The 288,358-nt window shown below is 44.6% G+C and overlaps 1 protein-coding gene across 1 annotated transcript; it reads right to left on the minus strand.

The window, feature by feature from the left end:
• Positions 1-36,784: 36,784 nt before the first annotated feature.
• On the minus strand, positions 36,785-242,365 carry LOC122926344 (IgGFc-binding protein-like). The gene is made up of 22 exons (XM_044277718.1): positions 242,332-242,365; positions 240,812-242,041; positions 240,365-240,705; positions 239,686-240,259; positions 237,292-237,890; positions 236,643-237,210; positions 235,933-236,528; positions 234,695-235,171; positions 234,164-234,233; positions 200,278-200,427; positions 199,157-199,485; positions 151,113-151,689; positions 150,013-150,614; positions 149,142-149,709; positions 148,434-149,029; positions 147,770-148,343; positions 141,393-141,592; positions 140,371-140,739; positions 139,985-140,268; positions 38,070-38,163; positions 37,382-37,555; positions 36,785-36,811 (listed from the first exon to the last, which is right to left on the minus strand). The coding sequence occupies exons 1-22, from the start codon at positions 242,363-242,365 to the stop codon at positions 36,785-36,787; spliced, it is 9,033 nt and encodes a 3,010-aa protein (XP_044133653.1).
• Between the last annotated feature and the right edge of the window lie 45,993 nt (positions 242,366-288,358).

The raw sequence follows: 288,358 nt of genomic DNA on the forward strand, positions 1-288,358 counted from the left end.
GATCCATGGGACTGTAGCCAACCTCCCTGGACGTGGCCGCAGGAGGAAAATTGATGACAAATCTAAGAGACGGATAATCCGAATGGTAACAAAAGAGCCTAGAAAGACTTCTAAAGAGATTCAAGGTGAACTTCATGCTCAAGGAACATCAGTGTCAGATCGCACCATCCGTCGTTGTTTGAGCCAAAGTGGACTACATGGGAGACGACCAAGGAGGACACCATTGTTGAAAACGAATCATAAAAAAGCAAGACTGGAATATGCCAAACTACATGTTGACAAGCCACAAAGCTTCTGGGAGAATGTCCTGTGGACAGATGAGACAAAAATCGAAGTTTTTGCCAAGGCACATCAGCTGTATGTTCACAGACGAAAAAATGAAGCATATCAAGAAAAGAACACTGTCCCTACTGTGAAACATGGAGGAGGCTCTGTTATGTTCTGGGGCTGCTTTGCTGCGTCTGGCACAGGGTGTCTTGAATCTGTGCAGGGTACAATGAAATCTCAAGACTATCAAGGAATTCTAGAGAGAAATGTACTAGCCAGTGTCAGAAAGCTTGGTCTCAGTCGCAGGTCATGGGTCTTGCAACAGGACAATGACCCAAAACACACCGCTAAAAACACCCAAGAATGGCTAAGAGGAAAAAATTGGACTATTCTAAAGTGGCCTTCTATGAGCCCTGACCTCAATCCTATTGAGCATCTTTGGAAGGAGCTGAAACATGCAGTCTGGAAAAGGCACCCTTCAAACCGGACACAACTGGAGCAGTTTGCTCATGAGGAGTGGGCCAAAATACCTGCTGAGAGGTGCAGATGTCTCATTGACAGTTACAGGAAGCGTTTGATTGCAGTGATTGCCTCAAAAGGTTGCGCAACAAAATATTAAGTTAGGGGTACCATCATTTTTGTCCATGCCTGTTTCATGAGTTTATTTTTTTACATAATTCTGTTGAAGCATGGTTGAAAAACAATGTCTGACTTTCATTGGTTAACATTTATAGAATTTTAATTTATTATTACTTTTGTCAGATTAAAGTTATTTCTGTGACCATTGTGACTTTTTCTTTCATTGACCAAAGGGTACCAACAATTTTGTCCACGTCTGTATATATATATACAGACGTGGACAAAATTGTTGGTACCCTTTGGTCAATGAAAGAAAAAGTCACAATGGTCACAGAAATAACTTTAATCTGACAAAAGTAATAATAAATTAAAATTCTATAAATGTTAACCAATGAAAGTCAGACATTGTTTTTCAACCATGCTTCAACAGAATTATGTAAAAAAATAAACTCATGAAACAGGCATGGACAAAAATGATGGTACCCCTAACTTAATATTTTGTTGCGCAACCTTTTGAGGCAATCACTGCAATCAAACGCTTCCTGTAACTGTCAATGAGACATCTGCACCTCTCAGCAGGTATTTTGGCCCACTCCTCATGAGCAAACTGCTCCAGTTGTGTCCGGTTTGAAGGGTGCCTTTTCCAGACTGCATGTTTCAGCTCCTTCCAAAGATGCTCAATAGGATTGAGGTCAGGGCTCATAGAAGGCCACTTTAGAATAGTCCAATTTTTTCCTCTTAGCCATTCTTGGGTGTTTTTAGCGGTGTGTTTTGGGTCATTGTCCTGTTGCAAGACCCATGACCTGCGACTGAGACCAAGCTTTCTGACACTGGCTAGTACATTTCTCTCTAGAATTCCTTGATAGTCTTGAGATTTCATTGTACCCTGCACAGATTCAAGACACCCTGTGCCAGACGCAGCAAAGCAGCCCCAGAACATAACAGAGCCTCCTCCATGTTTCACAGTAGGGACAGTGTTCTTTTCTTGATATGCTTCATTTTTTCGTCTGTGAACATACAGCTGATGTGCCTTGGCAAAAACTTCGATTTTTGTCTCATCTGTCCACAGGACATTCTCCCAGAAGCTTTGTGGCTTGTCAACATGTAGTTTGGCATATTCCAGTCTTGCTTTTTTATGATTCGTTTTCAACAATGGTGTCCTCCTTGGTCGTCTCCCATGTAGTCCACTTTGGCTCAAACAACGACGGATGGTGCGATCTGACACTGATGTTCCTTGAGCATGAAGTTCACCTTGAATCTCTTTAGAAGTCTTTCTAGGCTCTTTTGTTACCATTCGGATTATCCGTCTCTTAGATTTGTCATCAATTTTCCTCCTGCGGCCACGTCCAGGGAGGTTGGCTACAGTCCCATGGATCTTAAACTTATGAATAATATGTGCAACTGTACTCACAGGAACATCTAGTTGCTTGGAGATGGTCTTATAGCCTTTACCTTTAACATGCTTGTCTATAATTTTCTTTCTGATCTCTTGAGACAGCTCTTTCCTTTGCTTCCTCTGGTCCATGTCGAGTGTGGTACACACCATATCACCAAACAACACAGTGATTACCTGGAGCCATATATATAGGCCCAATGGCTGATTACAAGGTTGTAGACACCTGTGATGCTAATTAGTGGACACACCTTGAATTAACATGTCCCTTTGGTCACATTATGTTCTGTGTTTTCTAGGGGTACCATCATTTTTGTCCATGCCTGTTTCATGAGTTTATTTTTTTACATAATTCTGTTGAAGCATGGTTGAAAAACAATGTCTGACTTTCATTGGTTAACATTTATAGAATTTTAATTTATTATTACTTTTGTCAGATTAAAGTTATTTCTGTGACCATTGTGACTTTTTCTTTCATTGACCAAAGGGTACCAACAATTTTGTCCACGTCTGTATATATATATATAATAAATAAATAACACCGCAGCACATCCGATGGTGAAGAAAAAGTGGAATCCTTTATTCACCTATGTGACGTTTCGGTCCACTTGCTGGGACCATTCTCATGCTTGAGAATGGTCCCAGCAAGTGGACCGAAACGTTGCATAGGTGAATAAAGGATCCTACTTTTTCTTCACCATCGGATGTGCTGCGGTGCTATTTATTTATTTTACATCATACACCTTGGTAAAGTGTTTCCATCGCTGGCACCCAATTACTGGCTATCAGGAGTGCTGCCCTGAACTTCCGAACCTATATATATATATATATATATATATATATATATATAGATATATATATATATATATATATATATATATATACAGTGCTGCCCATAATTATTCATACCCCTGGCAAATTTTGACTTAAAGTTACTTTTATTCAACCAGCAAGTCATTTTTTGACAGGAAATGACATAGGTGTCTCCCAAAAGATAATAAGATGTACAAGAGGCATTATTGTGGGGGGAAAAAAAAAAATTCTTAGCTTTTATTTACATTTGAGCAAAAAGTGTCCAGTTGGCGTAAAAAAGGAGAAGCCTTCAACCCAAAGAACACCATCCCCACTGTCAAACAATGCTTTGGGGGTGTTTTTCAGCCAATGGACCAGGGAACCTAATCACAGTAAACGGCTCCATGAAAAAGGAGCAATACATGAGGATTCTCAATGGACAACATCAGGCAGTCTGCAGAGAAACTTGGCCTTGGGCACTAGTGGACATTTCAGTATGACAATGACCCAAAACACACAGCAAAAGCGGTGAAGAAATGGTTAGCAGACAACAACATTAACGTTTTGGAGAGGCCCTGCAAGAGCCCAGACTTGAATCCAATTGAGAATCTGTGGAGGAAGCTAAAGATCAGGGTGATGGCAAGAAGACCCTCCAACCTGAAAGATTTGGAGCTCATTGCTAAAGATGAATGGGCAAAAATACCTGTGGAGACCTGCAAAAAGCTGGTCTGCAATTATAGGAAGCGTTTGATTGTTGTACTAGCCAATAAAGGCTTTTCTATTGATTATTGAGAAGGGTATGAATAATTTTGGACTGGACACTTTTTGTTTGAATGTAAATAAAAGCTGAGAAATGTTTTTTTTTTTCCCACAATAATGCCTCTTGTACATCATCTTATTATCTTTTGGGAGACACCTATGTCATTTCTGGGAGACACCAATGTCATTTCCCGTCAAAAAATTACTCGCAGGATGAAAAAAAGTAACTTTAAGTCAAAATTTTCCAGGGGTATGAATAATTTTGGGCAGCACTGTGTATATATATATATATATATATATATATATATATATATAGAGAGAGAGAGACGAAAAAGTAGGACTGCACTCCTGAGTTATAGTGAAATAGATAAAACTTTTATTCACCCATAATATGGAAAACTTGTGACGTTTCAGCTCACAAGAGCCTTCCTCATGAAGAAGGCTCTTGTCAGCGGAAACGTCACAAGTTTGCCATATTATGGGTGAATAAAAGTTTTATCTATTTCACTACAACTCAGGAGTGCAGTCCTACTTTTTCGTCTTCATACTATTGGGTATTGTCGTGACCCATTGCTGGACATTGCACCCGTCTCCTGGTTGGTGCTCCCGCTGGATTTTTTCTTCAATATATATATATATATATATATATATATACACTGCTCAAAAAAATAAAGGGTAGCAAAAAAATAAAGGGTATATATATACACTGCTCAAAAAAATAGTGGTAGCATGAGACGGAGTCTACAACCCACACAAGTGGCTCAGGTAGTGCAGCTTATACAGGATGGCACATCAATGCGAGCTGTGGCAAGAAGGTTTGCTGTGTCTGTCAGCGTAGTGTCCAGAACATGGAGGCGCTACCAGGAGACAGGCCAGTACATCAGGAGACGTATATTTATATAAACACATGACACGGCACAGTCTCAAGAAAATGTGCATTTATTCAACCAAAAGCAACGTTTCAGTCCACACAATTGGACCTTTCTCAAGCAGTGACAAAAGTGAATGGTGCCAATTAAAAATACAAACTCAGGTGATCATGTAATGAAAACTATTAAAACTATTAATAATTGAATTAGATTTAATGTGTTTGATTCGTATTGTGTCTAAACATAAAAAATAATGTAATAATTATACAAGTATCCATTCTGTTAAGAGATTATTACCCTCCATTAAAGTATGTGAATTCATATTATCTCCTTAATTCATCACAATTCCAGATTAAAAAAAGATGACAAAAAGCAATTTTGTTATTAAAATATCCGGTGTACCGATTAAAAACATAATGGAGGGGGCCAAGAACTAAAGAGCATGGATCCAATATAGCGTCCCGTTTGGTTAGCAGCGCATGTTGGCGCATTGCTTCTGCATTACATAACGAAAAATGTGATGCAATAATGTGATCGCATCGAAGGAGGAACACACACAGGCCGCTAGTGTCCATAGACAGGGTGTTCACATGATAACAGATCACGTGTTCGCAACAGAAACTGAACGTAAGCTGAGCCACAAACGCATCCTGTCTATGCAGTCACATGATAGCAAACCTTGGAAATTATAAGAAGAACTCCCAAAATGGTGACATGGCTTCAAGAATATTATATATACCACGGTTTATATTGAAAAATGAAAAGCTTTGATTCTTTAAAAATCTCATATGCACAGTATCATTTCATAGTTGTCAAGAAGTAACATAAAAATACAAATGTATATATAGATTTATAGATGTGGTACTAACGCTCCATTCCCAAAAAGGGATTACCACACGGATGAGTATAACGCCAGTCACATCCAACCATGTGGACAGGTCAACATGGAAGTCAGCCATCCTGTTCAGGACATCAGCGTCACATTAATAGGTGCAGGATCACCTGGTCATGACATCATCAGCTGATTAAACAAACAGGAAATGACATATATAACACAACAGAGTGTCCAATCTTGTTTCAAATCATGTTATCCTGCAGGCCCAAACACCTTCAACTCTCAGCCTGCAAAAAGAACACTCCAAATTAGAAACACATAATCTCGTAATCCCTATTCATCCCCCTTGGTTGTAAGGTATCCAATGTATGGATCCAATATGCCTCCCTTTTAAGTAGTAATTTTTTCAGGTCACCTCCCCTCCTTGGCTGATGTACCCGCTCTATAATCTGGAATTTTAATTGTGAGATGGAATGATTACAGTTATCAAAATGGAATGGTACAGGAAACAATAGATTCTTTTTCCGTATCGTGGACTTATGTTTACTAATACGGTCCCTTATTGTCTGCATGGTCTCTCCCACATACAGTAGACCGCAGGGACATTTTATGAGTTAAATCACGTTTGTGGTGTCACAGGTGTAATAGCCCTTAATCATATACGGTTTTCCAGTATGTCGATGGTAGAAAATCTGGCCCTTTTGAACATTCAAACATTGCATGCAATGAAGGCAGGGGTATGTACCAGATTTTTTATTAGTGAGGGTCCTTTGTATCTGTCTCCCTCTAGTACTCCCTATGTCAGCCCGGACTAATTGGTCTCTCAAACTTGTGCTACGTTTATTACAAATGAGAGGCATGCTTTTAAATTCCTCCACTGTTGGATGGGACTTAGTCAAAATGTGCCAATGTTTCCGTACCACATTGTCAAAATGGTGATTATAGTCGTGATTCTGTGAATTCGCTTCTGGGAACGATGTTGTCCGAGTAGTACGCCACTTTTACAGACTGACAATATTACGTACAAAACCGAAGATGAAATAGATTTTTGAGGAAAAATTGTTAGGAAACATTCTTTCCTGTATATTTACTTGTATATTAAGTGCAAGTTCAGGCAAAAATTTTGTTGATTTTCAAACTGGGGCCATGATTAAGAGGGATGGCCTGTGGCATCCGTATTGCGCCGCTAGAGATGAAATTCGTGAACCGGCGCAAGATGAACCACAGTGAAAGCATTTGCCAAGAATGTTTTCATTAATCAACAACGAAAGTATGAGGTTCAAAGACCACCAGACAGTCGATCCGGCGACGTTATTCCCATGATCGGCCGAGCAGCTTCCGGGAAACCAAAGTCTTTGGGGTCCAGGGGGAGTACGGTTGCAAAGCTAAAACTTAAACTAATTAACGGAAGGGCACCACCAAGAGTGGAGCCTGTGTCTAAATTTGACTCAACAAAGCAAATCTCACCAGGCCCGGACTTGGAAAAGATTGACAGATTGATAGCTCTTTCTCGATTCTGTGGGTGGTGGTACATGGCCATTCTGAGTTGGTGGAGTGATTTGTCTGGTTAATCACCAACGAGAATCCTCTGTGCTAATTAGTTATTTAACCCCCGGTGGTGAGGATTGTGCTAACCAGACTCTTATGGGAGAGTGCCTACTGCTTAGCTGACCATCAAAAAAATTATGGTTGAGGGTCTGCAGGTGAGCTGACCATCCCAAACATTATGGGCGAGGGCCTGCTACCACTTTGTTGACTCTAGATAACTTCTGCCTGATCGCATGTCCCTGTGATGTCGACGACCCATTTAGATGTCTGCCCTATCAACTTTCAATGTTCTTTTATGCGCCTAATATGGTGACCACGGGTAACGGGGAATCAGTGTTTGATTCCGGAGAGGGAGTCTGAGAAACGGCTACCACATCCAAGGAAGGCAAATGGGGGGCGTGCAAATTACCCACTCCTGACTCGTGGAGGTAGTGACGCTAAATAACAATACAGGACTCTTAAGAGGCCCTGTTATTGGAATAAGTAATACAAAATTACAGGGAATGTTACTGGTATTTAGGATGAGGAAAGGTTATACAGGAGAGGTACCACAGGTAATGTCATTGTTCGCAGCATCTATGCATAAAGTTCACTGTATGTCATAGATATGCGAGGGCCTACAGGTGAGCTGACCATCGCAAACATTATGGGCGAGGGCCTTCTGCCGCCTTGCTGACTCTAGATAACTTCTGCCTGATCGCATGTCCCCGTGACATCGATGATCCATTTGGATGTCTGCCCTATCAACGTTCGATGTTCTTTTATGTGCCTAATATGGTCATCACGGGTAACAGGGAGTCAGTGTTTGATTCCGGAGAGGGAGCCTGAGAAACGGCTACCACATCCAAGGAAGGCAAGCGGGTGGCGTGCAAATTACCCACTCCCGACTGTCAGAAGAGGACACCGTCTATTGAAAAATTTAATTTTATGCCACCGAAAATTTTTAGAAGCGCACATGTTACACAGCAGATGTGGGCCTGGTCAGGTCAGTGTCAGAAGCGGACACAGTCTATTAAAAAATTAAATTTTATGTCACAGAAAGATTTTTGAAGCACACACATTACACAGCAGATGTGGGCCTGGTAAGGTCACTGTCAGAAGCAGTAGTAGTAGAAACCACGGCACTCGCAAGAGATTTTGTAGTAATTTCTTGTTTATTTCATTTGATTATTTAAATTTCATTATTTAAATCCATCCACTTAGTAAATTACTAGCCAACGTTTCGGTCCAACGCGGACCTTGTACACCACCTTAGTATCATGGACATTTCAGATGGCGGACACCGTCTACGGAAAAAGTTCACTGGATATCACTGATATTTTAGGGATGCGCACAATTTACACAGGAGATGTGGCGCGAATAATTTAACTGTCCACAGTGGCCTATTACACGGTATTTTGCACAGGACGCGCTAAAAATATATATTGCTGCGGTCACACACAATAGTTCTTAAAAGGACTATTGAGTCTCTGAAAAGATTTTTGTATAAAAATCTTCCTATTACACTCCTTACACTGTCTGTCCCTTCCTATGCACAGCTCTCCCTAACACTGAGCAATTTAGCGCAAGTTGCGCTACAAACATATATTGCTGCTGTCACACACAATAGTCCTTACAAGGACTTTTGGGTCTCTGAAATGTTTTTGAACAGAACTAATATTCAATTACACTCCCTACACTGTCTGTCCCTTACTATGCTCAGCTCTTCCTGACTTCGAATGATCCGAACACGCGTCATTGGGTGCTATATAGCACCTGATCATGTGTTCCGGCCAGCCAATCACTGTAATGCCAGTAGCCAACCTGCATGTTTATTGGCTGCTTAGCTGTTCCTAACTCAGTAATATCAGGACAGACAGCAGCAGCTTAAAAGTGGTAAGCTGCAGTGTCAGGCATACAGATACTTGGGCGTCAATCAGCAGGAACAGAACAGACAGCAGCAGGGAAATGATAACGCTGTAGTATAGGGCATACACATAGCTGGGTCTAACTCAGTAATATCAGGACAAACAGCAGCAGCTTGAAAATGGTAATACTGTAGTGCCAGGCGTACACATATTTGGGCGTAAACCAGCAGGAACAGAACAGACAGCAGTAGGGAAATGGTAATGCTTTAGTATAATGCATACACATAGTTGGCTCTAACTCAGCAGTAACAGAACAGACAGCAGAAGACAAATAGTAATGCTGTAGGACAAGGCCGACACATAACTTATCAAGATCAGGACAGACAGCAGCAGCATATAAAGGTAACGGTAGAGTATAAGGCCTACACATAACCTAACATGATCAGGACAGACAGCAGCTGCAGCAGGTACATGTTAATGGTCGAGTCTAAGGCCTACACATAGCTCGGCCGCACTCAGCAGGAACAGACAGCAGCAGGTTATTTGTAGAAGGAATGAGTTCCCAGGAATGGGCCACCACCAGACCTGGGCAACAACAAAAATAAACTTAGACACCTCTGAAAGCAGCAGGTTCTTTGTTTGCATCAGGAATGTATTCTCAGGAATGGGCCCCCACCAGACCTGGGCAAGGTTCATCGTCTAGGGCAGGAATGTGCTCCCATGCATACAAAAAGCTATATTTTCCTTTGACAAAATTGTTTATCGATTGTATGTGAAGTTTGTACAGCCCACAATAAATTAGTACAACATTAGCTCCACACGCTGCCCGCACCGGTCTGCTCCCAGTTCCCATATCAAGCAAATCGAGTCTAGAGAAGAACACTGCGGTTACACAGCCTGAAGCCCCGTGTGCTGATTTCTCCAAGCCAGAGGGCAGCAGGACTGGCGGGGTTTAGCAGAGGCTCTCTCATCCTTCTTTTGTCTGTGAAGAGGCATGGTTGCCACAGATCGCACGACCCATACATGATCAGCGCTACACACACGTTGTGCTCCAGCCATCAGCAGCACCCAGCCGTCCTCTGCCCGTCAGAGCAAAGAAGCCATTGAGGAACCAGATTGCCTCGGCCTGGGTGTGGAGGTGTCTCCGGCTCTGCCGCCGGGATCAGTTTCCCTCCCTCGGGGAAGACTCAGTCACGGTCCCCGGCTGCTGGCGGGGTCTTCAGCGGCCGCCTCCAGTGCGCAGCTTGGATCATCGATCGTAGGTCATGCTGCAGAATAAGCCTTCAGCTGTGTGCCAATTGGTATATTTTCCAGTATGGTTTATGTATGGAGGGCATTGTCCAGACATCACACAGAGGGCTAAGGGTTACACTATATTAGGGCTGAAACGATTAATCAATTTAATCAAGTTATTCGACACAAAAAGACAATGTGGTCAAGTTCCCTTGGCATTTAAGATCTACTGTTCCTACTAATGTTTATACACTAATGTTCTAGCACCCGTTAATGTGTAGTATATATATATATACATTAAGTTAAAAAATAACGAAGTTTGGGAGGGAGAGCCAAGGAGAGTGATTGACAAGGGACCCTTCAGCGTTCAGAACCAACGACGGGGGCCAAGAAGTCGCTGCTGATCCAGGACTCGTTCATTTTGATAAATGTCAGTCTGTCCACGGAGTCAGTGGACAGACGGGTCCGCTTGTCGGTGACCACCCCACCTGCCATGCTGAATGTCCGCTCAGACAGAACGCTGGAGGGGGTGAAAGACAGTACTTCCAGGGCATACTGAGCAAGCTCACGGCAGGTATCCAGCCTGGCAACACAGTTCTCCATGGGGTCGTCGGTGCTCATGCTGTCAGAAGCACCGACGGACCCCATGTAGCCATGTAGTCTGTCACCATGTGGGCCAGCTGCTGGTGGTGACTGCTGCTGCTGCTGATGCTACTGGATCGTGCAGACTGGTAGAACAACCTCATCTCACCCATAAGATCGCCTACTCAACTGGAGCTGCATGGGCCAGCCACCTGCTGGGTGAGATGGGCAGGGAGAACTGGAGCGTGAGGCTGAGGGTTTGCCTGCTCCAGCTGAAGTATCAGAGAGGCCCGCAGATTATTCATACGGGCAACCCTCCGGCTGACTGGCATGATTTGCTCAATTTTTTCCTTGCAGCGAGGGTCTAAAAGGGTGACCAACTAAAAATCATCCCTCTCCATAATTTTCTTGATCCGCGGGTCCCTCCTGAGGCATTGCAGCATGTGGGCAGCCATGGGGAAGAGGACAGCCAACTGTGACTCTTTTTGGCTGCCCGGGACCATGACATCTTGGTCCTCCTGCTGCTGCTGCTCCCTGTGGGAGCCACCCCCAACCCCCGGACTAATAGTGCCCCCAGCACCGGCTCTCCCTCCTGACCAAGCCCAGAGTCCTGGACGTCAGCAAACTCCTCAACAAATTTTTTGTCCTCCTCCTGGGCCTGGTCATAGTGGAGCATTGTTGCCTCTTCTTTCTCCACCAAGGCACTCTCCCCAGCATCGAGCAGGCAATCTAGTGTCCTGTCCATCAGGAACACTATGAGGAGCACGTCATTGAGGCCGACATGCTCCCTGCTGACCATCTTGATTGCCTGCTCGAATGGGGCCAACACGTGGCAGACCTGGTATATCTGCCCCCACTCCGCATTGATGATGTAAAGGAGTGGGTGTGATGGCCCGGAAGTGCCTTGGTCCAGCAGGTATTCTTTCACCGCCCGTCGCTGCTCCCACAACCTCTCCACCATGTGGAGGGTGGAGAGCCACTGCATCACGCTGTCAACAATCAGCCTGTAAGGTGGCAGGCTGTTGTCCTGCTGCAGTTTGGGCAGGGACGTGGTGGCGGTTGGGGAGCGTCGGAAGTGGCTGTCAATCCTACGTACACATTGCACGATGTCGCTCAACCTTGGGTATGTGCGTAGGAACTTCTGTACCACAAGGTTGAGGACATGTGCCATGCAGGGCACGTGTGTTAGACTGCCAGCATTGAGGGCGGCAAAGTGGTTGCTGCCATTGTCACAGACAACCGTACCTGTCTGGAGCCTTCGGGGTGCCAGCCACTTGTGGACCTGACTTTGAGGGCAGCCAGAACATCAGGTCCATTGTGTCTACGTTCCCCTAAGCTCACAAGCTGGAGCACAGCCTGATAGCGGACGTGCCCTACACTTGCGTAGCTATGTGGATGCTTTCTGGGGGTCCTCAGCAGCGGTGGATACAGTGGCTTGAGGGAGAGCAACAGTTCTCCTCCGGACACCCCGGGGTGGCACCACAAACTGAGATGCCGCAACATCTGATGATCCCTCCCCAGCCCCTCCCCAGCGCCTCAGAGGGACACCCAATGGACTGTAAAACTGAGGTATTGTCCCTGCCCATGTCTGCTGGTCCAGGCATCCTTTGTCAGATGCACCTTGTCGCTGACAGCATAATCTAGCGACAGGGATACATTCTGCACAATGTGCTAGTGTAGGGCAGGAATGCCGGTCCTGGCAAAAAAATGTCGGCTGGGGACACGCCATCTAGGTTGGGCCTGCTGCAACATCTGCCGGAATGGATTGCAGTCCACAATATTGAAGGGAAGCAGATGTTGGGCGATAACCCTTGCCAGGAGCTCATTGAGTGAATGCACGCATCGGTCCCCGGGGGCAAAGGGCGCGGTGCGTTCAAATGCGTCGGCAACCGACGGCTGGCAGAGGTGCAGAGGAGGCAGAGGTCTAGCTGCCAGTACCTCTAGGAGAAGGAGTGGGGGAGTGGGAATGCATTGTTGGAAGTGCAACACGCCAGACCTGCAGGGTATAGCGAAGTGAGGTCACGGTTATGGGCAAACGAGGGTTGCTCACTGTATTGGAGAACCCTGGGCAGGCATGTAGCAGTAAGGGGGGAGGTAGACACGGTTCCTCTGGGGCACACTCTGTATGTAGGGACCAGGCCTGATGGTGGATGAGGTGCCCTGGATGTTACGGGTATTTTGAGTGCCTGGGGCAAGGTCCCTTTAGGTTCGTGACGCCAGTGCCTGTGACGGTGGCACACTGGTTTATTGTTGGAATAAGTGAGGTACACAGGTGGTATAGTGAACCAAACGTTGCGTTACTTAACAGTCCAACTTTATACATCAAGTACAGAAGGGGTTAATGCAGTCCTTTACAGTTCCAAGAGTACAGCAGGTTTATATCACAGCAGGTTGCAATCTTGCAAGATACGTGGAGGGTATATAATTAATGCTTGGCAGGGCTATGCTGCTCTATCCCCACAGCTATTCTAGCTGGCTGGATCCCAAGGCCCGGATGCCTATTCGCTGGCTTAAATCCTTGGTAAGAATTCCTTCCTCCAGTATTAGCACTTGCTTAAGGTTACAAATACCTTTGCTTCCTAGCTGTATCTCTCTGCTTCCGCTGACAGGTGACAGCAGGTTGCTCCCAGGAGGTGCTGTCCTACCACTGGGGTGTCTCAACTGAGCTATCCTTAGCCTCAGGAGCTTCAGGCTGACGAGGTAACTCCTCTAGTCCCCTGGAAAACACTAACTCTCCCCTGTCTGGGCCTGGACATTTATACTAGGGGCTCCCTATCTCCCTCTAGTGTCTGGGAGGCTAAATTACACCCAACTAGGCCTGATAAACATATGACAGGGGGAACATAGCATGTAAAAACACACAGTAAATTACATTAAATGCATAGATCAATACAATAGCACTGTCCCTGGTGAGTGGAAGTAACACGCTACCCAATTGACCCTTGTGTAGTGCCCACTCCTAGCTAGTGGGACACTACAGAAGGGGGTGGGGTAGCTGCAGGACAGTGGCAGGAGCTGCTGTCCTCTGTGCACTGCTGTCCTATGTGCGGCACCTGAGGGGTTAATTGTGTGGATCACAGCCCCCTGTAAGAGATTGGGTGTTGCCAGGCAGCAGGGGACAGTTATGTCCACAGTACTTAGTATATTCTAACTTGAAGCGTCCCCATCACTATGGGAACGCCTCTGTGTTAGAATATACTGTCGTCACGATGTGAAAGCTCAGATCTGAAAAATCTTTAAGCAGACGGATCTGCGGATCCGTCTGAGCGAAAGTAGCCTACGGACACGGATCACGGACGCTAATGACAATCTTGTGTGCCTCCGTGTTTTTTCATGGACCCATTGACTTGAAAAAATAGGACAGATCACGGACGCGGATGATAAACGGTGCATTTTCCGAGTTTTCAACGGACCCTTTGAAAGTCAATGAGTCTTCAGAAAATCACGGAAAACGGAACAACGGACACGGATGCACACAACAGTCGTGTGCATGAGGCTTAAAACACAGAAAACTACTTTAATTTTATTTATTTTTTTCGAAGACAAAAGACGATGATACTATTCACTACCCGCAAAGAAACCCTAAAACACTAAAACACAGAAACAAACTTTTTTTTTTTTCACAGACGAACCAGACAGCAAAAGCCTACACTATACTATAGGTCTATCTAACCTACACTACACCCTGCACAGGACCCCTATCAGCTACACTATTCACTCACTAACCTATACTGACTATCTAACACTAACTATCTGGATAAAAATATAAGAGCTACCTAACTAATGTACCTAACACCCTACACTGGACCCTATCAGCTACACTATTCACTCACTAACCTACACTGACTAACACTAACTATCTGGATTATATATAAGAGCTACCTAACTAATGTACCTAACACCCTGCACTTGAACCTATCAGCTACACTATTCACTGACTAACCTACACTGACTATCTACCACTATCTGGATTATCTATATGAGCTAAATATATAATGTCCCTAACACCCTGCACAGGACCCTATCAGCTACACTATTCACTCACTAACCTACACTATCTAACACTACCTGTATTATATATATGAGGTATCAGAAGTCACAGGAATTCAGCACAGCACAAGGATCACACTCCTCTTTCTCTCACGACTGCATGAAACAGCACAAAATGGCTGTGGGGAGTTTCTCTTATATAGTAAGGGGTAGACAACTTTCCTATTGGTTGCTAGGGAAGTTGCTAAGATCTTGCAGCCTTCTCATTGGCCAACAAGCTAGAAGCAGGGAGGGATCATGTGTACTGTGGAAAAAACAAAAACGAATATTTGAATTTCCGAATATATAGCGCTATATTTTAAATATACACAAATTCGCTATTCGAATATTTGCGCTCAACACTAACCCTCACACAAAAAATGGGTATATGTCACCCACCGAATTAACAGACGGATTAACTACCGTCTTTTTTGCTTTATAAGACGCACTTTTTCCCCCCAATAGTGGGGGAAAAAATGGACGTGTGTCTTATAAAGCTAATACTAGTGAGTGCTTCCATTATGGAAGCGCTCACTAGTATGAATTACCGTAGGTGCTGGGAGTTGGGAGCAAAGCTCCACAAGCGCTTGTAGTACTCACCCTCCCTTGTCTTCCTTGCTGGGGCCAGCGCTTCACTGTCCTGACCGCATACATCGTCAGGACGTAGTGCGCGCACTAGGACCTGACACTGCATGCAGTCAGGTGACAGAGCAGCGCAGGCCGGGAAGACAGGGGAACGCAACTTCTGCCGGTGAAGAGGAGCCGCGGTGCAGGATAGGTAAGAGGAGATTTTTATTTTAACCTGATCTGAGGTCTGATGGGGTCTAAAATTGCGGGCTGATCTGAGGTCTGATGGGGGTCTGACAATGTGGGCTGATCTAAAGTCTGATGGGGATCTGACAATGTGGGCTTATCTGAGGTCTGATGGGGGTCTGACATTGTGGGCTTATCTGAGGTCTGATGGGGTTCTGAAATGGAGGGCTGATGTGATATTCTGATATGGGGGCCTGATCTGATGTCCTGATATTTATGGGGGCCTGATCTGATGTTCTGATATTTATGGGGGCCTGATCTGATGTTCTGATATTTATGGGGGCCTGATCTGATGTTCTGACATTTTTGGGGGTCTGATCTAAGGATCTGATGAAAAATATTTTTTTCTTATTTTCCTCCTCTTATCATCGGGTGCATCTTATAAAGCGACAAATACGGTATATTAATTTCCCTGTCACGTATGCAGTGCAGGTGTACCTCACACCAAAATCCGGTGTATGTCACCCACTGATCTAACAGACGGATTAACTATATTAATTTCCCTGTCACGGATGCAGTGCAGGTGTACCTCACACAAAAACTGGGTATATGTCACCCACCGAACTAACAGACAGATAAACTATTATATTTTTGTGTCAGGGGTACAAATATGGTGCATTGCACCCACAAAAAAATCGCTATAGGTCACCCACAGAATTAACAGCCAGATTAATTATTATATTTCTGTGTCAGGGGTGCAAAGCTGGTGTATTTCACCCACAAAAAAATCACTATAGGTCACCCACAGAATAAATAGCCAGATGAGATTCCTAACACTCTCCCTCGCTTCAGCAGCCTGCTTCCTGTCCCTGCAATACTCAGAGCTGATGGGCGGTGCTACACGTGATCCAGCTTGTATAGAGGCTGGGTCACATGATGCACTGGCCAATCATAGCCATGCCATTATTAGGCATGGCAGGGGTGGCTTCTAAGTGCCCACAGCTTAAAAGCTTGCTGATTGGCTGCCCTGCAGTCTTTCAACAAGCTTTATTAAAGGCCCTGAACACCGAACTCGAACTTTTGCTGCAAAGTTTGGTACGGACCCGAACTTTGCAGTTCGGGATCGCTCAACAGTAATCTTGATACTACCATTAAGATAGTCCATGCACTAGGTACATAGTCACTACCATGGAAGAAGTAGTTTAGAGATGAGCAAATTGATTTTAATCAAGTTGGATTTGTTATGAATTTCACAAATAGGGATGAGCGAACCCGAACTGTATAGTTCGGGTTCGTACCGAATTTTGGGGTGTCCGTGACACGGACCCGAACCCGAACCTTTTCATAAAAGTCCGGGTTCGGGTTCGGTGTTAGTCGCTTTCTTGGCGCTTTTTGAAAGGCTGCAAAGCAGCCAGTCAACAAGCGTCATACTACTTGCCCCAAAAGGCCATCACAGCCATGCCTACTATTGGCATGGCTGTGATTGGCCAGTTCAGCATGTGACCCAGCCTCTATTTAAGCTGGAGTCATGTAGCGCCGCACGTCACTCTGCTCTGATCAGTGTAGGGAGAGGTTGCAGCTGCGACGTTAGGGCGAGATTAGGCAGTGATTAACTCCTCCAAAAGACTTAATTCAGTGATCGATCTACAGCTGTGGCTCATTGAACTGCTGCTATTCAATTGCTCACTGTTTTTAGGCTGCCCAGAGCGTTTTTCAGTCACTTTTTTCTGGGGTGATCGGCAGCCATTTTGTGTCTTGTGGTGCGCCAGCACAAGCTGCCACCAAGTCCATTTAACCATCAATAGTGTGGTTATTTTTTGCTATATCCTACATCAGGGGCAAGCTGTCACCAAGTCCATTTAACCATCAATAGTGTGGTTATTTTTTTGCTATATCCTACATCAGGGGCAAGCTGCCACCAAGTCCATTTAACCATCAATAGTTTGGTTATTTAAATCTATCCCTAAAAGGGCATATTAGATTCAAGGTGCTGATAGGGTCATTCTCAATAACTTCACACACATGCTACTGTGCATATCCAAGTCTAATTCTGTCCGTAAACGTATACCTGTCACCCAGCGCCTAAATAATAGGCCTCAAATTTATATTCAGCTAAATCTGTGGTTATTGCTGTAGCTGGTCAAGTTATATTGTGTCCGTCAAAGCACAGTTTTTGTTCTGGGTTGAAATACAATTCCCAACCTAGCAATTTCCTAAATTAGTGTTTTCTGCTGTATCAGACCTACTTTAAAACTATCCCTAAAAGGGGTATATTAGATTCAAGGTGCTGATAGTGTCATCCTCAATAACTTCACACACACGCTACTGCTTATATCTAAGTCTAATACTGTCCGTAAATGTATACCTGTCACCCAGCGCCTTAATAATAGGCCTCAAATTTATATTCAGCTAAATCTGTGGCTATTGCTGTAGCTGGTCAAGTTATTTTGTGTCCTTTAAAGCACAGTTTTTGTTCTGGGTTGAAATACAATTCCCAACCTAGCAATTTCCTAAATTAGTGGTTTCTGCTGTATCATGCCTACTTTAAATCTATCCCTAAAAGGGTATATTAGATTCAAGGTGCTGATAGGGTCAGTCTCAATAACGTCACACACACGCTACTTTGCATATCCAAGTCTAATTCTGTCCGTAAACGTATACCTGTCACCACGCCACAGCTAACTGCACCACCACCTGATACGGAACGTGTTAGTAGGAGGCAACATTTCACTAACATGGTGGAACAGTACGTGTGCACACCCCTCCACGTACTGACTGATAGTTCGGCCCCATTCAACTTCTGGGTCTCCAAATTGTCCATGTGGCCAGAGCTAGCCTTTTATGCCTTGGAGGTGCTGGCCTACCCAGCGGCCAGCGTTTTGTCTGAACGTGTATTCGGCACGGCAGGGGGCGTCATTACAGACAAACGCAGCCGCCTGTCTACAGCCAAAGTGGACAAGCTAACGTTCATAAAAATTAACCAGGCATGGATCCCACAGGACCTGTCCATCCCTTGTGCAGATTAGACATTAACTACCTCCCCTTAACCATATATTATTGTACTCCAGGACACTTCCTCATTCAATCCTATTTTTATTTTCATTTTACCATTATATTGCGGGGCAACCCAAAGTTGAATTAGCCTCTCCTCTGTCTGGGTGCCGGGGCCCAAAAATATCTGACAGTGGCCGGTTCCAGTGGTGGGTGACATGAAGCCTGATTCTCTGCTATGACATCAAGACTGATTCTCAGCTGAGTCGCTGACATGAAGCCTGAATCTCTGTTATGGGACCTCTCTCCTCTGTCTGGGAGCTAAGGCCTAAATTATATGACAATGGACTGTTCCAATGTTGGGTGACGTAAAGCATGATTCTCTGCTATGACATGAAGACTGATTCTCTGCTGACATAAAGCCAGATTCTCTGCTATGGGACCTCTCTCCTCTGCCTGGGTGCCCGGGCCTAAATATCTGACAATGGACTGTTAAAGTGTTGGGTGACGTTAAGCCTGATTCTCTGCTATGACATAAAGACTGATTCTCTGCTGACATGAAGCCAGATTCTATGTTATGGGACCTCTCTCCTCTGCCTGGGTGCCGGGGCCTAAATATCTGACAATGGACTGTAACAGTGGTGGGTGACGTGAAGCCTGATTCTCTGCTATGACATGAAGACTGATTCTCTGCTGACATGAAGCCAGATTCTATGTTATGGGACCTCTCTCCTCTGCCTGGGTGCCGGGGCCTAAATATCTGACAATGGACTGTTACAGTGGTGGATGACGTGAAGCCTGATTCTCTCCTATGACATGAAGACTGACTCTCTGCTGACATGAAGCCAGATTCTCTGCTATGGGACCTCTCTCCTATGCCTTTTTGCCTGGGCCAAAATATCTGACAATGGACTGTTACACTGTTGGGTGACGTGAAGTCTGATTCTCTGCTATGACATGAAGACTGATTCTCTGCTGAAATGAAGCCAGATTCTTTGCTATGGGACCTTTCTCCTCTGCCTGGGTGCCTGGCCCTAAATATCTGACAATGGACTGTTCCAGTGTTGGGTGACGTGAAGCCTGATTCTCTGCTATGACATGAAGACTGACTCTCTGCTGACATGAAGCCAGATTCTCTGCTATGATATGAAGCCAGATTCTCTGCTGACATGAAGCCAGATTCTCTGCTATGGGACCTCTCTCCTCTGACTGGGTGCCTGGGCCTAAATATCTGACAATGGACTGTTCCAGTGGTGGGTGACGTGAAGCATGATTCTGTGCTATGACATGAAGACTGACTCTCTGCTGACATGAAGCCAGATTCTCTGCTATGACATGAAGACTGATTCTCTGCTGACAAGAAGCCAGATTCTCTGTTATGGGACCTCTCTCCTCTGCCTGGGTGCTGGGGCCTAAATATCTGACAATGGACTGTTCCAGTGTTGGGTGACATGAAGCCTGATTCTCTGCTATGACATGAAGACTGATTCTCTGCTGAAATGAAGCCAGATTCTCTGCTATGGGACCTCTCTCCTCTGCCTGGGTGCCTGGGCCTAAATATCTGACAATGGACTGTTCCAGTGGTGGGTGACGTGAAGCATGATTCTCTGCTATGACATGAAGACTGATTCTCCGCTGACATGAAGCCAGATTCTATGTTATGGGACATTTCTCCTCTGCCTGGGTGCTGGGGCGTAAATATCTGACACTGGACTGTTACAGTGGTGGGTGACGTGAAGCCTGATTCTCTGCTATGACATGAAGACTGATTCGACATGAAGCCAGATTCTATGTTATGGGACCTCTCTCCTCTGCCTGGGTGCCGGGGCCTAAATATCTGACAATGGACTGTTACAGTGGTAGGTGACGTGAAGCATGATTCTCTCCTATGACATGAAGACTGACTCTCTGCTGACATAAAGCCAGATTCTCTGCTATGGGACCTCTCTCCTCTGCCTTTTTGCCTGGGCCTAAATATCTGACAATGGATTGTTCCAGTGTTGGGTGACGTGAAGTCTGATTCTCTGCTATGACATGAAGACTGATTCTCTGCTGAAATGAAGCCAGATTCTCTGCTATGGGACCTCTCTCCTCTGCCTGGGTGCCTGGGCCTAAATATCTGACAATGGACTGTTCCAGTGGTGGGTGACGTGAAGCATGATTCTCTGCTATGACATGAAGACTGATTCTCCGCTGACATGAAGCCAGATTCTATGTTATGGGACCTTTCTCCTCTGCCTGGGTGCCGGGGCGTAAATATCTGACACTGGACTGTTACAGTGGTGGGTGACGTGAAGCCTGATTCTCTGCTATGACATGAAGACTGATTCTCTGCTGAAATGAAGCCAGATTCTTTGCTATGGGACCTTTCTCCTCTGCCTGGGTGCCTGGCCCTAAATATCTGACAATGGACTGTTCCAGTGTTGGGTGACGTGAAGCCTGATTCTCTGCTATGACATGAAGACTGACTCTCTGCTGACATGAAGCCAGATTCTCTGCTATGATATGAAGCCAGATTCTCTGCTGACATGAAGCCAGATTCTCTGCTATGGGACCTCTCTCCTCTGACTGGGTGCCTGGGCCTAAATATCTGACAATGGACTGTTCCAGTGGTGGGTGACGTGAAGCATGATTCTGTGCTATGACATGAAGACTGACTCTCTGCTGACATGAAGCCAGATTCTCTGCTATGACATGAAGACTGATTCTCTGCTGACAAGAAGCCAGATTCTCTGTTATGGGACCTCTCTCCTCTGCCTGGGTGCTGGGGCCTAAATATCTGACAATGGACTGTTCCAGTGTTGGGTGACATGAAGCCTGATTCTCTGCTATGACATGAAGACTGATTCTCTGCTGAAATGAAGCCAGATTCTCTGCTATGGGACCTCTCTCCTCTGCCTGGGTGCCTGGGCCTAAATATCTGACAATGGACTGTTCCAGTGGTGGGTGACGTGAAGCATGATTCTCTGCTATGACATGAAGACTGATTCTCCGCTGACATGAAGCCAGATTCTATGTTATGGGACATTTCTCCTCTGCCTGGGTGCTGGGGCGTAAATATCTGACACTGGACTGTTACAGTGGTGGGTGACGTGAAGCCTGATTCTCTGCTATGACATGAAGACTGATTCGACATGAAGCCAGATTCTATGTTATGGGACCTCTCTCCTCTGCCTGGGTGCCGGGGCCTAAATATCTGACAATGGACTGTTACAGTGGTAGGTGACGTGAAGCATGATTCTCTCCTATGACATGAAGACTGACTCTCTGCTGACATAAAGCCAGATTCTCTGCTATGGGACCTCTCTCCTCTGCCTTTTTGCCTGGGCCTAAATATCTGACAATGGATTGTTCCAGTGTTGGGTGACGTGAAGTCTGATTCTCTGCTATGACATGAAGACTGATTCTCTGCTGAAATGAAGCCAGATTCTCTGCTATGGGACCTCTCTCCTCTGCCTGGGTGCCTGGGCCTAAATATCTGACAATGGACTGTTCCAGTGGTGGGTGACGTGAAGCATGATTCTCTGCTATGACATGAAGACTGATTCTCCGCTGACATGAAGCCAGATTCTATGTTATGGGACCTTTCTCCTCTGCCTGGGTGCCGGGGCGTAAATATCTGACACTGGACTGTTACAGTGGTGGGTGACGTGAAGCCTGATTCTCTGCTATGACATGAAGACTGATTCGACATGAAGCCAGATTCTATGTTATGGGACCTCTCTCCTCTGCCTGGGTGCCGGGGCCTAAATATCTGACAATGGACTGTTACAGTGGTGGGTGACGTTAAGCCTGATTCTCTGCTATGACATAAAGACTGATTCTCTGCTGACATGAAGCCAGATTCTATGTTATGGGACCTCTCTCCTCTGCCTGGGTGCCGGGGCCTAAATATCTGACAATGGACTGTAACAGTGGTGGGTGACGTGAAGCCTGATTCTCTGCTATGACATGAAGACTGATTCTCTGCTGACATGAAGCCAGATTCTATGTTATGGGACCTCTCTCCTCTGCCTGGGTGCCGGGGCCTAAATATCTGACAATGGACTGTTACAGTGGTGGATGACGTGAAGCCTGATTCTCTCCTATGACATGAAGACTGACTCTCTGCTGACATGAAGCCAGATTCTCTGCTATGGGACCTCTCTCCTATGCCTTTTTGCCTGGGCCAAAATATCTGACAATGGACTGTTACACTGTTGGGTGACGTGAAGTCTGATTCTCTGCTATGACATGAAGACTGATTCTCTGCTGAAATGAAGCCAGATTCTTTGCTATGGGACCTTTCTCCTCTGCCTGGGTGCCTGGCCCTAAATATCTGACAATGGACTGTTCCAGTGTTGGGTGACGTGAAGCCTGATTCTCTGCTATGACATGAAGACTGACTCTCTGCTGACATGAAGCCAGATTCTCTGCTATGATATGAAGCCAGATTCTCTGCTGACATGAAGCCAGATTCTCTGCTATGGGACCTCTCTCCTCTGACTGGGTGCCTGGGCCTAAATATCTGACAATGGACTGTTCCAGTGGTGGGTGACGTGAAGCATGATTCTGTGCTATGACATGAAGACTGACTCTCTGCTGACATGAAGCCAGATTCTCTGCTATGACATGAAGACTGATTCTCTGCTGACAAGAAGCCAGATTCTCTGTTATGGGACCTCTCTCCTCTGCCTGGGTGCTGGGGCCTAAATATCTGACAATGGACTGTTCCAGTGTTGGGTGACATGAAGCCTGATTCTCTGCTATGACATGAAGACTGATTCTCTGCTGAAATGAAGCCAGATTCTCTGCTATGGGACCTCTCTCCTCTGCCTGGGTGCCTGGGCCTAAATATCTGACAATGGACTGTTCCAGTGGTGGGTGACGTGAAGCATGATTCTCTGCTATGACATGAAGACTGATTCTCCGCTGACATGAAGCCAGATTCTATGTTATGGGACATTTCTCCTCTGCCTGGGTGCTGGGGCGTAAATATCTGACACTGGACTGTTACAGTGGTGGGTGACGTGAAGCCTGATTCTCTGCTATGACATGAAGACTGATTCGACATGAAGCCAGATTCTATGTTATGGGACCTCTCTCCTCTGCCTGGGTGCCGGGGCCTAAATATCTGACAATGGACTGTTACAGTGGTAGGTGACGTGAAGCATGATTCTCTCCTATGACATGAAGACTGACTCTCTGCTGACATAAAGCCAGATTCTCTGCTATGGGACCTCTCTCCTCTGCCTTTTTGCCTGGGCCTAAATATCTGACAATGGATTGTTCCAGTGTTGGGTGACGTGAAGTCTGATTCTCTGCTATGACATGAAGACTGATTCTCTGCTGAAATGAAGCCAGATTCTCCGCTATGGGACCTCTCTCCTCTGCCTGGGTGCCTGGGCCTAAATATCTGACAATGGACTGTTCCAGTGGTGGGTGACGTGAAGCATGATTCTCTGCTATGACATGAAGACTGATTCTTCGCTGACATGAATCCAGATTCTATGTTCTGGTACCTTTCTCCTCTGCCTGGGTGCCAGGGCGTAAATATCTGACAATGGACTGTTACAGTGGTGGGTAACGTGAAGCCTGATTCTCTGCTATGACATGAAGACTGATTCTCTGCTGACATGAAGCCAGATTCTCTGTTATGGGACCTCTCTCCTCTGCCTGGGTGCTGGTTCCTAAATATCTGACAATGGACTGTTCCAGTGTTGGGTGACATGAAGCCTAAATCTCTGCTATGACATGAAGACTGATTCTCTGCTGACATGAAGCCAGATTCTCTGTTATGGGACCTCTCTCCTCTGCCTGGGTGCCGGGGCCTAAATATCTGACAATGGACTGTTACAGTGGTGGGTGACGTGAAGCCTGATTCTCTGCTATGACATGAAGACTGATTCTCTGCTGACATGAAGCCAGATTCTCTGTTATGGGACCTCTCTCCTCTGCCTGGGTGCTGGTTCCTAAATATCTGACAATGGACTGTTACAGTGGTGGGTTACGTGAAGCCTGATTCTCTGCTATGACATGAAGACTGATTCTCTGCTGACATGAAGCCAGATTCTCTGTTATGGGACCTCTCTCCTCTGCCTGGGTGCTGGGGCCTAAATATCTGACAATGGACTGTTCCAGTGTTGGGTGACATGAAGCCTGACTCTCTGCTATGACATGAAGACTGATTCTCTGCTGACACGAAGCCAGATTCTGTGTTATGGGACCTCTCTCCTCTGCCTGGGTGCCGGGGCCTAAATATATGACAATGGACTGTTACAGTGGTGGGTGACATGAAGCCTGATTCTCTGCTATGACATGAAGACTGATTCTCTGCTGACATGAAGCCAGATTCTCTGTTATGGGACCTCTCTCCTCTGCCTGGATGTCGGGGCATAAATATCTGTAATGGACTGTTCCAGTGTTGAGTGACGTGAAGCCTGATTCTCTGCTATGACATGAAGACTGATTCTCTGCTGACATGAAGCCATATTCTATGTTATGGGACCTCTCTCCTCTGTCTGGCTGCTGGGGCCTAAATATCTGACAATGGACTGTTCCAGTGTTGGGTGACGTGAAGCCTGATTCTCTGCTATGACATGAAGACTGATTCTCTGCTGACATGAAGCCAGATTCTCTGCTATGGGACCTCTCTCCAATTGATATTGGTTAATTTTTATTTATTTTATTTTTATTCATTTTTACAGCCTTTTTAATGCCAGAAAGTTCGGGTCCCCATTGACTTCAATGGGGTTCGGGTTCGGGACGAAGTTCGGGTCGGGTTCGGTTCCCGAACCCAAACATTTCCGGGAAGTTCGGCCGAACTTCTCGAACCCGAACATCCAGGTGTTCGCTCAACTCTATTCACAAAAATTTGTCCACCAAATGAATCAGAAGATTTTTGATTTGTTTCGGATGAATCGTGTAAATAAGCACCCAATACTTTACTGTGAATATTGGTGGAGAAAACTAGGAGGTAGGAATAAGATGGAGGATCACATGATACTGGGAGGAAGTGGGAAAGGATTTTCCCTGATTGGCTTAGAGGATGATCAGCAAATCAGGGTCAGAATTGAGGAATGTTTTTGGCTGAGAATTAAGGGTGACCTGTGGCAGTGTCTAAAAAAAAGCTATTACACAGACTATCAACTAATGTAGTGTGATAGGGACACTATAGTCAGAGAATAGGGAGATATAATTGTGTAGATTTTATCGAATTTGTTTAGGGAAAGTTTTGATGTAGTGAGGGACTGTCACCCAGTTGTGTCCTTAGCTGTAGTACTGGGTTGTGTATGCTGCTACTTACCTGATGAAGGGGTTGGTTTAACCCTGAAATGCATTATCTGTATACCTAACACAGTTTTCATTATGGTACACCAGAATTCTTCATCTTGGCAGCAGTATAGAAAGCCCTGTATTTATTGTTGGATACTCATAGACTTCTAGGGAGGTACCGTAAACTGGAACAGGGGATGGAACTGGTCAGTTTGCTCTATGTCTATATTGTCTTGACCAGCCTCCAGAGTCATCTCAGAGAAGGTTTTCAGTGCAGCAGTTGGCATTGTGACACCCAAACGGACAAAATTATTTTCCGTTATCACTTTTGACAAAATGAACGATGCATGGATCTGGGAGGCTTTTCACACAACTTTGGCTGAGGCTGATGAATAGATCTGCGCTTGCTGACACTGCCAGATCATGCCACTGCTGCTGTCTGCCTGCCTACCATCATGTTCTGTACTGTCTGGCTGATGCCATAATTGTGCCACTGCCACTGTCTTCCTGACTACCATCATATTCTGTACAGCACGGCTGCTGCTGCCGCCAACATGGCGCTGTCTTACTGCCTACCATCATGTTCCGTACAATATAACTGCCGCTGCCACTCTCTGCTGCTAATACTTTACTGCCACGTCCATTACCGTTACTGCTACTTCCATTATCAATACACAGCCATCACTGCTTCTACTACTACTACTACCCCATAACAGCCGCACACTCATCTATTGCCTTTTCTGATCCGTGCTGTGCTGCTACTATTGCCGATACTATTGCATCCACAAGCCATTATCACCCTACCCTTTACACATCCACGCTGTTCTGCTCCCGATTTAATTTTTTTCAGGCTCACAAAAAGCCCCTCTTTCTTCTGACAGTAAATACTTGTGTGTATAAATATGGGCAGACATTCTACCCCATTAACGCATAATTTTTGGATTCTTGTGCAGAACAAACCACTGTTTCTTATGACGTTAACGTGTGTATAAAAACAGGGGAGGGATCTGCCCCCATTGCAGCATAAATTTTTAATGCTTGATATCAGCAAGCCATTTTTTTTTGTTTTTATATTTTAAAAAGTAAATGCACCTTGACAGGTGCCTAACATACATACAGTCTTTTATATTCTGGAGTAATATCAGCTTTTCAATGGTGATGCTACAGGTAGTAGCTGACATATGTCTGGACACCCTACTCATGGTTTACATTGTAATCATTTTCCCATTGCCCCAAAAAATATTTCTCAGTAAACTTTGTGTGCACATCACCCACTAGGAACATGGAAACTTATCTTGAGCCTCCTTTGGCTATTGTCATTGTATCTTAGCATGCTGAGAGTTATAGTTTCACAGCTGGAGGGTCACAGGTGGTGGACCTAGTATCATAATCAACATTTTGGGGAGATTGCATTCATTTTCCTCTAACAAACATATTGCAGGTTATGCTCCAACATCACATGGACATACATCTCCGGCACATGTCGTAGGGAACGTATATGGATAATATACAAGAAGCTTTATCCAGAAAGTTCCAAATGATATTACATTACAGTCTCTGGTCAGTGGTAAATGCTGCTTCGTGTCTTCTGCTGATTCTAATTGGCATAATTCAGCTCAGCACCACCTGTTAGGAGAATGTCTATACCTGTGCAGAATGTACCTTCAGCTGCCAGGAACAGCGCAGCCTTGGCACACTCCTCAGCTGTCCCCATTCGACCCAGGAGCTATAAAGAACAGATGAGAAAAGTAAAAGTAAAGAGTAAATACAAGGACGAGTAAACACCACAATGTATTTGAGAACTGGATGAATATTTGCTGACAATGTTTCACTGGTAATACTGGGGGAATATCTGAGGTAGGTTTCCTTGAGACTGCTATTCCTTATCAAATTACATTAGTTAGTTAGTTAGCTTATAACATATATATATATATATATATATATATATATATATAATACAGATAGTTAGTGGGAGATAGTCAGTGTAGGTTAGATAGTGATAAAGTGTAGCTGATAGTTTCCAGTGCAGGGTGTTAGGTAGTGTGATAGGAATTACTGTTTCTCTGCTGTCCATACATACATGCTACAGACACAGTGCTGTGATGTCACAACAATACTTAGTGCACCAATCAGTAATATCTACTCAGAACTGATACAATGTGAAGTTGCACCTATTGCGCAAAAAATATGCGCATTATTAGTAGAGATGGCCTTGCAGGTTCGCCTGGCGGTTGTGCATTTGTATTGTGCAGCAGTTGTGTGCGGTCCTGCTGAGATACCGCAGCTAGATAAAAATACAAACGCTATTGGAATAAGTAATTGCAACTGGTGTGATATACCTGTTGCCCCCCAAACAAACTGAGTGAGGGGTGTGATATACCTATAATATACCTTCTAACATAGAAAGTATATTATAGTGTATTTGTATTGTGCAGCAATCATGTGCGGTTTTGCTGAGATACCGCAGCTAGATAGAGGGACAAACGATATTGGAATAACTAATTGCAACTGGTGTTATATACCTGCTGCCCCCCCCCCCCAATAAAAAAAAAAACAACTGATTGAGGGGGGTGATATACCTATAAAATACCTTCTAACATAGAAAGTATATTATAGTGCATTTGTATTGTGCAGCAGTTGTGTGCGGTTCTGCTGAGATACAGCAGCTAGATAGAGGGACAAACGCTATTGGAATAAGTAATTGCAACAGGTGTAATATACCTGTTGCCCCCCCCCAAAAAAAACTTATTGAGGGGTGTGATATACCTGCTTCCACAAAATACTGATTGAGGGGTGTGATACACCAGCTTCCACAAAATATTGTGGAAGGAGCCTCTGTCTGAGAAGGAGCCTCTGTCTGAGAGGCACCTCCAGCATCTGTCACATCCCGACAATGAATATCTGGAAACAACATCTGGCGTCTTGTACCATCTAGTCATTATCTTATATCCATTTTCCTGGAGACGGACGCATCTAGACGATTTATGTGGAGATTGTAGGATGATATCAATTTCTCTAGCTGTAAATTTATGTTTCAGGTCTTTCTCCCATTGGCCAATGAAAGAAGGCAGGACATTAGGAGAATGGGATCTAAATCTGCCATATAATTGCGATATGATCTTCTTGGGATCATGTGAATTCTCAATCAGACTCTCGAACCATGTTAATGGTCTCAGCAGGTCACCTGAAGAGACGTGTTGGGATAAGTATGTTTTAATGTAATATACTGGGTTATTGAGCGTGCTAGAGGCAGGAATCGCCAGGGTTTCCCTCAATTGATTTAATGAAAGAGGAGTATTGTCGGTGAGAAGAACTCTTAATCTAATATCAGAGTCTCTGAGGTGCGTGGGTACACTCTCTTGTAATACTTTAGGGGCAGTTCGTATAATATCACACACTCGAAGAAGTGGAGAAGGATAGGGGGTATGGAGGTATGTGGATTGAAGCCACTTCTATGCGTTGTAGGTAGCCCTGATCAGAGGGGTTGCTTCCAAGGGAAGGGGAAGAGAGCACCTATGTCCTAGTAGGAGATCTTTAAAGGAAGAGCCAATTAATGACTGTTCCATCTGGGCCCAGGATTTGTGAGAAGGAATTCTCAACCAGTCCACTGCTCTAGCCAACAGGACAGCCTTCCCATATAATTCCGGATCAGGAAGGGCAATTCCTCCCAGGGCCTTGAGTCTGTTTAGGGTGCTATATGAGAGACGGGCCTTCTTCCCGTTCCATATGAAGGAACTTAACAATGATCGAAGAGAAGCATAATATGAGGAGGGGGTGGGAATAGGAAGAACTTGAATTAAGTAAGTGAGTTTAGGTAAGACTAGGGACATGAGTAAGTTTTTCCTACCAAACCAAGATAGAATTGGCAAGTCAAGATCTTTTAGGGAGGTGAAAATATGGTTTAATAAGGGCAAGTAATTTAAGGCAAACAATTGGGAGGGGTCATAACTAATTTTAACCCCTAAGTATGTTAAATGAGGACTTGACCAATTAAAGGGAGATTTTTGTTCTAACTTTTTTGCCAGGGAGGTGGAGAGGCCCGTGTGTATAATCAGGGATTTACTGTGATTAACTTTGAAGTTGGAGAATTTGCCAAATGTTTCTAAGTGGTGATAGATCTTGGGGAGAGCAACAGAAGGGTTTCTAATCATTATCCTCAGGTCATCAGCAAATGCTGCCGCCTTGTGTTCCTGATCCCCCAGATCCACTCCTCTAATGTCTCTATCGGATCTGATGATTTGCAGGAGGGGTTCCATAGATAGAACAAAAAGAAGGGGCGAAAGGGGGCATCCCTGTCTAGTGCCGTTCCTAATCATGAAGGGAGAAGAGATAGTATTATTAACCGAAATGGAAGCGGAGGCCTTAGAGTACATAGCATCTATAGCTGATAAGAAAGAAGCTGGAAATTTTTGTGAGGAAAGGACCGACTTCAAAAAGGACCACCTGACCCTATCGAAAGCCTTCTCAGCATCTGTGCTGAGAAGGACTAATGGAAAGGCCTTCTTCTTAGAATGATAAAGAATATTGAGGACTCTGGCTGTATTATCTTTGCCCTCTCTCCCCCTAACAAAGCCAGTTTGATCTCTATGGATTAGCGATGGCAGGATGGACGCTAATCGATTTGCCAGTAGTTTGGCTAGCAACTTAAGGTCAATGTTAAGGAGAGAGATAGGCCTGTAGCTAGGGCAAAGTGTCGGGTCCTTGCCCTCTTTAGGAATCAGAACGATATGGGCTTTGGTCATGTCGCCGGATAAAGGGGTATTAGATAGGGTTTGGTTGAAGAGTGGAATAAGATGTGGGATGAGAATATCGTGGAATGTAGAATAGTATGAGATAGGTAGGCCATCTGGGTCGGGGCTCTTCCCTTTAGGGGAGTTACGTATAACCTCTAGTAGTTCTGTTGGTGTGAAGGGGGAAGATAACATGCTTCTGTTTTCCTCAGAGAGGGTAGGGAGGTGTATTTTATCTAGATAGGCAGAGATAGAAGACAAGAGTTCAGGAGAGGAGAGAGAGGAGGTAGAGGTGTCTATGTTGTATAATGATTCATAAAAACTTCTAAACTGAGATGCTATTGATTCTGAGTCAAAGACATGTGAGCCTGACTCAGTGGTGAGTTTATGGACAAAGTTGTTTGACTTCCACGCCCTCACCCTATTCATCACAAATCTAGATGCTTTGTTTCCGTGGGCAAAAATCTTGTGTTGCGAGTTTAGGTAGTATTTCTCTGAAAGAGTATTAAGAAGATCTTTAAGAGAACGCCTATATCCGTTTAGTTCTTCTAAGTGGGTCTTGAGTAGGGAAACTTTATGTGTTTGTTCTAGTCTAGTGATATTTTCATGTAACTCGTCTATTTGTTTGTTCCTCATTTTCTTGAGATATGCACCAATACTAATACATTGACCTCTGATTACCGCCTTATGGGCGTCCCATAAGGTTTGGGAGGAAATTTCTGTGGAGGCGTTTAGATGGAAATAGTCCTCTAGGACTGTTTTAATTTTCGATCTGGAGTCAGTGTTTCCTAATAATTGTTCATTCAACCTCCATGATCGAAGAGTTTTGTTTTGCTTTGGTGGGATAAGGGTCAAGTATATAGGGGAGTGATCAGATAGAAGGATATTGCCTATACTAGTGTCTTTGCAGTGCTGTATATGATTCTTGGAAACAAAGAGATATGAGCCATGGACTGTCGAGTGAAAGGAGAAGTCTCTAGTGTCTTGGTGGAAAGTGCGCCAAACATCAATAAGTTGTGTTCTCCAGAGCTTCGAAGTCAGGGAGCGAACAGCGGATTGAGAGTGTACATATTTGCCCGAGGAAGAATCCAATAGGGGATTTATTACCAGATTAAAGTCCCCTCCCATCACTACTGTTCCTTCCCTGAAGTCGCATACTTTATCCAAAATGTTTTTCAACCAGGAAAATCTGTTTCCTATTGGGTACATATACATTGACAAAGGTATAGACATGTTGGAGAATTTTCCCCTTCAGCATTATAAACCTGCCCTCCGGGTCTAAACTTTGATCCATAAACTGGAACTGAACTCCTCTCTGTAGCCCAATGCTAACTCCTTTAGAATTTGCAGAGTTGGAGCCACTATGGTACCATTGGGAGAAGTACGAGTATGAAAGGTTGGGGAAATGGCCTATCTTCAGGTGCATTTCTCTCCTCAGCATCCCAAATATCTGACCCCTTTTAGATGGCGAGTTAAAGCCTCTGACATTGTAAGAAGCTATCTTGAGGTCATCCATCTGGGATGCGAGGAGAGACATATTTTCTGTAGCTTATGAAAAGGTGGTAGATTTGGGGTGTTTGGTGGAAGAGAATTGTAATCAGTGTGGTGGAGAGGTCTAACCTTTGAAGAGCATCCCATACCAATTCCATCCTTCTGAGGTCTTCCAGTGACGATATAACAGTGAGAACACAATAACTAAAATAACAAAAGAAAAACACAAGGCATGAGCAACGGATCTGCATGTACATTACTCAGCATGGGGGGGAATATGGGTAAACCCTTAAAACAGCAGAGCTTTATCAAGGTTGCCTTATATAGGCACCAGAGGTAGGGAGCGCTCCAAAAAACTCCTCCCACTCCGGTACTACCGACTAGACATTAGAAGGTCTTCAAGAGACTAGGGGTCCGGGGTTAAGAAGGATAGGTCGTCTCAGCCCCCTTAATGTGAAATGCTAAAGATGTCCATCCCCCAGGACAGTTTACAACTTGTCCCTATATATATGATGCAGGGGGGACATTAGAACAAGAGATAGAGAATAACATCTAAGGAGAGTACAGAACACTTATGTGAGAGAAAATGAGAACATTTCTTCGGTTACTTCTAGCAGGAAGAAATTTGGTTCAGGTGAAAACAGACATAAAAGACGCAATTAGAATCAAAAGGAGTCTGTGGATAGACGTCTAGGTGTGATTGGGTTGGTTTTCTTCCTCTGTCGCTGAGCTTTAGGGTTCCTCCTGGATTCAAAGGGTTGCGGCTTGGGGACCTCAGGCAAGGAGGCAACATCCTGGATTAAGTCCCAGTTCTCTATTTCCATGCTAGGAATCTCTAGATGTTGAAACATATGATCCAGGTCAGCATGGGTTCTGATTGTAATCCTGCTCCCATTGTAGAGGAACGAAATGCCAAAAGGAAAAGTCCATCTATAGGTGATTCTTCTTTGGATGAGCCATTCTGTCAGGGGCTTAAGTGCCCTGCGTTTTTTCAAGGTAATCGGAGCCAGGTCTTGATATATATGAATACGATAGTCTCTAAACAAGATTTCCGATTTTTTTCTAGCGCATTCCAATATGGCTTCTTTGTCCTGGAAGTTTAAGAATCGGCAGATTATATCTCTAGGCGGCTCGGCTGGCTTCGGTTTAGGGCGGAGGGCCCTGTGAGCCCTTTCAATGATCGGGCTGGGATAATCGGGACCCAGTAGCTGTTCACATAAGGCCATCATAGCCTCCGGTATTTCTGAGGTCAAAATAGATTCGGGCAAGCCTCGGAACCTTAGGTTGTTCCTTCGGCCTCGATTTTCCTGGTCCTCTAGTGCCGCATAGACACAATTCAGATGGTTTTGGACTGTTTGTAAGCTAGTAGAAGCAGCCGCCTGGAAGCCCAGCACGGCGTTGTGAGCAGTTTCCAGCTCCTCCACTCTGCCACCGATCTGTTTAATGTCCTGTCTCATGGAGGAAACTTCACTTACTAGCGGTTCCAGAGCTTTGGTAAGGACCGATTTCAGGTATTTCCTAGAGATAGGAAGGTTTTGTCGCTCACTAGCTTCTTTCGAGTCGCTGTCTCTGCCCTCAGAGTTCGGGTACTCGTCTTCAGGAGCAGCCGCCAGCGCCATTTTGGTTTCTTTTGCAGCGTGTATTGTCGCCGCTTTTTTAATGAATCTGTCCATATCCCCCAAGGTAACGGGTGGCTTCTGGTGCTGCTGGGTATCCCCTTGTCTCGGGTTGCCGATTTTTACCATGATCTGGTCGGTTTAGCTGGCTTAGGCTGCGATAAAGCAATGCTAGTTAGACGGAGCTCAGACACACACCACCATCTTCCTCAGGCGCTAGCTCCGCCCCCCCAGTGTATCAGAGTTTGGTCTGTCAATGTGAAGGCAGTCGAAGGTACCCAGCCTAAAATTTTTTTTCACAAAAGGCAATCCCTGATATGGGACGTAACAGGGATTAAACTGATAGGAATAGTACTAGTTAAGACACCACTCATATAGGGTGTCACAGCACATTGCTTTGTGCACGAGCAGTACCCCAACTTGGGAGTAAGAGGACCGACCAAGCTGCTTTTTCCATCTCCCGGTTCCTAAAATCAATTCAGTTTGGTGTATCAGAGTTTGGTCTGTCACTGTGAAGGCAGTCGAAGGTACCTGGCCTAATTTTTTTTTTCACAAAAGGCAATCCCTGATATGGGACGTAACAGGGATTAATCTGATGAGAATAGTACTACAGAAAATACCACTCATATCGGGTGTGACAGTAAATTGCACGGCGCAGACGCAGTGACCGTGGATTAAAACAAAGGGGAGGGAGCCAGCGTTTTTTGAACCATCTCCCTGTTCGAAAAATCTATTCAATAAATGGACCCCAGATTGGGGACGTAACAGGGATTAAACTGATGAGAATAGTACTACAGAAAATACCACTCATATCGGGTGTGGCGCAGACGCAGTGACCGTGGCGTGGATTCAAACAAAGGGGAGGGAGACAGCGTTTTGTTAACCATCTCCCCGTTTGAAAAATCTATTCAATAAATGGACCCCAGATTGGGGACGTAACAGGGATTAAACTGATGAGAAGAGAGAACTATAGAAAATACCACTCATATCGGGTGTGACAGTAAATTGCACGGCGCAGACGCAGTGACCGTGGATTCAAACAAAGGGGAGGGAGCCAGCGTTTTTTTAACCATCTCCCCGTTCGAAAAATCTATTCAATAAATGGACCCCAGATTGGGGACGTAACAGGGATTAAGCTGATGAGAATAGTACTACAGAAAATGCCACTCATATCAGGTGTGACAGTAAATTGCACGGCGCAGAAGCAGTGACCATAGATTAAAACAAAGGGGAGGGAGCCAGCGTTTTTTTAACCATCTCCCCGTTCGAAAAATCGAATTAATAAATGGACCCCAGATTGGGGACGTAACAGGGATTAAACTGATGAGAATAGTACTACAGAAAATACCACTCATATCGGGTGTGACAGTAAATTGCACGGCGCAGACGCAGTGACCGTGGATTAAAACAAAGGAGAGGGAGCCAGCTTTTTTTTAACCATCTCCCCGTTCGAAAAATCAATTCAATAAATGGACCCCAGAATGGGGACGTAACAGGGATTAAACTGATGAGAAGAGAACTACAGAAAATACCACTCACATCGGGTGTGACAGTAAATTGCACGGCGCAGACGCAGTGACCGTGGATTCAAACAAAGAGGAGGGAGCCAGCGTTTTTTTTAACCATCTCCCTATTCGAAAAATGAATTCAATTCACCTTTCTGGGACCCTTGGTGTTGTACGTGGCTCGGTGGAGGAAGAAACCTTCAATGACATCAACGGGACATGGCTAGCTTGGTATCCAACCTTGTGCAAATGGGAAGTTTCCGGTTGGGCAAATGGACTGTTTGCGGTTGTTTGCGGTGCATTAAAAGGGGAGTTTGGTCTTTCAATGTCTGTGAAGCGGGCATAACCCTTACACTACCTGATCGATACAACAATGATACAACTACCTGATCGAAGTCAATGGCGGTTCGCCCGATTTGCGAACATTTGCAAAAATTTGCGTTCGCCATTCGAGAACGGAAAATTTTATGTTCGCGACATCACTATTCTTGGAGCAAGGGACCAACTGCTGTGATAGCAACATAGGTAGGGGAGTACTTCGAGATGGGAGTGGTAAGGGAATGCCTATCCCCTTTTAATACCCGGAGCCTGGGAAGCCCCAGGCGTATCAGATGATACATGATCTCAGAGAAATTAACAGACTAATGGTTGTGGATACACCCATTGTACCGAACCCTCTTACATTGCTTAATCAGATTCTTTCCAGCTCAGTTTATTTTACTTTAATTGACTTGGCAAATGCTTTATTTTTTGTTCCTGTTGAAGAAGAAAGCCAGCTGTTTCTGGCTTTCACCTTCAAAGGAAAACAGTATTGTTGGACTAGATTACCTCAAGGAAGTGCTACATCTCCCTCAGATCTTTCTGAGGCAATGGCAAAGGTGCTACTTTCCTGGCATGAAGATGAAAGTACAAAGTTGCTTCAATATGTGGATGATTTGTTACTCTGTACTACAAGCAAAACCTACTCTCTCTTAGTATTCCTGCATCTAGAGGGATGCAGAGTATCTAAGGACAAATTACAGGTTGCCAGATTAAAGGTGGTATTCTTAGGACATTATGTCTCCAAACAATCCAAACATATTACCCCAGAACGAGTGCAGGCTATCTCACAGCTTACTGAGGCAACTACTGTCCGCGAATTGAGGACATTTGTTGGCTTGGTCAGTTATGTCAGAGAGTGGATTCCTTCGGCATCTTCCCTGCTGCAGCCACTCTTTGATGTGTTGGCTGCCTGCGACAAGGGACAGCCTTATGTATTCAGTGCAGAAGCCGAGTGGGGATTTAAGGGATTAAAACTTGCTGTTTTATCAGCACCATGCCTGGGAATACCAAATTATGATCTTGGCTTTAATCTGTTTTGCCATGAAAATAAAGGTGTGTTGACTCAATTGCATGGGGATAAACACCGCCCACTGGGTTACTACTCGGTCCAGTTGGATGTGGTAGATAGGGGGGCCCCCTCTTGTGTGCGGGAAATTGCTGCCTATGCATTACTGACTGTGAAGGTTGCTGACATAGTCCTTGATCATGCATTAATAATGCTGTTCAGGAACTATTGTCACAGACAAGAATTTGTCATTTGTCAATGGCTAGGCTGACAAAGTATGAGGTAGCCCTTCTTACACCACAGAACATAACAATCAAGAGGTGTATGATTCTCAATCCAGCTACCCTACTTCCAGAGTCTAGTCAGGCAGAACAAGACATATGTTCAAATGATGACCATGATTGTTTTGAACTAATGAAAATTGAAACAAAGGAACGTGTCTCATGTAACTAAAACTGTAGATGGATCAAGATATTACCTCGATGGAAAGCCATACACGGGATATGTTGTGACTACCTTGGAGGAAGTTGTGAGACAGGGATCACTCCCATCTGGATGTTCTGCACAGGAGTCAGAGCTGAAAGCACTCACTGAGGCATGCATAATGGCTGAAGGTCAGACTGCCGCTTTAGGACTAACTCCAGACACCACAGAGAGCCTGAATAAGCGATACTGACTGTGAGTGACAGTCAGTCACAGTATCACAATGTCACTCCCTGAGGGTTAGGTGTGGGGTGGGCAGGTAGTATATGAATAATGAAGGGGTAATACAGTGATACAGTGAAGGGCCATGAGAGCCAGGCAAAGCAGGTGGCAGTCAGGGTGCTGGTGAAGGATGACCAGAGAGACACAGATAGTACTGCCTCTAGGATGCCATCTGCCCATCTCTGCTGTCCATATACCAGGCCTACCCTGGTATATGGATAGCAGAGATGGGCAGATGGCATCCCAGAGGCAGTACTGTCTCTGGTCATCCATTACTAGCACCCTGAATGCCACCTGCTTGGCATGGCACTTCACTGCCTGCTGCTTGGTTATCAGCTTTCTCTTCGTCTTGTATCTCCTGTTCTGGAACCTGACTTTGATCTGGGTCTCTTTGAGCTTCAGGGCTGCATCCAGGTCTGCCCTCTGAGTCTCAGGTCCAGACAAGTATCTCTGCAGACAGTCACTGACCAAGTTTAAGTCCGTCTGAGGCCCAGACTGAGCGACTGAGCTGAGGCACAATTTTAATAAACGAAACAGTGCCTGGCCTGCTGCACCACTCAGACCAGTTAGGGTCAGGCAGCAGTAGTTGTATTTCTTCAGTTTAACAACTGCTTGCTGCCCAGAGAGGTAATTTTTGTGGGGAAAATGTGTCGCAGCCCAGCCTCAGGAGAAGTTATACTGGACCAGTATTAATAATGGAGGATTATTATTGTGGGGACCTAGATGGAATATGCACAGTGAGTAGTACTAGTAATATTATTTCCCATAGGCCTATTGTGCAGCAGATTCCACTTAGGCCCTCACAGTAATAATCCTTTGGATTAATCCATTGTTAGTCCCCATTAGGCCCCATGCCCCTGCCAGGCCTCACTGAGAATGGAGCGAACCACATGTGCATAACTTGAGGGGAGCCATGATGTCATGGCAACCTTCAAGTTATGGTATTCACTATAACTCTTCTTACCTGATAATAAGCCTTTGGATTGATCCCAGGCACCTGCTTGATCTCGGGGTCTTCTTGTCTGCTGATTGGAGATCCTTCAACGGTCATCATGAACCTATATAAACAGAAAACATCGTCACTGGCGCATTCTCGTAAGTGTAACTTTCAGATCCCTCCCTCCCCTTTTTATTTGTCGCTTTGCTTAATGACGGGGGTTAAGTCACTCTCTGAGTGGACTGATGGTTATTGTTTAGATTAATTAGTACGGTAATGGTTAACGTTTATTTGTTTGGTTAATACCTCAAAATCAATTTGAAATCGTAATAAGCATCGCGGCCATTTAAGTGCCAAACATTAAATAAAGTTCATATTATTATTTATATATGTGTATTGGTCTTCTTATAGTTTAATGGTTGCCTATGACATCATCTGAGAGGGCAATTTAATTGTATTACTTTCAGTAGTGCTGATTAGGTTGAGGTATCCATGGAACCAAAATGGGAATAAGCAATGGATAAATTAACCCCCCTTGCACCCCTGACAGGGTCTGCTGACCTAATAGTAAAATATAGCCACACCAGCAACTCAACGGTCCTTTTACCCCCAATATGCTGTTGTCAATAGCAACTACGGCATCTGAGCAATTACAGGTTTTGTTTTGCCACATGTGAAAATATCCGAACGATTAAATGTTTAAATAAAAAATGTTTTTCCTGCTTACTGAATGCTATCACAGAAAAAAACTGAAAGAAAATGTGTGATTCAACGGAGCAGGAGGGCATGGTGATGTGACGGGACGCCACAAGCGGTGATGGAGTGCAGAAGAGAGGTGAGTATTTATTTTTATGTATGTATCCTAAGGCAGGTTATACTATTATACATAGAAAAAATGGGGCCATTATTAAAATAATTATACAGAGGTTCCATAATAATAATAATACTACAGAGGGGGCCATTATAATACATAGGAGCCATTGTAATAATACAGAGGGGCTATTCTATATTATTAAAATGGTCCCTCTGTATTATAAAGGCCCCCTCTGTAGTATTATAATATATTATAGACCCTCTGTATAATAATAAAATATAATGACCCCTCTGTATTATAATGGCTCCACTGTAGTATTATTATTATTATTATTATTATTATTATTATGGACCCTCTGTATAATTATTAAATAAAGGGCCATTTTATGTTCATAAAAAATCATTATACAGAGTGTCCAAAATAATACTACTACAGTGGGGTCTATTATAATACAGAGGAGGCCATTATAATAATAATAATAATACAACAGAGGCCATTATGATAATAATACAGAGGGGGCAATAATAATAATAGTACAGAGGGGGCCATAATAATAATACAGAGAGGGCCATTATAATAACACAGAGGGGGCATTATAATAATACAGAGGGGGCCATTATAATAATAATAATAATAATAATAATACAGGGGGATTATAATATACAGGGAGAATAATATTATGGAGAGCTATCTGGTACAAGCACAGTATTGGAGGTAGCAACAGGATGACAGTGTTGAGGCACCAGGAGGGGAAGGATGATAATAAAGTGAGGAATCTAAAAAAAAAATCTGTGACACTCTGCCGAGACGCTGCTGAAAGAAGGTGTCATGGCGGTCTAATCTCCGAATGAAGACGCTTAGGAAAGTCTACATCACAGGAGATGTCATTGGATGTATGAGGTATGTGCTGGTGTAGTCTACTGTATATATCATAGCAATGTATGTAATGTCCATCCACATATCTGTTTACGGTAGGGTTTGGGGTGATGGATATAGAATTTGGCACACCCTGCCGCATCCTGGTCCCAGACTTCAGATCACACTGTGTGTGTTCTGAATACTGGGGCCTCACACCCATCTACTACATTATTTGTACTCAAAGAGTTATCACTGTGTTATCTGTGGTGTTACATAGGACTGCGGGTGACATCTACTACATTATCTGTAAAAAAGGGGTGTGGTTACAGGTTAGGAGGGAAGGCACAATACTTGGCTTTCCCCGGGTGCTGGCAGCCCAAGCTATGCCACTGGCTGCAAAGCACGCTGCTCTGCTACCCCTCCCTATAGCAGGTTATGCAGTGGACACAGTGCCACTTGTAGGGGAGGTGGATCTGGATGTGCTCCAGAAATTCCAAGAACAAACTCTGAAGCAGGAAAAAGAAGAGTGGGTAAGAAGAGAGGCTAAGAAGAATAAGGAGGGTTTATATGCTGTAAATGATAGGCTTTGCCCTTCTAGGGCACTATCCCCAATGATGTGTGCCTTGTCCCATGGCCTCACCCACCAGTCCAAAGAAGCAATGGTGAGTTTGGTAAATCAAGGATGGGTGGCCCCAGGGTTCAACAATGCTGCTGCAAAGTTTGTCCAGGGGTGCATGGTCTGTGCTTGCCATAACATAGGGAGAAGGTTAAGGTGCCCCCAAAGTGCACTCCAAAGCCCTTATACCCATTCCAGAGACTGCAAATCAACTTCAAACTTCCTAAGGTAGGCCCATATGAGTATGTTCTGGTATGTGTGGACCTCTTTTCAGGGTGGTCAGAAGCTTGGCCAACGGCTGAGACAAATGCAAACACTGTTGCCAAGAAGATCTTATCTGAAGTAGTGTGTAGATTTGGGGTTCCAGAAGTAATTGAAAGTGATAGAGGTACTCATTTCACTTCAGAAGTATTACAAGAGATACTTCATGCTCTAGGTATAGAGCAAGCGTTTCACACGGCTCACAGACCGCAAAGGAGCGGCAAGGTGGAACGCATGAACGGAACTCTAAAGTTAAAGATCCAGAAAGCCATGGCAGAGACAGGAAAGCCATGGACTGAATGTTTACCCATAGCATTATACTCGGTCAGAGTATCTCCCCACAGGAAAACTCAGTTAAGTCCATATGAGGTATTGTTTGGCACAGCTCCAAGGACGGGCCTATATTTTCCCCAACAGCTTCAGGCTATTCATTCTGATATGACACAGTATGTGGGAGCATTGTACAGGTGGTTACAGCAGACTCACAATCGTGTTTTCAATTCCATTCCAGATCCTTCTTTATTGGAAGGGACTCACGCGTTGAAACCTGGAGATTAGGTTACGGTCAAAAGGCATGTGAGAAAGGCTTTGGATCCTAGGTTTGATGGGCCATTCCAAGTCCAGCTAACCACACCAACATCTGTGAAATTGGAGGGAAGACCAAAGTGGATCCACGCCTCACATTGCAAGAAGTTGATCCGATCATGAGTCTAGGTAAGTATCAGGTGTTGTGCATTGCTATACTAGGGCGTGTCCAATTTTTTGACTTTGTCTTTCAAAAAATTAGGGTGGTCAAAAAGTTGTGTTTTGGTTAGCAATTCACAATAATATTTACAATGAATGGAAATTACATTGTTTTGCTTGGTAAATAGCTACTTTTGTGATATTTTGACGTTTTATGCAAAATTCGCAGCAAACTGTCTTCTTTCAAGAAGTGCTTTCTCATTATTTCTGTCTGTACTTCTGCTCTAAGGTTAAAAATATACTTATATTATACTATAAAATATGTAAAAAAAAATTACGCCATTCGTAAAAGTTTTTAAACTAGCAATACTCATTTTTAATGTCGGGAGGTAAGCAGGGGTCTCCATACCAACCCAGGATTTCTGCTCAGGGTTCCTAAACCAGTCCAGGGCTCTGGAGAGAAGTATAGCTTTATTGTACAATTGGGGGTTGGGGAGGCCTATGCCTCCTTGAGGTCTGGGTCTCTGGAGGGTGTTAATATTGAGCCTTGCCTTTTTACCGTTCCATATGAAGGAGCGTATGGATTGTCCCAGAGATTGAAAAAAGGAGTTAGGTATGGGTATGGGGAGGACCTGGAGGAGGTATGTTAATCTAGGTAGAACGAGGGACATGACCATGTTTTTACGTCCAAACCAAGAAAGTAAAGGGGGGTTTAAAGCTTCTAGTTGACGTTTTATCGAGCTAAGCAGGGGGTATAGTTTAGTTTATACAGAGATGTAATATCAGGGTGTATCTTGACTCCCAGATACAATATATAGGGGGAGTCCCAATTAAAGGGGGAGGAGAGGGCTAATTCAGTTTTGTGTTTCTGGTCTCCCAATTTTGGGCCTTTAATAATGTCATCACTGCGTATAAGAGAGAGAAGGGGTTCTAAAATCAAAACGAAAATCAAGGGGACAGGGGGCACCCCTGCCTGGTACCATTTTTTATGGGAAAAGGATGAGATATAGTGTTGTTGATCAGCACCGATGCTGAGGCATTAGTGTACATGGCTTGGACAGAGCTTATAAAGGTATTAGGAATTCCAAAATGTTCCATGGTACGGTACATATAGTTCCAATGTACTCAAAAGCTTTTTCAGCATCGGTGCTGACCAAGACTAAGGGATGGTGGAGTCTTGAGGCATGTAACAATACGTTCAAGACTCTGGCTGTATTGTCTTTTCCCTCTCTACCCTTGATAAAGCCTGTTTGATCTCTATGGATAAGTTGAGGGAGAATGGGGGCAAGGCGATTGGCTAATAATTTAGCCAACAGTTTTAAATCTAAATTTAATAAAGAGATAGGGCGATAATTGCCACATTCTGTAGGGTCTTTCCCCTCTTTGGGGATAATGGTGATATTGGCCTTTGCCATTTCATGGGAGAGAGGGTCGCCCTGTAGGGTTTGGTTACAGATAGGGATGAGCGAACTCGAACTGTATAGTTCGGGTTCGTATCGAATTTTGGGGTGTCCGTGACACGGACCCGAACCCGGACATTTTCGTAAAAGTCCGGGTTCGGGTTCGGTGTTCGTCGCTTTCTTGGTGCTTTTGTGACGCTTTCTTGGCGCTTTTTGAAAGGCTGCAAAGCAGCCAATCAACAAGCGTCATACTACTTGCCCCAAGAGGCCGTCACAGCCATGCCTACTATTGGCATGGCTGTAATTGGCCAGAGCACCATGTGACCCAGCCTCTATTTAAGCTGGAGTCACATAGCGCCGCCCGTCACTCTGCTCTGATTAGCGTAGGGAGAGGTTGCGGCTGCGACAGTAGGGCGAGATAAGGCAGATTAACTCCTCCAAAGGACTTGATTAATTGATCGATCTGCAGCTGTGCATCATTGAGCTGCTGATACTCAATTGCTCACTGTTTTTAGGCTGCCCAGAGCGTTTGTCAGTCACTTTTTTCTGGGGTGATCGGCGGCCATTTTGTGTCTTGTGCGGTGCTGCGACCAAGTGCATCCAAGCTGCGACCAAGTGCATTTAACCCTCAATGGTGTGGTTGTTTGTTGGCTAAAGCCTACATCAGGGTGAAGCTGTCACACCAAGTGCATTTAACCAGCAATAGTCTGTTCATTTTTTGGCCATAAACTACATCAGGGGCAAGCTGCGCCTGTCACCAAGTGCATTTAACCCTCAATGGTGTGGTTGTTTTTTGGCTAAAGCCTACATCAGGGTGAAGCTGTCACACCAAGTGCATTTAACCAGCAATAGTCTGTTAATTTTTTGGCCATATACTAAATCAGGGGCAAGCTGCGCCAGTCACCAAGTGCATTTAACCCTCAGTAGTGTGGTTGGTCAAGCTGTCACACCAAGTGCATTTAACCAGCAATAGTCTGTTCATTTTTTGGCCATATACTACATCAGGGGCAAGCTGCGCCCGTCACCAAGTGCATTTAACCCTCAGTAGTGTGGTTGGTCAAGCTGTCACACCAAGTGCATTTAACCAGCAATAGTCTGTTCATTTTCTGGCCATATACTACATCAGGGGCAAGCTGCGCCCGTCACCAAGTGCATTTAACCCTCAGTAGTGTGGTTGGTCAAGCTGTCACACCAAGTGCATTTAACCAGCAATAGTGTGGTTATTTTTTGGCCATATCCCAGTCTAATTCTGTCACTAAATCCATACCGGTCACCCAGCGCCTAAATACTAGGCCTCAAATTTATATCCCGCTAAATCTGTCGTTACCGATGTACTGTTGTGGCTGGGCAAGTTATTTAGTGTCCGTCAAAGCACATTTTTTGTTCAGGGTTGAAATACAATTCCCAATTTAGCAATTTCATAATTTAGTGGTTTCTGCTGTATCAGAGCTATTTGAAATCTATCCCTAAAAGGGTATATAATATTCAAGGTGCACATAGGGTCATTCAGAATAACTTCACACACACGCTACTGTGCATTTCCAAGTCTAATTCTGTCACTAAATCCATACCGGTCACCCAGCGCCTAAATACTAGGCCTCAAATTTATATCCCGCTAAATCTGTCGTTACCGCTGTCCTGTTGTGGATGGGCAAGTTATTTAGTGTCCGTCAAAGCACATTTTTTGTTCTGGGTTGAAATACAATTCCCAATTTAGCAATTTCATAATTTAGTGGTTTCTGCTATATCAGAGCTATTTGAAATCTATCCATAAAAGGGTATATAATATTCAAGGTGCACATAGGGTCATTCAGAATAACTTCACACACACGCTACTGTGCATTTCCAAGTCTAATTCTGTCACTAAATCCATACCGGTCACCCAGCGCCTAAATACTAGGCCTCAAATTTATATCCCGCTGAATTTGAATACAATACATTGGGCCAAATAATATTTTTGTTGTTGTGGTGAACCATAACAATGAGGAAAACATCTAGTAAGGGATGCGGACGTGGACATGGTCGTGGTGGTGTTAGTGGACCCTCTGGTGCTGGGAGAGGACGTGGCCGTTCTGCCACATCCACACGTCCTAGTGTACCAACTACCTCAGGTCCCAGTAGCCGCCAGAATTTACAGCGATATATGGTGGGGCCCAATGCCGTTCTAAGGATGGTAAGGCCTGAGCAGGTACAGGCATTAGTCAATTGGGTGGCCGACAGTGGATCCAGCACGTTCACATTATCTCCCACCCAGTCTTCTGCAGAAAGCGCACAGATGGCGCCTGAAAACCAACCCCATCAGTCTGTCACATCACCCCCATGCATATCAGGGAAACTGTCTGAGCCTCAAGTTATGCAGCAGTCTCTTATGCTGTTTGAAGACTCTGCTGGCAGGGTTTCCCAAGGGCATCCACCTAGCCCTTCCCCAGCGGTGGAAGACATAGACTGCACTGACGCACAACCACTTATGTTTCCTGATGATGAGGACATGGGAATACCACCTCAGCATGTCTCTGATGATGACAAAACACAGGTGCCAACTGCTGCGTCTTTCTGCAGTGTGCAGACTGAACAGGAGGTCAGGGATCAAGACTGGGTGGAAGACGATGCAGGGGACGATGAGGTCCTAGACCCCACATGGAATGAAGGTCGTGCCACTGACTTTCACAGTTCGGGGGAAGAGGCAGTGGTGAGACCGAGCCAACAGCGTAGCAAAAGAGGGAGCAGTGGGCAAAAGCAGAACACCCGCCGCCAAGAGACTCCGCCTGCTACTGACCGCCGCCATCTGGGACCGAGCACCCCAAAGGCAGCTTCAAGGAGTTCCCTGGCATGGCACTTCTTCAAACAATGTGCTGACGACAAGACCCGAGTGGTTTGCACGCTGTGCCATCAGAGCCTGAAGCGAGGCATTAACGTTCTGAACCTGAGCACAACCTGCATGACCAGGCACCTGCATGCAAAGCATGAACTGCAGTGGAGTAAACACCTTAAAACCAAGGAAGTCACTCAGGCTCCCCCTGCTACCTCTTCTGCTGCTGCTGCCTCGGCCTCTTCTGCTGCTGCCGCCTCGGCCTCTTCCTCCGCCTCTGGAGGAACGTTTGCACCTGCCGCCCAGCAAACAGGGGATGTACCACCAACACCACCGCCACCTCCGTCACCAAGCGTCTCAACCATGTCACACGGCAGCGTTCAGCTCTCCATCTCACAAACATTTGAGAGAAAGCGTAAATTCCCACCTAGCCACCCTCGATCCCTATCCCTGAATGCCAGCATTTCTAAACTACTGGCCTATGAAATGCTGTCATTTAGGCTGGTGGACACAGACAGCTTCAAACAGCTCATGTCGCTTGCTGTCCCACAGTATGTTGTTCCCAGCCGCCACTACTTCTCCAAGAGAGCCGTGCCTTCCCTGCACAACCTAGTATCCGATAAAATCAAGTGTGCACTGCGCAACGCCATCTGTAGCAAGGTCCACCTAACCACAGATACGTGGACCAGTAAGCACGGCCAGGGACGCTATATCTCCCTAACTGCACACTGGGTAAATGTAGTGGCAGCTGGGCCCCAGGCGGAGAGCTGTTTGGCGCACGTCCTTCCGCCGCCAAGGATCGCAGGGCAACATTCTTTGCCTCCTGTTGCCACCTCCTCCTACTCGGCTTCCTCCTCCTCTTCTTCCACCTGCTCATCCAGTCAGCCACACACCTTCACCACCAACTTCAGCACAGCCCGGGGTAAAGTCAGCAGGCCATTCTGAAACTCATATGTTTGGGGGACAGGCCCCACACCGCACAGGAGTTGTGGTGGGGTATAGAACAACAGACCGACGAGTGGTTGCTGCCGGTGAGCCTCAAGCCCGGCCTGGTGGTGTGTGATAATGGGCGAAATCTCGTTGCAGCTCTGGGACTAGCCAATTTGACGCACATCCCTTGCTTGGCGCATGTGCTGAATTTGGTGGTGCAGAAGTTCATTTACAACTACCCCGACATGTCAGAGCTGCTGCATAAAGTGCGGGCCATCTGTTCGCGCTTCCGGCGTTCACATCCTGCTGCTGCTCGCCTGTCTGCGCTACAGCGTAACTTCGGCCTTCCCGCTCACCGCCTCATATGCGACGTGCCCACCAGGTGGAACTCCACCTTGCACATGCTGGACAGACTGTGCGAGCAGCAGCAGGCCATAGTGGAGTTTCAGCTGCAGCACGCACGGGTCAGTCGCACTACAGAACAGCACCACGATGGCGATGACGCCATTATCAGCGTTACAATACCACTTCTATGTCTCCTTGAGAAAACACTTACGGCGATGATGGAAGAGGAGGTGGCCCAGGAGGAGGAGGAGGAGGAGGAGGAAGAGGGGTCATTTTTAGCACTTTCAGGCCAGTCTCTTCGAAGTGACTCAGAGGGAGGTTTTTGGCAACAGCAGAGGCCAGGTACAAATGTGGCCAGCAAGGGCCCACTACTGGAGGACGAGGATGAGGAGGAGGTGGAGGAGGATGAGGATGAAGCATGGTCACAGCGGGGTGGCACCCAACGCAGCTCGGGTCCATCACTGGTGCGTGGCTGGGGGGAAAGGCAGGACGATGACGATACGCGTCCCACAGAGGACAGCTTGTCCTTACCCCTGGGCAGCCTGGCACACATGAGCGACTACATGCTGCAGTGCCTGCGCAACGACAGCATAGTTGCCCACATTTTAACCTGTGCGGACTACTGGGTTGCCACCCTGCTGGATCCACGCTACAAAGACAATGTGCCCACCTTACTTCCTGCACTGGAGCGTGATAGGAAGATGCGCGAGTACAAGCGCACGTTGGTAGACGCGCTACTGAGAGCATTCCCAAATGTCACAGGGGAACAAGTGGAAGCCCAAGGCCAAGGCAGAGGAGGAGCAAGAGGTCGCCAAGGCAGCTGTGTCACGGCCAGCTCCTCTGAGGGCAGAGTTAGCATAGCAGAGATGTGGAAAACTTTTGTCAACACGCCACAGCTAACTGCACCACCACCTGATACGCAACGTGTTAGCAGGAGGCAACATTTCACTAACATGGTGGAACAGTACGTGTGCACACCCCTCCACGTACTGACTGATGGTTCGGCCCCATTCAACTTCTGGGTCTCTAAATTGTCCACGTGGCCAGAGCTAGCCTTTTATGCCTTGGAGGTGCTGGCCTGCCCGGCGGCCAGCGTTTTGTCTGAACGTGTATTCAGCACGGCAGGGGGCGTCATTACAGACAAACGCAGCCGCCTGTCTACAGCCAATGTGGACAAGCTGACGTTCATACAAATGAACCAGGCATGGATCCCACAGGACCTGTCCGTCCCTTGTCCAGATTAGACATTAACTACCTCCCCTTAACCATATATTATTGGATTCCAGGGCACTTCCTCATTCAATCCTATTTTTATTTTCATTTTACCATTATATTGCGAGGCTACCCAAAGTTGAATGAACCTCTCCTCTGTCTGGGTGCCAGGGCCTAAATATATGCCAATGGACTGTTCCAATGTTGGGTGACGTGAAGACTGATTCTCTGCTATGACATGCAGACTGATTCTCTGCTGACATGAAGCCAGATCCTCTGTTACGGGACCTCTCTCCTCTGCCTGGGTGCTGGGCCTAAATATCTGACAATGGACTGTTGCATTGGTGGCTGACGTGAAGCCTGATTCTCTGCTATGACATGCAGACTAATTCTCTGCTGACATGAAGCCAGATTGTCTGTTACGGGACCTCTCTCCTCTGCCTGGGTGCTGGGCCTAAATTTATGACAATGGACTGTTGCAGTGGTGGCTGACGTGAAGCCTGATTCTCTGCTATGACATGCAGACTGATTCTCTGCTGACATGAAGCCAGATCCTCTGTTACGGGACCTCTCTCCTCTGCCTGGGTGCTGGGCCTAAATTTATGAAAATGGACTCTTACAGTGGTGGGTGACGTGAAGCCTGATTCTCTGCTATGACATGAAGACTGATTCTCTGCTATGACATGCAGACCGATTCTCTGCTGACATGAAGCCAGATCCTCTGTTACGAGACCTCTCTCCTCTGCCTGGGTGCTGGGCCTAAATATCTGACAATGGACTGTTGCATTGGTGGCTGACGTGAAGCCTGATTCTCTGCTATGACATGCAGACTAATTCTCTGCTGACATGAAGCCAGATTGTCTGTTACGGGACCTCTCTCCTCTGCCTGGGTGCTGGGCCTAAATTTATGACAATGGACTGTTGCAGTGGTGGGTGACATGAAGCCTGATTCTCTGCTATGACATGCAGACTGATTCTCTGCTGACATGAAGCCAGATCCTCTGTTACGGGACCTCTCTCCTCTGCCTGGGTGCTGGGCCTAAATTTATGAAAATGGACTGTTGCAGTGGTGGGTGACGTGAAGCCTGATTCTCTGCTATGATATGAAGACTGATTCTCTGCTGACATGAAGCCAGATCCTCTGTTACGGGACCTCTCTCCTCTGCCTGGGTGCTGGGCCTAAATATCTGACAATGGACTGTTGCATTGGTGGCTGACGTGAAGCCTGATTCTCTGCTATGACATGCAGACTAATTCTCTGCTGACATGAAGCCAGATTGTCTGTTATGGGACCTCTCTCCTCTGCCTGGGTGCTGGGCCTAAATTTATGACAATGGACTGTTGCAGTGGTGGCTGACGTGAAGCCTGATTCTCTGCTATGACATGCAGACTGATTCTCTGCTGACATGAAGCCAGATCCTCTGTTACGGGACCTCTCTCCTCTGCCTGGGTGCTGGGCCTAAATTTATGAAAATGGACTCTTACAGTGGTGGGTGACGTGAAGCCTGATTCTCTGCTATGACATGAAGACTGATTCTCTGCTATGACATGCAGACCGATTCTCTGCTGACATGAAGCCAGATCCTCTGTTACGAGACCTCTCTCCTCTGCCTGGGTGCTGGGCCTAAATATCTGACAATGGACTGTTGCATTGGTGGCTGACGTGAAGCCTGATTCTCTGCTATGACATGCAGACTAATTCTCTGCTGACATGAAGCCAGATTGTCTGTTACGGGACCTCTCTCCTCTGCCTGGGTGCTGGGCCTAAATTTATGACAATGGACTGTTGCAGTGGTGGGTGACGTGAAGCCTGATTCTCTGCTATGACATGCAGACTGATTCTCTGCTGACATGAAGCCAGATCCTCTGTTACGGGACCTCTCTCCTCTGCCTGGGTGCCGGGGCCTAAATATCTGAGAATGGACTGTTGCAGTGGTGGGTGACGGGAAGCCAGATTCTCTGCTATGGGACCTCTCTCCAATTGATTTTGGTTAATTTTTATTTATTTAATTTTTATTTTAATTCATTTCCCTATCCACATTTGTTTGCAGGGAATTTACCTACATGTTGCTGCCTTTTGCAGCCCTCTAGCCCTTTCCTGGGCTGTTTTACAGCCGTTTTAGTGCCGAAAAGTTCGGGTCCCCATTGACTTCAATGGGGTTCGGGTTCGGGACGAAGTTCGGATCGGGTTCGGATCCCGAACCCGAACATTTTCGGGAAGTTCGGCCGAACTTCTCGAACCCGAACATCCAGGTGTTCGCTCAACTCTAGTTACAGACATTAAGTAAGTGTGGCAATAGAATGGATTGAAAAGAGTGGTAGTATAGAGCTGGGAACCCGTCAGGGCCGGGGGCCTTACCTTTTGGGAGTTGTTTTATAGCCAAATGTAGTTCCTCGTAAGTAAATGGGGAATTTAGGGTATTAATGTGGGTGTCGGTCATTCGGGGCATGTCTATGGAGGGGAGGAAGAGTTTTATTGAATCATGATGTGTGATGTTTGTGGTAGTACTATCCTGGGTAGGAAGGTTATAAAGGGAGCGATAGAACTCAGAGAACCTCCGGGCTATTTCTTCAGTATTAGAGAGTATGTCACCTTCCTTATTGCTAATTTTGCTGATGAAATTTTGGGCCTTTCTTTTTTTTAATTCTGGACATCATGAATTTGGACACCTTGTCATCGTGGGCAAAATATTTGTATTGTAAAATTTGGTCGATTGAGTGTTTAGAAGATTTTTTAATTCAGCCCTGAGGAGCGTAAGTTTTGTCATGTGGGAGTCTAATAGGGATCTTTTGTGGAGGATCTTAATATCTCTGATGTTCTTTAAGAGAGAATCTATGCGGGCAAGTCTTAATTTCTTTGTAAAAGAACCTAGACTTATAAGTTGACCCTGGATATATGCTTTATGGGTGTCTCATAAGGTATAGGGGTGAATACTGGGGGTATTGTTGGATGAGAAAAAGTCTCTCAGCCATTTGAGGACCTTTTCTTTGTTTTCTGGGGATTGGATCAACAGCTCATTGAGTCTCCAACTGTAAGAATTGATGGGTCTGTCAGGTGTGAGAATATTAATCCATATAGGGGCATGGTCGGAGAGGCTAATAGAACCAATCTGGGCCTTAGAACATAGTTGGATATGGTCAGATGATATAAGAAAGTAGTCTAAGCGTTGATATGAACTGTGTGGGTTTGAGTAAAATGTATAATCCCTAACTGTAGGGTTTAGGGATCTCCAGATGTCAACCAGGCGACGTTCATGGAGGGATTTCCTCAGTTTGCTTAGGGCTTTATTTGAGATAGCAGATTTTTGGGAAGAAGAATCTGCCGGGGGAACCAGAGTAAGATTCAGGTCGCCTCCCATAATGGTCACTCCTTCTCTGAAATGATCAATTGTTTGGAGAATATTGTGTAGCCATGTAACCTGGTTGACATTTGGAGCATACACATTAATAAATGTGTATGTCTGATTTGCTATGCAACCTTTTAAGAAAATAAATCTGCCCTCAGGGTCCAGCATATGATCTATGTAGGTGAAAGGAGTGTTTTTACTAAAGCCTACGCTGACTCCTCTGGAGGCGGATGAGTTAGTACCACAATGATACCAGGTAGGGAAGCAAGAGTGAGATAAATTCGGGAAGTGATTTACCCTGAAGTGCGTCTCCTGGAGGAGGACCACGGAGCAGCCCATTTTCCTTAACTCTGAAAGAATTTGGCAGCGTTTGGAAGGGGCGTTAAAGCCTTTTACATTATAAGAGGTGATTTGTATGTCTGCCATATTACATTATAAATAGAGTGGGACCGCTCCGCGTCTCCCACCACGAGGGGCACCTATCTCAAGCCTGTAAGAAACTACAGAAAAATACATAACATTATTCTTTTCTGCAGGGTATTATACATCCTGGAACAGAGGGATTAACAATATAACAATAAGGTAGTATACCTAATGTCAACAATATAGTGATAGGCATGGTAAAACCTAAGATGTAATGGGGGGGGGGGGAGAGGAACATGTTAGAAATCACCATTTTGTTAATGATCTGGCGGATCCGGTCGGACTTGTGAAGATTTATTCAATTGTCCATAGGTAGTCTTCTGGACGAGGTTCTTCTGGGATTCTTGGGGCTCCTTTGACGTTTTGGGGTACGTTGACGCTCCCAGATGCCTGGTTGTGGAATGTCAGGGAGGTTGGATAAGTCCTGGATGAGGTCCCAGTTTTCTATCTCCAGGGGTTCAATCTGTAAGTGATCGAAAATTGAGCTCAGATCTGCATAGTTGGAGACTGAGAGTCTGCGGCCTTCATACATAAATGAAAGACCAAAAGGAAATGTCCATCTGTAGGGAATCCTATGATCTCTGAGCCATCTTGTCAGCGGGCCCAAAGCTCTTCTTTTATCCAGGGTGGATTGGGCCAGATCCTGGAAGATTTGTATATCATGGCCATCCCAGGTCACTTTACCAGATTGGCGGGCTTTAATGATGACTGCTTCTTTAACCGGGAAGCTGAGAAATTTACATATGATGTCCCTTGGTGGGGCTGTGGCAGCAGGCTTAGGCCTTAGGGCTCGGCGGGCCCTCTCAAGGATAATTTCATGGGCTGTTTCTGGGCCAAGAAGTGACATACAAATTTGCACCACGGTGCTTGGGATGTCTCCTGTGTCCACAGTTTCGGGGGACACCGCGGAAACGTAAGTTGTTTCGCCTACCTCTATTTTCCTGGTCTTCCAAGGAATTGCAGAGGCTGTTCATCTTTTGCTGGATGATCAGGAACCGCTGTAATACTTCGGTTTGGTGTCTGATGATGGCTTCTTGTGTGCCTTCTAACGTTTCCACCTGGCAGCCCACCTGTGATATTTCCTGTTTGATGGCCGCAAGATCGGAGCTCAGAGGCTCAAGGGCCAATGCCAAGGAGGAGGATAGAAGCTGCGTGATATAGGGAGGTCGTCTGTGTCTTCTTCACCGCCTGTAGCTTGATCTAACAGGTCGGTCTGTTTAAAGCACGGGGCGCGGGTAGGAGTCGGCGCCATCTTGGGCTCCCTGGACACATGCAGCATCGCTGCTTTTTTAATGAATTTTTCCATCTCCCCGGGGGTAGGATTTCTCCTGTCTTGTGCAGCTTGATCTCCGGTTCTTGGGCCTCCGATTTTTACCATGATCGGTGTGCCAGCTTGTGAGCATAGAGCTTCGGTGGTGATTTCTGTAACGGAGCTGCAGCCTCAAGCGTCCATGCTATTCCGGCGCTAGCTCCGCCCCCCCCCCCCCCCGTTAGACAAGCTCTTTGACATCCTCAATTGCAAGTGTAAAATTAAGCTATGTTCAGAATTTGAGGGTCCAGGTCCAGGAGGTGCTGACTGTAAACATGAAGTGCACATCTCCTGCTCTTGTTCTAAGGACATGAAGATCCCTGTCAAAGAACTAGTGTTTAATTAATGGTCAAAGAGAGAAGGTTGGATCTGTTGGACAGCATCAAATTGGATTACCAGATCTACCTGATCACAGAAGACAAATTAAAAAGCAGAAGAGGCAAGAAGATGAAGTAAGAAGAATTTCTGAATATAAGCAGAAAAGGAAGGAAGAGTTAAAGAGGACCTTTCACCTGTAAAAACAATGTGAACTAAGTATGCTGACATGGAGAGCGGCGCCCGGGGATCTCACTGCACTTACTATAATCCCCGGGCGCCGCTCCATTCTCCAGTTATGCCCTCCAGTACCTTTGCTCTGTAAGTTATAGTAGGCGGTGTCTGCCCTTGTCCTGTGGGCGTCTCCTTCTCCTAGGCTGCAGAGCTGGCCAATCGCAGCGCACAGCTCACAGCCTGGGAGAAAAAAAACTCCCAGGCTGTGAGCTGTGCGCTGCGATTGGCCAGCTCTGCAGCCTAGGAGAAGGAGACACCCACAGGACAAGGGCAGACACCGCCTACTATAACTTACAGAGCAAAGGTACCGGAGGGAATTCTCTGAAGAAGATGAAGAGCCAACTGATGTTGAAGATGAAGATTCTGAAGAACCTTTACAGATACCATGTGATGATTCTGATTATACCTTCTACTTCAAGTACAAGTCAGTATAATAGATTACAATTGCATTGCAAAGTATTAGGTATGGTGTCGGTCTACGTGCTACAGCTGCCATTACAACATCTGCATTTTTGGATGCTGGATTAATTACTGAAGGAGACTTGTGGTTGATCACAATAAAGTAAATATGGCCCAAGAAAAAATCATGAAATCACTTGATGAAGAATTTCATGCTCAATGCCGGATAGGCAAGATTGAATGTATCTTCTTTGATGGACGGCAAGATTCCACTAAAGTTCTGTTACAAGCAGATAACTCGAGTCATCAGTTTCCAAGTATTGTGAAAGAAGAGCATTAGGCCCCATGCTCAAGGGCCAATGCCAAGGAGGAGGATAGAAGCTGCGTGATATAGGGAGGTCGTCTGTGTCTTCTTCACCGCCTGTAGCTTGATCTAACAGGTCGGTCTGTTTAAAGCACGGGGCGCGGGTAGGAGTCGGCGCCATCTTGGGCTCCCTGGACACATGCAGCATCGCTGCTTTTTTAATGAATTTTTCCATCTCCCCGGGGGTAGGATTTCTCCTGTCTTGTGCAGCTTGATCTCCGGTTCTTGGGCCTCCGATTTTTACCATGATCGGTGTGCCAGCTTGTGAGCATAGAGCTTCGGTGGTGATTTCTGTAACGGAGCTGCAGCCTCAAGCGTCCATGCTATTCCGGCGCTAGCTCCGCCCCCCCCCCCCCCCCCCCCCCGTTAGACAAGCTCTTTGACATCCTCAATTGCAAGTGTAAAATTAAGCTATGTTCAGAATTTGAGGGTCCAGGTCCAGGAGGTGCTGACTGTAAACATGAAGTGCACATCTCCTGCTCTTGTTCTAAGGACATGAAGATCCCTGTCAAAGAACTAGTGTTTAATTAATGGTCAAAGAGAGAAGGTTGGATCTGTTGGACAGCATCAAATTGGATTACCAGATCTACCTGATCACAGAAGACAAATTAAAAAGCAGAAGAGGCAAGAAGATGAAGTAAGAAGAATTTCTGAATATAAGCAGAAAAGGAAGGAAGAGTTAAAGAGGACCTTTCACCTGTAAAAACAATGTGAACTAAGTATGCTGACATGGAGAGCGGCGCCCGGGGATCTCACTGCACTTACTATAATCCCCGGGCGCCGCTCCATTCTCCAGTTATGCCCTCCAGTACCTTTGCTCTGTAAGTTATAGTAGGCGGTGTCTGCCCTTGTCCTGTGGGCGTCTCCTTCTCCTAGGCTGCAGAGCTGGCCAATCGCAGCGCACAGCTCACAGCCTGGGAGAAAAAAAACTCCCAGGCTGTGAGCTGTGCGCTGCGATTGGCCAGCTCTGCAGCCTAGGAGAAGGAGACACCCACAGGACAAGGGCAGACACCGCCTACTATAACTTACAGAGCAAAGGTACCGGAGGGAATTCTCTGAAGAAGATGAAGAGCCAACTGATGTTGAAGATGAAGATTCTGAAGAACCTTTACAGATACCATGTGATGATTCTGATTATACCTTCTACTTCAAGTACAAGTCAGTATAATAGATTACAATTGCATTGCAAAGTATTAGGTATGGTGTCGGTCTACGTGCTACAGCTGCCATTACAACATCTGCATTTTTGGATGCTGGATTAATTACTGAAGGAGACTTGTGGTTGATCACAATAAAGTAAATATGGCCCAAGAAAAAATCATGAAATCACTTGATGAAGAATTTCATGCTCAATGCCGGATAGGCAAGATTGAATGTATCTTCTTTGATGGACGGCAAGATTCCACTAAAGTTCTGTTACAAGCAGATAACTCGAGTCATCAGTTTCCAAGTATTGTGAAAGAAGAGCATTAGGCCCCATGCACACGGCCGTGTTTCACGGCCGTGTGCGGGCCGTGGAACCGCGGCCTGGATCCCTCCTGAGAGCAGGAGCGCACGGCGTCACTGGTTGCCATGACGCCGTGCGCTCCCTGCTGCCGCCGCCATACAGTAATACACTGGTATGATCTATACCAGTGTATTACTGTACTGTGCCGGCAGCAGGGAGCGCACAGCGTCATAGCAACCAGTGACGCCGTGCGCTCCTGCTCTCAGGAGGGATCCAGGCCGCGGTTCCACGGCCCGCACACGGCCGTGAAACACGGCTGTGTGCATGGGGCCTTACACTGTTTGCAGTGAGCCAGGTGGAAGGTATCTTTGCCATTTTACTCCAGAGAAAGCTTTAACGAAAAAGAAAACCGCTGAAGTTATTGCTAACCATCTTGTGGATTTTTTAAAGAAAAACAAGATTGATAAAAGTTTGCAGGCTATTGGTGGTGACTCAACGAATGTTAATACTGGTTGTGAAAGAGTAGTCATGCACTGGGTTGAAGTAAAGCTAAATCGTAAACTCATCTGGTTGGTTTGTGCTCTTCATACTAGTGAGCTACTTTTTCGGCACTTGATCAAACAGTTGGATGGGAAAACTTTGTCTAACAACAAGTGGAGTGGTAAAATTGGCAACATGCTTGATAGTGCAACCGAACTTGAAATCAATCCCTCATTTGTCAGAATATCTTTTCCAGAGCCTTTGGTTCCATTGAGTGACACTGTTGTCAAAGATCTCTCTACAGATCAGGCTTATGGTTACAGGATAACTCAGGCCATAAGGACAGGTGTACTTCCAACTGATCTGGCATTAATAGAAATTGGTCCTGTAAGCCACTCTTGGAGGTTAACAACTGCAAATAGGATTTGTCGCATATGGGTTTCAAAACAAGGCTTTAAAGGCAACAACTTGAAGACGTTGCAACTGCTTGTGGAATACATTGTTGGCGTATACTATCCCTGCTGGTTTATAGGTTTGAGCGAACCTGAACTGAAAAGTTCGGGTTCGTACCGAACTTTAGGATTTTTGGACCCCGGACCTGAACTCAAACTTTTCAGTAAAAGTTTGGGTTTGAGTTCGGTGATCGGCGATGCCAATCAACAAGCGTTTTACTCTTGTGCCCTTAGAAGCCATCACAGCCATGCCTACTATTGGCATGGCTGTGATTGGCCAGTGTAGCATGTGACCCAGCCTCTATATAAGCTGGAGTCACGTAGCGCTGTACGTCACTCTGCTCTGATTAGTGTATGTATAGGATGCTGCAGCTGTGAGGGAGAGAATAGGAAAGAATATTTAATCTGAAGTGCTTGTTAACTCAGCTATCTACATAGATTTAGTTTTGTGGGTGCAGTGTACAAACTTTTTACCCTGCCCTGAGCCCAGTGACACAGAAAAATAACTTTTATCCCTCTGTTAGTTAGGTGGGCGGCGGCGGCCATTATATGCAAGCTCAGTGCACCAGCACAGCATATGTGCATTTGTGACATTCAAATATAAGCTTGAAATACTGCAATAATAATCTGGGTTTAAAAAAAACACCCTTTTGGCAATATCCTACATCTTGTGCCTTTGCAGCATTTGTCAGTGTGAAATACAAGCTTGCAATACTTCTATAATTTTCTGGGTTTAAAAAATCACCCATTTTTTGCAAGATCCTACATCTGGGGCCTTTTCAGCATTTGTCAGTGTGAAAGACAAGCTTTAAATACTTCAATAATTTTCTTGGTTTAAAAAAACACCCATTTTTGGCAATACCCTACATACGGGGCCTATGCAGCCTTTGTTAGTGTGACATGCAAGCTAGAAATACTGTAATAATATTCTGGGTTTAAAAAAACACCCATTTTGGGCAAAATACAAAATTTTCAGCCTTTGCTGCATCTGTAAGGCTACTTTCACACTAGCGTTCGTCGGTCCGCTCGTGAGCTCCGTTTGAAGGAGCTCACGAGCGGACCCGAACGCAGCCGTCCAGCCCTGATGCAGTCTGAATGGAGCGGATCCGCTCAGACTGCATCAGTCTGGCGGCGTTCAGCCTCCGCTCCGCTCGCCTCCGCACGGACAGGCGGACAGCTGAACGCTGCTTGCAGCGTTCGGGTGTCCGCCTGGCCGTGCGGAGGCGTGCGGATCCGTGCGGATCCGTCCAGACTTACAATGTAAGTCAATGGGGACGGATCCGTTTGAAGATGCCACAATATGGCTCAATCTTCAGGCGGATCCGTCCCCCATTGACTTTACATTGAAAGTCTGGACGGATCCGTACGAGGCTATTTTCACACTTAGCTGTTATATGCTAAAAATAATGCAGACGGATCCGTTCTGAACGGAGCCTCCGTCTGCATTATTATGATCGGATCCGTTCAGAACGGATCCGATCGAACGCTAGTGTGAAAGTAGCCTTAGAGTGAAATACACGCGTTAAATACTGGTGTTCTATTTTTTTTATTTAAAAAAACACCCATTTTGGGGGCGTGGTCAACTGTCGAACAGGGAGGAAGTGCCTTGCTTGAGCTCCTGCGATCTCGATTCTATCTTAAGGCATCCTGCCTTACAAATAAATCTCTGGACTTTAAAAACCTCACGACTGATTAGACATTGTCTTCTGAACCATTCAGACCCTTTTTGGGAATCAGTTGACCTTGCGGCCTAGACGGAGAGCGGATCCTCAGACGCCATCACATCAGGCACCCGTCTCCAGACCTGCCAGTGGTCTCCCGCAAGAAGAACATGCCGATACCGGGAAGATCCTAACGCCGTTAAGAAGATCTTACCCCTCCTGATAACCCTAAACGGCTGAACAATCAGTTGGAGTACGCTGTGCTAGAAAGCCCAAGGTCCGAACGCTGCGGTTTCGTTACAATCGCATAGGCGGCAATTACACCTGGACCCTTCTAAGTACACAGATTGCGTGACTCCCGGTTCGCATCCCCGCTCACCTACTATATTCGGAGGCCACAAACTGCACTTAATCAAGAGATTGCATCCACAGTCTGTGTGAACAGGACACGCGCCACAGCAGTGATCGGAGCAAGCACACTTCACCCCACTCCCTTAAGGACTTGATTGCAAAGAAACGGAGTAACTCTGTGAAAATTCGTGATTGGACTAACAAGTTCTGACCAGTCCATAAGGTACTGTAGCAATCCAAACCTAAAGCACAGACTCATCTCCCCCTTTGCAGCCGCTTCCCCTCCCCCCACATCCAGTCTTAATCTGATCCAGATAGTAGGTTACCTACAATTTTTTCGGAGCCTCATATGAGGTTCCATATCTACTTATCCTAGCAACCCACAGCCTACCAGTTTAACCCTGCTCTTGCAGAAATCCTAGCAATCTACATTCAGACATACTAAAGTCTGCATTTACTTTAATCAGTTGAAGATTTGAAATGCTTTAACCCATTCACACCTACCAAGACACAGGTGACACTTTAATACATAGTGGTCTCTAGACTCAAGCACCTATGGTAAAAGTGGGAAGATTCAGGGGCCCGTGCCAAGAAGATCAAGGCCAACCTAAACTCTCACACCTGTCTCAAACAGGATTAGATAAATTCATAATGAAAAAAGCTCAAGCCACATCGGGAGCCCACACATCTACGCCAAAAGGTGCAGTATCAAAAGCTGCAATGAGACCACAAGAAGGAGATAGTGACAACGAAGATGCTACAGAATTGACAGCAGAGCTTCCATTATCTAGATCCTTTATATCCAGAGCACTATCACACAGACTTCACACACATCAACACTGTGACAGATACAGAAGGAAGAATTATAATGGTTAAAGGTATAATTAACTCCCATTTATATACTTTAGCAAACATTTATGCCCCTAATTCAGCCCAAAAATTATGGCTGGACAAATTTTGGCTAGAATTTGAGTCCTTTAGAGAAGGAACTGTAATATTAGCAGGAGACCTTAACCTCACCCTGAATCCTCGGATTGACTCCTCAACAGGAAAATCAGCAGTTCCAAACAAAGTCTTAAATGCCATAAAGAGATCCCTACACAACAGCTCTTTGGTGGATGTGTGGAGAGCACTTAATCCAAAGGAAAAATACTTCACACATTACTCAGCCCCCCATAACTCTTACCAAAGATTAGACTATATTTTCCTCCCCAATATCAATTTACAACAATGTCTTGAAGTTAAAATAGGCCCTCTCATACACTCAGATCACACCCCTGTCCTTCTTACGTTCAAACCTCTAAACACATCCCCAAAATATTTTAGCTGACGTTTGAATGAAACACTACTTAGCTCAACGGAGGTTCACCTGACCATAAATAAGAAACTCAAAGAATATTTTCTACACAACAATCAAGATGAGACCCCCCCCCCCCACACACACACACACAATTTGTTTGGGAAGCCCACTAAGCAGTAATCAGAGGTGAATTCATTTCACTTGCATCCAAATTAAAAAAAATAAGACAAAAAAAACTGACGAAATCCTCACTAAGATCTCAAATCTGGAATGTTCCCATAAACGCTTAAAAAAAAGAGATATACTAGACAAACTTAATATAGCCAGAGAAGAATTGAAAAACCACCTCAATGCACAATCTGCCAAACTATATATGGCTTTAAAACAAAAATTCTTTGCCCATGGCAACAGACCTACCAAATTCATGTTAGCCTTATTACGTCAACGCAAACGTAAATCTAGAATCCCGTCTATTAAGACAAACAATAAACAAACGCTCAGAGATGACAACCAGATAGCTCAGGCCTTCCATGACTTCTACTCGGATCTTTAAAACATTAATTCAACAGATTCGGAGGAGATTATAAACAAAAAGAATGCACTTTCCTTAGAATTTCTCCAAAAACTGAATCTTCCATCTATCAGCGCAAGCAAGCAAACTATGTGACACAATTTCGGAGAAAGAGGTCATGGAAACCCTGAAATCAATTGCCAAAGGAAAATCACCAGGTCCGGATGGACTCCCAGCAATATATTACACAACTTTTAAAGAAACATTAGCCCCTCAAATGGCCCAAGTATATAACTCAGCATCAAAAAAGGGAACCCCCTTTACCCCCCAAACTCTAAGCGCCCATATTACATTGATCCCAAAACCATCCAAAGATCCATCCCTCTGCTCAAGTTATAGGCCCATCTCTTTATTTCATCTAGAATAAAACCCTTACTACAAAACTTGATTCATCCAGACCAATCTGGATTTGTTCCAGGCAGAGAAGGGAAAGACAGTATGTATAAGATTATCAATGCAATGGTTCTTGCCAAATGTCGTAAAACACTGATTGTACTGCTCGGGACAGATGCAGAAAAAGCCTTTGATAGAGTGGCCTTGCCCTTTATTACAAACTCTTTAAAGGTGTTTGGTTTTCCAGACTCCTTTATCAAAGCAATTTTTTCAATGTATGCCTCTCCGTCCGCATACATAAAAGCTAATGACATTCTGTCCCGGGCAGTACATATCAGTAACGGCACCAGACAGGGCTGCCCACTTTCACCTATTCTATTCATACTATCAATAGAACCTCTACTACAATCTATCAGGCAGAATCCTGAGATTAATGGCATAAAATGTGGTGACTTGGAGATTAAACAAGCGGCATACGCAGACGACCTACTTTTGGTCATCTCAAACCCTAAACTAGACTTTCACCATATCATTGAAACCTTTGAGAGGTTCGGTGAGAAATCCAATTTCAAAATTAATATCTCCAAGTCACAGGCAATGGGTACACATTATTCCAATAAAGCACTTAAACACCTAGAAAACAATTCCGCCTTTCAATGGACTAGAAACTCCCTAAAATTTTTAGGTGTAGAAATTCCGCCAGACCTTAGTAAACTATACAAATTGAACTTCATACCACTACTAGACTCCCTCCCAAATTTATTGAGTTCATGGACCCCTACCTTTATCTCATGGCTAGGATGCAAAAACATGTTTAATTCCTTAATACTCCCTAAACTCACTTACTTAATGCAGATTTTACCAATTAAACTCCCAAAAAGTTTTCTTGAGTCCTTTATACATGCTCTAAATACATATGGGGCAACTTAAAACCAAGGATTTCTCACAAAATTATTCAACTACCCTTCACAAAAGGAGGTATAGGCTTCCCTTCATTAGATAGATATGTCAAAACTGTTCACCTCTGCCGCATTATTGACTGGGTGAGACGCCCAAAACATAAAATGTGGATTAAACTAGAAGAAGAGATAACCGGCTACCCTCTAAGAAGTCTAGTATTCTCAGACCCTCAATTAGCCCCTGTCACAAAAAAGGAAAACATTTTAGTTAACGCAACAATGTCCGTGTGGAACATAAAGCCTATAAGAGAAAGCTGCTCAAAATACCCACCCCATCTACTAAGTCTAGGAGATTGCCTTCTCACAACCGGTGAAGGCTTCAAAACCCTCCCAACACAAATTCAACACGACACTACCCCACCTGCAGACCTTTTGGAAGAGGACGGGAGCATCCCAGACCTATTTGCAATGAGAGAAAGGCTTAGGACCCCGCTTCTAAACAGCCTACATCACAATCTTATATCTAAGGTGTTAAAGAAAGCCATGAACCCAGACCAACAAACAAGAGATCCTTCCTGGTTTGAGAAGTTGATCTCACAATCACAGACACCCAAGAAACCTATCCATAATATAAGCCAACAACTCCTCCTAAATGGAACACCGAGCTCGCTATATTTCCTGAGAGAGTGGGAAAGAGACCTAAATATTAAATTCACAAAAGAAGACATTAAATGGATAATATGTCACCAAAATGGTCCTCAAGATGCTCTAACATCCAAGAGAATACCTATAAAGTAATTTCTAAATGGTATCTCACACCAGTCAGATTAAGCCAGATGTATAGCAACACATCTCACAAATGCTGGAGATGTCTTAAGGATAGAGGGCGGCACCTTCTTACACATTTGGTGGATGTGTCCACAGATAAAAACATTCTGGTCCCAGATCTTTAATAACATTAACGCCATTATAGGGAAAGAGAAATCAAAGATTTCCATCAGTCCAGAAATTGAACTTTTAAACATTCCCTAACCACCTGACCTCACCTGATAAGAAACTGGTAAGAGTCCTTTTGGCGGCAGCAAGGTTACTTATAGCTTCCAATTGGAAAACACAAGGACCCCTGTCCAGCACCTGCTGGTCAAGCAAAGTAGCCTCCATCTCCAGGCTAGAAGAACTATCACATTGGGAACTTAGGACCCACAGTAAATGCAAATAAATATGGTCTCCATGGATGAAATGGTTCTCTTCAAATAACCACGCACTAACAGGCCCATCTGGTTCTGACTTAGAGATTGCCAATACTCCTGGAGTTTAAAATGAGACATAGTCTTTCCTAGCCACCTCTCGACACCAAACAAAAGTCATGTCGCAGCACAATATCAACTAGATTGGCACATTTCCCCTACTCCCCTATCCCCTCTCCCTCCTTCCCTCTGCTTATACCCAATGGTTTTAGTTTGTTTTTGTTTCCTTCTCCTCGCAGGTACTAATTCATTTCTGGAACACGATTATGTAAACTAATAAGTTCTCATGACCTATTTCCTACTCCCGACCTCTCCCTCCCCTCCTCAGCCTTTGAACAACATTACCTAGGCTTGAGGTTGGTTCTCTAGCTCAGAACGTGAGTACTCATAGAGCCTGGGACTAGGTAAACCTTTGCTTACTTGATGTGAACCAAGTCCACTTTTTTCTGCACAATACTCAACTTTAATTGAGCAAAACCTCCTGTGTCTTATATAGCCTGCCCCACATGATAGGTTATTATGTGTGGTATCTCCGATTACCTTTTTTTAAAATGTACTTATAAGTCACAGGTCACCGATTGTATAATGTTCCAGAATAACTGCCTTTAGTCGCCTTATGGATTGTACCTGCCAGTTGGCAGTTTTTGTCTCGCCATTATGTATGTAATCACTTTACTGAAAATCAATAAAAAGAATTTGAAAAAGAAAAAAAACACAAATTTTGGGCAAAATGCTAAATTTGCGGCCTTGGCTGCATTTGTCAGTGTGCGATACAAGCGTTAGATGCTGGTTTTCTATTCTATTATTAAAAAAAACACTCATTTTGGGACAAATACTAAATTTGCGGCCTTGGCTACATCTGTCAGTGTGCAATACAAGCGTTAGATATTGGTGCTCTATTCTGTTATTAAACAAACACCCATTTTGGGCCAAATACAACATTTTAGAGCCCTTGCTGCATCTGTCAGAGTGAAATACAAGTGTTATATACTGCTGTCATATTCTGTTATAAAAAAAATCACCCATTTTGGGCAAAATCCTAATTTTGCGGCGTTTGCTGCATCTGTCATTGTTAAGTACAAGCTCGAAATACAGCAATAATTTTCTGGGTTTAAAAAAGCACCCAAAAATTACGCTAAATATAATAAACAGATGGCTCACTGTGGATAATCACGACTGGTGCTCAGGTCAAAAAGAACCACCCCTTATTCTCGATAATATTATATGAAAATTTGCCGGCACTCAAAACATTCTGAGAGCAATATGGAACCACACAAATTTATGAAATCACAATAACCTAGGTACTATACATCTCATATATAAAATACAATAAAATACATAGATTATATAAAATAGGTCGAATATATAATATCGAATATACAGTCAGGTCCATAAATATTGGGACATCGACACAATTCTAACATTTTTGGATCTATACACAACCACAATGGATTTGAAATGAAACGAACATGATGTGCTTTAACTGCAGACTGTGAGCTTTAATTTGAGGGTATTTACATCCAAATCAGGTGAACGGTGCAGGAATTACAATAGTTTGCGTATGTGCCTCCCACTTGTTAAGGAAAGAAAAGTAATGGGACAGAATAATAATCATAAATCAAACTTTACCTTTTTAATACTTGGTTGCAAATCCTTTGCAGTCAATTACAGCCTGAAATCTGGAGCGCTTATACATCACCAGACGCTGGGTTTCATCCCTGGTGATGCTCTGCCAGGCCTCTACTGCTACTGTCTTCAGTTCCTGCTTGTTCTTGGAGCATTTTCCCTTCATTTTGTCTTCAGTAAGTGAAATGCATGCTCAATCGGATTCAGGTCAGGTGATTGACTTGGCCATTGCATAACATTCCACTTCTTTCCCTTAAAAAACTCTTTGGTTGCTTTTGCAGTATGCTTTGGGTCATTGTCCATCTGCACTGTGAAGCACCGTCAAATGCATTTGGCTGAATATGAGCAGATAATATTGCCTGAAACACTTCAGAATTCATCCTGCTGCTTTTGTCAGCACTGCAGTCACATCATCAATAAATACAAGAGAACCAGTTCCATTGGCAGCCATACAAGCCCACGCCATGACACTACCACCACCATGCTTTACTGATGAGGTGGTATGCTTAGGATCATCAGCAGTTCCTTTCCTTCTCCATACTCTTCTCTTCCCATTACTCTGGTACAAGTTGATCATGGTCTCATCTGTCCATAGGATGTTGTTCCAGATCTGTGAAGGCTTTTTTAGATGTTGTTTGGCAAACTCTAATATGGCCTTCCTGTTTTTGAGGCTCACCAATGGTTTACATCTTGTGGTGAACCCTATGTATTCACTTTGGTGAAGTCTTCTCTTGATTGTTGACTTTGACACACATACACCTACTTCCTGGAGAATGTTCTTGATCTGGCCAACTGTTGTGAAGGGTGTTTTCTTCACCAGGGAAATAATTCTTCGGTCATCCACCAGAGTTGTTTTCCGTGGTCTTCCGGGTCTTTTGGTGTTGCTGAGCTCACCAGTGCGTTCCTTCTTTTTAAGAATGTTCCAAACAGTTGTTTTGGCCACGCCTAATGTTTTTGCTATCTCTCTGAAGGGTTTGTTTTGTTTTTTCAGCCTAACGATGGCTTGCTTCACTGATAGTGACAGCTCTTTGTATCTCATCTTGAGAGTTGACAGCAACAAATTCCAAATGCAAATAGCACACTTGAAATGAACTCTGGACCTTTTATCTGCTCTTTGTAATTGGGATAATGAGGGAATAACACACACCTGGCCATGGAACAGCTGAGAAGCCAATTGTCCCATTACTTTTGGTTCCTTAACAAGTGGGAGGCACATATGCAAACTGTTGTAATTCCTACACCGTTCACCTGATTTGAATATAAATACCCTCAAATTAAAGCTGACAGTCTGCAATTAAAGCACATCTTGTTTGTTTCATTTCAAATCCATGGTGGTGGTATACAGAGCCAAAAATGTTAGAATTGTGTCGATGTCCCAATATTTATGGACCTGACTGTATATTAAATCGAATACATAAAATCGAATACATAAAATATAAAATAGAACATCAATGGAAAATTCTAAATCGATTGTTGCTTTGGTTTCCTATGAAGGCTTGTCTGTATAGGTAAGAGTCCCAGTAGCAAATGTCTAATATCAATCTGTCTGCAAAGGACCTCTAATCTTTATGCATAGAGGACAAAATTTCGTCTTAGTTTCAAGCTTCCATAATCAATCGGTTTTACCCGCTTTAGAGAGTGGATATACACATTTGTTACTCACGATTAGGGATGAGCGAACCCGAACTGTATAGTTCGGGTTCGTACCGAATTTTGGGGTGTCCGTGACACGGACCTGAACCCGGACATTTTCGTAAAAGTCCGGGTTTGGGTTCGGTGTTCGTCGCTTTCCTGGCGCTTTTTGAAAGGCTGCAAAGCAGCCAATCAACAAGCGTCATGCTACTTGCCCCAAGAGGCCATCACAGCCATGCCTACTATTGGCATGGCTGTGATTGGCCAGTGCAGCATGTGACCCAGCCTCTATTTAAGCTGGAGTCACGTAGCGCCGCACGTCACTCTTCTCTGATCAATGTAGGGAGAGGTTGCAGCTGCTGTTAGGGCGAGATTAGGCAGTGATTAACTCCTCCAAAAGACTTAATTCAGTGATCGATCTACAGCTGTGGATCATTGAACTGCTGCTATTCAATTGCTCACTGTTTTTAGGCTGCCCAGAGCGTTTTTCAGTCACTTTTTTCTGGGGTGATCGGCGGCCATTTTGTGGCTTGTGGTGGGCCAGCACAAGCTGCCACCAAGTCCATTTAACCATCAATAGTGTGGTTATTTTTTGCTATATCCTACATCAGGGGCAAGCTGTCACAAAGTCCATTTAACCATCAATAGTGTGGTAATTTTTTTTGCTATATCCTACATCAGGGGCAAGCTGCCACCAAGTCCATTTAACCATCAATAGTGTGGTTATTTAAATCTATCCCTAAAAGGGTATATTAGATTCAAGGTGCTGATAGGGTCATTCTCAATAACTTCACACACACGCTACTGTGCATATCCAAGTCTAATTCTGTCCATAAACGTATACCTGTCACTCAGCGCCTAAATAATAGGCCTCAAATTTATATTCAGCTAAATCTGTGGTTATTGCTGTAGCTGGTCAAGTGATTTAGTGTCCGTCAAAGCACAGTTTTTGTTCTGGGTTGAAATACAATTCCCAACTTAGCAATTCTCTAAATTAGTGGTTTCTGCTGTATCAGGCCTACTTTAAATCTATCCCTAAAAGGGTATATTAGATTCAAGGTGCAGATAGGGTCATTCTCAATAACTTCACACACACGCTAATGTGCATTTCCAAGTCTAATTCTGTCCGTAAACGTATACCTGTCACCCAGCGCCTAAATAATAGGCCTCAAATTTATATTCAGCTAAATCTGTGGTTATTGCTGTAGCTGGTTAAGTTATTTAGTGTTCGTCAAAGCACAGTTTTTGTTCTGGGTTGAAATACAATTCCCAACTTAGCAATTCTCTAAATTAGTGGTTTCTGCTGTATCAGGCCTACTTTAAATCTATCGATAAAAGGGTATATTAGATTCAAGGTGCAGATAGGGTCATTCTCAATAACTTCACACACACGCTACTGTGCATTTCCAAGACTAATTCTGTCCGTAAACGTATACCTGTCATCCAGCGCCTAAATACTAGGCCTCAAATTTATATTCAGCTAAATCTGTCATTATTGCTGTGCCTGTATTAGTGTAATACGGTACCTAAATAGATAGTCAGATAGTGTTAGGTGTCTGTAAAAAAAGGCCTGAATTTGAATTCAATACATTGGGCCAAATAATATTTTTCTTATTGTGGTGAATGGTAACAATGAGGAAAACATCTAGTAAGGGACGCGGACTCGGACATGGTCGTGGTGGTGTTAGTGGACCCTCTGGTGCTGGGAGAGGACGTGGCCGTTCTGCCACAGCCACACGTCCTAGTGTACCAACTACCTCAGGTCCCAGTAGCCGCCATAATTTACAGCGATATATGGTGGGGCCCAATGCCGTTCTAAGGATGGTAAGGCCTGAGCAGGTACAGGTATTAGTCAATTGGGTGGCCGACAGTGGATCCAGCACGTTCACATTATCTCCCACCCAGTCTTCTGCAGAAAGCGCACAGATGGCGCCTGAAAACCAAGCCCATCAGTCTGTATCTTCACCCCCATGCATACCAGGGAAACTGTCTGAGCCTCAAGTTATGCAGCAGTCTCTTATGCTGTCTGAAGACTCTGCTGGCAGGGTTTCCCAAGGGCATCCACCTAGCTCTTTCCCAGCGGTGGAAGACATAGAATGCACTGACGCACAACCACTTATGTTTCGTGATGATGAGGACATGGGAATACCACCTCAGCACGTCTCTGATAATGACGAAACACAGGTGCCAACTGCTGCGTCTTTCCGCAGTGTGCAGACTGAACAGGAGGTCAGGGATCAAGACTGGGTGGAAGACGATGCAGGGGACGATGAGGTCCTAGACCCCACATGGAATGAAGGTCGTGCCACTGACTTTCACAGTTCGGAGGAAGAGGCAGTGGTGAGACCGAGCCAACAGAGTAGCAAAAGACAAAGAGGGAGCAGTGGGCAAAAGCAGAACACCCGCCGCCAAGAGACTCCGCCTGCTACTGACCGCCGCCATCTGGGACTGAGCACCCCAAAGGCAGCATCAAGGAGTTCCCTGGCATGGCACTTCTTCAAACAATGTGCTGACGAGAAGACCCGAGTGGTTTGCACGCTGTGCCATCAGAGCCTGAAGCGAGGCATTAACTTTCTGAACCTTAGCACAACCTGCATGACCAGGCAGCTGCATGCAAAGCATGAACTGCAGTGGAGTAAACACCTTAAAAACAAGGAAGTCACTCAGGCTCCCCCTGCTACCTCTTCTGCTGCTGCCGCCTCGGCCTCTTCTGCTGCTGCCGCCTCAGCCTCTTCCTCCGCCTCTGGAGGAACGTTGGCACCTGCCGCCCAGCAAACAGGGGATGTACCACCAACACCACCACCTCCGTCACCAAGCATCTCAACCATGTCACACGGCAGCGTTCAGCTCTCCATCTCACAAATATTTGAGAGAAAGCGTAAATTCCCACCTAGCCACCCTCGATCCCTGGCCCTGAATGCCAGCATTTCTAAACTACTGGTCTATGAAATGCTGTCATTCAGGCTGGTGGACACAGACAGCTTCAAACAGCTCATGTCGCTTGCTGTCCCACAGTATGTTGTTTGCAGCCGGCACTACTTCTCCAAGAGAGCCGTGCCTTCCCTGCACAACTAAGTATCAGATAAAATCAAGTGTGCACTGCGCAACGCCAACTGTGGCAAGGTCCACCTGACCACAGATACGTGGACCAGTAAGCACGGCGAGGGACGCTAAATCTCCTTAACTGCACACTGTGTAAATGTAGTGTCAGCTGGGCCCCAGTTGGAGAGCTGTTTGGCGCACGTCCTTCCGCCGCCACGGATCGCAGGTCAACATTCTTTGCCTCCTGTTGCCTACTCCTCCTACTCGGCTTCCTCCTCCTATACTTCCACCTGCTCATCCAGTCAGCCACACACCTTCACCACCAACTTCAGCACAGCCCGGGGTAAACGTCAGCAGGCCATTCTGAAACTCATATATTTGGGGGACAGGCCCCACACCGCACAGGAGTTGTGGCAGGGTATAGAACAACAGACCAACGAGTGGTTGCTGCCGGTGAGCCTCAAGCCCGGTCTGGTGGTGTGCGATAATGGGCAAAATCTTGTTGCAGCTCTTGGACTAGCCGGTTTGACGCACATCCCTTGCCTGGCGCATGTGCTGAATTTGGTGGTGCAGAAGTTCATTCACAACTACCCCGACATGTCAGAGCTGCTGCATAAAGTGCAGGCCGTCTGTTCGCGCTTCCGGTGTTCACATACTGCCGCTGCTCGCCTGTCTGCGCTCCAGCGTAACTTCGGGCCTTCCCGCTCACCGCCTCCTATGCGACGTGCCCACCAGGTGGAAATCCACCTTGCACATGCTGGACAGACTGTGCGAGCAGCAGCAGGCCATAGTGGAGTTTCAGCTGCAGCACGCACGGGTCAGTCGCACTGCGGAACAGCACCACTTCACCACTAATGACTGGGCCTCCATGCGAGACCTGTGTGCCCTGTTGCGCTGTCTCGAGTACTCCACCAACATGGCCAGTGGCGATAACGCCGTTATCAGCATTACAATACCACTTCTATGTCTCCTTGAGAAAACACTTAGGGTGATGATGGAAGAGAAGGTGGCCCAGGAGGAGGAGAAGGAGGAAGAGGGGTCATTTTTAGCACTTTCAGGCCAGTCTCTTCGAAGTGACTTAGGGGGAGGTTTTTTGCAACAGCAGAGGCCGGGTATAAATGTGGCCATCCAGGGCCCACTACTGGAGGACGAGGAGGACGAGGATGAGGACGAGGATGAGGATAAGGATGAGGAGGAGTTGGAGGAGGAGGAGGATGAAGCATGGTCACAGCGGGGTGGCACCCAACGCAGCTCGGGCCCATCACTGGTGCGTGGCTTGGGGGAAACCCAGGACGATGACGATACGCCTCCCACAGAGGACAGCTTGTCCTTACCTCTGGGCAGCGTGGCAGACATGAGCGACTACATGCTGCAGTGCCTGCGCAACGACAGCAGAGTTGTCCATATTTTAACGTGTGCGGACTACTGGGTTGCCACCCTGCTGGATCCACGGTCCAAAGACAATGTGCCCACCTTACTTCCTGCACTGGAGCGTGATAGGAAGATGCGCGAGTACAAGCGCACGTTGGTAGACGCGCTACTGAGAGCATTCCCAAATGTCACAGGGGAACAAGTGGAAGACCAAGGCCAAGGCAGAGGAGGAGCAATAGGTCGCCAAGGCAGAGTTGCCCACATTTTAACATGTGCGGACTACTGGGTTGCCACCCTGCTGGATCCACGGTACAAAGACAATGTGCCCACCTTACTTCCTGCACTGGAGCGTGATAGGAAGATGCGCGAGTACAAGCGCACGTTGGTAGACGCGCTACTGAGAGCATTCCCAAATGTCACAGGGGAACAAGTGGAAGCCCAAGGCCAAGGCAGAGGAGGAGCAAGAGGTCGCCAAGGCAGCTGTGTCACGGCCAGCTCCTCTGAGGGCAGGGTTAGCATGGCAGAGATGTGGAAAAGTTTTGTCAACACGCCACAGCTAACTGCACCACCACCTGATACGCAACGTGTTAGCAGGAGGCAACATTTCACTAACATGGTGGAACAGTACTTGTGCACACCCCTCCACGTACTGACTGATGGTTCGGCCCCATTCAATTTCTGGGTCTCTAAATTGTCCACTTGGCCAGGGCTAGCCTTTTATGCCTTGGAGGTGCTGGCCTGCCGGCGGCCAGCGTTTTGTCTGAACGTGTATTCAGCACGGCAGGGGGCGTCATTACAGACAAACGCAGCCGCCTGTCTACAGCCAATGTGGACAAGCTGACGTTCATAAAAATGAACCAGGCAAGGATCCCACAGGCCCTGTCCATCCCTTGTGCAGATTAGACATTAACTACCTCCCCTTAACCATATATTATTGTACTTCAGGGCACTTCCTCATTCAATCCTATTTTTATTTTCATTTTACCATTATATTGCGAGACAACCCAAAGTTGAATGAACCTCTCCTCTGTCTGGGTGCCGGGGCCTAAATATATGACAATGGACTGTTACAATGTTGGGTGACGTGAAGCCTGATTCTCTGCTATGACATGAAGACTGATTCTCTGCTGACATGAAGCCAGATTCTCTGTTACGGGACCTCTCTCCTCTGCCTGGGTGCCTGGGCCTAAATATTTGACAATGGACTGTTCCAGTGTTGGGTGACGTAAAGCATTATTCTCTGCTATGACATGAAGCCAGATTCTCTGCTAACATGAAGCCAGATTCTCTGTTACGGGACCTCTCTCCTCTGCCTGGGTGCCTGGGCCTAAATATCTGACAATGGACTGTTCCAGTGTTGGGTGATGTAAAGCATGATTCTCTGCTATGACATGAAGCCAGATTCTCTGCTGACATGAAGCCAGATTCTCTGCTACGGGACCTCTCTCCTCTGCCTGGGTGCCTGGGCCTAAATATCTGACAATGGACTGTTCCAGTGTTGGGTGACGTGAAGCCAGATTCTCTGCTATGGGACCTCTCTCCAATTGATATTGGTTAATTTTTATTTATTTTATTTTTATTTTTATTTATTTCCCTATCCACATTTGTTTTCAGGGGATTTACCTACATGTTGCTGCCTTTTGCAGCCCTCTAGCCCTTTCCTGGTTTTACAGCCTTTTTAGTGCCGAAAAGTTCGAGTCCCCATTGAATTCAATGGGGTTCGGGTTCGGGACGAAGTTCAGGTCGGGTTCGGATCCTGAACCCGAACATTTCCGGGAAGTTCGGCCGAACTTCTCGAACCCGAACATCCAGGTGTTCGCTCAACTCTAGCGTACAGCCATCATTGCGTTGCATAAAAATTGCTTCACAGGCAAGGATATTGTGGCTACTAAGATTGCACCTCAATCAACAATTTATAGGATCATCAAGAACTTCAAGGAAAGAGGTTGAAATCTGGTTAAGAAGGCTTCAGGGCGTCCAAGAAAGTCCAGCAAGCGCCAGGATTGTCTTCTAAAGAGGATTCAGCTGTGGGATCGGAGTGCCACCAGTGCAGAGCTTGCTCAGGAATGGCAGCAGGCAGGTGTGAGCGCATCTGCACGCACAGTGAGGCGAAGACTTTTATAATATGGCCTGGTGTCAAGAAGGGCAGCAAAGAAGCCACTTTTCTCCAAAAAAAACATCAGGGACAGATTGATCTTCTGCAGAAAGTTTGGTGAATGGACTGCTGAGGACTGGGACAAAGCCATGTTCTCTGATGAAGCCTGTTTCCGATTGTTTGGGGCATCTGGAAAAAGGCTTTTCCGGAGAAGAAAAGGTGAGCGCTACCATCAGCCCTGTGTCATGCCAACAGTAAAGCATCCTGAGACCATTCATGTGTGGGGTTGCTTCTCATCCAAGGGAGTGGGCTCACTCACAATTTTGCCCAAAAACACAGCCATGAATAAAGAATGGTACCAAAACCCTCTAACAGCAACTTCTTCCAACAATCCAACAACAGTTTGGTGAAGAACAATGCATTTTCCAGCACGATGGAGCACCGTGCCATAAGGCAAAAATGATAACTAAGTGGCTAACTCCAAGAAGTGATTATGAAAGAATGGGTTGCTATCAGTCAGGAATTGGCCCAGAAGTTGATTGAGAGCATGCCCAGTCAAATTGCAGAGGTCCTGAAAAAGAAGGGCCAACACTGCAAATACTGACTCTTTGCATAAATGTCATGTAATTGTCGATAAAAGCCTTTGAAACTTATGAAGTGCGTGCAATTATATTTCACTACATCACAGAAACAACTGAAACAAAGATCTAAAAGCAGTTTAGCAGCAAACTTTGTGAAAACTAATATTTGTGTCATTCTCAAAACTTTTGGCCACAACTGTATATTCTGTAGTGCTATATACTCATTTTTGACCAACACCTTTTTTCGTATAAAAATTCGCGAATACCATATATTCGCAAAATATCACAAATTCGAATATGGCCCCTGCCGCTCATCACTAGTTCCAATATACTGTAGTGTCCAATATCCAAATCTATATCCTGTGGTAGAACAAATGGATATACATGTTAATCTATCTGATATCTAATATATATGTCTATATATATATATATATAACAAGGAAAAGTGTGGCAGCACCAATGCACAAAAATGTAATGGGTGCTATGTCCAGGGTTATCACTGCTTACCCAAAGTATGTAGATGGAAATGGACAGCACATCCAGTAGAAAAAATCTAAATTTATTCGACCACAGTGGCACAAAGAGGCGACGTTTCGGCTCAAAACACAGAGCCTTTCTCAAGCTTGAGAAGCAGGCTTTCTTAGAAGCAGAACTATTTTTTTAGTGTTGATGTAGGCTTACTGTATGATGACTTTTGATTTTTGTTCAGTGCATAACTTTAATTTTATTTTATGTGTCAGTATGATTATGATGACACTAAATATGCATAGTTTTTTTTATGACTATGACCCAGGGACAGGACCCAGAGGCATTAGGTCCTATAGTGCCAGGTGCTGGGCCTCACTGTACAGGTCCGGGGGCATGGCAGGGCAGTGGGGGCCCAGGGGCAAGTCATTCAGACACTGGGACAAGTTTGCGATAGCTGTCTGAGCTAATAACTCAGACTGCGCATAGTGTAGTGTGTTTATGTAGTTTAGGTTAACACTGCCATCTACTGGCCGTGTTGTGTATTGCTTTTACAGTTTATTCGTGAAAGACTAGAAGTCGGGACTCGCTAGTAACGATATGCGAAATAAGGGAGCGGTAGCGATGACACATCTGTAGGTGGGATATGCACAGTGAGTAGTACTAGTAATATTCTTTCCCATAGGCCTATTGTGCAGCAGATTCCACTTAGTCCCTCACAGTAATAATCCTTTGTATTAATCCATTGTTAGTCCCCATTAGGCCCCATGCCCCTGCCAGGCCTCACTGAGAATCTCAGAGGGCAATTTAATTGTATTACTTTCAGTAGTGCTGGTTAGGTTGAGGTATGCATGGAACCAAAATAGGAATTAGCAATGGATAAATTAACCAGCTTGCACCCCTGACAAGGCCTGTGTCACGAGGGTGTCAAGACCCAAGTCTGACTCCGTTATACCCGGGGTCAGGAAGTCGCAGCGGGTGGCGGTACGCTCTATGTCTAAAGATCGCGCTGCTTCTTAATGATAGCTTTCTGTGTTTGCCTTGCAATCCTTTTTGTCTCACTCAGGGATCCGTAGCTTCTTCTCCTCAGCTATTTCTTGTCTGTCACTCCCAACCTCCTTATATTCTCCCTCCCACTTCTCTGGTTGCCAGATATAGAGCTTCCTGCCTGGACTTCTATACTGACCCACTGGAGCTGTGTAGCTGTGATTCCTGGTTGTTGCTCCAGAACGTTTCCCTCCGGATCCCTGTTGGGCTTGTCTGCTGTTGTCGCCCACCTGGGATTATATGTTTTGTCAGTATTGTCTGTCCTCCCCTTGGTGTTTTCCTCTTAGTGTCAGTGGTGCGGACTAGCGATCCCACCGCCCTATTCACTACCTAGGGCCCATTTTAGGGAAAGCCAGGGTTTAGGCACGTGATCGGCGTACGGGTGAGGAACCCGTCTAGGGACGTCAGGGCTTTTAGGTGCCAGCCTCAAGGTGAGTTAGGGGTCACCACCTTTCCCTCTCCCTTGGACAGGGCCTTCCCATTTCCCCCCCTTTGCGTCACGTATGTGATCGGCACGCCGGTCGTGGTATTATATCTGGCCCTTATCTTGTGAAGGTAGAAAGAAAAGAAAAAATAAATAAATTACTTTTTCTTTCTGACTATTTAGAATCCAGTATGGATCCTATTGCTGCTTTGACACAGCAACTTCAAGGCCTGTCTTTGGAGGTGGTAGGATTGAAGGTGTCGGTCCTCCAGCAACAGCAGCAATTGCAGCAGACCGCAAGCCCAGCGGTTGCTATGGGTAACCAGGTTGCTGCGGAACCCAAGGTAGTTCTTTCTCACAGATTTTCTGGGGGAAGGGACAAATTTGTGACGTTCCGTGAGGCCTGTAAGTTATATTTTAAGCTGCGCCCTTACTCCTCTGGTAATGAAGAACAGCGGGTGGGGATTGTTACTTCCCTGCTTCGGGGGGACCCGCAATCCTGGGCGTTCTCTTTACCCACTGATTCCCAGGCTCTCCGGTCAGTGGATGAATTTTTTGGGGCCTTGGGTCTCATATATGATGACCCTGACCGAGTCACCATGGCTGAGTCGAAGTTACGGAGACTCCTACAGGGAGATCGGCCAGCAGAGGAGTATTGCTCAGAGTTCCGTAGGTGGGCTACGGATACTCAGTGGAACGACCCGGCTCTCAGGAGTCAGTTCTGCTCTGGGTTATCTGAAAGGGTTAAGGATGCGCTTGTGCTGTATGAGACCCCCTTTCCCTTCATGCTGTTATGTCCCTTTCTATCAGAATAGATAGACGTCTTAGGGACAGATTGAAAAATCCTGAGCAATTGGTAACCCCTCCGAAGCAGCAGTTAGTCTGTACGGACCTAGAAGAGCCTATGCAGCTAGGAGGAACTACTCGTCAGGTCCGTCCTCCTGAGGCTCGCCGTAGGCGTGGGGTTTGTTTTTTCTGTGGGGGGAGGGGTCATTTCATTAATGTCTGTCCTTCCTTACTCAAAAACAAAAAGACCGTCGGAAAACTACTAACCCCAGGCTGTGTGGAGGATGTCAACCGGGGGGGTATACGTTTCCTCCATACGAACATCTCAATTTGTGTTGCCAGCGGTTGTTGTTTTTGGTGTTAAGACGGAGACTATTTCTTTCTTTCTAGACAGTGGAGCAGGGGTAAATTTGATAGATGCCCATTTTGCCCGCACTATGGGTTTTTTCTCTCTGTATGCTACAGAGACCTATTCCCATATTCGCTATTGATTCTGCTCCTCTGTCTCAGAGAAACCTCACTCACAATGTCCATAACTTACACCTTCGCTTAGGGGACCACCATAATGAGTATCTTTCATGTTACGTTCTGGAGTGCCTTCCCTCTCCTGTGGTATTGGGTATTCCCTGGTTGGTAGCGCACAATCCAGTGGTGGATTGGCAGGCCAGGGAGATATTGGAGTGGAGTGAGCATTGCAGGGAAAATTGCTTAAATAGCAATTGCTTAGTCGCCTCCATAGCTACTCTACCTACATTTGTTTCAGACTTTGAGGACTTTTTTCAGAAAATTCAGAACCATGGCAATCAAAAGGTAGACAAGACTGGCAACTTCCACTCACATGAGTAACTTCATTGGAACTGGTCGAGAAATGCTGCCTTCTGAACTCCCAACTCTGCGTGATGTTCTAAGATATGGCCTTCTGCTAAGAGAGCAGAGTGGAGAGAATGTCAGAAATTACCCAGCAGCCACTCTTGCAAAGGATATTTATCCAAAAGTGCTTGAAAAGTGGGAGCTTTTGTTTTGAGACAGTTGTTTTGTGGTGTCAGTTTTAAATTCGAGAGTCACAGTCCTGAAGAAAATAGAAGAAAACTGGGAAAAGGCCAAAAACATATCACTTGGCAGAGGCAAACTGGAAGTGAAAGAGGCTTTCATAGCAACGTTAGACAAGCTCTTTGACATCCTCAATTGCAAGTGTAAAATTCAGCTATGTTCAGAATTTGAGGGTCCATGTCCAGGTGGTGCTGACTGTACACATGAAGTGCACATCTCCTGCTCTTGTTCTAAGGACATGAAGATCCCTGTCAAAGAACTAGTGTTTATTAATGGTCAAAGAGAGAAGGTTAGTTCTGTTGGACAGCACCTGTTGGACAGCATCAAAGTAAAAAGGGCCCAAGAAAAAGAAGAATTTCATGCTCGATGCCGGATAGGCAAGATTGAATGTATCTTCTTTGATGGATGCCAAGATTCCACTAAAGTTCTGTTACAAGCAGTGAGCCAGGTGGAAGGTATCTTAAAAATAAACTTGCTGAAGTTATTGCTAACCATCTTGTGTTTTAAAAAAAAGAAAAATAGCATTGATAAAAGTTTGTAGGTTATTGGTGGTGACTCAAAGAATGTTAACACTGGTTCTGAGAAAGGAGTCATGCATTGGGTTGAAGTAAAGCTGAATCGTAAACTCATCTGGTTGGTTTGTGCTCCTCCTACTAATGAGCTACCTTTTTGGCACTTGATCAAACAGTTGGATGGGAAAACTTTGTCTAACACCAAGTGGAGTGGTAAAATTGGCAACATGCTTGATAGTGCAACTGAACTTGAAATCAATCCCTCATTTGTCAGAATATCCTTTCCAGAGCCTTTGGTTCCATTGAGTGACACTGTTGTCAAAGATCTCTCTACAGATCAGGCTTATGGCTACAGGATAATTCAGGCCATAAGGACAGGTGTACTTCCAACTGATCTGGCATTATTAGAAATTGGTCCTGTAAGCCACTCTCAGAGGTTAACAACTGCAAATAGGATTTCTCGCATATGGGTTTCAAAACAAGTCTTTAAAGGCAACAACTTGAAGACGTTGCAACTGCTTGTGGAATACATTGTTGGCGTATACTATCCCTGCTGGTAATAGGGTTGAGCGAACCCAAACTGAAAAGTTCGGGTTCGTACCGAACTTTAGGATTTTTGGACCCCGAACCTGAACTGGCGATTTAATAGCGCTTTTTGAAAGGCTGCAGAGCAGCCAATCAGCAAGCGTCTTACTCTTGTGCCCTTTGAAGCAATCACAGCCATGCCTACTAATGGCATGGCTGTGATTGGCCAGTGCAGCATGTGACCCATCCTCTATATAAGCTGGAGTCACGTAGCGCCGCACGTCACTCTGCTCTTATTAGTGTAGGGATAGGATGCTGCTGCTGTGAGGGAGAGAATAGGACAGAATCTTTAATCTGAAGTGCTTGTTAACTCAGCGATCTACCTAGATTTAGTTGTGTGGGTGCAGTGCACAATCTTTTTACCCTGCCCTGAGCCCATTGACACAGAAAAATAACTTTTATCCGTCTGTTAGTCAGGTGGGCGGCAGCAGCCATGTTATGCAAGCTCAGTGCACCAGCACAGCATATGTGCATTTGTGACATTCAAATCCAAGCTTGAAATACTGCAATAATAATCTGGGTTAAAAAAAAAACACCCATTTTTTGCAAGACCCTACATCTGGGGCCTTTGCAGCATTTGTCAGTGTGAAAGACAAGCTTTAAATACTTCAATAATTTTCTGGGTTTAAAAAAACACCCATTTTTGGCAAGACCTTACATTTGGGGCCTTTGCAGCATTTGTCAGTGTGAAAGACAAGCTTTAAATACTTCAATAATTTTCTGGGTTTAAAAAAAAAAAAACATTTTTGGCAATACACTACATCTGGTGCCTTTTTAGCATTTGTCATTGTGAAAGACAATCTTTAAATACTTCAATAATTTTCTGGGTTTAAAAAAACACCCAATTTTGGTAATACCCTACATATGGGGCCTATAGTGCATTTGTTAGTGTGACATACAAGCTAGAAATACTGCAATAATATTCTGAGTTTAAAAAAACACCCATTTTGGGCAAAATACTAAATTTGCGGCCTTGGCTGCATCTGTCAGTGTAAAATACATGCGTTAGATACTGGTGTTCTATTCTGTTATTAAAAAAAAACAAAACATTTTGGGCCAAATACTAAATTTGCGGCCTTGGCTGCATCTGTCAGTGTGAAATACACACTTGAAATACTGTAATAATATTGTGACCACCTGTCAAATTATCATACTACTGTGACATGATGTTGGAATGAAAAACAAATGACAAAAGCTAATAAAGATTATATTAAAAAAAATATATAATATTGTGGATTTAAAAAAAACACCCATTTTGGTCAAAATACTAAATATGAGGCCTTGGCTGCACCTGTCAGTGTGAAATGTGTAAAGGGGGGACTATTAATCACCAATATTATGCGAATATCGATAATTAATATTCCTAAATAGGAGGAGCCGTCTAGTGATGACTCCGCCTATTTATGCCTTTATATAACAACACAATACTTTCGCTATGCTTTACACTGATCACTACACTAGCTGCATGCGCCTTACTCACTACCGCTAACAAGTACACACTACACAAAGGGTACAAATATTACGGTATTTATTACTTACAATACACTACGCACGCAATACTCTAACAATACAGCACTAACTATACAATCCTAAACTACTCTACACGTTCCCAAATTCCACCCATAAACTAACTAGACAATTCACAGCCCACCCACCTGGTTCTATATACTATCCCTATGGGGTACGACAAAGGTTAACTATGAAATATTACAAGGGTGTAAGCCGACCACTGACACAAAGGATTAACAATGGGGATAATATCAGAGCTTTACAGCAATGCAGGGGTTAAATACCCTGCAAGTGTACAGTGAGGGGGGGGGGGGGTGTGGCAGGGTTTAAGCAGGGGTTACCACCAGGGGTTAATCAGGGTAGGGAAAGGGTATATCAGGGGTTTCAAGGGTGGGGGTCAGATCATGGGCCAGGGTGCACAGTAGGCAGGGACCAGGGTCTATCAGGGGTTACCAGCACACAGGGACCAGGGTCAGCGGTAGCAGGGATCAGGCATTGCTTATAATTATATATATCTATATCAATAGAATAGATATATATATTTATAGCAGCACACTACAATAATAAGGGGGTAGATCAGGGGTTATAGGGTTGATACTTAATCCTTCCAGAGGCCTTTCCAGGTGCTCATCATGTAGCTGCTCTCTCCCATGTGTGTCTGATTCTATCCTGGTTGCCAGAGAGCCCCTTCTTTTTGTCTTGGACTGATATATAAGTCACTCTCACCCCCCCCCCCCCTTCCCCCATCCAAGGTGTAGGGAAATGACATCATCGTGTGCGTGTGACGGAATGCATGCACTCAGATTGCAGCAGACAACTGGCTGGCCCCCTGAGGCTCACAATCTGTACAGCCAAAGACACCATGGCACCACAAACACACACACCCATGTCATAAACAGTCCCTAGACAGAAGGTGGGGGAGCCCTGCTGGGCATGTTTTAAAGAGATCTATTCATCTTCTGAAGTGACCAGAAACTGGACAATCTAGCCATCTGGTGCCATCACCCGCAGGTATGCAGGAGGAGGCGGGGGCTCTATGGCTGGGGGACATAACTGGCCACATGCATATAAGACAATTGGGGAATATCTATATATGCCCAACTCTAATGTAAGTATAAATGGACATGTGTGCAGCATACAGACATATCCACATATACAGACATAACACTATGACCTTCCCCCCTCTGGCCATACAGGGCCAATATATATATATATATATATATATATATATATATATATATGTATATACGCACATATGCACAATTATACACATATACATAGTACATATATATATATATCCACAGATGCTTGGGGCACATCTATAAACACATACACATACAAAACCGGGGGTATGAATGGGCAGCAATAAGCCCACATACATACTGTCATGCTGGCACAAGTGTATATACATAAAGACATGTGTGCAAATACATACACACATATCTATATATACACACACACACTCATATACAGGTCCTTCTAAAAAAATTAGCATATTGTGATAAAGTTTATTCTTTTCTGTAATGTACTGATAAACATTAGACTTTCATATTTTAGATTCATTGCACACAACTGAAGTAGTTCAAGCCTTTTATTGTTTTATTATTGATGATTTTGGCATACAGCTCATGAAAACCCCAAATTCCTATCTCAAAAAATTAGCATATCATGAAAAGGTTCTCTAAACGAGCTATTAACCTAATCATCTGAATCAACTAATTAACTCTAAACACCTGCAAAAGATTCCTGAGGCTTTTAAAAACTCCCAGCCTGGTTCATTACTCAAAACCGCAATCATGGGTAAGACTGCCGACCTGACTGCTGTCCAGAAGGCCATCATTGACACCCTCAATTTCTGAACGAATAGGCTGTTCCCAGAGTGCTGTATCAAGGCACCTCAGTGGGAAGTCTGTGGGAAGGAAAAAGTGTGGCAGAAAACGCTGCACAACGAGAAGAGGTGACCGGACCCTGAGGAAGATTGTGGAGAAGGACCGATTCCAGACCTTGGGGGACCTGCGGAAGCACTGGACTGAGTCTGGAGTAGAAACATCCAGAGCCACCGTGCACAGGCGTGTGCAGGAAATGGGCTACAGGTGCCGCATTCCCCAGGTCAAGCCACTTTTGAACCAGGACTGGACTGTTGCTCAGTAGTCCAAAGTACTTTTTTCGGATGAAAGCAAATTTTGCATGTCATTCGGAAATCAAGGTGCCAGAGTCTGGAGGAAGACTGGGGAGAGGGAAATGCCAAAATGCCTGAAGTCCATTGTCAAGTACCCACAGTCAGTGATGGTCTGGGTTGCCACGTCAGCTGCTGGTGTTGGTCCACTGTGTTTTATCAAGGGCAGGGTCAATGCAGCTAGCTATCAGGAGATTTTGGAGCACTTCATGCTTCCATCTGCTGAAAAGCTTTATGGAGATGAAGATGTCATTTTTCAGCACGACCTGGCACCTGCTCACAGTGCCAAAACCACTGGTAAATGGTTTACTGACCATGGTATTACTGGGCTCAATTGGCCTGCCAACTCTCCTGACTAGTGTTGAGCGCGAATATTCGAATTGCGAATATTTTTCTCGAATATCGCGATTTCGAGATTTCGCGAATATTTAGAATATAGTGCTATATATTCGCGAAATCGAATATTCTTTTTTTTTTTTTGTTTTTTTTAAATGCTCCATTCAGTGCCTGTTGTCGTGCTCACGGAGCGTCCCCATCACCATGGGGATGCTCCATAGACTATAATGTACTGTCGGATTAGAGAATTACGTTGAAATCAACATTAGATTATTTCGTGTTATATTATTCGCATCGCGATGCGAATAATATAACACGAAATAATCGCATGTTGATTTCTACTTGGTACTGCATATTCGGCGAATATGGAATATAGCAGTACTATACTTCGAGTTATATTCATCGCATGGCAATTTCAACTGATGGACTATGGCAGTACAAAGTAGAAATCAACATGCGATTATTTCGTGTTATATTATTCGCATCGCAATTTCAGCTTAGCACTACTATGTTCCATATATGTGTATTTTACGAAATCTCGTACTATTGCTCTAACTTCGTCTTTTCGAATATTCATAATATTCTAAAAGACGAAGTTAGAGCAATATTACGAAATTTCGTAAAATACCCATATATATTGTAATTTAGCTAATATAGTGCTATAATAATTTTTTTTTTCTTTAATTTTTTCTTCCCTCTTCTGAACTTAAGTTTTGTAAAATATGTACACTGTTAAAAAAATTAAAATAGCAGTATATTAGCTAAATTACAATATATATGTGTATTTTACGAAATTTCGTAATATTGCTCTAACTTCGTATTTTAGAATATGACGAATATTCTAAAAGACGAAGTTAGAGCAATAGTACGAAATTTCGCAAAATACACATATATGGAATATAGCAATGCGAAGCTGAAATCGCGATGCGAATAATATAACACAAAATAATCGCATGTTGATTTCTACTTTGTACTGCTATAGTTCATATTCGGCGAATATGGAATATAGCAGTACTATACTTCGAGTTATATTCATCGCATGGCAATTTCAACTGATGGACTATGGCAGTACAAAGTAGAAATCAACATGCGATTATTTCGTGTTATATTATTCGCATCGCAATTTCAGCTTCGCATTGCTATATTCCATATATGTGTATTTTGCGAAATTTCGTACTATTGCTCTAACTTCGTCTTTTAGAATATTCGTCATATTCTAAAATACGAAGTTAGAGCAATATTACGAAATTTCGTAAAATACACATATATATTGTAATTTAGCTAATATACTGCTATTTTAATTTTTTTAACAGTGTACATATTTTACAAAACTTAAGTTTAGAAGAGGGAAGAAAAAATTAAAGAAAAAAAAATTATTATAGCACTATATTAGCTAAATTACAATATATATGGGTATTTTACGAAATTTTGTAATATTGCTCTAACTTCGTCTTTTAGAATATAACGAATATTCGAAAAGACGAAGTTGGAGCAATAGTACGAAATTTCGTAAAATACCATTGACTTATACTGTTATACTAGAAAAAAGATTTTTTTCGCAACATGCGATTAAATTAATCGCATATTATTCGCGAAAATTTTTATAATTACGAATATTCGATTTCGACGAATATGACACGAATATTCACTCGAATATTCGCGAAATATCGCGAAATCGAATATGGCACCTCCCGCTCATCACTACTCCTGACCTGAACCCCATAGAGAATCTGTAGGATATTGGGAAGAAAAAGTTGAGAGACGCAAGACCCAACACTCTGGATGAGCTTAAGGCCGCTATCGAAGCATCCTGGGCCTCCATAACACCTCAGCAGTGCCACAGGCTGATTGCCTCCATGCCACGCTGCATTGAAGCAGTCATTTCTGCAAAAGGATTCCCGACCAAGTATTGAGTGCATAACTGCACATAATTATTTGAAGGTTTACTTTTTTGTATTAAAAACACTTTTCTTTTATTGGTCGGATGAAATATGCTAATTTTTTGAGATAGGAGATTTGGGTTTTCATGAGCTGTATGCCAAAATCATCAATATTAAAACAATAAAAGGCTTGAACTACTTCAGTTGGTGTGTAATGAATCTAAAATATATGAAAGTCTAATGTTTATCAGTACATTACAGAAAATAATGAACTTTATCACAATATGCTAATTTTTTTAGACGGACCACCTAAAGGAGGTCTAAAGGAGGCACATTTTTCCCACAGGGGCCACCATGAGCCCCTGGGGATCGCCATGGGCAGGCGTGCGCAGATGCTGGGCACATCTGCGCACATCGTCCCATGATGCTGTGGTTAATGTATGCACATATATACCATACATGCCCGCACGTGTTTGCAGGCATGCATGGATATATATGCGTACGTCTCAACCCTTCCTCAACAAAATGCATGCGTTAGATACTGATGTTCTATTCTGTTATTGAAAAAAACCCACCAATGTTGGGCCAAATACTAAATTTTATAACCCTTGATGCATCTGTCAGGGTGAAATACAAGCGTTATATACTGCTGTCATATTCTGTTATTAAAAAAACACCCATTTTGTGCAAAATTCTAATTTTGCAACGTTTGCTAAATCTGTCATTGTTAAATACAAGCTTGAAATACAGCAATAATTTTCTAGGTTTAAAAAAGCACCCATTTTTGGCAATACTCTCCATCTGGGGCCTATGCAGCATTTGTCAGTGTGCAATTTAAGCTTGAAATACTGCAATAATTTTTGGGGTTTTAAAAAACACACATTTTGGGCAAAATACAAAATTTTACAGCCCCTGCTGTATCTGTCAGTTTGAAATACAAGTGTTATATACTGCTGTCATATTCTGTTATTAAAAAAACACCCATTTAGGGCAAAATACTAAATTTGCTGCCTTTGCGGCATCTGTCAGTGTGAAATACACGCATTAGATACTGCTGTTATAATCTGTTATTTAAAAAATCACTGATTTTGGGAATAATACTAAATTTGCAGCCTTTGCTGCATCTGTCACTGTGAAATACACGCGTTAGATACTGCTGTTATATTCTGTTATTTAAAAAAAAACTGATTTTGGGGAAAAAACTAAATTTGTGGAGAATGAGGAGAGCGTTGAATAAGGGACGTGGCCCAGGTCGTGGTGCTGCTGGTGGAGCTCCAGTTGCAGGGAGAGGATGTGGTGGATCTGTGCCAGCTACACACACAAGTGAAACACCTTCCTCAGGTGCGAGTAGGTGACAGAACCTTCAGTGTTATTTGGTCGGGCTTAATGTGGCTCTAGGAATTGTGAGGCCAGAACAAGTACAGGTGATAGTAAATTGGGTTGCTGACAGTGCCTCCAGTTCCTTCACATTGTCTCCCACCCAGTCTCCTGCTGAAAGATCAGATTTAGCACCTGCAGCCGATGTCCATCAGTCTTTCACCTCACCCCCTTGCAAATCAGAAAAGCAGTTTGAGCCCCAAGTCATGCAGCAGTCTCTTCTGCTTTAAGATGACTCTGCTAGCAGGGTTTCCCAGGGCCATCCACATAGCCCTTCCCCAAAGGTGGAAGAGATTGAATGCACCGATGCCCAACCACTTATGTTTCAAGATGAGTACATGAAAGGACCACCGCAGCACGTCTCGGATGATGATGAAACACAGATGCCAAATGCTGTGGCTTTCGAAAATGTGCAGACCGACAAGGAGGGCAGGGGTTAAGACTGGGTGGAAGATGATGTGGAGGACGATGAGGTCCTCGACCCCACATAGAATCAAGGTCATGCGAGTGACCTGTGTAGTTCGGAGGAAGAGGCGGTGGTCGCACAGAGCCACCAACACAGCAGAAGAGGGAGCAGTGTGCCAAAACAGAGCCGCAGTCCCCTAGACAGTATGCCTGCTACTGCCCAACGCAGCAAGGGACCGAGCACACCAAAGCCAGCTCCAAGGATTTACCTGGCGTGGCAGTTCTTCAGACAATGTGCTGACGACAAGACACGAGTGGTTTGCACGCTGTGCAATCAGAACCTGAAGCAAGGCATAAAGGTTCTCAACCTGAGCACAACCTGCATGACCAGACATCTAAGTGCAAATAACGAGCTGCATTGGAGTAGACAACTCAAAAACAAAGAAAGGTCTCTGGCTCCTCCTGCTTCCTCTTCTGCTGCAGTCTCGGCCTCTTCATCCACCTCTGGAGTGACAGTGTCACCTGCCACCCCGCAAACAGAGGATCTGCCAGCAACACCACCACCTGGGTCACCAAGCTTCTCCACAATGTCCCAAAGAAGTGTTCAGCTCTCCATCTCCCAAACACTGGAGCGGAAGAGGAAGTACCTCCCTACCAACCCGCGATCCCTGGCCCTGAATGCCAGCATTTCAAAATTACTGGCTTTTCAAATGCTGTCATTCTGTCTGGTGGAGACAGAGAGTTTTAAAAGCCTTATGGCGGTGGCTGTCCCACAGTACGTCGTGCCCAGCCGCCACTACTTTTCCAGACGAGAAATCCCTTCCCTGCACAACCAAGTGGGGGACAAAATCAGGTGTGTACTGCGCAACGCCATCTGTGGCAAGGTCCACCTAACTACAGATACGTGGACCAGTAAGCACTAGTGCTGCTCTAATCAAGTGCTGATCTGCAAGTGCATTGGAGATATTCAGGAGATACTCAGGAGGTAATCTGGAGGTGGATACAATCTAAACAAGTAAGATTTGTTTGTTTAAAAAATATTTTATTTTTATTTTTTTATCCCCCCCCCCCCCCTCTTTGCAATGGCAGACCTGGTTCTGTGCAGGAATTGTTGTGCTTTTATTTCAGGTTCTACTCTTCAGAGGTTTGGATACTGTCTGATCTGTAGACAGCTCTCCATAATGCAACAGGAAATTACCTTTTTGAAATATGAGATTTGTAAATTAACCATTAAGCAAACTCAGACTGAGAACATTGCAATGCCACTTCCACAGATGCCCCCTAGAAATGGAAGATGGGTTACTGTAGGTTCTGGTAGACTGAGAGTTGCGGATAGAAGACATGTCCCACAGTCTGTGGCTCTCCATAATTCATTTGCAGCACTTTCAGAGTGCAAGAGCAACATGGCGGATGGTTCAAGCTTAGTGGGTGAGAAACAATCATCTCCCATGCCTAAAGTATGCAAGACTGCAGCCAAAGACAAAAAGGAGAAGGTGAGGACTGATAGTAAGCAACTGTTGGTGGGCGATTCCATCATAAGAGGTGTGAAGTTTGAGGAGAATGGTGTTGTGAGATGTCTCCCTGGTGCTACCGCTAGCAGGTATAAACAACGGATCCTTAATATTGTTAGGCAAGCAAAACAGGAAAGGGAAGTGGATGTTATTGTCCATCTGGGGACAAACGATCTGGCTTGCAATGAGGTTTCAAAGGTGAAAGAAGCTTTTCACACACTTGGAAAGGATATACGGGAGGTTGCATCAACTGTTTCATTCTCTGCAGGTTTGCCTGTGCATAACCTTCAGCATGACAGGAAGATGCGCATTAAGGGATTCAATGTATGACTTGGTGAATGGTGTCGGAACCAAGGGTTTGGCTTTGTGTCTCATGTTAGCTCTTGTTGGAATGGAAAAGAACTGTACAAGAAAGATGGTATGCATCTTTCTCTCAAAGGAACGAATGTCTTCGGTGAACAGTTCCAAGTATTTGCTAAGGAGCATTTAAACTAGGAAAGGGGGGCAAAAGAGTGATAATCCAGCAGTCCGACTGCCCCCCGGAACAATGCCAGAAGATGCCAGTAGCACAAAGGTTAAGAAATGACAAGCTCAGATTCTTATCTACAAATGCTCGCAGTTTAGGGAATAAGATCAATGAACTTGAGGCTATAATGGCATCTGAGAATATAGATGTAGTGGCTGTTTCTGAGACGTGGTTCAAGGGGAGTAATGACTGGGATATATCAAAACCAGGGTTCTCTCTATACAGGAAAGACAGAGAAGGCAAGAAGGGGGGAGGGGTGGCCCTGTATGTGAAAGACAGCATAAAATCTAATTTGATACAAGTTAGCGAGAACAATTTAGAGTCAGTTTGGGTTACCTTGCAGCTTGATAATCATAAGGTAACTCGTGTAGGTGTGATATATAGACCACCTAGCCAAGTCAAAGAATTAGATGATCTACTAGTTAAGGAAATAGCTAAAATGACATTGAAGGGGGAAGTTATCATTATGGGAGACTTCAATATTCCTGATGTAAACTGGAAAATCAAAATAGCTAGTTCTGCCAGGAGTACAGATATTCTAAATTCCCTACTGGGATTATCTCTACAACAAGTAGTTGAGGAGCCAACCCGGAAAGAGGCCATTTTAGATTTAGTATTCACAAATGGGAATTTGGTATATGATATTACTGTAGGGGGAAGCTTGGGATTTAGTGATCACCAGTCAGTGTGGTTTACTATAAGTACAGAGTCACACCACACAAAAACAAACGTTTTAGATTTTAGAAAAACTGACTTTTCTAAAATTAGATTAGTGGTATACGAGTCCCTATCAGATTGGAACAGTTTCATTGGAGTCCAGGAGAAATGGGACTACTTAAAAGAGGCACTATTGAAGGCAACAGTAAATTGCATTAGGCTTGTCATTAAAAGCAAAAAAAGGAAAAGACCACTGTGGTACTCAGCAGAAGTGGCCAAAATCATTAAAAACAAAAAGATAGCATTTAGGAATTATAAAAAAAAAAAAAAGAGGATGACAGGCTAATTTACAAGATTAGTCAGAGAGAGGCCAAACAAGTTATAAGAGCTTCTAAAGCACAGGCAGAAGAGAAATTAGCTCAGTCAAGGAAAAAAGGCGATAAGGCATTCTTCAGAGACATAAATGAAAAAAGGAAACTAAAACAAGGAATTACATAGTAACATAGTAACATAGTAACATAGTACATAAGGCCGAAAAAAGACATTTGTCCATCCAGTTCGGCCTGTTATCCCGCAAGTTGATCCAGAGGAAGACCCCTCTCTAGTAGCTATAGCCTGTAATATTATTAAGCTCCAGAAATACGTCCAGGGCCCTCTTGAATTACTTTATTGTACTCACCATCACCACCTCCTCAGGCAGAGAGTTCCATATTCTCACTGCTCTTACCGTAAAGAATCCTTTTCTATGTTTGTGTACAAACCTTCTTTCCTCCAGACGCAGAGGATGTCCCCTCGTCACAGTCACAGTCCTGGGGATAAATAGCTGATGGGATAGATCTCTGTACTGACCCCTGATATATTTATACATATTAATTAGATCTCGCCTCAGTGGTCTTTTTTCTAAAGTGAATAACCCTAATTTTGATAATCTTTCAGGGTACTGTAGTTGCCCCATTCCAGTTATTACTTTAGATGCCCTCCTCTGGACCTTCTCCAGCTCTGCTATGTCTGCCTTGTTTACAGGAGCCCAGAACTGTACACAGTACTCCATGTGTGGTCTGACTAGCGATTTGAAAAGTGGTAGGACTATGTTCTTATCACGGGAATCAATGCCCCTTCTGATGCAACCCATTATCTTGTTGGCCTTGGCAGCAGCTGCCTGACACTGGTTTTTGCAGCTTAGTTTGCTGTTTATTAAAATTCCTAGATCCTTTTCCATGTCAGTGTTACCGAGTGTTTTACCATTTAGTATGTACGGTTGACTTGCATTTTTCCTTCCAATGTGCATAACTTTACATTTATCAGTGTTAAACCCCATCTGCCACTTATCTGCCCAAGCCTCCAGTCTATCCAGATCCCTCTGTAGTAGTATACTGCCCTCTTCAGTGTAAATTACTTTACACAGTTTAGTGTCATCTGCGAAAATTGATACTTTACTATGCAAGCCTTCTACAAGATCATTAATAAATATATTGAAGAGAATAGGGCCCAATACTGACCCCTGAGGTACCCCACTAGTGACAGTGACCCAATCTGAGTGTGTACCATTAATAACCACCCTCTGTTTTCTATCACTGAGCCAGTTACTTACCAACATACAGATGTTTTCTCCCAGTCCGAGCATTCTCATTTTATATACTAACCTTTTATGTGGTACAGTGTCAAATGCTTTGGAGAAGTCCAGATATACGACATCCATTGATTCGCCGCTGTCAAGTCTAGAACTTACCTCCTCATAGAAACTGATTAAATTAGTCTGACATGACCGATCCCTCACAAAGCCATGCTGATATGGCGTTATTTGCTTATTTCTGTTGAGATGCTCTAATATAGCATCTCTCAGAAAACCTTCAAACAGTTTACCCACAACAGATGTTAAACTTACCGGCCTATAGTTTCCAGGCTCTGTTTTTGGCCCCTTTTTGAATATTGGCACCACATATGCCATGCGCCAATCCTGTGGGACATTCCCTGTCAGTATAGAGTCTGCAAATATCAGAAATAAGGGTCTGGCTATGACATTACTTAATTCCTTTAGGATACGGGGGTGTATGTCATCCGGTCCTGGCGATTTGTCTATTTTAATCTTTTTAAGTCGCTGATGTACTTCTTCCTGGGTCAGACAGGACACTTTTAATGGGGAATTTATTTTTGCATTCTGCATGTCATCTGACAATTTATTTTCCTCAGTGAATACATTGGAGAAAAAAATATTTAACAGCTTTGCTTTCTCCTCATCGCTCTCTGCGACTTCCCCCTCATTACTCTTTAAAGGGCCGACACCTTCAGATTTATACTTTTTAACATTTATATAATTGAAGAACATTTTAGGGTTAGTTTTACTCTCTTTGGCAATTAATCTGTCGGTCTCTAGTTTGGCCGCTTTTATTTGTTTTTTACATGTTCTATTTTTTTCCTTATAGTTTTTCAGTGCTTCCGTGCTACCCTCCTGTTTCAGTGAATGATATGCTTTCTTAAAAACAAAAGAAGGAAGGTATATAGAAGAATATAAAGAACTAGCTGACTGCCTCAATGAATACTTCTGTTCAGTCTTTACGAATGAAAATGAAGGAAAAGGACCTCAGTTAGGAAAGAAGACTAATGAATCTTTTGATGCATGTGTCTTTACAGAGGAAGAGGTTCTAAGTCAGCTGTCTAAAATCAATACAAAAAAGTCACAGGGGCCTGATGGGATACACCCAAAGCTATTAAAAGAGCTCAGCGGTGAACTAGCAAAACCATTAACAGATTTATTTAACCAATCACTGGCAACAGGAGTCGTCCCAGAAGATTGGAAATTAGCAAATGTTGTGCCGATTCACAAGAAAGGTAGTAGGGACGAATCGGGCAACTATAGGCCAGTAAGCCTGACATCAATAGTGGGGAAATTAATGGAAACCATACTTTAGGAGAGGATTGTGGAACATCTAAAATCCCATGGATTGAAAGATGAAAAACAGCATGGGTTTACTTCAGGGAGATCGTGTCAAACTAATCTTATAGATTTTTTTGATTGGGTGACTAAAACAATAGATGGCGGAGGTGCAGTAGACATCGCTTATCTAGACTTCAGTAAGGCTTTCGATACTGTCCCACACAGAAGGCTTATCAATAAATTGCAGTCTTTGGGCTTGGACTCCCATATTGTTGAATGGATTAGGCAGTGGCTGAGGGACAGGCAACAGAGGGTTGTAGTCAATGGAGTATATTCAGACCACGGTCTTGTTACCAGTGGGGTACCTCAGGGATCTGTTCTGGGACCCATATTGTTTAATATCTTTATCAGCAAAATTGCAGAAGGCCTCGATGGTAAGGTGTGTCTTTTTGCTGATGACACAAAGATTTGCAACAGGGTTGATGTTCCTGGAGGGAAACACCAAATGGAAAAGGATTTAGGAAAACTAGAGGAATGGTCAAAAATCTGGCAACTAAAATTTAATGTGGATAAGTGTAAAATAATGCACCTGGGGCATAAAAACCCAAGAGCAGAATATAAAATCAGTGATACAGTCCTAACCTCAGTATCTGAGGAAAGGGATTTAGGGGTCATTATTTCAGAAGACTTAAAGGGGTTGTCCAGGTTCAGAGCTGAACCTGGACATACCTCCATTTTAACCAAGGCAGCCCCCCTGACATGAGCATCGGAGCAGTTCATGCTCCGATGCTCTCCTTTGCCCTGCGCTAAATTGCACAGGGCAAAGGCATTTTTCTGAGTTCCGGTGACGTACCGGGGCTCTCCATGGGGCTGACAGGAACCCCGGTGACGTCACCGGCACTGATGGGTGGGATTTGGCTCTGCCCTAGCCAGTAAAACGCCTAGGGCAGAGCTAAAGCCCGCCCCTCAGAGCCGGTGACGTCACCGAACACACCGCTGGGCGGAAGTTACCGCCCGGCAGTGTGTTATTGAAAACAAAAGAACCCGTGGCCCTGCGCGATCTAGGGCAGGGCACTGGAGCGCATCGGAGCATGAGATATGGGTATGTCCGGGTTCAGCTCTGAACCCGGACAACCCTTTTAAAGGTAGGCAGACAATGTCATAGAGCAGCAGGAAATGCTAGCAGAATGCTTGGGTGTATAGGGAGAAGCATTATTAGTAGAAAGAGGGAGGCGCTGATGCCGCTCTACAGAGCACTAGTGAGACCTCATTTGGAGTATTGTGCTCAGTACTGGAGACCATATCTCCAGAAGGATATTGATACTTTGGAGAGAGTTCAGAGAAGAGCTACAAAACTGGTACATGGATTGCAGGATAAAACTTACCAGGAAAGATTAAAGGACCTTAACATGTATCGCTTGGAAGAAAGACGAGACAGAGGGGATATGATAGAAACTTTTAAATACATAAAGGGAATCAACAAGGTAAAAGAGGAGAGAATATTTAAAAGAAGAAAAACGGCTACAAGAGGACATAGTTTTAAATTAGCGGGGCAAAGGTTTAAAAGTAATATCAGGAAGTATTACTTCACTGAGAGAGTAGTGGATGCATGGAATAGCCTTCCTGCACAAGTGGTAGCTGCAAATACAGTGAAGGAGTTTAAGCATGCATGGGATAGGCATAAGGCCATCCTTCATATAAGATAGGGCCAGGGGCTATCCATAGTACTTAGTATATTGGGCAGACTAGATGGGCCAAATGGTTCTTATCTGCCAACACATTCTATGTTTCTATGTTTCTATGTTTCTATGTTATATCTCCCTAACAGCACACTGGGTAAATGCAGTGGCGGCTGGGCCTGAGGCGGATAGCAATTTGGCGCATGTCCTTCCACCACCGAGGATTGCAGGGCGCTTCTCTTTGCCTCCTTTTGCTTCCTCGTCCTACTCGGCTTCCTCATCCTCTACCGCCTCCTCATCCGGTCAGCGTAACACCTTCACCACCAACTTCAGCAGAGCCAGGGGTAAACGACAGCATGCAGTTTTAAAACGTATCTGTTTGGGGGACAAACCCCACACCGCGCAGGAGCTGTGGACGAGCCTTGAACAACAGACCGATGAGTGAGCCTTAAGCCCGGCCTGGTGGTGTGCGATAATGGGCGAAATCTAATAGCAACTCTGGGACTAGCAGGTTTGACTGTTGGTATTCAGGAACAAAAGGGGGTTAGGATAAGACATACCTTCAGGCCCCCCGTTATTTACTTATCCTAAAACAAAGGACACGGACACAGTTCAACTTTAACTCTCTTTACTGGGTGATTGTCGGCCACAGCTCACATTATAAAGGCAACTTTAAACTCCTCCTCCAACTACTCCTTCTGTGCTTGTGCCAACCCCTGGACACCAGAGGGCACGTGTGCCAATCTGTTCCCATCATGCTCCTGTTCTCTACATTGCCGTCACGGAGGTGGCCAAATTCATACAGGACTCCGACCACCACCCAGCAAAAAGAAACCTTGCTCGATCCCATCCTGAATGCCAGACAAAAATATATCAAGACCGATTTCCGTCAGGTGCACCCCATCCGGTCTCATCAACGCCCTATATGTCTCCTTCCAATTGTCGGTGACGGACCGTTACACCACCTCGAGACCGCACAAAGCGTGAAATACGGGCATTTAAAGTTTTCCGACACCTCTCAAGTGCCTCACCATCCCGAGCCCCATGCCACACCACTCGGGGAACCACCTCAGACCACACAATGACCAATTCCCTAAAGAAGGCTGGGAACCTCTCCAGATCAGAACGCATGAGCGCCATCAATTCAGTAAGCCGCAGGGCACAGAGATCGTTTCCGCCCGCATGAATCACCAGTATTACTGGCCCCGCTGGCCGGAGACCCAAATCAACCACCTCAGGTAACAGTTGTGACCACCGAAGGCCCCGTATCCCTTTCCAAAAAACCTCTACTTCCCTGAATCCAAGGCTCTGACCCCCAGGCCTCCGCTCCGCTCTCTGCGCAGCCCAAAATATATAAGAGTGACCCAACAACCACACCACCGGACGAACAGCACCTAAAAGAGACAATGATGAAAAACAGAAGAAACAGATCCACAATACTTACTGTAAGCACCAATACACCACGTTTTTTTTATTTATTTTTTTGCATTAAACTGAATAATTCAAACCAGCAAAACCGAACAAATATATATCGCGCAAAGCAGGCGGATCGCCACCTACCAATACGCATCACCTCAGATTCAGCTAAGCCCTCCCTAGCCGCTTCAGTAGCTGCACCTATACGAAAAGAGTGAGTGCCGAACTCACCAGGCTCCACCCCCGCATGCCTCAAGCAGCTGCGAAAACCGAAGAAAACTGAAATTTCGTAAACGGTAACCCATCAGCATGCGCAAGAAAATTCACACCTCCCATTCGAACAGCCATATACTCCCCCACCAACCTAACCGGGCAAGCTATTCCCGGAACAGGCAATATCGGCAGCCACGCCCCAGTCCCCAACTGGTCAGTTTTTGACTTTTTTATATGGACTCTGAGAGCATTATTACCCAACACAACATCTGATTCCGACAAACCCCCAGGCTTAGCACCTGAAGGAGCCACCAGCTCGCCAACCCACAGAGCCGCAAAAAAGGCGAGACAGAAACTAGCTGCCACCATAAAACCCTCAAATGCTGACGAACAAACCGTCCCGCAACATTCAATCATCTTGCAAAGCAACGCGAAAGAAAAAGGCCGTCTATTATCCCTCACCAGATATTCCTTTTGCCATCCTTTCATAGCCTGCTTCACCACAAAAACCTTCGTCACATCCGTACAGCCACATAATTTGAAGTGAAACACCACCCCCGCCAAACGCCGCCGCGCAACAGGGGCTGAGACCCCCATGGACCTCATTCTCAACAGCCACTCCACAGTCACCTCCAAGCGAATATCATCCCTCTCAGCGACATTTCTTACCCCACACACAGCCAACCAGTCTGTCCAGGCCTTACCATGTGCCTGCCATGTCGCCGGTGACACCGACGCACTCACGAGTGACATCAACTGCTGGCTACTAGCTGCCACAGGAACTGCGGGCATTCCAGCCCATCCGATTCCGCCTCCGGATGAAGCTCCCAAAACACCTGCCAATTGAAGCGAGAGAGAGCATCAGCGATCCGATTGTCGACCCCTGGAACATGCCTGGCCCTAAAATAAATGTTACGCTCCAGACACCGGAGGACCAGGTGCCGCAGCAACGCCAACACTGGGAGGGAGGAAGATGACAAACAATTAATACACTGAACAGTGCCTAAATTATCCGACCAAAAACAGACATGCCGGTTCGCTAAACGTTCCCCCCAAATCTCCACTGCCACCACTATAGGGAACAGCTCCAACAGAGTAAGATTCTTAACAAGCCCAGAGGCACGCCAATTCTCCGGCCAGGAAGACGCGCACCACTCCGTACCCAGTATTGTACCAAAGCCATAAGAGCCAGCCGCATCAGACCACAACTCCAACTCCGAGTTCGACACCACCTCCGCAATAAAACAAGTATGCCCATTATAGGAACCCAGAAAGGAACTCCACACCCTCAAGTCCGCCTTCAGCGATTTCGTAAGTCGAATGCAATGCCGAGGGGACCGGCCCCCGCGCGTCGCCAAAGATAGGCGCCGCGAAAAAAACCGACCCATAGGCATGACTCGACACGCAAAGCAAACCCAGAAGGGCTTGGAGTTGATGCAAGGTAACCTTCGTCACCACCAAAAAACTATCAATCAACCCCACTAGGGTATTTAATTTGTCTGCAGGGAGACGAAACACCATAGCGACCGAATCAATCTCAATCCCTAAAAAGGAAAGACAAGTCACCGGACCCTCCGTCTTCTCCACCGAAATCGGTACTCCAAAGCGTTCCATTAACTCCAAAAACGTGGACAGCAGGAATTGACAGCCGTCACCTTCCCGCGGACCCACAAAAAGGAAGTCGTCAAGATAGTGAATCACTGACAACAACCCAGACTCAACCCGGACAACCCATTGCAAAAATGAGCTGAACATCTCGAAATAATGGCACGAAATGGAGCACTCCATAGACAAACACATATCGTAATAAAAACGACCCTATTGGGATACCTGTCTAGCCAAGGCGCCATCTCTACTACGCTGACTGGCGTCCTTCTGCTCGAAGGCTGAGTTTTTTTTTCCAGGCCTAACCTGGGACCTGGTACACCTACCCGCTGCGTGAGGGCCTCCACAGGCCGAGCATTCATGCTTGTACTTGCACAAACCGGCATACTTGCAGAAACCTTCATTGAACAACCAGCACGCGCCTGGTCATCGAACGGCCACTGGTCCCTGGGCTGTTGAGGCCCCTGAACCAGTGGCCGCCCCTCGAAAGGAAAGGGGGCGCTGCGACACTATCAAGCAAACCCATACATCCGTGGCCTTCACCCCCCACCCCAGCTCCGGCTGCAGCGCCAAACGTCTCCTAAATTCCTCATCATACCTCCACCACGTGCTGCCCCCGTGAGCCTTATATGCACTATATATAGTGTCCAAGTATATGAACAACTCAGAACAGCGCTCAGGGTGCAATTTGTCTAATAAGGACTTCAACAACACTTCCAGACCAGCAGTGGACCCACCAGCCCCCCAGGCCCCAGCATATTGGTACTCACCAGCAGAGGAAGGCATCGGCGCAGCCATTGCAGGTACAGGCACGACATCCCTGTGAGCCGCCAAAGTTCCCAGGCTAGAGGCCGTGGACATCTCCACTGGAACTGGTCTGTCCCGTCTGGATCGCTGTGTACGTACAGACTCCCCTGAAGCACCCGAGGACCCATCTGAAGATGACGGGGAGCGCCATCGAGAGGATCTGGACCGCCTACTGTGCCTAGAAGAACGGGAACCACACAGCGAAACGACGACTACGGCTGTCCCGCCGGCCCCTGCTCCTGCCATCCACTGACGAGGAGGGGGACAAAGACACCTCCCTGCGCCTGCGTGAACGAACAGGGGGGGGGGGAACCGCAAGTGGCTGCAATGGTGGAGAAACAAGGGGCAATTGAGGAGTGCCAGCCACAGGTATACCCCCAGCAGGAGGGGCTGGCAGCAATGAAACCGGGTGAACTAACCCCAAACCCCCAGACAAAGGAGGCAAAAGAACCCCTTGCAAAGGCACAACAGGAGGGGAAGAAGGGGGAAGGGGGCCTGCTGTGAGTCCGGAGGGGTTAATGGACGATCCCCATCATCCGGAACACTATTACCCGAACCCATGCTGTACACCCCTGCCGCCTTCCACACCGATGAACACTGTGGCTGAAGCGGTACAGAAGGGGGAAGCGTAAGGGGCGGAGCTACACCCCGGCGGTGCAAAACTAACCCCGGCCGCCGCACCGAGGCCGCGCGCCTGCGCACAACCGCAGAAGCTGGAGCGGTGCCTAGGGAGGAGGGAGGCGAGTGCCCCAGACGTACCGGAGGCCGGTGAGTACGCCTGGAACGCCGTTAGGCCGGCACATCAAACGGGGCAGGGGGAGGTGTAGCAGCCACTTGCGGTGTCACCACCGCAGCAGTCAGCACTGGCGCATGAGGGACAAACGAAGCGGGAGCGCTCAACCTGCTTAGGAAAGATAGCAGCCAGCCTTCCCCTTCCTCACTAAACCTTGCCAAGAGCGCATCCCGTAGCTGAGCCTCTCTCGCAGCCATACTCATAGAGGACAGGCAGCCAGCAGACCTACCAGCTTGCCTTCGCCGAACAGAGGAAGAGGCAGGAGCAGGGGGGGGGGGGCGTATATATCACTTGTCATTGCCACCTCCACTTCCTGCTCCCTAGCCACACCACTATCCATTTTAACCCTTCCACCCCCAATTCCCACTCCATTAGCAATACATTGCCCGCCGGGCCATATGAAAAGGCGGGGGCCTGCTTATGACCTGGGAAGGGATAAGGAGAACCATCGGTCCCTCATCACCCTCCCTAAAACTGTCGGGTGCTCTCCATTACGTCCCCAATCTGGGGTCCATTTATTAAATTGATTTTTCGAACGGAGAGATGGCTAAAAAAACGCTGGCTCCCTCCCCTTTGTTTGAATCCACGGTCACTGCGTCTGCGCCGTGCAATTTACTGTCACACCCGATATGAGTGCTATTTTCTGTAGTTCTCTCTTCTCATCAGTTTAATCCCTGTTACGTCCCCAATCTGGGGTCCATTTATTAAATAGATTTTTCGAACGGGGAGATGGTTAAAAAAAGCTGGCTCCCTCCCCTTTGTTTGAATCCAAGCCACGATCACTGCGTCTGCGCCGTGCAATTTACTGTCACACCCGATATGAGTGCTATTTTCTGTAGTACTATTCTCATCAGTTTAATCCCTGTTACATCCCATATCAGGGTGGGATTGCCTTTTGTGAAAAAAAAATTAGGCTGGGTACCTTCCACTGTGGTGTCCCAATAGCGACAAATTTTTTGAAGGTCTCAGACTCCACCAGCTGGTATGGTAAGAGCTGGCGGGCTAAGAGTTCCGTCAAGCCAGCTGTCAGACGCCGGGCAAGGAGGTGACTCTGTGACATTGGCTTTCTACTCTCAAACATTTCCTCTACAGACACCTGACTGTGGGCAGATGAGATGGAACTGCTGAAGGTGAGAGCCGGAGTGGCAGGTGGTTGAGAGGGGGCAAGGAGGACAGCAGTGGTTGACGTGGCTGAAGATGCTGGTCCAGGAGGAGGATGGTGGCTTTGAGCTTGTGTGCTGCTTCTACTTGTCATCATGTGTTGATCCCATAGGCGTTTGTGATGTGCAATCATGTGCCTTCGCAAAGCAGTTGTACCTAGGTGGGTGTTGGATTTCCCACGACTCTGTTTCTTTTGGCACAGGTTGCAAATGGCATCGCTGTTGTCGGAGGCAGACACACAAAAAAAGTGCCACACTGCTGAGCTTTGCAATGACGGCATTCTTGTGGTGGCAACAGCATGTGTTGATTGGCGTGCTGTCTGGCTGACCCCGGGTGCCGATACATGCTGTCTGACTGTGCCACTAGCTCCTTGCGACGACCTCCCCCTGCTTCCAACTCGTCTCCTCCTTCTCTCTGTCTCCCCTTCTGAACTTTCCCCCTCTTCTTCTTCTCTTCGAGCAGGCACCCACGTGGCATCCACGGACACATCGTCATCATCAACCGCTTCACTTGTAGCTGACACCTCAGCAAAAGAAGCAGCAACGGGTACAACATCATCATCATCATCACACTGTACGTCCATGTGTGTAATGCTGCCTGACTGAGACATATGCGAAAAGGCCCACCACAGAAAGTGTGGGGAAATATCCTTATTAAAATATAACTTTTATACGATATGCAATAAAATACAATACACCAGAGGATGCATCAACATAACATACATACATGCATACATGTAAGGGGTCCAAGTAGGTACCCCACTGCTGGTAGAACAAAAGGTAAGTAAATAGATCTGCCGCGCCTGTGTGGATGCAAGCAGTCTTACCTGAACAACCAGGTGGCTAGGATCAGCTTGGCTTTGGTATTGCCTGGACCAGACGGTGTCTCGTATAGTCAGAGGGAGTAGTGGTACTGTGCCCTATCTCACCCTGAATACTTGGGGGAAGGGGGCGGTTCCCATACTGCCTGTCTACACAGAGCACTCGCCCTGGAAAGGGCGACCCCGTCTGGATACCTGTCCCTAGTTATGGACCTGATCACTAGCGCTATTAAAAATGCAAATTCTTCAGACCTCCCGACGTGGCACGTTTCTGTCGTGTCGACTCCTCAGGGGAAGATGGTACACTGGTACACATACAAAAAAGCAGCATATAACATATGCGACCGCGAGTGAAAAAAGACCCTGCAGTCAAAAAGTTGAAAAAGGCTCTATCAACTACAGTGAGAGCCTGTGAACTGACACCCCTGGTGTTGGAGTGCCGTGCTGCAGAGGGATAGATGTTCCTCTGCTAGTCGGTGTGTGGGGATATGGTGGTCCTCACTTAAGGTAATGTCCCTCTAGTTCTGGGGGTTCCTCAACATCTACCAGCCACACTGATACATACCTTTGTGGGATTTAAATAGAGCCCATCCGCGTCTCTCTTGGCAGGACCGCCCTGTGATCGTCCGTGTCTGACGTCACGCACATGCGCCGCGCGGAAACACGCCAGACGCCGGCGACAACACCACGTGATAGCGGCGGCCAGTCACAGTCATGGAGAGGCGGTGGGGAGGGAGGTTGCCTTGGAGACCATGTCAACAGATGGGCAGCCGTACAGAACGCCTCCTGATAGAGGCTTCCATGATAACGCTGTGACACAGAGTCGCAGCTAGATTATACTGACATTTCTTGCAAGGATATAGGAAACAAGATCAGTCGCAGAGAATACTTGAAGTTGCATCGGATATATAAAGGAGACACCTGGATGTATTACATAGGTCCCTCCTGTCGATTTATATGAAGCACCCATAGTCCAGCCTTTCATTAAGACCCAGGGGTGCAGAGATTTTTAAACAAAAGATCCAGCGAGACTCGCGCTGGAGGAGGTACTTGTCCTAATCACCCCCTCTAAGGGGAGGTTTCACAAGGTCAATACCCATAAATCTCAAAGAGGTGGTGCCATTATGGGCAGTCTGTACATGTTTGGATAGTGGGGTATCCCGTTTATGTAAGATGTCCCCCAGGTGTTCCACTATCCTCCTCCTAAATTCTCGTATCGTCTTCCCTATATATTCCACCCCACATTCACACTGAATACGATATATAATCCCTCTGGATTTACAGTTGATGAAATGTGGGATGGAATATTGTTTACCTGTCACGTGGCTTACAAATGATTTTGTGGTCTGTATGACTTTACATGCTGCACAATTACCACATTTGTGACAGCCCACAGTCTTAGACCGCAACCAGGTGGACTTGGTACGATTGGGCCCCCTTCTGTAGGTAATTTGAGGTTGGTCACCTAGCACATCTTTCAAATCTGGGTCCATTTTAAGGACCTCCCAGTGGCGTTGTATGATGTGCTTAACTTGTTTGGACCCTCTGTCAAAATTAGTGATAATTCTCAACACTTTAGCCTAGGGGGTGGGAGATTGATTCAGAGTTAATAGAGAGGATCTTGGATGGGACAGAGCGGTCTGATATGCAGACCTCAAAACATGGTCGGGGTATCCCCTTGACAGAAACCTCCTCCTCAGATCAACTGCCTGAGTGACAAAATCGTGCTTGTCTGAACAGTTGCATCTGAGTCGCAAGTATTGGCCCCTGGGAATCCCTCTCCTGAGTGGGAGAGTGGTAACTCTCCCACCTCAGGAGGGAATTCGTGGAGCTGGCCTTCCTGAAAATGGAGGTATCAAGTTCACCCCTGTTATTCTTGGAAATTTTAATGTCCAGGAATGGTAAGCTCGTAGGGTGCGATTCACAAGTGAAATGCATGCCAATCTGATTCTGATTGAGATGCTGGACGAAGGCCTCAAAGCCCACCTGGTCTCCATTCCATAGGATGAAAATGTCATCGATGTATCGCGCCCACAAGCCAATTTCAAAAGTGTCCAATGCTTCATCCTCCCTGAAGACCAGGGTCTCCTCCCACGAGCCCAGGAATAGGTTTGCGTTTGATGGGGCACAGGGGCTCCCCATCGCCGTACCCCTGAGCTGGTGGTAGGTCCTACCATCAAAGGAGAAGAAGTTTTGTGTGAGAGTGAATTCTATAATACATAGGACAAATTGGCTGTGGGCGCGATACTGACAACCCCGTGATCGGAGAAAGTGTTCCACAGCAGTAAGGCACAGCAGTAAAGCAATTCGAATATTCGTGATCAACACTAATAGGTTGTTGAACCAACTCTGTCTGCCCTCTCTCTCCATAGCCTTTGGGCGAAGAGTTTGAGAAATATTTTACAATCTGCATTCAGCAATGATTGGATAGTAGCTACTGCAGGTTGTGGATTGTGGATTATTGAAAATAAAGTTTGGGGAGCAAAAGGGGTCCCCTATAATGCTTCACTGAATAATCTAGTCATGCAACATAAAAACGTCAGGTAATATTAGAGGGGGAAGAAGACCAACTGGGCCAGGACATTTGTTTTTTGGCATGTTTTTCAAGGCTTGGATTTCTTCTTGTAACATAAAAGGAATGCGCGAGCGTCTGCCTGTTGAGTGGAGAGAGAGGGCAGAGGGAGAGAGTGCAAGAACTCGTGTACGAGTGCACCTCAGGTTTACAGTGCATGTGTCATCTCTGCTACTGAACTTACTGTACGTAGTGCGTGGTAAAACTTATGAAACTTCAGCTATGGATCTTTTGTCTCTCTTAAGATCTCCAACAGAATCTTGAATCATGTGTATAAAAGCTTTTCCCATTCTTTGTTTTATTTGACATAAATGTGGTTGAATTTTTCAGAGCTAACAAGTTATTTTCTTTTCAAACACAGCAAAGTGAGTTTTTCTTGATGCTGCAAACATCTTTCTCTGATCCTTTCTCTCAAAATGTTTCAGTTGTTATGAGCTCATCTAATGTCTTGTTCCTTTCTCTCTTGAGAAGAGTGCTCAAAGCAATACATGTTCCCCTCATATATGATTTATTACAGTATCTGTGAGCTTATATTATCTTTCACTTTCAGATCGAAGAACTCTCACAGTTTATCGGTGAGTGATGAAATGTTTAGTGTTTTTAAGTAAGGTTTCGTTTAAGGTTCTTTGATGGGGAGGTCAACAAATGTGAAGCAGACACCTGTTGGTGAGTGATCAGAGATGATGTGTATACTAGAAATGAGCAAATTCGTATAATGTAGAGAGAATCTGAATCGCACCTGTGGAGGCGCTGTGGTCGCCGCACGGCCCTGCGCTATGGATAGAGTAGGCTCCCACTTAACAAGAGGCAACCTTGTCGCGGTAAGTGGGCCTATGCTCTTTGATCAAACTGTATACTAATGCCTCTTTTAGGGCACAGCAAATGTTTGATACTTGTGCTGTATAGCTGTCACGTACCGGCAGGACAGGTAGTGGATCCTCTGGACCAGAGAGGCGATGGCGCGGGTTGTACTAAAGGACCGGTTCTAAGCAGTTACTGGTCTTCACCAGAGCCCGCCACAAGGCGGGATGGATTTGCTGCGGCGGTAACTACCAGGTCGTGTCCCCTAGTAACAACTCGACCTCTCTGGCAGCTGATAAGGCGTGGTACACAGGGAGAAGACAAGAGCGTAGTCGGACGTAGCAGAGGTCAGGGCAGGCGGCAAAGGGTCAAAGGCGAGTAGACGGTAGCAACGGGTTCGGCAACAGGCAAGACAAACAAACACAGCGGAACGCTTTCTCTGAGGCACAAGGCACAAAGATCCGGCAGGAAGCTGTGGGAGGAGAAGGTATAAATGGGCAGTGCACAGGTGCAGCCTAATTAAGTCAGCACTGCCTCTCACAAACCTTAACCCTTAATAACCCTTTTGGACCAGGCACCAATCACTGGTGCACTGGCCCTTTGAATCTAAGAGTCCCGGCGCACGCGCGCCCTAGAGAGCGAGGACGCACACGCCGAGACACTGGAGTGCTGCCTGGGGGCATACGCTGTGAGCGCTCCGAGGCCAGCAGGGGACCCGGAGCGCTCAGCGTAACAATAGCCATGTTTTATCAATAGAAATGCTGCAAAATACGTACAGTAGTCATTAGTATAGGAATGAGGAGGTGCGATTCAGATTCTCTCTACATTATACCTAGAAATCAGCAAACTTCTTGAAATTCGGTTAGTGTCCTATTCAGCAATTTTTTCAAAAAATGTGATTTCGACCCAAATTAATTTTACAGGGATCGAATACGCTCCAGTTGGTCTGAAAATTGGTATATGACATCTGACATCTATTAGGACTAAAACATTTTTAGGAAAAGATGTTATATGTTTTGTTATAACGGTTTGCTCTTGCGCTCCATTCCTTCCCCACCCCCTTTTGTTCTTGAATGCAATGACAGCAATACCAAATGATCTAACACTGACATACATAGCTATGGGTAAAAACATGGTTTACGGTGTTAACAAACAGCTTGTTAAATAAATACACTGCGCCATCACATGTGTTATGCTTTTTCATATTAAAAAGCTTCTAAAACGTATCCCTTAGTGGGATACACTACATGGTTTCTGAAGGAGAGGACTGTACTCCATCGCTCCCAGATTTGTGTTGGAGGAACTGCACTTTAGTTACAGTTCCTGCTGACTATTTTTGCCCATTAATGTCCATTGATTGCAGGCGTCATTGTCACGGACGTTCCCGTGGCAGGTACCAGGAGATCGGATAGACTGGCAACTCGTGGGTTAAATTGACAAATTCACTGTGGATCTTATCATGTCCTTGTTTTGGTGAATGCCACACCCCTTGCTTCAGATGTTGCTTGTTGATAATTTACCTTTCCCATAAGTAGCCGCTTCTCACTCTTGGAGGTGCGGTTTATAGATTTTCTTCCTGCCTTCTAACTAGCTGGTCGGTTGTACTCTGTGGTGCTTCTGGAGTTTTCCAGTTTTCTACTTTCAGATAAGTCTTGTCTTTTCTTATTGTTTTGTGTTTGTTATATTCCCTGTTGTTTGTATCTGGGCCTGAGATAGAGACTTCCATTCGTCCATCTGGGGAGGAATGGGTTGTCTCTGGTCCTAACCTCATTCCAGGGCTTTATAGGGATATAAGGGCCTAGGTATCCAGCATATAAATATATCAAGTTCTATTCATATTGATAGGTAGTCCGGATTAGGGTAATTTAGGAGGCAACCTGTTCCTTCCCTAGTTTCCAGACCCAGTTACTGTTCCCCTTCCATCCTGTGTTTAGTGTGGAGCTTTTCCCCTACACTAATCGTGACAGTCATACAGCATACATACAGAAGTACAGAAAAGGCAGAAATATACACATTTAACAGCTACGATATTAATGAAAAAACAAAACAAAACAATAACAAAAAAGATCTGAAGTCTAACGAATGAAACTAGAATAAAACTGCACAAGACAGTCTACAAGACTGACTAGATTATGGAGAGTTCATCAGACTTTACTGGTCAAATGCTACACAGCTTTTCTACGGGAAGTACAAAGTGTTCCTTTCTGTGCAGCTGATTGACATTGACCTATAACTAGAGATGAGCAAATTTCATGTTATAAAATTTGTCCACGCTTCGTTTGGTGGTAAAAGCAGAATTGCTTAAGAGTCATTCAGTTATTCATTCCGTCATAATAGAAGTCTACGGGCTGCAAAACTGATATCTGGTTGATGTAGGATGTCAGTCATATCTGCAATCTTCTGTAGCTAATATGCACATGAACACCTGTATTGTAAATGTGTTTCTAGGAAAACTGGTTGACAAACATTAATGTCACCTTTAGAGTCATAAAAAGGTGTTAGAAACCTATCTACATGTAAACTCGAGGTTGTATTTGCTTCCTTCAGAAAATATTGCCCAGAAGGGTTTGAGTAGTTATGCAATTAATTTGATTTGGGTTTCCTAACTGTAGATCATATTTTAGAGATTTATCTTTGTTGTAGAAATGTTTTCTTATTTTGAATATGGATATAGCCCAGGGGTGTGAAGACATTTTTATAGGTGCTGTGTAAGCAAAAAGTGACAAAAGCTAAACACTTGCTTCAGATTTTTCCAGAAAATCAGATACGTGAACAGAAACTAATTACTATAATTTTTCAGTCTTAACATATAAGGGAAGTTTTTTCTGAAATATTTTGTGTACATTGTTATGAATGTCAGACTCATAAGAATTTTGTTGCTATTACAATGTCATTAGGTCCTGTGGAACTACATCTAAAGCTGGGTATGAACTTCGGCACAATTGGCTGACGATCTAATGTAGTATATGGGGCCACAAATTCTACCCAGACTACAGATATCAACTGAGATAAGGATTGAGCTTATCGAATTCAAGATGCACGATCCTTTTGTACTAAGGGAGATAAGCTTCCATCAGAGGTTTCAGCTTACTTTACTCTCTTTATTGAGAACATATGTACAGTCGTGGCCAAAAGTTTTGAGATTGACACAAATATTAGTTTTCACAAAGTTTGCTGCTAAACTGCTTTTAGATCTTTGTTTCAGTTGTTTCTGTGATGTAGTGAAATATAATTGCACGCACTTCATACGTTTCAAAGGCTTTTATCGACAATTACATGACATTTATGCAAAGAGTCAGTATTTGAAGCGTTGGCCCTTCTTTTTCAGGACCTCTGCAATTCGACTGGGCATGCTCTCAATCAACTTCTGGGCCAATTCCTGACTGATAGCAACCCATTATTTCATAATCACTTCTTGGAGTTTGTCAGAATTTGTGGGTTTTCGTTTGTCCACCCGCCTCTTGAGGATTGACCACAAGTTCTCAATGGGATTAAGATCTGGGGAGTTTCCAGGCCATGGACCCAAAATGTCAATGTTTTGGTCCCCGAGCCACTTAGTTATCACTTTTGCCTTATGGCACGGTGCTCCATCGTCAAGTCTGCCATTTTAACCCAATCAGCCTGACATAATGATCTCCAGCCTTGTGCTCGTCAACATTCTCACCTGAGTTAACAAGACGATTACTGAAATTATCTAAGCAGGTCCTTTAATGACAGCAATGAAATGCAGTGGAAAGGTTATTTTGGGATTAAGTTAATTTTCATGGCAAAGAAGGACTATGCAATTCATCTGATCACTCTTCATAACATTCTGGAGTATATGCAAATTGCTATTATAAAAACTTAAGCAGCAAATTTTCCAATTTCCAATATTTATGTAATTCTCAAAACTTTAGTCCACGACTGTATACTTGGTCAAGCCGAGCATACATCTGCATGTGAGGTGGAGACATAGGTGTCCACCAAACAGGCGTTCATACTACAGGTATGTCATGTGCATGTCCAACCAAAGACTATTTTATAAAGCACAGGACATAGGTCACAGTTCTAATGGATAACTTTGTCAACTGCCTGCTACCCACATGGGGTCAACAATTAAAGAAGTTGTCTGGAACATTTATAGCATACAAATGAGAGGTGGGATAAGTGACCAATATTTGTGGGTCACATCTCTGGGACCTGTTCCTATCTCAAAAATGGGGCCTTGCCATGAACATGTGCAGTGTTGCCTCCATTCACTGTTATGGGACAAGTTATTGTACTTTGCTATGTTTAGAAGTCCCATAGCAATGAATTAAGGGTGGCATTGCCGGTCTAAACCTCATTCACTTTGGGGCCCTGTTCAGAGTTGGTACTCACACCTAGCATTCACTTATGGCACCTCCTACCATTTATTCCATAAATCTCCCTACTAGTTATGAACGGCAGGGGCAATATTCTAATTCGCAATATTTTTACAAATATTTGTGAGAATTATTTTCTTAATTGTGAAAATCGGCAATGTAATATGCACGTATTACGTGCGCAATGCAAACGTGGGTCACTTTTGCTACATTTTTCAAGCTGCTAAAAGTTTCCTGAGACTGGAGAAAATGGTTGGCACAGCAGAACATTACAATAGCTTTATATGCAGATAGAGTGCTCAAATATATTCGCAATTGCGCAAATCGACAATTAATGATGCGCATATTTTTGCGCAATACGTGCAACTTCACATTTTAGCAGGTCTGACTACATATTACTGATTGGTGCACTATGTATTGTTGTGACATCACAGCACTATGTCTGTAGCATGTATGTATGGACAGCAGAGAAACAGTAATCCCTATCACACTACCTAACACCCTGCACTGGAAACTATCAGCTACACTATATCACTAACTAATAAATTATGGATGTGGGGTGCACTCTAATATCCCTGGCTGTATACAATGGTATAGTGCGAACATATATTTCTTTCTTTATATACTTTTCGGTATGAAGGGCTCTCCAGTGTTGAAATATACACTCACCTAAAGAATTATTAGGAACACCATACTAATACGGTGTTGGACCCGCTTTTGCCTTCAGAACTGCATTAATTCTATGTGGCATTGCTTCAACAAGGCGCTGATAGCATTCTTTAGAAATGTTGGCCCATATTGATAGGATAGCATCTTGTAGTTGATGGAGATTTGAGGGAGGCACATCCAGGGCACGAAGCTCCCGTTCCACCACATCCCAAAGATGCTCTATTGGGTTGAGATCTGGTGACTGTGGGGGCCATTTTAGTACAGTGAACTCATTGTCATGTTCAAGAGACCAATTTGAAATGATTCAAGCTTTGTGACATGGTGCATTATCCTGCTGGAAGTAGCCATCAGAGGATGGATGCATGTTCTCATTCTGTTTACGCCAAATTCAGACTCTACCATTTGAATGTCTCAACAGAAATCGAGACTCATCAGACCAGGCAACATTGTTCCAGTCTTCAACAGTCCAATTTTGGTGAGCTCGTGCAAATTGTAGCCTCTTTTTCCTATTTGTAGTGGAGATGAGTGGTACCCGGTGGGGTCTTCTGCTGTTGTAGCTCATCCACCTCAAGGTTGTGCGTGTTGTGGCTTCACAAATGCTTTGCTGCATACCTCGGGTGTAACGAGTGGTTATTTCAGTCAACGTTGCTCTTCTATCAGCTTGAATCAGTCGCCCATTCTCCTCTGACCTCTAGCATCCACAAGGCATTTTCGCCCACAGGACGGCCACATACTGGATGTTTTTCCCTTTTCACACCATTCTTTGTAAACCCTAGAAATGGTTGTGCGTGAAAATCCCAGTAACTGAGCAGATTGTGAAATACTCAGATCGGCCGTCTGGCACCAACAACCATGCCACGCTCAAAATTGCTTAAATCACCTTTCTTTCCCATTCTGACATTCAGTTTGTAGTTCAGGAGATTGTCTTGACCAGGACCACAACCCTACATGCATTGACGCAACTGCCATGTGATTGGTTGACTAGATAATCGCATTAATGAGAAATAGAACAGGTGTTCCTAATAATTCTTTAGGTGAGTGTATGTGACAATACAGATATAACTTAATACAGTATAAATGTATTTGTTGAGATACTAAAAAGATGTTATGCGCATATTATCAAAGGTACACTTGCTGTTATTATAAAAAAAATAAAACAAAATCTATTTTCATAATGGTTAACTTAAGATAAAAAAGAAAATTAAAAACTTAAAAAAATGGGAAACATTTTTAAAAAAGAAAAGAAAATAAAAAAGGGAAAAGGTAAAATGATGATAAATAGTTATTTCGAGTCATTTCAAAAAGAATCCACTTCATAAAAGTTTTCCTTCTACTGATTTTGTAGATTAATAGTCTTTGTACACATATCCAGTAGATGGCGCTGTTGCTCTCAAGACAAAAGGTATTTAGCGATCGCAATGAAATAGCATCTATTTATACATCAAGTAGAAGGCTGGCACTCCAATATGTGGGATCAATCAAGATGATAATTTATTCATATATAAAATACAGACATAAAATTAAAATCCTATAATGAATAAAATAATGATAAAATATATAGAAATGTGAGCAATGTACATATAACAGTAAATAAGAATAAAACCGCAGATAAATGAGCACTGGGGACAACAATCTGTGGGTGATTATCAGTATCCTTTAAAGCGCATAAAGTGCATCCTAGTGTGGGATAATGTCCTTCCTGATGAAATCCTCTGGTTGTGATAGACACTTGTCCAGCAATGGCCTATGGCCAGATGAAAATAGTAATCCAGAGAGGAGTGTATAGTTCAAACTGATACAATTGTATCACAGGATGAAGCATGAAGTGGATACAAAGCTGCAGGTTGGAGTTACAACGGGGCCGGATCTGTCTTACCCTTCAATTCGGGTCCGGTCACTGGGAAGTCTCTCCCTCTCACCGCTACTCACCACGCCATGTCTGCTTCCATGTGCGCTGTTTGGCGTCCTCGCTCGAGACAATGGTCACGTGATGTTAGTCTCGCGGGATTTGCCTGTTAGGAAGTCCGGTCTGTTTCTTCTCAGGGTGATTTCAAGTCAGATTTCTATGGAGCGCTCCGATATCTGAAAGACTTTCTTGATGACTCTGGATCCTTCTTTGTGGGGGTGAACTCGCCAGACGCGTTTCGGGGACGTCTCTCCCCTTCCTCAGTGGCTCTACCCCCATTGTAGTGTCACTTCCTTTTATAGTCCGCTCGGTAGCTTCCAAATTCCGGATCAAACTCCGGTTTTGGCTGTTTGCGGCATCCATGCGTTTCTCATGCGGTAATTTCTAAGTATGTGCGTTTTTTGCTCTAATTTTTTCTTTTCATTATAATATTCTTATATATTAAAAATAAACACTTCCACAACATTTCTAACACTGTAAAAAATAAAAAAACTTAAAAAAACTTAAAGACACACAATAAATATGTCTAGCAGAGCAGATATCTGTTATCATCTTATATAAAAAAACGATATTAGTGCGGTAATATATAAATATACATATACATAGCCACATTGGAATATAAATACAAATTCTATTTTAGTATAAAAATTACATGAGAAAGATGTGTAGAGGAAAACGTTGTTCCTGGACCAAATAACATATATATTGACTGGTATCCATTGGATCCATAGCACTAATGTTCTCAATATATTCGTTGATAGAGTAATGGGTATGTGAGCCTCTCTCCAAGGGGGGATCACAGCGCCGATAGACGGCCTGACATGTCATCCCCCATTAGATGAGAGGCACACAAACCTGGGTCTATAGGAAGCCGAAGATCTCGAGTTCGGCATTTAAGCCTGCCGGAATCAGACTGCCGAAGTCGTATATATGTCGGGATTCTGCCCGGGACATTCGTTCTACATGTTTCCCCCCTCTCCAATGTATGTCTATTTTTTCCAGGGCCATAAATATCAGTCCTTTGGGGTCTTGATTATGGGCTTCTTTAAAATGCTTTGAAAGTGAGTGCTTCAGATAACTCTTTCTGATGTTAGACACGTGTTCTGAAATCCTCACCTTCAAAGTCCTTTTTGTCCTTCCAATATACTGTCGGGAACAGGGGCACTGGATGAGATATATTACGCTAGTCGAGTTGCAAGTTAGGAAGTCTTTAATCTCCCATAGAAAGCTGTTGTATGTTGAACTAATATTTTTAACACTTTTTGGGGCTTTGGTCACTTTACAGCCAGCACATTGGCCGCATCTATAAAATCCTTTTAAATGCATCCAATTTCCAGCATTTGGGGATTTGTTTAGACTGTTTTTTATTGACGGGGCTATTTTGATTCCCAGGTTTGCTGCCCTCGTGAAGGTAATTTGTGGTCTCACTGGGATAAGTGTGCCCAAAGTCTTGTCTTGTAATAAGTGAAGCCAATGTTTCCCAATTATCTCTTTGATTTTCCTATGTTGTGTATTATAGGGGAGTATTATGCGAAATTGTGGTTCTTGTTGCAATTCTTGAGGAGGCTTGTTAGTTAAGAGACTGCTTCTAGATATTTTCCTAACATTCTCCAGTGCGTCATCTAGTGTCGCACTTGGATATTGTTTGGAAGCAAATCTCTTCCTCATCTCTAAGGCTTCTATTTCGAATTGTGAATTTTCGGTACAGTTCCGTTTCAATCGTCGGAACTGTCCGAATGGTACATTTAATAACCAATTCGGTAAATGGCAACTTGAATGTAAGATAAAAGCGTTTCTTGCTGTAGGTTTTTGATATGTCTGACAGATATATTTATTAACCTTTTTAGTAATTAACAGGTCCAGAAACTCCGTATTTTCCAATCCAACATTAGCAGTAAAAACTAAATTAAAAACATTATCATTCAATGTAGCTATAAATGAACGTAAAATAGCTTCTTCTCCTTTCCAAATTAAAATCACGTCATCTATATAACGTTGCCAGAGCACCAGGTCGCTCTGGCAACGTTATATAGATGACGTGATTTTAATTTGGAAAGGAGAAGAAGCTATTTTACGTTCATTTATAGCTACATTGAATGATAATGTTTTTAATTTAGTTTTTACTGCTAATGTTGGATTGGAAAATACGGAGTTTCTGGACCTGTTAATTACTAAAAAGGTTAATAAATATATCTGTCAGACATATCAAAAACCTACAGCAAGAAACGCTTTTATCTTACATTCAAGTTGCCATTTACCGAATTGGTTATTAAATGTACCATTCGGACAGTTCCGACGATTGAAACGGAACTGTACCGAAAATTCACAATTCGAAATAGAAGCCTTAGAGATGAGGAAGAGATTTGCTTCCAAACAATATCCAAGTGCGACACTAGATGACGCACTGGAGAATGTTAGGAAAATATCTAGAAGCAGTCTCTTAACTAACAAGCCTCCTCAAGAATTGCAACAAGAACCACAATTTCGCATAATACTCCCCTATAATACACAACATAGGAAAATCAAAGAGATAATTGGGAAACATTGGCTTCACTTATTACAAGACAAGACTTTGGGCACACTTATCCCAGTGAGACCACAAATTACCTTCACGAGGGCAGCAAACCTGGGAATCAAAATAGCCCCGTCAATAAAAAACAGTCTAAAAAAATCCCCAAATGCTGGAAATTGGATGCATTTAAAAGGATTTTATAGATGCGGCCAATGTGCTGGCTGTAAAGTGACCAAAGCCCCAAAAAGTGTTAAAAATATTAGTTCAACATACAACAGCTTTCTATGGGAGATTAAAGACTTCCTAACTTGCAACTCGACTAGCGTAATATATCTCATCCAGTGCCCCTGTTCCCGACAGTATATTGGAAGGACAAAAAGGACTTTGAAGGTGAGGATTTCAGAACACGTGTCTAACATCAGAAAGAGTTATCTGAAGCACTCACTTTCAAAGCATTTTAAAGAAGCCCATAATCAAGACCCCAAAGGACTGATATTTATGGCCCTGGAAAAAATAGACATACATTGGAGAGGGGGGAAACATGTAGAACGAATGTCCCGGGCAGAATCCCGACATATATACGACTTCGGCAGTCTGATTCCGGCAGGCTTAAATGCCGAACTCGAGATCTTCGGCTTCCTATAGACCCAGGTTTGTGTGCCTCTCATCTAATGGGGGATGACATGTCAGGCCGTCTATCGGCGCTGTGATCCCCCCTTGGAGAGAGGCTCACATACCCATTACTCTATCAACGAATATATTGAGAACATTAGTGCTATGGATCCAATGGATACCAGTCAATATATATGTTATTTGGTCCAGGAACAACGTTTTCCTCTACACATCTTTCTCATGTAATTTTTATACTAAAATAGAATTTGTATTTATATTCCAATGTGGCTATGTATATGTATATTTATATATTACCGCACTAATATCGTTTTTTTATATAAGATGATAACAGATATCTGCTCTGCTAGACATATTTATTGTGTGTCTTTAAGTTTTTTTAAGTTTTTTTATTTTTTACAGTGTTAGAAATGTTGTGGAAGTGTTTATTTTTAATATATAAGAATATTATAATGAAAAGAAAAAATTAGAGCAAAAAACGCACATACTTAGAAATTACCGCATGAGAAACGCATGGATGCCGCAAACAGCCAAAACCGGAGTTTGATCCGGAATTTGGAAGCTACCGAGCGGACTATAAAAGGAAGTGACACTACAATGGGGGTAGAGCCACTGAGGAAGGGGAGAGACGTCCCCGAAACGCGTCTGGCGAGTTCACCCCCACAAAGAAGGATCCAGAGTCATCAAGAAAGTCTTTCAGATATCGGAGCGCTCCATAGAAATCTGACTTGAAATCACCCTGAGAAGAAACAGACCGGACTTCCTAACAGGCAAATCCCGCGAGACTAACATCACGTGACCATTGTCTCGAGCGAGGACGCCAAACAGCGCACATGGAAGCAGACATGGCGTGGTGAGTAGCGGTGAGAGGGAGAGACTTCCCAGTGACCGGACCCGAATTGAAGGGTAACAGATCCGGCCCCGTTGTAACTCCAACCTGCAGCTTTGTATCCACTTCATGCTTCATCCTGTGATACAATTGTATCAGTTTGAACTATACACTCCTCTCTGGATTACTATTTTCATCTGGCCATAGGCCATTGCTGGACAAGTGTCTATCACAACCAGAGGATTTCATCAGGAAGGACATTATCCCACACTAGGATGCACTTTATGCGCTTTAAAGGATACTGATAATCACCCACAGATTGTTGTCCCCAGTGCTCATTTATCTGCGGTTTTATTCTTATTTACTGTTATATGTACATTGCTCACATTTCTATATATTTTATCATTATTTTATTCATTATAGGATTTTAATTTTATGTCTGTATTTTATATATGAATAAATTATCATCTTGATTGATCCCACATATTGGAGTGCCAGCCTTCTACTTGTTTTATAAATTACCCTTTGACTGACTGGGTGATCAGTCTTTTGGCTAGAGCACCCGTTCCGTCTGAGAGAGGTGGTGAGCTATCCACTGTTTGCTCCATCTATTTATACATGTTTAGGCTCCTTTCACACCTGCGTTCAGGTGTCCGCTCATGAGCTCCGTCTGAAGGGGCTCACGAGCGGCCCTGAACGCAGCTGTCTGGCCCTAATGCATTCTCAGTGGAGGCGGATCCACTGAGAATGCATCCGCCTGCCAGCGCTCAGCCTCCGCTCCGCGAGCGGACACCTGAATGCTGCAAGCAGCGTTCTGGTGTCCGCCTGGCCGTGCGGAGGCGAGCGGATCCGTTCCGACTTATAATGGAAGTCAATGGGGACGGATCCGCTTGAAGATGACACCATATGGTTCAATCTTCAAGCGGATCCGTCCCCCATTGACTTTCAATGTAAAGTCGGAACGGATCCGCTCAGGCTACTTTCACACTTAGAAAATTTTTCTAAGTTATAATGCAGACGGATCCGTTCTGAACGGAGCCACCGTCTGCATTAATATGAGCGGATTCGATCGAACGTTAGTGTGAAAGTAGCCTTATACATATCAGTCTTTGATAAACTGGGATAATGACGTCCCCTTATATAGGCATAGTCCTGTAGATGCTGCATGGATCGGGAGTCGTCTACCGCGATGTATGTTCGTATTCACCACTGTGTTCCGCAGCTCCTGACGTGGCGTCCGCTCACATAAGACGCCACGTCAGGAGCTGGTGAGCACAGCGGTGAATACGAACATACATCGCGGTAGACGACTCCCGATCCATGCAGCATCTGCAGGATGGGTAACGTTACAATACAAAGACTGTAGTTAGCCAGAATTACACACAAAGTACGGTATTTGAACCAGCAGAAATCAATCATTGGTGCATGGATGGGTGTATAAAAAAACTTTTTGTAACTACCAGTCGCACTCTATTTGTATATCCTATTCTACCCAAACATAGCACCCTTTTTTATTCAAACAGCGATCGGCTGATACCCCATTTGAACCTCATAAATCGAATTAATAACTATGCCTATATAAGGTGACCTCATCATCCCAGTTTATCAAAGACTGATATGTATAAATAGATGTTATTGCATTGCGATCGCTACTTACCTTTTGCCTTGAGAGCAACAGCGCCATCTACTGGATATATGTACAAAGACTATTAATCTACAAAATCAGTGGAAGGAAAACCTTTATGAAGTGGATTCTTTCTGAAATGACTTGTTCTATAAAATAACTATTTATCCTCATTTTACCTTTTCACTTTTTTATTTTCTTTTCTTTTTTTAAAATGTTTCCCTTTTTTTCATTTTTTTCTTTTCTTTTTTTATCTTAAGTTAACCATTATGAAAATAGATTTTAAAATTATTTTTTTTATAATAACATCAAGTATACCTTTGATAATATGCGCATAACACCTTTTTAGTATCTCAACAAATAGATTTATACTGTATTAAGTTCTATCTGTATTGTCACATATATTTCAACATTGGAGAGACCTTCATACTGAAAAGTATCTAAAGAAAGAAATATATGTTCACACTATACCATTATATACAGCCAGGGATATTAGAGTGCAATGTCACTGCTCTCTCTCTCAGAACGGCAAAAAAACAGCAGAAAATGGCTGCTGGGGAGGTTCTTATATAGTAAGGGGTCGGCAACTTTCCTATTGGTTGCTAGGGATGTTGCTAAGCTCAGACAAAGACATTGCAGCCTTCTCATTGGCCCACAAGCAAGAAGCAGGGAGGGATCATGGGTTCTGATGAAAACAAATCTAGAATATTCACAAATACAAATATATAGCACTATATTCTAAATCTTAGCGAATTCTTGAAGTAGCGATATTCGCGATTAAAGTTCGCAATTCGAACATTCGCGCACAACACTAGTCCCTAATGGGAATACCCCTTTAATCTGCAATGCCAAGTAATTTATGCAGTAATATGTTTTATATGTCCAGGGTTGAATTGGCCCACCACAATAACAGAAGACTCGCCAACTGCGCCCAGACTCCATGTGCTTCAGTGTCACCAGCAAAAGCCAACCCCTCTTGGAGGTGACTTTGGAACAATTAACCCCTTATGGACCGGTCTCATTTTCACCTTAAGGACCAGGCCATTTTTTGCAAATCTGACAAGTGTCACTTTATGTGTGAATAACTTTAAAATGCTTTTACTTATCCAGGCCATTCTGAGATTGTTTTTTCGTCACATATTGTACTTCATGCCACTGGTAAAATTGAGTCAAAAAATTTCATTTTTATTTATAAAAAAATACAAAATTAAAAAAAATGTAAACAATTTGCAAATTTCCAAGTTTTAATTTTTCTACTTCTATAATACATTGTAATACCTCCAAAAAATTTTATTACTTTACATTCCCCATATGTCTACTACATGTTTGGATCATTTCGGGAATGCCATTTTAGGTTTTGGGGATGTTACAAGACTAGACTTGAAGTTTAGAAGCAAATCTTGAAATCTTTCAGAAATTTTCAAAAACCCACTTTTTAAGGACCAGTTCAGGTCTGAAGTCAATTTGTGAGGCTTACATAATTGAAACCACCCCAAAATGACCCATTCTAGAAACTACACCCGTCAAAGTATTCAAAACTGATTTTTACAAACGTCGTTAACCCTTTTGGTGTTCCACAAGAGTTAATGGCAAATGGAGATAAAATTTCTGAATTGACATTTTTTGGGCAAATTTTCCATTTTAATACATTTTTTCCAGTACCAAAGCAAGGATTAACAGCCAAACAAAACTCAACATTTATTGCCCTGATTCTGTCGTTTGCAGAAACCCCCCTATATGTGGTCCTTAACTACTGTACGGGCACATGGTAGGGCATAGAGGGAAAAGAGCGCCGTGTGGTTTTTGGAAGGCAGATTTTGCAGGACTCGTTTATTTACACCATGTCCCATTTGAAGCCCCCCTGATGCACCCCTACAGTAAACTCCATAAAAGTGACCCCATTTTGGAAACTACGGGATAAGGTGGCAGTTTTTTTGGGACTATTTTTAGGGTACATATGATTTTTGGTTGCTCTATATTACATTTTTGTGAGGCAAGGTTACCAAAAATAGAAATTCAGAAATGTCATCTCCATTTGCCATAAACTGTTGAGGAACACCTAAAGGGTTAATAAAGTTTGTAAAATCAGTTTTGAATACCTTGTGGGGTGTAGTTTCCTAGATGGGGTCACTTTTATGGAGTTTCTACTCTAGGGGTTCATCAGGGGTTCTTCAAATAGGACATGGTGCCAATAAAAAGTCCATCAAAATCTGCCTTCCAGAAACCATATGGCATTCCTTTCCTTCTGCTCCCTGCCGTTAGGTCATACAGCAGTTTATAGAGCATATAGCATTTTTATAGAGCAGATTCCTTTGGACGCGGCGATACCTCATATGTCTACTTTTTAAAATTAATTTAGGTTTTACACTATATTATCCTTTTTTAAACAAAAAAAAAACATTTTAGTATCTGCATAGTCTAAGAGTAATTTTTTTTTTTTTTTTAGCCGATTATCTTAGGTAGGGGCTTATTTTTTGCGGGATGAGAGGATAGTTTTATTGGCACTATTTTGGGGGGCATATGACTTTTTGATCGCTTGTTATTACACTTTTTGTGATGTAAGGTGACCAAAAAATACCTTATTGTGCACCGTATTTATTTTATGTTTTTGACCGTGTTCATCTGAGGGGTTAGGTCATCGGGTATTTCTATAGAGCAGATTCTTATGGACGAGTCGATACCTAATATGTCTTCTTTTTAAATTTATTTTAGTTTTACAAAACTATATTTTTGAAAAAAAAAAAGTTTTTTTTTAGTGTCTCAAGTCTGAGAACCATAGTTTTTTTTTCGATTCTCAGTCGCTAAATGGAATTAAAATTGGAAAAGAGGATTATAAATTTAGTACTCCAGTGTGGTACTTCCTGAAGCAACCAATAATGCATAGGCCCGGATGATCGGGGCACGTGTCACACTGAGTGGTGGTGTCCTTCCATATCCCCCTCCCGTGACACACTCTGCACCTTTTTGGGTCCGTCCCTTCTTTCCAATATGGGGGACCACACCTGGAAAGTGTTGGCCAGGGACGATCTAGGCGCCTCCAGTTCCCGAGGTACTCCGGCCTGCTCTTCCCCGGTCAGAAAAGATCAGGGCCTTGAGGACTGCCTCATAGACTTGGAGGAATTTCCCTGTGTTGCCAGTGTTCCGAGACAGCACAAAAGAGTTGTACAAGGCAACCTTTACCGATTGTAGTCGACGATACAATTGGATTTAAGGACCATCGCCACTGTATCTCGCACAGGGACAGGGGTGATGCCGTTACCGTGAATTGTGGACAGTCAACATGTTTCCACTGGTAAGAGCACGGGTCTCACCCCTGGGGATAGGTACCTGGAGGGGGTGGGTAGGGAGGCCGCATTGATTATTCCGCACGGTCCCACAAGCGGACATGGATCCGGCCGGTGAGGGACTGGAACAAGGGGATACTAGTATAAAGTTATCCACGTACAGGTGGTAACCCTTATCCAGCAGTGGGTGCATAAGGTCCCACACAAGTTTCCCGCTAACACCCAGATTGGGGGGACATTCTGGGGGTTTAATACAGGAATCTTGCCCCTCGTACACACAGAACTTGTAAGTGTACCCTGAGGTACTCTCAAAAAGTTTGTACAGCTTCACACCATACCTCGCCCGCTTAGAGGGAACATACTGGGTCTCTCCTTGAAAGCAATGAGAGACTCAAACGCAACCTCACTTCCATGTACATAGGCCTCCAAATATTTGTCCCCAAAGTGATTGATGACCGGCCTGATTTTGTACAGGCGGTCATAGGCAGGATCACCTTGGGGGGGGGGGGGACATGCTGCATTATCTGCATAATGCAGGCATTTCCGAATGGCCTCAAAAATGGCCTGTAAAATGGCGTCTGGTAGACGTTCCCACTCCAGTAATGCCTGACACAGTTTTTTTTGACTAGGCCCATGTGCAGCTTGAGGCCCCGAAACGTCCTCATCTCTGCTGCACTGACCGGAGTCCAGCCACCAGCCCTAGCCTAAAAGGAGCACTGGTGTTGAGCAATAAACTGTTGGGCGTACAAGTTTGTTTGCTCCACCATCAGATTCACAAAGTGGTCACTGAAAAAAGACTAAAATAGTCATATTCAGTGAAGCCCACTGTGAGAATCTGGATTTTTATGCGTCTTAAGGGTCCATTCACACATCCGTATGTGTTTTGAGGATCCACAGAACTGCAGATCTGCAAAACACGGACACCGGCAATGTGCGTTCCGCATATTGCGAACCACACATCACCGGCACTATAATAGAAAATGCCTAATCTTGTCCACAATTGTGAACAAGAATAGGACATGTTCTATTTTTTTTTGTGAACGGAATTGCAGACCCGGAAGTGCGGATCCGGACAGCACATAATGTGGCCCCATAGAAATGAATGGGTCCACAATTCCGTTCCGCCAAATGCGGAAAAGAATTGCAGATGTGCAAATGGACCCTAAAGGCAAACTGTCAAAAATGTGCCCTGCTGGGGGCGGAGCCAGCGCCTGCAGTGGCTGACTGTGTGAGTGCTCAGCTCCGTGTAAGAAATTGCCCTAACAGCTTGGAATTCAGCCTTTAGAAGTCACTATGTTGAAATTTGGGGGATGCAAACTCAGCGAAGGTCCCGATCCACAAAAATCCACGGTGAGCAAGGGAGAAATGGATTTTTTTTTTTTAAAAAGCCTCCTCTTATGTGGCTAGAGAGAGCAAGATGGCGCCGATTTCCCCGTGCTCAAGCAGCCCGAGGCTGCAGCAGAAGGAGATGAGGAGCCGAACACACTTCCTCTATCCAGGGCTTACTTTAAAGATACGCTAATGTCCTCTCTATCAGCAGCCCTTGAACCCATAAGCTCCGACCTATCCACCATCAAACAAGACATTAAACTTGTAGGACGGAGGGTAGAGGCTCTAGAGGAATCTCAAGCTGCTATTATAAAGCACCAACAAGCGGTCTCTCAACACGCCTGCTCCATTCAATCGAATCTAAACGCCTTATACTGTGCCCTGGAGGACCAAGAAAACCGCAGCAGACACAACAACCTACGCTTATGCGGCATACCGGAATCGGTTGCTACGGGTGATATCCCGCATACAATAACACAAATCTGCTTATCTCTCCTGGGTCCTGACTCTGTGCACGACGTGATCCTAGAGAGGGCACACAGGGCTATAAGACCTAAGGGCTCTTTCACACCTGCGTTCTTTTCTTCCGGCATAGAGTTCCGCCGTCGTAGCTCTATGCCGGAAGAATCCTGATCAGTTTTATCCTAATGCATTCTGAATGGAGTGAAATCCGTTCAGGATGCATCAGGATGTCTTCAGTTCCGGAACGTTTTTTGGCCGGAGAAAATACTGCAGCATGCTGCGCTTTTTGCTCCGGCCAAAAATCCTGAAGACTTGCCGCAAGGCCGGATCCTCCGAAATTAATGCCCATTGAAAGGCATTGATCCGGATCCGGCCTTAAGCTAAACGTTGTTTCGGCGCATTGCCGGATCCGACGTTTAGCTTTTTCTGAATGGTTACCGTGGCTGCCGGGACGCTAAAGTCCTGGCAGCCATGGTAAAGTGTAGCGGGGAGCGGGGGAGCAGCATACTTACGTGCGGCTCCCGGGGCGCTCCAGAGTGACGTCAGGGCGTCATCCATGTGCATGGGGCGCTCTGACGTCATTCTGGAGCACCCCGGGAGCCGCACGGACTGTAAGTATACCGCTCCCCCGCTCCCCGCTCCTACTATGGCAACCAGGACTTTAATAGCGTCCTGGGTGCCATAGTAACACTGAAAGCATTTTGAAGACGGATCCGTCTTCAAATGCTTTCAAATGCTTTCAGTACACTTGCGTTTTTCCGGATCCGGCATGTAATTCCGGCAAGTGGAGTACACGCCGGATCCGGACAACGCAAGGGTGAAAGAGGCCTAAACCGGCCACAAATGCCCCATATAATAAGCAAATTTCTTGCCTTCCCAGTTAAGGAGTCTATCCTTACTAAAGCGCGACAGTCTGGAGAGATTACCTGGGATGGATATACCGTCTCTATTTTCCAAGATCTGGCCCAAACCACTCTTCAAAAAAGAAGATCCCTGAAACCTCTAACCGATTGGCTCAGGTCCCATGGCATCCTATATAGATGGACCTTCCCTATCCTTCTTTTATGAGGGACGCAGGATGGCTGTCTCTTCCTACGCTGACCTGGATCAAGTATACGACCATCTGAACATCAGTCCACTAAACATCCAGAATTGGGACATAGTACAAGTCCTTTCTTCCCTCCCGATTTTACCTACATTGGGAGAAACAACGTACCCCCAGATCTGGCAAGCAAAGGAGAGACGTTTCCTTATCCACACCAAGACGTCTGCCTATGGGAGATTAAGTATCCGTGGACTCTGGGTTTACCAGGATCATCCATCTACATTCACTGTCTTCCTCAGCTCCTCCCATCCTCCTTTCCCTTCTCCTTTCTAATCTTGAGTCCTCTCTCGACTGAACCTTCCCTTCTCAATCTATCTTATATACTCCCCCTTTCGACTAATCCTCAAACCAAATTTTGTGTGATGATAGTGATATCCTAGGGCGATAATCTGGAATTTCACTACCCCCATGGTCAATATCGTATTGTTATGCACATGCGCGCACTTGTTAATGTTTGTTATGTTCTTATGGTATTTCGTTAATACCTCATTTGTTACTATTTTTATTTTGTGGACCTGCTATACCACACTATGTGTAAATGAATCTTCATAGAGACTTCTAAATCGGCCCTATTGGCCAGGAGGGATGCCAATGGATCTAGGCCAGATGGATCTCTTTAAATCAAAATGATGGCTAATCTTAAAATCGTATCATTTAATGTAAAAGGCTTTAATTAGCTTTCTAAAAGATATCAAATGCTGTCCTTCATGAAAAAATCATGACAAATGTATGTACACCTTTGCTAATATATATGCCCCAAATGTCGACCAGGCTAATTGGCTCAAAGACCTTACCCCAATTTGATCCTCTTTTCAAGACGGCATATTGATCCTGGGTGGCGATTTTAATGTCACCTTAGACCCGTCTTTAGATTCATCCACTACTAAATCTGCCCTAGCCAAACAAGCACTCGGCACAATTAATAATTCACTAGCGGAAATACACTTGGTCGACATTTGGAGAGTATTAAACCCATCGGTAAGGGATTACCGTATTTTTCGCCCTATAAGACGCACCGGCCCATAAGACGCACCTAGGTTTTTAAGGAGGAAAAAAATAAAATAAAATTTGAACCAAAAGGTGTGCCTAATGGTGTTATGTGGGATCTGGGGTTGGCACTGTTATGGGGGGTCGGTGGATGGCATTGTTATGGGGGTCTGTGGATGGCACGGTTATGGGGATCTGTGGATGGCACTGTTATGGGGATCTGTGGATAGCACTGTTATGGGGATCTGTGGATGGCACTGTTATGGGGGGTCAGTGGATGGCATTGTTATGGGGGTCTGTGGATGGCACGGTTATGGGGATCTGTGGATGGCACTGTTATGGGGATCTGTGGATGGCACTGTTATGGGGGGTCCGTGGGTGGCATTGTTATGGGGGTCTGTGGATGGCACGGTTATGGGGATCTGTGGATGGCACGGTTATGGGGATCTGTGGATGGCACGGTTATTGGGGACTGTGGATGGCACTGTTATGGGGGATCTGTTGATGACACATAAATAGCATTTTACGCTATGTGTCACACAGACCCCCATAACAGTGCCATCCACAAATCCCCATAACAGTGCTATCCATAGAATGACCCCCAATAGGGAGGAGGGGCCGGCATCTAGCTCTGTAATTACAGCGGGCCCGGTGCAGTCACTGTATTCTGCTACACCGGGCCCGCTCACTGTAGGAATCCTAACAGCAGACAATGCTGTATGCTGATTAAGGTACCGTAACATTAGTCTTTTATGCAGCCTGTACTTACGATACTAACTTTCCGGCAGGCAGCAGGCAGGAGGCTGAGCTGGCGGGCGGGCGCTGAAAACGTAACTCACTATGTCACGCGCCGGCTCTCCCTTCTTCATTCATAAAGTGGGCGGAGCCGGCGCGTGACATAGTGAGTTACGTTTTCAGCGCCCGCCCGCCAGCTCAGCCTCCTGCCTGCTGCCTGCCGGAAAGTTAGTATCGTAAGTACAGGCTGCATAAAAGACTACTGTTAGCATTGCCTGCAGTTAGGATTCCTACAGTGAGCGGGCCCGGTGTAGCAGAATACAGTGACTGCACCGGGCCCGCTGTAGTTACAGAGCTGGATGCCGGCCCCTCCTCCATCATCCATGCCTACTAATACACCCGCCACCGCGCTGCGCAGCATGCGGTCGGCGGTATACAAACTGAAGTATTCGCCACATAAGACGCACTGCCTTCCCCCCCCCCCCAATTTTGGGGGGGGGAAAGTGCGTCTTATAGGGCAAAAAATACGGTATACCTTTTATTCAAACTTACATGGCTCTTATCAAAGACTTGATTATTTATTAGTGTCTAAAGAACATATTCAGACATGTAAAGACCCCTGTATTGACTCTATCCACATGTCCGACCATGCCCCTATATTCATCTCCAGCTCCCCTACAATACCCCCTCCCAAAACATTTAGATGGAGACTCAATGAGCAACTCCTTTCCAACCCAAACTATATCTCCAAGCTAAAAACTTCTTCACTCTGAATGCCCTCCCGGAAACCTCCACCCATTTGCTGTGGGATACTTATAAAGCCTTTATGAGAGGGCAGCTCATCAGTATAGTCTATGCAAAAATATTAAGATCGGCCCAAATAGATGCTCTGCTTCTTCATATAAAAAAAATTAGAGACCCAACATAAACAAACCCTATCTGACACACAATTAGCTGAACTCACCAAACTTCTATCCGAACTAAAAAACCTTCTAAACAATGCTTCAGCCAAATATTTTCTCAACTCCCAATTTAAGTTTTTTGCCCACAGAGACAAAGCTTCGTGATTTATGATGAACAGGATAATACAAAGGAGATCTCATAACCATACAGTACAGACCAAAAGTTTGGACACACCTTCTCATTCAAAGAGTTTTCTTTTTTTTTTCATGACTATGAAAATTGTAGATTCACACTGAAGGCATCAAAACTATAAATTAACACATGTGGAATTATATACATCAACTTATATACATACAAACAACTGAAAATGTGTTATATTCTAGGTTCTTCAAAGTAGCCACCTTTTGCTTTGATTACTGCTTTGCACACTCTTGGCATTCTCTTGATGAGCTTCAAGAGGTAGTCACCTGAAATGGTTTTCACTTCACAGGTGTGCCCTGTCAGGTTTAATAAGTGGGATTTCTTGCCTTATAAATGGGGTTGGGACCATCAGTTGCGTTGTGAAGTCAGGTGGATACACAGCTGATAGTACTACTGAATAGACTGTTCGAATTTGTATTATGGCAAGAAAAAAGCAGCTAAGTAAAGAAAAACTAGTGGCCATAATTACTTTAAGAAATGAAGGTCAGTCAGTCCGAAAAATTGGGAAAACTTTGAAAGTGTCCCCAAGTGCAGTCACAAAAACCATCAAGCGCTACAAAGAAACTGGCTCACATGCGGACCGCCCCAGGAAAGGAAGACCAAGAGTCACCTCTGCTGCGGAGGATAAGTTCATCCGAGTCACCAGCCTCAGAAATCGCAGGTTAACAGCAGCTCAGATTAGAGACCAGGTCAATGCCACACAGAGTTCTAGCAGCAGACACATCTCTAGAACAACTGTTAAGAGGAGACTGTGTGAATCAGGCCTTCATGGTAGAATATCTGCTAGGAAACCACTGCTAAGGACAGGCAACAAGCAGAAGAGACTTGTTTGAGGTAAAGAACACAAGGGATGGATATTAGACCAGTGGAAATCTGTGCTTTGGTCTGATGAGTCCAAATTTGAGATCTTTGGTTCCAACCACCGTGTCTGTCACGAGGGTGTCAAGAGCCACGCCTGACTCCGTTGTACCCGGGGTCAGGAGGTCGCAGCGGTTGGCTGCACGCTCTATGTAAGATAGGGATGTTTCCTTATTGTAGCTTTCTGGGTTTTCTTTGCAAACCCTTTTGGCTCACTCAGGGATCCGTAGCTCCTTCTCTCAGCTGTTCCTTGTCCAGCACTCCCAATCCTCCTTATATTCCCCTCTCACACTTCTCTGGTTGCCAGATATAGAGCTTTCTGCCTGGACATCTATTCTGACCCACTGGTGCTGTGTTGCTGCGTTCTCTTCTTGTTGCTTTAGAACGCTACCCTCCGGATCCCTGTTGGACCTTTGTGGACAGTTGTTGTCGTCCACCTGGGTGTTTGTCTGTGTTTCTGACCTCTCCCTGGTGTTTCCCTCTTAGTGCAGTGGTGAGGACTAGCGATCCCACCGGCCCGTTCATTATCTAGGGTTCATTTCAGGGAAAGCCAGGGTTTAGGTACGTGATCGCCGCACGGGTGAGGAACCCGTCTAGGGACGTCAGGGCAGTCAGGTGCCAGTCGCAAGGAGAGTTAGGGGTCACCACCTTTCCCTCTCCCTTGGGCAGGATTTTCCCTTTTTCCTCCCTGTGCGTGTTGCCGGTCATTACATTATATCTGGCCCTTATTTTTGTGTAGGTACAAAAAAAAATATATATATATATATATATTTTTTTACCTACTTAGAATCCAGTATGGATCAAAATGCTGCTCTGTCCGAACAATTCATGGCCTGTCTTTGGAGGTGGCAGGATTGAAGGCGTCGGTCCTCCAGCAACAGCAGCAATTACAACAGACCGCAAGCCCAGCGGTTGCTACTGGTAACCAGGTTGTTGCGGAACCCAAGGTCCCTCTCCCTGACAGATTTTCTGGGGGAAGGGACAAGTTTTTGACCTTCTGTGAGGCCTGTAAATTATACTTTAAACTGCGCCCTTACTCCTCTGGTAATGATAGATGCCCATTTTGCCCGCACTATGGGTTTGTCTCTCTGTACACTTCAGAGACCTATTCCCATATTTGCTATTGATTCTGCTTCTCTGTCTCAGAGAAATCTCACCCACATTGTTCATAATTTACACCTTCGGGTAGGGGATCACCATAACGAGATGCTCTCATGTTTTGTTCTGGAGGGGCTTCCCGCTCCGGTAGTGCTGGGTCTTCCCTGGTTGGTAGCGCACAATCCAGTGGTGGATTGGCAGGCCAGGGAGATATTGGAGTGAAGTGAGCCGTGCAGAGAAAATTGCTTAAATAGCAATTGCTTAGTTGCCTCCATAGCTACCCTACCTACATTTGTTTTGGACTTTGAAGATGTTTTTTCTGAAAAGGGTTGTCAGAAGTTACCACCTCATCGTCCTTATGATTGCCCGGTTAACCTTATTCCCGGCGCAAAATTACCCAAGACCAGGTTATATAATCTTTCAGGTCCAGAGAGACAAGCCATGAAGGATTATATCTCCGAGAGTTTGGCTAAGGGACACATCAGACCCTCTTCTTCACCCGTGGCTGCAGGGTTTTTCTTCGTTAAAAAGAAAGATGGGGGCCTGCGTCCTTGCCTAGATTTTCGTGAATTAAATCGGATAACCATCCGAGACCCATACCCTCTTCCTCTCATTCCTGACCTGTTTAACCAGATTGCGGGTGCTAGGTGGTTCTCCAAACTCGATCTTAGGGGGGGCCTACAATCTGATTCGTATTAAAGAGGGGGATGAGTGGAAAACAGCTTTTAACACCCCTGAGGGGCATTATGAAAATCTAGTTATGCCTTTCGGCCTGACCAATGCTCCTGCCGTCTTTCAACATTTGGTTAATGACATTTTTAGTCATCTAATCGGCAGGTTTGTGGTAATATACCTAGCTGATATCTTAATTTATTCGTCTGATCTGAGAACACATTAGGAGCATGTCAGACAAGTACTACAGGTCCTACGGACGAATGAATTATATGCTAAAATTGAAAAATTTGTTTTTGCCGTTCAGGAGATACAATTCCTAGGTTATTATTTATCTGCGTCAGGTTTTCGTATGGATCCTAGGAAGGTCCAGGCAATTTTGGATTGGGATCTTCCTGAGAACCTCAAAGCACTACAACGGTTCTTGGGCTTCGCGAATTTCTATAGGAAATTCATTAAAAATGATTCGGTGATTGTAAAACCCCTTACTGACATGACTAGGAAGGGGACTGATTTTTCTAAATGGTCTGACGCCGCTAAAGTTGCTTTTTCCTCTCTAAAAGAGAGGTTTACCTCAGCACCTGTACTAGTCAAACCTGATGTCTCCCAGCCTTTTATTGTTGAAGTCGATGCATCAGAGGTGGGAGTGGGGGCTGTACTGTCTCAGGGTCCGTCTCCTGCCAAATGGCGTCCTTGTGCTTTCTTTTCTAAAAAACTGCAACAAGCAGAAGAGACTTGTTTGAGGTAAAGAACACAAGGAATGGATATTAGACCAGTGGAAATCTGTGCTTTGGTCTGATGAGTCCAAATTTGAGATCTTTGGTTCCAACCACCGTGTCTGTCACGAGGGTGTCAAGAGCCACGCCTGACTCCGTTGTACCCGGGGTCAGGAGGTCGCAGCGGTTGGCTGCACGCTCTATGTAAGATAGGGATGTTTCCTTATTGTAGCTTTCTGGGTTTGCTTTGCAAACCCTTTTGGCTCACTCAGGGATCCGTAGCTCCTTCTCTCAGCTGTTCCTTGTCCAGCACTCCCAATCCCCCTTATATTCCCCTCTCACACTTCTCTGGTTACCAGATATAGAGCTTCCTGCCTGGACATCTATTCTGACCCACTGGAGCTGTGTTGCTGCGTTCTCTTCTTGTTGCTTTAGAACGCTACCCTCCTGATCCCTGTTGGACCTTTGTGGACAGTTGTTGTCGTCCACCTGGGTGTTTGTGTTTGTCTGTGTTTGTCTGTCCTCTCCCTGGTGTTTCCCTCTTAGTGCAGTGGTGAGGACTAGCGATCCCACCGGCCCGTTCATTATCTAGGGTTCATTTCAGGGAAAGCCAGGGTTTAGGTACGTGATCGCCGTACGGGTGAGGAACCCGTCTAGGGACGTCAGGGCAGTCAGGTGCCAGCCGCAAGGAGAGTTAGGGGTCACCACCTTTCCCTCTCCCTTGGGCAGGACTTTCCCTTTTTCCTCCCTGTGCGTGTTGCCGGTCAATACAGTGTCTTTGTGCGACGCAGAAAAGGTGAACGGATGGACTCTACCTACCTGGTTCCCACCGTGAAGCATGGAGGAGGAGGTGTGATGGTGTGGGGGTGCTTTTCTGGTGACACTGTTGGGGATTTTATTCAAAGTTGAAGGCATACTGAACCAGCATGGCTACCACAGCATCTTGCAGCGGCATGCTATTCCATCCGGTTTGCGTTTAGTTGGACCATCATTTATTTTTCAACAGGACAATGACCCCAAACACACCTCCAGGCTGTGTAAGGGCTATTTGACCATGAAGGAGAGTGATGGGGTGCTGCGCCAGATGACCTGGCCTCCACAGTCACCGGACCTGAACCCAATCGAGATGGTTTGGGGTGAGCTGGAACGCAGAGTGAAGGCAAAAGAGCCAACAAGTGCTAAGCATCTCTGGGAACTCCTTCAAGACTGTTGGAAGACCATTTCAGGTGACTACCTCTTGAAGCTCATCAAGAGAATGCCAAGAGTGTGCAAAGCAGTAATCCAAGCAAAAGGTGGCTACTTTGAAGAACCTAGAATATGACATATTTTCTGTTGTTTCACACTTTTTTGTTATGTATATAATTCCACATGTGTTAATTCATAGTTTTGATGCCTTCAGTGTGAATCTACAATTATCATAATCATGAAAATAAAGAAAACTCTTTGAATGAGAAGGTGTGTCCAAACTTTTGGTCTGTATATGTAAACTGCATACCAAAAAAGGGGAAACTGTTACCAAGACCAAAGATATAGCCTCTCAGTTTCAAAACTTTTACCACACCTTATACAACATCCCCAATAATACTCCCCAGACAGAACCACCCTCTCATTTAGAAATAATCCAAAAATGTCTTCAATACCTTTCTCTCCCAAACCTGAACCACTCTCAGAAGCTCTCTCTAGAATCCCCTTTTATACTTATTTAAGTGAAAGAGGCTATAAAACAACTCCCCAAAAACAAAGCCCCTGGACCCCAATCGGCCATATATTACCGCACCTTTAGTGAACTCCTTGCTCCCCATCTACTTTTACTCTTTAACCAATCCCTGAAGGGAACACCCTTAACCCAAGATATGACCAGAGCACATATCACGATTATCCCCAAAACAGATAAAGACCCCGCTTACTGTGAAAATTATCGCCTCATTTCACTACTAAATCTGGACCTTAAACTAATGGCTAAAATTTTCGCTAATCGTTTATCCCCGTTGCTCCCCTATCTAGTACACAAGGACCAAACGGGTTTTGTATCTGGTAGGAAGGGTAAAGATAATTCAACGAAAAATTATAAATGCCATCTTCTATGTTAACTGAAAATCTTGTTCATTAGTCCTTATCAGCACCGTTGCTGAAAAAGCATTTGCCAGAGTCAACTGGGACTTTATGTGTCTCGCTATGATGAAATTTGGGCTTCCAGACCCCTTTATACAGGCGGTCTTGTCAATGTACCTTAATGCCTCAGCATCGGTGCTAGTGAACGACACATTCTCCCCTCCTTTCCCCATCAAAAATGGCACTCGCCAAGGCTGCCCATTATCCCCCTTGGTCTTTGTTCTGGTTATGGAAACCCTTCTACAATCCATTCGCCAAGACCCCTTGATCGAAGGCTTTGATTTAGGAGGCCATAAACATAAAACCGCTGCTTTTGCTGAAGACTTTTACTTATTACTACTAACCCCTCCATCTCTCTGTCCTGTATCTATGATCATCTAGAAAAATTTAGCCCCCTATCTAACTTTAAAATTAACATGAAAAAATCCCACGTCCTAGCTATAGGTCTACCCCCACATACCAGATCTAAGCTTGTTTCACTTTTACCCTTTAATTGGGACTCACCCACCATCACATATTTGGGAGTCAAAATTTGCCCAGACCTCTCCAACTTGTTCAATCTCAACTATATCCCTCTATTACAATCCATGCAATCCCAAATTGATACATTTTCCCAACACTTTCTTGGTTTGGCCGGAAAAACCTTTTCACCTCTCTGGTCTTGCAAAGATTAAACTACTTACAACAGGTCCTGCCCCTCCCTATTCCTAACACCTATTTCAAATCTATTAATAGGAATGTCCGAAATTTTATTTGGAATAAGAAAAAAGCCCGCATTAGCTTTCATATCCTACAGAGACCTAAATCCTCAGGCGGTATTAATCTACCTGACCCAGTGACCTATAATGTAGCTAGCTTATTGTCTAGAATCGTAGATTGGTTTAGGGAAACATCATCCAAATTCTGGGTTGGTATGGAGTCCTCCTTTTTCCTCTCATCGTTTAGAGTCCTCCTAATTCACCCTAAAAATCCCTCCCAAATTGTATTCAACACAATGTAAATATGAGGGCTACCCTGGAAGCTTGGGATAAATTTCAAAAATCGGCCTAAGCACAAAGCCGTATTTCTGGCCTAAATGTGACAGTCACTTATGCATGTCTAATCCCAGATGTGCACTATATGAAACAGATGTATTTTTTTGACCCCACTAAACAAAAAGCTGTATTTCTGGCCTAAATGTGACACTCACTTATGCACGTCTAATCCCAGATGTGCACTATATGAAACAGATGTATTTTTTTTTTTTTACCCCAGTAAGCACAAAGCCGTATTTCTGGCCTAAATGTGACAGTCACTAATGCACGTCTAATCCCAGATGTGCACTATATGAAACAGATGTATTTTTTTCACCCCACTAAACAAAAAGCCGCATTTCTGGCCTAAATGTGACACTCACTTATGCACGTCTAATCCCAGATGTGCAGTATATGAAACAGATGGGGGGTTTTTTCACCCCAGTAACCAAAAAGCTGTATTTCTGGCCTAAATGTGACAGTCACTTATGCACGTCTAATCCCAGATGTGCACTATATGAAACAGATGTATTTTTTTCACCCCAGTAAGCAAAAAGCTGTATTTCTGGACTTGCAGACATGCAGATAGCCTGTGCTGGTGCACTATTGTTGCATAAAATGGCTGCCGGTTATGTATTGATTTTGACTAACTGAAGGAAGAAAAGTTTGTTTTCAGTAGTAGTTGGCTCAGGGCAGGCTTAAAAAAATTGTGCACTGCACCCACAAAACACATTTGCTGTAGATCGCTGAGTAAAGAAGCAGTTCTGAATCTTCATAAGATTTCTCCCTAATCTCTCCCTTACAGCAGCTGCAGCCTCTCCCTACACTAATCCGAGCAGAGTGACGGGCAGCGCTACGTGACTCCAGCTTAAATAGAGGCTGGGTCACATGCTGCAGTTGGCCAATCACAGCCATGCCAATAGTAGGCATGACTGTAATGGCCTTTTGGGGCAAGTAGTATGACGCTTGTTGATTGCAGCCTTTAAAAAAGCGCCATAAAAATCACTAAACACTGAACACAAACCCAAACTTTTACGTAAATGCTCGGGTTCGGGTCCGGGTGCCAAAAACCCTAAAGTTCGGTACGAACCCGAACTTTACAGTTAGGATTCGCTCAACTCTATACGGGGGTCCCTCTTCAAACACTGGAGCATGAAGTCCCCCATTTGCACTAAATTGGAAGCGGTGGAGCGTCCTAGGTCCGGCTCATCACCTAGGAAAATGTCATCCTCAGTCTCCTCCCCCATCCACGGACAACACCAGGGATCCCAGAAAAGTTTAAAGCCTGCTATTCTTCCTCCTCCTCCTTCCCCAAGGCACCATCCTTCTCTGACTTCTCTTCAGACTTTAGCTGACTTGTCTCAGATCAAGTAGCCCTCCCCTGGGAATTCATTCAGCATTGTGACTTCCTCATCTTCCAGCTCCTGCAACTCGATGGCTTGATCAATGACACGACGTAATGCACGCTCCAGAAAGAAGACGTAAGGTACAATGTCACTGATGGCGCCCTGGCTGAGGCTGACCAGTTTGGTGATCTCATCAAATGGACGCAGAAGTCTGCATGCGTTGCGCAAAAGCAGCCACTGGCGCGGTGAAAAAAACCGAGTTCCCCAGAACCTGTCCTGCCGCAGAGTTCGTACAGGTAGTCGTTAACGGCACGTTTATGCTGGAGCAGCCTATCAAGCATATAAAGGTGGAGTTCCAGCACATCGGACACTAACAAATCAGACGTCTGAAGGTAGTGGTGTCGCCGCTTAAAGAGCCATGGCCGTGTAAGATCTTCTAAAATGGCCAGGGATTTTCCTGGCCTGCTGCAAGACGTCCTGGACCCTGGGGAATTTGGCAACAAATCGCGCCAAGTTCAGGACGTGTGTAATGCAGAGCACGTGTGTCATTTTGCCCTGTTTCAGTGCGCTCCACAGATTGGCACCGTTGTCGCGCCCCACTTTACCAACTGTCAAATTGAGCGGGGTTAGCCACTGATCAGCCTGTGACTGCAGAGCTGAAAGGAGTGCAGGATGGGTGTGGCTCTTGGCTTCCAGGCACAACAGCTGCAGCACAGCATGGCAACGTCTCACCTGGCACGTCGAATAGGTACTGGGGAGCTGGGGGACTGCAGCAGAAGAGGAGATAGCAGTGTTAAGGAGGAGTCAGCCGAAGAGGAGATGTAGGATGGAGTAGGAGGTAGAGAAGAAGAGGCAGGCCTGCATGCAATCCATGGTGGTAATACCAAATCTACACGGGTGCCACGGGTTGCATGCTTGACAGCCATCAGAAGGTTCACCCAGTGGGCAGTAAAAGTTGTGTACCTTCTCTGCCCGTGTTTTCAAGACTACATGTCTGTGGTCAGATGTTGTCACAGCCGGCTCTAGGAGAGATCTTAGGAGTTCAGATAGACGGAAGACTCAGGAGTCGATCTGACAGATCTCTATTGTTTTCATTGTTGCTGACAGGTTTCCACCCCTTCTCAGGTGTTGCTCATTATCAGTCAGGTGGCCCCTTTATATGTTCCACCTTTCACTGGTTTGCCTGCGGCTAATAGTTCTTCTGAGGAGTGCTTTGCTTGTGTGGTGATTCTCCTGCTTTTAAAGCTAAGGCCCTTTCCCTTTTTTGTTGTGTCTGTCCTGACTAGGCCTCAGGGAGATTCTGGCTCCTTCAGCTTGGAAAGAGACGGTTGCCTCTTCCCCTGTTTCCTGAGGGTTTGGTGCAGTGTGTCAGCAGTTTTAGGTTCCCGTGCATGTGCATTTCTACCTTTGAGACTTGACATGTGGTAAGCAGCTTAGGGAGTGAATCAGGGTTTGCTAGGAGGTGACCTCTTTATTCCCTAGGCTTGGGGCCTAGTCTGTAGTTGTTTTGTTGTTGTTCCCTTTGGTTGTCTTTCCTTCCCCGTACTACCCATTACAGATGTATCTTGGCACCGACACACTGTGTACCAGAGATACATTCACTTGCCGCTGAACATGGCCATATAGCTCTAGGATGCCCTTCTGGGAGAAATATTTCCTTCTGGGGACCTTCCATTGCGGTGTGCCAATGGCCACAAATTTTAGAAAGGCCTCCGAGTCCACCAATTTATATGGCAGTAGTTGGTGGGCTAGCAGTTCCGACAAACCAGCGGTCAGCCGTTGGGCAAGAGGGTGATCCGGCGTCATCAACTATTAGGCCACGGAAGCCTGCCTTTTGCCAGATGAACGTGATGACAGCGCGGTGGAAGGTGGAGGGGAGCACAAATGGGAGGAGAGAGGAGAAAGAGAAGAGGCAGGACGTGGAGTGCCGGGAGTGTGGCTTTGTGGATTACGATGGTGTTGCTCCCACTGGGCTCGGTAATGGGAGGCCAGGTGCCTTCTGAAGGCGGTCGTCCCTAGGTGAGTGTTGGGCTTACCGCGACTTATGCATTGACAGCACAGACTGCAGATGGTAACACTGTTGTCAGCAGCGGACACGTTAAAAAATGCCCACACTGCAGAGCCATGTGTCGGCGTCCTGGGAGCGCAAGATGTGACCATGCATGGTGGATGGCTCGCTCCAGATATATTTGAAGTCTGCTTTTTGCCTCCTGTGCACTGCGAGTTCTGCCTGCTTCTCCTCCTCCTTCCTATATGCTGCTCTGTCTCTCCCTCTGAACTCCCCTCCTCTTCTTCTCTTGTGGGCACCCACGTGACGTCAATCGACACATCATCATTGTCACCTTCACCACCACTGACATTAGAGATCTCAGAGTAGGCAGCAACAGCGGGGACCTCCATCCTTGAGCTGATCTGGGTACTGTCATCAGACCACTGGGTTGCAGCTGTTGCTACCTCCTCTTCTTAATCCAATGCCAAGAATGGCTGCACATCAGTAAGGTCTGGGAATGGACAGGGAAATAATTCCTCTGACTCGAGTGGAGGGGCTATGGTGGTGTTTTTGGGGGTGCACACAGCAGAGAGTGAGGAGGGTGCTGATACAGAGGATGAGGAGAGTGCAGAAACGGAAGGCTGAGTGAGCCACTCAACAAATTCTGGTGCGTCCTTTGAAGTAATCACACACACCTTCTCCAACTTCCCACTTAGTCTCTGGCCTGGTGCACCTGCCCCACCCCTACCACCCCTGCAGAATGGCCTGCCTCTTCCTCTGCCTGCAATTTTCAAAATGACCCTGTGACAAAGTCCCTATAGAAGAGCAGTATTTATGGAAGCTGGTATATCGCAGGCCTCGATTAATATTTTTTGGAAGCTGGTATATCAATCCCCTCTATCAGTATTTTGTGAAAACAGGTATTTAGAACCCAAAAATGAGTATTTGCTGGAAGCCGATATATCAAACCCTTTAATCAATATTTGGTGGAAGCCGCTGTATTGCAGGCCCCAATCAATATTTGGTGGAAGCCGGTATATCAATACCCTGCATCAGTATTTTGTAGAAACAGGTATATAGAACCCAATAATGAGTATTTGCTGGAAGCCGGTAAATCAAACCCCTTAATCAATATTTGGTGGAAGCTGGTGTATCACAGGCCTCAATCAGTATTTTGTGGAAGCTGGTGTATCGCAGGCATCAATCAATATTTGGTGGAAGCTGGTATATCAATACCCTGTATCAGCATTTTGTGGAAACAGGTATATAGAACCCAATAATGAGTATTTGCTGGAAGCCGGTAAATCAAACCCCTTAACCAATATTTGGCAAAAGCCGGTGTATCGCAGGCCTCGAACAGTATTTGGTCGAAGCCGGTATATCGATACCTTGTATCAGTATTTTGTGGAAACAGGTATATACAGGGTGGGCCATTTATATGGATACACCTTAATAAAATGGGAATTGTTGGTGATATTAACTTCCTGTTGGTGGCACATTAGTATATGTGAGGGGGGAAACTTTTCAAGATGGGTGGTGACCATGGCGGCCATTTTGAAGTGGGCCATTTTAAATCCAACTTTAGTTTTTTTTATAGGAAGAGGGTCATGTGACACATCAAACTTATTGGGAATTTCACAAGAAAAACAATGGTGTGCTTAATTTTAACATAACTTTATTATTTCATGAGTTATTTACAAGTTTTTGACCACTTATAAAATGTGTTCAATGTGCTGCCCATTGTGTTGGATTGTCAATGCAACCCTCTTCTCCCACTCTTCACACACTGATAGCAACACCGCAGGAGAAATGCTAGCTCAGGCTTCCAGTATCCGTAGTTTCAAGTGATGCACATCTCGTATGTTCACAGCATATGCTGACAGTTCTCAGAAGGTCTGAAAGATTATATCTACGCATTAGTGATTTGACAGCCTCTTTTGGTTTCACTTTGTCTGTGTGTTGCTGGTATGTCCACACCTCTCGTTCAGGTGTGGATCATGTGACCTTGACCTCGCCCTATTTAGTCTGACTTTTCCCATCATTCCTTGCTTGGGATAGCTTCATTTGGTCTTGGAAGAGCTTGAGTGTGGTTTGTGTTGAAGTCCTGTTCATCCTTCATCCTCTGAAGTTAGGTGTTCTGCTTGTCGTGTTTTGTATCCCCCCCCCCCCCCCCGGTTGTTTACTAGGCCTCAGTGAGACACTAGCTCCTTCACCAGGGAAAGAACGGGTGGTCTCTGCTCTGTCATTATCTTTAGGGCATCTGAGGGTCACCAGGGTTTTCTAGGTTCCCATGTATGGGTATCTCTACCATCGAGAGGTGCCCATTCGGATAGGAGTTAGGGCCAGGAGCAGGGTTTTATAGGTTGTGTCCCTTTTCCTTCCCTAGCGGTGAGGCCTAGTTTCTTTCCCCTTCCTTCTTGATTGTCTTTTGGTGTTCTCCCCTACTACATCCGTGACACATATACACTTCATTGAATATTTCAATGGCTATGCAAATTTTTTTATTACATGCAATTACAAAATAATTAATAGCCAGGTGTTGGTTTGAAAACTGTAGAATATTTTTTGTGGGACAACCCCTTTAATTGCCCCTTTAATTGGTAATTTTCATATGGGGTGATTAACCTATAAACTTAGATACAATTCATGATGCCACATGTTATATTTTTGGTAGAGAAGATGAAGCAGGAGGGGGATGCTACTGCAGATTTTCTCTCTCTGTGTCTGTAAAACCGTATGCTGTGAGAGGGGAGAGGGAGCAGCAGTATGAAGATGTCTTATTGTCTGAGAGTGAGAGAAAAGATCTTACATCATACCAGACAGATCATGTCAACTGACTAAGAAAGAATGGACAGATAAAATACTGTATGCATTTATTAAAAGGTAGAGGGAAGGGAAGCACAGGATGTACATAGAATGCCTTACTGTGCTACATTTAATATCCATCTACAGCTGAGTGACTGTGAGGTATAGTTGTTTAGGTAACGCACAACAGCCATAGATAGAGCCAACTGGAGGGATATAGTTGTCCCTACAACTGCAATGTTAGCAGAATCTCTTGCCATCACTTTAAACTTGGAGCAGGAATTGCAGAGAAGATGAAAAAATTGTGAACTTCTCCTCCTCAAAAAATATGACCTCTGAAATCAGATTAGTTTCCATGAATTGCTCCGCTTTTTGCTTGCCCTGGTTCTACTAGACACTCATTGCATCCATACAATCTGCAATGAGAAACATGAAAACAGTACAAATATAATACAGGTATCAGAAAAAGCTTTATTGACCTTCAAAAGCCTTGATGTATTGGAATTTTTTTTTGCTCCAGTTTCTCTTTTCTTGCACATTGTCTAGTTCTGTTTTAATAGCTCATAGAAACCATGTGTATTTTCTAATTTGGCAGTGCCGTATCCAACGTTTTTAGCAGTAATTCTTTGTCATCCTACGTTAAAAAAAATCTGCATCGGTTTCCGAAGTTTCTGGATTTCTCCATTAGTTTAGGCATTACTAAAATAGAAAAGGTGAATAACTGATCATTTACAGATGATGAAATCTGGAAATGGTTCTATTACACAATCCCAAATAGTGATTAATTGTCATCTATCCCTTCTAGAAATAACTAAAGTAGCAAATAATTGTTGTTTTCTTTAAAGGGCTTCTGTCAGTCCACTAAACCCTTTTTTTTTTCCCCGTTAATATTAATCCCTACACTGCAAGCTCCCTGTACATATGCTAAATATTAATTTTCGTTCAGTAGATTATTCAGTTAAAAATCAAGTTTTATCATATGTAAATTACCTTGCTACCAGCAAGTAGGGCGGCTACTTGCTGGTAGCAGCCGCATCCTCCTCTCATCATGACGCCCCCTCCGCCATTTGATTGACAGGGCCAGGGAACGGGTTCGTTCTCTGCTGGCCCTGTTCAAATTCAAAATATCGCGCCTGCGCCTTACCTTTCTTTAATCGGTGCAGGCGCACTGAGAGGCGGCCTCTCTCCCGGCCGCTCCATCCTCAATGCGCCTGCGCCGGGTGTGGATGTGACGTCATCGGCGCAGGCGCACTGAGAGGCGGCCTATCTCCCGGCCGCTCCATCCTCAATGCGCCTGCGCCGATGACGTCACATCTACACCCGGCGCAGGCGCATTGAGGATGGAGCGGCCGGGAGAGAGGCCGCCTCTCAGTGCGCCTGCACCGATTAAAGACAGGTATGGCGCAGGCGCGATATTTTGAATTCGAACAGGGCCAGCAGAGAACGAACCCGTTCCCTGGCCCTGTCAATCAAACGGCGGAGGGGGCGTCATGATGAGAGGAGGATGCGGCTGCTACCAGCAAGTAGCCGCCCTACTTGCTGGTAGCAAGGTAATTTACATATGATAATAATGTTAATTATTAATATAATTAATATTTAGCATATGTACAGGGAGCTTACAGTGTAGGGATTAATATTAACGGAAAAAAAAAAAAGGGTTTAGTGGGCTGACAGAAGCCCTTTAAAACTTGAAAATAATGGGCAATCTGTGGTATTACACTTACTAGGGTTTTTGTATTTTTGTTATTTTTAGCCCCGATTGCTAATACATAAGGTGGTAGCAGAGACCAACAGACTGCAAGCGCAGCATTGCTAGCACATGCTGGCACGTATCAAGAGTCTTATGCCCAGTGCTCCACGCCTATTTCCAGTATCTCATAGTACCCCAGGTACTTTGAAAGCTTTCAAACACCCCTGGACTGCAGGTTAGTGTGTTTGAGCACCTTCCCATATGCGCCTTGGTGCACTCCTGGCTTGGCCCTATATGTGCTTAGTTTGTATATTCTAGTCATGTTTGCATAGATTTTTTTCTAAGTATGTAAACATTGCATACTAAAAGTCTGTTTGCAATAGACTAACCTTTAAGACTTGGCACCACCAAGATTGGCTGGTCGCCACTGGTTCAGCTGCTACAGATTTTAGTGAACATCAGTGCTATGGGTGGAAACAAACTTCTTAAAGATAAAATGTAGTAGTACATGCAATATAATACATGCTAGTGTTGAGTATGCTGGAGCCAAGGCTCATCTTTGTATTGCCTCCCTGTTTTATGATGACCATAGGCCCTAATTTGGTCTGTAAACATAAACTGTCCAGTAGGGTCATTACATTTAATTAGTTTTGATCAGATATACAAGTATGTATATATTTGAACGAAGGCCTTCATAAAGATAATTATGTATATAAAATTCACTCACCAACTGCTTAAGTCCCGAGCTCTCCATGATGATACAAGCTGTAAAATATCAGCAACTGCCTGTCCTCCTGGAGTCTTAAGGTCATCAGAAATGTCACCATTGAAGTTTCCACAAGCTCCACAAAGAACTTCAGACAATTTTTCAGAGACACTGAGAACAAGACTACCACTGTTGGTCAACTCAATCTTCAAATCAGCACCAATCTGGATAAAAACAGAGTTCTCCCCAACATTGGTTGACAGAATACCAGACGTAGCAGGGAGACGTTCCAAACGTCCATTCACCTACGCAGAGAATATCAAGGTTTTATAGAAATTGTTTTCTGTTTATTAAAAAAAAATACTCTAGCACTGAGCACCATAGTTCCAGCATGCACATTTACTCACCCATGCTTCCTTGTCTTTAGAGATGGTCACCAGAGAACTGTCAAGGAAGATATGAAGCCTAGCCACTGATGCAGCCTTTACACAATTCTGGATATCTGCGATAACTCTGAACCATCCAGGAGCCTTGTCATTACATAGAGATGCCACCTCTACAGGACCATTTCCAATAGGTCCACCAGTGAGGCCATCAAATGTAACAAACTTCTGAGAGCTCATAGAGCATACACCTTCCACCTTGTAGCAACCACGAATTCCATTCACTAAACCGCATCGTTCCTTGTCACCACATTTTATCTTGGTGCAGGTTACACCTCCAGCCTGGCATTTACATTGTCTGGTACAATCTGTTGTGATAAAAGACTCACCCTCCTAAAGAGAAAAAAATATTTTATAATTAAACAATAGGTAATATTTGGTACCTAAAGTAAAATGTATTGGGTTAGAAATTAAAAGTTTTTTTTTTAATTCCTAATGAATTGTGTAATATACCTGGAGAAAACCATTTCCTCACAGACAGCAAGGTAACAGGTAATCATTTTATTTTACTAATTTGCTGTAACTTCGACCAACATATTTAAAGGGGTTATCTCATCAAGGCAACCTATAAGGAGAAACCAGTTGCCACAGGTCGGCCCTCTCTACTACTGCCCCCGTCAATTTTCTCTTATCACATGTGGCATTACATTAAGGCCGATAAAATGAATAGACATCCGAGTAATGTATGGACACAATGGTTTCTCTAGACTACACAAATAGGGATCCTAAGTAGTGACTTCCCTCTATGATGTCCTTATCCCCTAATATGGCATGTGGACATCTGTTATGATTTCAAGAGAGCTAAATAGATCCATAGATTTCCATTAAAAAAACAAAACAAAAAATACTATAGGGCCCCTTTATCCAAGTGACTGGTGGAGGTCCCAGATCTAGGATCTGCTTCTTGTACAATATCTGATGGAGGTCCAATATCTAGTTCTCCTCATACACTGATAATCACATCTTTTTACTATAACAATACTTACACTCATGTATCTTCCATTAAATGAACATCCACATGTGCCCCTTGTGACACATTTTTCTCCATCCAGCAAATATCCAGCGTTACATTCACAGCCTTCAAAGCATCTGTCTGTACATCTCGTTGGTGCAATGAGCCCCAAGCAAGTTTGTTCACAAGTTCTAGTGCAAATTTCATAATGACTGTTTGCTGGACAGGACATAGCTAGAAGTACAAATAGTGCAATTTAGATCCATAAGTCTGAGACGAAAAAGCCAACTCAAAATTATAGACAAAGTTATAATATATTTCATTAAATACTTACGACAGTAAGAGATAATTTTCTCTCTCCGATTTGTTATGTCTCCTTTTTTGATGTCATAGTGACTAACCTTCCATGACTGCTGATCCCAACTAATCTTGACTGGAGATTGCCAAGTTGCTTACGAGTATAACAAAGTGAACTATAGAGTTTAAAGTATAAAGTGAAGAAAAAAAAAGGGGGAAAAAAAAAAAAAAGAGGATAAAGAGTATAAAGAAGAGTGGACACAAAAAAAAAAGGGGGAGGAGACAAAAAAATTAAAAAAAAAAAAAAAAAAAAGGAGAAGAAAAAACAGAACTAAGAAGAAGGCACTATAAAAAAAAAAAAAAAAAAAGGGGAAGGGGGATAAGGAAAAAAAAAAAGAAAAAAAAGAAAAAGAAAAGGAACAAAAATTAGAAAAAAAAAAAATAAAGAAAGGAGAGCAAAGAAGAAAAGATATATACTCAAAGGAGAGAAGGAGGCGGAATAAGCGGAATAAGGGGAAAAACAAAAAAAAAAAAAAAACAAATAAACATATTAAAAAAAAAAAAAAAAAAAGATACCAAAGGAAAAAAAAAAAAAAAAAAATATAAATAATAAAGAAGAATAAAAAGAAATAAGATATGGGTCCAAAAGCCCCTAGGTGTTCGACTGATCTATCAAGTCAGAAAACACGGGTCCAAATTGCTGAACCAACAAAATTGGACCAGTTTCTGAAGTCTCCAAGGGTCAATACGAGGGGCGGACAAAAGGAATTTTTTGCAAAAATAAATTATGAACCAGAGGTAACTGAGCCAGAAATACAAAAAGGCATTAGATACCATGAAGAGGAAGACGGCATAATGGGGGAAGCAATCCCTAATGATAACTCTTCCCCGCTGGAAGAAATACTCCTAGCGGTTAAACAGAACGGGGATTTAATACAGGCGGTTACAACCCAACTTGGGTTTATTCAAGTTGATGTGGGATTAATAAAAGATGATTTGTCTAAAATGCGAGACAGAGTCAATACCCTTGAAAATTCCGTCACCCTTATACAGAACGAATCCAAAAAAATAAATACGGAACTGTCTACACTTAAAGTGGAATATAATCTCCTGAAGAAAAAGGTAGTGGACCTGGAGGATAGGTCACGAAAATACAACGTGAGAATAATAGGGATTCCAGAGGGTGTGGAAGAGAAAAATCCAACCCAATTCATACAGAAATTAATTCTTGAGAACTTTGGTAAAGAGTCATTTTCTTCTCTTTTCATGATTGAAAGAGCTCATCGGGTCCCAGGAGGAAAACCAATTCCAGGGAGACAACCTCGGACAATCCTGGCTAAGATATTGACTACAGGGGACAGAGATGTCCTCCTGAGAAGGGCGAGGGAATCCTCACCGGTTGTGTACAATGGGATTAGACTGGCCTTTTTTCCTGATTTTTCGAAAGAAATACAAGAAGAGAGACGCACATTTATGACTGTTAAAAAGAAGCTAAGAGAAAGGGATATTAAATATTCTCTTATATTCCCGGCCAAATTGCGGATTGTTTTTGATGATAAAACCCTTTTTTTTGACACCGCAGAAGAAGCCGCGGATTGGCTTGATCGAAACAATCGATGATACAATTGGGTTATGATCTGGCGGGAATAATTAGTATTATAAGGGGCTTATACCCCTAAATGTAGTTTTCTTTGCTTCTTATTGGCGGTGTGGGGGTGGCTGAGTGGGGGGAGGGTCGGGGGTTGGTCATAGGAAAGAAATCTACTACCATATGTGGTGGATTGTTTGTGGGAGGGGGGTGAGGGGGGGGGGGGTTGGGTTGTGGTGCGTCAAAGTGGATGTGGTTCCCCTTTTTTTGGTTTACTAATTTTTTTTCTTCTTGTTTTTTCCTCTTTCCCTCTCTCCGGATCCCCCATTTAACCATTGTTAATGACGATGATCAGAATTTTAGCTTGGAATGTACGGGGTTTGGGGGAAAGAGGTAAGAGACAAGCGGTTTTTGACCTGACTCAGGCCCATTTACCAGCAATAGTATGCCTGTTAGAGACCCATCTCACTGAGGAGACCACTAGAATGGTCGACAGGGGATGGGCTGTGTATAGGTATCATTCTACCCTCTCCAACTACTCGAGAGGTGTTACGGTGTTGATACACAGACTTATTGACTTCGTTTGTGAGGCATCCTCTGTCGACCAACAGGGGAGATTTATTTTTTTATATTGCAGGTTAGGGGGAGAGTTATGTATTTTGGCCTTTGTCTATATCCCTCCGCCATTTTCTCTTTTGGTTCTTAATTCTCTTTTATTATTTATGGATAAATGGCCAGAATGTCCAACACTGATTATTGGCGATTTTATCTGTGTCATCGATCCTCTACGTGACAGGGTCTCTATGAGTGCTAAGAGTGACAGTCCGGTCCAGGGGTCTCCCCTCGCACGGTTTTGTCTGGAGGCTGGATTTGAGGACGCTTGGGAATATCTGGGACAGGGGAAAAGGGTTTTTTCATGCTTTAGTAAAGCAGGTAAATCGTTGTCCAGAATAGACCTTGTATTGATAAATAGTAAATATGTGAAATTGATAAAACGAATGAAATATGAAACAAGGTCAATATCTGACCATTCCCCGTTAGTACTAGAATTATGCTTGTCTCCGGAAAGATATACACCAAGACCGCCCTTTAGACTAAACCCTTACTGGCTATCAGTTATAAAGACACATGAAATAATTCGAAATGATATAGGCCGATTCTGGGATATTAACTACGGCTCAGCAAAAATTCAAGTGGTATGGGATACCTTTAAGGCGTACATGAGGGGATTGATGGTTAGTAATATCACGAATCTTAGAAGGGAATATGGAAAAAAACAGAAAAATCTAGAAAAACATGTAGTGTCAGCGACAGAATCCTTCCATATAAATAAGACGGAGAATAATAGGGAAAATATGCAAAAAGCCACACAAATATATGCTAATTTTCTACTGGATAAAGCTCAACAGAATCTCTTTTTTAAAGGGCAAAAATATTTTTCAGAGTCTGGGCGACCCGGTAGACTCCTTTCTAGAGTAATCTCCAATCAACAACCCAAAAAACATTTAGACAAGGTTCGAATGAGGGATGGTAGGATAGTTTCTGGACAGGGTCCGGTGGAGAAGGCCTTTGTTGATTATTTTCTAGATTTGTACAAGGCTGATTCTAATATTACAGATGATAAGATAGATTTTTATCTAGATAGGATCAACTTTCCAACTATCACTGAGATGCAAAAGAAAGCATTAGAACTGGAGATCTCAATTCATGAACTTGAGGGAGCTATTAAATTATGTTCAGCTAATTCTACTCCTGGTTCAGACGGGCTTCCATATGAATTTTATAGTAAATACGGGGACTGTATTCTTCCTAGATTATTGGAGGTTTTTGCCGAATCAATGGAGGATGGGATGTTGCCAGACTCAATGATGGAGGCTACAGTGATACTAATTCCAAAAAAAGGCAAGGACCCTCTAGATTTAGAATCCTATAGACCAATTTCACTGCTTAATGCAGATGTAAAGCTTTTGGCGAGGGTCCTTGCTACAAGGCTTTCTGGGGTCGTCTCCTCCATAATCCATCCGGATCAGAGCGGTTTTATTAAAAATAAGGGCACACATCATAATTTACATCGGCTCTTTTCTAATATCCAGGCCCCTGGGGGGACCGCCCGCTCCATCCTGTCATTGGATGCCTCTAAGGCCTTTGACAGGGTGGAGTGGCGTTTCCTCTGGAAGGTTCTTGCTAGGATGGGCTTTGGAGAAAGGTTTATACGCACTCTTAGGGTATTGTATGGATCTCCAAGGGCTAAATTGAGTCTTAATGGAATTTTGAGTAGTAGTATCGAGTTAAACAGAGGCACCCGTCAGGGTTGCCCATTATCTCCCTTACTATTCGATATATATATTGAACCCCTTGCGATGGCCATCAGGCAGGACGATCAGGTCAAAGGATTTGGTACGCTAGGAACACAAGACCGCATCTCATTATACGCAGATGATGTTCTGTTTTTTATAGATCATACGGAAACTACTCTCCCTAGGATTATTCAAATGGTTAAAGTATTTGGTGAGGTGTCTGGTCTTCTTATAAACTGGGCCAAGACTAGTCTGCTCCCAATAGACCCCCTGCCACAGAAAGAGGTTCCTGTTACTCAGTTGGATATTGTTGATACTTTTCAGTATTTGGGTTTGATTATATCATCTAGGGTTGAAAACTTTGTAGAACTTAATTTGATCCCCATCATGGTAAAGATTAGAGCTAAAATAGGAATCTGGCTGAAACTTCCCCTATCCAGAGCTGATCGAGTTTCACTAGTTAAAATGGTGATATTACCACAATTTCTTTACGTGCTCAGGAATACACCTATTTGGATACAAGACAAATATTTTAAACTTATGGAAAGAATAATAAATGACCTAATATGGGGAAGAAAGCGAGTGCGAATTAAGTTGGAATATTTGTATAAATCAGTGGATTGCGGGGGTTTAAATCTCCCCTACTTTAAGGGGTATTTTATTGCAGCCCAGTTATTGATGTGCTATGAAGCAGAGAACAGTGCATTGTTGGGGAAGTTGGTAGCTAGCTATGCTCACAATAACATCTTTACCTTGTTGGAATCTGGTTTATTGAAGAGTTATGAGCAAGGCTATAGAGAAACTATAAAATTACTCCTTAGAGTGTGGGCTACAATTAGGACATGGTTGAAGGTTAAGGGTTCACTCACATTTACGCCTCTTTGGCACAATTTATATTTACAAAGGCTGGATGAAATTGCAGCCGACAAATTTTGGCAGAAGAACAAAATTTTATATATTTCACAGGTAGTTAAAAATAGAGAAATTAAACCTTATATAGAAATGACACATAATATAAAAAATCTTTCATGGTTTAGGTACTTTCAATTGCGATCTGTACTATCTAGCCTGGATGATAAGCGGCTGTTGGATATAGATAATTTATCCTTTCTGAATGATTGGGTAGGGGGCACACTTTCTAGAATAAAAATTTCAAATATATATAAGTTATTAGTTAAGGCACGGTTTAGTGATATACATTCACCAGGACAAAAACTTTGGGAGGTGGACTGTCCGAATTTACAGGGAGAAGGGTGGGAGAATATTTTTGGGAATTTATCTTTATTGTCCCAGAACTTTAACCATGTTCTAATACAATTCTATATTTGTCACAGATTATATATCACTCCCTTTTGGATGAATAAATGTGGGTTAAGAGTTACGTCCAATTGTCCCAAATGTGACACTGTGGGAGCGGACTTTCTCCATATGATATGGACCTGTCCAAAACTTATAAATTACTGGAATGGTATCAATAATTGTATTATGTGTAAACTAAAGATTCGAATCCCTTTTGAACCACAAGTATTTGTTCTTAATGATCTTTCCAAACTAAAAAATCATAAGTATCAAAAGATCTTCCTGAGTAGAATACTGATGTTGGCTAGAGTTCTGATCAGTCGGACCTGGTTTGCCCGATCCATTCCAGATATAAATACATGGTCAAACTTAATTGATAAGGTAAAGAACTACGAGAAAATAATATACAGACGGAGGGAAATTGAGTACCAGTGGAGTAGGATATGGAGTGGTTGGAGGACTGATTAGCTGAGGTCAGGTTGTATTATGTACAGGGGTCCTACTTTGACGCACCACAAATTGGGGGGGAGGGAGGGGAGGGTTTTCTAAACGCTATGAAAAGATTAGCTGAATATATTTATAATCATATTTATATATAATTAGTTGGGTCACTAAGAATTGAGAGATTGTAAAAACTTTTCTTTTTTACTGTAAATGTTTTGAAGTTTTCCCAATAAAAAAAAAAAAAAAATAAAAAAAAAAAAAAACATTGTTTGGGTCTCCACCCGTCTGACATGGTTTTTTCCTTATTATCCTTATTGATGATTTATCTTATATGTATCCACCCCCTGATGATCCCACACGGTGGGGGAAACGCGTCGGGGCTTTACACAGACTAGATCTGTGACATTATTGATTATCATTCATTTGGTGTCAAAGAAAAAAAAAGAAAAAAAAAAAAAAAAAAAAAATTAAATAAAAAATACTTACGACAGAATGCTGGGGTTCTCCAAGAGCCAATAGTAACTCCAACAGTCTGACAAGCAGCTGCATAGGCCTGGAGGCTCTTGCACAGAATTTCATCTTTTCCATCAACAGCACAGGAGTCATAGATGCAGTCGTTGAAATATGCATCTGGGTTGATCTTTGAATGACATGATCTAAATGGCCCAGATGGGTTTGTGATCATACCGCAAGAAGATGTGGCCTTGAAAGGTTGAAGCTTGGTCTCTGCACATACTGGACACTCTCCTTCATTACACCCATCACTGCACTTCACTCCGGCAATGTTAACTTTCCAGGAGAACCCAAACACATTCACATTCTTGACAATCTGTTTGTTGGGAAGCTGGAATTCATCATTTTTGTTACCATTGAAGTTGCCACAGAGGCCACCCATCTTGTCACGGTAAGTGCTTGGAATACTAAGGACCACATGGTAAATGGTATCATAAAGAATCTTCAGACCAAAGTCTGTTTGCAAGATAACATTGTTTCCTTCTTGATTGACTAGAATATTGTCATCACCTAACACCAGTGGAAGTTTGATGAGCTCTCCATCAACCTAAGACAAACATACAGAAAATATGATGACTATTATGTTCAAGAATAAGTATGTAGGTATCAGACCTCATATGTAAACAATGATACTGACCTTGACTTTCGATCTCATGTTTCTTTCAATGGCTATCGTGTAACCATATACAGACACCACCACAAGCCTTGTCACAGCAACTTTACCGTTTCCATAGCTTTCATTTTCAACAGCAATAGAGAACTTCACCAAACAAGGGTCATCCTCAACAACCTTTGCAAAAGTGTATGTGCAAGTACCTTGGAAGTCGAATTTGAGGCCGTCAAAAGAGGTGTAGTGTGGATCTCCTGAAGCCACACACCATCCATACTCTTTTGCTTGGCATCCCCAAACTCCATTGACTAATTTGCATTCTTCTTCAGGTCCACAGGCTTCTGATTTACATCTGACAATGCCTTCAGCACCGCACTGGCACTTCTCACTGCACTGACCCTTGGGAAAGAAGATCTCATTCTTCTGATAATATCTATCTTGATATACACAACCGCAGTCAGCAACAGGAACGCATTTGTGACCACTCATGATGTATCCATCATCACAGTAGCAACCTTCCTTACATGGTGAGTCACAACCAGTTGGTGAGGACAACCCTTGGCAAGTGACGGGGCAGGAATTTCCACACAATTCATAGTGGCTATTTGCTGGGCAGGATAAACCTAGAAGGAAAGTGAATGGAAGTCAGTATCTCTACCAGGAATGGTGTGCCAGCAGCAAAGACAAGTCTATGGCTAGAATAGCAAAAACATTTGATAGTTGGAAAGAACTTACAGCAGAAAGATGGCGATCTCCATTCTTGTAACTTGACACCAGCTGCCTGACAAGCAGCCACATAGAGAGCAATGACACTACAGAAGGATGATGGGTGTCCTTGGTATTGGCAGGCATCAAAAATACAATCATTAAAGAGAGGGTTTAGGTCAACAATTGTGTAGCATTGACTGAATGGCCCATTGGGCTTATTAATTAACCCACAGTATTTCTCTGTCTTGTACTGTTGTTTTTGGGCTTCAGAACATAGAGGACAGCTTCCTGTACACTCTGGTGAACAGCCAGGGACATCACCTACTTTCCAACTGTTACCAAACTGAACAGCATTCAAAGTTGATCTTCCATCCTTCATGATGAAGTCATCATTTGGATTTTTGTTATAATTGCCACACAAACCACCAAGAGCATTTTGATAGGTACTGGGTACGGTCACTGCCACATAGCTGTTCCAGTCAAATGTGATGGTGACATAAAAATCTGTTTTTATGATTCCTTGGCTGCCACTGTTGTAGGCTAAAACTTTGTTAGTTTGGAAGTAAAATGGAAGAGATGTAACCACTCCATCGATCTGAAAAATAAAGCCAATGCAAAAAAACTTTAGTCCTGATCATCTGGATTATAACAGGTGTGATGTCTTTAATGGACCTTTACTTACAGATGGTGCAGCGCTAACAGTCACACTTGGTGAGTTATCACATTACTAAACGTGTGTGACTGTTAACTCTGCTACATCTGTAAATGTCTAGCCTCTGATAAATTATGAGCATACACACTTCATATAAGATCCCACCGGACTCTGCTTTAGAAAACCCAAATATCTGTAAATTATAGAATAATATTAATAAAAGGAGAATATTGACTCCATACACACCAAAATACGACGAGGGTAGTCCATGTTTAGAGTCAATACCATATCATAAACCTCCAGCGTAACCAATTTTGTGTAGGATACTGCTTTGTTTCCACCACGGTTATTATTCTGCACTGTGACCTTAAAACGAGGTATTGATGGGTTAGCGGAGGTCACACCAACTAATTGGTATACGCAGGTACCCATAAAGTCATATTTTTTGCCATCAAAGGTTGTATAGTGTGGATCTCCAGAGCCTGTACATGTGGAGAAGCTAACGGGTTCACAGCTTCTAACACCATTATTTAGCATGCACCTTTCACCGGCTTTACAGCTGCTCTGCTTGCAGACCACCATGCCAACACTTGGATCACATTTACATAGCGTACGGCAGTTGTCATCAGCCCAGAATTCTTGGTTTGCTTGGTAGTAGGCACCATTGTAAAAGCAGCCACAACCTGTTGTGGGAACACATGTGTCACCACTAAGGACAAAGCCATCATTACACTGGCAGGTCTCCACACAGTCATCGATGCATCGTGATGGATCAGAGCGATCAGTACAAGTAGCCGGGCAGGCATTTCCACAGAACTCATAATGACTGTTTGGACGACAGGGCATAACTGTAGATAAAATAACATTGGGGTAAATACATAGTCATAACCTCAGCATGATAGCCTAAAGAGTATTTCTCAAACTGGTGCAGGTACTGTCTCAATGAAATTCAATGGAGAGGTGTCTATGTGCTGCTTGGTCAACTCTTTCCATCACTCCTATAGACTTCAATCAGGAAGAAGGAGGAGTCACAGCTCCAATTAATTCTATGGAGTTTCTAGCTGCACATAAATCACAATAGTGATGTGTACAGAATGTTGATCTCAATACTGTATGGCCACTTCATCCCTTCTCACAGCCTGCAGCCATGCAAGCACATCCTAATGCAGTGCTTCAACTCCACTTAACAGGCAGCCGATTGTCGGGATGGAACGCAATAGGCTGTTACATTGGGACGTGGAGACTGAAGACCCACCAATAGAGAAATAAAAAGAGAAAAACGAAAGCTGCATACCTGCCTACAGAACTGAGATACATCTTTGCTTTATCTTGTGTTCCTTACTCACCACATCCTGATGGTGTTCTCCAATCATATATTTTAGCTCCTTGTTTCCTGCAGGTGCTGGCGTAAGCACTGAGGGCTTGGCACAAGAACTGGTTAGCACCGCCATTAATGCAAACATCGTACAAACAGCTATCAAAGAAATTGTCTGGGTTAACTTTCTGGTGACACTCCCTGAAGGGTCCATCTGCAACTTTTCTAATAAGACCACATTTCTTGTCATCTCCATACTGGTTCTTCTTGGCATCATCACAGGTTGGGCAGTTGAGTCCAGGACAGTAGTCAAAGCAGAAGGGATCTCTATCATTGACTTTCCAACTCTTGGCCCAGTCTATAATGGAGGTGACAGCTTTGTTGTCTGCCGTTATCAACTCATCTCCTATTTTTTGGTTGAAGTTTCCACAGAGACCCTGCGTAAGGCCGTAGTAGCTGCTGGAGAGTGTGACTACCACGTGCCAGTTATATTCATAAGTCACCTGGAGGCCAAAGTCTGTATGTATCACAGCATTAAGACCACTGATACCGGCTGAGATCTTTCCATCTAACAGTGTCACTGGCAGATTGGTAATGACATCATTGACCTGTTTTGGATGTAAATAAGGAAATTGCATTATTAAAATTTTTTTTTTTTAAGTTTGTATACTCTGAGCTCCAATTACAGTTCTGGAGCTTCAGAGATCCTATCTCCCAGTATTCCCAATTTGTGCACTGTGTGGACAATATAACCACTTCAGCCCCGCTAGGTGAAACCCCCTTCATGACCAGGCCACTTTTTACACTTCGGCACTACACTCCTTTCACCGTTTATCGCTCGGTCATGCAACTTACCACCCAAATGAATTTTACCTCCTTTTCTTCTCACTAATGGAGCTTTCATTTGGTGGTATTTTATTGCTGCTGACATTTTTACTTTTTTTGTTATTAATCAAAATATAACGATTTTTTTGCAAAAAAATGACATTTTTCACTTTCAGCTGTGAAATTTTGCAAAAAAAACGACATCCATATATAAATTTTTCACTACATTTATAGTTCTACACGTCTTTGATAAAAAAAAAATGTTTGGGCAAAAAAAAAATGGTTTGGGTAAAAGTTATAGCATTTACAAACTATGGTACAAAAATGTGAATTTCCGCTTTTTGAAACGGCTCTGATTTTCTGAGCACCTGTCATGTTTCCTGAGGTTGTACAATGCCCAAACAGTATAACTACCCTACAAATGACCCCATTTCGGAAAGTAGACACCCTAAGGTATTCGCTGATGGGCATAGTGAGTTCATAGAACTTTTTATTTTTTGTCACAAGTTAGCGGAAAATGATGATGATTTTTTTATTTTATTTTTTTCTTACAAAGTCTCATATTCCACTAACTTGCGACAAAAAATAAAAAATTCTAGGAACTCACCATGCCCCTCACAGAATACCTTGGGGTGTCTTCTTTCCAAAATGGGGTCACTTGTGGGGTAGTTATACTGCCCTGGCAATTTAGGGGCCCAAATGTGTGAGAAGAACTTTGCAATCAAAATGTGTAAGAAATGACCGGTGAAATCCGAAAGGTGCACTTTGGAATATGCGCCCCTTTGCCCACCTTGGCAGCAAAAAAGTGTCACACATGTGGTATCGCCGTACTCAGGAGAAGTTGGGGAATGTGTTTTGGGGTGTCATTTTACATATACCCATGCTGGGTGAGAGAAATATCTTGGCAAAAGACAACTTTTCCCATTTTTTTATACAAAGTTGGCATTTGACCAAGATATTTTTCTCACCCAGCATGGGTATATGTAAAATGACACCCCAAAACACATTCCCCAACTTCTCCTGAGTACGGCGATACCAGATGTGTCACACTTCTTTGCTGCCAAGGTGGGCAAAGGGGCACATATTCCAAAGTGCACCTTTCGGATTTTGCAGGGCATTTTTTACACATTTTGATTGCAAGGTACTTCTCACACATTTGGGCCCCTAAAAAGCCAGGGCAGTATAACTACGCCACAAGTGACCCCATTTTGGAAAGAAGACACCCTAAGGTATTCCGTGAGGGGCATGGCGAGTTCCTAGAATTTTTTATTTTTTGTCACAAGTTAGCGGAAAATGATGATTTTTTTTTTTTTCTCTTTTTTCCTTACAAAGTCTCATATTCCACTAACTTGCAACAAAAAATAAAAAATTCTAGGAACTCGCCATGCCCCTCACAGAATACCTTGGGGTGTCTTCTTTCCAAAATGGGGTCACTTGTGGCGTAGTTATACTGCCCTGGCAATTTAGGGGCCCATATGTGTGAGAAGTACTTTGCAATCAAAATCTGTAAAAAATGACCGGTGAAATACGAAAGGTGCACTTTGGAATATGCGCCCCTTTGCCCACCTTGGCATCAAAAAAGTGTCACACATCTGGTATCGCCGTACTCAGGAGAAGTTGGGGAATGTGTTTTGGGGTGTTATTTTACATATACCCATGCTGGGTGAGAGAAATATCTTGGCAAACGACAACTTTTCCCATTTTTTTATACAAAGTTGGCATTTGACCAAGATATTTTTCTCACCCAGCATGGGTATATGTAAAATGACACCCCAAAACACATTCCCCAACTTCTCCTGAGTACGGCGATACCAGATGTGTCACACTTTTTTGCTGCCAAGGTGGGCAAAGGGGCACATATTCCAAAGTGCACCTTTCGGATTTTGCAGGGCATTTTTTACACATTTTGATTGCAAGGTACTTCTCACACATTTGGGCCCCTAAATTGCCAGGGCAGTATAACTACGCCACAAGTGACCCCATTTTGGAAAGAAGACACCCTAAGGTATTCCGTGAGGGGCACTGCGAGTTCCTAGAATTTTTTTTTTTTGTCACAAGTTAGCGGAAAATGATGATGATTTTTTATTTTTATTTTTTTCTTACAAAGTCTCATATTCCACTAACTTGCGACAAAAAATAAAAAATTCTAGGAACTCACCATGCCCCTCACGGAATACCTTGGGGTGTCTTCTTTCCATAATGGGGTCACTTGTGGGGTATTTATACTGCCCTGGCAATTTAGGGGCCCATATGTGTGAGAAGTACTTTGCAATCAAAATGTGTAAAAAATGGCCTGCAAAATCCGAAAGGTGCACTTTGGAATATGTGCCCCTTTGCCCACCTTGGCAGCAAAAAAGTGTGACACATCTGGTATCGCCGTACTCAGGAGAAGTTGGGGAATGTGTTTTGGGGTGCCATTTTACATATACCCATGCTGGGTGAGAGAAATATCTTGGCAAACGACAACTTTTCCCATTTTTTTATACAAAGTTGGCATTTGACCAAGATATTTTTCTCACCCAGCATGGGTATATGTAAAATGACACCCCAAAACACATTCCCCAACTTCTTCTGAGTACGGCGATACCAGATGTGTCACACTTTTTTGCAGCCTAGATGCGCAAAGGGGCCCAACTTCTTCTCACGCTTTAGGGCCCCTAAAAAGCCAGGGCAGTATAAATACCCCACATGTGACCCCACTTTGGAAAGAAGACACCCCAAGGTATCCAATGAGGGGCCTGGCAAGTTCATCGAATTATTTTTTTTTTCGCATAAGTTAGCGGAAATTGATTTTTTTTTTGTTTTTTCTCACAAAGTCTCACTTTCCGCTAACTTAGGACAAAAATTTCAATCTTTCATGGACTCAATATGCCCCTCAGCAAATACCTTGGGGTGTCTTCTTTCCAAAATGGGGTCAGTTGTGGGGTGTTTGTACTGCCCTGGCATTTGAGGGTCTCCGCAATCATTACATGTATGGCCAGCATTAGGAGTTTCTGCTATTCTCCTTATATTGAGCATACAGGTAATGAGATTTTTTTTTCCGTTCAGCCTCTGGGCTGAAAGAAAAAAATGAACGGCACAGATTTCTTCATTCGCATCGATCAATGTGGATGAAAAAATCTCTGCCAAAAAAAAAAAATGGAGGGGAAAGGCGTCTGCCAGGACATAGGAGCTCCGCCCTACATCCATACCCACTTAGCTCGTATGCCCTGGCAAACCAGATTTCTCCATTCGCATCAATCGATGTGGATGAATAAATCATTGCCGGGATTTTTTTTTATTATATATATATATATATATATATATATACAAAGTGCTTGCCAAAGCATAGGAACGCCGCCTCCTCCTCAGCTCGTATGCCTTGGCAAACGTATCTGTCACTGCAGAGGAGAAAATCCCGTCTTGCAGCGCCGCATACACCGACTTGCGTGTAATCTGACAGCAGCGCAATGCTTCTGTCAGAATGCACATCGGTGCTGCAGCTAGTAGATCGGTTGGTCCACCTGGAAGGTAAAAAGACAAAAAAAAAAAAAAAGAAAAAACCAGGCCACAACGCAATAATTTTATTAACTTTGGAACAGAACATGTAACTTTAACTTTTGGAACTAAACATTAACCTGTTTGCTTACCTGTTTTTTTTTTTTTTTTTTTTTTTTTTTTTTTTTTACCTTTATAGAACAAACCTCTCCTTCCCCATGGGTCAATGTGCAAAGCGCAAATCGCCCAAAGATGTGGCGAAGTGCGTTATGCACTTTGTCCCATGTGAAAGGAGACGTTTGCAGCAGCTGTGAGTGAATGGGCCCTAATAGCCCTGTGTGCCTATCCTGGTGAGATGTGATCCCTATGCTAGGTGTACCTGTGTGTGGTACTTTCGGAAACACTCCCCTAAGCATAGGGCAGGGTGGTCGGGACAGTCAGGACAGAAATAGCGGGTGTCACGCCTTATTCCACTCCTGCTACAGACACGACATTTTTTTCGGGGTGGCGGTCGGTTTGAGGTACCAGCAACGACACTGGGGAAGTGTCGCTCGTGTAGACGGCTAACTACACTGGTGGATGGGGCCACGGAACCTCCTGGATACAGGAGGTTCGCGATGATCTCTTCCTGAAATTTGAGGAAGGATCCAGTTCTCCCAGCCTTACTGTAGAGAACAAAACTATTGTACAGAGCCAATTGAATTAAATATACAGACACCTTCTTATACCAGCGTCTGGTGCGTCGGGAAACTAAATACGGAGACAACATCTGGTCATTGAAGTCCACCCCTCCCATGTGGAGGTTATAGTCGTGGACTGAGAGGGGCTTTTCAATGACACGGGTTGCTCGCTCAATTTGTATTGTCGTGTCTGCGTGAATGGAGGAGAGCATGTAAACGTCACGCTTGTCTCTCCATTTCACCGCGAGCAGTTCTTCGTTACACAGTGCGGCCCTCTGCCCCCTTGCAAGACGGGTGCTAACGAGCTGTTGGGGGAAGCCCGCGCGACTAGTTTGCGCGGTACCACAGGCGCCAATCCGTTCTAGAAACAAATGCCTAAAGAGGGCCACACTTGTGTAGAAATTGTCCACATAAAGATGGTACCCCTTGCCGAATAAGGGTGACACCAAGTCCCAAACTGTCTTCCCACTGCTCCCCAGGTAGTCAGGGCAACCGACCGGCTCCAGGGTCTGATCTTTTCCCTCATAGATTCGAAATTTTTGGGTATAGCCTGTGGCCCTTTCACAGAGCTTATACAATTTGACCCCATACCGGGCGCGCTTGCTTGGGATGTATTGTTTGAAGCCAAGGCGCCCGGTAAAATGTATTAGGGACTCGTCTATGCAGATGTTTTGCTCAGGGGTATACAAATCTGCAAATTTCTGGTTGAAATGGTCTATGAGGGGCCGAATTTTGTGGAGCCGGTCAAAAGCAGGGTGGCCCCTTGGACGGGAGGCGGTGTTGTCGCTAAAGTGCAGGAAACGCAGGATGACCTCAAATCGTGTCCTGGACATAGCAGCAGAGAACATGGGCATGTGATGAATCGGGTTCGTGGACCAATATGACCTCAATTCATGCTTTTTTGTCAGGCCCATGTTGAGGAGGAGGCCCAGAAAAGTTTTAAATTCGGAAACTTGGACTGGTTTCCACCGGAAAGGCTGGGCATAAAAGCTTTCCGGGTTAGCGGTGATAAATTGTGTGGCATACCTGTTTGTCTCTGCCACGACTAAGTCTAAAAGCTCCGCAGTCAAGAACAGCTCAAAAAATCCCAGGGCCGAACCGATCTGAGCCGTCTCAACCCGAACTCCAGACTGGGCGGTGAAAGGGAAAACTACGGGTGCGGCTGAAGTTGGGGACTGCCAATCAGGGTTTGCCAGCACCTCTGGGATTCTAGGGGCTCTACGGGCACGTCTTTGCGGTGGCTGCGACGGGGTCACTACTGCACGTGCCACCGTACCAGCTTCAACTGCCCTTCTGGTGCTCGCTACTTCACCAGGTTGTACGGCAGTGCTGGTACTAGGTCCAGGAAGGGCTGGGCTGCTGGTGTATGCCTCACCACGTAATCCGACAGCACCAGCCCCACTCTGCTGCTCTTGAAGCGGATCCTGCGCAACCTGCGGTCTAGCGACACGGGGCCGGGTACGCCTGGTGCTATCAGGGACCTCAGCCTCCTCGTCCGAACTTTGGGTCAGAGAGCCACTGCTTTCTACAGGTTCGTATTCTGACCCGCTGGATTCATCAGATGAGGGTTCCCACTCCTCATCCGACTGGGTCAGAAGCCTGTAGGCCTCTTCAGAAGAATACCCCCTGTTAGACATGTGGGCAACTAAATTTCGGGGTATTCCCTGAGACTACCCAAGAAAAAAAAAGCAAGCCTGTCTTACAAATGGGAGGCTAGCGAAGTACCGGAGGCTGCTGCGGTTGATAAAAAATATCAAACGGATTTTTTTATCGCCACAGTGCGTGTAAAGTGAATGTGCAGTGATCAAAAAAAAAAAAATTTTTGTCACTGCGGTGGGGCGGGCGTGGGCAAACGCACGTGTGGGCGACCGATCAGGCCTGATCGGGCAAACACTGCGTTTTGGGTGGAGGGCGAACTAAAGTGACACTAGTACTATTATAGATCTGACCGTGATCAGTTTTGATCACTTTCAGATACTATAAAAGTACAAATGCTGATTAGCGATACGCTAATCAGCGAATAACGGACTGCGGTGCGGTGGGCTGGGCGCTAACTGATCGCTAACTACCTAACCAAGGGACCTAAACTATACCTAAAACCTAACGGTCAATAACAGTGAAAAAAAAAAGTGACAGTTTGCACTGATCACTTTTTTCCTTTCACTAGTGATTGACAGGGGGGGATAAAAGGGGTGATCAAAGGGTTAATTGAGGTGATCTGGGGGCTAAATGTGGTGTGGTGGGTACTCACAGTAATGATGTGCTCCTCTGCTCCTCTGCTGGAACCAACCGACCAAAAGAAGGAGCAGAGGAGCACAGCAGCCATATAACCCCATCATATTTACTAATATGTGGGGTTATATGGCTGCTGATTGTTTTTTTTAAAAATCAGCAGCCTGCCAGCCAATGATCGTGGCCGGCAGGCTGCTGACGAAATAGTCTTCTGCGAAATGCCGGCCCGCGATGCGCATGCGCGGGCCGGCTGTGACGTAATCTCGCGTCTCGCGAGAGGACGCGCCGATGCGTCCAGGAGGAACTAAACAACCACCTCCCGGACGCATCGGTGCGTACAGCGGTCGGGAGGTGGATAAAGACAAGAAAAGCAGAGCTCCACTTGAAATTCATTATTTTTTTATTTTTTTATTAAGTTGTATCTGAATCCACATTGATTCTACATGAATCAAATACAGTGGGATGCGAAAGTTTGGGCAACCTTGCTAATCGTCATGATTTTCCTGTATAAATCGTTGGTTGTTACGATAAAAAATGTCAGTTAAATATATCATATAGGAGACACACACAGTGATATTTGAGAAGTGAAATGAAGTTTATTGCATTTACAGAAAGTGTACTGTAATTGTTTAAACAAAAATTAGGCAGGTGCATAAATTTGGGCACAACAAAAAAACTAATGAAATCAATATTTAGTAGATCCTCCTTTTGCAAAAATCACAAGCTCTAAACGCTTCCCGTAGGTTCCAATGATAGTCTGGATTCTGGTTGAAGGTATTTTGGACCATTCCTCTTTACAAAACATCTTTAGTTCATTTAGGTTTGATGGCTTCCGAGCATGGACAGCTCTCTTTAAGTCACACCACAGATTTTTAATTATATTTAGGTCTGGGAACTGAGATGGCCATTCCAGAACGTTGTACTTGTTCCTCTGCATAAATGCCTTAGTGGATTTTGAGCAGTGTTTAGGGTCGTTGTCTTGTTGAAAGATCCAGCCCCGGCGCCGCTTTAGCTTTGTCACTGATTCCTGGACATTGGTCTCCAGAATCTGCTGATACTGAGTGGAATTCATGCGCCCCTCAACTTTGACAAGATTCCCAGTCCCTGCACTGGCCACACAGCCCCACAGCATGATGGAACCACCACCATATTATACTGTAGGTAGCAGGTGTTTTTCTTGGAATGCTGTGTTCTTTTTCCTCAATGCATAACGCCCCTTGTTATGGCCAAATAACTCAATTTTAGTTTCATCAGTCCACAGCACATTATTCCAAAATGAAGCTGGCTTGTCCAAATATTCTTTAGCCCACCTCAAGCGGCACTTTTTGTGCTGTGGGCGGAGAAAATGCTTCCTCTGCATCACTCTCGCATACAGCATCTCCTTGTGTAAAGTGCGCCGAATGGTTGAACGATGCACAGTGACTCCATCTGCAGCAAGATGATGTTGTAGGTCTTTGGTTCTGGTCTGTGGGTTGACTCTGACTGTTCTCACTATTCGTCGCTTCTGTCTATCAGAGATTTTTCTTGGTCTGCCACTTCGAGCCTTAACTTGAACTGAGCCTGTGGTCTTCCATTTCCTCAATATGTTCCTAACTGTGGAAACAGACAGCGGAAATCTCTGAGACAGCTTTATGTATCCTTCCCCGAAACCATCATGGTGAACAATCTTTGTCTTGAGGTCATTTAAGAGTTGTTTTGAGACCCCCATGTTGCTACTCTTCAGAGAAAATTAAAAGAGGAGGGAAACTTACAATTGATCCCCTTAAATACTCTTTCTCATAATTGGATTCACCTGTGTATGTAGGTCAGGGGTCATTGAGCTTACCAAGCCAATTTGAGTTTAATTATTAGTTCTAAAGGTTTTGGAATCAATAAAATGACAACAGTGACCACATGTATGCACCTGCCTAATTGTGTTTAAACAATTATAGCACACTTTCTGTAAATCCAATAAACCTAATTTCACTTCTCAAATATCACTGTGTGTGTCTCCTATTTGATATATTTAACTGACATTTTTTATCGTAACAACCAACGATTTATACAGGAAAATCATGACGATTAACAAGGTTGCCCAAACTTTCGCATCCCACTGTATGCTTCAATTGGCCTGAAAATTGGTGTTTAACACCCTGAGGCCTCCTAGATTTTTTTTTGTATCTTTTCATTGTCTATTTTTGTCCCGCCCCTTTAAGTTATTGAACGCAATGAAAGCAATAGCAATTAATGTCAGTGACGCTGACATACGTAGCTATGAGTAAATGCATGATTGACAGAAAAAAAATATTCCATGTTTAAAAACACACTGCACAGTCGCATACCTTTTCATATTAGAAAGCTACCAAAACTTGTCCCTTATAACAGATGGTGTTTAAACATGGACTGTGCTATGGAAAAAAAACTGGCTTGTTGAGACCAAGCGTCCAAAAGTTATGCATCAACAGGGGCATGGGCAGGGGTTTGAACAAACACACAGTAATGTCAATAGACCGAGTGGCTTATTCTACATAAGGGTCCAAAAATTATGCGTTAATGGGAGCAGATGCCTGCCTATATTTATACATACACAAGTGTTAATTATTGTCAGAAAAAACTGTGTCACGGCGGACAGGATCTCAGATACACAGACAACCAAATACACAAGTGTCTAGGCTAGATGCTGGGGACAGGTCCCCTCCTAGCACATCCTTGACTTCTCTCCCTATGCTGCTAAGCCCACATTCAGACCTTGATGGTAGGAATGAAGTGTCCTCGTGCCTGGACTGCAAACACCCTAGAGTCCCTGAGATGGTAAAAGGGGAGAAGGGGCAGAAGACACACAAATAGCCTAGACTGCAAAAAACACAAACAGAAACCAAACTTATCTGAGCTGGAACAGACAATCCTTCCTTCCTTGAATCCAAGGCCAGACAGAATTCTATAACCTGCACGGCCCTCTGGGATTAAAGGCAATTTAAGACAATGACCTTACCCAGAGCACCTGAAGGAAGGCGGATCCAGCATGATTCCAAAACAAACAAAAGGTTAGACACATGCTGCTAATCTGACAGACCTCCGCACACCGTCCGAGCAGGGCATGACAGTACCCCCCCTTCTACGGGTGACCTCCGGGCACCCCGGACCAACCTTATCCGGGTGGGCTCTGTGAAAAGCCCTAACCAGTCGGCTGGCTTTGATCTCCAGTGCCGGAACCCACATCCTCTCCTCGGGGCCGTATCCCCTCCAGTGTACCAGGTACTGAAGGGAACCCCGAAGAACTCTAGAGTCAAGAATCCTGGAGATCTCGAACTTTAAATTCCCATCGATCAGAACAGGAGGAGGGAGCAATGGCGATGGTTCCACTGGTCTCACATATTTTTTCAATAAAGATCTATGGAACACATCATGGATCCTCCAAGTCGAAACGCTACTGGATTGATCAGCGCAGATATTTTGTACGGGCCGATAAATCTTGGACCCAGTTTCCAAGATGGCACTTTCAATTTTATGTTTTTAGTGGACAACCACACCAGATCACCCACACACAGGTCCGGACCAGTCACACGTCTCCTGTCAGCCATTCGCTTATATCTCTCACCCATTGTCTCCAAATTCACTTGTATCCTCCGCCAGATAGAAGAGAAGGTAGAAGAAAACCTTTCCTCCTCTGGCATCCCAGAGGAACTAGTCCCAGAAAAGGTACCAAAGTGAGGATGAAAACCATATGCGCCAAAAAATGGCGACTTACCTGTGGATTCCTGTCTACGGTTATTCAAAGCAAACTCCGCTAAGGGAAGGAATGAGGACCAGTCCTCCTGATTCTCCGCCACAAAGCACCTCAAGTAGGTCTCCAGGACCTGGAGACAAACTGCGTGCCCCTATCAGAAACCACATCCGAATGAATACCATGCAATCTCACGATATTGTCAACAAAAATTTGCGCAAGAGTCTTGGCATTAGGCAGACTAGAACACCAAAAGAGAGAAAATAGGGCTCGCACTCAATAATATTATGAATATATAAATTTTATTAGTGTCTCCATATGAGAAAAATCACAATTAAAAACGCATAGAAAAAAATGGATGATGGAAAATGAGCACACAGAATGACATGGAGCACGACCAATATCTGAGATGGCAAATAAATACGAACAATGAATATATAAATATAGCAATAAGTGTGCATGTAAACCAAATAGAATATCAGAAATGCATGTAATTAGGCAGAGCTATATAGGCTAGGTAAAGATATCATATAGAGTATAGCCAAAGTATATATATAAAGTGACAAGTGCAGATATGTTAGAATAGATATATAACCAAAGCTGAGTAATTCATTATAAAGCCATAGATCAACTACCTGTATAGTGCTCCAGCAACCCCGACGCACGTTTCACGCAAGGCTTCTTCAGGGGGAAGTGTGTGTGGAAAGGGGGGGCTAGTGGGGTGGTTTATATAGCCAAAAGGAATGGCAGATGGATGGATTAATTGATCATGTGTTTGTATTTTAATTTTACGGTGTCATTAGTATGCACATTACACCTGTTATTTGTTCCCCTGTTGGACCTACTGTCTTCACATTTCATTTACACATATATAGGTCATATATATTTTTTATGCCTATTCATGCACTTGTATGTGTCTGACTGCGCGTGCACTCGCGTGCGCTTATGTGGGCCCCTTTGCGCGCGTGCGTCCACGCGCACTCATACACCTCATTAGTTTTCTTCCCTATATGTACAGCAGTGTCTATGCTCGTTTCACTTTTGTCACCCAATATATTCATATTGCTTCGGTAATCTTTGTGGGTTTGCCTTACATGTATATACAGTCATGTGAAAAAATTAGGACACCCTTTGAAAGCATGTGGTTTTTTGTAACATTTTTAATAAAAGGTTATTTCATCTCCGTTTCAACAATACAGAGAGATTAAAGTAATCCAACTAAACAAAGAAAACTGAAGAAGTCTTTTCAAGATCTTCTGTAAATGTCATTCTACAAAAATGCCTATTCTAACTGAGGAAAAAGATAGGACACCCTCACATGTATTCCCTCTTAAATTGGCTCAGATCTCACACAGGTATATCACACCAGGTGCACATAATTAGTAGATCGTTACTCTGCATGTTGAATGAGGCTTGCCCTATTTAAACCTCAGACATTTAGTTTGGTGTGCTCCTGACTGTTGAAGTGAGAGTGAGCACCATGGTGAGAGCAAAAGAGCTGTCAGAGGACTTCAGAAAAAAGATTGTAGCAGCCTATGAGTCTGGGAAGGGATTTAAAAAGATCTCAAAAGATTTTGAAATCAGCCATTCCACTGTCCGGAAGATAGTCTACAAGTGGAGGGCTTTCAAAACAACTGCCAACATGCCCAGGACTGGTCGCCCCAGCAAGTTCACCCCAAGAGCAGACCGCAAGATGCTAAAAGAGGTCTCCAAAAACCCTAAAGTGTCATCTCGAGAACTACAGCAGGCTCTGGCTACTGTTGATGTAGAAGTACATGCCTCTACAATCAGAAAGAGACTGTACAAGTTTAACTTGCATGGGAGGTGTGCAAGGAGGAAACCTTTGCTTTCCAAGAGAAACATCGAGGCCAGACTGACATTTGCCAGAGATAAAGTTGACAAAGACCAGGACTTCTGGAATAATGTTCTTTGGACAGATGAGTCCAAAATTGAATTATTTGGACACAACAGCAGAGGACATGTTTGGCGTAAACCAAACACAGCATTCCAAGAAAAGAACCTGATACCAACTGTGAAGCATGGAGGTGGAAGTGTCATGGTTTGGGGCTGCTTTGCTGCAGCAGGACCTGGTCAGCTCACCATCATAGAATCCACGATGAATTCTACTGTGTATCAGAAGGTGCTTGAAGAACATGTGAGACCATCAGTTAGAAAATTAAAGCTGAAGCGGAACTGGACCATGCAACATGACAATGACCCAAAACATACTAGTAAATCAACCAAAGATTGGCTGAAAAAGAAGAAATGGAGAGTCCTGGAATGGCCAAGTCAAAGTCCAGATTTGAATCCCATTGAGATGCTGTGGGGTGACTTGAAAAGGGCTGTACGTGCAAGAAACCCCTCAAACATCTCACAGCTGAAAAAGTTCTGCATTGAGGAGTGGGGTAAAATTTCCTCAGACCGATGTCGAAGACTGGTAGATGGCTACAAGAACCGTCTCACTGCAGTTATTTCAGCCAAAGGAGGTAACACTCGCTATTAGGGGCAAGGGTGTCCTATCTTTTTCCTCAGTTAGAATAGGCATTTTTGTAGAATGACATTTACAGAAGATCTTGAAAAGACTTTTCTTCAGTTTTCTTTGTTTAGTTGGATTACTTTAATCTCTCTGTATTGTTGAAACGGAGATGAAATAACCTTTTATTAAAAATGTTACAAAAAACCACATGCTTTCAAAGGGTGTCCTAATTTTTTCACATGACTGTATGTGTGCACAGGTTTTTACATGTGTATATTTATATATATATATATATATATATATATATATATATATATATATATACACATATATATACGTTTTATGTGTATTTTGTTAGGTTTTTAATATATATACACTTTTTTTGCACATTTTATATGTAATATATTATATATATCTATATACTTTATTCATTAACATGTTTTATACTGTAGTGCTATATGTGGTTCTTTTAGGGTCCGTTTTCCATTGTGCCATATGACGCATCGTATACTGTCATCTTCATGATCTGGCTTGATACACTCTGATATGCTTTAAAATGTGAGCTACATCTGTTCCCCTACTTTTTAGTTGGGCTCCTTGGATCCACTGGAGCGCATCAGGTCATAGTTTCTCCCTTTACCCCATCACTCTTGCCGAATCCCGGAAGTGGCGCTTTGCGTTCCACCATGCGGTTCACTTACAGGAACCGGAAGTGACGCGATGCGTTCCAGCCTGGAGAGCGCTCGTCTCCCTTCCTCGTGTGGCCACACACTCTCCGCTCCCTAAGTGTTTGCAGCTGCCCTCCATCCATCTGCCATTCCTTTTGGCTATATAAACCACCCCACTAGCCCCCCCTTTCCACACACACTTCCCCCTGAAGAAGCCTTGCGTGAAACGTGCGTCGGGGTTGCTGGAGCACTATACAGGTAGTTGATCTATGGCTTTATAATGAATTACTCAGCTTTGGTTATATATCTATTCTAACATATCTGCACTTGTCACTTTATATATATACTTTGGCTATACTCTATATGATATCTTTACCTAGCCTATATAGCTCTGCCTAATTACATGCATTTCTGATATTCTATTTGGTTTACATGCACACTTATTGCTATATTTATATATTCATTGTTCGTATTTATTTGCCATCTCAGATATTGGTCGTGCTCCATGTCATTCTGTGTGCTCATTTTCCATCATCCATTTTTTTCTATGCGTTTTTAATTGTGATTTTTCTCATATGGAGACACTAATAAAATTTATATATTCATAATATTATTGAGTGCGAGCCCTATTTTCTCTCTTTTGGTGTTCTACCATACGTGCTGGCTCTGCACGGGTACTCACTCCTGTGAGTCATTTTGGTGTGCATTAGGCAGACTAGTTAACGATATAAAATGAGTCATCTTGCTAAAACGATCAACTACCACTAAAATTACTGTTTTCCCAGAGGAACTTGGCAGATCCGTAATAAAGTCCATGGACAAGTGCGTCCAAGGACGAGACGGAATAGATAAAGGAAGGAGTGAACCAGCTGGTCGAGTATGAGCAACCTTAGATCGTGCACAGGTCTCACAAGCTGCCACGTAATCCTCAATGCTCCTACGTAACCCGGGCCACCAGAACCTCCGGGTCACAAGGTCGCAGGTGGACTTACCACCATAATAGAAACATAGAAACATAGAATGTGTCGGCAGATAAGAACCATTTGGCCCATCTAGTCTGCCCAATATACTGAATACTATGAATAGTCCCTGGCCCTATCTTATATGAAGGATAGCCTTATGCCTATCCCATGCATGCTTAAACTCCTTCACTGTATTTGCAGCTACCACTTCTGCAGGAAGGCTATTCCATGCATCCACTACTCTCTCAGTAAAGTAATACTTCCTTATATTACTTTTAAACCTTTGCCCCTCTAATTTAAAACTGTGTCCTCTTGTGGTAGTTTTTCTTCTTTTAAATATATTCTCCTCCTTTACCGAGTTAATTCCCTTTATGTATTTAAAAGTTTCTATCATATCCCCTCGGTCTCTTCTTTCTTCCAAGCTATACATATTAAAATCCTGGACAACCAGGACAACCCCCTTTCCAGGTGTAATTTAAACCAAAGCTGTCACCTCTCCTGACATGTCTGTTTTAGTAACTAGTTGTATTCACTAGTGTTGATTGAGCATGCTCGGCCAGTTCGGCTCGAGTCAGTGTATTTAAAGTAATTTAGCATTTGCCAGGAGAAGAACCCTGCGTCAGCACCGCTCCCACCCCCACTTCTGATGCATCCACCTCGACCACGAATGGTTGAGACACATCGGGCTGCACCAGAATGGGAGCAGACGCAAAACACTCCTTAATAGTCGAAAAGGCATGCAATGCCTCCTCCGACCAAACAGAGACATCAGTGCCCTTCTTTGTCATATCAGTCAGAGGTTTAACAATGGTGGAATAGTTTAGAATACATTTTCTATAATAATTAGTAAACCCCAAAAACCGCATCAAAGCTTTCTGATTCTCTGGTCGGTCCCATTCCAGAACCGCCCAGACTTTTTCGGGGTCCATATGAAAACCAGAGTCGGAAAGCAGATATCCCAAAAACTGAAGCTCCTGCACAGAAAACACATATTTTTCCAATTTGGCATATAACTTATTCTCCTGAAGGATCGTCAAAACCTGTCTCACATGATCCTGATGGGTCTTCAGATCAGGAGAGTAAATTAAAATGTCATCTAAGTAAACTACCACGAACCTCCCACCAAGTGATGAAAAATGTCATTGACAAATCGCTGAAATACTGCTGGTGCGTTGTTAGTCAACCGAAAATGCATAACCAGATTCTCAAAATGACCCTCGTGCGTATTGAAGGCCGTCTTCCACTCATCCCCTTCCTTGATTCTGATCAGATTGTAGGCCCCTCTCAAATCCAACTCGGAGAACACCCTGGCACCAACAATCTGATCAAAAAGGTCGGAGATCAAAGGAAGGGATACGGATCCCGGACCGTAATACGGTTCAATTCCCGAAAATCCAAACACGGTCTCAGTGATCCATCCTTTTTCTTGACAAAAAAACAACAACCTACTGCCACCGGAGACTTAGATGGCCTAATATGACCTTTTGCCAAACTCTCGGCGATATACTTTCGCATGACCTCTCTTTCAGGTTGGGAAAGATTGTAAAGGCGAGACTTTGGCAATTTAGCTCCTGGGATGAGATTAACTGGACAATCATAGTCACGATGAGGGGGCAATTCCTGGGTCCCACCCTCCGAAAAGACATCCGCAAAGTCTGAGAGATATTGAGGTAAAACCACAGTGGACACCCCAGAGATAGATGTGCCAAGACAATTCTCCGAACAAAATTCTCCCCAACCAATAATTTGTCTTGCTTGCCAATCAATAATTGGATTATGTTTTGTGAACCACGGTAAACCTAGGACTATAGGAGCAGGCAAATCCCTCATGACAAAACAAGATATAAACTCTACATGTGAATCACCCACCCTCAACTGAATACCATGTGCAATATGAGTGAGATTCCTTTGAGAAAGAGGTGAAGAATCTATTGCAAACACCAGAATATCCCTTTCTAAAGTGCACGTACTTAGACCCAGATTTTGAAGAGAAAGAAAATCAATAAGGTTTAGCCCAGCACCACAGTCAATGAAGCGCCACCATAGCTGGAAGGAGAAAACGAGAATTACAGGGAGCTTGCATACCTGCTTGTTCCACTACTCCATTCACGCTACCAAGAGTCAGGACGTTTTTTTTTTTCTTTCATATCATCATGTGGTTAAACAAAAGGACAAGCAAAAACAAAATGGTCACTTTTTCCACAGTAGTAACATAGTTTTATGTAATCTCCTAAAGTTTTTCCTACCAGAACGAAAAGATATCTGACCCAACTGCATGGGTTCCTCCCCTACCCCAGAGTTATAAGTAATATCACCCTGGGCAGCAGGTGAGACAAAACCACACGCAGAAGGGATCCCTTGCACGGAGGGACCCTTACACCTATCTCTGATACGTCTATCCAACCGTATAGCCAAAGACATAGCATTCTCTAGAGTATCCGGGTACTCATGAAAAGCCAGGGCATCTTTCAACCTCTCAGATAACCCCTGACAAAACTGACTACGTAACGCAGAGTCGTTCCACCCTGACTCAGTAGCCCATCTCCTAAACTCTACGCAGTAAACCTCTGCAGTATGTTCACCCTGTAATAAGTTACGCAATTTAGATTCTGCCATCGAGACCCGATCTGGGTCATCATAAATCAATCCCAGGGCTTTGAAAAATTCCTCCACCGACCGGAGGGCCAGAGAACCCGGCGGCAGAGAAAAAGCCCAGGATTACGCGTCCCCTTTAAGCTGAGACATGATGATACCAACCCTCTGACTCATCACCTGACGAAAATGGACACAGTCGAAAATACAATTTGGATGACTCTTTAAAGTGGATAAAATCATCCGCACCCCTTGTAAATTTCTCGGGAAGAGCGACTTTAGGCTCCCCACCAATTTGACCTGCACCTGATGCCAGAACACTCTGACACTGTGTGACTGAACTACGCAGATCCGCAACCTCTAGGGATAATCCCTGCATGCGGGCAACTAGTGCATCAATTGACGCCATCACAAAACCGCTGAGTAATGGCAGTCACAGTATGGCGGGTTATAATGTCACGGCGGACAGGATCTCAGATACACAGACAACCAAATACACAAGTGTCTAGGCTAGATGCTGGGGACAGGTCCCCTCCTAGCACATCCCTGACTTCTCTCCCTATGCTGCTAAGCCCACATTCAGACCTTGATGGTAGGAATAAAGTGTGTCCTCGTGCCTGGAATGCAAACACCCTAGAATCCCTGAGATGGTGAAAGGGGGAAGGGGCAGAAGACACACAAATAGCCTAGACTGCAAACAACACAAACAGAAACCAAACTTGTACAGACAATCCTTCCTTCCTTGAATCCAAGGCAAGACAGAATTCTATAACCCGCACAGCCCTCTGGGATTGAACGCAATTTAAGCCAATGACCCCACCCAGAGCACCTGAAGGAAGGTGGATCCAGCATGATTCCAAAACAAACAAAAGGTTAGACATGTGCTGCCAATCTGACAGACCTCCACACGCCGTCCGAGCAGGGCATGACACTGTGGCTTCTTCTGAAGTTGAACAAGCCTGGAAAAAAATCTCCATTTTATTTAAAACTAGCAGCAGTATTGTGTCGGTGTTGAGAGGGTAAGTATTGTAAGGGTTAATATCTGGCAGCAATAGTAGAGCCAACAGTATCGGCACATCGTGGAACAAACAAGGCAATAGATCTGTCTGCGGCTCTGTTTGGGTTGCCGTAGTACTAGTTGTGGCTGTGTATCAGTAATGGTAGTTGACATCAGGTAATGGAAGTGGCAGTAGGGGGAGTAGCAGCTGCAGTGATGGTGCAAGCAGCACCAGCCACATGATCGGGAACATGATGGTAGGCAGGTGGACAGTTGCAGTGGCATGATAGCGGCAGCAGCCATACGGTATGGTATATGATTGTCCATGGGATCAGGGAAAGCTGTATGTGCCGGAAAAGGGCCAGAGTCTAGGTAGGACTGTACCTAGTTGTTCAGGTGGTAAATCTCCGGTGGCTGATTTGCATCACCCTGGCAAGGCAAATAAAAGAAAAATATCCATCATGTTGGTGGATTGCAGAGAGAGGCCTCTTTGTCAAACACATGAGTGGCAAGTGTCTGCTTGCTGTGGCAAGCTGCATAAATAGTGTATATTGGTAATAAATACATTTGGGCTGCCTTTCAGCAACAGGTAAAACATTTCCCAACTTTGCTTTGATAGAGAGGGTCTAAAAGCATTGATATCCAGTAGAGTTGAGCGAACACCTGGATGTTCGGTTTCAACATATTCGGCCCAACTTCACAAAAAAAGTCAAGTTCGGGACCCGAACTTGACCCGAACTTGACCCCGAACCCCTTTGAAGTCAATGTGGACCCGAACTTTGGAGCACTAAAATGTCTTTAAAAAAGTCATGGAAAGGGCTAGAGGGCTGCAAATGGCAGCAAAATGTGGTTAAGAGCATGGCAAGTGCTCTGCAAACAAATGTGGATGGGGAAATGACTTAAAATAACATAACATAAATGTGGTGGATGTGGCGGTGTAGGTGGAAGGAGGAGGAGGTAGCCAACACAGATTTTTGTTTTTGTGTTTTATTTATTAAAAAAGATTTGTTCAAATTTAGGTAGACCCCAAAACATTTTGAAATATAAAAAATAAAACAAAGAGAAAGTGCGCTGGAGTACAACAATGGCTGGGTGAGGCCGGTATACATGTCTATTCTGCACAAGGTATTGACAAGTCTTGTGGGATCCCTGCCTGGTTCATTTTAATAAACGTGAGCTTGTCCACAATGGCTGTGGACAGGCGGCTGCGCTTCTCTTTGATAACACCCTCCTGCCGTGCTAAAGAAATGTTCAGACAGAAGACTGGCTGCAGGGCAGGCCAGCACCTCCAAGGCGTAAAGGGCAAGCTCAGGCCATGTGCCCAATTTGTAGACCCAGAAGTTGAAGGGGGCAGAACCATCAGTCAGTACATGTAGGCGTGTCTATACATACTGCTCCACCATGTCGCATGTCCCCGTGCCGTCCACGATCCATTTGGATTTCTGCTCTATCAACTTTCGATGTTCTATTCTGCGCCTAATGAGAATGGGTGTATAGGAGAATAATCTACAGTGTTGGAGAGTCCATCACTTGTAGTTTAGACCCCCAAAAAAGAGAGAGAGAGAGAGAGCGCCAGACCTCGTTTCAAGTACAGTTAAAAAGGAGTAAAAAATACCATTAGACAGTGATGAATACTATATTGCACGAAAAAGTATTATGGAGCAATAGTGTGAAATCTGGATGGTGAGTGCTGCGTGAAGGACCCATCATATTTATGCATTTATGTATCCATTTATTATTTATTATTCATTCATTATTAATAATTTTTTATAGGAATATGAATTATATTGTATTTAATTTTAATTTTGGTTAGCATTTCTAATGTATATATTTTATTCATATATATGTATACATGTGTGCATTAATTCGTTGTGAGCACACATGTATATATTTGTGCTTCCGTTTTTTCTCTTATACGCCTTTTTATATATATATATATATTTTTCTATATTCACCTTTAACATATTATATCATTATTTTAATAACCAGTTTTGTGCCCTTAACACTGTTTTTTTCAAATTGTATGTGCAGACCACCATTGGCTCCTATTGGCTTGCGCTGTGCGTTCCACCAGAGCCTCGATGCCGTGGACCGGAAACCCCGGCTCCTGTCTCTGTTGGAACGCATGAGGTGCGTTCCACCGAGCGGAAGTTCGGCCCCACTTCCGGTCCGGGACGCCGCAGGATGGTGGAGATACTAGCGGCACCCCAAGGAGCCTAGCCGGATGACTGTTCCAGTTGTTGTAAGTCACCACCACCCAGCAGTCCATCCCTATTTCCGCCCGTGGTGAGACGCATCGCTGTGCGTTCCACGGGGCGGAAGTGAGACCCTATCCGATCTGACATGTCCGATCCGGCTCTTCTACTGTACACATCTACATCTGCCTGCATTATTCAAGACAATATATTTATTCTTATATTTGTATTTACATTTATACATATATACATTTTTTAGATTCATTTATCCATTTGATTGTGGAACGCATATGCGTTCCAAATACCGGAAGTACGGCCTTACCACTTCCGGTTTCTTGAAAAACGCGCCTTTTTGAGGGCCAATAAGGTATAAATTGTTTGTTTTACTGCCATTTGACTATGTAATGCTCCTGAAGAAGGGGATATACTGTCCCCGAAACGCGTCGAGCCATTTTTATACAATAAAGGTGATTGATCAGAAGCACCGGACTTCCTGCTGCCTTCATCACTACGACTCTACATGCGATCCTGGCCGGGGGGGTTCAAGTCACAGGTGTTTTATGCTTATCCTGGTGACTACCCCCCAGTGAAGTGAGTGTTATTTAAGAGTGTGATTTTGTCCTGTACTGGGCATCTCTCACTTCTAATACTTACCTTTTATAATTCATTTTTAATTCAATTTATTCTTTACATTAATTTCCATCAATTTATATCAGTTTCCATCTTTGTCAACCACATCGTCATTTGACTATTGGGTTGCAGACGGTCTCTCCTGCGGAGCAGGGTATGCTTAGGGTCCTTCACCCAGCACCCACCATCCAGATTTCACACTATTGCTCCATAATACTTTTTCGTGCAATATAGTATTCATCACTGTCTAATGGTATTTTTTACTCCTTTTTAACTGTACTTGAAACGAGGTCTGGCGCTCTCTCTCTCTTTTTTGGGGGTCTAAACTACAAGTGATGGACTCTCCAACACTGTAGATTATTCTCCTATACACCCATTCTCATTATCCTTCTAGTGTCTGTAGTCACAAACACTCTTTGAGCTGCCTCACCTCCCCTTTTTGCTATTTTAACACCACCCCTGTCGGCGCCCAATCTTTCATTCCTTTGGGATACATTGTGATCCCTACGGGTCTGAATTAACTTCCAAATTTTCTTTTCTGTTCTTTATCTATTCTGCGCCTACCATGCTGAACACGGTTAGTGGCGAATCAGGGTTCCAAGCCGGAGAGGGAGCGTTGAGAAAGGGATACCACATCCAAGGGAGGTCAATGGCTGCAATGTGATCGAGCTGAAATGTGGGAAACGTTATTAAAGTGGAAGAATTGAATAAAATGGCCAATTAAAGACAAATTTTATTCCCTGTCAACTATGCAGAACCGGGATTTTTCATCGTCAGAAATGGGTTAATGTCACCCACCAATGGAACAGATGATTAAAAAAAAATTGGTCCCTGTTACCTATGCAGAGCAGGGGTTTATTTATGGCAAAAATGGTAAAATGTCAACCGACAATGTAGCAGAAAAATTAGTGAAATGTATTAACCACTTCAGCCCCGCTAGCTGAAACCCCCTTCATGACCAGAGCACTTTTTACACTTCTGCACTACACTATTTTCACCGTTTATCGCTCGGTCATGCAACTTACCACCCAAATGAATTTTACCTCCTTTTATTCTCACTAATAGAGCTTTCATTTGGTGGTATTTTATTGCTGCTGACATTTTTACTTTTTTTGTTATTAATCAAAATGTAATGATTTTTTTGCAAACAAATGACATTTTTCACTTTCAGCTGTAAAATTTTGCAAAAAAAACGACATCCATATATACATTTTTTGCTAAATTTATAGTTCTACATGTCTTTGATAAAAAAATAAAATGTTTGGGCAAAAAAAAAATGGTTTGGGTAAAAGTTATAGCGTTTACAAACTATGGTACAAAAATGTGAATTTCCGCTTTTTGAAGTAGCTCTGACTTTCTGAGCACCTGTCATGTTTCCTGAGGTTCTACACTGCCCAGACAGTAGAAAACCCCCACAAATGACCCCAGTTCGGAAAGTAGACACCCTAAGGTATTCGCTGATGGGCATAGTGAGTTCATAGAACTTTTTATTTTTTGTCACAAGTTAGCGGAAAATGATGATGATTTTTTATTTTATTTTTTTTCTTACAAAGTCTCATATTCCACTAACTTGCGACAAAAATAAAAAAATTCTGGGAACTCGCCGTGCCCCTCACGGAATACCTTGGGGTGTCTTCTTTCCAAAATGGGGTCACTCTTGGCGTAGTTATACTGCCCTGGCAATTTAGGGGCCCAAATGTGTGAGAAGTACTTTGCAATCAAAATGTGTAAAAAATGGCCTGCGAAATCCTAAAGGTGCACTTTGGAATGTGGGTCCCTTTGCCCACCTAGGCTGCAAAAAAGTGTCACACATCTGGTATCGCCGTACTCAGGAGAAGTTGGGGAATGTGTTTTGGGGTGTCATTTTACATATATTCATGCTGGGTGAGAGAAATATCTTGGTCAAATGCCAACTTTGTATAAAAAAATTGGAAAAGTTGTCTTTTGCCAAGATATTTCTCTCACCCAGCATGGGTATATGTAAAATGACACCCCAAAACACATTCCCTAACTTCTCCTGAGTACGGCGATACCAGATGTGTGACACTTTTTTGCAGCCAAGGTGGGAAAAGGGGCACACATTCCAAAGTGCACCTTTCGGATTTCGCAGGCCATTTTTTACACATTTTGATTGCAAGGTACTTCTCACACATATGGTCCCCTAAATTGCCAGGGCAGTATAACTACCCCACAAGTGACCCCATTTTGGAAATAAGACACCCCAAGGTATTCCATGAGGGGCATGGCGAGTTCCTAGAATTTTTTATTTTTAGTCACAAGTTAGCGGAAAATGATGATTTTTTTATTTTAATTTTTTTTCCTTACAAAGTCTCATATTCCACTAACTTGCGACAAAAAATAAAAAATTCTAGGAACTCGCCATGCCCCTCACGGAATACCTTGGGGTGTCTTCTTTCCAAAATGGGGTCACTTGTGGCGTAGTTATACTGCCCTGGCATTCTAGGGGCTCAGATGTGTGAGAAGAAGTTTGCAATCAAAATGTGTAAAAAATGGCCTGCGAAATCCGAAAGGTGCTCTTTGGAATGTGTGCCCCTTTGCCCACCTTGGCTGCAAAAAAGTGTCACACATCTGGTATCGCCGTACTCAGGAGAAGTTGGGGAATGTGTTTTGGGGTGTCATTTTACATATAACCATGCTGGGTGAGAGAAATATCTCTGCAAAAGACAACGTTTCCCATTTTTTTATACAAAGTTGGCATTTGACCAAGATATTTCTCTCACCCAGCATGAATATATGTAAAATGACACCCCAAAACACATTCCCCAACTTCTCCTGAGTACGGCGATACCAGATGTGTGACACTTTTTTGCAGCCTAGATGCGCAAAGGTGCCCAAATTCCTTTTAGGAGGGCATTTTTAGACATTTGGATCCCAGACTTCTTCTCACGCTTTCGGGCCCCTAACATGCCAGGGCAGTATAAATACCCCACATGTGACCCCACTTTGGAAAGAAGACACTCCAAGGTATTCCGTGAGGGGCATGGAGAGTTCCTAGAATTTTTATTTTTTTGGCACAAGTTAGCGGAAATTGTTTTTTTTTTTGTATTTTCTCAGAAAGTCTCCCTTTCCGCTAACTTGGGACAAAAATTTCAATCTTTCATGGACTCAATATGCCCCTCACGGAATACCTTGGGGTGTCTTCTTTCCGAAATGGGGTCACATGTGGGGTATTTATACTGCCCTGGCATTTTAGGGCCCTAAAGCGTGAGAAGAAGTCTGGAATATAAATGTCTAAAAAAATTTTATGCATTTGGATTCCGTGAGGGGTATGGCGAGTTCATGTGAGATTGTATTTTTTGACACAAGTTTGTGGAATATGAGACTTTGTAAGAAAAAACAAACAAACAAAAAAATTTCGCTAACTTGGGCCAAAAAAATGTCTGAATGGAGCCTTACAGGGGGTGATCAATGACAGGGGGTGATCAATGACAGGGGGTGATCAATGACAGGGGGTGATCAATGACAGGGGGTGATCAATGACAGGGGGTGATCAATGACAGGGGGGTGGTCAGGGAGTCTATATGGGGTGATAACCCCCCTGTCATTGATCACCCCCTGTAATGCTCCATTCAAACGTCCGTATGATTTTTACGGATCCACTGATACATGGATCGGATCCGCAAAACACATGCGGACCTCTGAATGGAGCCTTACTGGGGGGGGGGGGGTGATCAATGACAGAGGGGTGATCACCCATATAGACTCCCTGATCACCCCCCTGTAAGGCTCCATTCAGACGTCCGTATGATTTTTACGGATCCACTGATACATGGATCGGATCCGCAAAACACATGCGGACCTCTGAATGGAGCCTTACAGGGGGGGTGATCAATGACAGAGGGGTGATCACCCATAGAGACTCCCTGATCACCCCCCTGTAAGGCTACATTCAGACGTCCGTATGATTTTTACGGATCCACTGATACATGGATCGGATCCGCAAAACACATGCGGACCTCTGAATGGAGCCTTACAGGGGGGTGATCAATGACAGGGAAGTGATCAGGAAGTCTATATGCATGATCACCCCCTTGTCATTGATCACCCCCCTGTAAGGCTCTATTCAGACGTCCGCATGTGTTTTGCGGATCCGATCCATGCATCAGTGGATCCGTAAAAATCATACGGACGTCTGAATGGAGCCTTACAGGGGGGTGATCAATGACGGAGGTGATCAGGGAGTCTATATGGGTGATCACCCCTCTGTCATTGATCACCCCCCTGTAAGGCTGCATTCAGAGGTCCGCATGTGTTTTGCGGATCCGATCCATGTATCAGTGGATCCGTAAAAATCATACGGACATCTGAATGGAGCCTTACAGGGGGTGATCAATGACAGGGGGGTGATCAATGACAGGGAAGTGATCAGGAAGTGTATATGCGTGATCACCGCCTTGTCATTGATCACCCCCCTGTAAGGCTCCATTCAGACGTCCGCATGTGTTTTGCGGATCCGATCCATGCATCAGTGGATCCGTAAAAATCATACGGACGTCTGAATGGAGCCTTACAGGGGGGTGATCAATGACGGAGGTGATCAGGGAGTCTATATGTGTGATCACCCCTCTGTCATTGATCACCCCCCTGTAAGGCTGCATTCAGAGGTCCGCATGTGTTTTGCGGATCCGATCCATGTATCAGTGGATCCGTAAAAATCATATGGACATCTGAATGGAGCCTTACAGGGGGGTGATCAATGACAGGGGGGTGATCAATGACAGGGAAGTGATCAGGAAGTCTATATGCGTGATCACCGCCTTGTCATTGATCACCCCCCTGTAATGCTCCATTCAGACGTCCGCATGTGTTTTGCGGATCCGATCCATGTATCAGTGGTTTCGTAAAAATCATACGGACCTCTGAATGGAGCCTTACAGGGGGGTGATCAATGACAGGGGGGTGATCAATGACAGGGGGGTGATCAGGGAGTCTATATGGGGTGATCAGGGGTGATCAGTGGTTCATAAAGGGTTAATAAGTGACGGGGGGTGTAGTGTAGTGTAGTGTTTTGTGGTACTTTACAGAGCTGCCTGTGTCCTCTGGTGGTCGATCCAAAATAAAGGGACCACCAGAGGACCAGGTAGCAGGTATATTAGACGCTGTTATCAAAACAGTGTCTAATATACCTGTTAGGGGTTAAAAAAATCACATCTCCAGCCTGCCAGCGAGCGATCGCCGCTGGCAGGCTGGAGATCCACTCGCTTACCTTCCGTTCCTGTGAGCGCGCGCGCCTGTGTGCGCGCGTTCACAGGAAATCTTGCGTCTCGCGAGAGGACGCGTATATGCGTCCAGGAGGAGTAAAGCAACCACCTCCCGGACGCATATGTGCGTACAGCGGTCGGGAGGTGTCGGGAACCTGTCTACTAGGTAGGGGAAACATAAACAGACATATGGCAATGGCAGGTAAGTGAAACTAGAACCACACCTACCTGCAACAGACACACAGCCTGGAACCCATGTACAAGTGCTGCTGTCCACAACAACACAAAGAACACAGCACACACCACACACCACACGGGAACCCAGGAAACCATAAGCTGCAATAAATAAAGAGACCAAATCAACATCTTCACAACACCATACATGAACCTATGACCACAAGGGTGGCCCCCACTGGCTGATGGTATAACACAGGAAGATGATTCCAGCTAGCCATGGCTGAAGTATCCCTCAGACTACTGATCTAAACTGAGGCTTTATAGCCCATGTAGCCACACCCACACACAGACACACCCAGTGCACACACACTAGGAAGGAAGTTAACCCTTCCAACACAAGGCAAGGGAATACGGCCACTTAAAGGGGAAGTACACACATAAACACACGCCGGCAACGGCATGCGTGGCAACATGTCCTGGGGTCAGCCAGAAGGCCGAGACACTGCCACCACATGCATACAACACCAAACGTAGTCACGTGCAACCAAGTGTAGGAAAATCTCACTACGCACACCATAAGCCGTGACAATGGCACTATTACTGGGGATCTGTGGATGGCCCTATTATGGGTGATCTGGGTATGAAACTGTTATGGGGATCTGTGGATGACGCACTGTTATGGGAGGGATCTGTGGATGACGCACTGTTATGGGGGGGATCTGTCACAGACACTGTTATGGGGGGGGATCTGTGACGGACACTGTTACAGGGGGGATCTGTGGCTGACACTGTTACAGGAGGGATCTGTGATGGACACTGTTACGGGGGCGGGGGTGGATCTGTGGCTGACACTGTTACAGGGGGATCTGTGGCTCACACTGTTACAGGGGGATCTGTGGGTGGCACTGTTATGTCGCATCTGTGGGTGGCACTGTTATGGGGGATCTGTGGGTGGCACTGTTATATATGTGCCATCCACAGACCCCCCACCCTATAACAGTGCCATTCACAGACCCCCCAGCCCTTAACAGTGCCATCCACAGATGTCCCCCATAAAACTATCATCCACAGATCCCCCCCCCCCACCGCTCCAGTGCTGCAGTATACAAATATAAAATGTCTCATTCAATTAAAAGTGATTAAACATGCCCCCTCACTCCTAATATTACCATACATCCTAACAGGTTCTGTATAATGCAGGCATGTGACATCAGGGAGTTACGCTGCCGCCTGCACGGCCTGCCTGCATTCTGCAGAAGTTGTTAGGGTGTATGGTAATATTAAAAGTGGGGGGGCATGTTTAACCACTTCAGCCCCGCTAGGTGAAACCCCCTTCATGACCAGGCCACTTTTTACACTTCGGCACTACACTACTTTCACCGTTTATCGCTCGGTCATGCAACTTACCACCCAAATGAATTTTACCTCCTTTTATTCTCACTAATAGAGCTTTCATTTGGTGGTATTTCATTGCTGCTGACATTTTTACTTTTTTGTTATTAATCAAAATGTAACGATTTTTTTGCAAAAAAATGACATTTTTCACTTTCACCTGTAAAATTTTGCAAAAAAAACGACATCCATATATAAATTTTTCGCCAAATTTATTGATCTACATGTCTTTGATAAAAAAAAAAATGTTTGGGCAAAAAAAAAAATGGTTTGGGTAAAAGTTATAGCATTTACAAACTATGGTACAAAAATGTGAATTTCCGCTTTTTGAAACAGCTCTGACTTTCTGAGCACTTGTCATGATTCCTGAGGTTCTACAATGCCCAAACAGTAGAAACCCCCCACAAATGACCCCATTTCGGAAAGTAGACACCCTAAGGTATTCGCTGATGGGCATAGTGAGTTCATAGAACTTTTTATTTTTTGTCACAAGTTAGCGGAAAATGATGATGATTTTTTTTTTGATTTTTTTTCTTACAAAGTCTCATATTCCACTAACTTGCGACAAAAAATAAAAAATTCTAGGAACTCGCCATGCCACTCACGGAATACCTTGGGGTGTCTTCTTTCCAAAATGGGGTCACTTGTGGCGTAGTTATACTGCCCTGGCAATTTAGGGGCCCAAATGTGTGAGAAGAACTTTGCAATCAAAATGTGTAAAAAATGACCGGTGAAATCCAAAAGGTGCCCTTTGGAATATGTGCCCCTTTGCCCACCTTGGCAGCAAAAAAGTGTGACACATCTGGTATCGCCGTACTCAGGAGAAGTTGGGGAATGTGTTTTGCGGTGTGATTTTACATATACCCATGCTGGGTGAGAAAAATATCTTGGTCAAATGCCAACTTTGTATAAAAAAATGGGAAAAGTTGTCTTTTGCCAAGATATTTCTCTCATCCAGCATGGGTATATGTAAAATGACACTCCAAAACACATTCCCCAACTTCTTCTGAGTACGGCGATACCAGATGTGTCACACTTTTTTGCTGCCAAGGTGGGCAAAGGGGCACATATTCCAAAGTGCACCTTTCAGATTTTGCAGGCCATTTTTTACACATTTTGATTGCAAGGTACTTCTCACACATTTGGGCCCCTAAATTGCCAGGGCAGTATAACTACCCCACAAGTGACCCCATTTTGGAAAGAAGACACCCCAAGGTATTCCGTGAGGGGCATGGCGAGTTCCTAGAATTTTTTATTTTTTGTCACAAGTTAGCGGAAAATGATGATTTTTTTTTTTCTCTTTTTTCCTTACAAAGTCTCATATTCCACTAACTTGCGACAAAAAATAAAAAATTCTAGGAACTCGCCATGCCCCTCACGGAATACCTTGGGGTGTCTTCTTTCCAAAATGGGGTCACTTGTGGCGTAGTTATACTGCCCTGGCAATTTAGGGGCCCATATGTGTGATAAGTACTTTGCAATCAAAATCTGTAAAAAATGACCGGTGAAATCCGAAAGGTGCACTTTGGAATATGTGCCCCTTTGCCCACCTTGGCATCAAAAAAGTGTCACACATCTGGTATCGCCGTACTCAGGAGAAGTTGTGGAATGTGTTTTGGGGTGTCATTTTACATATACCCATGCTGGGTGAGAGAAATATCTTGGCAAACGACAACTTTTCCCATTTTTTTATGCAAAGTTGGCATTTGACCAAGATATTTTTCTCACCCAGCATGGGTATATGTAAAATGACACCCCAAAACACATTCCCCAACTTCTCCTGAGTACGGCGATACCAGATGTGTGACACTTTTTTGCAGCCTAGATGCGCAAAGGTGCCCAAATTCCTTTTAGGAGGGCATTTTTAGACATTTGGATCCCAGACTTCTTCTCACACTTTAGGGCCCCTAAAAAGCCAGGGCAGTATAAATACCCCACATGTGACCCCACTTTGGAAAGAAGACACCCCAAGGTATCCAACGAGGGGCCTGGAAAGTTCATAGAATTTTTTATTTTTTTTGCATAAGTTAGCGGAAATTGATTATTATTATTTTTTCTCACAAAGTCTCACTTTCCGCTAACTTAGGACAAAAATTTAAATCTTTCATGGACTCAATATGCCCCTCAGCAAATACCTTGGGGTGTCTTCTTTCCAAAATGGGGTCAGTTGTGGGGTGTTTGTACTGCCCTGGCATTTGAGGGTCTCCGCAATCATTACATGTATGGCCAGCATTAGGAGTTTCTGCTATTCTCCTTATATTGAGCATACAGGTAATGAGATTTTTTTTTCCGTTCAGCCTCTGGGCTGAAAGAAAAAAATGAACGGCACAGATTTCTTCATTCGCATCGATCAATGTGGATGAAAAAATCTCTGCCAAAAAAAAAAAAATGGAGGGGAAAGGCGTCTGCCAGGACATAGGAGCTCCGCCCTACATCCATACCCACTTAGCTCGTATGCCCTGGCAAACCAGATTTCTCCATTCACATCAATCGATGTGGATGAATAAATCATTGCCGGGATTTTTTTTTTTATATATATATATATACAAAGTGCTTGCCAAAGCATAGGAACGCCGCCTCCTCCTCAGCTCGTATGCCTCGGCAAACATATCTGTCACTGCAGAGGAGAAAATCCCGTCTTGCAGCGCCGCATACACCGACTTGCGTGTAATCTGACAGCAGCGCAATGCTTCTGTCAGAATGCACATCGGTGCTGCAGCTAGTAGATCGTTTGGTCCACCTGGAAGGTAAAAAAAGAAAAAGAAAAAAAAAAGAAAAAACCAGGCCGCAACGCAATAATTTTATTAACTTTGCAACAGAACATATAAACTTTAACTTTTTTAACTGAACATTAACATGTTTGCTTACTGGTGTGTTTTTTTTTTTGTTTTTTTGTTTTTTTTACCTTTATAGAACAAACCTCTCCTTCCCCATGGGTCAATGTGCAAAGCGCAAATCGCCCAAAGATGTGGCGAAGTGCGTTATGCACTTTGTCCCATGTGAAAGGAGACGTTTGCAGCAGCAGTGAGTGAATGGGCCCTAATAGCCCTGTGTGCCTGTCCTGGTGAGATGATCCCTATGCTAATAGTGTACCTGTGAGTGGTACTTCCGGAAACACTCTCCAAAGCATAGGGCAGGGTGGTCCGGACAGTCAGGACAGAAATAGCGGGTGTCACGCCTTATTCCACTCCTGCTACAGACACAACATCTTTTTCGGGGTGACTGTTGGGTTGAGGTACCAGGAACGACATTGGGGAAATGTCGCTCGTGTAGACGGCTAACTACACTGGTGGTTGGGGCCACGGAACCTCCTGGATACAGGAGGTTCTCGATGATCTCTTCCTGAAATTTGAGGAAGGATCCAGTTCTCCCAGCCTTACTGTAGAGAACAAAACTATTGTACAGAGCCAATTGAATTAAATATACAGACACCTTCTTATACCAGCGTCTGGTGCGTCGGGAAACTAAATACGGAGACAACATCTGGTCATTGAAGTCCACCCCTCCCATGTGGAGGTTATAGTCGTGGACTGAGAGGGGCTTTTCAATGACACGGGTTGCTCGCTCAATTTGTATTGTCGTGTCTGCGTGAATGGAGGAGAGCATGTAAACGTCACGCTTGTCTCTCCATTTCACCGCGAGCAGTTCTTCGTTACACAGTGCGGCCCTCTGCCCCCTTGCAAGACGGGTGGTAACGAGCCGTTGGGGGAAGCCCGCGCGACTAGTTCGCGCGGTACCACAGGCGCCAATCCGTTCTAGAAACAAATGCCTAAAGAGGGCCACACTTGTGTAAAAATTGTCCACATAAAGATGGTACCCCTTGCCGAATAAGGGTGACACCAAGTCCCAAACTGTCTTCCCACTGCTCCCCAGGTAGTCAGGGCAACCGACCGGCTCCAGGGTCTGATCTTTTCCCTCATAGACCCGAAATTTGTGGGTATAGCCTGTGGCCCTTTCACAGAGCTTATACAATTTGACCCCATACCGGGCGCGCTTGCTTGGGATGTATTGTTTGAAGCCAAGGCGCCCGGTAAAATGTATCAGGGACTCGTCTATGCAGATGTTTTGCTCTGGGGTATAAATATCTGCAAATTTCTGGTTGAAATGGTCTATGAGGGGCCGAATTTTGTGGAGCCGGTCAAAAGCAGGGTGGCCCCTGGGACGGGAGGCGGTGTTGTCACTAAAGTGCAGGAACCGCAGGATGGCCTCAAAACGTGCCCTGGACATGGCAGTAGAGAACATGGTTCATGTGATGAATCAGGTTCGTGGACCAATATGACCGCAATTCATGCTTTTTTGTCAGGCCCATGTTGAGGAGGAGGCCCAGAAAAGTTTTAGGTTCGGAAACTTGGACTGGTTTCCACCGGAAAGGCTGGGCATAAAAGCTTCCCGGGTTAGCGGTGATAAATTGTGTGGCATACCTGTTTGTTTCGGCCACAACTATGTCTAAGAGCTCCGCAGTCAAGAACAGCTCAAAATATCCCAGGGCCGAACCGATCTGAGCCGTCTCAACCCGAACTCCAGACTGGGCAGTGAAAGGGAAAACTACAGGTGCGGCTGAAGTTGGGGACTGCCAATCAGGGTTTGCCAGCACCTCTGGGATTCTAGGGGCTCTACGGGCACGTCTTTGCGGTGGCTGCGACGGGGTCACTACTGCACGTGCCAACGTACCAGCTTCAACTGCCCTTCTGGTGCTCGCTACTTCACCAGGTTGTACGGCAGTGCTGGTACTAGGTCCAGGGAGGGCTGGGCTGCTGGTGTATGCCTCACCACGTAATCCGACAGCACCAGCCCCACTCTGCTGCTCTTGAAGCGGATCCTGCGCAACCTGCGGTCTAGCGACACGGGGCCGGGTACGCCTGGTGCTATCAGGGACCTCAGCCTCCTCGTCCGAACTTTGGGTCAGAGAGCCACTGCTTTCTACAGGTTCGTATTCTGACCCGCTGGATTCATCAGATGAGGGTTCCCACTCCTCATCCGACTGGGTCAGAAGCCTGTAGGCCTCTTCAGAGGAATACCCCCTGTTAGACATGTGGGCAACTAAATTTAGGGGTATTCCCTGAGACTACCCAAGAAAAAAAGCAAGCCTGTCTTACAAATGGGAGGCTAGCGAAGTACCGGAGGCCGCTGCGGTTGATAAAAAATATCAAAACTGATTTTTTTATTGCCGCAGTGCGTGTAAAGTTTTTTTTTTGTCACTGCGGTGGGGCGGGTGTGGGCGAACGCACGTGTGGGCGACCGATCAGGCCTGATCGGGCAAACACTGCATTTTGGGTGGAGGGCGAACTAAAGTGACACTAATACAATTATAGATCTGACCGTGATCAGTTTTGATCACTTCCAGATACTATAAAAGTACAAATGCTGATTAGCGATACGCTAATCAGCGAATAACGGACTGCGGTGCGGTGGGCTGGGCGCTAACTGATCGCTAACTACCTAACCAAGGGACCTAAACTATACCTAAAACCTAACGGTCAATAACAGTGAAAAAAAAAAGTGACAGTTTGCACTGATCACTTTTTTCTTTTCACTTGTGATTGACAGGGGTGATCAAAGGGGTGATCAAAGGGTTAATTGGGGTTCAGGGGGGTGATCAGGGGCTATAGTGTAGTGTTTGGTGTACTCACTGTGAAGCCTGCTCCTCTGCTGGATCCAACCGACGAAAAGAACCAGCAGAGGAGCAGGCAGCCATATAACAGATCATATTTACAAATATGATCTGCTATCTGGCACTTTGATTGGATTTTTTAAAAATCAGCAACCTGCCAGCCGCGATCATTGGCTGGCAGGTTGCTGACGAAATACTTCTGTGCGAAATGCCGGCGCGAACTGCGCATGCGCGCGCGCATAGTCGTGTCATCTCGCGTCTCGCGAGATGACGCGTATATGCGTGACTGTGCGCAGCGCTGCCACCTCCGGAACGCACATGTGCGTTAGGCGGTCCGGAGGTGGTTAATCACTTGAATGAGCCGGAGTACAGTGACTGCACCGCCCCAATTGCCGGCCCCCAGCCCCTTCTCCCAGTCCCTCCCCGCTCGCTCATACATCGCAGCCTGCGATGTAAAAAATGCATTTGCCCCATACAACGCATGGGCATTTGCCCCCCATTTTTTTGGGGGGGAGTGTGTCTTATGGGTCAAAAAATATGGTATGCAAAGGAAAGCAAAAACAAACATTTTTCAGTTTATATAGTGAATGTTTGAGTTTGTACAGAAGAATACAAACACTGCTATTTTTTTAACAGTCTAATATTAACTTTTCTTCAATTTTTTTAGAGGAACAACACAAATTTGATATATTTTCCTTCATTTGGAATAGAATGTATAGTGTTCCTGATGCATTTGTGTATATGGAAGTAAAAGCTATTAGAAGGATTTTGAGCTTTATTGACTTTTTGAATCACACTGCTATTATTTTGAACACAACTGTATATGTACACAGTGACTCCACCAGCAGAATAGTGAGTGCAGCTCTGGAGTATAATACAGGATGTAACTCAGGATCAGTAAAGGATAAGTAATGTAATGTATGTACACAGTGACTCCACCAGCAGAATAGTGAGTGCAGCTCTGGACCAGCTGTTCCTGAGCTGCGATTACCTGTGGGTGTGGTCGCCTGTGGCTGTGTGTAGCTGCTGCTGCTGCTGCTGCTGCTGCTCCTGAGCGTTTGGAGGAAAATCTATCCACCTGAGGCCGGCTCTCTCCTCCCCAGGGGGAGAGTGGGTTCTCAGGCATGAGCGAGGGAAGCAAGCCCCAGGCTCCTGTTCCCAGCGGCAGGCCTTCAGGGGACAGGAGAAGCCAGCGTTTGGCCTGCATGGAGGACTCAGGGGTAAGAAGATCTGGCAGGAGTCGCAGTAATGTGGCTTCTGTCTCCCCTGAGTCTGAGGGTAGTAGGAAGAGCCGCAAGGCTGGATCCGCTAAGGAGGACCCGAATGCCAGCATGGGTGAGAGTGGCCCTTCCGGGGCCCAGCAAAAGCCGAGTGTTCACGGAGGTGAAGCAGATCTTGAGGAGGAAGGCTGGGGCGTACTGAGGGCCCGGGAGTCCATTTCCACCTACGGATCCCGGGTCATGAGCCACCTCCGTGAGTACGAAGACGCGACTAAGACCCTGAGGAGGCTCCGGGAGGAGCTGCGCGGCTTGAGGTCTTGTGTTGGAGTGGCCCCAAAGAGGAAGAAGCAGGGGCTGGAGAACCAAATAAAGCAGCTACAAGCTGACATTGGCGAGATTGAGCAAAGGCGGACTGTACTCCGAGATAAAAGCGGCCCGTTTAAGGAAAAACTCCTAAACGAGGAACGTTTTCGGAAGATGGCGGAGGAGAAGGGGCAGATGGGGCAGCAGCCTGACAGCCAGGTGGAGAAGGAACCAGTCGTGCAGGAGGAGGATGATGATGATGACCAGCAAGATCCACCTGGCAGCCTGCAGGAGCAGATTCCGTACAGTGGGCCCCCTGCACGCCAAATAGCAAGGTCACCCAGCTGCGGCTCGGGGGATGAGTATGAGACCTGCGGCCCGGGAGGGGCCCTAGTGGAGGAGATCCAGCTCCTGGAGTCCCCAGTGCGTTTCCAGGACTTATGCTTTGGTGATGAGTTGCCACCGGAGACGCCTGGGGAAGGAAAGAAAAAGGCTAAGAAGACCAAGCTCCAGGAGCAGGTAAGATATGTATACACCCCCCTCCCTGGGACCCCCGGGTCGACCGCAGGGCCGGCTCACTGTATTAGCCCCTCTTCTCAGCCCAGCCCGTGTCCTGCAGTGGACTCGGTGCAGGAGAGAGGGGAGAGCGAGGTATCCGATATGGTGGTGAGCTCCGTCTCTGTTTGCAGTAACGGGGATGGAGCTGGTGCGACACCGGCTGAAAAGCCGGACAGGAAGGTTACTGCGGAGGATGAGAGAAAAATCTCTGGCGCTGGAGTTTGCTCCCTGATGGGAGGAGGGGGTGGCTCCACGCCACAGATGGCTGCAGGAGCTCCGATGGCTCCAACCGCTGATGACGCTGTTCCCTCGGGCCAGCAGAGGCATGAAGGAGCTGTCGGAGCTATGACGGTTACGCCTCCCAATGAAGGTCAAGAACTGATGCCAAAGCCTTTGTTTTGTATTGGCGCTGCTGGTCCAGATGAGCGGCGCCATGAAAGAACAGATCAGCAGCGTTTGGATCAGCGGCGCCCGGTAATGGATCAGCGGCGCCCAAAAGTTGTAAATGGTAGTACTGAGGAAGCGGAGGGCAATGATAAAAGTGGGGTTGGGGCTGTGGCCTGTCTTTTGGGGGCAGCTCCGACCCCAGGGCCCAGTGATGCTGAGGTACCAATAATTACACCAAAACACACCGGTTCAGCCAGTATGAGTGAGGGAGCAGGTGGGGGGCAGAAAATTATTTTTAATAAAAATATGTCTGGGGGTTTGGATGGTGGAGTGAATGGTGTTAGGAGGGAAGGAAGGGAGGTCGCAGAATCTGTTGTAAGTAAGGCTGGTTTGGGGATGGAAGATATGGAAGTGGGTGGTGGAGGGTCTTTGGTAAGTGGGGAGGGTGTGGAACCTGGTCCGGTTGCCCCCCCGGCTGTGGCAGCCCCTGTGCGCAGTTTTGCTACTGTCACAGCCGGGGTGAGTAGGGGACCCTCCTTGTCCTCTGGCTCTGGGGACGGCGTTTTGCAGCGGCGTCTTCTGGAGGCTCTAAAGAGAGGGGAGAGCACAATCAATGTAGAGGGGAGGGAGGTTGATCTATCCTTTTGGATAGATAGGCATGGCCTCTCAGCCTTCCGAGAGCAAAGGAGCGGGGAGACCACGTGGTCCCTCCCGACAGCTGGGCAGGGTGCTCTCCGTAGGAATGTGGTCCGTCTGAGGTGGAGGGGCAGTGATACATGTCCTTCAAGATCAGAAGTTGTTGAGCTCCTTCTAAAGATGGGCTTCAAGGCGACAGACATCTACGCCTTGATACATCCCTATGGGACCCCTGAGTTCGATGTCAGCTTTGTTCGGCCGGAGGGACTTGAGCTCTTCTGGTCGAACTATGAGATGGCAAAGGACGAGCCCAGCTGGCGAGATTTTGCCGTCCAGGCAGTGTCTCGTCAGAACAATGTGAAGAGGGTGACCGTTCTAACCCGTAACGAGTCACTCTCGTGTATTGACATCATGACGTGGCTCGGCCGATATGGGGAGGTGGTGGAGGTTCCCAAGAAGAACAGGGATGAACATGGCATCTGGTCTGGGGCCTGGACGTTCATGGTAAAACTTAGGCTTTTAGGAAACACAGTTACTCACATACCATCTGCCACCTTCCTTGGAAGGGATCGCATCCAGATTTTCTACCAGGGTCAGCCGAAGCTCTGTCACAGATGCGGCAGCCCCACACACTTCAGTGCTAACTGCACTGTACAGAAGTGCGCGCTGTGTGGGGAGATTGGCCACCTCGCTGCATCATGTGCAGAGATTAGGTGTCACCTGTGTGGTGACTTAGGTCACCCATTCAGTCGCTGCCCTCATTCCTTTGCCAATGCGGTCAATGCCCCGGCGGGAGGAAGCCGTGAGGCCAATTCTACTGGGGCAGGGGCTGGCAGAAGTGAAGGAACAGAGGGGCCAGGGAAGAAAAGTAAGCAAAAGACGCCTGCCCAACTGAGGCGTCAGGAAAATCGCCGAAGGGAGAGGGAGATGGGTGAATCCCGGGAACCTCAGGCAACTGGGGAAGCTGGGATGACCCCTGATCTCACCCCTGAGACTGCTGCTACTGCTGAGGCCCAAAGGGACAGTGAGCTGGATGAGGAAATTAGGAGGATCCAGGAAGAGGAAGGTGCCATCTCCTCATTATCCCCCCATGACGGGGGAAGTGGGGGATGGCAAAAGCAGGGTAATAAACGTACAGGGAAAAAGGGAGATTTAAGATCTTCTCCCACCCGCCAGATGCCAAAGGAAGGTACAACCAACCCCCCTCTGATTAGTCTCTCAAACCGGTTCCAAGCCATTGGTGACACCTCCCCCTCCTCAGGGGAGGGAGCCGGTGGGGAGGTTTCGGGAGTCGCGGTGACACCTGGGCCTGCGGGGGACGCCGAGCCTCCTTCTACTGGGGAAAACATGTCCTCAGGGGTGGGGGCTGGCTTGGAGTCAGAGCACAAGGGCAGAGGTGAAATGGACACATCTGTTTGTTTGAAGAGGGGTAAGCCATCATCTGATGAAAAAGTTGGTGGGGGCAGTGGGAAAAGAAAGCCATCTAATTCAATCACCCATGATGGCGGCACTCACTCCGTTGACGCTGGCGTCCATTAATGTCGCCAGCATTAAGTCAGATACGGCTAGATTTGCGGCCTTTGATTTTTTCAGCCGGGTTGAAGCTGACATTTTGTTTTTGCAGGAGACCAGGCTGCCAGATTTGGCATCTGTATTTAAAGCTAAAAGGGAGTGGCGACGCGGATCCTCCTACTGGTCTCTTGCGGCCGAGCCGTATAGCGGGGTGGCAGTCCTTTTTACTGCACCGGTAGAATGCCGACGGGTTATTGAATTAGAAATGGGGAGGTGCCTGATCCTGGATGTCCTCATGAGGGGACAAGAACTTCGTCTAATTAACATCTATGGTCCCCAGTCCAAGTGGGACCGTAAGTGTCTCTTCATGAGGATCAAGCCCTATCTTTTTACAAGTCGGCAGGTGGTCTTTGGAGGGGACTTCAATACTGTCACGAGGCCCCAGGATAGGGGAGGTTCCAGGGACAAGCTGACTTACGACAGCATTGCGCTTAATAAAATAGCTAGTGAGGCTCGTCTGGTGGATGTCCACATCCGGCACACCCCAGGCCACCCGGGGTTCACCTATCATAGGGCTAGTTGTAGGTCTAGAATAGACAGGTTTTATTTAAAGGAGGAAGCCGTCTCTTCAGCCGTGTCCGCTGTGGAGGTGGAGTTCTCCGACCACTGTATGATTTTGTTTTCTCTGAATGTTGCAGAGACCCCCCGAATGGGAAGGGGCTACTGGAGGCTCAATTCGTCTCTCTTGGAAGAAGCGGAGATAAGACAGTCCTTTGAGGATTTCGTTCAGAGCCAGGTACCATTGCTGGATCTCTGCGGCAGTAAGTCTGAGTGGTGGGAGATCTTCAAGGAAAGGGTGGGGAGATTCTTCCGCCAGCTCTCGAGCCTCAGGAGTCTGAGTAAGTATCGCCTGTATCAGGGCCTGAGGAGGAAACTCGAACGTCTTGTCTCGACTGGGGGTAGCCGTGAGGAGATCTCCAGAGTGAAGTCTTTGCTTATGAGGTGTCAGTACGATAGGCACGCATCTTTGGTTTTTGAGAGGGATTACGGGAAATACCGCTCGCCCGACCCTTACAAAAACTGCAGGATGTCAGTGAGTAGTAAGATTGTGTCAGGACTGATTGATAGTACGGGTTCTCTGAGAAGGTCCAGATCAGGGATCCTGGAGGTTGTCAGATCCTTTTACTCACATCTCATGGCAAGGAGGGATCTTGATCGTGATAAGATATCGGCTTTCCTGACTGAAACTGTCCCTGAACCAGGGGTAGACCCCTCTCTTGACGGTTTGACGGAAATGATCAGTGAAGAGGAAGTCAGTCTGGTGATTGAGGGGCTTGCTCCCAAAAAATCACCTGGTCCGGATGGCTTAACATCTGAGTTTTACAAGACCTTTAAGGACACCTTAGTTCCCCTCTTGACTGAGGTATTAAATGAGTGTCTCTCCTCGGGTACTCTACCAAAGTCAATGAGGAGGTCGGCCCTGATCATCCTGTCAAAGGGTAAAGATCCTTTCCACATTGAGAATTGGCGTCCCATAGCGCTCCTCGGTGTGGACAGAAAGATTTTGGCAAAGGTGCTATTTAATCGGCTGGTGAAGTTTGCACCCCAGCTCCTTTCTGGGGCCCAGCATTGCTCTGTTCCCGGCCACAGTACTTTTAGTGCTGTGCTCAGTGTCCGGGAGGCCGTGGAGCAGGGCAGGGCAGGTCACTGGAAGGGGTACATGCTGTCCTTGGATCAGGCAAAAGCATTTGATCGTGTTAACCACGAGTACCTCTGGTCTGTCCTTCTGAGATATGGCCTGCCCGGGGGGTTTGTTGATTGGCTTAAGACCTTGTATGCAGGGGCAGAGAGTTTCCCGCTTGTGAATGGTTGGATTGGGCGTCCTTTTGGGGTGGGATCTGGGGTTCGCCAGGGTTGTCCTCTGAGCCCGCTTTTGTACGTGTTCGCGATCGATCCCTTCCTTAGAGGGGTTGATCGTGGGCCGTTGGCGGGCATCGGGATGGACCGGGCGGCTCCGGAGACTACACTGAGGGTGGTGGCGTATGCTGATGACGTAACTATCTTTGTGTCTTCGAGAGGGGAGGCAGAGTGGGTACTGTCTGAGGTAGAGCGCTACTCAGAGTCATCTGGGTCCAAGATCAACCGAGATAAGTGTGAGAGTCTCTGGCTGGGAGGTGGAGATCCTGGTTTTGATCTCCCGGACACCCTTCCAGAGCCCCAGGAATCTACAAAAGTCCTCGGCATTGAATTTGGCCAGGGGGATTACCCCCATCAAAACTGGGATAGCAGGCTTAAGATTGCCGCTCAGAAGGTGGACCAGTGGAAGGGTTGGTCTTTAACCCTCAGGGAAAGGGTGAACATTATCAAAACCTACCTGATCCCTTTGCTGTTATATCTGGGCAGTGTGTGCGTCTTGCCGGAACCTTTCTGGACTCGGGTCTACAGTCTGTTCTTCCAGATGTTATGGGGAAACAGACTGAACCTTGTCAAGAGGGAGGTTACTTACCGTACGAGGAGACTAGGAGGGTTGGGTATGGTCAACCCTGTGGTGTTCCTGGTGAACACCTTTATTAAGATTAATCTCTCGAACCTCTGGCAAGAGAGGGCTCCTCTGTGGGTAGCCTCCTGTCGGGGATGGTTTCGGCCTTTCTTCCAGGAATGGGAGACAGGGGGGCAAGTGAAGGATCTCCGCACACCACATGGGCATCTCCCGGCTTATGCTGCCCTGGTTCTGAAGGTATTACGTCGGTGGGGTCTGGGGATGTGGGAAATCAGGACTCAGTCAAGGAGACTCCTTGACCAGAGGGTTCTGTTGACCCATTTCCAGAAACCTCTGGCCCTCAGGGACTGCCCAGGTCGGGATCTGAGGGTTGGGTTACGGCTTTTAAATTCCAATAGGATCCCCTTGAAGTTCTTTGACTTGACTTGGCGCTGCTTCCATGGGAAACTGTGTGTGAGGGACAATCTGAAGTGTAGGAGCTCTGAGGACAGGGGGTGTCCCCGTGAGGAGTGCGGTGGTGTGCTGGAAAGCATGGACCACTTCCTGCTTCATTGTCCCTTTAACACAGAGGTTTACACCAGGGTGGGGACCTCCATTGGCTGGCCTAGGCTGGTCACTCTCTCCTATGCGGAATGGGCCTATGGAGCATTCAGACACCTGGGTGGTAGGGACCTTTGCACTTTATTCCTAGTCAGCTCAGTGGTCAGGTACTACACGTGGCATGCACGGTGTTTAGTTTCGACGCAACGCAAAATCCTCCCCGAGGATGAGGTGGTTAGGAACATTCTCGGAGACCTGGTGAAGGTGCGCTCTCTGGAGTACGAGAGGTTGGGGGCGGGTAGAGCCTCTCTCCTCTGGAGGGGTTTTGCCTTTAGGGTACCCTAGCCTGTTGTCTCCCCTCCCGGTGGTGGGCTGAAGCTGACACTGTAGATTTTTGTTTTGTTTTGGTGGCTGTATGAGGACATAGGGCTTGCAGGCGCCAAACTTGGGCTTTAATGGGTTGTGTGTGGCTGAAAAGCCTCACGGTGGGTGGTGAGGTTAAGGTCTACTATGTAATGTACTATGTAATGTAGTTTATATGTCTTTATGTCTATATATATTTGTATATTTGTATAGGTTGAGTTGTCGGGTGTAGTGTTAGGTTGGGTGGTGGGTAAATGGGGGGAGGGTTCCATGGAACATTGGGGACTTTGGGACATATAAGAAAATCCTGGGCTGGTTCATGGACGTCTGTTATCATGTACTGGGGGCATGGGATGCGGGACCAGCTCAGGGACCAAAAAAAAAATTAAAAAAAAAAAAAAAATATATATATATATATATAATATATATAAAAAAAAAAAAAAATTGTGTGTTGCATTGGGGTGGTGGTGGGTGGGCTTTTTGTAAGTTTAACTTCTGTATTTGTTAAGTGTAGGTAGGTGCAACCGGATCAGGAAGGTTAGTACATGTACATAGATATTGTAAATATTGTACATAGCTGGTGTTCTGTGGCGAGTGGGCTGGACCGGTGCTGTCTGCGCCGCGCTGAGGAGCATCATGTCCTGTATGGTTGGTTTGGTCTCTGTTTTATATATTTATTTATCTGTTTGTTTTAAAATTTTAATAAAAGAAATACAGGATGTAACTCAGGATCAGTACAGGATAAGTAATGTAATGTATGTACACAGTGACTCCACCAGCAGAATAGTGAGTGCAGCTCTGGAGTATAATACAGAAATGTAACTCAGGATCAGTACAGGATAAGTAATGTATGAACACAGTGACACCACCATAAAACTAATGAGTGTAGCTCTGGAGTATTCTACAGGATATAAATCAGGATCAGTACAGGATAAGGAATGTAATGTATGTACACAGTGACTGCACCAGAAAACTAATGAGTGCAGCTCTGGAGTATAATACAAGATTCAACTCAGGAACAGTATAGGATAAGTAATGTAATGTGTGCACACAGTGACTCCACCAGCAGAATAGTGAGTGCAGCTCTGGAGTATAATACAGGAATGTAGCTCAGGATCAGTACAGGATAAGTAAGGCAATGTATGTACACAGTGTCCCCACTAAAAGAATAGTGAGTGCAGCTCTGGAGTATAATATAGGTTGTAACTCAGGAATAGTATGGGATAAGTAATGTAATGTATGTACACAGTGACTGCACCAGCAGAATAATGAGTGCATCTCTGGAGTATAATACAGGATATAACTCAGGATCAGTACAGGATAAGTAATGTAATGTATGTATACAGTGACTGCACCAGCAGAATAGTGAGTGCAGCTCTGGAGTATAATACAGGATGTAACTCAGGATCAGTACAGAATAAGTAATGTAATGTATGTACACAGTGACTGCACCAGCAGAATAGTGAGTGCAGATCTGAAGTATAATACAGGATGTAGCTCAGGATCAGTACAGGATAAGTAATATATGTACACAGTAACTGCACCAGCAGAATAGTGAGTGCAGCTCTGGAGTATAATACAGCATGTAACTCAGGATCAGTACAGGATAAGTAATGTAATGTACACAGTGACTGCACCAGCAGAATAGTGAGTGCAGCTTTGGAGTATAATACAGGATGTAACTCAGGATCAGAGCAGTATAAGTAATGTAATGTATGTACACAGTGACTGCACCAGCAGAATAGTGAGTGCAGCTCTGGGGTATAATACAGGGTGTAACTCAGGATCAGTACAGGATAAGTAATGTAATGTATGTACACTGTGACTGCACCAGCAGAATAGTGAGTGCAGCTCTGGAGTATAATACAGGATGTAACTCAGAATCAGTACAGGATAAGTAATGTAATGTATGTACACAGTGACTCCACCAGCAGAATAGTGAGTACAGCTCTGGAGTATAATACAGGATATAACTCAGGATCAGTACAGGATAAGTAATGTAATGTATGTACACAGTGACTGCACCAGCAGAATAGTGAGTGCAGCTCTGGAGTATAATACAGGATGTAACTCAGGATCAGTACAGGATAAGTAGCTTAAGGCTGATTTGTCAGCCTGCATTTGTGGGAGGGGCGCAGGCTCGCATAAAAGGAGGCTCGCCCTCTCCACACTTGCGTGCGTTTCCGGTGCCTGTTTTTCCCACCATTAACGTCACACCCCCTGCTGCCGTGCAGCTCATCAGACTCGATTCCATATTCTTTTCTCCGGTACGATTTCAGGTTTGATGTTCATTTTTCTTCTGTTTTTTAAATTCTCTGTCTGGGGCCACGTCCGGGTAGCCTTCTTACGTCATTTCACGCTTAGTCCACGGTCCCGCCGTTTAGAGCACTAGACACTCGCTTTCTCTAGTCCTCCTTTAACCACCATTCACGGCTCGGGTGTCGCTTTCAAGGTACAGGGCTCCTGGTCAAATGTTATTTTTCTGTTTGTCGCCTCGCAGCTGCAGTATGTCGCATATTTCCAACATCGAAGAAGCCCTATCGGTACCTCGCATTTCATCCCCAGCCACATCAAAAAGGACATTTTAGAAGGGAAAGATGTCAATCTAGCGTCCATCCTGATAGCCACCCACGACACGGTAGACAACAAAACCATAGCTTGCGGCGACGTGTCCATTGTTCTCAAGGCCAGGGATCCCCGCCTAAACAAAAAGCTAACAATCACGGAGTTCGTCCTCGCGTTCAGTTTATTTAGGGATGTCATCTGCTCAGTCCATCCTGAGAGGCGGGAGGAGTTGGACACGTACCTGTATAGAGTAACGGACTTGGGCCACAAGTACAGCGGGCAGGCTTTCTATGACTACCATCGCTCTTTTTCAGCTAAAGCCGCCGCCACACTGGTCCACTTCCAGCACATCACAAACTGGGCTGCCATGGATATGGAACTTTTCTGCTGGCATTTCGCGGGGCTCAAGGCCCCGGCGTGTGCCTCGTGCCAGTCCATCTCCCACTCCGCAGATTGGTGCCCCAATGCAGGTCCCTCCACGTCCCAGGGCAGATCCCTTCCCAGTAGCTCCGGGTCTCTACAACAGTCTGGCCCAGCCACGGACAAACTAGGGCGGCCCATAGTTTTCCTGGGCAACAGCCAGGTGTGTAATAACTTTAACCAAAATGCCTGTTACTACAACAAATGTAGGGCCCTTCACGTATGTGCAGTCTGTTTCAGGGTTCACCCCCAAATGGAGTGTCCTCAAAGATCCAGGCCATCCTGACTAACCGGGGTCAATGTGGTTTTTCTAGAATCCCTGCTGCAGAATCATCATAACCCGCAGTATGTGCAGTTCCTGGTCTCTGGGTTCACCACGGGTTTTCACACAGGTCTGGTGGCTCTCCCACAAGCCTCTTGGGAGGGTCCCAACCTTCAGTCGGCAACCAGGGATCCCGAGCCGGTGGGGACTCTGATCAAGTCAGAGTTGGAAAAGGGGTTCCACATCGGTCCTTTTTCCTTTGTGCCATTTGACCTATGGAGGATAAACCCCATAGGTATCGTGTCCAAACAGTTCACCAATAAAAAATGTCTAATTTATGACTTGTCTGCACCTCATGGCTCCAGCATACCCAGTTTAAACTCCTTAGTTCCCTCCGAGGAGTTTTCCATGAGTTACGCCACCATAGACGAGGCCATCCAACTCATTCTTCAGGTAGGTCGGGGGGCATGGTTGGCCAAGGCGGACATAGCTGATGCCTTCAAATTGCTGCCCATCCATCCACAGCTTTGGAGGTTCTATGGCATCAACTGGCAAGACCAGTATTTCTTTAAAAATCGCCTGACGTTTGGGTCCAAGAGCAGCCCCTGGCTGTTCGACCAGTTCGCGCAGGCGTTGCATTGGATCCTGGTCAACCATTGCGACTGTCCTCTAGTCATCCATTACTTGGATGACTTTCTTATAATTGAAAGCCCAGATTGCCAGCCGAGCAAGCTCCAGCCTCTGCTCCAGCTGTTTGCAAACCTCAATGTTTCGGTGGCGCCCTCAAAAACAAAAGGCCCCGCAACGGTAATCACCTTCCTGGACATAATCTTGGACACAGGGAAGATGGAGGCCAGGTTACCAGCTGAGAAGCTAGCAAAAATGAAGCATTCCATCTATTCCATCTCAAAGGCAGCAAGCAGCAGGACGTGCGCCAAGGTAGAGTTGCAGTCCCTACAAGGCATGCTCATTTTGCTACCAGAGTCATGCCCCAGGGCAGGGCCTTCATGTCCAGGCTCCTTCAGCTACTCCCCTCAGCTCCCGAGCAAGACAGCCTCATCACCTTAGATGCCCAAGCCATGGTCGATCTGGCCATGTGGAGGTACTTCATGGCCTCATGAAATGGAGTCTCTATGTTCGTTCCACATCTGGGGCCAGCATCCACCTTGGCTTTTTCGGACCAATGCTTTGCGGTTCCCTGGCCATCGGAGGTTTCATTGGCCAGAGCCGCATTGAAATCGTCCCCCTTGTTGGAGTTCTATCCAATCGTAGCAGCGGCCCAGGTTTGGGGTAGTCAGTGGGCCAACTCTTCCGTGGCGTTCGTCACTGACAACCAGACAGTGGTGGACATCATCACCAAGGGCAGATCGCAGTCACCCCAGATCATGTCTTTTGTCCGCAGGCTGGTCTGGCTCTCGCTGGAATCTAATTTCCATGTGTCATGTAGGCACATTCAAGGAGTTCATAATGTGGCCGCAGACGCATTGTCTCGTTTTAATTTGAAAACTTTCTTTCAGGTCATGCCAGAGGCAGACCGAGTGGGGCTACCTCCTCCGATGTATCAAACTCTCGTGATCGATTAAACTTTATCATTGCTTCAGCAAAATCTTTGATGCAGAAGTCTCTATCTTGTAACACGGCCAGGAACTACAGGACCGCTTGGAACACCTACAACAGGTTCATGTGCCTACATTCAAGACAAGACACTGACAAGACCACTTACATCACAGCTTTCATAGCTTACTGTCATACTGATCTCAAACTATCCTTCAACACCATCAAGTTATATTTTGCCGTAGTCCAACATTTCTCCATGTTGGAGGACCCCGAAAGTAGGTTGGTTTTTCTGTCCCAGGCGGTTAGGGCAACACGCAGGCAGCCTGTTTCAGGGGAATTATTTAGGAAACTTTCCACCTCCCTAGTTGGTCTTCCTTTTGGGCTCCTTTCCAGCACTGTCATCTAGGCTGCTATGTACCTTAGTTTCCACGGGTTCTTAAGACCCGGCGAATTCACCCGCAGTTCAGCCAGGTCCAAGGGTTTAACCAGGGGTCAGCTGGTATGGCACGACGACCATTTCTCTTTATACCTCCTCACTTCCAAAACAGCGCAGGTGGGGCCACCAGTAGAGGTAAAGTATTACCAGTCCTCCAATGCTTGGTGCCCAGTTCGGGTACTCAGGAGTTTGCTGGCAGCTCTTGGGGACTCCGCCCCGGACAGTCCGTTGCTCCTGTTCCAGGTCTTGGCCCTCACGGCTGCACAGTTCATCTCGCACGTTCGCACCCTGGCATCGGGCTTGGGATACGACCCCAAGGCCATTTCAGGGCACTCCTTCCACATTGGAGCAGCATCCAAGGCTTCAAAGCATAACGTACCCGGCCACGTCATCCGCAGAATGGGTCGCTGGCGCTCCTCATGTTTTGCACGCTACATACCGAACCCTCAGGCCGAGATATCCCAGGCTTTTCACAGTTTGGTGTTGTAAGTTGGTCAAGCTGCAATAAAGGTTCTCTCTCCCTACTCGGTTGTGTTTTTGCCCCCTTTTTAGGCCTACCCGCGGCATGGCTAACGGCACCCCTCCAGCCATTTAGCTAGGCAGGTAGACCTTTTCTCTCTGTTAGGTCCCGGTACTTTGTGGCACCAGCTCTCTGCCGTAGCCATGGCCACAAGTAATGTATGTACACAGTGACTCCACCAGCAGAATAGTGAGTGCAGCTCTGGAGTATAATACGGGATGTAACTCAGGATCAGTACAGGATAAGTAATGTAAGATATGTACACAGTGACTGCACCAGCAGAATAGTGAGTGCAGCTCTGGAGTATAATACGGGATGTAACTCAGGATCAGTACAGGATAAGTAATGTAAGATATGTACACAGTGACTGCACCAGCAGAATAGTGAGTGCAGCTCTGTAGAGTGTAACAAAGGATGTAATGCTGGATGAGTAAATGATATAATACTCCAAACTCACCCTAACTTTTCCAAATTCACCCTTCATAATGGCTATCTTGTTTCCATATATATAGATGGTCACAGTTCTGACATATGACACGGCCTGAGTTCCTCGATTGTCATTCTTCTCTTCAATTTTAAATGGAACTAGACCAGCATCTCCGCCTTCATATTTGGACAGGACATATGTGCAAGTTCCCTGGAAGTCATAGTTGTATCCATCAAAAGTGTGATAATGGGGGTCACCCCATGCCCAGCAGGTGCCTGTGAAATCTGGGACACAGACTGGTTTTCCATCTTGTATCTTGCAAGTTTCCTTGATCCTACAGTTCATTGACTTGCATGGATCTGTAATAAGATAAGGAAATGTTACAGGTAATGCCTATATATAACAAAACTAACTATAGAAAATATAGTAGACATGTCTAATGGCAAGAACTTCAAAAAGTTTGAAACAGAGCAGCACCCTGAACCATTAGGCTACTTTCACACTTGCGGCAGAGTGATCCGGCATGCAATTCCGTCACCGGAAATGCCTGCCGGATCCGGAAATCTGCATGCAAACGGACAGCATTTGTAGACTGATCCAGGTGCGGATCCGTCTCACAAATGCATTGCAAGAACGGATCCGTCTGTCCGTTTGTCATACGGACAAACAGATCTGTTTCAAAAAAATTTCCACATTTTTAAATATCTGTGCATGCGCACTCTGGAAGGACGGATCCGGCATTGCAGTATTTTTAATGCCAGATCCGGCACTAATACATTCCTATGGAAAAACATGCTGGATCCGGCATTCAGGCAAGTGTTCAGTTTTTTGTCCGGAGATAAAACCGCAGCATGCTGCGGTATTATCTCCGTCCTGAACTGAACTGAAGACATCCTGATGCATCCTGAACGGATTGCTCTCCATTCAGAATGCATTAGGATAAAACTGATCAGTTCTTTTCCGGTATAGAGCCCCTAGAACGGAACTGTATGCCGGAAAAGAAAAACAGTAGTGTGAAAGTACCCTTAATATAGCAATTGATGGAGGGCCAATCTGATAGAAGATGCCGTTTAGTCCCACTTAGCTTAATGGATTTAACAGTACCATTTAGCTGGATTGATGTATTATTTAACCCATCCTCTTAGTATTACCTTTATTAACACAAGCCACAATGCCATCTTTCAATTGGCACTTCTCATCAGCTGTACATTCGGTGTCCTCACACACGAGTCTACCCGTTGGGCTACAGGTGCAAGCTACTTTACAGTCATTGGATAAAACTTTTTCATTAGGCTGGTAAAAAACAAAACATTTAATCGATTGGTACATACATTTCAAAAGTAAATATTATATGGGATGCTAACAATTTTAAAACATTTTAAAACAAATTTTTGTCATAAATCTCTACTGTGGGAGATATAATGGGTACAAATGCAACTGAGCCCTGGAGCCTAGGGGGACCAAAAGTGCCATTTACAACATACGTAAGACATCAGTAGTATACTAGGGGGACCCGTTGCAGATTTTCTATTGGGTATAAGGCTTTAAGTTAGGGCGGGTTCACATTGGCATTACGGAATTCTGTCTTTAAGAGGTATTCCGTTTCGTTCTGTCCTAAAACATGTCTATGGGGACACATAACAGTTTGTTTTGGTTCAATTATACGATGATGGAAAAAATAGTCCTGTCAACAAGTTTCCGTTTTGCATTCCGTACAAAAATGATGTTATATTCTGTTATAACTCTGTTATATCGGAACCTATATCAGAATTCCATAACTCCAATGCGACACCTTTGATAAGTTTTTACTATGATTGTTCACCTGATGTTCAACTAGAGTTGAGCGGACACCTGGATGTTCGGGTTCGGCAGGTTCGGCCGAACTTAAAGAAAAAGTTCGGGTTCGGGACCCGAACGTGACCCGAACTTGACCCCGAACCCGAACCCCATTGAAGTCAATGGGGACCCAAACTTTTGGGCACTAAAATGGCTCTAAAATAGTCCTGGAAAGGGCTAGAGGGCTGCAAAAGGCATAAAAATGTGCTTAAGAGCATGGCAAGTGCTCTGCAAACAAATGTGGATAGGGAAATGACTTAAAAAACATAAAATACTGAAAAAATAAAAATAACAATCTGGATCTAGGAGTAGAAAGTTGAGGAGGCGGTGGATGGGTGGATGTGGCGGTGTAGGTGGAAGCGGCGGTGAAGGAGGAATAAATAGCCAACACTGATTTGTGTTATTTTTTATTTTTAACCCCTTAAGGACTCAGCCCTATTTCACCTTAAGGACTTGGCCATTTTTTGCAAATCTGACCAGTGTCACTTTAAGTGCTCATAACTTTAAAACGCTTTGACTTACCCAGGCCGTTCTGAGATTGTTTTTTCGTCACATATTGTACTTCATGACACTGCTAAAATTGGGTCAAAAAAGTGAATTTTTTTGCATAAAAAAATACCATATTTACCAAAAATTTAGAAAAATTAGCAAATTTCAAAGTTTCAGTTTCTCTACTTCTGTAATACATAGTAATACCCCCAAAAATTGTGATGACTTTACATTCCCCATATGTCTACTTCATGTTTGTAGCATTTTGGGAATGATATTTTATTTTTTGGGGATGTTACAAGGCTTAGAAGTTTAGAAGCAAATCTTGAAATTTTTCTGAAATTTACAAAAAACCAATTTTTAGGGACCACTACAGCTCTGAAGTCACTTTGCGAGGCTTACATAATAGAAACCGCCCAAAAATGACCCCATTCTATAAACTACACCCCTCAAGGTATTCAAAACTGATTTTACAAACTTTGTTAACCCTTTAGGTGTTGCACAAGAGTTATTGGCAAATGGGGATGAAATTTGAGAATTTCATTTTTTTGCCTAATTTTCCATTTTAACCCATTTTTTCCACTAACGAAGCAAGGGTTAACAGCCAAACATAACTGTATGTTTATTGCCCTGACTCTGCCGTTTACAGAAACACCCCATATGTGGCCTTAAACTACTGTACGGGCTCACAGCGGGGCGTAGAGTGAAAGGTGCGCCGTATGGTTTTTGGAAGGCAGATTTTGCTGGACAGTTTTTTTGACACCATGTCCCATTTGAAGCCCCTGATGCACCCCTAGAGTAGAAACTCCATAAAAGTGACCCCATCTAAGAAACTACACCCCTGAAGGTATTCAAAACTGATTTTAGAAACTTTGTTAACCCTTTAGATGTTGCACAAGATTTAATGGAAAATAGAGATACAATTTCAAAATTTCACTTTTTTGGCAGATTTTCTATTTTAATATTTTTTTTCCAGTTAGAAAGCAAGGGTTAACAGCCAAACAAAACTCATTATTTATGGCCCAGATTCTGTAGTTTACAGAAACACCCCATATGTGGCCGTAAACTACTGTACGGCCACACAGCAGGGCGTAGAGTGAGAGGTGCGCCGTTTGGTTTTTGGAAGGCAGATTTTGCTGGACTGGTTTTTTGACACCATGTCCCATTTGAAGCCCCTGATGCACCCCTAGAGTAGAAACTCCATAAAAGTGACCCCATCTAAGAAACTACACCCCTCAAGGTATTCAAAACTGATTTTACAAACTTTGTTAACCCTTTAGGTGTTGCACAAGATTTAATGGAAAATAGAGATACAATTTCAAAATTTCACTTTTTTGGAAGATTTTCCATTTTAATATTTTTTTTCCAATTACAAAGCAAGGGTTAACAGCCAAACAAAACTCATTATTTATGGCCCTGATTCTGTAGTTTACAGAAACACCCCATATGTGTTCGTAAACCGCTGTACTGGCAAACGGCAGGGCGCAGAAGGAAAGGAATGCCATACGGTTTTTGGAAGGCAGATTTTGCTGGACTGTTTTTTTTGACACCATGTCCCATTTGAAGCCCCCCTGATGCACCCCCAGAGTATAAACTCCAAAAAAGTGACCCCATTTTAGAAACTAGGGGATAGGGTGGCAGTTTTGTTGGTACTAGTTTAGGGTACATATGTTTTTTGGTTGCTCTATATTACACTTTTATATGTGGCAAGGTAATAAGAAATAGATTTTTTGGCACTTTTTTTTTTTTTGTTATTTACAACATTCATCTGACAGGTTAGATCATGTGGTAATTTTATAGAGCAGGTTGTCACGGACGCGGCGATACCTAATATGTATACAATTTTTTTATTTATGTAAGTTTTACACAATGACTTCATTTTTAAAACAAAAAAAATGTTTTAGTGTCTCCATAGTCTAAGAACCATAGTTTTTTCAATTTTTGGGCGATTATTTTAAGTAGGGTCTCATTTTTTGCGGGATGAGATGACGGTTTGATTGGCCCTATTTTGGGGTGCACATGACTTTTTAATCGCTTGCTATTACACTTTATTGTGACGTAAGATGACAAAATGGCTTTTTTCACACCGTTTTTATTTTTATTTTTTTACGGTGGTCACCTGAGGGGTTAGGTCATGTCATATTTTTATAGAGCCGGTCGATACGGACGCGGCGATACCTAATATGTATACTTTGTTTTATTTATGTAAGTTTTACACAATGATTTTATTTTTGAAGCAAAAAAATCATGTTTTAGTGTTTCCATAGTCTGAGAGCCATAGTTTTTTCAGTTTTTTGGCAATTATTTTGGGTAGGGTATGATTTTTGCGGGATGAGATGACGGTTTGATTGGTACTATTTTGGCGTACATGCGACTTTTTTGATCACTTTTATTACCTTTTTTGGGAAGTAAGGTGGGCAAAATTTCAATTTCCTAATAGTTTTTTTTTTTTTTATGGCGTTCACCGTGCGGGGAAAGTAACATGAACGTTTTATAGATCAGGTCATTACGGACGCGGCGATACCAAACATGTGTAGGGAATTTTATTTTTTTCATTTTTATTCAGTGATAAATGTGTTTTTTTGATTTTTACTTTTTTTTCACTTTTTTTTTGACCCAGACCCACTTGGTTCTTGAAGATCCAGTGGGTCTGATGTCTGTATAATACAGTACAGTACAATATATATTGTACAGTACTGTATTTTACTTACACTTTGTCTGAACAGATCTATGCTTTCAGCACAGATCTGTTCAGAACCATGGACAGCAGGATGCCTGAGAGGCGTCCTGTTGCCATGGGAACCTTCCCCGTCTGCTCAGTAGTGGTCAGAACTGCGCAGACGGGGAAGGGTAAGGACGGGGCTTCGGGGGGCTGCCTGGGAGCTCTCTCCCTCTCCATTCGGGGGGCTGCAAAGGCACTGCAGCCCCCCGATGGGAGAGGTAGGGAGCTACTTCTTACTGTTAACTTTTTCCATACAGCGGTCCGTACGGACCGCTGTATGGAAAGGGTTAAACGGCTGACATCGCATCACCGATGTCAGCCGTTTATACCAGGGTGCCAGCAATGTGCTGGCACCCTGGTATACCCACTAGAAGCCAACGATTATTCGGCGGGAGGCGGGCGGGGGATCGCGATCCCGCCTGCCGCACCGCCTGCCTCCCGCACCGCCCCCACCGCCCACAACTCCCCCCCCCTGCACCACCCGCCGGCCAAAAATCATGCAGGGGTGCAGGGGGGAGGTAAAATCTATATTTGAGGTAAACTAAAGTTTCTGATCCCCGCGGTCAGGGACCGCAGGGGTCAGAAACTGCAAAAAGCGCAGCAAACCGCAGGTCTGAATTGACCTGCGGTTTGCGGCGATCGCCGATAGGGGGGGGGGGGGTCACATGACCCCCCCTGGCGTTGTCACAGGATGCCGGCTGAATGATTTCAGCCGGCATCCCGTTTCCATTAACCCCCGCGGCGCCGGAATCTGCATTTAAAGTTAGGACGTACCGGTACGCCCTGAGTCCTTAAGGACTCGGGAAATAGGGCGTACCGATACGCCCTGCGTCCTTAAGGGGTTAAATTGAGGTATCCCCCAAAATATTGGGACATATAAAAAAATAAAACAAAGAATAAGTGCACTTGAGTACAAGAATGGATGGTTGATGGTGGTATAAATGTCTATTCTGCACAAGGTACGGACAAGTCCTGTGGGATCCATGCCTGGTTCATTTTAATAAACGTAAGCTTGTCCACATTGGCTGCGGCCTGTGATAATGTTTTCTGCCGTACTAAACACACGTTCACACTATACACTGGCTGCAGGGCAGGTCAGCACCTCCAAGGCTGACAAAGCTTTTCCACAGTTGGGCCATGCTAACCCACTGGTGGTGCCCCAGCTGTGTTGACGACCTCTTCCTCCTCCTCTGCCTTTGCCTTGTGCTTCCACTGTGCCCCCGCTGTCAGGTGGGAATGCCATCATCAGCGTGCGCTTGTAGTCGCGCATCTTCCGATCAGTAGCAGATTTTTTCGCTAAATTTAGTTCCCTGTCAGCAATGCAGAGCAGGGGTTCATTCACGGCAAAAGGGGGTTCATGTCACCCAGCAAAAGAACAGGATATTTTGAGAGATTTAGGCCCCTGTTACCCAGGCACAGCAGGGGTTTGTATCAGCCAAAAATTGGAAAATGTCACCCAACAATTAAAAATAATAATTTTTTCAATTTAGGGCACTCAAATTGCCACTTTTTTAAAATTAAAATGGCTCTAAAATAGTCCTTGAAAAGGCTAGAGGGATGTAAAAGGCAGTAAAATGTGCTTAAGAGCATGGGAACTGCTCTGCAAACAAATGTGGATAGGGAAATGACTTAAAATGAAATAAAATAACTAAAAATGACAAATTATTAACCTGCAACTCAGAGAAGGAGGTGGATATGGAGTCGGAGGTTGAGGAGGCGGTGAATGTGGTGTTGTAGGTGGAGGCAGCAATGGAGGAGGAACAGGTAGCCAACAATGTTTTTTTTTTTTTATTGGGGTAGGTATAAAAAAAAATGAAAACAAAGAATCATTGCACTCGACTTGAGTACAAGGATGTATGTTTGATGGTGGTATAAATGTCTATTCTGCACAAGGTACAGACAAGTCTTGTGGGATCCATGCCTGGTTAATTTTAATGAACGTGAGCTTGTCCACGTTGGCTGTGGACAGGCGGCTGCGTCTGTCTGTAATGACGCCTCCTGCTGTGCTAAATACACGTTCAGAAAGTACACTAGCTGCAGGGCAGGCCAGCACCTCCAAGGCATACAGGGCGAGACCCAGAAGTTGAATAGGGCACATCCATCAGTCAGTATGTGTAGGCGTGTGCACAGGTACACGCTCCATATCAGCAGTTGGGGTCGGTTGTTGCGGCGAGGTGACAAAGCTTTTCCACATGTCGGCCATGCTAACCCTGCCTTCTGAGGTGCTGGCGCTGAAACAGCTGCGTTGGTAACCTCTTTCTCCTCCCCTGCCTTCGCCTTGTGCATCCACTTGTCCCTCGGCGTCAGTCGGGAATGCTCTCAGCAGCGCGTCTACCAGCGTGCGCCTGTAGTCACGTATCTTCCGATCACTCTCCAGTGAGGGTATTAAGGACAACACATTGTCTTTGTAACGGGGATCCAGCAGGGTGGCCACAAGTAGTCAGCACACGTTAAAATGTGGGCAACTCTGCAGTCGTTGCGCAGGCACTGCAGCATGTAGTCGCTCATGTGTGTCAGGCTGCCCAGGGGTAAGGACAAGCTGTCCTCTGTGGGAGGCGTATCATCTGCGTCCTCCGTATCCCCCCAGCGACGCGGCAGTGATGGGCCCGAGCTGCATTGGATGCCACCCCGCTGTGATCATTGCTTCATCCCCACCCTCGTCGTCCTCCAGTAGTGGGCCCTGGCTGGCCAAATTTGTACCTGGCCTCTGCTATTGCAAAAATCCTCTTTCTGAGCCACTTCTAAAAGACTTGCCTGAAAGTATTAGAGATGACCCCTCTTCTTCCTCCTCGTCCTGGGCCACATCCTCTTCTATTATCGCCCTAAGTGTTTTCTCAAGGAGACATAGAAGTGGTATTGGAGCGCTGATAACCGCATAATCGCCACTGGCCATGTTGGTGGAGTACTCGAAACAGTGCAACAGGGCACACAGGTCTCGCATGGAGGCCCAGTCATTGGTGGTGAAGTGGTGCTGTTCCGTAGTGCGACTGACCCGTGCGTGCTGCAGCTGAAACTCCACTATGGCCTGCTGCTGCTCGCACAGTCTGTCCAGCATGTGCAAGGTGGAGTTCCACCTGGTGGGCACGTCGCATATGAGGCGGTGAGCGGGAAGGCCAAAGTTGCTGTAGCGCTGACAGGCGAGCAGCGGCAGGATGTGAACGCCGGAAGCGCGAACAGACGGCCCGCACTTTATGCAGCAGCTCTGACATGTCGGGGTAGTTGTGAATGAATTTCTGCACCACCAAATTCAGCACATGCGCCAGGCAAGGGATGTGCAGCAAACCAACTAGTCCCAGAGCTGCAACTAGATTTCGCCCATTATCGCACACCACCAGGCTGGGCTTGGGGCCCACTGGCAGCAACCACTCGTCGGTCTGTTGTTCTATACCCCGCCACAACTCCTGCACACTGTGGGGCCTGTCCCCCAAACACATCAGTTTCAGAACGGCCTGCTGACATTTACCCCTGGCTGTGCTAAAGTTGGTGGTGAAGGTTTGTCGCTGACCGGATGAGGAGGTAGAAGAAGAGGAGGAGGAAGCCGAGTAAGAAGAGGAGGCAACAGGAGGCAAAGAATGATGCCCTGCGATCCTTGGCGACGGAAGGACGTGCACCAAACAGCTCTCCGCCTGGGGCCCAGCCGCCACTACATTTACCCAGTGTGCAGTTAGGGAGATATAGCATCCCTAGTAGGGATGAGCGAACCACGAACTGTATAGTTCGGGTTCGTACCGAATTTTGGGGTGTCCGTCACACGGACTCGAACATTTTCGTAAAAGTCCGGGTTCGGGTTCGGTGTTTGTCGCTTTCTTGGCGCTTTTTGAAAGGCTGCAAAGCAGCCAAACAACAAGCGTCGTACTACTTGCCCTAAAAGGCCATCACAGCCATGCCTACTATGGGCATGGCTGTGATTGGCCAGTGCAGCATGTGACCCAGCCTCTATTTAAGCTGGAGTCACATAGCGCCGCACGTCACTCTGCTCTGATCAGTGTAGGGAGAGGTTGCAGCTGCTGTTAGGGCGAGATAAGGCAGGGATTTACTCAGCAAAAACACTTAAGTCAGTGATCGATCTACAGCTGTGGATCATTGAACTGCTGCTATTTAATTGCTCACTGTTTTTAGGCTGCCCAGAGCGTTTTTTATGTCACTTTTTTCTTGGGAGATCGGCGGCCATTTTGTGGCTTGTGGTGCGCCAGCTCAAGCTGCCACCAAGTCCATTTAACCATCAATAGTGTGGTTATTTTTTTGCTATATCCTACATCAGGGGCTTGGCTGTGCTTGCTATTTTATTGAGGGGTGAAATACAATTGCCAAAATAGCAGTAACCTAAATCTGGTGTTTCAGCTGTGGCTAGCCAATTGTAATAATGTCTGCTGTCTGGCAAAGGATATATTTTTGTTCTGGGTTGTAATACAATTCCGAACGTAGCAATTCCCTAAATCAGTGGTTTCTGCTGTATCAGGACAAGTTTAAACTGATCCATAAAAGGGTATATTAGATTGAAGGTGCAGATAGGGTCATTCTCAATAACTTCACACACACGCTACTGTGCATTTCCAAGTTTAATTCTGTCCGTAAACGTATACCTGTCACCCAGCGCCTAAATAATAGGCCTAAAATTTATATTCAGCTAAATCTGTGGTTATTGCCGTGGCTGGTCAAGTTATTTAGTGTCTGTCAAAGCACAGTTTTTGTTCTGGGTTGAAATACAATTCCCAACTTAGCAATTCCTTAAATCAGTGGTTTCTCCTGTATCAGGCCAAGTTTAAATCGATTCATAAAAGAGTTTATTAGATTGAAGGTGCGGATAGTGTCATCCTCAATAACTTCACACGCTAACATGCATTTCCAAGTCTAATTCTGTCTGTAAACGTATACCTGTCATTTAGCGCCTAAATAATAGGCCTAAAATTTATATTCAGCTAAATCTGTGTTTATTGCTGTAGCTGGTCAATTCATTTAGTGTCCGCCAAAGCACAGTTTTTGTTCTGGGTTGAAATACAATTCCCAACTTAGCAATTCCCTAAATCAGTGGTTTCTGCTGTATCAGGCCTACTTTAAATCTATCCATAAAAGAGTATATTAGATTGATGGTGCGGATAGGGACATTCTCAATAACTTCACACGCTACCGTGCATTTCCAAAACTAATTCTGTCCGTAAACATATACCTGTCATCCAGGGCCTAAATACTAGGCCTACAATTTATATTCAGCTAAATCTGTTGTTACTGCTGTGCCTGTATTAGTGTAATACGGTAACCTAAATAGATAGCCAGATAGTGTTAGGTGTCTGTAAAAAAAGGCCTGAATTTGAATTCAATACATTGGGCCAAATCATTTTTTTCTTATTGTGATGAACAATAACAATGAGGAAAACATCTAGTAAGGGACGCGGACATGGTCGTGGTGGTGTTAGTGGACCCTCTGGTGCTGGGGGAGGAAGTGGCCGTTATGCCATAGCCACATGTCATAGTGAACCAACTACCTCAGGTCCCAGTAGCCGCCAGAATTTACAGCGATGTTTGGTGGGGCCTGAGCAGGTACAGGCATTAGTCAATTGGGTGGCCAACAGTGGATCCAGCACGTTCACATTATCTCCCACCCAGTCTTCTGCAGAAAGCGCACAGATGGCGCCTGAAAACCAAGCCCATCAGTCTGTCACATCACCCCCATTCATATCAGGGAAACTGTCTGAGCCTCAAGTTATGCAGCAGTCTCGTATGCTGTTTGAAGACTCTGCTGACAGGGTTTCCCAAGGGCATCCACCTAGCCCTTCCCCAGCGGTGGAAGACATAGAATGCACTCACGCACAACCACTTATGTTTCCTGATGATGAGGACATGGGAATACCACCTCAGCACGTCTCTGATGATGATGAAACACAGGTGCCAACTGCTGCGTCTTTCTGCAGTGTGCAGACTGAACAGGAGGTCAGGGAGGAAGACTGGGTGGAAGACGATGCAGGGGAAGATGAGGTCCTAGACCCCACATGGAATGAAGGTCGTGCCACTGACTTTCACAGTTCGGACGAAGAGGCAGTGGTGAGACCGAGCCAACAGCGTAGCAAAAGAGGGAGCAGTGGGCAAAAGCAGAACACCCGCCGCCAAGAGTCTCCGCCTGCTACTGACCACCGCCATCTAGGACCCAGCACACCAAAGGCAGCTTCAAGGAGTTCCCTGGCATGGCAATTCTTCAAACAATGTGCTGACGACAAGACCCGAGTGGTTTGCACGCTGTGCCATCAGAGCCTGAAGCGAGGCATTAACGTTCTGAACCTTAGCACAACCTGCATGATCAGGCACCTGCATGCAAAGCATGAACTGCAGTGGAGTAAACACCTTAAAAACAAGGAAGTCACTCAGGCTCCCCCTGCTACCTCTTCTGCTGCTGCCGCCTCGGCCTCTTCCTCCGCCTCTGGAGGAACGTTGGCACCTGCCGCCCAGCAAACAGGGGATGTACCACCAACACCACCACCTGCGTCACCAAGCATCTCAACCATGTCACAAGGCAGCGTTCAGCTCTCCATCTCACAAACATTTGAGAGAAAGCGTAAATTTCCACCTAGCCACCCTCGATCACTGGCCCTGAATGCCAGCATTTCTAAACTACTGGCCTATGAAATGCTGTCATTCAGGCTGGTGGACAGCTTCAAACAGCTCATGTCGCTTGCTGTCCCACAGTATGTTGCTCCCAGCCGGCACTAATTCTCCAAAAGAGCCGTGCCTTCCTTGCACAACCAAGTATCCGATAAAATCAAGTGTGCACTGCGCAACGCCATCTGTGGCAAGGTCCACCTTACCACAGATACGTGGACCAGTAAGCATGGCCAGGGACGCTATATCTCCCTAACTGCACACTGGGTAAATGTAGTGGCGGCTGGGCCCCAGGCGGAGAGCTGTTTGGCGCACGTCCTTCCGCCACCAAGGATCGCAGGGCAACATTCTTTGCCTCCTGTTGCCTCCTCCTCCTACTCGGCTTCTTCCTCCTCTTCTTCCACCTGCTCATCCAGTCAGCCACACACCTTCACCACCAACTTCAGCACAGCCCGGGGTAAACGTCAGCAGGCCATTCTGAAACTCATATGTTTGGGGCACAGGCCCCACACCGCACAGGAGTTGTGGCAGGGTATAGAACAACAGACCAACGAATAGTTGTTGCCGGTGAGCCTCAAGCCCAGCCTGGTGGTGTGCGATAATGGGCGAAATCTCGTTGCAGCTCTGGGACTAGCCGGTTTGACGCACATCCCTTGCCTGGCGCATGTGCTGAAATTGGTGGTGCAGAAGTTCATTCACAACTACCCCGACATGCCAGAGCTGCTGCATAAAGTGCGGGCCATCTGTGCGCTTCCGGCGTTCACATCCTGCCGCTGCTCGCCTGTCTGCGCTACAGCGTAACTTCGGCCTTCCCGCTCACCGCCTCATATGCGACGTGCCCACCAGGTGGAACTCCACCTTGCACATGCTGGACAGACTGTGCGAGCAGCAGCAGACCATAGTGGAATTTCAGCTGCAGCACGCACGGGTCAGTCACACTGCGGAACAGCACCACTTCACCACCAATGACTGGGCCTCCATGCGAGACCTGTGTGCCTGTTGCGCTGTTTCGAGTACTCCACCAACATGGCCAGTGGCGATGACGCCGTTATCAGCGTTACAATACCACTACTATGTCTCCTTGAGAAAAGAAAACACTTAGGGCGATGATGGAAGAGGAGGTGGCCCAGGAGGAGGAGGAGGAGGAAGAGGGGTCATTTTTAGCACTTTCAGGCCAGTCTCTTAGAAGTGACTCAGAGGGAGGTTTTTTGCAACAGCAGAGGCCAGGTACAAATGTGGCCAGCCAGGGCCCACTACTGGAGGACGAGGAGGACGAGGATGAGGAGGAGGTGGAGGAGGATGAGGATAAAGCATGTTCACAATGGGGTGGCACCCAACGCAGCTCGGGCCCATCACTGGTGCGTGGCTGGGGGGAAACGCAGGACGATGACGATACGCCTCCCACAGAGGACAGCTTGTCCTTACCTCTGGGCAGCCTGGCACACATGAGCGACTACATGCTGCAGTGCCTACACAACGACAGCAGAGTTGCCCACATTTTAATGTGTGCGGACTACTGGGTTGCCACCCTGCTGGATCCACGGTACAAAGACAATGTGCCCACCTTACTTCCTGCACAGGAGCGTGATAGGAAGATGCGCGAGTACAAGCGCACGTTGGTAGACGCGCTACTGAGAGCATTCCCAAATTTCACAGGGGAACAAGTGGAAGCCCAAGGCGAAGGCAGAGGAGGAGCAAGAGGTCGCCAACGCAGCTGTGTCACGGTCAGCTCCTCTGAGGGCAGGGTTAGCATGGAGAGATGTGGAAAAGTTTTGTCAACACGCCACAGCTAACTGCACCACCACCTGATACGGAACGTGTTAGCAGGAGGCAACATTTCACTAACATGGTGGAACAGTACATGTGCACACCCCTCCATGTACTGACTGATGGTTCGGCCCCATTCAACTTCTGGGTCTCCAAATTGTCCACGTGGCCAGAGCTAGCCTTTTATGCCTTGGAGGTGCTGGCCTGCCCGGCGGCCAGCGTTTTGTCTGAATGTGTATTCAGCACGGCAGGGGGCGTCATTACAGACAAACGCAGCCGCCTGTCTACAGCCAATGTGGACAAGCTGACGTTCACAAAAATGAACCAGGCATGGATCCTACAGGACCTGTCCATCCCTTGTGCAGATTAGACATTAACTACCTCCCCTTAACCATATATTATTGTACTCCAGGGCACTTCCTCATTCAATCCTATTTTTATTTTCATTTTACCATTATATTGCGGGGCAACCCAAATTTGAATGAACCTCTCCTCTGTCTGGGTGTCGGGGCCTAAAAATATCTGACAGTGGCCTGTTCCAGTGTTGGGTGACGTGAAGCATGATTCTCTGCTATGACATGAAGCCTGAATCTCTGCTATGGGACCTCTCTCCTCTTTCTGGGTGCCGGGGCCTAAATATCTGACAATGGACTGTTCCAGTTTTGTGTGACATGAAGCTTGATTCTCTGCTATGACATGAAGACTGATTCTCTGCTGACATGAAACCTGAATCTCTGCTATGGGACCTCTCTCCTCTGTCTGGGTGCCGGGGCCTAAATATCTGACAATGGACTGTTCCAGTTTTGGCTGATGTGAAGCCTGATTCTCTGCTATGACATGAAGACTGATTCTCTGCTGACATGAAGCCTGCATCTCTGCTATGGGACCTCTCTCCTCTGTCTGGGTGCCGGGGCCTAAATATCTGACAATAGACTGTTCCAGTTTTGGCTGACATGAAGCCTGATTCTCTGCTATGACATGAAGCCTGAATCTCTGCTATGGGACCTCTCTCCTCTGTCTGGGTGCCGGGGCCTAAATATATGACAATGGACTGTTCCAGTTTTGTGTGACGTGAAGCTTGATTCTCTACTATGACATGAAGACTGATTCTCTGCTGACATGAAGCCTGAATCTCTGCTATGGGACCTCTCTCCTCTGTCTGGGTGCCGGGGCCTAAATATATGACAATGGACTGTTCCAGTTTTGGCTGACGTGAAGCCTGATTCTCTGCTATGACATGAAGACTGATTCACTGCTGACATGAAGCCGGAATCTCTGTTATGGGACCTCTCTCCTCTGTCTGGGTGCCGGGGCCTAAATATATGACAATGGACTGTTCCAGTTTTGGCTGATGTGAAGCCTGATTCTCTGCTATGACATGAAGACTGATTCTCTGCTGACATGAAGCCTGAATCTCTGTTATGGGACCTCTCTCCTCTGTCTGGGTGCCGGGGTCTAAATATATGACAATGGACTGTTCCAGTTTTCGCTGAAGTGAAGCCTGATTCTCTGCTATGACATGAAGACTGATTCTCTGCTGACATGAAGCCTGATTCTCTGCTATGGGACCTCTCTCCAATTGATATTGGTTAATTTTTATTTATTTTATTTTTATTCATTTCCCTATCCACATTTGTTTGCAGGAGATTTAACTACATTTTGCTGCCTTTTGCAGCCCTCTAGCCCTTTCCTGAGCTGTTTTGCAGCCTTTTTAGTGCCGAAAAGTTTGGGTCCCTATTGACTTCAATGGCGTTCGGGTTCGGGACGCAGTTCGGGTCGGGTTCGGATCCCGAACCCGAACATTTCCGGGAAGTTCGGCTGAACTTCTCGAACCCGAACATCGAGGTGTTCGCTCAACTCTAGTCCCTAGCCGTGCTTACTGGTCCACGTATCTGTGATAAGGTAGACCTTGCCACAGATGGCATTGCACAGTGCACACTTGATTTTATCTGATACTTGGTTGTGCATTGAGGGCACGGCTCTCCTGGAGAAGTAGTGGTGGCTGGGAACGACGTACTGTGGGACAGCAAGCGACATGAGCTGTTTGAAGCTGTCCGTCTCCACCAGCCTGAATGACAGCATTTCAAAGGCCAGCAGTTTAGAAATGCTGGCATTCAGGGCCAGGGATCAAGGGTGGCTAGGTGGGAATTTACGCTTTCTCTCAAAGGTTTGTGAAATGGAGAGCTGAACGCTTCCGTGTGACATGGTGGAGATGCTTGGTGATGGAGGTGGTGTTGTTGGTGGCACATTCTCTGTTTGCTGGGCGGCAGGTGCCAACGTTCCTCCAGAGGCGGAAGAAGAGGCCGAGGCGGCAGCAGCAGAAGAGGAGCAGGAGGGGCCTCAGCCCTTTCTTGTTTTTGAAAGTGCTTACTTCACTGCAGCCCATGTCTTGCACATAAATGCAGGTTGTGCTAAGGTTCAGAATGTTAATGCCTTGCTTCAGGCTCTGATGGCACAGCGTGCAAACCACTCTGGTCTTCGTCAGCACATTGTGTGAAGAAGTGCTATGCCAGGGAACTCCTTGAAGCTACCTTTGGTGTGCTCGGTCCCTGGTGACGGTGGCCAGTAGCAGGCTAAATGTTTTGGCGACGGCTGCTCTGCTTTTGCACCCTGCTCCCGCTTTTGCTAGGCTGTTGGCTTGGTCTCACCACTGCCTCTTCCTCCAAACTCTGAAAGTCAGTAGCACGACCTTCATTCCACGTGGGGTCTAGGACCTTATCGTCCCCTGCATCGTCTTCCACCTAGTCTACCTCCCTGACCTCCTTTTTCGGTCTGCACATTGCAGAAAGACACAGCAGTTGGCACCTGTGTTTCGTCATAATCATAGACGTACTGAGGTGGTATTCCCATGTCCTCATCAGGAAACATAAGTGGTTGTGCGTCAGTGCATTCTATGTATTCCACCCCTGGGGAAGGGCTCGGTGGATGCCCTTGGGAAACCCTGCCAGCAGAGTCTTCAAACAGCATAAGAGACTGCTGCATGACTTGAGGCTCAGACAGGTTCCTCGATATGCACGGAGGTGATGTGACAGACTGATGGGCATGGGTTTCAGGCGCCACCTGTGCGCTTTCTGCAGAAGACTGGGTGGGAGATAATGTGAACGTGCTGGATCTACTGTCGGCCAAAAAATTGACTAGCGCCTGTACTTGCTCAGGCTTTACCATCCTTAGAACGGCATTAGGCCTGACCAAATATCGCTGTGGATTCTGGCGGCTACTGGGACCTGAGGTAGTAGGTTCAGTAGGACGTGTAGCTGTGGCAGAACGGCCACGTCCTCTGCCTGCACCAGAGGCTCCACCAACACCACCAGCACGACCATGACCGCGTCCCTTATTAGATGTTTGCCTCTCAGTTAGCGTTTACAAAGCAAAGTAAAAGTGGTTGTTTGTTAAAAAAAATTAACCGCCAATAAAAAACCTGATGTAGGGTATTGCACTCATATATTTTTTTAAACTTTATATGACAGCAGTATTTGTGGCCTAAATGTGTCACTCACTTATGCATGTCTTATCCCAGATGTGCAATATATTAGAAGCTTTTTTCACCCCAGTAACCAAAAAGGTGTATTTCTGTCCTAAATGTGACAATCACTTATGCATGTGTAATCAGAGATGTGCAGCATATCAGAGGTTTTTTTCACCCAGTAAGTAAAAAGCTGTATTTCTGTCCTAAATGTGACAGTGACTTATGCACGTGTAATCACAGATGTGCAGTATATCAGAGGGGATTTTCACACTAACCAAAAAGCTGTATTTCTGTCCTAAATGTGACAGTGACTTATGCAGGTGTAATCACAGATGTGTAGTATATCAGAGGGTTTTTTCACCCCAGTATGCCAAAGCCAGATTTCTGGCCTTAATGTGACAATTACTTATGCATGTGTAATCACAGATGTGCAGTATTTTATAGGGTTTTTTCACCCCAGTAAGAGAAAAGCTGTATTTCTGGCCTTAATGTGACAGTGACTTATGCAAGTGTAATCACAGATGTGCAGTATGTGACGAAAAAGCTGTATTTCTGTCCTAAATGTGACAGTCCCTTATGCACGTGTAATCACAGATGTGCAGTATATTAGAGGCTTTTTTCACCCCAGTAACCAAAAAGCTGTATTTCTGTCCTAAATGTCACAGTGACTTATGCACGTGTAATCACAGATGTGCAGTATATTAGAGGCTTTTTTTTTACCCTAACCAAAAAGTTGTATTTCTGTCCTAAATGTGACAGTCACTTATGCTTGTCTAATCCCAGATGTGCAGTATATTAGAGGGTTTTTTCACCCCAGTATGCCAAAGCTGTATTTCTGGACTTGCAGATATCCTGTGCTGGTGCACTATCATTGCATAAAATGGCTGCAGATCAGGTATTGATATTGATGAAATGAAGAATAAAAAGCTTGTTTTCAGCAGTAGTTGGCTCAGGGTAGGCTTAAAAAAATTGTGCACTGCACCCACAAAACACTTTTTCTTGTAGATCGCTGAGTACATAAACCAGTTCTTGATAAGATCGATCCCTGATCTCTCCCTCACAGCAGCTGCAGCCTCTCCCTACACTAATCCGAGTAGAGTGATGGGCGGCGCTAAGTGACTCCAGTTTAAATAAAGGCTGGGTCACATGCTGCAGTTGGCCAATCACAGCCATGCCAATAGATGGCAAGTAGTATGACGCTTGTTGATTGGCTGCTTTGCAACCCCAAACACAAACTTTTACGTAAATGTTCGGGTACGGGTGCCGAAAAACCTAAAGTTCGATACGAACGCGAACTTTACAGTTCGGGTTTGCTCAACTCTGGTAATTACATTTTAATATTAGGCTGACCACTTAGGTCATACTTTTTCTATAACCACACCATATACTGGAAACTAGAGTTGAGCAGACACCTGGATGTTCGGGTTCAAAGGGTTCTCCCGAACTGCACAAAACAGTTTGAGTTCGGGACCCGAACTTGACCCAAACTTGACCCAAACTTGACCCCGAACGCGAATCCCAAAGTCAATGGGGCCCCGAAGCACTAAAATGGCTTTAAAAAGTCATGGAAAGGGATCAAATGGCAGCAAAATGTGGTTAAGAGCATGGCAAGTGCTCTGTAAACAAATGTGTATAGGGAAATGACTTTAAATAATATAAAATACGTAAAAATAAAAAATCTTGATCTATTCTTGGAGGACGAGGTTCATATGGAGTATGAGGTTGAGGAGGCAGTGGATGTGGCGGTGTAGGTGAAAGCGGCGGTGGAGGAGGAGGAGGCAGCTTTTTGGTTTTAAATTTATTTTTATTTTTGTAAATAAGGGTACACCCTAAAACATTGGGAAATATAACCTGCTATAACCCCCTCCAGTCATGCTAAACACACGTTCAGATAATACACTAGCTGCAGGGCAGGCTAGCACCTCCAAGGCGTAAGAGGCAAGCTCAGGCCATGTGCCCAGTTTGAAGACCCAGAAGTTGCAGGGAGCAGACCCATCAGTCAGTTCATTCTGCACCACCATGTCGCACGTCCCCATGATGTTCACGATCCAATTGGATATCTGCTCAACTTTCAATGTTCTTTTCAGCGCCTACCATGTTGATCACGGTTAGCGGCGTGGGTTCCATGCCGGAGAGGGAGCGTGAGAAAGAGAGACCACATCCAAGGGAGATCAATGGATGAAATTTAATTGTGATCAAGCGGAAATGTGGGAGAAGCTATTAAAATGGAAGAATTGAAGGAAAGGAGGGGGCGCGCGGCAATTAACCACTCCCGACTCGGGTAGTTAGTTGCGATAAACAGGACTCTTAAGATGCCCTGTTTTTGGAATGATTAATAAAAATGATAGGAAATGTCACTGGAGTATTTTGGATTTGGAAATGTTAGACAGGAGAGGCCCTGCTGCCGCTTTGTTGACTTTAGATAACTTCTGCCTGATCGCACGTCCCTGTGATGTCCATGGTCCATTTGGATATCTTCTCTATCAACTTTCGATGTTCTGAGTATACCATGTTAATCATCGGTGAATCAGGGTTCCACGCCAGAGAGGGAGTGTGAGAAAGGGATACCACATCCAATGAAGGTCAATGGCTCTAATGTGATCAAGCTGAAATGTGGGAAACATTTTTAAAGCAGAAGGATCGAATAAAAAGGCCAATTAAAGACAAATTTTACAAATTTAATTCCCTGTCACCTATGCAGAGCAGGGGTTTATTCATGGCAAAAATTGCAAAATGTCACCCAAGAATGTAACCGGTCTACTAGGTATAGCAGTGGTATATCACACCCAAAAATTGGTGAATTTCACCCGAATATGTAACAGACAAATTAGTGAAATGTTACCTGTCTATTAGGTATAGCAGTTGTATATCACAGCCAAAAATTGGCGAATTTCACCCAAAAATGTAACAGACAAATTAGTGAAATGTTTTTACCTGTCTACTAGGTACAGCCGGGGTATATCACACCCCAGAATTTGTGAATTTCACCAGAATATGTAACAGAGATGATATTTTTTTTTTTTACCTGTCTACTAGATACAGCTGGGGTATATCACACCCAAAAATTGGTGAATTTCACCCAAATATGTAACAGACAAATTAGTGAAATGTTACCTGTCTACTAGGTACAGCCGGGGTATATCGCACCCAAAAATTGGTGAATTTCACTTGAATATGTAACAGACAAATTAGTGAAATATTAACTGTCTACTAGGTAGAGCAGGGGTATATTACAGACCAAAATTTGTGAATTTCACCCAAATATATAACAGACAAATAATGATTTTTTTGAACCTGTCTACTAGGTATAGCAGTGGTACATCATGCCCAAAAATTGGTGACTTACAGACAAATATGTAACAGACAAATTAGTGAAATGTTACCTGTCTACTAGGTACAGCCGGGGTATATCACACCCAAAAAGTGGTGAATTTTACCAGAAAGTGTAAGAGACAAATTAGTGAAATGACATAAAATAAAATATGTACAAATTTAAAAAAATAAACTTGATTTATAAGGTGGAAGTCCATATGCAATAGGAGTTTGAGGATGCGGTGGAGGTGGACGAGGTAGCCAACACTGGTTTTAAGTTTTAATTATTATTTTTTTGTATTTTTTTTATTTATTAGGGTACACTCCAAAAGAGTGGGAAATATCCAAAATACAACTATGAGCAATTGAGCTTTAGTATAACAATGGCTGCTTAAGGCCGGTATGCATGTATATTCTGCACAAGGTACGGACAAGTCCTTTGGGATCCATGCCTGGTTAATTTTCTTTTCTTTTTCTTTTCAAATTCTTTTTATTAATTTTCAAAGAGAAGGGACATTACAGATAACAAATCGCAGGACATAACCGCAAAACAAAAAAAAAGGACATCTCAGCAAAGAATATCAGCGCGATATTGCACACATGTGAGAAACACAATTAATGATGCATGAGGTACCATCAATGACATTTACCAAGGGCTTGTATGCCCATGAAGATAGTGTCAGCCAAGGGAACTACTACAACAAGAAGGGATACTTATCTCACAGACCTATTACTATGTCTAGCTCTGAATGCTAAAGTCCTAATGTTGTGTTTTTTATTGTGTCTGAATGAGCAAAAGTTCCTTTGCTCCCTACACTGCGCCTCTCTGTTTCTAGATCTGTGTCACCATCTCTCACATGAGCTCACTGTTTTAAGGTTTATATAAAATAAAATAAAATAAAATAAAATAAGAGGCGCCGCATAATGGGTCCTAGGAAAGCCACTTCGCTGGGTGTTACTCAAGTGGATGTGCCTGCTGTAAGTGAAACTTGAAAAGAGAAAACTAGATCAACATAAACATGACCAAAAAAAGGGGGGGGGGGGGAAATGAGGATGCGGGGAGATGGAAGAAGGTGGTAGAGGGAAAGGGAGGGAAAGTAGGGAGAGGGGGGAGAGGAAGAAGGTACCATTAAGCGCTTGTATGGAAGTGCTAATTACTTTAGGTGTTGAGGGGGAATAGCTCAAAACTCTGTGATAGGTGACTTTGTGATGGAGGTTTACTAATTCTGTGTTAAACAGTGGTAATCAACTGTGTGCTGTTTCTAGACGATATCCATTTTATGCCTGGTTAATTTTAATGAAAATTTAATTATAGCTGTATTTCTAGCTTAAATTGCACACTGACTAATGCGGCAGAGGCCCAAGATGGAGGGTGTTGCCAAAAATGGGTGTGTTTTTTAAAACACTGAAAATTATTGAAGTATTTTAAGCTTGTTTTTAACAATCACAGATGCAGCAAAGGCTACAATATTAAGTACTTTGCCCAAAAAGTGTGTTTTTTTAATACCAGAATATTACAGCAGTATATAACGCTTGAATGTCACACGTACAGATGCAGACAAGGCCACAAATTAAGTATTATGGCCAAAAAGGGTGTTTTTTAATAACAGAATATGACAGCAGTATTTAAAGCGTGTATCTCACAAGTATTTTGCCCAAAATGGGTGTTTTTTTAATGACAGAATATGAGAGCAGTATATAACGCTTGAATTTCACACGTACAGATGCAGACAAGGCCGCAAATTAAGTATTTTGCCCAAAATGGGTGTTTTTCTTATAACAGAATATCACAGCAGTATATAACGTTTGAATTTCACACTGACAGATGCAGCAAGGGCTGTAAAATAGAGTATTTTGCCAAAAACTCAGAAAATGATTGCTGTATTTCAAGCTTAAATTGCACACTGACAAATGCTGTAAAGGCACCAGATGTAGGATATTGCCAAAAATGGGTGTTTTTTTTAAACCCAGATTATTATTGCAGTATTTCAAGCTTGGATTTGAATGTCACAAAAACACATATGCTGTGCTGGTGCACTTAGCTTGCATAAAATGGCTGCTGCTGCCCACCTAACTAACAGACGGATAAAAGTTATTTTTCTGTGTCACTGGGCTCAGGGCAGGGTAAAAAGACTGTGAACTGCACCCACAAAACTAAATATTGCGAGTTAACACACACTTCTGATTAAAGATTCTTTCCTATTCTCTCCCTCACAGCAGTAGCATCCTCTCCCTACACTAATCAGAGCAGAGTGACGTGCAGCGCTATGTGACTCCAGCTTATATAGAGGCTAGGTCACATGCTGCACTGGCCAATCATAGCCATGCCATTAGTAGGCATGGCTGTGATGGCTTCTAAGGGCACAGAGTTAAACGCTTGTTGATTGGCTGCAGTCTTTCAAAAAGTGCCATAAAATAGCCGAACAACGAACTCGAACTTTTACTGAAATGTTCGCGTTCGGGGTCCAAAAATCCTAAAGTTCAGTGCGAACCCGAACTTTACAGTTCAGATTCGCTCAACCCTACTGGAAATCTACATTAGGATGACACCTATAGAAAGTTTTGAGAAAAAGTCTCACCCACCTGGTAGTATCTTCCATTTTCAAAGCAACCACACTTATCTATGGACAGACATTCTTGTCCATGAAAGAGGAAGCCATCGTTGCACTCACATCCCTCAGAACATGTTTCGGGACACTTGGCTGGGTCGCTGATGCCAGCGCATGTTACAGAGCAGACATTTGCACACATTTTGTATTTGCTGTTGGCCGGACACTTCATGGCTAATTAAAGAATAAAGAAAAAAATGTAAATAATGAGAGCATATTTTGAAGAGCATTTTTCGCCTCCTGTATTACTATTAAAAACACTTAATATTTGTTATTTACCATAGCTCGGCAATTTCCTCCTAGTATAAAAAAAAAGTTTCTGTTAGAGATGAGCAAATTTTTCAAAGATTTGATTCACCGGTCCGTCAAATTTTTTTGAAAAATTTTGTTAGTTCAGAATTTTTTGCGGCGAATCTCGTTAAAAAACTGCTATTTCCTGGCTGCAGAGAGTCTTTATAGTGGTGTAGAACACTTTGCCTTGCAGTTACACGCATAGGGAGTCTGCTGTGGTAGTAAAATAATACTGTGAGTCGGTATGATATGCAGATGACAGGCGTCGCTCTTAGAATCACTGTACACTTCACTTATTTGGGCAGTCTCGGGGCCAAATAACTCAAGTATGAACTCAGCCTTACCGGCCGATGTTAGCACCAAGAAGAAGTGCACTCCTTTTACACTGTCATCAGCTGATTCCTCATAGATGTCTACAGAATCTGTTCTATTAAATGCTTATACAAGTAGAGCCTCACGATAGAGTGAAGAGGGTGTCAGCAGTAAGTTTGTGTTGATGTCTCGGATTACTTTGCCCTTCCTCTGATCCGTCAGAAAAATAACCCCCAAAAAACGGATCCTGTCTGTGGAGCATCTGCCTTCACACGGTCAGTAATCCCTTAGTATTGCTAATGCCCCAAAAAAACAGGAGTGGATCCAAAACAGAGATGACACCTGAATTGAATATTTGCATGTCTTCTGTGTTTTGTACCGAATTCTGCTTTTGGCTACCAAACCATAAGATAATTTTGATGGAATCATACAGGCCTTACAGCTGCTACAGACAGGATCCTTCGTGCATCTCATTTTTCCTTCCTTCTGACAGATCAGAAGAAGGGTCAAATAAATGATGATGTCAGCCAGGCCGAAAGGCAAAATAGTAGCCCAGTCATGAAGTGGGGAGGGTGGGAACAGCATGAGAAGTCTGCAGACTGGCTCTATGACATAGTGGTGAGGTGGAAGCAGCATGAGGAGACCACATAGTGGCCCAATGACAGAGTCTGAAGGTAGCAGCAGCATCAGGAGGAGGCTACAGTCACGGGACAGTGTGGTAAATACATTCTACACTGAACACAAAAGGGTAGGAAAAGGTATTAGGCCTGGAACCTAGGGAAAGGGGAATGGTCACACCTAGTGAGTCCCTACACCAAGCCCTGACTGCTATCAGTATAAACAGATATTGATGGTAGGAATGCTCATACGCAGGAACATAAGCCCAATATCACCCTAAAAGGTCCCTTCAGATAGTGTCAGGACATGGATGGCCTATTCCTTCCAAGATGAAGTAATAAGAGACCCCACCAGGCCTAATATCAACACAGAAAAGTGAAACCAAAGAGGCTGTCAATCATGTGCAGCCAGTCTCCTCGATCTTCTAGTCCCTGTCACAGGCGGGACCATGACAGGGACATAGTGTGGAGGTGGCAGCAGCAGAAGGAGACCACAGAGTGGTGAGGTGGGTGGCAATAAAAGTAATAGCTGAATATGGTGGGTGAAAGAAGGAGCACTTGGCATCAGATGTGTGGCATCAGGCGGGTGTCAGCATCAGAATAGTAGCTAAGGCCGGTAGCCAGAAGAAACCGGTCTTATTTGTCAAAGTGTTGGTGTGGCACCATAGATGATCTAGTCTGATGTATCAGTCATTGGTGGGTGGAAATCATGGCTGATCCATGCCTGATTCATCTTCACATTTTGGGTGGACAGGCGAGTTCTTCTTGGGGTAACTATGGCCCCCGTCGCACTTAACACCCGCTCTGATGCTACACTACTGGTGGGCAGGAAAGCTTTTCCAGGGCAAACTCTGCTAGTTACGGCCAAAAATCCAGTTTGTCTGCTCAGTAGTCCAGCGAATCTTCAATGTGGGGTGGCAGGGGACTGTCCAAGTATGCCACCACTTGCTGATTCAGGTCCTGCTCCAGGTTTAGCTACTGCTGCTCGTAAGTAGTTTCTTTACTAGGCAGGTGAAGAAAGCTGCTCATCAGCGACTCTAGACTTAAGTTGCTGCTGATGTATCTGGAACTGCTCCTACCCCCCACCCTGCCACAGCAGCCATGGCAGAGGAACGTGAGCACAGAGGGCCCCAGACCTGCGAGAGGATGGACGATGTCGCAGATAGGGAGAGCGACCAACTCACTACATAGGATGTATCTATAGTAGTTCAGATTGTCCTCCCTGTCAGCAGGTGTAAAAAAGACCCCCATTTTGGACCGGTAGCGAGGGTCCAACAATGTGGAGAGCCAGAAGTCAACCCTCTGCCGAATGCTGACAATTCGGCTGTCACTACGCAAGCAAGTGAACATGCATCGTGCCATTTGTGAAAGTGACTCGAAGGGATTCCCTGACTCCATCTCCAATGCATACTGCCACGGTGTGTCTGGGTCCTCTGCCTCGTCTTCCTCATCGCCCTGCGGCTCCTCTGGCTGCTCCTGCTACTCCTCTCCTGTCACATGTGTAGAAAAACCACCCATTACATTGCTTGTGCTCCAATATTCTCCTCCTCCTCCAGTTCAGCCCCCACAGGGCTCATATGGCTATGAGATGTAGACGCCACGTCTCCAGTCCCCTGACCAGCCAGATTTACCAGCATCTGTTCCAGGACATGAAGCAGTGAAACGACGTTGTTCATCTCGTAGTCCTGGCGCCTAACAAATAACGCAACCTCCTCAAAGGGCTAGAGCAAACAGCAGGTTTCACGCATGAGCTGCCACTGACTGACATCGAAGTTACACCGAGGAGTACTTGTCACGGACGGTGTACAGGAAACAAGACAAAGTAACATGCATATATGACTGAGTGGATCCAAAGTTAAGGAACCAAAAGGGAGACCCCTGCACAAGCCCTGAGACTTTCCCTGGCTGCTCAGCCTATGCAAAGATCCCAGAGGTGGAAGGTTGCATATCCACGTACCTCGACTATATAACCCCTAAACACCCTACAATAGTGAGGGGACACGACCACCGGCTCCCTACACCAGACACGGAGGGAGTCAGGGTCACCTGGGATCCAGCAAACAGAAAATAACAGATAAATGTTCAGCACTTAACTTAGTAGCAGACTGGAAAACAAGATCATCATGCACACACACTCCAGGAAGTAGTATAAGCCGCCCAGTAATGCATTATGGGGCGGAATTTAAAGGGATGCAATCAGTCCAACTCCATGACAGCTGAGAGAGGCTAACGAGATGAGGAACTGAACAGCACAACAAAGAGAACTCAAGGAGGAGGTTCTGAAAGGCCTCTGTCAGAGCTTCTCAGCTGTCTGGTTGTGACAGTACTCCTGTCAGGTTGAATCATCAAGAAATCATTTATGGCCTTTCTCTGTTTGTATAGTCGGTCCAACATATGGAGGGTGGAATTCCAACTGGTGGAAATGTCACATATCAGCCTATGTTGGGGGATGCCATTCTGCTGCTGCAACTCAAGGAGGGTGAGCTTTGCGATGTACAAGTGGCTGAAGTGTATGCTAAGTTTCCTGGCCATTTTTAGGATGTCTTGCAGATGGAAGACTTCAGGAGCCGCTTGACAACCATATTGAACACGTGTGCTATGCAGGGCGCATGGGTCAGCCCTCCTTGATGTAGCACCAACACAATGTTCTTCCCGTTGGTTCTGATTTTCAGTTGTCGATGAGAAAGCCAGAGTTCAATTTCTTGATGAAGGACGTGAAGCAGTTTCTCCCCTGTGTGACACCGTTCGCACAGGCAAACCAGGTGACACGGCCGTGCCCTGCACATGTGGTATGATGGAGGGGCACTGTGAATTGTCCCTGCAGTGGAGGCTGAGGATGAGGAGGCAGAGGCGTACATTGTCGCAGGACCAATGGCGTGACAACGTGGAGGCGGCAGCGGCCTCACCTGGCCAAGTTGCTGTTGTGGCTGTGCAGGAACCACATTCACCCAGTTGGCCGTAAAGGACATATATTGTTCCTGACAGTAGGTACAGCTCCACACGTCAGCGCTGCCGTGCACTTTGGCAGACACCGACAGGCTCAAGGACTGGCCCACCTTCTGTTCTACATGTGTGTGAGGGGCGGGTACTGCCTTTTTGGCAAAGAAATGACGACTTGGGACTCTCCACCTTGGCTCATCACAAGCCATCAGTTCTCTAAAAGGTGCAGAGTCCACCACTTGGAAAGGGAGGGACTGCAGCACCAGCAACTTGGATAGGAGCACATTCAGCTTCTGCGCCGTTGGATGAGTGAACGCATACTGTTGTCTCTTGGCATACTGTTGTATCTTGGCAATCGCTTCGGTGATCGATTGCTGACGGAATGACTGACGAGGAGTAGCAGGAGGAGCAGGAGCTTCAGGACCAGCAGATAATGAGGACAGACAGTTCCCTTCAGCTGAGGTGGTGAAACCATGACTGCCTGAAACCGGGTGCGTGCCTCTGGTTGATGCAGCAGTTGCTGCGGCAGGCTGGACCACCACATTGGAAACACGGTTCTCCCAGGCCACTTTATGGTGACACTGCATATGTTGACGCAGGGCACCCTGGCAATGCTTCATCTTCTGCCTACAGATTCTATATATGGCCATGTTAACCTCCCCCGGCAGCTTAACAAAAAAATGCCACACTGCCGAGTAGGTGATTTTACCCCCAACACTATGCACTGGCTGACTGCTACAGCCGCTGCTTCCGTGAACCCGTGTACTACTACTTTCCGGGCAGGTAGGCTTCTGCAAAGTGAGTTGTCTGCCCCTGGCATGTTTGGCTACTGAACTTCCACTGCTGCCACCGAGCTGACTCCTGGCCACGCTAGCAACTTGCTGGCTCCGCCGCTGCCTTACGGGCAAGCTGCTATCCTCTTCTCACGGTGATGAAGCCCCTTTGTCACACGACTCCCAAGTGCGATCAGCTACATGATCATCATCGAGTACTGTCTGCAGGGTCACTGATGTCCTCCACAACCATCTCTGTGTGAAGAGCCTCACTGCTTGCAACACCAGCTCCCACGCCACTCTCCTCATCACCTTTTTTTTTTTTTTACCATTAATACACGCCAAAAAGGGCTTTAGAACAGATAACTGCAACGCTGACCGGCAAATATATATTTTTATTTTTCTGCTAATACATGCCACAAAAGGCTTTTAAACATATAACTGCACCACTGACCAGCAAATATATATTTTCTTTTTCCGCTAATACACACCACAAAAGGCTGACCTGCAAATATATTTTTATTTTTCCGCTAATACACACCACAAAAGACTTTAAAACATATAACTGCACCACTGACCAGCAAATATATATTTAATTTTCACACTCTAAATAGAATTATTAGCGGCACACTTCACGTCTCTCCTTTAACTTTAACCCGAAATTGCAGATCCCACATGGTTGTCCTCTAATACCACGATCTCAGCGGTGCACAAGCCCAAACAACATTTAGTCCAGGACAATAATCTTCTTTGCAGAAAGAAAGCGGGCGGCACTCACCATCGTGAAGATATAAGATATTCCTTTATTGCTGCATCAAGCGAAACACACGCGGCACCAGAGCTAGGAGTCACTTCCCTGCACACTGAATGCAGCGACGGCCATTTCACGCAATATGTGCTTCGTCGGGCTGCTACAGGTGTGTGCACCTGCACTCCACCTGTAAGATCCTCACCTGCTTTGCACTCCAGGGGAACCAAGAGGGGTCCTCGTGGAGTTGCGGGACAGGTTATGCGTGTCTCTGATGCACCAGCGCTGACCCCTTTGCGAGTAAGTGCGGAGATGCGTTCGCGTGGACATCGGAGGGGAGGACCGTCGGAGTCCCGGGGACAGAGTGGCCAGGCGAGTGACAAGACGCCGCGGCCAGGGTTGTCTCCGGTGTCTCCTGCGACTTCCGTTTCCGCATCTGGGTCCACGCGCTCGCATACTCGCGCTGAGTCAATCATGCGTCCGTGCGTACGCACGAGGGCAGGTTCGCAAAGGGATACACGGTCGCGAGTACGTGCTTCTTATGCACTTCGTCGACCAGTGGCGCATATTATACTGACTCACAAGAGCAAAGTGGATTAGGGAGCCAGCCATGGGTTAATCAACTTGTGATTGCCTTAGGCCTTGTACTCAGGTGCAGGGCAATTTGTTCACCTATGGTAGTGGACACTTGGCACCCTGGGATTGGTCAGCAGGCATTTAAAAGGAGGTCTCTCAGGGTGATCAGTGTTATTTTCCCTCAACCAGGTATAGGTCACAACTCCTAGTGACTGAAGACTGCCAGGAACTTTGTCCTTACAGCGGACCCAAGATCTGGAGTGACTCGACTGCCAAGTGCACAGCATCATTCAGCACTGGTTGGGACTATTCCTGGAATCTCCTTGCCTGGTTTTTTGTTATTATTTCTTGTTACCAGCAAGTGTCCTGGACGTTTATGTTTCTGGTGAATAAACACCTTTTTGCTTTCATCACTGGTCTGTTTGTTGGTGCCTTGCATTACACCACCTCTTAAAGCACTTCACGTCAGAGCATCAGGTGTGCAATCAGTGACGCTCTCTTGGTGTTAATACACATTGGTTACAATTAAGAACAAATTGCTACATTAAACATATTTGTCACAGAGCATTTATATAAGTTACAACTGCACCACTGACCGACAAAAATATTTTTTCTTTTTCCGCTAATACACACCACAAAAGGCTTTAAAGCATATAACTGCACCGCTGACCTGCAAATATATACAGTACAGACCAAAATTTTGGACACACCTTCTCATTCCTCAGTTTTCTTCTGTTAACCTGTGATTTCTGAGGCTGGTGACTCAGATGAACTTATCCTCCGCAGCAGAGGTGACTCTTGGTCTTCCTTTCCTGGGGCGGTCCGCATGTGATCCAGTTTCTTTGTAGCGCTTGATGGTTTTTGTGACTGCACTTGGGGACACTTTTTCCCAATTTTTCGGACTGACTGACCTTAATTTCTTAAAGTAATGATCGCCACTCATTTTTCTTTACTTAGCTGCTTTTTTCTTGCCATAATACAAATTTTAACAGTCTATTCAGTAGGACTATCAGCTGTGTATCCACCTGACTTCTCCACAACGCAACTGATGGTCCCAACCCCATTTATAAGGCAAGAAATCCCACTTATTAACCTCTTAAGGACCAGGCTCATTTTCACCTTAAGGACCAGGCCATTTTTTGCAAATCTGACCAGTGTCACTTTAAGTGCTGATAACTTTAAAGCACTTTGACTTATCCAGGCCATTCTGAGATTGTTTTTTCGTTGCATATTGTTATTCATGACACTGGTAAAATAAAGTCAAAAAAATTAATTTTTATAATAAAATACCTAATTTACCCAAAATTTGGAAAAATTAGCAAATTTCAAAGTTTCAGTTTCTCTACTTCTGTTATACATAGTAATACCCCCAAAAATTGTGATGACTTAACATTCCCCATATGTCTACTTTATGTTTGAATTATTTTGGGAATTATATTTTATTTTTTGGGGGATGTTACAAGGCTTAGAGTGAAAGGAGCGCCATATGGTTTTTGGAAGCCAGATTTTGCTGGATAGTTTTTTGGACACCATGTCCAATTTGAAGCCCCCTGATGCACACATAGAGTAGAAACTCCATAAAAGTGACCCCATCTAAGAAACTACACCCCTCAAGGTATTCAAAACTGATTTTACAAACTTTGTTAACCCTTTAGGTGTTTTTAGATTTAATGGAAAATAGAGATACAATTTCAAAATTTCACTTTTTTGGCAAATTTTCCGTTTTAATATTTTTTTTAGCAAGGGTTAACAGCCAAACAAAACTCATTATTTATGGCCCTTATTCTGTAGTTTACAGAAACACCCCATATGTGGTCGTAAACCGCTGTACGGGCACACGGCAGGGTGCAGAAGGAAAGGAATGCCATACGGTTTTTGGAAGGCAGATTTTGCTGGACTGTTTTTTTTTACACCATGTCCCATTTGAAGCCCCCCTGATGCACCCCTAGAGTAGAAACTCCAAAAAGTACAGAATAGGGTGGCAGTATTGTTGGTACTAGTTTAGGGTACATATGATTTTTGGTTGCTCTATATTACACTTTTTGTGTGGCAAGGTAACAAGAAATAGCTTTTCTGGCACGTTTTTTTTTTGTTATTTACAACATTCATCTGACAGGTTAGATCATGTGGTAAGTTTATAGAGCAGGTTGTCACGGACGCGGCGATACCTAATATGTATACAATTTTTTTTTAAATGTAAGTTTTATACAATAACTTCATTTTTAAAACCCAAAAATTGTTTAGTGTCTCCATAGTCTAAGAGCCATAGTATTTTCAGTTTTTGGGCGATTATCTTGAGTAGGGTCTATTTTTTTTGCAGGATGAGATGATGGTTTGATTGGCACTATTTTGGGGTGCATATGACTTTTTGATCGCTTGCTATTACACTTTTTGTGACGTAAGATGGCAAAAAATAGCTTTTTTTAAACCGTTCTTTTTTTTTTTTTTTTTTACGTTGTTCACCTGAGGGGTTAGGTCATGTGATATTTTTATAGAGCCGGTCGATACGGACGCGGCGATACCTAATATATATACTTTATTTTTATTTATGTAAGTTTTACACAATGATTTTATTTTTAGTGTTTCCATAGTCTAAGAGCCATAGTTTTTTCAGTTTTTGGGCGATTATCTTGAGTAGGGTCTCATTTTTTGCAGGATGAGATGACGGTTTGATTGGTACTATTTTGGCGTACATGCAACTTTTTTGATCACTTTTATTACCTTTTTTGGGAAGTAAGGTGGGCAAAATTTTTTTTATTTTTTTTGTTATGGCGTTCACCATGCGGGGAAAGTAACATGACTTTTTTATAGATCAGGTTGTTACGGACGCGGAGATACCTAATATGTGTAGTATATTTAATTTTTTTAATTTTTATTCAGTGATAAATGTTTTTTTTTAATCTTAACTTTTTTCACTTTTTTTTTACATTTTTTTAACCCAGACCCACTTGGTTCTTGAAGATCCAGTGGGTCTGATGTCTGTAAAATACAGTACAGAACCCTATATAGGTTTCTGTACTGTATTTTACTTGCACTGCGCTTTTAGCATAGATCTGTTCAGCACCATGGACAGCAGGCGTCCTGTTGCCATGGGAACCTTCCCTGTCTGCCACAACTTCGCAGACGGGGAAGGGTGAGGACGGGGCTTCGGGGGGCTGCCTGGGGGCTCTCTCCATCGGGGGGCTGCAAAGGCACAGCAGGGGATCAGAAACTGCAAAAAGCGCAGCAAACCGCACGGGGGGGGGGGGGGGGGTCACATGACCCCCCTGGCGTTGTGACAGGATGCCGGCTGAATGATTTCAGCCGGCATCCTGTTCAGATTAACCCCTGGGGTGCCGGAAATCCCGATTTAAAGTTAGGACGTACCGGTACGTCCTTAAGGACTCGGGAAATAGGGCGTACCGGTATGCCCTATGTCCTTAAGGGGTTAAACCTGACAGGGCACACCTGTGAAGTGAAAAACATTTCAGGTGACTACCCCTTGAAGCTCATCAAGAGAATGCCAAGAGTGTGCAAAGCAGTAATAAAAGCAAAAGGTGGCTACTTTGAGGAACCTAGAATATGACCTATTTTCAGTTTTTTCACACTTTTTTGTTATGTATATAATTCCACATGTGTTAATTCATAGTTTTGATGCCCTCAGTGTGAATCTACAATTTTCATTGTCATGAAAATAAAGAAAACTCTTTGATTGAGAAGGTGCGTCCAAACTTTTGGTCTGTACTGTATATATATTTTTTCGCTAATACACAAAAGGCTTTAAAACATAAAACTGCACTGCTGACCGTCAAATATATTTTTATTTTTCCGCTAATACAAGCCACAAAAGGCTTTAGAAAATATAACTGCACCACTGACTCGCAAATATATATATTTTTTTTCCGCTAATACACGCCAGGAAAGGCTTTAAAACATATAACTGCACTGCTGACCGGCAAATCTTTTTGAAAGGAGAAGGTCCAATGGTACATACTTTATTTGATGCACAATGTGATATTATTAGTCACAGTTTACAGGATAGGGGCTAGAAAAGAAAAACCATCAGCAGTGCCCTAAATAAAATTCACTGCAAGACTTGATAAAGACAATACATTAGCTAAGAATATTGGTGGATGATTTCTCCCAGTCTGTTTACAATGGTGGGGGATCAAAAGTTGGCTTAGGACTCATGCACATTAATTTCTGCATCTGATCCATATTTTGTGTGGTTTGGATGCAGACCCTTTCACAAAAGATGCTGTCCACATACAAATGTCCATTCCGTGGCGCCAGCAATAAAATTGAATGTGGTCTATTCTTGTCTGTTTTTTTTTTTTTTCAGATAAAGATAGGACTGTTCTTTAGAGGCCAGGACATTCCTTTCTGCAAAATGCAGAACGCACACGTTTGGTATCGGTGTTTTGCAATTTGCGGACCACAAAAAACGGTACAGTTGTGTGCATAAGCCCTTAGTTGGAAGGGTTTCTTTAACCCCTTCATGACATCCACTGTACATGTACGACGGATGTTGAGTCTTTAAAGTTGGTGCCCGCTACATCAGGATGGGGTTAAATGTGGGAGTCGATGGTGTAACGTGCAGATATGCGTTTAAAACATCTTGCATTAGGGACACTTTATCGATTGATAGTTTTATCAATTGTAACTCTTATCACATTGTATATTGTATATTTTATTTGTTGTGTCAAATGCAATCTATATTATATAAGTTGTACTACTAGAAAACTAAAAAAACATATATCTGTACATATATCTTACATTAACAACAAATCTGGTGCTGATTCAGGAGCTGCCAAGCACTTCATTGACCTACATGATTGATCTACTGAATAGTTTAGATTCTTTGCTCTAGAATGGGTTAAATGTCCTTTACAGAATGGGGACTGGAAGAAAAAGCTGATGCTATGGGAGGCATTTTGGATACTAAAGTTGGACACATGATATCTCAATGGACTCAACTTTAAAAGTGATTTGTTATATATTTATTAAATATTGGAATTTTTCCAGTGATCTCTCTATTGATTCCTATGTCTTGGTTTCTGTTACCTTCACTGCAAAATGACATTGCAAGATGTAATATGATCTTATTGGATGCATATGGGTTTTTGTCAGGTTCCTATGATTTGCACGTTATGTCATGATTATGGATGTCTGTTTGAAACATGTTGAAGGTGCTGCTGCATCGTGCTATTTTTTATAAAAAGAATTGGATTTTATCCTGACGTGCAGAAACCTTTTTTTACTACTTGGATTAGCTTGCACAAGCCAGTGTTTCCTGCACCAATGCATTTGGAACCCTCCGTGGAGATTATTAAATGAAGCATAAGTGGGCTCCATTTACGCTAATTTCCTCCTAGGCTTTATGAAAATATTGTAGTTAAAAACTCATTGAGTAAAAATTTGCATTGCTGGATCCCCTGCAGGTATCGATTATTTTAGTAATCAAGTATTCTACCGATTAATCCAATAATTAATTGAGTACTTTAATAAGAACAAACTAATTAAAAGAATGTTTTCTATAAAAACTCATCAGGCCCCATGCCATCATCAGACCGCCCCTGCCATAAATCCCCTCCTCCTGCCATCAGTCTTCACCCCATGCCATCAGTCCTAAGCACCATCAGCTGCCTTCCATGCCATCAGCCCCCCCAGTGCAATCATTTCCCCTTCCCTTGTGAGATCAGTTCCTCCTTTAGTGCCATTAGTTCCTCCCCCAATGGCATCAGCTACCCCCAGTGACACAGCTCCCCAATGTTATCACCCCCTACAATGCCATCAGCTCAACCAGTGCCATCAGCTCCACCATGCCATCAGTTCCTCCCCCAGTGCCACCAGCTCCCTCCAGTGCCATCAGTTCTCCCCAGTACCATGAGTTCCCTCAGTGCCACCAGCTCTCCCCACGGCCATGAACTCTGCCATACCATCAGTTCCCCCACTCCCCCTCCTAGCCATCAGTGCCCAGCCACAGTGCCAGTGATATCAAATACTTACCTTTCCTGTTAGAGGTGCCATCAACACTCCACAGCTCTTCCATTTTCTTCTTCACGCGATGCTCTAGGACCTGACGTGACACAATGTCAGGTCAGAGTGTGAGCTTAAAGGGAGGTTTTGAGTGACAAAAATGCCAAAATGGCTAACTATAATTGTAATATGTAGTGGAAACAACAGTTCTGGAGCAGAAATGACTACTGTAGAAGGACATAATTGGGTCTAGCTTCCATAAATGGGTCCATAAATGTTTTCTCCTTAAACTGGACAATACTACAGCACAATACTGGGTCAGCATAAAACAGTTCTATTGAAAGAAACTCATTGTTGATTATGTGAATTTTTGGATAGACCCTCACCAATGCCAAAAACAGATTAATTATTTTGCCTAATTATGTACCTGTTCTTTGAAAACAAATAAGTTAACTTACGGCAGAAGACATCAGTCCTCCATGGCTGGACAGTGACCCCAGCTGCCTGGCAAGCAGCCATGTAGCTACGAATGTTTTGGCATAAAATGTTTCCATCACCAACACCAGCGCACAGGTCATAGATGCAGTTGTTGAAGTAGGGATCAGGGTTTATGATGGCATAACAAGCACTCAGTGGACCACCAGGTTTCGTCAGGAATCCACAATAGTTCTCTGTTTTGAAGTTTTCTTCCATTATTTTATCACATGTTGGACAAGCATTTCCTCTTCCACCACAGCCATCATCACATGTTACACCAGGTATCTGGACCTTCCAGGAGGCGCCAAATTTGGTGGCATCTGCAGTCAGCATCTTGTCAGGAAGCTGGAACTCATCTTTTCTATCACCATTATAATTACCACACAGGCCACCCAACTGATCCTTGTAGTTTCCAGGAACGGTGACTAATACATGATAGATAAGATCGTAATTGACTTTAACACCAAAATCTGTGTCAATATGGACTCTTATGCCATGCTGATAAGCACGGATCTTTCCATCTTCCAAGTTTACAGGGAGGTTAAAGTATTCGCCATTAACCTATGTGGAGATTGGAACAAATATATGAGAATTCACTTTGACTGGCCTATATTTACACCAGAATACAGTGTGTAAGATTAAAAAGCTGTCTGCCTAATAGAATACATTCTCTATAGACCTTGCCTTCTAAATCTCATCATAGTCAGGATCTTTTGAATTCAAGTTAAATAGCCGTTGTTATTATCCCTTTGAAATATATCTAGTAGTGTTACCTAGGGAAGTGCTTGTAAACACCAACTGAATATCATGGCTTCCATTGGTAAGAAATGTCCAGAGGAACATGGACGGATCTATCAGTGTTCTACCAGGTCCTGGAGCCTGAAATGACCCAAAATCCCCTCTGACCCATAAGAAGACAAAAGTATTTGTAATGGACATGGTAGGTGAGGGTTCCCATTACATATTTTGCATTTGGACTTATCCCAACTTTGTATATGGGATGAAGGCAAATACAGTACATCTAAAGACTTTGCCTTCTGAAATGCTTTTAATGCAGGGGGGCTATGTAAGAGCAGCCAGGTCCTCATAGCCAAAATATTACAGATTAGGTAGAAGAAGGCTTCATGGAGTTCTCCTCTAGATTCTTAAAATAATTCAAGTGCCTGAAAGTTCTCTTTGAAATAAGTCATTTGACTCATTTCTAAGGTATTGCATTTTGCAATACTTTAAATTGGTAACTATTTCAAGTGCTTGTAGACTTTACTTTTTCCCTGCAAACATGACATCTGTTTTCCAAGGTAATATGAAAAATGATCACTTACCAAGATTTTACCTCGAACTTCATACGCAATAATGAGGTTGTATCCATAGACATCAAAAGAGACCAGTTTAGTGACTGCAACCCTTCTATTACCCCACTTCTCATTTTTAACATTAATGCCAAAAGGTACCAAGTTGTCCTTCTTTGTAATGGTTTTAGTTAGGGTGTAGGTGCAGGTGCCTTGAAAATCAAAGGCAAGCCCATCAAACGACATGTAGTGAGGATCACCCGCAGCAGAACACTGGGCAGAACCGAATGGGAAACATTTCTGGACTCCATTTGTGACTTTGCACTCTTCATTGGGTCCACAATTGAAAGCTTTACATTCAACAACTCCACTGGCTGTGCATACACACTGCTGGTTGCATAAACCATTGGGGAAAAATACTTCACCACGCTTGTAATATTTATCATTGTATTGGCAGCCACACTGGGAGATTGGAACACAATCTCCACCACTCAGAATGAAGCCATCATCACATTCACATCCCTCTGAGCACCCAGGTTTGCATCCCAATGGAGGAGAAAGTGAAAGACATGTTGGAGCACAGCCAGAGGCACATACTTCATAGTGGCTGTTCTTTGGACAAGCTGGACCTGTAGTTAAAAATACATTGAGAAAGTTAAATTCTTTCTGGAAATATATAACTATGTAAAAATTCACATAGATGGTACTAAGTAGTGCACTTGAAAAATCTCAATTAAACTTACTGCAGAAGATTGAGGTTCTCCATGGGTATATGGTGACTCCAGCCTCTTGGCATAAGGTGGCATAGCTGGCAATTATCTTGCAAAGTACATCCTCTCTACCTTCATAGAAGCAAGCATCATATACACAACTCTTAAAGTGCCCTTCTGGATCTATCTTAGCATGGCACTCACGGAAAGGTCCGTTCTTATCCTTTATAATTCCGCATCCTTGTTTGTTATTATTGTGGCGGAGTTCCAGCTCTGCTAATTTTGAGCACTCTCCCTTGTCTTCCTCATAACAGTCAGTTACATTTTGCACCTTCCAACTGTTTCCGAAAACTGTTGGTTTTGTGACCAACTGGTTGTTTTTCATAAGGAAATCATTATTCTTGTCATTATCAAAGTTACCACAAAGACCACAGACCGCTCCAGCATAGGTGCTTGGAAGGGTGACAGCAACCCGACTGTCCCAGTTGAAGGAGACACGTAGACCAAAGTTTGTCTGAAGTATGGCAAAATAACCATGCTTGTAGACTGAGAGTTTGCCATTTTCAACAATAAAAGGGAGGTTTGTTACAACTCCATTAAGCTGGAATGAGAGAAACATTAACCTATACAAAAGAGGACAACATGCTGTCTATTTTAGAAATGTATGAGAATAAAAACTCACCACAATCCTGTTCTTATAATTTCTGTTGATGACAATATCAAACGTAAAGATGTTTATTTGGACGGCTGAGGTATAGGAAACAACTTTGATGCCTCTGTTTTCATTTTGTACATTGACCTGGAAGTCCACCAGATCATCTGACTTCTTGCAAAGTCCTGCAAACTGGTAGATGCATGTACCCTGGAAGTCATATTTCAAGCCATCAAAGGTGATGTAGTGAGGATCTCCTGATGCTGAGCAAGTGCCATATGATACAGGGTAACAGTTCTGGATTCCATTTACAATAGAACATTGCTCTGAAGGCTTACACTTGGTGACTTTGCATTCAACTTTCCTGGTTGAAGGGTTACAAATGCACTGCTTCTGACACTTATTATCATCCCAAAACTTTTCATTTGGAGCGTATAATTTGCCTTGGTAGACACATCCACATCCAGTCTTTGGTATACATTTTCCTTCATCAAGGACATAGCCAGCATTACATTGACATGACTCTACACATGAACTAGAGCATATGAAAGGCATTGCGTCATTGTTGCAAGTGGCTGGGCATGTTTGTGCACATAGCTTGTACTCACTGTTCTCTGGACATTGCAATGCTGAAGAGACATAATCTTACAGTTAATATAAATATCTTGTACAATTTTATGTTTGTGCTTTACTTATTCTAGAGAAGAAGAAATTGTATAAGATGTCTAATATGTATAAAAATATGTAAGCTAGCAATATGAGATTAGAAAATAGGTCTTCTTTGATTTTATAGTATAAGTCACAGCAAAAATTAGTGCTCCTTCTGGAATACAGTACCAGATCCCTTATATGGGAAAGGGTGGAGATTTTCCTGAAATATCAATTCTAAAAGCAGCCAATAGGGAAGGGTACAGCTTTTTCTGGACTATCAACACCAGACTCGGATCATGAAAAAGGGTGGCCCTCTCTGGAATATGGAATTCATATAAAGCCCAAGGACCTGGGTGATGATCTTTATGAAATAGCAACATCAAAGCCATGCCATGGGCAAGAGTAGTGGTCTTTCTGGGGAAAAAAACCCATCTTATTTACCCATAATACTTGCAGCTAAAATAGAAAAACTGAATTCAATCCCCCCTTAATGTGAAAAATGAAAACAGAATTTCAGAAATGTTTGCAAATTTATTAAAACGGTGAAACTAAAGTTTTTCCTGGACATAAATATTCTGCCACTTTGTTATGACACTTGACATTTAGAGCTGCGTCCCCCCATTTCTTTTGGACATCTTTGAGATGTTTCTTAACCTTGATTGGAGTTCACATGTGGTAAATTCACCTTGATCAGACATGATTTTGAAAGACACAGCCCTGTTTATATAAGGTTTCACAGCTGATAAAGCATATCAGAGCAAAAACCAAGCTATGAGGAGGAAAGAACTGCTGTAGATCTCAGAGACAGGATTGTGTGAAGGCACATATCTGAGGAAGGAGACAAAAAGAATTCTGCTGCATGGCAGCATTCCACCAACCTGGGCCTTATGGCAAAGTCACAAGAAACAAATCTCTCCTCAGTAAAAGAAGTTGAAATGTTGAATGAAATTTAGCAAAAAAGAAGATAATGGACTCTCAGACTCTGAGAAACAAGATATGTCTGATGAAACCAAGATTAAGCTTTTTAGCCTCAATTCCAATCGTCATATTTGGAGGAAACCAGGCACTGTCCAATACCATCCCCACAGAGCAAAATGGTGGTGGCAGCATTATTGGGGGTCCTTTTCAGTAGTTGGGGCATGAAGACTGATCAGATTTGAGGGAAAGCTGAATGGAGCAAAATATTGAGAATGAGAACCTGATCCAGAGTGCTCTGGACCTCAGACTGGGCCAAATGTTCACTTTCCAACTAGACAATGACCCTAAGCACACAGCCAAGACAACACATGAGTGGGTTAGGGATAACTCATTGGATGTCCTTGAGTTGCCCAGGCAGGGCCCCGACTTTAACTCAATCAAACATTTCTGAAGAGACCTGGATATGGCTGTCCATTAAAGATCCCCATCCAATCTGACAGAGCTTGAGAAGATCTGCAGAGAAAAAGTGCAGAAAATACCCAAATTCAGGTGTGGAAGCTTTAAGGTGTCATCCCCAAGAAGACTGGAGGTTGTAATCACTGCCAAAGGGGCTTCAACTAAGTCCTGAGTAGTAGTAGTAGTCGTTTTTCCTTTTCAGTAAATTAGCAAAGATTTTTAAAATTCTGTTTATACTTTGTCATGGGGTATTGAGTGTAGAATGACGTGGAAAATGTAGAAGTTTAACAGAAGGTTGCAACATAACAAAATGTGAAAAAAAATAAAAGGGTCTGAAGACTTTCCAAATGCACTGTATTAGAATGCATGTACATTAAGACAAATAAGTCTTCAACTTACGACATCCAGAAAGTTCACGCCATTCTCCAATCGTCACCTTGTTTCTTTGGCAGACATCTGCATAGGTTTTTAAACTCTGGCACAGAATCTGCTTGGAGCCTCCATTCATGCATAGATCATATACACAGTTATCCAGGTATGGTTTGGGATCTATTACAGAGTAACACTGACGGAACGGACCATCTAGGACCTTTGAGATTAAACCACAGCTTTGTTCACTTGAGTATGTTTTTTGAATTTCAAGAGGGCATGTCTTGCATTCCCCATTACAGTTGTGCCAACAGAACCTGTCTCCGTCTTCAACCTTCCAACTTTTGCCAAATTCAGCTATATTAGGAGCTTGGATACCATCCGGAGTCATTAGGTCATCTGAAGGGTTTCCATTATAGTTTCCACACAATCCACAAATACTTCCAAAAAAACTACTGGAGATGTATATTTTTAGGACTGAGTTCCAGTCATAATATACCTTTAAGCTAAAGTCAGTTTCAATGGCGACAAAGCCACCAGATTGATACAAGCGGACCTGATCATTATTTAGAACAATAGGGAGACGTTGACGTTGGTTATTCACCTGAGGAAATGTAAAATTAAGGAAGGTTGTTAGATATAACACTGTTCTTTATTAGAGGTAGTTATAGAACAAATGGCATCTACCTTTACACCCCCAAAAACTTACCCTCACAAATCCATACTCATATCTCAAAATGGATATAGAGTGATTATAGACTTGTATGGAAATATAGCTAACATATGACACACGAGTATTTCCCCGATTTTCATTCTTAGCGTCAATGTTAAAAGCTGGGAGACTTCTATCACTACCACAGGTCTTGGCAATGGTGTAAGTGCAAGTTCCTTGGAAGTCGTAAAAGCGACCATCAAACGTGCGGTAGTGGGGGTCACCAACTGAGTGGCAGTAAGTTTCCGAGTCTGGCACGCATATCGGCTTTTCATTAGACATCTGGCACTTCTCTTTAGCTCTGCATTTTATAGTGCTACACGATGGACCTGAGGTGACTGAAGAACAAAACAAATTGAGATGATCAAAAAAATACTCTGGTAGAAAATATCCCTCAATACTTTATCCAGCTCCCCTCCCTTTTGAAACAACTGAAAGACTCACCATTATTGCATATGGCGGGGGATCCGTATGCGTTCAAGTTTGCAAATCCATAGGACATCAACAGGAAGGTTGAAGATGGATTTTCCAGAAGTTGAAAACTAAATCCTTTACCTGAACTCTTAGTGGCCCAGGAGTAATCTGTACCTGGTATTGCACTCCATGTCAAGTCTGCAGTTGGATTTTTATTCAAGGTGACACTTTTGACGTCTTTGGTCCTTGCTACAATGGAGCCGTAGTTTTCAAAATCTTGCTGACCATAGATGTAGTAAGAGGAGCAATAACTGCTGACTGGAGGAATGGTCATAAGAAGAGGGTCATATAGTGTCATACTCTTGTCTGGCCAACCAGTACAGTAGTAGATGACTTGGATTCCAGCACTGGCAGTGAGATAAAGGGGGGTTTGGACAAGGATGTCCAGCTGAATTACTTGACCTGCATTTAAGTTCCGGCTTGATTTCCTTGTTTTAACTTGATATTCAATTGTTGTTTTCTCAGCAGCCACCACAAATATGACATCAGATTTTAACTGCACAGATATTGGAGGTATTATGAAACTGGTACCCCAGCTGGGGACCGGTCTGAGCTGTTCATATACATGATTGCACTTTGTGTTCTTCCATGTACATGTGTGACCACTCAGTACTGCCACAGGTTTTTGAGATACTACTCGAGTACCAGACAAGTTATCACTACTGAGAAGCTGAAGGGCATTGTATGGATCTAGGAGGACAGTGAGGTTGCTACCAGCTGCATAGGTCTTCTCTTCGTAGGAAACTGATCCAGTCAACAAGATGCTAACAATGGTAGGTTCTTCATAACTCACCACAGAGAACTCCTTAAATTCATCAGAAGGACCATCTACAGGTGTCACCACATAGTAGTCCATACCAAGATCTTCAATGGGATACACAATGCTAGTATCAGCACTTAGCAATTTGGAATTGAGAGATAGAACTGAGACAGGTTTATTAGCTTTGATACCAATCACATTGAGGGATTTGGAAGTACCAGGCAACTCAGCATTTGTGGGAATCTGGACAGTAACATATGACCTTTCATCAACCGTCAAGACTGTTTTGAAACTGGACTTGTTCATCCATATTGTTACAGTGGTGGAGGGACTGTACCCAGTGATGAAGAGCTTGAAATCGCCTTCACCATAAGATTCCAGATAGTTCTGCATAAAGATGGTGACAAAGTCCTTGCCCTGTGGGACAGCAGAACTGGTTCCTATAAAGAGAACACAAAACATATCATGAAATAATAATCCAGTGAAATACCTTACAACATTTACTTGGGGAGTAGCGATTTTTGTGAGGACTGTCTAGGTCAGGGATGGCCAACCTGCGGCTCTCCAGCTGTTGCAAAACTACAACTCCCAGAATGCAAAGACTGCCTACAGCTATCAGTCTACAGCAGGGCATGGTGGGAATTGTAGTTTTACAACAGTTGGAGAGCCGCAGGTTGGCCATCCCTGGTCTAGGTCATAGGCTGTCAAATTCTTGTAGGTTGTGAACCACTTTCGTAAGTGATGTTAAAGCCTACAAAATTCATGACCACATGGAATGGCTCTTATGATAGCAGTGAGTTGTGAAGGATATGCAAACATTTTGCAAAGAGTTGATAAAATAAAATTACAGGCAGCTGTTAAATCCCATGCCCCTCATGGTTCCAGTTGTCTTTGGCTGTAATTATTTACTTGTCCTGCAGGGATGACCTGCTGTACATGCACATGACTGCTAAAGTCTGTCTCTGGATTCAGCAGTGATGCTTGTATGTATGTCATGTGACTACTAAGGGAACTGTTAGGTTGCAGTGGTCCTGTGCATGCACAGCATATCATTACTTCAGAGAATTAAACAGACCTTTGGGGACCACTAAATCAGCTGTGTTGGGGCTTTGGGTATAGTGAGTGTTAGCTCAGTCCTCATTTATGGTGCTGCTGCCTCTACCCGTGGGTATGGGCGCCGGGCTCCCTCTTTCCCTCCTGCTACCATGTGCCATGCTGACCAGCGCGGGCAGCAGGTAGCTTAACTGTTGTATCTGTGCTCCATGCCAGAGCTTACTTTCTGCTTGAGTCCTGTACTGTTTGTTAGGGTTTGTATGGGCATGTCTCTCCTCCCTTGGAAGGCAGCATGGGCACACCCTCTATCTTTCCAGCCTATGGCTGGATTGCAGGAAGCATTTAAAGGCACTTCCTGCCTAGGAAGGCGCCTGAGCCATCTTGGTCACTAGCTTGCCTAGTTCCTAGTGTAAAGGCTTTTTGGAAGTTTCTGCTTTTCTGTGTACTGGACCCTGCTGTCATGCCCATGTGTGGGACGGAGAGACCACCGCTCAGTAACAAGATAAGTTGTTTTTGTTTTTCTTATGATTGTGTAGGCTGTTAGAGAGACGCCTGCCCCCTCCAGGTCCTTAGGGAGCAGGCTGCCTCTTTACCCCTTTCACCATCTTGGGGATTTTAGGGAATCTTCAGCCTAGGCATGGGGACAAGTTCATTATCACCTTCAGGGTCTGAACGTGGGCATAGAATTCTAGGGAGAGCTGGTAGGGATTTGTCAGGGGGTGACCTTTATCCCCAGCTTCTTGCCTAGACACTTGTTTGGTTGTATTCTGTGTATCTTGTATCCTGTCTGCCGTGACATTATAACCCGCCAATACTTTGACTGCCATTTCTCAGCTGTTTTGAGACGGAGTCAATTGATGCGCTAGTTGATCACATGCAGGGATTATCCCTAGAGGTTGCTGATCTGCAAAATTAGGTCACACGGTGTCAGAATGCTCTGGCATCAGGTGCAATAGGAGGAAGTCAAATTTATGGGGAGCCTAAAGTCGCTCTCCCTGATAGATTTGCAGGGGGTGTGGGTGACTTTATCAGTTTTAAAGAGTCATGCAAGCTTTATTTTTGGCTGCGTCCATCTTCGTCTGGTGATGAGAGTCAGAGGGTAGGGATAATCATATCCCTGCTTAAAGGGGACGCGCAATTCTGGGCCTTTTCTCTGCCGTCCGGTTCTCTGGTCCTCCGGTCGGTGGAAGAATTTTTTAAAGACTCAGGATTAATTTATGATGATCCAGATCATGTCTCGATGGCGGAATCTAAATTGCGTAATTTATTACAAGGTGAACATACTGCAGAGGCTTACTGCGTTGAGTTTAGGAGATGGGCTACTGAGTCAGAGTGGAATGACCCTGCGTTACGTAGTCAGTTTTGTCAGGGTTATCTGAGAGACTGAAAGATGCCCTTGCTTTTCATGAGTACCCGGATACATTGGAGAATACTATGTCTTTGGCAGTACGGTTAGATAGACGTATTAGGGAGAGGTGTAAGGTTCCCTCCCCCACAGGGTGATATGACATGTAACTCTGGGGTAGGGGAGGAACCCATGCAGCTGGGTCAGGTATCTATCCGTTCTGGTAGTAGGAACCTTAGGAGGTTGCATAAACTATGTTATTACTGTGGGAAAAGTGGTAATTTTATTTTTGCTTGTCCTTTTGTTAAACCGCATGTTGATGAGAAAGAGTCACAAAGAGGTTTACTTAAAGAGGGAAAAAAAACATCCTTGACTTTTGGTAGTGTGAGTGGGGTGGTGGAGCAAGCAGGTATGCAAGCTTCCTGTAATACTTGTTTTCTCCTTTCAGCTATGGTGGCGCTAGACTCAATAAAATTGTTTGTTGAAGTATTCATTGACTGTGGTGCTGGGGTAAACCTTATTGATTTTCTTTTTCTTCAAAATCTGGGTCTAAGAACTTCCCACTTTAGAAAGAGAGATTCCGGTTTTCACAATTGATTTTTCCCCTCTTTCTCAAAGGAGTCTCACTCATATTGCTCATGGTATTCAGTTAAGGGTGGATGATTCACATGTTGAGATCATGTTGTCATTCCTGGCTCTGACTATGTGCAGAGGTCGGCCAGAATAACAGCACGTGTTTAGTGTTTGTTTTGGAGTCGTGCTGGATCCGCCTCCCTCAGGTGCACTGGGTGGGGTCATTAGTTTAAATGGCTCTCAATTCCAGTGCTCTGAGCGGCTTATAGAAATCAGTCTGGCCTAGGAAGCAAGCAAGCAAGGAAGGAAGGAAGGAAGGTTTTCTGTCCCAGCTCTAATAAGATAAGTGTGGTTTCTGTTCTTATTGTTTGCTGTTATAGTTGTGTTGGTATCTTCCCTCCCATCCAGGTTCTGTGCGAGCAGGCTGCTCCTATTTCCCCTTTTCACCATCTCAGGGAATTTAGGGTGAATTAGCCCAGGCATGAGCACACAGCATTCCTACCACCAAGGTCTGCCTGTGGGCTGAGCAGTGCAGGGAGAGAGGTCAGGGATTAGCTAGGAGGTGACCCTTCCCCTGCTTCTCGCTCAGAGCCTGGTTGTTGGTTTTTCTGTGTGTCTGAGTGCTTGTCAGTCGTGACACATGTCTTGTTTTGTCATGAAGGACTTGCCTGCTCCTATACTCTTAGGTTTACCGTGGTTGACAAAACATAACATTGGCTGGAGTGAATTTTGTTCGGACAATTGTCTTGCCACATCTATCTTGGGTGTGTCTACTTCAGCTTTACCTCAGTATCTCTCAGATTTTGCGGATGTCTTTTTGGAGGGTGGGGCTCAGGAATTGCCCCCTCATCGCGACTATGAGTGTCCAGTTAATCTCATCCCAGGGGCTAAGTTGCCAAAGTCTCGGCTTTACAATCTTTCTCATCCCGAAAGAGAGGTCATGCGGAAGTATATTGCCAAGAGTTTGGCAAAAGGTCATATTAGGCCATCTAAGTCTCCGGTTGCATTTGGTTTATTCTTTGTAAAGAAAAAGGATGGATCGCTAACAGGGCCGGTGCTACCATAAGGCAGACCAAGCGGCTGCCTTAGGGCGCACCCTGGGGGAGGGTGGAAAAATGTGACATGGAGGGGGAGAAATGTGACATAGGGGGGGATTTGACATGGGGGGCATGATGGCTTACATGGAGGGCATGATGGATGGGGGCTGATGGCTGGCATGATGGCTGACATGGGGGGCTGATGGATGGGGGCTGATGTCTGACATGGGGGTCTGATCTGAGGTCTGATTAACATTGGGGGTCTGATTGGGGCTGTGAACTGAGATCTGATGAACATTGGGGGTGTGATTGCTGGTCTGACCTGAGGTGTAATGGAAAATATTTTTTTCTTATTATCCTCCTCTAAGACCTGGGTGTGTCTTAGAGGGCGAAAAATACGGTCCTCAAACCAGCGATTGTCTAAAGCAGAGAGAAGATAGCAGGACCACACAGAGGAGAAGCCAGCTGCTGCAGACGGGACCAGGGTCAGGTGAGCTGCGAGGGGGGGGGCGCCAAAAATGTAGCTTCGCTTGTGTTGGCAAAAATCCTTGCACCGGCCCTGATCGCTGAGACCTTGTTTGGATTTCCGGGAATTGAACCGTATTATGGTCCGTATCCCCTTCCTTTAATCTCCGATCTTTTTTTAATCAAATTGTTGGAGCCAAGGTGTTCTCTAAGTTGGATTTAGGAGGGGCCTACAATCTGATCAGAATCAAGGAAGGGGATGAGTGGAAAACGGCCTTCAACACTCACGAGGGTCATTTCGAGAATCTGGTTATGCCTTTTGGGTTAACTAACGCGCCAGCGGTATTTCAGCGATTCATCAATGACATTTTCCATCATTTTGTGGGGAGGTTTGTAGTAGTTTACTTACATGACATTCTAATTTACTTTCCTGATCTGAAGACCCATCAGGATCACGTGAGACAGGTTTTGTTGATCCTTCGGGAGAATAAATGATATGCCAAATTGGAGAGATGTGTTTTTACTGTGCAGGAGCTTCCGTTTCTGGGATATCTGCTTTCTGACTCTGGTTTTCGTATGGACCCCGAAAAAGTCCGGGCGGTTCTGGAATGGGACCGACCGGAGAATCAGAAAGCTTTGATGCGGTTTTTGGGGTTTACTAATTATTATAGAAAATGTATCTTGAACTATTCTATCATTGCAAAACCTCTGACCGATATGACTAAGAAGGGCGTCAACGTCTCTGTCTGTTCGGATAAGGCATTTCAGGCCTTTTCAGCTATTAAGGTATATTTTGCGTCTGCTCCCATTCTGGTGCAGCCCGATGTGTCTCAGCCATTCGTGGTGGAGGTTGATGCATCAAAAGTGGGGGTCGGAGCAGTGCTGTCGCAGGGTTCATCTCCTGGCAAATGGGTTCCGAGTGCTTTTTTTTTTCAAAGAAGCTCTCGCTCGCCAAGAGGAATTATGATGTAGGAGATAGGGAATTGCTGGCAATCAAATTGGCCTTTGAAGAATGGTATCACTGGTTGGAGGGGCCATATCATCCCGTTACGGTATATACTGATCATAAGAATTTGGCTTACCTGCAATCTGCCAAGCGTCTGAATCCTAGACAGGCTAGATGGTCACTGTTCTTTACCAGGTTCAATTTTGTGGTTACTTTTCGCCCGGGGGTTAAAAACATCAAGGCAGATGCATTGTCTCGCAGTTTTCCTGGGGGATGTGATTCAGAGGATCCTGCTCCAATTTTGGCTGATGGGGTGGTGGTCTCCGCTCTGTACCCTGAATTGGAGATGGAGGTGTTGGTAGCCCATAAGGGGGCTCCTGGTTCTTGTCCCCCAGGGAGGTTGTTTGTTCCTGATGGACTGTGATACAAGGTATTCAAGGAACATCACGATACTGTCCTTGCTGGACATCCTGGTGGTAAGTCCACCTTTGATCTTGTGTCCCGGAGGTTCTGGTGGCCCAGGTTAAGTAATAGTGTTGAGAATTATGAAGCAGCTTGTGAAACCTGTGCACGGTCAAAGGTTGCTCACACTCGACCTTCTGTTTCACTTCTTCCTTTGTCTATTCCGTCTCGTCCTTGGACGTACTTGTCTATGGACTTTATTTTGGATCTGCCGAGTTCCTCCGGGAAAACAGTAATTTTGGTGGTTGTTGACCGTTTTAGTAAAATGGTTTACTTTGACTCGTTAGCTAGTCTGCCCAATGCCAAGACTCTTACTCAGATTTTTGTTGATAATATTGTGAAATTACATGGCATTCCCTGGGATGTGGTTTCTGATAGGGGCACACAGTTTTTCTCCAGGTTTTGGAGGGCGCTCTGCTCTCGGCTTGGCATTCAACTTTCGCTCTCTTCGGCTTTTCATCCGCAGTCGAATGGGCAGACATAGCATACTAATCAAAACCTGGTGACCTACTTGAGGTGCTTTGTGGCTGAGAATCAGGAGAACTGGTCCTCATTCTTATCCCTAGCAGAGTTTGCTTTGAATAATCGTAGGCAGGAGTCCACGGGTAAGTGGTACCTATTCTGGGACTAGTTCCTCTGGGATGCCAGAGGAGGAGAGATTTTTTTCTGCCTTGTCTTCTATATGGTGGAGGATGCAAGTGAATTTGGAGAAGATGGGTGAGAGGTATAAGCGAATGGCTGACAAGAGACGTATGACTGGTCCGGACCTGTGTGTGGGTGATCTAGTGTGGTTATATACTAAAAATATTAAACTGAGAGTACCATCTTGGAAACTGGGTCCAAGATTTATTGGACCTTACAAAATATCTGCGGTGGTCAATCCAGTAGCGTTTCATCTGGATCTTCCGCAGACTTGGAGGATCCATGATGTGTTCCACAAGTCATTACTGAATAAATACGTGAAACCGGTGGAACCATCCCCATTACCTTCTCCCCCTGTTCTGGTTGATGGAAATTTAGAGTTCGAGATCTCTAGGGTTCTCGACTCAAGAGTTCTTCGGGGTTCCCTTCAGTACCTGGTACACTGGAGGGGATACAGCCCTGAGGAGAGGATGTGGGTTCCGGCTGTGGATGCTAGTGCCAGCCGACTGGTGAGGGCTTTTCACAGATCCCACCCAGATAAAGTTGGGCCGGGGTGTCCGGAGGTCACCCGTAGAAGGGGGGGTACTGTCTTGCCCTGCTCTGCTCAGGTTATGTGCGGAGGTCTGCCAGATTAGCAGCACGTGTGTAGCCTTTTGTTTTTGTTTTGGAGTTGAGCTGTATCCGCCTCCCTTCAGGTGCACTGGGTAGGGTTGTTGGTATGAGCTTAAATTACGCCCACTCCCAGTGTCCTGTGCGGGTTATAGCTTCTGTCTTGCTCATAGAAAGGAAGGAAGTATTTGCTGTTCCTGGTTAGTAACAAGATAAGTTGGTTTTGTTTTTCTTGTGATTGTCTGTGTAGGCTGTTAGAGAGACACCTGCCCCCTCCAGGTCCTGAGGGAGCAGGCTGCCTCTTTACCCCTTTCACCATCTTAGGGATTTTAGGGAATCTTCAGCCTAGGCATGTGGACACGTTCATTCCCACCTTCAGGGTCTGAATGTGGGCATAGAAGTCTAGGGAGAGCTGGTAGGGATTTGTCAGGAGGTGACCTTTATCCCCAGCTTCTTGCCTAGACACTTCTTTGGTTGTATTCTGTGTATCTTGTATCCTGTCCAGCGTGACACCTAGTCACAGTCCTGACTGGCTATCAGTATAAACAGACCCCAAAGGTAGGTGAGTTCATACGCAGGAGTACCTAGAGTCCTAACCTGGAAATAGTGACAGGACTGAGACTACCTGTACTTCCAGAAAGGAAGGACGAATCTGAGTCTCCCTCAGGCCTGCAACACACAGAAAAACAAAAACAAAATGCAAAAGGGAAAGGAAACACTAAACTTTCCATTAGTTAGGGCAGCAACAGGAACTCAGCCGAGAACCAAACACCAGCAGGCCACAGATACCACTGTAGCTATAAATTGCACAGCATTGTGGGAGAAGCATCTATAAATAAGGAAAGTTAAATTACCACAATTGCCACACCTGGAGGTTAGAGGTGTGGCCAGTATCAGAAACAACACAGACGCCAATTGATCCACAAGGAAACCTGTCAGATCAAAGCACGTGTTGCCAATCTCACAGATATTTTGTCACCCACTGTCGCGGGGACGTCCGTATTTCGCGGTATGTCCGTGACACCTTCTTTCTGGTTTAACAGATTTTGCTTGTTTGCCGACTGCCTCTGACTTTTGCTTTGTTTACGGACTTTGCTTGATTGCTTCCTGCCCTGACTTAGGACTTCCTGACCAGGTCCTTCCCCTTGGTGATTGTACCTGTATCTCTGACACCCTGGTCAGCTGCCACTGACTCAGGGACTGCTTTGGAGTGGCACCTGGAGACTACCCTAACGGCCCAAACCTACCCTTAGTATCGGAGGCTGTAGTGAAGACCAGGTAGTTACCTAGTCACGCCCCTTCAGGGTATAGCCAATCAGTGGGCCCACACCCGCTTGCATAACAGTGAGTATAGTTTTCTTTCTTGATTTAATCATCTTTCCTGTCCTTTGCCAATTTTTTGAAAGTCCTGGACATCCCATTTAACTGTCAGATATGGTTTTTAATGCCATATACCTCCCTGGTGTCACTTAGGCAAAATGGTACCTGGGGCTACAAACAACCAAGAAGCCACAAGCAGGGGACCTAAGAGCCATATGTGGCTCCCAAGCTACTTGTTGGAGAATACTGGTCTTACTAAATGTATACAGTTTTATTATTGGCACCATAGATGAACAGATTTATGACCTTATATTAAATGATTTGCGGATACATTACTACTACAAAGTGGATCTAGATCTTTGTCACTTGAAAAGATTTGTCTTGGTGCTACTCTTAAGAGTGTTGTCTAAGTGGCCCCCAGGTCTGACCCTTTAACCCCTATACAGAGATCTGAACTTCACTGCAGGGGAATCACTGAGACACTACCTCTTGGAGTAGGCTACTCCCACAGGGGAAGGTGTCTTAAGCAGACTGCATAGAGGAACAGAGCTAGTCCTGTGGCCAGGGACGAGGGGGAAGAGGAAGGTTTAAGTCTTCAGAACCCAGAGGTGCCGTGACTATAACAATTACTTTGGAGACTACTTTTTTTTTTTTATAATTACTCCGATCTCATACATTTGGGGCATATCGCTAGGATATTACCCCAATGTCTCATAGGTGCAGGTCCCAGAGGATCCACACCTATGCTTAGAATGGAGGCTGCAAAGTCCCGGTGGGTGTACCGCGCATGCGCGGACGCCCCCCATTCATTCATGAAAATAAGCAAGCACTGGCTCGGTCATTTCCGTTAGCCCCATACAAGTGAATGGAGCCGTGGCCTCCCCTTCATTTCAATGAGAATTCCGAAAATAGCCGAGCGTGCAACTCAGCTATTTTCGGCACTCCTATAGGAATGAATGGAAGTTGGCCACACTTGCGCGGTGCACCCTCTGGGACTTTGCAGGCTCTAAGTATAAGTGACATGCTTGGCTATTTTCCGAAGTCCCTTTAAAACTAATGGGAGGCGCACCGTGGAAGTGTGGCCTTCTCTCCATTCATTTCTACGGGGCTGACAGAAATAGCAGTGCCAGCGCTTGGCTATTTTCAGCTCTGTCATAGGAATGAATGGAGGTAGGCCAGTGTCCACGCATGTGCGGTGTGCCCTCCAGTAGTGATGGCCAGTTCGCAGTGTTCGCCGATGAACACATGTGATCTGCCATCTTTATTCCCAAGCCCGGGAATACCTGTGCCTGCACTGCGAGCCTCTCTGAAACACATGTGGTCACCGGGAGCAGGCAGTTCCAAAAACAGCATTCATCGGGCTGTTCTCTGAACTACCTGCTCCCAGTGACCGCGTGTGTTTCAGAGCGGCTCGCGGCACAGGTAAGGACTTACCTCTGCATCACCGGGCTTGGGAATAAAGATGGCAGATTGCATGTGTTCGTTGGCGAATACTGCAAACTGGCCATCACTACCCTCCAGGACTTTGCAGGCTCCATTTTGATTGGACCTGCACCTATCAGACATTGGGGGCATCCAATGTCTGGGATGGGAATAACCCTTTAAATATTAATTCTGTTAGATAGATGAGTGACAGTGGATTACTTCGACAAATCATTTGCAAATCATCCGACGATTCACATCCAGCAGTGACTGGATCCACATTTGCTGCATCCTACTTTCCATTTGGTGCAGGCAATGGAATCTGTTTAAACCCCATCTACACAGGGCCAGTTTTCGCCCTTCTGCTCAGGCCATTTTTTGCAAATTTGAAATGCGTCACTTTATGTGCTAATAGCTTGGGAACACTTTTATTTATCCAAGCCATTCTGAGATTGTTTTCACATGAAACATTGTACTTCATGATAGTCATATATTTGAGTTAATATATTTCACCTTTATTTATGAAAAAATCCCACATTTACCAAAAATCTTGAAAGATTCACAATCTTCTAAATTTCTATTTCTCTGCTTTTAAAACAGAAAGTGATACCTCATAATTATGTATAACTTAACATTCCCTATATGTCTACTTTATGTTTGCTTTATTTTGTAAATGTCATTATGACACTTTATAAGGACCAGTTCAGTTCTGAAGTCACTTTGTGGGGCTTACATAGTGTAAACCCCCCATAAATGACCCCATTGTAAAAACTACACCCATTAAAGGGTTTCTGTCACCAGAAATACCTAAATTAAACTGTCTGACATTAGCGATGTACTGAACCTAACTAGCCTATTCCTAGTTTTATTCATACCCCCGTTACTCCATAAATGTAACTTTTATCATATGCAAATTAGCCTCTAGGAGCAGGGGGGCATTGCTCCTGCTCCTAGAGGCTCCGTTCTCCCACCTCTGTCAACTCCCTCCAAGTCTTGATTGACAGGGCCAGGCAGCGTTTGCATCCTCCTTCCGGCCCTGAGTGCATGGTAAATCTCGTGCCTGCGCCGTGCTGTTCAGTATTCAGCGCAAGCGCAGTAAGAAAGTTGGCAGCCAGTGAGCGGTATTATTTTGGGGGGCATATGGATACAGCCGGGGCCCGGCTAGTGATTAGGCGCGCAAAGCTCAGGTGCCCGCCGGATCACAATGACATACTATTACAAAATAATTTCCAAGGCATTAGATATACCATGGAACACAGTGAAGACAGTCATCATCAAGTGGACAAAATATGGCACAACAGTGACATTACCAAGAACTGTACGTCCGTCCAAAATTGATGAAAAGATGAGAAGAAAACTGATCTGGGAGGCTACAAAGAGGTCTACAGCAACATTAAAGGAGCTGCAGGAATATCTGGCAAGTCCTGGCTGTGTGGTACATGTGACAACAATCTCCCGTATTCTTCATATGTCTGGGCTATGGGGTAGAGTGGCAAGACAAAAGCCTTTTCTTACGAAGAAAAACATCCAAGCCAGGCTACATTTTGCAAAAACACATCTGAAGTCTCCCAAAAGCAAGTGGGAAAAGGTGTTATAGTCTGATGAAACCAAGGTTGAACTTTTTGGCCATAATTCCAAAAGATATTCCCAAAAACAACACTGCACATCACCAAAAGAACACCATACCTACAGTGAAGCATGGTGGTGGCAGCATAATGCCAAGGGGCTGTTTTTCTTCAGCTGGAACTGGGGCCTTAGTTAAGCTAGAGGGAATTATGAACAGTTCCAAATACCTGTCAATATTGGCACAAAACCTTCAGACTTCTGCTAGAAAGCTGAACATGAAGATGAACTTTATCTTTCAGCATGACAACGACCCAAAGCATACATCTATATCAACAAAGGAATGGCTTCACCAGAAGAAGATTAAAGTTTTGGATGGCCCAGCCAGAGCACAGACCTGAATCCGATTGACAATCTGTGGGATGATCTGAAGAGGGCTGTGCACAGGAGATGCCCTTGCAATCTGACAGATTTAGAGTATTTTTGCAAAGGAGAGTGGGCAAATCTTGCCAAGTCAAAATGTGCCATGCTGATAGACTCATACCCAAAAAAGACTGATTTTAAATAAAATCAAAAGGTGCTTCAACAAAGTATTAGTTTAAGGGTGTGCATACTTATGCAACCATATTATTTTATTTTTATATTTTTTCTTCCCTCTACCTAAAAGATTTTAGTTTGTTTTTTAATTGAGTGGTACAGTTTATAGGTCACATTAAAGGTGGAAAAAGTTCTGAAATGATTTATCTTTGTCTCATTTTTTTACATCACAGAAACCTGACATTTTAACAGGGGTGTGTAGCCGTTAAAAAAGGCTTAGATACATTCCTACAACTAGATAATGTTAAAGGAAACCTGTCACCAGTTTTATGACCCAGTCAATCTCCCAACATCTTGTATTGAAAAGCTCCAGCTGATAATGATGAGTCATGAATATTCATGAGCTCCTGACTCTCCCCGCCCACCTGCTGCTGAATGACAGTTGTTTTCCATATGAATCAGCAGCAGGTGGGCAGGGGAGTGGATATAGCTCTGAATTAAATATACGCTGGACTCACTGACATCACGCTGGACTCAAATCAGCTCATTAGCATGCGGCATGTGGCATCTTTGTGTGTATATTATGAGATAACCATCTGTCACACCAGTAAGTGAATACATCTAAGGTACTTTTTAGTAGTTAATGATTGTATATAATTAGTTAGATCATTATCAAATATCCACATGACAGGTTCCCTTTAAAGGGGTTTTCCAAGACTTTACAACTCATGACTTATCCTTGGGATTGGTCATCAGTATCTTATCTGTGTGGGTCTGACTCCCGGGATTAGCTGCTTGAGATGGCACCGGCTATGGCAGTAGCGCCACGGCCTTCACTCAGCTTTTTCTAGGCCAGTGACAACATGTCCATTGGTCATGTGACCTATGCGAAGCTCAACCCCATAGAAGTGAATGAGGCTGAGCGCGATACCAAGCACAGCCACTATACGTTGTATCCAAAAAGACCCCAGCATCTGTGTGGGTTCTTGTCAGTATTCTTGTTTTATTTACCGATCATAGTAAACTTTAAAGATATACCAGGACGCGTGTCGGCAATATAGCCTTCATTAACAGGTAGTAAGACAGAATCTAATGGTACATATATAGGTAAATCAATCACAAGCCTGTGACGTCAAACGCCCATCACATTTGCAGGCAATCCGTACATTAAAGGGAGTCTGTCACCTCCATATGGCCATATACAGTGCTTGTAGCACACCTATACAGGATTGTAACAGTACCTTTGTCTTTGTCTTTAGACTTGCACCAGCAGGAAAAACTGAGTTTAATTTATATGCAAATGAGCACTCGTAAGTGCCCAGGGAGGAGTTCAGTGTGTAAGTGCCCAGGCTACTCTGCCTTCTTTTCTCTTTACTCCTCCCCAGTCTCTGCCTTTTCCCGCCCTCCAAGTCTCTTGCCTCATCATAGGCTTGGACTTGAGGGCGGGCAAAGGCAGAGACTGGGGAGGAGTAAAGAGAAAAGAAGGCAGAGTAGCCTGGGCACTTACACACTGAACTCCTCCCTGGGCACTTACGAGTGCTCATTTGCATATAAATTAAACTCAGTTTTTCCTGCTGGTGCAAGTCTAAAGACAAAGACAAAGGTACTGTTACAATCCTGTATAGGTGTGCTACAGAGCCATGTAAGCACTGTATATGGCCATATGGAGGTGACAGACTCCCTTTAATGGAGGATAAGACCCTAGTTATAAAACATGCGGATAAAGGAGGTTCCATAGTTATTATGGACAAACTGAACTATGCGAAAGAAGTGATGCGCCAATTATCTGAAGTTGGGTATGAAATCCTTTAGAGGGATCCGGTTTTTCAGATCAAGGAGAAGATCATGAGAGTGGTACACAATTATGCCAGTCTGGAGATTATTGATGTTAAAATGCGCAATTCCATAATAAATCAAACGCTGATGACTCCTGTATTTTATATTCTTCTAAAAGTGCATAAGACTTTGATAAACCCTCCAGGTCGCCCCATTGTGGCCTTAGTGGACTCAATACTGTCTCCTTTGTCCATTGTTCTTGAGAAGGCATTAACGCCATTGATAAAGAGTACAAAGTAATTTCTGTGTCATCGCTGATTTGCAATCTGTACCCGTTTAAAGTTGGTTTGTCACTATAGATATAATAAGTCTTTACACTTTTATTGAACATGAAAAGGGGATACGTGCTGTATCTGACATTTTGCAAACCAGTGACTACACTGAGCCACAGAGAGAATTTTTCTTACGGATATTGCATTTGGTTTTGTTTGAGAACTTCTTCATGTTTGAAGATACCTACGGTGGGATGCGAAAGTTTGGGCAACCTTGTTAATCGTCATGATTTTCCTGTATGAATCGTTGGTTGTTACGATAAAAAATGTCAGTTAAATATATCATATAGGAGACACACACAGTGATATTTGAGAAGTGAAATGTAGTTTATTGGATTTACAGAAAGTGTGCTATAATTGTTTAAACAAAATTAGGTAGGTGCATAAATTTGGGCACCACAAAAAAGAAATGAAATCAATATTTTGTAGATCCTCCTTTTGCAGAAATTACATCCTCTAAACGCTTCCTGTAGGTTCCAATGAGAGTCTGGATTCTGGTTGAAGGTATTCTGGACCATTCCTCTTTACAAAACATCTTTAGTTCATTCAGGTTTGATGGCTTCTGAGAATGGACAGGTCCTAACTGTGGAAACAGATGGCGGAAATCTCTGAGACAGCTTTCTGTATCCTGCCCCTAAACTATGATGGTGAACAATCTTGGTCTTCAGGTCATTTGAGAGTTGTTTTGAGACTCCCATGTTGCTACTCTTCAGAGAAAATTAAAAGAGGAGGGAAACTTACAATTGACCCCCTTAAATACTGTTTCTCATAATTGGATTCACCTGTGTATGTAGGTCAGGGGTCGCTGAGCTTACCAAGCCAATCTGAGTTCCAATAATTAGTTCTAAAGGTTTTGGAATCAATAAAATGAAAACAGTGCCCAAATTTATGCACCTGCCTAATTTTGTTTAAACAATTATAGCACACTTTCTGTAAATCCAATAAACTTCATTTCACTTCTCAAATATCACTGTGTGTGTCTCCTATATGATATATTTAACTGACATTTTTTATTGTAACAACCATCGATTTATACAGGAAAATCATGACGCAAATGCATTATGTCATCCTTTGAAGAACTACATGTATAGAATACTAAATCGTATCGTCAGAATATATTAATTTGGAAAAGATTTATAGTTGACATTTTTTGCATATGGGCGGGGCCATATGAGTCCCTCCTTTCTCTTTTCAATCATTTGAACACAGCCTGTGAGGGTCTGAAATTCACCATATCATATGATAAAAATATGGTGAACCTCTTGGACACCAATGTGATAAAGGATGAAAGTGGTCATGTCTCTACTGACCTTTATAGGAACGAGACTGATAGAAATAGTATCCTCGTTTACACTAGTGCCCATCCTTAATCTTTGAAGAGAGCAATACCTAAGTTCCAATTCCAGAGAGTCCAACATATTGTCACAGATTCTTGGAGGCAAACCTCCAGATTAGAAGAAATTACCTTGAGATTTGTTGAGAGGTGATGTCCCAGATCAGTTGTTGATGAAGTGAAATCTGATTTGATCACACAGTCCTACCCCCCGTCCGGAAGAAAGCACAGAGGTTGGCATTTATACATAAATTCCATCCTTATAACTCGGGTTTTAATAACGTGGTACAAAACCACTGCACCTCCTAGCAAAATCTTATCGCGGGGGCGGGGGGTTGGAGAATTTAAATATCAACCGTTAATTTGTAATAAGAGAAACCCAAGTTACAGAAATAAATTGGTGCATGCCGATTTGGGCAATGGCAAAGACATTTGCCGACAGAGTACCCTTGCTACTCAGAAAAAATGCACTTTTCCGTGCCTCCATTTTTTTCAATGCTCTCAAATTATTAAAGGCTCTATATTTTATCACCCCTGTACAGGACAGCACTTTAAAATAGATTTTTTTTTAACCTGTGAATTGACTAATGTCATCTATATGCTAAAATGCCTGTATGCCTATATCGGGGAGACAATGCAAACAATAAGGGATCGGATTTGTAAACATAAGTCCACAATAAGAACAAAGAAACTATTGCTGCCTCTCCCATACCACTTTGATAAATTTAAACACTCAATATCACAATTAAAGTTCCAGGTTTTGGAGCAAGTCAAGAGAACAAGGAGGGGTGGACATATTAAAAAGCCTTTGTTGAGCAGAGATGCATATTGGATCCATGCATTGGATACACTTTATCCCAAAGGCCTAATTAGGGATTATGAGATAATGTGTTTGTAAAGGTTTTTACATCCGATGAAGTGTTTCTTTAATATTGTTTTCTTTAATATTTTTTATTTTATTTTTTATAGACTTTGACCTTACACTAAATACTGCAAATGGTGATATGTACTAACATGGTTACCTAAAAGTGAGACACTATTGTTGATTGGTTACTTTGTATTTACCGCTCATCTTGTGATTGATTTACCTATATATGTATCTTTTAAATTCTGTCTTACTACCTGTTGAAGGCTATATTGCCGAAACACGTCCTGGTATATCTTTGATGTATACTATGATCAGTAAATAAAACAAGAATACTGAAAAGTAACTACACGGCTGCTGGGATCTTTTTCGATTATATGTGGCGATTGCTCCTTCTCACTGCAGCCTGGATCCGGAGGATAGGTCATCAGTTGTGAATAGTTAGAAAACCCTTTAATGCTTCTGAAAATATTTAGAATTCTGGTTTCTCACTCCCCATCACTTACTTCGCATCCCCACCCATCCCTTCGTTGATGGACTTACAGTTGCAAGAAAAAGTATGTGAACCCTTTGGAATGATATGGATTTCTGCACAAATTGGTCATAAAATGTGATCTGATCTTCATCTAAGTCACAACAATAGACAATCACAGTCTGCTTAAACTAATAACACACAAAGAATTAAATGTTACCATGTTTTTATTGAACACACCATGTAAACATTCACAGTGCAGGTGGAAAAAGTATGTGAACCCCTAGACTAATGACATCTCCAAGAGCTAATCCAATCAATGAGATGAGATTGGAGGTGTTGGTTACAGCTGCCCTGCCCTATAAAAAACACACACCAGTTCTGGGTTTGCTTTTCATAAGATGCAGTGCCTGATGTGAATGATTCCTTGCTCAAAAGAGCTCTCAGGAGTCAGGAGACCTAAAATGAAGAATTGTTGACTTGCATAAAGCTGGAAAGGGTTATACAAGTATCTCCAAAAGCCTTGCTGTTCATCAGTCCACGGTAAGACAAATTGTCTACAAATGGAGAAAGTTCAGCACTGCTGCTACTCTCCCTAGGAGTGGCTGTCCTGTACAGATGACTGCAAGAGCACAGCGCAGACTGCTCAATGAGGTGAAGAAGAATCTTAGAGTGTCAGCTAAAAACTTACAAAAGTCTCTGGCATATGCTAACATCCTTCTTAACGAATCTACGATACATAAAACACTAAACAAGAATGGATTTCATTAGAGGATACCACAGTGGAAGCCATTGCTGTCCAAAAAACACATTTCTGCACGTTGACAGTTTGCACAAGAGCATATGGATGTTCCACAGCAGTACTGGCAAAATATTCTGTGGACAGAATGAAACCATAGTTGAGTTGTTTGGAAGAAACACACAACACAATGTTAAGAGAAAAGGATGCACAGCACACCAACATCAAAACCTCATCCCAACTGTGAAGTATGGTGGTGGGGGCATCATGGTTTGGGGCTGCTTTGCTGCATCAGGGCCTGGACGGATTGCTATCATCAAAGGAAAAATGAATTCCCAAGTTTATCAAGACATTTTGCAGGAGAACTTAAGTCCACCTGTCCACCAGCTGAAGCTCAACAGAAGATGAGTGTTGCAACAGGACAACGACCCAAAGCATAGAAGTAAATCAACAACAGAATGGCTTAAACAGAAGAAAATACGCCTTCTAGAGTGGCCCAGTCAGAATCCTGACCTCAACCCGATTGAGATGCTGTGGCATGACCTCAAAACAGCGATTCACACCAGACATCCCAAGAATATTGCTGAACTGAAACAGTTCTGTAAAGAGAAATGGTCAAGAATTACTCCTTACCGTTGTGCACGTCTGATCTGCAGCTGCAGGAAACGTTTGGTTGAAGTTATTGCTGCCAAACGAGGTTCCATCAGTTATTAAATCCAAGGGTTCACATACTTTTTCCACCTGCACTGTAAATGTTTACATGGTGTGTTCAATAAAAACATGGTAACATGTAATTCTTTGTGTGTTATTAGTTTAAGCAGACTGTGATTGTCTATTGTTGTGACTTAGATGAAGATCAGATCACATTTTATGACCAATTTGTGCAGAAATCCATATCATTCCAAAGGGTTCACATACTTTTTATTGCAACTGTATGTGTTTTCTTTCTACTGTTATATGTAAATAGTCCATCCAAACTGTAATAATTTGTAATCCATAACGGATAAGTGACTATCAGCATCATCACATCTCAAACTTCTTCTTAGTTCTTTGATTAAATAGTTTAGTATCTAATTTATGGGTTGAGTAATAATTACCAAAAACATGAACATAAAACTATATGGAGCCAAAGTTACATTCCTCTTGCAATTGTGCTTTTTAGTTCATGCAAATCCTATTCAGAATTATATATTAAGTTAAAAAAGGTTGCAGCATGTATCCATAGTCTATGAATATAAGCTGCAACCTTTTTAACTAAATATGGAATAAAGCTGTTTGCTTTTATGGAGTTGAGGTGCTGGATTTCCACTTTTTCAATTTATGCCTCCCGAAAACTTGGCCAACGATCCAAGAACCCAGTTTAATGAGGCATGTTCGTGTAATTTTCTTTGAGGCTAAGGGTACAGTAAATACAATTTAAGCTTGGAATTACTGTTTCACATAGTTAACCAAAGGGATCTGGCTTTAGGGGACAACCCTTTGTATATATACTAAGAAAACGCAAGGGTAGTTCAAAGTACTATATTCATATGGTGGAATGAAGGGTGTGTGCATTATACAAACACAATATGAGATAAGTTCAATTCTGGGCCCTTTAAAGCTACATTTCATTCAAGATCGTAAATTAATTTCTATAGATTTCTATCCCACTGATTGAAAACGCTTAGCACAGCATATCTCCTGGTGTATGCACCAGCATTCCAGCAATGTTGGGAGACGTATTCAGAAGAAATAAAGGATCTGAATCTGATCACACCTACCAAGACAGAATGCAGGGAATCCATGTATGGATGTTTTATAGCCTGTGTGATCAAGAACTTCAGCCTTCACCATAGGAACATAGCTGTAGCAGTTGCAGAGGGAGCCATTGCAAGCAAACTATGATACCCAAAGGATTCTAAAGGAGCCTCTGATATAAAAGACACCTGCATGGTGGGAGATGGGAGATTACAGATTTTGTAGTAGGGTCCTGAAACATCAAGTTATGTCTGTAGACAGGCATTGGGGATTGGATGGGTCACTTCTCTCAATCACAGCAGGATGACATGGTGTTTACTCCTGAGCAGGGGCAGACTGGGAAATTAAAGTAGTCCTGGAAAAAAATCTAAAAGAGGCCTCATGTTTTAAGCAGGTCTAAATTGTCAGAAGGCGGGCAATACATGTAGGCAGGGTCAGCAGTATCATATCATATAAAAATACTGTTCCAAATACTGTCCCCAATCATAATAATATACCACAGTTCAGCACAATATACTGCCCTAAAAGCTGTGGTGGCCATCAATAGTTGCCCTTTTCTGTCCTCCTCCTCTACTTGTCTCTGATAGAGAGCAGTGGGCTTGGGAGGTGTGATGTGGGTCACGGCAGTGACCTACTCCTATCTCCAGAGGGCATGTGCGATTGCTGGCCGGTTACATGAGTACCTGATTCTCACAGAGTTAATTACTGATGAGATGCCATTATGTACCTGACTAATTGCACAGAGGAAGGCTTGGGAGGACCCCTGGACATCAGCCCATCTGGAAATTTTGCTGTAAGGTCTATGGCCAATCCACCCCTGTGTCATGCCCTGTTCAGGCTATGTGCGGAGGTCTGCCAGGTTAGCAGCACGTATGTAGCCTTTTTGTTTTTGTTTTGAAATTGAGCTATATCCACCCCCCTTCAGGTGCACTGGGTGGAGTAATTGGTTTGAGTTTAAATTACGCCCACTCCCAGTGTCCTGTGCGGGTTATAGCATCTGTCTGGCTTAGAGGAAGGAAGGATTTGATGTTCCTGCTCAGTAAAAGATAAGTTGGTTTTGTTTTCTTGTGGTTGTCTGTCTAGGCTGTTAGAGAGACGCCTGCCCCCCAGGTCCTGATGGAGCAGGCTGCCTCTTTCCCCCTTTCACCATCTTAGGGATTCTAGGGAATCTTCAGCCTATGCACGAGGATACGCTTATTCCCACCTTCAGGGTCTGAACGACGTGGGCATAGAAGTCTAGGGAGAGCTGGTAGGGATTTGTCAGGAGGTGACCTCTATCCCCAGCTTCTTGCCTAGACACCTGTTTGTTTATATCCTGTGTATCTTGTATCCTGTCTGCCGTGACATTATAACCCGCCAATACTTTGACTGACATTTCTCAGCTGTTTTGAGATGGAGTCAATTGATGCGCTAGTTGATCGCATGCAGGGATTAACCCTAGATGTTGCGGATCTGTGTAATTTGGTCACACAGTGTCAGAATGCTCTGGAATCAGGTGCAATAGGAGGAAGTCAAATTTATGGGGAGCCTAAAGTCACTCTCCCTGATAGTTTTAAAGAGTCATGCAAGTTGTATTTTCGGCTGCATCCATCTTCTTCTGGTGATGAGAGTCAGAGGGTAGGGATAATCATTTTCCTGCTTAAATGTGCAATCCTGGGCCTTTTCTCTGCCGTCCGGTTCTCTGGCCATCCGGTCGGTGGAAGAATTTTTTAAAGCCTTGGGATTCATTTATGATGATCCAGATCGGGTGTCGATGACGGAATCTAAATTGCGTAATTTATTACAAGGTGAACATACTGCAGAGGCTTACTGCGTTGAGTTTAGGAGATGGGCTACCGAGTCAGAGTGGAATGACCCCGAGTTACGTAGTCAGTTTTGTCACAGGTTATCTGAGAGATTGAAAGATGCCCTAGCTTTTCATGAGTACCCGGATACATTGGAGAATGTGGAATAGAACCGGCACTCAGAACTATAGGAATTCACGTGGGACCGAAATATGCGGTTAAAATTTTTATTAAACTATATAACCTGTGAACACTGGGTTGGAGATACTTACAATGTCACAGTATAAAACAACAATAAAAACATCAATAAAAAACATCTAATTGGACACACTGCTCATGTATTTTTCTATGCCAGGGAAAGCTGCATCCGTATCTTCCCCAATGGGTCCGACTTGTTGGATCGCAGCTATCTGAGGCAAGGCAAATCAGGGCTTGTTTGTATTCCAATGCGGTATATAAGTACCAATTGGTCCGTGCATGCAAATCAGATGTGAACTGTAAAAAATATATATAGATGCACTGTATGAAGGATGTCGCAATGCTAGCGCAAATCCTGGCTTATTTTGGTATTTTTCTTATAGTATCAAGATTGTCCATCCACTATGATTGTCTCGAATTATCGGATGTGCTGGATGTTGTTACAATTGTCCAGCAGGTCTGTGTAGCACACTTATTTGTAGCGTTTTTACTGTGCAACAATATGGTGCGATTCCACTTGTCTCAGAATTGTTTGTACTCACTGTGGTCTCAATGAAGCCATTCCGCGGGAGGGTTACTACCGTGGCGTCCCACGCTTCCACCTTTCTCTGCTATAGCTGTGATGTTTCCGGTTCTGTCCAAGTCTCGTCTCTGATCTCGCGACAGACCTGTCTCAACAGCTTGATTTTCGTGAGTCCTGCACCAATTCTTGTGATGTATGTGGCAAAGGCACGTCTTTGTAATAGATGAATTGTTCGTCTTTCAGTACATGGCCATGCACCGCCGGGATGTATATCTCACAGGTATTACGCCCAGACGCGTTTCGAGATGTCTAATCTCTTCTTCAGTGGGTAACCTGTGAGCTTTAGTGTCTGGTGTTTTATACTCTCCTCTTAATTGGATAATTGTTTTCACCTATTCTAGGCGTGCTATTGTGTGGTACAGACCTATTGTGCTATTGTGTGGTACAAAATATTGTCCGACCAAGAACGAAACTTTATTTTGGGCACGCAGGGTAGACTTCCAGTCTTCTACTGCCTGCCCAAAATCCACAAATGTCTAGAAAACCCGCCTGGATGTCCAATAATATCCGGAATAGGGTCATTGACCTCCAATCTATCTCAGTATATTGATGCACTACTACAGCCTGTAGTGAGAAAGACCCAGTCATATATTCGGGACACTACGGATATTATTGGAACGCTGGAGGACCTTGATGTCGAGCCAGGCTGGATTATCGGCACCCTGGATGTCTAGTCCCTCTATACTAGCATAAGACATGACCAAGGAATAGCAGCAGTCAAATCACAATTGGAAATAGATGGCACTATATGCACCAAACAGATAGAATTTTTGATGGAGGGGATTCAATTTATACTCCACCACAATTATTTTTATTTTGAGGGCGATCATTTTTTACAGCTGTGTGGGACTGCCATGGGGACCAGGTTCGCCCCCAGCTATGCAAACCTATTTTTAGCACAGTGGGAATATGAAATCATTACTCCCAAACTGGGGACTGACCTGGCCCTATGGCGTCGCTACATTGATGACGTCCTATTTGTTTGGAAAAAAGATAGACATCAGCTGCAACAATTTCTGGAAACCCTGAACCAAAATGATAAAAATCTGATCTTTCTGTCCAAAATAAAAGAGGAATCTATAGAATTCCTGGACATCCAGATTACACAACATGAAAATAAATATAGATGCAACACTCATTATAAGCCCACAGCGAAGAATAGCTTTATACCATACACGAGCTGTCACCTGCCTCAGTGGCTGGTGAATATCCCTTCGGGTCAGTTTCGCCGTATTAAACGAAACTGCACCAGCGAAACAGATTTTGAAATTGAGGCCCTAAAAATGAAACAACAATTCGAATGTAAAGGGTACCCCGAAAAGATCCTGACACATGCTCTAGAGAAAACAAGAGAAATAGAGAGAAAAACATTCTTTCAGCCAAACACACATAAAAACACAAATAAGGAGGGTGAATTGAGATTAATTTTACCTTATAGCACATCATCTAAACAGATACGTCACATTATAAACCAACACTGGCACTTCCTACTTAGGGATAAAGTTATTGGACCTATGTTGCACACTTCCCCTTTAATTACTTTCACAAAGGTACCTAATTTAGGTTTAAAAATAGCACCTTCGATAACAAATCACAAGAAAAAAGAAACACCAACACTCCAGAAATGGCTAAATATAAATGGGTTTTACAAATGTGGGAGATGCCTGGGATGTAAAAACTCGACATTCCCAAGAAAAACAATTAGGGTCCAATCCACTCAAAATCAGTTTTCTTTGGATATCAAGGGCTGCCTCACATGCAACTCTTCCAGTGTGGTCTACCTGATCCAGTGCCCGTGCCACAAACAATATATTGGAAGAACTAAGAGACCCCTGAGAGTTAGAATTTCGGAACACCTAAACAACATCAAGAAAGGTTACGAAAATCACTCTCTTTCCAAACATTTTAAAGTGTCACATAACAGTGACCCTAAGGGTTTCTCGTTTGTGGCCCTGGAGAAGGTAGACACACACTGGAGAGGAGGCAACCATATAATGCGAATGTCCCGGGCCGAGTCTAGAAGGATCTATGATTTCGGAAGCCTTCTCCCCGCCGGGTTGAACTCAGATCTAGAAATTTTGGGATTTATCTAAAATAATAAAGAACAATAAAAATAAAAATATAAATAAAAATAAACATATAAAAGTATGAGATCTAGGGGTAATATTATAAGAATAGAACAATAACGAGACAAACTAGAGATATATGGAGAATAATACAATTGGGATAATAGGAGTGAGATCTGCCGTAAATTGAATAAGAGAAGACGGCAAATAAATGAATAAATTGGAAAATACTAAATCTCCGATACAATATAACAGTCTGCTAGATCTCGGACTTATCATACTTAGAAAAAAATTCCCCAATAAGATCAATATATATATCTCCGAAAATAAGGTAAAAAATGCAAAGAAACAAAATCATAAATAAACCTCATGATAAACGTCCATTGTATAACTATCCTATTAGGAAACAGTCTGCAGACCAGTGTGGAAATCTATTACCTACAGGCGATTAATCCCACAATAGGACGAGATGGGAGTATAATTATTATATTATACAGGTCCTTCTCAAATAATTAGCATATTGTGATAAAGTTCATTATTTTCTGTAATGTACTGATAAACATTAGACTTTCATATATTTTAGATTCATTACACACCAACTGAAGTAGTTCAAGCCTTTTATTGTTTTAATATTGATGATTTTGGCATACAGCTCATGAAAACCCAAATTTCCTATCTCAAAAAATTAGCATATATTTTATCCGACCAATAAAAGAAAAGTCTTTTTTTAATACAAAAAAAGTCAACCTTCAAATAATTATGTTCAGTTATGCACTCAATACTTGGTCGGGAATCCTTTTGCAGAAATGACTGCTTCAATGCGGTGTGGCATGGAGGCAATCAGCCTGTGGCACTGCTGAGGTGTTATGGAGGCCCAGGATGCTTCGATAGCGGCCTTAAGCTCATCCAGAGTGTTGGGTCTTGCGTCTCTCAACTTTCTCTTCCCAATATCCCACAGATTCTCTATGGGGTTCAGGTCAGGAGAGTTGGCAGGCCAATTGAGCACAGTAATACCATGGTCAGTAAACCATTTACCAGTGGTTTTGGCACTGTGAGCAGGTGCCAGGTCGTGCTGAAAAATGAAATCTTCATCTCCATAAAGCTTTTCAGCAGATGGAAGCATGAAGTGCTCCAAAATCTCCTGATAGCTAGCTGCATTGACCCTGCCCTTGATAAAACACAGTGGACCAACACCAGCAGCTGACATGGCACCCCAGACCATCACTGTCTGTGGGTACTTGACACTGGACTTCAGGCATTTTGGCATTTCCCTCTCCCCAGTCTTCCTCCAGACTCTGGCACCTTGATTTCCGAATGACATGCAAAATTTGCTTTCATCCGAAAAAAGTACTTTGGACCACTGAGCAACAGTCCAGTGCTGCTTCTCTGTAGCCCAGGTCAGGCGCTTCTGCCGCTGTTTCTGGTTCAAAAGTGGCTTGACCTGGGGAATGCGGCACCTGTAGCCCATTTCCTGCACACGCCTGTGGATGTTTCTACTCCAGACTCAGTCCACTGCTTCCGCAGGTCCCCCAAGGTCTGGAATCGGTCCTTCTCCACAATCTTCCTCAGGGTCCGGTCACCTCTTCTCGTTGTGCAGCGTTTTCTGCCACACTTTTTCCTTCCCACAGACTTCCCACTGAGGTGCCTTGATACAGCACTCTGGGAACAGCCTATTCGTTCAGAAATTTCTTTCTGTGTCTTACCCTCTTGCTTGAGGGTGTCAATGATGGCCTTCTGGACAGCAGTCAGGTCGGCAGTCTTACCCATGATTGCGGTTTTGAGTAATGAACCAGGCTGGGAGTTTTTAAAAGCCTCAGCAATCTTTTGCAGGTGTTTAGAGTTAATTAGTTGATTCAGATGATTAGGTTAATAGCTCGTTTAGAGAACCTTTTCATAATATGCTAATTTTTTTAGATAGGAATTTGGGGTTTTCATGAGCTGTATGCCAAAATCATCAATATTAAAACAATAAAAGGCTTGAACTACTTCAGTTGGTGTGTAATGAATCTAAAATATATGAAAGTCTAATGTTTATCAGTACATTACAGAAAATAATGAACTTTATCACAATATGCTAATTTTTTGAGAAGGACCTGTATATCTCAATACTGAGAAAAAACTTTCCTCTAAAATAATACCGGCTGTAATAACCTCCTGAGATGCAACTCCTGAAAGCATTATGACAAGCAGCTTGTGGAAATCCAACAAATGAATGACACCTATAAATGGATCCAATAACTGCATCATAACATAAAGGTGGAATATTTGGTTAAAATAACTATGGAAATGTTTGAAAAAAGAAAGAAACTATACACATGAATGAACAATGTTGAAAAATGTGCCTTTGTGGTTAGTATTACTGCCGATTAACTATGTATATGCTATTTAGTAACAGGTTTTAAAGTATAATAAGGATACGATCCCTGCACTTTTAAACTGTTACACAATGTATTGTTACACAATCAATACGGATATGCAGAAGCATGAACGAACCGCAATGCTATAAATATATGCCGTCTGTACCACACAATAGCACAATAGGTCTGTACCACACAATAGCACGCCTAGAATAGGTGAAAACAATTATCCAATTAAGAGGAGAGTATAAAACACCAGACACTAAAGCTCACAGGTTACCCACTGTAGAAGAGATTAGACATCTCGAAACGCGTCTAGGCGTAATACATGTGAGATATACATCCCGGCGGTGCATGGCCATGTACTGAAAGACGAACAATTCATCTATTACAAAGACGTGCCTTTGCCACATACATCACAAGAATTGGTGCAGGACTCACGAAAATCAAGCTGCTGAGATAGGTCCGTCGCGAGATCAGAGACGAGACTTGGACAGAACCGGAAACATCACAGCTATAGCGGAGAAAGGTGGAAGCGTGGGACGCCACGGTAGTAACCCTCCCGCGGAATGGCTTCATTGAGACCACAGTGAGTACAAACAATTCTGAGACAAGTGGAATCGCACCATATTGTTGCACAGTAAAAAACGCTACAAATAAGTGAGCTACACAGACCTGCTGGACAATTGTAACAACATCCAGCACATCCGATAATTCGAGACAATCATAGTGGATGGACAATCTCGATACTATAAGAAAAATACCAAAATAAGCCAGGATTTGCGCTAGCATTGCGACATCCTTCATACAGTGCATCTATATATATTTTTTACAGTTCACATCTGATTTGCATGCACGGACCAATTGGTACTTATATACCGCATTGGAATACAAACAAGCCCTGATTTGCCTTGCCTCAGATAGCTGCGATCCAACAAGTCGGACCCATTGGGGAAGATACGGATGCAGCTTTCCCTGGCATAGAAAAATACATGAGCAGTGTGTCCAATTAGATGTTTTTTATTGATGTTTTTATTGTTGTTTTATACTGTGACATTGTAAGTATCTCCAACCCAGTGTTCACAGGTTATATAGTTTAATAAAAATTTTAACCGCATATTTCGGTCCCACGTGAATTCCTATAGTTCTGAGTGCCGGTTCTATTCCACATTTGTATACCAATTAGAACTAGGGGTGTTTCTTTGAACCTGTGCACCGATCGTGATAAACCAGAGTGAGCCATCTGCTTAGTATTTACTATTCAACATTGGAGAATGCTATGTCTTTGGTTAGTACGGTTAGATAGATGTATTAGAGAGAGGTGTAAGGTTCCCTCCGTGCAAGGGATCCCTTCTGTGAGTGATTTCGTCTCACCTGCTCCCCAGGGTGATATGACATGTAACTCTGGGGTAGGGGAGGAACCTATGCAGTTGGGTGAGGCATCTATCCGTTCTGGTAGTAGGAACTTTAGGAGGTTGCATAAACTATGTTATTACTGTGAAAAAAGTGGTCATTTTATTTTTGCTTGTCCTTTTTTTAAACCGCATGTTGATGAGAGAATCACAAAGAGGCTTACTTAAAGAGAAAAAAGAAACATCCCTGACTCTTAGTAGTGTGAATGAGCTGCCGCAGCAAGCAAGTATGCAATCTCGCAGCAATACTCGTTTTCTTCTTCCAGCTATGGTGGCGCTGGATAGACTCAAGATTTTTTTGTTGTTGAAGTATTCATTGACTGTGGTGCTGGGGTAAACCTTATTGATTTTCTTTTTCTTCAAAATCTGGGTCTAAGTACTTGCACTTTAGAAAGAGAGATTCCGGTTTTCACAATTGATTCTTCCCCTCTTTCTCAAAGGAGTATCACTCATATTGCTCATGGTATTCTGTTAAGGGTGGGTGATTCACATGTTGAGATCATGTCTTGTTTTGTCATGAACCAAGACAGTACACAACTGTGATACCTCTTGGCGCAAACACAACTCCAGTAGATATTATTGCAAATTTTTTTTTATTTGTTAAAAAGTGTGGAGTGACAACGCGTTTCGGAGTGGATGTACTCCTTTTTCAAGTCTAAAAAACAACATAATGTATATAATCTATATAATCTGATATAATATTTGTTAAAAAATATATATATAGCATGTAGCGTTACAATGATTTTAAAAATGAGAATAAATTAATTAATTAGTTAAATATAAATAAAATTGATATACTATAATAGTACCAAGGGCATAACAGACAAAGGTTGATCAATGAGAATCAGTGAGGTGGATGAATGAAAGCATGGCTTGAATCCATTTTAGCTGGATAAAAAAATATATACATCTATGCATGAAATACATAAAATGTCATAGGCGTACAATATATAGGTCGACTATAAAGTCCTCCTTGGATTATTAGTTATATGAGTCTCTGAGTGGTAAATATCAAAGTTGATGTGGTTGTGTGTGTCCTCATATCTAAAGGACTCAGCTAGTATAATTTCCCTTCTTAAGGGAATCGAATGGAAAGACTCTTATGTCTGGACAACATTAGACGTCTCGGCATTATACTCAAACATTCCACACGCAGCCTGAAAAAAAGCCATACAACACTTCCTACAGCAGGACAGGACCCTGCCTGCCCTACAGAGCCAATTTATACTGGACGCAATAGATTTTATTCTAAATCATAATATTTTTACCTTCGAAAATAAAATATTCAAGCAAACGAAAGGCACCGCAATGGGTACACGTTTCGTGCCGAGCTTCGCAAATTTATACATGGGATCTTTTGAGGAAAAATTGATTTTCAACGAACACCCATGGCGCAGCAAGCTGATACTCTACAGGCGGTATATTGATGATCTACTAATAATCTGGGACGGGAGCCTGGCTGATGCTAACAACCTCACTTCTCATCTTAACAACAATACCTTCAACCTCACCTTTGCGGCAAACTACTCTAGAGTGGCCATAGAATATTTAGATTTGGTCCTCTGTTCTAAAGGCAAATCCATAGAAACCAGAACTTTCTTTAAGAAAGTAGATGGCAACAGCTAACTGGATTACCAAAGTGCACACTACAAAAAATGGAAAAATAATATTCCATTCGGCCAATTTAAGCGCATCCGCAAAAATTGTACGAACAACCTATATTTCAAACACCAGAGTCAGATCATAAAAAGAATATTCCAAAACAAGGGATACCCTGGTAAGATCATAGAAGCAGCTTACCAACGGGCACAGGGATATACTCAAGAAGATTGCCTCTCCTCAAGAAAGATGGAACAAGTGGATCCAAAAGCCACCAAGAATTACAGATTCACTTTCATCACCACATATAACATTAATCACAACATTCTGCAAAACATTCTTAACAAAGCACTGGCCTATCCTACAATCAGATCCATTTTTGAAAAAACACATCAGACCAAGACCTCAGATAACCTTTAGGAGGGCTAAAACCCTCAAAAATCTCATTGCTCCTAGCAAGTTACGGGACAAGAAACAGAACAGATCACATACCATCACCCTATTTCCTGAAGTCCTAGGGAGCTTCAAATGTGGACACCATCGATGCAAATGATGTTCCAACATCTCTTCCAGAGTCACCAAATTTTGCTGGAGAACAATTTGAGATAAAATATTTCTTAAACTGTTCATCCACGTATGTCATTTACCTATTAGAATGCACATGTGGGCTACAGTACATAGGCCACACTACCCTGACCCTAAGGGAAAGAATCAACAAACATCGTTGGAATATAACAAATGGTTTTATGAAACATGGAGTATCCAGACATTTCTTTCAAACTCACAATAAGGACCCTGCAAATCTTTCTATAACACCTATTGAACACATTCCTGCAACTCATGCCAACCGTTACCAGAAACTAAGACGTAAGGAAATGTTTCGGATTTTCAAGTTGCAAACATTAGAACCCTATGGCCTGAATGAATCGTATGAGAGCAATTGCTTTTAATGAGCTCTGGACCATCCACTCCAACCAACTTCCTCAGACTAGCTATCTCACTCTATGATCCCTCATCACTAATTCAACCCAGCATATGCCACAACTGGACCTCCCAACTGACCACCTCGGGTCCAGAACCCATCCATCCCTCCACCCATTCCTCTATCCTCCCCTATCCCCAATCCTCCCCACCTGATTCACCTCCCACACGCATCCTGGTTGGTCCCCTTTCCTCAACCCACACATTGGGTCCAACCAGTTTTATTGATCCTCCTTTTTTCAATTGGTCCAACCAGCTCCACGGATCTTCACCACCAATCCCCCCGTCCTTTCCCATAGGACAGCCCCTCCTTCATCTCCATTCCTTTCCGTCTCACTGCCACCCTTGCCCCTCTATCCCCCCTACACCCTCCTGTCAGTTACCTATGGTCACCCACCTTCATTTAGTCCCACTTATCCATATCACCAGCTAGGTCCCCCAATTGGTCCTGTTTCTTAATCCCTATCCGCCTACTAGTCTGGCCCTCTCATATCTATACATTATATGTTCCCAAAATACACCACACACAGCCCTCCCCTCCAGTCACTCATGTTCATTCCCCCTATCTCCCTTCATTATGTATCGAACCGCTGCGCTCTGACAGTCAGTGGGCACACACAAAGCCGGAGACAGCCCTGGAGCAGCCAGCTGTCCAGCCTGACTCCGCCCCCCTCCCCTTCTCTGTTCTGACATTCAGTGCGCATTTACAGCGCACACATACAGCGGGAGACAGCTCCGGAGTAGCAAGCTGTCAATCCATGACCCCGCCCCCCTTTCCCCTGCTTTTTAAAGCGCGCGTTTTTTCACACACGTGTTACTTGGATCTTACAGGTAACACTTTCCTTGCTACACTCCCATCACCCTACCCATCTCTAGCTCACTTTATGTAGCTCCCCCACCTCACGCCTAACCAGCTTCTTTTATGATCACATCCAGAGATTTTAATATGCAAATAGCTACTTGTCACCTCACGCCTAACCAGCTATTTTTATGATCACACCCATTGATTTTCATATGCAAATAGCTACTTGTCATTTTCAGCTATAAACTTCTTACCAAATGATCATATCCATACTATTATTTTTAATTCATCCAAAATTATCCCTACGGCTTGGACCATCCATATGTGAGAAGCTACGCTATCTGCATTAGCACGGACCCAAAAGGTAACCATACTAATCCCCCTCCCACTGTTTCCTCTTTTGTAATGTAGGACCGATCCAATAACTTGCCTACCCTGTACCTTCCACCACTCCTTTAGCTGCCAAACCCCCCCCCCCCTCCCCACACACAAGACCACATCAACTTTGATATTTACCACTCAGCGACTCATATAACTAATAATTCAAGGAGGACTTTATAGTCGACCTATATTTTGTACGCCTATGACATTTTATGTATTTCATGCATTTTATATAGATGTATATATATTTTTATCCAGCTAAAATGGATTCAAGCCATGCTTTCATTCATCCACCTCACTGATTCTCATTGATCAACCTTTGTCTGTTATGCCCTTGGTACTATTATATCCGTACTAGTATATCAATTTTATTTATATTTAACTAATTAATTAATTTATTCTCATTTTTTAAATCATTTTAAAGCTACATGCTATATATATATTTTTTAACAAATATTATTTCAGAATATATAGATTATATACATTATGTTGTTTTTTAGACCTGAAAAAGGAGTACATCCACTCCGAAACGCGTTGTCACTCCACAATTTTTAACAAATAAAAAAAAAATCGTAATGATATCTACTGGAGTCGTGTTTGCGCCAAGAGGTATCACAGTTGTGTACTGTCTTGGTACATATCCCCCCATTAAACCTCACATAACTGCTCTGGAGAATTTGGCCTCTCCACCTACAAAGACTGAGAGATACCAGCAGCACCGACACACCGATCTCACGAGTGTGGTACCTTTGATGCACAACACAAAGGTGAGCACATTTATTGGCACCCTTCATGTTTGTTTCACCCCTTTATTTCATACTATCCTATGAGCGCCTTTCCCCCTTTTTCGCCACATATACTGTTTTGTCATGAAGGACTTCCCCGCTCCTGTAGTCTTAGGCTCCATTCACACGTCCGCAACGTGTTTTGCGGATACACGGAGCCACGGATCCGCAAAACACGGAAAGCGGCAATGTGCATTCCATATTTTGCGGACCGCACATTGCCGGCACTAATAGAATATGCCTGTTCTTGTCTGCAGTTACGGACAAGTATAGGACATGTTCTATTTTTTTGCAGAAACGGAAGCACGGATGCGGAAGTGCGGATCCGCAAATGTGGATGCGGACAGCACATTCCAGCCCCATTGAAAATGAATGGGTCTGCACCCGTTCCGCAAAATTGCGGAACGGATGCGGATCCATTTTGCGGACGTGTGAATGGACCCTTAGGGTTACCGTGGTTGACAACACATAACCCAATTATAGATTGGCAAGCAAGACAGATCATTGGTTGGAGTGAATTTTGTTCAGACAATTGTCTTGGCACATCTATCTCTGGTGTGTCTACTATGGCTTTACCTCAGTATCTCTCAGATTTTGCGGATGTCTTTTCGGAGGGTGGGGCTCAGGAATTGCCCCCTCATCGTGACTATGATTGTCAAGTTATTCTCATCCCAGGGGCTAAGTTGCCAAAGTCTCGGCTTTACAATCTTTCTCAACCTGAAAGAGAGGTCATGCGGAAGTACAGTCATGTGAAAAAATTAGGACACCCTTTGAAAGCATGTGGTTTTTTGTAACATTTTTAATAAAAGGTTATTTCATCTCCGTTTCAACAATACAGAGAGATTAAAGTAATCCGACTAAACAAAGAAAACTGAAGAAAAGTCTTTTCAAGATCTTCTGTAAATGTCATTCTACAAAAATGCCTATTCTAACTGAGGAAAAAGATAGGACACCCTTGCCCCTAATAGCGAGTGTTACCTCCTTTGGCTGAAATAACTGCAGTGAGACGGTTCTTGTAGCCATCTACCAGTCTTCGACATCGGTCTGAGGAAATTTTACCCCACTCCTCAATGCAGAACTTTTTCAGCTGTGAGATGTTTGAGGGGTTTCTTGCACGTACAGCCCTTTTCAAGTCACCCCACAGCATCTCAATGGGATTCAAATCTGGACTTTGACTTGGCCATTCCAGGACTCTCCATTTCTTCTTTTTCAGCCAATCTTTGGTTGATTTACTAGTATGTTTTGGGTCATTGTCATGTTGCATGGTCCAGTTCCGCTTCAGCTTTAATTTTCTAACTGATGGTCTCACATGTTCTTCAAGCACCTTCTGATACACAGTAGAATTCATTGTGGATTCTATGATGGTGAGCTGACCAGGTCCTGCTGCAGCAAAGCAGCCCCAAACCATGACACTTCCACCTCCATGCTTCACAGTTGGTATGAGGTTCTTTTCTTGGAATGCTGTGTTTGGTTTACGCCAAACATGTCCTCTGCTGTTGTGTCCAAATAATTCAATTTTGGACTCATCTGTCCAAAGAACATTATTCCAGAAGTCCTGGTCTTTGTCAACTTTATCTCTGGCAAATGTCAGTCTGGCCTCGATGTTTCTCTTGGAAAGCAAAGGTTTCCTCCTTGCACACCTCCCATGCAAGTTAAACTTGTACAGTCTCTTTCTGATTGTAGAGGCATGTACTTCTACATCAACAGTAGCCAGAGCCTGCTGTAGTTCTCGAGATGACACTTTAGGGTTTTTGGAGACCTCTTTTAGCATCTTGCGGTCTGCTCTTGGGGTGAACTTGCTGGGGCGACCAGTCCTGGGCATGTTGGCAGTTGTTTTGAAAGCCCTCCACTTGTAGACTATCTTCCGGACAGTGGAATGGCTGATTTCAAAATCTTTTGAGATCTTTTTAAATCCCTTCCCAGATTCATAGGCTGCTACAATCTTTTTTCTGAAGTCCTCTGACAGCTCTTTTGCTCTCACCATGGTGCTCACTCTCACTTCAACAGTCAGGAGCACACCAAACTAAATGTCTGAGGTTTAAATAGGGCAAGCCTCATTCAACATGCAGAGTAACGATCTACTAATTATGTGCACCTGGTGTGATATACCTGTGTGAGATCTGAGCCAATTTAAGAGGGAATACATGTGAGGGTGTCCTATCTTTTTCCTCAGTTAGAATAGGCATTTTTGTAGAATGACATTTACAGAAGATCTTGAAAAGACTTTTCTTCAGTTTTCTTTGTTTAGTCGGATTACTTTAATCTCTCTGTATTGTTGAAACGGAGATGAAATAACCTTTTATTAAAAATGTTACAAAAAACCACATGCTTTCAAAGGGTGTCCTAATTTTTTCACATGACTGTATATTGCCGAGTGTTTGGCAAAAGGTCATATTAGGGCATCTAAGTCTCCGGTGGCAGTGGGTTTATTCTTTGTAAAGAAAAAGGATGGATCACTGAGACCTTGTTTGGTTTTCCGGGAATTGAACCGTATTACGGTCCGTGATCAGTATCCCCTTCCTTTGATCTCCAATCTTTTTGATCAGTTTGTTGGAGCCAAGGTGTTCTCTAAGTTGGATTTAGGAGGGGCCTACAATCTGATCAGAATCAAGGAAGGGGATGAGTGGAAAACGGACTTCAACACGCACGAGGGTCATTTCGAGAATCTGGTTATGCCTTTTGGGTTAACTAACGTGCCAGCGGTATTTCAGTGATTCGTCAATGACATTTTCCATCATTTTGTGGGGAGGTTTCCTGGTAGTTTACTTGGATGACATTCTAATTTACTCTCCTGATCTGAAGACCCATCAGGATCACGTGAGACAGGTTTTGACGATCCTTCGGGAGAATAAATTATATGCTAAAGTGGAGAAATATGTGTTTTCTGTGCAGGAGCTTCCGTTTCTGGGATATCTGCTTTCTGACTCTGGTTTTCGGATGGATCCCAAAAAGGTCCGGGCGGTTCTGGAATGGGACCGACCGGAGAATCGGAAAGTTTTGATGCGGTTTTTAGGGTTTGCTAATTATTATAGAAAATGTATCTTGAACTATTCTACCATTGTGAAACCTCTGACCGATATGACTAAGAAGGGCGCCGATGTCTTTGTCTGGTCGGATGAGGCATTGCAGGCCTTCTAAGGAATGTTTTGCGTCTGCTCCCATTGTGCAGCCCGATGTGTCTCAGCCATTCGTGGTGGAGGTTGTTGTATCAGAGGTGGGGGTTGGAGCAGTGCTGTCACAGGGTTCATTCCCTGGCAAATGGGTTCCATGTGCTTTTTTTTTCAAGAAGCTCTAGGTCGCCGAGAGGAATTATGATGTAGGAGATAGGGAAATACTGGCCATCAAATTGGCCTTTGAGGAATGGCGTCACTGGTTGGAGGGGGCGTCTCATCCCATTACAGTATATACGGATCATAAGAATTTGGCTTACCTGCAATCTGCCAAGCGTCTGAATCCTAGACAGGCCAGATGGTCACTGTTCTCTACCAGGTTCAATTTTGTGGTTACTTTTCGCCCGGGGGTTAAAAATGTCAAGGCTGATGCGTTGTCTCGCAGTTTTCCTGGGAGAACTGATTCAGAGGATCCTGCTCCGATTTTGGCTGATGGGGTGGTGGTCTCCGCTCTGTATCCCAAATTGGAGATGGAGGTGTTGGGAGCCCAGGATGGGGCCCCTGGTTCTTGTTCCCCAGGGAGGTTGTTTGTTCCTGATGGACTGTGATACAAGGGATTCAAGGAACATCACTATACTGTCCTTGCTGGACATCCTGGTGGTAAGTCCACCTTTGATCTTGTGTCCCGGAGGTACTGGTGGCCCGGGTTACGTAAGAGTGTTGAGGATTACATAGCAGCTTGCGAAACCTGTGCACGGCCAAAGGTTGCTCATACTCGACCTGCTGGTTCACTTCTTCCTTTGTCTATTCTGTCTCATCCTTGGACTTACTTGTCTATGGACTTTATTACGGATCTGCCCAGTTCCTCCGGGAAAACAGTAATTTTGGTGGTTGTTGACCATTTTAGTAAAATGGCTCACTTTGTATAGTTAGCCTGTCTGTCCAATGCCAAGACTCTTGCTCGGATTTTTGTTGATGATATTGTGAAATTGCATGGTATTCCCTCGGATGTGGTTTCTGATAGGCGTACGCAGTTTGTCTCCAGGTTTTTGAGGGCGTTCTGCTCTCGGCTTGGCATTCAACTTTCGTTCTCTTCGGCTTTTCATCCGCAGTCGAATGGACAGACAGAGCGTACTAATCAAAACCTGGAGACCTACTTGAGGTGCTTTGTGGCTGAGAATCAGGAGGACTGGTCCTCATTCTTGTCCCTAGCAGAGTTTGCTTTGAATAACCGTAGGCAGGAGTCCACGGGTAAGTCGCTATTTTTTGGCGCATACGGTTTTCATCCTCAGTTTGGTACCTTTTCTGGGACTAGTTCATATGGGATGCCAGAGGGGTAAAGATTTTCTTCTGCCTTGTCTTCTATCTGGCGGAGGATCCAGGTGATTTTGGAGAAGATGGGTGAGAGGTATAAGCGAATGGCTGACAATAGACGTATGACTGGTCCGGACCTTTGTGTGGGTGATCTGGTGTGGTTATATACTAAAAATATTAAACTGAGAGTACCATCTTGGAAACTGTGTCCAGTATTTATTGGACCTTACAAAATATCTGCAGTGGTCAATCCAGTAGCGTTTGGTCTGGATCTTCTGCAGACTTGGAGGATCCATGATGTGTTCTACAAGTCTTTACTAAAGAAATATGTGAAACTGGTGGAACCATCGCCATTGCCTCCTCCCCCTGTTCTGGTTGATGGAAATTTAGAGTTCGCGATTTCTAGGGTTCTCGACTCAAGAGTTCTTTGGGGTTCCCTTCAGTATCTGGTAAACTGGAGGGGATACAGCCCTGAGGACAGGATGTGGGTTCCGGCTGTGGATGTTAGTGCCAGCCGACTGGTGAGGGCTTTTCACAGATCCCACCCGGATAAAGTTGGGCCGAGGTGTCTGGAGGTCACCCGTAGAAGGGGGGGTACTGTCATGCCCTGCTCAGGCTGTGTGCAGAGGTCTGCCAGGTGTGCAGCACGTGTGTAGCCTTTTTGTTTTGGAATTGAGCTATATCCGCCTACCTTCAGGTGTACTGGGTGGAGTCGTTGGTTTGAGTTTAAATTACGCCCATTCCCAGTGTCCTGTGCAGGTTCTAGCTTCTGTCTGGCTCAGAGGAAGGAAGGAAGGATTTGCTGTTCCTGCTCAGTAAAAGATAAGTTGGTTTTGTTTTCTTGTGGTTGTCTGTCTAGGCTGTTAGAGAGACGCATGCCCCCTCCAGGTCCTGATGGAGCAGGCTGCCTCTTTCCCCCTTTCACCATCTTAGGGATTCTAGGGAATCTTCAGCCTAGGAATGAGGACACGCTTATTCCCACCTTCAGGGTCTGAACGTGGGCATAAAAGTCTTGGGAGAGCTGGTAGGGATTTGTCAGCAGGCGACCTCTATCCCCAGCTTCTTGCCTAGACTCTTGTTTGTTTATATCCTGTGTATCTTGTATCCTGTCTGCCGTGACACCCTGCTTTTGAGTCTAAAACTATGCCTTGGATCCAGGGGTCACAGTGCTCCTCCTGTTCCTTCCCCTTCCGGCCCCAGAGATGTCTTTTAATGGCATAATCTCTGTCTTTTTGCCCATCCTAGTGGGGCACCTTCCTTTTTCTTAAGATGAGGTAATAAAACCCCACCACACATTAAATAATCTCCTTTATGACTTGTGTGGGAGCAGTCAGTGTTTGAACTGCCCTGAGGAGAAGGTTCAGGGGGAGGCCATGGACCCCATGCATAGTTGTCTTGGTGATGGCAGCAACAGTGGCAGTCAGTGAAAATAGCAGGGAATTGGTAGGGGGCCAAGGAGCTCACCATGACATATCACAGTCTGATAAAAGTGGTGGGGAGGGTAAATACTATGATGATGATTGTGTGATGTATAGGACCTGCGAGACAGACGGAGTGCCAAGAAGGTGACATCTGAGGAGAATGGTGGTGGCCGCAGTAGCAATAAAGAGTGGAGGCAATGTATGACCAACTTTCTAAATAACTGCCAGGGCTAGAGCTGCTTATATTATGGTGAGCTCTGAAACTGGTGATGCCACTAAAACTGTGGGCATAGGCTTAAATGTGCCAGACCTCCACAAAGATCAGCTGCCACTAGCTTTGTGCGAGCAACTCCTTTATGGAGTTTTTTCTCCACAAGACCAGCACACAAAAACACAGCCGTGGGCAAGTTCTGCAGGATTAAAATAAGCCAGAGGTACCAGAGCTCTATTGTAGCACATAAGGCGACATCACGATATTCATTGTGAAAATAGAACTAGCCAGCAAGGCTGGCATCAGCACCTGGCATACTCATACAAGTTGCGGGGCCCACAGCTCCTGCAGGGGTCCACAGCACAGCTGCCAGAGGCCAGAAGCAATGAGCGCTTCCATCAATACAGATGGAAGCGCTCATTGATGGAGCTCAGGGAGCTGGGTCCTGTCACTCACTGCTCAGCTCCCAGCGCTCCTCCCCTCCTTCAGGCCAGCTACGCTCTGAATGGTGAAGCAGGAAGACTTCTCCCCACTTCACCATTCAGCCTGCAGGCACGGATCGCGCTGCCGGCCTTTGTGGGCAGAGCCTTCAGCCTGAAAATATGCATAAGCTCTGCCCACACAGTGCTGCAGAGTGATCTGTGCCTGCAGGGAAGAGAGGACTGTGAGTTTTAGGATCGGGACAATGTGAGTAGTTATTGTGTTTTTTTTTTATTACTATGGAGGCGGCACAGAGGACTTTATTACTATGGAGGGGGCACAAAGGACTTTATTACTTGGAAGGGGGCACAGAGGACTTTACTACACTATATTGTACTTGTACATTATCATTATTTTCTGTATCGTGTATGTATATATATATTGTTATAGAGCTACACATGCCGCACCGATGGATTGATGTGGCATATTTGTAGTACTATCTACTAATATGGCCTGGTTACTGGCTTTAAAACTGAAAGGCAATTCTCTGGGTTATCCGCTGGTCTTTTCATGCTCCTCCCCCTCTGTCATGTGTGCGCGCGTCATCCTGGGTGCTGCCTCCGGCGCCTCACACCTGTGCGTCCTTACGCCAGAGCCGCCCGATCATGTGACTTTATCACATGGTGTAGGCATGCCGGCGGGACGCCGGCTGTGGGGCGGCCGGATGCGGATCGCGAGGATTCCTGCGCGCCTCTCTAACATGTACACCTGGGGACGAGTAAGTATTCACTCTCATTGGCTAAGAGAGCCTATTTAAACCTGGTTCACAGTGATGGCGCTACCCCCTGACGAAGGCACGCCGAAACGCGCGTTGGGGTAGCGCCACCCTGGGTTTCTTTGCACACGGTTCATTCAGGTGAGCTCTGGTCCCCCATTGCCCCCCGCTGGCTGTGTGGTCATTTCTGTCCACCTGCACTTTGCCTCCCATGCTATATACTTCCATCTTTATGCGTCTGCATTTGTTCCCAGTGGGAGTGCATGAGTTGACCTCGTTTTACCTGATATTGTATGGTTTCATTATTCATCTACTCACTTCATGGGTTGGGCACTGTACCCAAGATTCTCTTTTCCCATGTTAGATATCATTGTATATTAGATCTTTCTATTTTTATATCCGTGTGCTTCTTCCTCCCAGGGTGGCGCTCTTTTTGTTCTCCGCTCTTATCACCTTGCTTCACGGCATCTCATGTACTAATCTACCTCTCTCTTTTTTCTGTTATTTTTAACATATTGTAATAAAATTTATATATTTTTGGTAATATGAGCTCTCTTCTCATTTGTTTCTGCTACTATGGAGGGGGCAGAGAGGACTTTATTACTATGGAGGGGGCACAGAGGTCTTTATTACTATGGAGGGGGCCCAGAGGTCTTTATTACTATGGAGGGGGCCCAGAGGTCTTTATTACTATGGAGGGGGCACAGAGGTCTTTATTACTATGGAGGGGGCACAGAGGTCTTTATTACTATGGAGGGGCACAGAGGACTTTATTACTATGGAGGGGGCACAAAGGACTTTATTACTATGGAGGGGGCACAGAAGTCTTTATTACTATGGAGGGGGAACAGAGGTCTTTATTACTATGGAGGGGGAACAGAGGACTTTATTACTATGGAGGGGGCACAGAGGACTTTATTACTATGGAGGGGGCACAGAGGACTTTATTAATATGGAGGGGGCACAGAGGACTTTATAGAATTTCTACTACGGAGGGGACACAGAGCCAGAAGGCATTACTACAATGAAGGGGGCACAGTGGGGATTTCTACTATGAAGGGGGCACAATGGGGATTATTACTATGAAGGGGGCACAATGGCGATTATTACTGTGAAGGCGCACAGATAGTGCATTACAACTGTAAAAGGGGCACAGAGAGGGCATAGCTACTGTGAGAGGGCACAATTTGGGCATAACTACTGTGATGGGGCACACATCTGTACAAAACTACTGTGAAGGTTGTACAATAAGGGCAATACTACTGTGAGGGGGTACAACTGGGGGGGGGGGGGGGGTGCCAGAGAAAGGATCTGCCCTGGGTTCCAAACACCGTAGACACACCACTGAAGTAGGGAACTATTTGCTCCCTGCTCCACCCTTGAGCCCCCAGTGCTCCACAGCAGCAGCAGCAGCACGATTTCCTCACACATCGTCCTGCTAATCTGTGAAGGAGGAGCGGGGCAGGCTGGGAATCAGCCTCTGCTCCTCCTACACAGCAGCGCGATGTGTCACAGTATCCTGCTGCTGCTGATGGGGAGCACAGATCATGGGAGTAGCCAGGTGATTGAGGCAACGAGTATTTATTGTTTTTTTTTTCACTTCCTGTGAAGGGGGCACATCTGGGCATATCTACTGTGAAGGAGGCACACATCTTGGCATATCAACTGTTAGGGGGCACATAGTTTGGAATATATACTGTTAAGGTGGCACATATCTGTCATGGCTGGTTGTGGGGGAAACACCCAGCCGTGCGGTGCCAGGAGATGGTGGCGTTACCCCTTGGCCGGGACCACAGAGTTAGGGAGCAGGTCACCTCCTATTGCGTCCCTAACGCTGACCCTGTCTCCTATCAGTATGAGCCGACCTTGATGGTAGGAGGACTCATACGCCGGAACCTTACAGTCCCTACGAGCCCTCTAGTCGGCCCTGTACTAGGGGACAGAGTCAGACGCCCTACTCCTCCTAGGCACGGAGGAGCAGGGGTCTCAACGGCCAAGCAACACAGGGGGAACATCAACAGACATATGGAAATGACAGGTAAGTGAGACTAGTCCTGCACTTACCTGCCACAGACACACAAACCTGGAACCCATGAACAAGTGCTGATGTCCACAGCAACATAAAGGACACAGCACACACCAGACATTACACGGGAAACCAGGAAACCATAAGCTGCACTAACAAGATAACCCCACACACACCTAGATAACACCGTGAAACATAGTTTTAAACTGACAATGGTTTGTGACCAGAAGGATGGTCCCCACCAGGCAGATGGAGGAGACAGGAGGCTGCTCCAGCCAGCATGGCTGAGAGCAACCTACTGAGCCCAGCCAGGGACTGAGGCTTTATAGGCCAAGAGGCCCCACCCAACGATCAGCACAGTTCACTGTTACAGTAGTTTTCACTGAAAGTGTTTACTGGCCTATTTCTGTGCAAAAAGACAAATATATACGCAGTTCACTTCTGAAGTTATATGTGTTGAAATTTTTTATTGGCCTATTTTACTACAAAAAGAGAAATATATACGCATTTCACTTCTGCAGGTATATGTGGTAATAGCATTGATTGGCCTATTTCAGTACAAAAAGAGAAATATAGACGCAGTTCACTTTTGCAGTAATTTTCACTAAAAGCGTTTACTGGCCTATTCCTGTGCAAAAGAAGAAATATATACGCACAAATATGTAGAACAGAAGGTGGGCCAATCCTTGAGCCTGTCGGTGTGTGCCAAAGTGCACGGCAGCGCCGACGTGTGGAGCTGTGACTACAATCAGGGACAATACATGTCCTTTACGGCCCACTGGGGGAATTTGGTTCCTGCACAGCCACACCAGCAACTTGGCCAGGTCACGCCGCTGGTCCTGCGACAATGTTCGCCTCTGCCTTCTGATCCTCCACCATGTCCTCAGCCTCCACTGCAGGGACAAGTCACAGTGCCCCTCCAGCATACCACATGTGCAGGGCACGGCAGTGTCACACTGTTCTGCACCTGGTTTGCCTGGGCGAACGGAGTCACACAGGGAAGGAACTGCTCCGTTAGATTTATCAAGAAATCGAATCCTGGCTTTCTCCACAACAACTGAAAATCGGACCCATGGTGACCGACAACAGAAAGAACATGGTGTTGGCGCTGCATCAAGGAAGGCTGCATGCACTTCAGCCACTCGTACACCCCAAAGCACACCCTCCTTGAGCTGCAGCAGCAGAACGGCATCCCCCAACATAGGTTGATATGCAAGGTTTCCACCTGTTGGAATTCCACCCTCCATATGTTGGACCGAATATACAACCAGAGATCCACTATGCTTTTTACCACTTTTGGTGCCATAATGGCCTCCATTACAAGGGATGCAGGTACCTACATGCATGCCGAGCCCACTCCTACACCTTTCACTGTGCCAGACAGCTGCCAATGAATGCAGTGAGAGCAGGCTAAACCTTTATACTGGAACTAATTAAAATCAACCTATGCCATCTCCACATTATGTCACCTTATCACTCTGTGGTCTCCTGATGCTGATGCTTCTGCCATATCCACAATGTCACCTTACCACTCTGTGGTCTCATGATGCTAATGCTGCTGCCATATCCACACTATGTCACTTGGCCACTGTGTGGTATCCTGATGCTGCTGCTGCCATATCTACACTTTGTCACCTTACCACTGTGTGGTCTCCTGATGCTGCTGCTATATCCACAATATGTCACCTTGCCACTCTGTGGCCTCCTTATGCTGCTAATGCTGCCGTATTCACAATATGTCACCTTACCACTATGTGGTCTCCTGATGCCGATACTGCTGCCATCTCTACACTATGTCAACTTACCACTCTGTGGTTTCCTGATGCTGCTGCTGCCAACTCCACACTATGTCTCCTTGCCACTTTGTGGTATTCTGATGCTGATGCTGCTGCCATCTCCACACTATGTCACCTTGCCACTTTGTGATATCCTGATCCTGTTGCTGCTGCCATATCCACACTATGCATCCTTGCTACTCTGTGGTTTCCTTATGCTGCTGCTGCTGCTATATCTACACTTTGTCACCTTGCCACTCTGTGGTCTCCTGAAGCTGCTGCCATCTCCACACTGTCACCTTGCCACTCTGTGGTATTCTCATGCTCATGCTGCTGCTATCTCAACACTATGTCACCTTGCCAGTCTGTGGTCTCCTGATGCTGATGCTACTGCCATCTACACACTTTGTCACCTTGCCACTCTGTTGTCTCCTGATGCTGCTTCCATCTAAACACTGTCAACTTGCCGCTCTGTTGTATCCTGATGCTGATGCTGCTGCAATATCCACAATGTCACCTTGCCACTCTGTGTTCTCCTGATGCTAATGCTACTGCCATATCCACACTATGTCACCTTGCCACTCTGTGTTATCCTGATGCTGATGCTGCTGCCATCTCTACACTGTCACCTTGCCACTGTGTTGTCTCCTGATGCTGATGCTGCTGCCATATCCACAATGTCACCTTGAAACTCTGTGGTATTCTGATGCTGCTGCCATATCTAGACTTTGTCACCTTACTACTCTGTGGTCTCCTGATGCTGCTGCCATCTCCCTACTATGTCACATTGCAACTCTAGGGTCTCCTGATGCTGATGCTGCTACCATCTCCAAACTATTTCACCTTGCCACTCTGTGGTCTCTTGATGCTGATGCTGCTGCTATCTCCACACTATGACACCTTGCCACTCTGTGGCCTCCTCATGCTGCTGATGATGCCATCTCCACACTATGTCACCTTGCCACTCTGTGGTCTCCTAATGCTGATGCTGATGCCATCTCCAGACTATGTCACCTTGCCACTCTGTGGTCTCCTGTTGCTGATGCTGCTGCTATCTCCACACTATGTCACCTTGCCACACTGTGGTCTCCTGATGCTGCTGCCGCCATCTCCAAACTATGTCACCTTGCCACTTTGTGGTCTCCTGATGCTGATGCTGCTGCCATATTCACAATAAGTCACATTTCCACTCTGTGGTGTCCTGATTCTGCTGCTGCTGCCATATACACACTGTCACCTTGTCACTCTGTGGTCTCCTGATGCTGCTGCCATCTCCACACTATATCACCTTGACACTGTGTGGTATCCTGATGCTGATGCTGCTGCTATCTCCACAGTTTTTTAACCTTGCCACTTTGTGGTATCCTGATGCTGATGCTGCTGCCATCTCTACATTATGTCACCTTGCCACTCTGTGGTATCCTGAAGCTGATGTTGCTGCCATCTCAACATTGTCACCTTGCCACTCTGTGGTATCCTCCTGATGCTGCTGCTATCGCCACCTCCAGACTCTGTAATTGTGCCACTCGGTGGCCTCCTCATACTGCCGCCAACTTCTTACTCTGTAATCTTGCCACTCGGTGGCCTTCTCCTGATGCTGCCAACTCCAGACTTGGTCATTGTGCCATTTGTTCGCCTTCTCCTGAAACTGCTGCTGCCGCGAACTCCAGACTCGGTCATTGTGCCACTCGTTGGCCTTCTCCTGATGCTGCTGCCTCTGCGGCCTACTGAAGCTGCAGCTACCTCCAGACTGTCATTGTGCCGCTCTGTGGTTTCCTCATGCTGCTGCCATCTTCACACTCTGTCATTTTGCAGCTCTGTGGTCTCCTCATGCTGCTGCCATATCCACACTATGTCATCTTGCCACTATGTGGTATCCTGATGCTGCTGCTGCCGCCATCTCCACACTATGTCACCTTTCCACTCTGTGGTCTCCTGATGCTGCTGCTGCCGCCATCTCCGTACTATGCCACCTTGCCACTCTGTGGTATCCTGAAGCTGATGCTGCTGCAATCTCCACACTATGTCACCTTGCCACTCTGTGGTATCCTGATGCTGCTGCTGCCATATCCACACTATGTCACCTTGCCACTCTGTGTTATCCTGATGCTGCTGATGCTGCCATCTCCACACTATGTTACCTTGTCACTCTGTAGTATCCTGATGCTGCTGATGCTGCCATATCCACACTATGCCATCTTGCCACTCTGTGGTCTCCTGATGCTGCTGATGCTGCCATATCCATACTCTGTCACACATGCTGCCATATCTACACTATGTTACCTTGCCACTTTGCAGTATCCTGATGCTGCTGCTGCCATATCCAAACTATGTCACCTTGCCACTCTGTGTTATCCTGATGCTGCTGATGCTGCCATCTCTGCTCTATGTTACCTTGCCACTCTGTAGTATACTGATGCTGCTGATGCTGCCATATCCACACTATGCCACCTTGCCACTCTGTGGTCTCCTGATGCTGATGCCATATCCACACTATGTCACCTTGCCACTGTGTGGTCTCCCGATGCTGATGCTGCTGCTGTCATATCCACACTCTGTCACCTTGCCACTTTGTGGTATCCTGATGCTGCTGATGCTGCCATATCCACACTATGTCACCTTGCCACTTTGTGGTATCCTGATGCTGCTGCTGCCATATCCACACTATGCCACCTTGCCACTCTGTGGTCTACTGATGCTGCTTCTGCTGCCATCTTCACACTATGTCACCTTGCCAATCTGTGGTCTCCTGATGCTGCTGCTGCCATCTTCCTTCTATGTCACCTTGCCACTATGTGGTATCCTGAAGCTGCTGCTGCTGCTGCCATCTCCACAGTATGTCACCTTGCCACTCTGTGGTATCCTCCTGATGCTGCTGTTGTCGCCACCTCCAGACTCTGTAATTGTGCCACTCGGTGGCCTCTTCATACTGCCGCCAACTTCTTACTATGTAATCGTGCCACTCGGTGGCCTTCTCTTGCTGCTGCTGCTGCCAACTTCAGACTCTGTCATCGTGCCACTCTTTTACCTTCTCCTCGGTGGCCTTCTCCTGATGTTGCCAACTCCAGACTTGGTCATTCTGCCACTCTTTTACCTTCTCCTGATGCTCCTGCTGCAGCGAACTCCAGACTCGGTAATTGTGCCACTCGTTGGCCTTCTCCTGCTGCTGCTGCTTTCGCCAACTCCAGACTCTGTCATTGTGCCACTCTTTGGCCTTCTCCTGACGCTGCTGCTCCCATCTCCATACTCTGTAATTGTGCCACTCTGTGGTCTCCTCATGCTGCTGCCACCTCCACACTCTGTAATTGTGCCACTCTATAGTCTCCTCATGCTGATGCCACATACACACTCTGTCATTGTGCCCTCTGAAGCCTACTGAAGCTGCTGCCACCTCCAGACTGTCATTGTGCCGCTCTGTGGTCTCCTCATGCTGCTGTCACCTTCACACTATGTCATTGTGCCTCTCTGCAGCCTCCTGATGCTGCCGCTACCTCCAGACTCTATCATTGTGTCACTCTGTGGTCTCCTC

Source organism: Bufo gargarizans, chromosome 2 (assembly GCF_014858855.1).
Source record: "Bufo gargarizans isolate SCDJY-AF-19 chromosome 2, ASM1485885v1, whole genome shotgun sequence".
Lineage (NCBI taxonomy): Eukaryota > Metazoa > Chordata > Amphibia > Anura > Bufonidae > Bufo > Bufo gargarizans.

Coding starts and splice junctions, on each gene's coding strand:
- LOC122926344 (XM_044277718.1), bottom strand. CDS start 242,365: ATGAATTTTGTAGGCTTTAACATCACTTACGAAA. Junction 242,042..242,331: donor CTTTAACATCACTTACGAAA/GTGGTTCACAAC, acceptor TTCTCTTTATAG/GAACCAGTTCTGCTGTCCCA. Junction 237,891..239,685: donor GCGTGAACTTTCTGGATGTC/GTAAGTTGAAGA, acceptor ATGTCTCTTCAG/CATTGCAATGTCCAGAGAAC.